Genomic DNA, 288,358 nt, shown 5'->3' with positions numbered 1-288,358 from the left:
GATAAAATATAACTTTTTGCAAACTAATCATTATTACAACAATATAATTAATTAAAAATATATTAAGTTCATGAGAATATATATATATATATATATATAATATCCAAGACATAAATCATTTGAAACAATTATAAAATACTTAAATACCCCTATGTTTCGCATCCACGTCCAATAGAGTGTGTTCCACAATGCATCCCAACCGTGTATTGGGAACATTTCCCCATGATAGGTATGGGAGATGTTCCCAATGCATGGTGAAATGTGCATGTGGGGTGTACTCTGTAGGGTGCCAATCTGAGCTAGGGTTGAGCTCCCTTGCACAATATCCTTGACTGTTTAAGATGCAGCTAGATTGTGGAGATGCAATAGGTTATGCACTAACTGCTCCAACTGGGTACATGGATTTGAGTCTGTGGGAGTGGTTTTGCTTAATGTAATTGGTGATCTGAACCTCGGTGAAATTTCAACTTTTTCATTATATTTAACGACGATGTCAACTGTTAGAAAACTTGGGAGTACTTTAAGGGAATTTTGAAATAGTATCATGAGTTTTAGTCAAATGTCAGAAACATAAGGGTAGTTTTAAGCATTTTACCCTATTTTAATTACTAAATCAATTATTTTCTGTTGTATTCTTTTTTACTTTTGTATATTAATGAAAAAAAGTCAATATAATCTGAAATTCTTAAATAGTTTTGTAAATAATATTTTAATTTATATAAATAATAAAAATGTTGTTATTTATTATAAATTAAAATACTAATTCTTATTATATAAATATATAATCCTAATTTAAAAATGCATCAGATCCATTAGAATATCTAAGACACATATAATATGCAAATTAATAAATTTCAAATGCTAAAATAATTATTTTATTTTTCATGTTTTGTTTATATAAATTAGCAAAAATTAAAAGTCATTTTTAATACATACATATCACTCAATCTCTTACTTGCATTTATGGTTGGTATGGAGCAAAATGCTTGGTTCCATTACCTCCATGATAATGTATAATCATTCTTATTTTTTTATTTATTTCTCTCATAATTTGAAAGAAGAGTTGTCTATTCATATATATTAAAATATTAAAGTTAAAAATCTTAAAACTCCTTATAATTTGTACATTGTTAACCCAATTATTAGGAATGGCAATGAGGGGAACATTGGGGCTAGAAATCCCAACCCTATCTCCATCCTATTGGGAACGGGGATCCTGAAACTTGCCCTGCCCTGCCCTAGTCATTTCTACTTGTAACCTTGTTTTTTGATTTTCAGTTGTTCTTAAAAACGACTTTGGATTTCCTGCCCACGAGAACTCTGCCCACTTCTACCCACGATTCATTATCCCCCACGAATTGGGAACATCTCCCCCTATATAATAATGTGCAGAGGATGAGATGTTCTCCATGTGTGGCTACGATAAACATGGATAGAGTTCATGTGGGCAGGAGATCCAGACTCTTTTAAAACCTACCTACAACTACATGTCGTTTTTTTTTTTGAGATATAACAAAGGAAAATTCATTCATCAACAAAATTAGTACAAGCCAGGGTCCTTTAACAAGACATTATAGAGGAAATCTGAACAAGAGGACCACGTAAAGAGCTGCTAGACAAAGAACACCCACGCTAAGCTAACACGTGTACTGTCTCATTAGAATGACGAGTGCAATTGACTTGAATCTGGGTAAAGTTTTGTCATTGTGTCTTGTAGTCTGTTTTAAGGGTGTGATTCTCCAAGGGGGTTCAATTGAACCATCCAACAAGAACTGAACGACAGAGAGCGCATCACCCTCCAAATGAAAGGAAGAAAGACCTAGATTAGAAGCTAAGTGAGCATTGTTTTGATATTCAGTTGAGAATTAAGCATTCTTCCCAAAATAAAGAGTCTTCAACATTGTTTCTAAGTGTAATAACCATATCACTTGATGACTGGTGGTGAGCATCATCCACATTTACTTTAAAAATTTCTTGTGGAGGCTTTTGCCATCCGGAAACCCTAGTGATGAGGGGTGATTTGGTCCAACTTAATAAGTAAGGGACACATGGATGCATCATGCCAGTCGGACGATGGATCAGCGTATGGTGCCATGATAGCAAATCGCATGACCTCTGGAGCTTGGTCACTTTGGAACCAGAGCACCTCGGAACCAGAGTACCTCAGTACCAGAGAACCTCAGAACCAGAGTACTTCGGAACCAGACCACTTCAGAACTGGGGCACCTCGGTACCCACACGCACCGAGGTGCCACATAACTGAACCTAGAAGTTCATGAGTTATCTCCGAAATTCTCGGAATCACACCGCATAACTGTAGGCCTTATCCTCATCCCGCTCGAATCGGAAGGAAACAATGAGCCTTATTAATTGGTATGTTACTCACCTTTCAAAGCGGAACGGATCCCTACGTCACGAACCAAAGATTCCAGGAGCATTTCGTGAGACCCACGACATCCCAGCTATATAAGGGCATCAACCTCCAAGACTCAGGTACGCGCGATTATTTGCTCACTAGCATTCTAGCACTCAAGCTTTCAACTCGCAATCATAATACAATATTGACTTAAGCATCGGAGCGACCTTGCTGGGTTAGCCACCCCGGGTTCTCTGATCCTCTATCTTGCAATTTGGTCCAGCTCGCCACGCGACTAAGGTCTTGGTCATCTTCCAACTAGGAGCTTCCAGATCGCGCACAATCACCTAACATTGGCATTATGGGAAGCCTGGGCATGTTGAATTATATTATGTAATGTAATATAATATATATTAAAATTTATGTTATATATAATACCATTTCACCAATAAATTATATCAATTAAATCTATATCCAATGCTATTAACGATATAAAAAAAGCAGAGTGGTTCTTTTACCCTGGTGGCGAGTAAGAAATTCAATATCCAAGTCAAATGGATGAATCCGTGATGTCATAATTAAATAAAAACTTTTAAAATAAAAATAAGAAAAATTGGGCAATTCTAAAATAATTATTCTTATTGATGTTGGAATGAATATAAATTTAAAGCCAATCAAAAAATTAAAGTTAATTTCATTTTGGTAGGCCAACAATTCAACCTTTTGAGTCAAATGTGTTAACCCTTATATCATAATTAAAATAAAAATGAAAATAAAATAAAAAACAAAAAAAATATGTAATAATTTGGAATTTTTGTAAAAAGTATTTAGGCACTTATATAATATTTATATCAAATGTATAAAAGAAAAATATGTGTGATAAGTAATAGTTGTTTTTATCAATGTTTTAAATAAAATAAAAAATTTAAAACCGACCCACAAATGAAATTATTTTCCTGGTGGGGTGTCAACAGTTCAACTTTTTGGGTCATATGTGTCAACCTTTGATCTCCTAATTAAATAATAAAAGTTAAAAAAGATAATAATACAAAAAAGAATAAAAATATAAAACACTATAGAGAATCTTTAGATATATCACTAAGTTTTATATTAATCATATTAAATATTAAACATGATAAACAAGAATTATTTTTAACTTTTTATTAATTATGAAAATAAAATACAAAATTTAAAACTAACCCAAAAGTGAAGTCATTTTTTCTGTTTGATGGTAGATCAATGATTCAATCTTTTAGGTCAAATATGTCAAACTATGAAGTCATAATTAAATAATAAAAATCAAAAGAGATAAAATCTTAAAAATATATAAATTATGTAGAAAAATATTGGAATAATTTCTAATATTTAATTTTTGTTAACCTTATTAAAGAAAAATAAGTTTGACAAAGAATAATTGTTGTTATTGATAATAGAAATAAAATAGAAATGTAAAACTAACCAAAAAATGGAGTTGTTGTTTGGTGGCGAGTTAACAATTCACCCTTTTAGGTCAAATATGTTAACACACAAAAATGTAAAAATACAGAAAAAAATGTAGAAAACATCTGGGCACATCCTTAATATTGTATATTCATTATATTAAAAAGGTAAGTGTGACAAATATAAATAACCATGTGTAACAAATTTACAAATATATTATTTACTATCATCATCATTATCATAAAAAAGTACCATGTGCAAAGCACATATATACCTACTAGTATATATAAGTATATATATAGTTAATATATATGAACACATATTTTATCAATAAATAATGTATAATTATATTCTACATAAATATATGTATTATTTTATATTTAGTTTATATTTTTAATTCAGTTTTCTATTTTATATTTATAAAAAAATTATAATTGAGGCAAAAAAAGATTTTTTGGTGAAAATAATGGAGCAAGGTGCATTTGGCCCCTTAGGACACATAGATCTCAAAAAGTTACCTACAATAAAAGATAGATCACCCCGATCAAGCATCAAAGCACAAAGTTATGGCCTTCGAAAGTTTACATATAAATTTAGTATGCAACTTGTGACCCGATCACCAAGGTGAATGGGCCAATGGTCCAACCACCTAGGTTGGATAATTTTTAACCAAATCAATGGTTTTTGACCAATTCTTGGGTTTCAATACAGCTGAACCTAGAATTATGGCCAAGTGGTGGTTCAAACAGTTCAACCAGCCACCAAGGTTGGTTGAAAGCACTACTTTAACCTCTTTGAATAATTTATTTGGAACACTTCAAAGCAGTTAAAATGCTGAACCAACTTGGTTGAATCTTGAGCTCAGCCCTCTCAAATTGGCATTGAGTTGGTGATAGTAGTGGAAGGTTGCTTGCTCATTGCTATGGTATAAATAAAACTCCTAGGTGGTGAAGCCAACTCTTTTGGTTAGAGCTATTGCACTCTCTCTCAGCTTTTGGCTTGTAGCCTACTATCCTTTACTCCCTTTAATTTGAATCTTTCAACGAACATAGATGCCCGTCTCAAAGATTTAGAAATCACCATTGGAAACAAAAATAAAATTAAAAAATTGAAGTAAAAATGTTGGATAAAAAATTCTTAAAAATTTAACCTTGGAGTTAGGTCTTTTCTAATACACTTGTAATTGTTTTCGTAACCAATGTTGTCAAATATGAGACTCAACAAGTTGTGTTTTCAACCTAAACCTCCAATATATATATATATATACGTAGAAATTATTATAAAATTATATATTTATGAAAGGTATTATTTTATGCATATATAATTGTAGACATATTATTAATAAAATATTAAACACCTGAGGAATTGATGCCAATACAAGGGTTAAATCAGTGGACTCTTACAAAAAAAATTGAGGGAGAGAGAGAAAGAGATAAAAAGACATGTGGACGTTGTAATTAGGAAGAGGAGGTCATTTTGCAACATTTCCTCCGGCTTATGAGGAAGAAGAAATCAGAGGCAAAGAAAAGAAGTTCAGTTTCACAATTTCGCATTAATTTTCTCCTTTCTTATGTTCTCTAATGTTCATTTTTATTTGCATGGATGATTATTCATTATCATTTCTATTTAGATTTCCATGGTTTCTATCCTTTTCTATTGGGAGGTAATGCTGATATGCTTTTTTTTTTCTTTTTACTTGATCAATTCTTCTATTAGCTGTTGGAAATGCTGATATGTTCATTTATCTATTTACTTCTCTTGGCTAACTTAATGAGATACTGAGTATCTTTCTTCTTTGATGAACTATTGTTTTATTTAGACTATTGATGGTGCTAATGGATTCTTTCTCTTGTTTCACTAGAAATTCTTTACTGTTTTGTTGATTGCAAGTTTTTTCTTCCTTCATCCCTTATACCCATTCTCTCGAGTGCCAAACTATTCATTTCTCTACTGGAATGGAAGAATGAAAAGTACCCATACTCCTGAGTTTGTAGAACATAGGAAATGGAGGAGTTTTTTGATGGACTAGGTTGCAGGTTGAGAGTATTAGGAATGGTAGCTGATTCCATTATGATTGGGATTGTAAATTCTGCAATGGAAGAAGCATTTGAGAAAGTATGCTCTAAAGAAGGGGATATAGAACGCTTGAATGAAAAATCAAGGTTCTGTATCTTGGCAATAATGCAACTGGAATGGTGTTTGAAGTTTGTACAGGAAGAGACTGATAGCTATGTGGTTGAGAGCAGCTATGAACGAGAAAAACTTGTTTCTGACTTAACAGAAACAAGAGATCGCATTCAACGACGACTAGAGGAAACTGAGATTGCTATTTTGAAGAAGGACAGAGAATTAACCGAGAGATTAGAAAATGAATTAAAACTTAGACAAGCTTTGGAATTGAAAGATATGGAGTTACATTCTTTGCGTTCTAGTCTTAAGCTTGAAAGAACAATGAGTGAGGAAGTTCAAGAATTTATCCTTAGCAATCGTGTCAATGGGGATGAGAGTGGTAGAGATGGTGGCTTTTGTGAATTGAAGAATTCTGTAGATCAACAGTTCTGGAATATTAAGCAAAAACTTGAGGATGAAAGAATAAATTTAACTGCTGGAATGAGGATGATAAGCCACATCCCCTCCAACAATGTGGATTGCAAACCTGATTCAGAATTGTTGGGGGAGGAAAGAAACTGGGTTTGTCATAAAAAAGAAACTGAGCTTTATGACAACAACAAAAGTTGTGAATTTGATGCTCCAAGTTGTTCATTAAGGCCAGAACTAAATGCCGGATTTGAGAAGATGGGTTCAGATATAGATATTCTAAAGGAAACATTGGATATTGCTTTTGGAATGATGGGCAATGCCATTTCCTTATCTGAGGTGAGACCAATGGAACAACAATGGAGGTGGTCCATTGAGAAAGACATAATTGCAGTTGTGTTTAGGAGTTTCCTAAATGATATTGAAGAGAATGCTAATTTAAATAGAATAGAGGAAAATAAATTAGCTCCTCTAGGATTTTGGGGTGAGAGTCACTCAGAAATTGTGAATGAGATAACAATCTTGCGTAATGAACTTGAGCAATTGGTTACTAATAACATGGTTCAGTTGAAGCCTGTCACAGTTGTTGCCCCTCCATCCCAAATAGATAAAGGGCATAAGGTTATTCCTGAAAACATAAACCTAATTTCTGAAGGTGATCATGTTCCCCCTGCATTACCAAAAAGTGGTAAATCTAATCGTTCTTCCAAGAAGAAGGTTATTCCTGAGAATACAAATTCCTTGAAAGAGAATTCTATTGCTGAAGGTGATAATGTTCCTTATGCAGTACCAAAGAGTGGAAAATCTAATCGTTCTTCCCAGAAGAAGGTTATTCCTGAAAATGCAAATTGTTTGGAAGAGAATCTTATTTCTGAAGGTGAACATAGTCCAAATGCATTACCAAAAAGTGGTAACCATTCTTCCCAGAATATTGAAAAACTAGAACATTTAGAAGAGCAACCTAAAGAGGGTTCAACAGGGCAACAAAGTCTTGTTGCTGAGATGACAAAAATTCATGAGTCCATTATAAGGCAAAAAAGTGAAGAATTGAATTGGCTAAAGGCAGAAATTCTTAGAGAAAAGCGTTCATCCTCAGTAAAGGAGAAGGACTATGATAACCCGAAGAAAAGAATCATAGATGTTATTCGTAGGTTGGACAATATTATTAAAGGGAATGAGAACCTCAGTGAATGTTGTGATGATCGTAGATGTATTCACTGGGACAAACTTTCTTTAGGTAACAGTTCAATGAGATTTGAATTAGAAAACAAACGACTACAACAAGAAGGAGAAGAGTTAAATTTGCAATTCATGATAATGGAAGAGATTTCCTTTCTTCTTTTTAGAGGTTTGGTGAATGAACTGCTCTATGAATCATATAATTATGACAGTGAGATCCTAATAAGGGAAGAAATATGTGAAATTGTTTTCAAGGAAAAGGTTGAGGAATGGAATGATTACATAGAAAGTTATAATATTGAAAGCCACATAGCTGAGGATATATATCAAATTGCTTTTAGAGAGGTGGTGAAAAATTTTGATGGTAATCATTGCTTAAATATAATAGAATATCAAGATATCAGGAATGAAGAAAACATTCTCAAAGACTCTTCATCTAGCCAGGAGTTACTAAATTTACAGGCCCTAATAAGGGATGATGTCTATGCTATCTTCTTACAAGAAACAGTTAAAGAATGGACCAAGACAACTGGAAATTATGATATGGAGGGCCACATCATCAGGGGACAGAAACATAGCTGCAATCATGGTTTTAATATAACAGAATGTTATGAAGACCACTTACCATATGTTAACAAGTTGTTTCAAAATTTAGAGAACCTGATAAGTGAGGATGCTTGCACAGTTTTCATACGAAATATCGTTAAGGAATGGAACAAGGAGATGGAAAGCTTTTACATTGAAAGGAACATTAGGGAAGAGATATATTGGATTCTATTTATTGAGATAGTCAAAGATACCACAGATGTTGCTAATTCCAATCTAATCGAATGTCAACCGTCAATCAGTGAGGCAATGAAAGATGTTAATATTTGCTTAAAAGAATGTCAGAATGCTGAAGATCAAGACAATTTTCAGGAATATTTTCCATTTACTGACAAATTGTCACAAAATCTGGAGGTTAGTAAAAGGGGAGATTAATAAATAAACTGGTTTTCTACAAGTTATTTTTGAACCTGTTAACTAGATAGAACCTTTTCCCAACTATTTGGTAGTTGCTGCATGCATCATGTTTTGAAATTCCACCATTAGATTCTCATTCATCAGATAATTTTCAATATTTAAAGCTACATGTTTTGTGGCCTCCCTCTAGGTCTCTTAAAACCTTTTAACTTGCATCATATGACCTTTCTTAAAGTTTTGCTACTCACCCATCCTAGCATCCTCATTTGTGGCAATCTTTTAATTGAGAAAAAACGGTTTTTATGTAGAGAAAATTCCTTTTCTTTATTCATTTTTTTGTATTAATAAAACAAACTTTGCATCTTGATCTTCTATTTCAGGAGCATGAAGAGTTGGGTGAACAAAATATCCAACATGAAGAAATCTTGATCAAGAGAGAAAGTGGTTTGGGTTCACCTATTCACAAAATAGACGTGTCTTCGAAAAAACCCATAATGAGCAAGGTGGGAAATAAAAAGTTGGGATCTAATTTAGGCATAGAATTTGGAGAGCTAGAGGAGGTTAAAGATCATAATTCTGCCACTGGAGGAGTCAAACAAGACAAAAATCATTTCCCTAGGCTACTGAAGAAGAAGAATGAAGAGTTGCAGTTGAAAGGGTTAGGTTCTATGTTTACACCTCTCATATTATTCCCTAAATTAATTTGGGACTTTGAGAAAAAAGTAAATGAAAGCATGAGGCTGAATGTTTTGAGGTATTTCTTTTCTTATATTCTCTCCTAAAAACATACTTATCTCACTAATGTAATAAAGTTGGGATTGAAATTGTATTTCTAGTTATCTCATATGTTAACAACATATTGATTTTTCTTAGTATGAGGTCATATATATCTCCTCCATTATCCATAAAAAGTTCTCTAATTCTATGGATCTTGCCACCAAGTTGACCTTCTTTGTCAAGCTAGAAAAGATGACCTAATCCCATAATTCTCAATTTACAAATACCATTAAATTTTTATCCCATGCTACATTTATTCTTTGTTTACCCTTTGTTTGGACAATGAATTAACTAGACTACTTGTTGAGTCCTTTATAAATTTCTAGAATGACCCCATAGTTGTTTGTAAAGGTAGTAGAATTGTTGGGATTCCTCATTCTATACCTTTTAGAGTTCAATGTCACTAAAGGTTGGTGGACACCATTCCTTTAGGATGTTGTGTCATGTTGTTAAATGATCCATATAATGCTACCTTCTAAATATATCATCCTTGAAAGAAGGTTGAAATTCCTATAGTATTTTTATAAAATGTCCACCTTGGTCGAGATGTTTTCCATGGTGGCCTCTTATATATTTTCTTGCATTCCTCTCTTACCATACAGAACAAAGTATAGTTTCTCTTATACTCTTATAAGCCAATGGTTATGGCAATGACGGTTGGCTTTGAAAGCTTGACGAATGATGGATAGAATTGGTAGGGGAAGATGGTAAATGACCAGACTCTAGGAAGGGGTTGCACTACATACCCTTTGGAGTAGGATTAGGTAGTTGCAGTTTCCTACTGAACATTGGTGATTTAAGAGAAAAAAAACTAAGAAACTGACTGTGGTCCATACAGAGAAAGAGAGACTGGGAGAGGAAAGGGTTTAAGAGAGAATGTTAGTTGAGGGAGGACTTAGGGAGGAGATATTGGTGGAATAAGGTAGATGTCTTTAATTCCAACAAATATTTGTTATTTGTATTTTCTAATTATTGAGTGAAGAGGTTTTTGGAACATTCCATGCCATATCATCCAAGGTGGATAGTTGTGAGCTACTATAATTTTCTCTTTTTTTTTTTAAACCCAAAGTTAATTTACTCTTAGTGGACGGGTGGCCATTGTTAAATTTTATTAATTATGAAAAAAAGGAGTAAAGACCTAGGGGGGACATAGAAGCCTTACCCCCTTCTAAAAAATCCAATTACATCAAGATCCACCTCAACTATAAAATAATTACAATTATGAAAAAAAAGAAAAGAAAATTGTTGTATCTCAAAAATGACCTAGCAAATTCATAAAAAAGGGATACCTGAATCATCATCTCTAAGAAGGCACCGAACCTCTAGTGGTAGTTCCGAATTACTACTATAATTTTCTCTAAACTGCTACTTAGTAAACCAAGATGGTCATATATAAGACCAAGTTGGCATGGTTTTAACTCAAGATGAATTAAACCGGGTTTAAGGTGGTTTGCAAGCCTATGTTCTTACTTCTTACACTTCTACATGGCTTTTGTCTTTTTTCAATAGGTTGCTACACCAAAGAATGAAAAAAAAAAAAACAATCAACATACTGGAAGAAAAAGGGAAAGAGATGAATAAATAGATAGATAGATAGATATTCAGGAGATTATAGAAATCAAGTGGTTCACCTCTTTTGAAGAGTCTAATAAGACTTAATATTCAAGTTATATGTACCTCCCAAGAAAAGTCCAATTCTTGGATGGGTAACTGTAGGGGATCTAAAGAGTAGTATGTGAGAATAAACTAGAAGAATCAATGGTCCAAATACAAATATCTATTTATTGAGAATTGGGGAAATTACCTCTAAAGTAGTAACAAGGGACGCTATCTCCCCAAAAAAGATGTTTCTAGAACTTAACTTTATCATCAAATGTATTCGGGAAAGCAATATTTTAAGATATGGAGGTGGGACACAAGGCATTATACCATCATAAGCCATGATACGTGAATTAGAATGCAAGAGGCATAAGCTTCTTGAGCATGCATTTTTTAATTATTAAATAATTAAATATACAATAATATAGATAAGAATATAGTAAATATCCACAAAAGTAAGGAAATTTATGAGAAATTAGAAATTTTCATATGATAGTACCATCACATTTAGATATATCATTGAATTATCAATATCCATAATTATACAAGTATCATCAACCATCAATATATTACTGGTGTATATCAAAATTTCAAAATTAATAATTGGTATAATTAAATTGTTTAACATTAACGAAAACAAGATTTTCATCTCATATTAAAATGAATATAGTGTGCTCAATAAAATCAAAGTTGAGGTACCTCCATTTTTATTTATAACATTTTGTTATAGTATTACAAGAAAAAATTTGGAGGGTTTTCTTCTTCTGTATTAATTTAGTATATAATGTGAAGCATGATAAAAAGGTAAGAGCTTAAGGTGTATATCTCTATATAAAGTGCAATAGAGGCTGAGGTGTTTCTATGCTACAGCCGCTTCCATGCGCTTTCTTAGCACCTTGCCTTGAAACGCACCTCTAGTGCCTTTTAAAACACTTGGAGGAAGCAAGTCTGAAATGGATGTCCTAGGAGAAGTATTTTTTTTTTATTTTATTTTTTGAATTTTCTTCACCCTACAAGCAAGAATGACTCAGTCACCATGTTCTAAATTCATTTAATGAAATTTTTAACAGGTATATAAGAGTCATTTGATCTTTCTCACTCCAATAAATTTTGGCCACTCATATCAAGCTCAATTGATCAGTTTGATTACTCTTATCATTTTTTCGTACTTTTACATGGATTATTATCCCTATTTGCAACTTCTCAAACATTTAACTATTCCATTAACAGTGTAGTAATACAAATTGTAAAGGATTCAATGTTAATAGGAATTTAACTATTCCATTAACTTTCCAACTACTTGCTAATCTCAACTAATATATGCATAGGTTCATGATTAATAGGAATTTAAATATTTAATGCTTTTAAATTAGAATTTGTCATAATTTGAAATTTGAAATGGACAACATCTCATTAGAACTTTTTTGTTGCAAATTTGATCAATTTCCTAAATTTTATTTCCAATAGAAAAACCACTTATAGAGAATGGATTATCCTGATTGTTAAGCTACCCTTTTCAGATTGAATGAAGCAAAAGTCCAATTAGATGTTCTTTTTGAACATGCATCTTCACTGCAGAAAAAAGAATCACTTTATAGAAAAGCTTTCTATAGTAGATGCCTTAATCTTCAAAAGGCTGAAGCTGAGGTAATGTGACATTCACATTTTGCTTATTTTGTTCCATCATAGGTACTCATTGCATTGTATGAGAAATTTTTTGTCTTAGTGTAGTTTTTACTACATTTCATATTCTTTAACATTGTTAAAGTTCTTTTCTAAATTTTGAGTTCAATCATATGTTTGTTGAAATACAGGTAGATTTGTTAGGCGATGAAGTCGATTCACTTCTAGCCCTTCTTGAGAAAATATATATAATACTTGATCGCTATTCACCAGCTTTGCAACATTATTTTGGGGTGAGTTAAATTCCATTTTTTTAGAGCTTTATCTTCCTAAATGGTGCAATGTGAAAATTTTGTTACACACCTTATATATATATATATTAAATTTGGTTCTTTAACTCATAGAAATATACTCTTAAATCTTATTATCAAAGCCCATTTTGTATGTGAAAATATTGTTTCCTTCATTCCAGCATATCATAGACAAGAGGTAGTAAGCCTTGGATTTTTAATCTATATTTGCAATTGAAGGATAATTTTTAATAGAAAAATTATGTTTTTACCAACAACTTAGTAGGGTAAAAAGTAATTTGTGCAAGTAAAAACTGGAAGGTAGCTTGTTGAATAATGCATAGTTGCTTATGCTTTTATTGCCTAAATTAAATGCATCTTTTTATTTATATGATGAAACTTAAGACTAGAAGTCATTTGATGCATAAGATTATAAAATGGGAAAATTCCCTATTAGTACCCTGTACTTTGGCTCGAGTGATAATTTGGTCCTCGAACTTTAAAATGCAACAATCCAGTACCTGAACTTTCAAAACATGACAATCCATTACCTACCATTAACCAGTCTGTTAATCAGCCGTTAAGTAACATTTGAAAAGTCAAAAATGCCTTTCGAATTCCATCTAATTCTCTTTATCAACCATCCAAATGTTGAAAAAAAAACTGAGCAATCCCAAATCTTAACCTCTTCTATTCAAAAAATGTGGTGACCTTTTAGAAGAATCTAGAATTTGGGACTGTTCATTTTATTGTCAATGTTTGGATGGTTGATAAAGAGAATTAGATGGCATTCTTAGGGCACTTTTGACTTTTCAAATGTCACTTAACGGCTTATTAACGGATTGGTTAATGGCAGGTACTGGATTGTCACATTTTGAAAGTTTGGGTACTGGATTGTCACATTTTAAAGTTCAAGGACCAAATTGTCACTCGAGCCAAAGTACGGGGTACTGATGAGGAATTTTCCCTTATAAAATCTCTTCATGGACAAAAGGTAACATCTAAGTGTATGCTAATAGAAATAATTTTGCATGCAATCACTATAGCTATATGCCTACATCTAGCAAATAATGAACCAACTTGTGGCCTAAAATTGAAAATAAATGTAAATATAAAATTTGAAATTGATTTTATAAGCTATTTATCCATATCTTCTTTGTTTTCTTTTAAAATTTTCCATTCCTTTTATAACAACCTAGGTAACTAAACATGCATTTGTGCCCTCAAATTGTGTTGAAACTCCTTTTCATGGAAACCTATAAACTTATTTATTTATAACAGCCTTTGTGGGATTGAATGCTTGATGCTCTTACATCCAAAAATCAAACAATACAATGAACACAAACTCAAACATAACCAACAAATGTAAATTAATGCTAAAAGATAAAGGCAAATTGAGGTTACTAATCTATTGAATAGGTGAATTTGTTACAAAAAAAAAAAAAAAACTTTAAATAGAAAAACGGAGATCACAAAAACTAGATGAGCAGAGGAGGAGTATCATGTTTGTGTTTATTATAACAAAAACAAAAATTAGATGAAAAAGTAAGATGAATTTTCATGAGATCAATCTTATGAGACGCATTAAGAAACTTTGAAAAGAATGATTCAAACAAAAGAATAAAATAAAATAGGAAATAAATGTACTTGCAAACTAGTTTAACTTCATTTCCAAAAGATTAGTTGTGGTAAAGTTAATAGGGAGGTTTAGGGAGAGTAAAGGCCTCTTCACATGGTATTCAAGGGAAAACTACATGTGATGGGGTCCATATAAGATGGTAGATTTTGTCACTGAAAAGGTTTTCTAATCCCATTAGGTATGACGATACAATTAAGATTCTTGAACAATAGTTGTTCAAGGAAAACACATAGCCATTTTGATTCAAAATGGATGCATGTCAAGGAAATAAGAGCTAAGTTAAAAAGCATGTGAGCTAGAAATAGTATGAAAATATTTGTAAACTCATAATCTAATAGAAGATATTGCGTTTGATAATGGTGAATAGCAAAATAGTGTTATCGGAATCAATACCAAATAGTTGGATGTTACTATATTGAGTTGAAGTGAGTATTAGAATAGAATCATGTATTATTGATGTTTTCATTTTCAATAACTATGTTTAGATGGATGATTTTTACCCAATAACAATGAAATTGTGGTTTTTCATTGTTTGTTTAGAATCAAGTTGCTCAAGCTATATTTGTGGTTTTTTGTTGTTTGTTCAGGAAGACCCCAAAAAAGTTTTTCTGTAACATTTTATCAAATCCTAAGTAGCATAATTCATTGTAGGGAGTCCATCCTCCTATAATCACTATATATTGGCAGTACAGTGCATGGTTTGCACAAGATGCATAGAAGCATCCAAAGGGTCAAACAGAGCTCTAGTGGCACTGTAGTCTTGTTTCCAATTCAACTATTCCATATATGAGCTCTTTGCTCATGCTAGTCTAGCCCAAGAAGTGCTTATATTATTTTCATTGCTTATCTAGGACGACCAAACCCATAGTATGTTATTTTTTTGGCATTGTTCAATTTGCTTTGTTGGATTGAGAGCCTACTCGTTTGTTCTTAATTCTTATTTCTTAAGAGGAATTTTTTAACTTTAAGAAAAAAATGGTTGTTCGTTTCTTCTTATCTCTTAAAGTGCAATCATATAACTTTTTATTTTCCAATGATATCCCAAAAAAGACAAACAAAAACTCTCATATATGGGAAATGGATATTTGATAATTTTTAGAATTCAGAATTTAGAAATCAAAACAACATTCTCTGTATTCAGAGTTTAGAAGAAAGAAAAGTTCACCAATACCAATATACTTCTTAATGCAATTATTGCACTTTCAAATGTCAAATTTCAGAGCAAACGAATAGGCCCCAAGACTTAGCTAACCAATGGGTTGAAGTTTAGTTATTATTTATTATGGTTTTAAATAGAATTTAAAGAGTAATCAATTTCCCTATATAGTTAACATGAGAGAATATGAATGTATAGGCATAGTTGGCAAGAATCAAAGGATTAAAGGAGGTGAACTATGTTTTTTGTGCCTCTTGAGTAGGGGTAAGAAAATGGATAGTTTCTACCCAGAATCGAATGGAACCAACCTTGAACTGATCCTACCCGATCTGTTATAAGGTAGGGTCTAGTTCTAAATTCTTGAAATCGAACCCTACCCAGGCTGGTTCCAGGGTCTAGGGGTTTACCCTACCCAAATTGATCCAATGAACTAACCTTGGCGAACCTGCCTTGGAACCAAACTTCCTTGAAATAAACCCTAGAATGCTTTAGGGGACGTGAATATTTGAACCCAAGCACTCATAATTACAAGGCCATGGTCTCACTATACCACCAAATTACTTTAAGTGATTTAATCATTTGTTTTCATGTTAATATTTGAATCTGTATAATAGGTAATGTAAAGGTAATATTTACAAAATTTAAATTTAAATTATAAGTTTTGAACCATATATTAACTTACTCAAATTAATCAATAAAGATAATATGAGTTTTAAACTATATATATCATATTTATTGAAAATCAAGTTTTTAACAAACGTGTTTTTTTTCAAGGAGGGAGAGTAAACAAAGAACATGTTCCACAAGTAGACCTGGAACCAACCCCGAAACCACCAAGGCAAGAACCGACTTTTACAAGGTAGGTTCCAATTCCAAAAACTAGCAACTAACCTCTATAGGGTAGGTTCCAGGTTCTACCATGGAATTGAACTGATTCGACACATGGTCACCCTTACTCCTGAATCAACAGAAAATTTTCTAAAGCATTGGCTTCATTGTAAGTTTAAGAAAAAAATCCTTAAAATGGGCTTTAAGGCCATATAGATTAGAGGAGTAAATCCAAATGCCTAATGTGGTGGATATGTGACACCAACTTCAATTGTAAACCCTTGCCTACTACTTTACAATTACTATTAGATCCAAGTCTAGGAAGATGAATCTTCACTAATTGCAATTTTTGCACTATCTCTTTATAATTTTATTTGTTGTTTGCAATCATATATTGATTCTAGTATGTGGTGTTTGCCTTGACACAGGTCATGGATATTTTGAAATTGATCAAAGAGGAATTGAGTGGAAAACCAACTAAGATGCCTCATTAGATGTAATTATTCATGGTTATAAAGATACTTTAAATGCTTACCTCGAGATGATCTCACGTTGACACTAAGAATGTATTTTTAGCATTCAACTATTACTTTTTATTTTCTCATCTTAGGTATAATCTAAGGTTGTTCAAAGTATATTTTTTATTCTGATAGGTTCATCTATTGTTGTTGTTAACTAAATGCTTTCATGTAATTTTTTTATTGAGGAAATATCTCTATGATAAAATGCATATAAGTGATTCCTAGGGAAACATTGCCTAGGTGCTCAAAGGTTGTTCATTCATTTTGCATTATTCAGGTAACATGTTTCCCAAGTAAGTGATTCCTAAGAAAATATTGCTTGGGTGCTCAAAAATATAGTGTTCGATCGGGCAAAATGTTACCCAAGTAAAAATCAAGAATCCGTATAATTTGAGTTTTCAATAGGTAGCTACTTGCCTACCCTCCAGGGGATATTGGTTATCCAAGTAACCAATACTCTCTAGAAAAAAATGTTTTCCTTGGGCCCCATTGTAGTGGTAGCTGAAAACATGATTATTGCAATTTTATGAAACCCACCCACTTGTCCCTTATTTTTACCAAAAGAGCGCGGAGTTGTGATTATTGCAATTTAGAACCAATCAATCGGCTCATAAAAGTAGTAACCAATACATGGGGTTGGACTGGTATAAGCCTTTCCAGTATCATATTTTCAACAGCATCCAGTTTCCTTGTACTAAATTTTCATGTAAAATTGAGAAGTTAATTAACTTAAAAGCACAACATAAGTATCCTATAAAATTGTGAAATTTGAATGCTACTTACTTAAAAAAAAAATTAAGAAGGATAGGATGTTTCTCCATAAAATTTTAGTTCCAAAAGTTATAGATTTAGTTTCAAAGTTTCAAATTTTTAGTACCTTGATGAATGAACAATAACTTTATTCCACATTCAGCTGCTAAAGTTCCAAATTCGCTATTTGAGAAAACAACAAAGAATCACAGCTTAAGGACATATGAGCTATCATAGTGGAACTTGGAACTCATCATAGTATTGGCTACAAGTATGATACTGGTTAATGTATTAATTGAAAATGACATTGTAAACATTTGATCTTTCTTATTTATTTTGTTGGAAGAATTAGAAAATATCTTAGACAGATCCAATAAACATGGTTCAAAGTATCGGAACGTATTGTGAGTATTGTAAAATACATATCATTTAAAAATTAATTAGTCATGTGTAGATAGAGGTTTGTAAATTATCAAACTAAAAAAAAACAAATATCAAATATTGTACTATTTTCACGTTCGACACTCAATACTCTTTTTTTTTTTTGAGTATCAAGAGTATTGATACTTTGAACCTTGACTATAAGAAGTTTGTCTAAGGGAAAACCGATGGAAGCTTGTGGTGGGAGTACTAAATCTACTGTATATCATTTGCCTTTCAGTTGTGAAGAATGATGGGACAATAAAAGACCCACATTGGCATTGTTTGCTTTGGGAGGACCTCTTTGAATGAAACGAATGTTGATACTTGATAGTGAGTGGATCTACCACTGAATTTCTAGACTTATAGCTAAGGGATGTGACACCCAATTCTATGATACCTGGATATATTACTTGCACAAGGGTGTCATATCATATCCAATTCTTCACCTTAATTGTAAGTTTTGTATCCTAACACTATGTCTAGCTATATCCTTGCTAGACACATATCCAATCCCCTCGTCTTGACTTTGGAGGTTTTCAATGACATTTTGAACATGACCCAAGGGAGAGGATAGGAAATTTATATATATTTATAGTTGAATGTACAAGATACATTAGAAATTTGAGTTATATTATTATGAGTTTATACAAGGAAGGAGAATTATAAGCTTATAATTTGGGTGATACTTATCCTCATGGTCCATAGCCCCCCCCCCCCACCCCCCCCCACACACACACAAGGTCAATAGGTTAATGTTGACATTGGACTTCGACAAAGTAAATTGTGAGGAAGATATGCCCTTGGAGAACAAATCAGCCACTTGAGCATAAGAGAAGATGTATCAAACATCCAATTGATGATGATGAACCATGTCATGAATAAAATTACCTCAATGTGCTTTGTACGGGCCTTGAGCATTGCATTGGTAGTGAGGTAGGTAATGCTTACATATCTCATACAAGGGGAGGAGAAGTGAGAGGAACATGCAACTCTTTGAGAATTAAGATGACCCAAATTATTTATTTGGTAACTTTGGCAAGAACATGCAGCTCAAATTTAGCGCTTGATTAAGCCATAGTAGGCCGCTTTTAGGCACTCCATGAGACAAGGTTGTCTCCAATAAAAAGACAAAATCCTCTAGTAGACTATTGGTCATTTGAGCAACCTGCCCAATCAACATTAGATAATGCCACAAAAGAAGATAATTAAATACAAGCTCCATGTTGACAGTGTTCTTTAAGTACTGAAGTATTATTTTCATAGCTAGCCAATGCACAGTAGTTGGATTTGAAGAAATTGACAAGCCTTATTAATGGCAAAAGACCAACCAATAGTTGCAGCAGTGTTAACAGAGAGAAGAATGTCGTTTATGTACACAAAAGCTATCATTGTGAAGGTGCCTTGTTGAAAAGTAAATGTTGAGCCATCACATGTAGAAGTTTTAAACTCAAGGTATAACAAGGAATAGAGGCTAAAAACTAGGCCCATGGGGCTTATTTAAGACCATATATGGCTTTGTGTATGCAAGAAACATGGTGAGGATGTGTTAAACATTGGGTCAACTTAAAGTTTGTGATGGATCAAAGGCCAAGTCCTATTATGAATTAGTGCATGGAACTCCTTGAACATTGTGTCATGCCATTCAGGCATCTTATTAGCTTTAGAGAAACGACTCAGTTAAGGTAAGATGACACTATTTTCATGAAGAAGTGGCTCAGGTAGAGGGTGTTTTGTAGCGTGATTATGAGAATTGGAATGAACAACAAAATCAACTAATGGTGGTGGGATTGGTGTAGTATGGTCCAAGAGGTCCTATATGGAGTGAGTGTCGTGGAGAGGTGGTGAGGAAGTAAGTATCATTATCATAAGATAGTGGTAAACGAGCTAGTGATGGGGTGGGCTGGCTGAGTAATCATTGGAAAAGTGAGCATGAGTGGATGTGTTATCTTGCGAAAGATCATTAGTAGAAATAAATCCCTGCACCAAAGCATTAGTACTAATAAAATTTGAACCATGTAAAGAAGTAAAAGATGGAAAAGGCTTGTTAGGAATTGAAATTTAAGTACCTAAATAAGGTTTGGGCATAGTATGATGATATGGGGCTAAATGAAATTAAGATTCATTGGAGATGACGTATTGTGAAATGAATAAATGGTTAGAAGGGGGATAAAAACATTAGTGGCTTCAATTATGATGACTATATCCAAAAGACTAGGCTTAGACCTGTAGTCAAATTTGTGTTTGTTATAGGGGCAAAGTAAGGGATAACACCGAAAACCCAAAAATAGAGTAATTAGGAGATGAGTTCAATAGCTTTTCAAAGGGAGAGATGTGAGCAATAATTGGGGAAGGTAAGTGATTAATAAGCAAGATTGCAGTTTGAACCACATCATCCCAGAAGAAGTAGTGTCTAAGTAGATTTTAGTTGCACATGTTGAATAGTAGTGAAAGAACATTAAATTATCAAAAAATATCTTTAGAATGGTGGAAATACAATAGAAAAAAAGAAGAAAAATATTGAGATCGGATAATGCTAAGGAGTACATAGAGAACCATATATGTACTTTGGCAGAAAAGAGGAATCATTCATCAAAGCTCATGTGCCCATACTTGTTAAATGATTTAAGTTGTAGAGGGAAGAAATATGCACGAAGAAGAGGTTGCAAAGAAGTCAGTGTTTTTACATGATATTAGAGTGATGCAATTCAAATTGCTATTTATTTATAAATTGGCTGCCATCTAAAGTTATTTAGCTTCAATCCCTACATTAGTCACTTTGTTATAATGAGTGTATTTTTCATCTCCCTCTATATAGGTATTTGGTTTTGTGTGCATTTTTCATGATCTTAACCTAGGTTAGGTGAAGTCTAACCGTAAAGATATGTTTAATTTACCTTTTCTTTCAAGCAAAACACAACCTAAATTATTCGGTCGTATTTTCCTTGCATACTCCATCTAGAGGGTTAACATGTATTTTGATTTTAGTATTTGGAAACACTATGTTTCTAAATATATTGCTTATTTTAAGTTTGTTCCTTGTTTCGTTCTATTACTTCTTTTAGGAGGACAATTTTGTAAAGAAAAGAGTCACTTTTGTCTTCTATTCCTCTTTAGGAGGAAAAATCTATTAATGGCATCACATTAATTTTGGAGGATGTGTTAACCCTTATTAAATAGTGTATTCCCTTAACTCCAATCAGATTGATGTATATAAACATTTACCAATAAATAAATAAAGTACATTATTGTTTCATATTCTTATTAGCATATTTTCATGAATTACTTCTTCAACTAGATACTTATGAGATTTGTGTAAGTTTAGAATGTTCTCAACCATTGGATAAATTTGGAGAGTCTATCTTATTCTTTAAAATGAACACTTATAAGACTCGTGTTACTTTAGAATGTTCTCAACCATTGGATAAACTTAGGAGTTTATTTTAACAATGCTAATATTGGTGTGCTACCAAACTGGTGGAGCAACTTGTCTCAGCTGTTAGGATTAGACCTCAAGCACAACTAGTGGGTGTTTGGAAGAAATATTGAATCCATATCAATTTCTAGTTATGCCCTGGACCTTAGAGATAGATGAGAAAAAATTAAAAGTTGTACTTAAGCCCAAACTTGATTGTGATATTGCACTAGGTTTTGAATTGAGCTATCTTTGATGTACTAACCAGTGAAATTCATCAAGAGTCAAATACTTGGGCATGTTGGGGTAGTTTGGAAAATCACCTAAGTAGGTGATCAAAGTGATAGGATCGGTGCTTTTGTTAGATAAAGTGAATATTAGAATTTACACTCTCTCTAATAGAAGCATAAACTACCGATAGTGGATTTCAGTTGTATTTGAAATATGATTTGCAAAGTATATTTATATGTTATATTACTATTTTATGAAAATGTTTTGCAAAAAGGTTTTAATCTCGGGATCCATTTGAACAGAGGGTGTGACATTACATTTCATACCCAAGGAAGAGGTCATTCCCTGTGGATAGTGTTTTGATGATTATGGGTTGCGAGGTTAGTGTAAGAGATGATTACAAGGCTGACTACTTGATGGACTTTATCTTGCATAAGTCCATTACCCTTGGATTTTCATAGATTGGATGAATCCAATGATCATTTATGTGTAAATGTTGAGCTCAAATCAAGCCCAAACTGATTGGGTTAGGAGTTCACTGCCCCTAAGTAGTGAATCTGGCCTAACCTCTACTAGAGGTGGAGCAGAACCCTTATGGACTTGTGTGAGACCTTTGTTGGTCCCATGCCATATAATATTCAGGCCTAAAGTGTCATGCAACATAGAGCTGCAAATAAGTCGGATTAGATCCAATTCGAATCTGATACCGATCTGTTAAGAGGCGGATTTTGATATCCCTCTTGATCCTAACAAATCGGATCGGATAAAAAAAGTCGATTTGTTAACTTAACAATTCAAGTTCGGATATTGGTTGATATGATCCGTTGTAACCTGATCCGATCCGTTAATTATGAAATATTATATATTATATATTATATATTATTTACATATTATATATTATTTATATAATCATATATTATATATTTTAATATATTATTATATTATATAAATAATATAATATATTATTTATATTACATAATATAAATATAATTATAATCGAATTGGATTCAAATTGGATATCTGATAATACATTCGAATTCGAATCATGCTTTTGAAAATCCGATGGATCCTTATCGAATTCGGATCAGTCGGATTTTCTTAACGGATCGGATCAGATATGCCCTTACAGAATCTGATCCGAACCATTTGTAGCCCTAATGCAACACCTTGGAACATGAACTATTAGAGAAAATGGGTCTAAGGCCCATTACTAATATGATTAGTTAAGTGATCACATGACAATTTAAGTTGCGATGTGATTTGGATTGAAAATGGGCATGGATCTAGGTATAAAGCACCTACTCTCTTAAGAAGATAATGCTTATCAATTAATGATAAGTCCTAATCCAAATTGGATTTGGATAAGTTCCTAATTAGAGTAGGAGAGTGTTTTATATAAGAGACTGAGAGGGGAAGGGAAAATACACCAATTCTCTCCACTCTCTTGCTCTCTCATACTCTCCCTTTGCCTCCCAAAAACCCTAATTCGACCTAGAGGGCTGATTTTCATTAGTCCTCTAGTGTGCTTCTGCAAGAAAAACATACCCACTTCGTTCCAAGCAAGTTGGAGACTAGTTTTTTCTGAAACGGTGTTGTTGGATTAGTTTCACATACACACTATACCATTTTTAGTGGAAGGTCGATTTTGGGACTTATATATGGATGCAAAATAACACTTTGGGAGATGCACACTATGGTCTCCCTATCAGGTATTATATATGATCAGTTTTAATTTGGGTTTCAAATTTGAATTGGTTTGGTGTAAGATCGATCATGAAATTTAAGATTTCGATGTCACTGAGAAATCGGTTCCTAAATTGGGCTACAAAAATTTTAAAATTTGGCTAGCTACCAAACTTGGTTCGGTCATGTCAAACCTAACTTCTAACCGTTTTAACACCCTTGGCTGTATAGCCCCATGGAGCAAAAAAAAAGGCTATGATCTTAAATATGAATGCTCTTACAAAAGAAATATGGAAATTGGGGCCTTTACCTATTAGAAATATTCTTAGATTTCTTTTAGTGGCATTGTATTATATAATATATGATAGAATATTTACATATAAATAAATTATTTGTTGTCTAGGTCTACATAGAAATTTCTAGGCCAAGTTAGATCGGATTAGAAATGATAGTTCTATAATGATTGTGCGTGACAATTTTTTATTATGATGATAATAAATAATATGTTTCTAAATTATTTTTACAATTTTTTATTTTATACTTTTATGTGTTTTTAATCATCATCATCATCACTATTATTATTATTATTATTATTATTATTATTATTAGTAGTAGTAGTAGTAGTAGTAGTAGTAGTAGTAGTAGTATTAGTATTTAATTATGATATCAAGGGTTAACACATTTGATCCAAAATGATGAATTATTCATATGGCATAAAAAAGGAAAGCAATTCCATTTTTGGGTTTGTTTTAATTTTTTATATTATTTCTATCATCAATACAATTATTCTTTATCACACTTATTTTGTTTGATATGGTTAATTAATATATGATTAATACCCTAAATATAAGACTTAATGAGAGGGAATTGAATGAAGAGAAATGCAGTAGTTCAAATTACATTGTGTACCCTCACAATTAGAGAAGAACCAAATTCAAAATAAGTATTCTGGTTAATAATAGGATTAAATGAATGTAAATAAGATTTAATACCTTAAATATAAGACTTAGGTGGCGTTTGATTCCACTTTTTAGATGTTTGAATCTGAAAAGTTTGCTTTTTAGACACGTTGCTTTGTTTGGTATTACCTCTTATTACAAATTTGAAATTGAATTTTAGATCTTAATTTCTAAGAGGTGGAGAAGCTGCTTAATGTGCTTAGACCTAATTCAGAGGTGCATAAGAGACATAAATACCCTCAAAGAAATTTTAATATTATATATTTGTCCATCATGTAAATCAAATCGAACCCTCACTATGAACTAACAAAGCTCCACCGCCACCACCGCCGCTGCACTCTCTCTATCTCATCTTTCCTGTAATCCCGCCACGATGATGGTTCTTCTCTCTCTTTCTTGCTCTCTCTCTGCCCTATCTTCTGCCACTTCTGCTACAACTTGCAATGGCGGTTCTCTCTCTCTCTCTCTCTCTCTCTCTCTCGATCTCTCTCCGCCCTATCTTCCAGCCACCACTGCTGCTGCAAGTTGCAGCGGCGATGGTTCTTCTCTCTCACTCTCGCTCTATCTCCACCTTGTCTTCCGCCACCACCGCTGCAAGAGAGTGAGAGAGAGAGAGAGAGAGAGAGAGAGAGAAGAAGAAGAAGAAGAAGAAGAAGAACCACCGCCGTGGCGGTTCGCTCTCTCTTGATCTCTCTCTCTGCCCTGTCTTCCTGCCACCACCGCTACAAGTTGCAACGATGGCTCTCTCCCCCTGTCTTCTCTCTCTCACTCTCTCTCTCCTCCCTCCCTCTCTCTCCTTCTCTCTCTTCCCCTATTTTCCACCGCAATTTTTTATTAATTATTAATTATTTTATTATTTTTTATTAAACATTAATTATTTATTATTAAATTTACTTGTGTTATTTATTATTTATTAATTATTTTATCAACTAGTAATTTTTAATTATTTCATTAATTTTAAAATTTATTTTAATTTTTATTTGTGTAAATTATTAATTATTTTAATATTTTATAGTCATTAATTATATTTTTAATTAATTGTTTCATTTATTAATTAATAATTAATAATTTTTTATTTTTTATTTGTATTGTTTCAATATTATTTTGAGGTTGAAAATTATTTTTTGTGAGATGATGTAAATTGAACTCAACATTTTCAAATAGTATGTTTTAGGGGTAAAATAGTAAAATCAATAAACTTCAGATGGTAAAGGGTCCATCCAATACAAACAAACTTATGGATTCAGATCCTCTAAAAAGTAGAAAAGCAACTATGCCTATTTTCAGATTTCAGACACTTTTAATATCTTTTTTAACTATTTAGATCTGAATTTTCAGATTTATCAAATGCCACCTTAATAAAAGGGATTTGACTAAAAAGAAAAGTGGTTGTTAAAATTACATTTTTGTCTTTACTATTATAGGGATCAAATTCACAAATTAGGGTATTTTAATCAAACAAAAGTTTCACACTCATTCAAGCTTTTAATAACATGATCAAAATGTTTCATTCGTGTGTTCCATTAAAGCAAATATTCATGTAGTTGGAGTTAAAAGCTTTTATTTAAACACTATTTCCAAGCTTTTATGATGCATGGATTAGATTGTCAGAAAGGCATCAATTCTTTGTTGTACCTCCCATCTTCGATATTGGCCCTAATAATAGGGTACAACAATAACAAGTCTTTCTAACAATAATTCTATCCAAGTGATGGTGGCTCTTTTGGTAAGGCCTCTAGCTAGTTGTAGCAGAGACCTAAGATCAAATTTATGGGCATGGGATCCCTATTGTGCAAAACCCAGAAATATAAATTCAAATGACACCCAAAATAAATGAAAAACAGAGATAAAAGAAAAGTAAACAAAGAGAACATACAAATTTATGTGATTTGGCTTATAACCTATCTTTGCGGGCAAAAGAAGAGCAGAAATCCAAGTCACTCGACTTGTCACACAAGCCAAAGACAGTATACAAGAGAAAACCCCAAATACATAATTCTTTGTAATCTGGTCAGACCCATAAGCTGAATATAGGGTCTCAAATCAATTTGAATTGGGTCAAGAAGCGAGTCGCAAAAAGGAATTCATGGCATAAATATAACAATCCCCTTCGATTGTGTAGCCCCACACAAAGATTGGGATGAAGATAGCATCAAGTGCAGTTAGGGATGTCAATCTGCATTGACCCCTACCTATCGGGTTAAGGTTAGGTTTAGGTGAACTCATGGTAAATCCAACCTATTGGAATTGCGGCAATATTAAAATATCTGTACATGTAGGCCTTACTGAGTATATATGGGTTGAATTAGGTTGGGTTTAATAGTCCTCAGGTGGATTGGGTCGGATTTAGTCAGTCATTTTAGTTTGGGTTTGGGTTGAGTGAAACCAGTGTCAAACCCAACTTGTTAGTCTATACTGGCCTGGGTTAAACAAAACTCATCAAGAACCTGAACTGCGAATCCCTTTTTAACTAATAATTGAGATCTGATGTGCTGCTAAATTATAGATTAAAGGCTAGAAGAGGGTTGGGTTGGGTTTGGCCTTAGGGGTGCAAGTCAAGGTGGGTTGGGTTGGGTTTGTGGTCAACTCTTGCCCAACTCTAAAATTTGGACTTAAGATGTAAGCCTGGATTAAGCCTGAGTTTAAGTTCGGTCTTCTCAATCCTAGCTCACAATAAAATGTGATGCACTTAAGTTGGGCTAAGGACCAGGTGAGACTTGGTTTTCAATGAACCCAAACTAAAAGTTGACATATATCTATGCAGGATGTATTGTGGGAATGAGATCTAGATTCTAAAATTTTTCTTGACTAAAATATCCCTATCAATAAATTTTATCCTTATTTATTATATTTAATTGAACTACTACTTATATTAATTTCATTCTACTCCCTTTTATTAAGTTTTATATTTTAAAGTATTAACTCTCACCTCTTTCATTAAATTTATATTTAATGTATATTAAATAAATGAGCTTTGTTAATTTTTTCTTGGCTGAAAAACTCTACATTTGAATTTAGTCCTTCTCTAACTATGAGGGCATAAAATGTAATTTAATCTATTAATTTTCATTTCATTCAATTCCTTCCCATTAAAGTGTTAACTCCCATTCTCCCTCCTTAAGTCCTTTATTTGAAGAATTTTTGTTTCTCATCAATAAATTTTGCTAATTAAATCTATACCCAATAATTTTAACAATATAACCAATATTTGGACTATCTAGTCAAATGAGTCAACCAATAGCCTCCTAGTTAAATAATAAAGGTTTATAAATAAATAAAGATATAAAATGTACAGAAAATCTAGGCACATATATAAAATTATATATTTATTATGTTAAACAAAAACAAGTATGATAAAGAATAAGTATTCTTTTATTAATAATGGAAATGGAATATAAAAATTAAAATTGACCTAAAAATGAAACCATTTTCCTATTCAAGTAGTGGGTCAATGGTTCAACCTTTTATGTCAAATCATTCAACGGTTCAACCCATATTGTCATAATTAAATAACTAAAAATATAGAGACAAAATTTTTAAAAATAGAGTTAAAAATTAAAAATACAAAAAATGTTAAAATCATTTGGATACATTTCTATCATTTTTTATTTCATCATTTTAAACAAAAATAAGCGTGATAAATTGGAGTTATTTTTATTAATGATGGTAAAAAATAAAAATTGAAATTAACTCAAAAAAGGCTATTTTCCATCTAATTGGTGGCCAATAGTCTATACAGGTGCAAATTAGGCAGCCTCAATCTAAGCTTGGACAAATCCAGCTTGCAATTTTGGATATATTGACTTGACTTTTCGGTCCTTGGGCTAGCCAGTCTTTCGTCTCATATAAACTTGTGGACTGTGTTGGTTTGGGTTCTTTCATCTTGGGTTGGGCCTGCACAAGTTGCACTCCTACTTGGCCTGGAGAGTGGGGACTAGAGTCTAGACCCCTAGATTGGTGGAGTTCAGATCTGTTGAGGGGTCCTGATTCTCCCAGCAGCTGCCACATGGCAAGTTATGATAGTTCTACAGGTCCTTAATTATCAGATGAAACATGTTATGGTACATATGACTATCATCTTCTGGACAAGACGGATCCTTAGCTACATAAATGCTCATTGGGCAGATCGATTAACACAATGAGAGGAATGATCCACCACTTCAAAATTGCCATGCAACATATTTGGTTATTATAGCTCGATGGTGCAAACCAATGTTTTTAATATGCCGTTGATTCGGATGGTTGAATCGTTCTAACCATTATCTGGTCTGTTGATTTTCCGGGTCTAATTTTTATAAAACCCAGCATTGTCTCAAAAACCATTGAAATGTCAATAAAACAGTTGACCCAGATGGTTGAATCATTGAATTGGTGACTCAGTCATTGGATCGTGGATTGCATATCAAGTGTATATGTAAAGTTTAGAAGGCCCTAACTTTGTATTTTCATGTTTGATTGAGGTGTTCTTTTTTTCTAATTTTGGGTAAGTTTTTGAGATCTATGCATCCTAAGGAGTTAAAGGCGTCTTTCCCAGCTATTTTCATGAAAAAACCCTATTTTAGCCTTAAATCGCAATTCTTAATATTTTTATACATGAAAGAATTAAAACTGAACTAAAAAACATAATTTAAATATAAAATAGCACATATATAATATAAAAAATATAATTATACATTACTTATTGATGAAATATATATTTATATATACTTAAAATATATAAATATTGAAGTAGCATGGTCTGACCCGTTCAACCATACGATCAAACTGGTGACCCGTGACCCAGAGACAAAAACATTTCGACCTCCAGGTAGGTTTTCAAAAACTCTGGTCCAAACCCCATGCCCCATTTATTAAGAGTACTAGAGGACCGAGTTACAGGCTGATTTGGGCATAATTGTAAGAGATGAAAAGAGGGACTCAAGGTAGCTCTAGCATGTCTGTTGATGATATATCATTTTGGAAAGCGAAGCAAAAAGGGTCATATAAGTACTTAAATCGAACATGAACCTCCCTTGGAGAGTACTCAATATCATTAAGCAGAATTTTGTTTCTTATGAGTTACATAACACATCTAGTACATGTAATAGAGCAGCCCGGTTTGTTTTTAGGTAAAATAGGCTGATGACCGGGTCTGTAACGGGGTCACTGATATCATAGAAAGAACAAAACCAAACAGAGAAAAATTTCAAGTATTACTCCTCATTTTCTACATAACCAAATTCATTAAATGTAAAGAACAAAATAAGGCATAGATATATAGCATAGAAATTTCAAATAGATGAGAAGTTGAGAACTGAAAAGGGTGAACGTACAAAACCAAACATGCCATGGACTATGCATTCATATATAACTCTTAATGATCCACCACAAGACCTGCATGCTCTGGAACTGGAGGTTTAGAAGCAACCATTAAGCATTGGTGATCCTCTAAAGTCTTACACTGTCCTTGAAGCTCATCGCCCAATTTCTAAATACTATACTGGTTCTCTATCATTCTGAATTGGGGTTCTGACAGATAAGGGCAACTTGTTGCTCTAAATATCAATAAAAGATAATAATTTTATAAAATAATAAAAATAATTTTTTTTTTTGAAAAATTGGACAATAACACTGTTCATCATCTTCCTCTGCTCTGCGTCTGTATTCATCCTCCCTTATCTGCTAGAACCCTACAACTGAACAAGGTTTGGCAGACTCTGTTTTCCCAAAAAGGTAAGAGAGAAGCGAATATGCCGGTTTCAGCTCTCCGTTTTCCCTACCTCCGCCTCCTCTTACTCGTATGCGTCACCACTACCGTCACTACCCTCATCAGCGGAACCGACCACACCGTCGGAGCCAACCGCGGCTGGAACCCTGGAATCAACTATACACTCTGGGCCAACAACCACACCTTCTAGGTCGGTGACAATATTTGTAAGTGCCTCCCCCCATCCTCGCAATCCCTGATAAAATCCTTAAAACCCCACCTTCAATCTCACATTCTGGTTCTCTTCTTTTATATCACAACAGCTTTTAAGTACCAGAAGAATCAGTACAATGTATTCGAAGTGAATGAGACGGATTACGACAACTGCACCACTTACGGAGCTGTCGGGAACTGGAGCAGCGGCGAGGACTTTATCCCGCTTGACAAGGCGAAACGTTATTACTTCATGTGCCCCAACGGTTGCTATAACGGCATGAAGGTCTCCCTCCTCGTTCACCCTATCCCTTCATGCCGACAGCTGCCGTTTCTTCTAACCATTCATCATCCCATGACAGCTCCAGCCAAGATGTCTTCCGGCTGGGATTGTCGATTCTGGGGGCTCTGTTGGTTTCGTTTGCCTCCATCTGGGTCTGAATCTAACTGGGTCCAGCTGGTTTAACTTCATCGGAATTTTCAGAAGCACAAGCCACCAGGAGGGGACGGCTATGCGCAGAGGTGGTCGGGAATTCATCTGATCGATCGCTGTTGCAGTCACTGAAATCTGAAGATGAATCACCAGAGCTGCAGAGGGAATTCTGGCCTCCATCACCAGAGCCCAGCTACTTCATTAAATGTTCGGCCAGATACAGACAATTCGAGAATTGGGATTCCTTCTATCACCTAGCAGTTGAAAAGGGAGATAATTGAGTGGGAGAGAGCAAAGAACGAAGGGCAGAGGAAGACGATGAACAGTATCATTGCCCTTTGTTGATTTTTTCAAAAAAATTACTTTATTTTAATTATTTTATAAAAATATTATCTTTTATTGATATACAAGACAAAAAGTTGCGCTTATCTTCAAAAAAACCCTTCTGAATTCAACAAAAATTATATTGTCAAATCAGTCTATAACTGTTGGTGCTTGATCTTATTTAATTAGATTGCTCAAGAGTGACCTAACCATAAAGATGACAAAACTTGAGGATAATAAACTTACCATAAAGAAGTGTGACCTAACCATTTTGCATGCTTATAAAGGTCAAAAAATAATTGAATATCATAATTAAGGATAGACTCTGTGAATTTAAATATGGTTCCATAAGACTTTGATAAGAGGAAAAAAGTTGTCATATATTACTAACCACTAATGCATAAAAGTAAAAGTAAAAGAAAATTCTCATTCTATACAACCTAAAAGTAAAAGTAAAAGGTTGTTTCATTTTACTGTGCATTTGCATTTTTTTTATATCAACTAAATGAAATGACAATCATAACAATGACCATATTGAATAAAACAAAAAAGCAATCATAATTTGTTTTTCTCTTTTTCCTTGATACTAAATATAATTATTTATAATGGTGTCACTGCTAATTTTTTATAATGATGCCACTAAACTTTTATCTTTTTCATATTTATTAAAAATTATCTTTATCTCTCATTTTATTTACAATCGGTCCATATTGGGCCATGCAATGCGAGCTATGCCGAGTCAGACTATGTTTCCCTCCCCTGGGATACTTTAGGGGGTCAACTCAGCACATCCCTCGGCCCGAGCCCGCACAAGCCAATATTGTGTTGCAGGTCAGGCTAGTTCGTAGGCCAAGCCGGGCCACAAACTGTGCTAATCTATGTTATTAAAAAAATAATAAAAAAATTAACATAAATTAAAAATAGATAAAATTTTAAAAAGATCTTAAATTTTATTTTATATGAATTTTTATGTTTACAATTGTTCATATATGCAATAATAAAATAAATAATATAATAAAATTATACATTATATAATTATTATATATAATATACGGCCTGAGCTCATGTGGGCCCATGCTATGCTACGGACCAAGTCTTAGGCCAGGCCACAAATCGGTTTAAGCCATGTTTTTCTTTTAATTTTGAAAAAAAAATAATGAATTTTTTAACATAAATTGAAATAAATAGACAAAAAATTAAAAAAATTATATAAATTTTGATATATACAATTGAAAATAAAAATTGTATATATTTACATATATTATATAATTATTATCGGACCATGGATTAGGCTAAATCATGTTTTTATAAATTAAAGAAAATATAAAATATTAAAAAAGATCTTACAATTGTTTATATATGCAATAATAAAATGAAATAATATAATAAAATTGAAAGTAAAATTATATATATTAAAATATTATATAATTATTATATATAATATACAGCCCGAACCTATGTGGGTCTATGTTGTGCCACGACTTAGGCTGGTCTATGGGCTAAGTCTTAAGCTAGGCTAGGCCACGAACCGGGTTAAGCCATGTTTTTTAAAAAAATTGAAAAAAAATAATGAAAATTTTAACATAAAATAAATAGCCCGAGCCTGCATAGGCCCGTGTCGTGCCATGGCTTGGGCTGGTCTGCGAGTCTTAGGCTAGGCCAGACCATGTACTAGGCTAAGCTATGTTTTTAAAAATTTTGAAAAAAAATAATGAAAGTTTTAACATAAATAAAAAAAAGATAAAAAGTAAAAAAATATCTTAAAATTTTATATTGTCTCGAACCCACAATGGCCCATGCCTTTCCTGGGCCAAGTCTTAGGCCATGAACCAGGCCGGTAGCTCGATAGTTCAGTTGTCCCATTAACAACGCTAAATTAATTAATTAAATAAATTGAGATAGCCTTTACCAATATTGTGTTAATTATACAAAACTTTATTTATTTATTTATTTATGTTACTAAATCATTTAATTAGTTAATAATTTAGTAATCTAACAAATTATTATTGCTAGCAAAGTAAGACATAGAATCGTGTATATATTTACATATTTTTACCTCCTCACTTGATTGTCTATTTATCTCATTTATTTTACTAAATCCATTTATTTATTGAATTAAGTTAATTATTATTTAACTATTTACAATTATTCCACTATATAAAACAAAAAATACAATGACAAAAGTCATCTCTCCCTCTGTCACTCTATTGCTTGATGTTCGTGATTATTTATTTATTGTTTTATTTTATTAAATTAAATATTATTATTATCCAAAAATTTTTACTTATTTTATATAAATATTTTTCCAATAAACTTTTAATTAAATAATTTACCTTTTACATTTTTTTCCTATATAATAATTTACCTTTGACAAGCCACTTACCATCATGATTTGCCCCTACAACATAGGGGCCCATCTGCTAGTAAAAAAGAAAAATGAGAACGAAACTAGAAGGACAAGTCTACATGTATATACCTCTTCCCTAGGCCCCTAGCAATGATTTTTGATGTGCATTAATTCAAGAAAATAAATATTTAAAAGAAAAATATTGATTAATTAATTAATTTAAGAAGAGAATTTTCCATTGAGAAAATTTCCTTTTTTTGAAATTTTTATTTTTTTATTCCATGCCATTTTTAAAACAACCAATGAGATGCACTTTCCCAAAACCTAAATAATCTTCTCCTAAAATTTCTACCTAAAATTTCTCCAAAAAGTCCTATTTATCTCCAAAATTATGTCTAATTTAGTAGAGAGTTTATCTCTTAAAATATATCTAATCCTATTTATCCTCTCCCCTACTTTTTATCTATATCTATCTAAAGAAATTTTGGATTAAAAAATTAATAACTATTTAAATATTCTAACAAAATTAAATAATAACTTTAAAATATTTATTAAAAACACAAAAAATAATTCTATATTTTACAAAATATACCATGAAATTATGTACTAAAAATTTAAATTATGTTTTTTCAGATTAAGATTATCTATTTAAATGTATTTAAAATATTTAATAATATGTAATAGCTTTAAATAAATAAAAATCAAATAACAAAAAAATTAAATATTTTATAGATTATTTAAATATTTATCATAACTAGAATTTAAATAGTTAAAATAACGAAATTATGTAATAGATTTAAAAATTTTCTTCAAAATAGAAAAATAATTATAACATAATATTCAAATTAATAATAATTTAATATATTAAAAAATTAATAATGAAATTATGTAATAATAGAATAAATTATGATTTTATGGATAAATTAGTTCAATATATAATTATTATTTTAAATTTTAAATATTTTACATATTATTTAAGTATTTCAATAACTAAAATTTTAAATAATAAAATATTTAATATAACTAGATTTTAAATAGCTAAAATAATGAAATTATGTAATAAATTAAAAAAAAAAACTGAAAGGAAGAAAAATAATTATAGCATAATATTGAAATAAATAATAATTTAATATTTTTACATAATATTGTAAATAACTAATATCACTTATATCAGGTAATAATTTGACAAAATAACTTTCAAAAAATTAATATTTTTATATAATAATATATACTAAAATTAATATTTATTGTATTTCAGTAATTATTTATTATTTTTGTGATAAATATATTTTTGAAAATTATAAATATATAAGTTATCTTTTATTCCTATTTATCCTCTCCCCCACTTTTTATCTATATGTAAAGAAAGTTTGGACTAAAAAAATTAAGAATTACTTAGATATTCTAACAAAATTATATAATAACTTTAAAATATTTATTAAAAACACAAAAAATAATAATTTTATATTTTTACAAAATATATCACGAAATTATGTACTAACAATTTAAATTCTGTTTTTCCAGATCATCAATTTAAATGTTATTCAAATAATAAAAAATAACAGTAAAATATCAAATCTTATTTTAATATTTTAAGAAATAAATATCTTAGATAGAAAAATATTATAAGTATATAATAATTATATAACAAAATATGTAGTAATATGTAATAGCTTTAAATAAGTAAAATTGAAATAACAATAAATTTTAAATATTATACATATTGTTTAAATATTTAAATAACTAAAAATATAACATAACTAGATTTCAAATAGTTAAAATAACGAAAATTTGTAATAATTTTAAAAATTTTCTTACAAGTAGAAATGATTAAAACATAATATGGAAATTAATAATAATTTAACATCTTAAAAAAATTAATAATGAAATAATGTATTAATATCTTGAATTATAATTTTATGGATTATTAAATTCAGTAAATAAAACAATTAAATACTTTACATATTATTTAAATATTTAAATAACTATATATTTAACATAACTAGATTTTAAATAGTTAAATAGAAAAATTAAGTAATAATTTAAAAAATTTCTTAAATGTAGAACAATAACTATAACATAATATTGAAATTAATAATAATTTAATGTTATACAAAATCAATAGTGAAATTATGTAATAATAGTATAAATTATAATTTTATGGATTATTAAATTTAATAAATCAATAATATTTTAAAATTTAAATATTTTATATATTATTTAAGTATGTAAATAACTAAATATTTAAATAAAAAAATAGTTAACATAAATAGATTTTTAATTAGTTAAAATAAAGAAGTTATGTAATAAAATTAAAAAAATCAGAATTAATAATGAAATTAATAATAATTTCATATTTTACAAAATTAATAATGAAATAACTTTAGTAATAATTTAACATTTGTACATAATATTGTAAATAACTGATTTCACTTATATCAATTAATCATTCAAGAAAATAACTTTCATAAAAATTAATATTTATTAATAATAATTTTAAACTCTTAATATATATTTATTATATATTATATATATATTAATATTTATTGTAGTTCTATAATTATTTATTGTTCTTGTGATAAATGTATTTTCAATATTTATGTATAAATTTAATTTTGTGTTGTAGAAAACTTTCAATAGTTATTGGAGATTATACTACTATTATTGAAATTTTTATATTTTGTTTATTGTACTTATTGTATTTATTGTATTTTTGTTATAACTTATTGATTATAATTTATTAGAGATTAAACTATTATTTTGAGATTGTACTATTTATTGACTAATTTAATTTATTTTTAGTACTTATTGTATTTTTGTAATTATCATATTTTTCATTATCAATATATTTTCAATTATTGTGTATTTTCACTATAATTTTTGATAATTATTTGATATTAAACTATTGTTATTTATTGGACATAAGACTATTAATTTGGTTAAAATTATGAGTGTTAATGAGTTGGTTCACTTCGGTTATAGGTTGTTTGGCGAACCAAATTGACCTAGTTAGGATGGGGAGTTGGTCACCTAAAACTGACTAACCATTTGTGAAAACCGACCCACTCAAGTTTTATCAGTTTGGGTCGATTTTTTGGTTTGGTCAATCGGTTCAAAATATTTAAACTTACAAATTAAATTTAAATTTTAAAATTATACTGCAATTGTTAAAAAATAAATTTAAAAAATCAAATTTATGATATAAAACATTTTAGGCTAAGAAATATGGGAAATTTCCCACTTTTCCATATTAAAAATTATATATAAAATGTAATATATATATATATATATATATCAATTGTAAGGTCATCTGATTTTGGTCAATTTACAAATGGCCAAAGCGAAACTGATCCAACTTGTTCGAGTTGGAAAAATTTGAACCAAAATCAACCTAAAATACTAGAAAACCGACCAACTTTGGTCGAGTTGATCGGGTTGGTCATCATCAGTTTGATGAATAAACCTAACTAAAATTAATTATTGTTATTTTTGTATTATAAAAAAAATATTAAAAATAGTATATAAAATATGAATAATTATTAATTATTTAAAAAGTTGAAAATATAAAACAATTGTATACTCTTATGTGTTTCTATTAGGGCCATTTACTAGAACACACTTTATAGTTTTACATATTTACTTAACCTACCTTATAGTTTTCATTTTACTAAAATATTCCATATATTTTACGACTTATTTACTCAATTAACCTTTCATTAAGGAGTATTTATTTTTCTATTAGGCCCATGATTTTTTATTCCAAAAACACCCTTAACACTTTTTTGTACAGAAAACAAAATTGATCAAATATAGCCAATAGAGTGGTTGCCCATGTCTTATTAGGGTCGACATTGTCATTTTCCACTATCATCTAATAGAAAATTTATTAAATTCATTGCAAGTTATAAGTGGTGTTTTAGTAAAATACAAACTATAGGGTAGATTTTAGTAAATCCATGAATCTATAGGGTTGTTTTAGTAAATGACCATTTCTATTATTTAGCTTTTGCTTAACAAATCCTATGCATTACACGGGTCCCTACTAGTTAACTAATTAATTTAAGAAACTAAAGGGTAGAGAGCAAAGATTAAAATTATAACAAACTTATAGACTATGCCAAATAGCACAACAATGATAACAAAAAAGCATTGAAAAACAACAATGATAACTATATATATATATATAAATAGACACACACACGTACACACACTAAAGTAGAATGATGCCACGTCATGGCTTGAGTTTTTTCCATTACCCTAGAGAATAACTTTCAGCCCCTCTCATTTTAGCCTTGCTCCCTCATGAAGCCACCTCATCACTCCCTTCTCCCTCTCTCGTAATGACACCTCATCATGCCTGGCCCACCCCTCTTTCCTCTATGTGTATCCCTTTGGATATCCCTTCCTAAAACTATTCCTAAAATCTCTCTCTACCAAAATCCAATCTAATCTTGCTAAGCGGCACCCCTATCCCCCACTTTCTCCTAAATTATCTATAATTCCTTTTTATCTCTTAAATTATCTCTAATTCCTATTTATCCTCTCCCCCACTTTCCATCTATATCTATCAAAAGAAAGTTGGAATTAAAAAATTTAAGAATTATTAAAATATTATAATGAAAATATGTAATAACTTAGAAATATTTATTAAAAACTAAAAAAGTATCATATATTTAATAATATACATACTATTAATAATTTTATACTTTTATTAAATTCATAACGAAATTATGTACTAACAACAATTTTACAAATTATTCAAATAATAAAAATGTAAAATTACAAATATTATTTAAAATTTTCAATAAATAAATATTATAAATAAAAATATATTAAAAAACTAAATATTATATAACAAAAAATTTAATATTACGTAATAACTAAAATAAATAAAATTTAAATAATGAAAATTTTAAATATAAGACACTTTATTTAAATAATTAAATAACTAAATATTTAACATAACTAAAATTTAAATAGTTAAAATAAAAAAATTAAGTAATAAACTTAAAAATTTTATTTAAAGTAGAAAATTATTATAATAGGTTTCATATTATTTCAATTAATAATTTTATATTTTACAAAATTAATAACAAAAAAATTATGTAATAATACTATAACATATAATTTTATGGTTTCTGAAATTCAATAAGTAATATTGAAGTAACTAAATAATGATATTATTTAAATAGATAAATAATATTGTAAATAACTAATTTTAAATATTTTAAATATTATTTAAATACAAATAAAATAGATTAAATAAAGAAGTTATGTAATAACCTCAAAAGTTTTATCAAAAACACAAAACTAATTATAATAGATTTTTTAATATTTGATAATAAGAATATAAAATATAAATAATTTAAAAATGTTTAAATATTATTGAAATAATGAAAAATAGATTAAATAATTTAGAGGTATTTAAGCTTTCAAATAACAAAAATAGGTAAAAACTTTCAAAAATGTTTTTTATAGACATTAAGAAATATAATAATAATTGAAATTATTAATGTAATAATAATAAAAACATTATTTCATTTATATCAATTAATAATTCTAGAAAATAACTTTCAGAAAATTGATATTTATTAATAATAATTTTAAAATCTTAATCTATATTTATTATTTATGTATATATACTAAAAAATATATTTGTTGTATTTTTGTGATAAATATAATTTTAATAATTATGTATAAATCTATTTTTATTTTGTTATTTAATAGAAAACTTTTAATAATTATTGGAGATTAAGTTATTGTTATTTCTTAGATATTAAACTATTAATTTAGCTAAAATTTGGAGTGTTCACGGGTTGGTTTGGTTTAATTGTAGGTTGTTTGGCCAACCAAATTGACCTAGTTGGGTTGGGGAGTTGGTCACTCGGAACCAACCAACCATTAATGAAAACCATCCAACTTAAAAAATTAAATTTAAAAATTATAGTAGTATTATTAAAAAATAAATTAAAAAAATATAAATTTACAATATAAAATATTTTAAAATAAGGAATATGGGAATTTTCTCATTTTTGTCGATTTACAAATGGCCAAACCAAAATTGGCCCGACCTGGTTAGGTTGGGAAATTGCTAAGTCAAAACCCACCAGCAATTGGTAAACAACCTAATTGAAATTAATTATTGTTATTTTTGTGTCATAAAAATATTAAAAGTAATACATAAAATATAACTAATTAACCCAGGCCAGCTCAGTTGAGCTCATTCTATTCTTTCTTCCATCAATCCAATTCAACAATATAAATGAATGGAAACCCAGGTGATTGTTTCATTGGATTCAATTGCCTAAAAAATACACAAACAATTGGAATCGCCATCTGGCAACATTCCCCATGAACATTACAACATTCGAAGAGCAGAAGAAAGGACTCGCTTGAACCTAATTCCCATATTCTAGCTAGTATTTACCAAATCCTAGAGATGTAAAGAGAAGAGGGAGGAATCTGTAGATGGGTTCTATCTTCTATCCAGAGAGATGGATCACATGGTGGGAAAGGGCTCGATCCTGCAGGGTCGACACAGAGCCGAAAAGGCCTTCTTAAGAATGCCCTTGAGGATTTTTCCTCTTTTTGGAACTAAACGAGGTGCTTTGGCTGCTGCCGCCTTTCTAACCCCACGGCCGCCGGTGGTGATGGTTCTAAATATTTTCCGTTCATCTGTAGGGATTTGGACGGGTTGCGCCATTTGAATCGAGACCCACCCCCCCCTCAAATAAAATTGCTTTCTTTCCTTTTGAAAGCTATTAGATGCAACACTCGAAAGGATGCTTCCTTGCCTCCTTTCCTTCAAAACAGATTCCTCTTATATAGGTTTTTGAGAATGTAATTGAGTTGATGCTCTCTGAACTTTCCTGCTAAGGACACGTAGAAAACCCCCAGCCCACTGCCCACCTCTAAAGTCAGAATTTACCCTTTCTTTCGTCAAAGTAAAGCAGATGAGAGTGGGGGCATCCGAAAGAAAAGACAAGGGAAGTGACGAAGGGTCCATATCATGTGGGAGTTTGGGACCCCACATCCAAACCCAAGTTGGTTACTTTCGGACCCCCACCCCAAGGGTTCATTATATATATCCAACATTTCAGTGATTTGGATGGATGGTGCCATTTGAATGGAGTGGAGACCCACCACCCACCACCCACCACCCGGCTCACAGAGTTTGCCCACTTTCTCTCAGGAATCTAAATTAGACCCACACACCTGAATAGAGGTTTCGTTACCCGACTCCTTCCATAATACCCCTTGAATTGGAAACATCTCCCTTACATAATATTATGTAGGAGGATGAGATGTTTTACATGTGTGATTGCGATGCTATGTATGTAGACGTAGGCAAGAGATCTGAACTCTCATTGCCCTCAAAAACACCAAGTCTTTTGGTAGGTCCGAAGGAGCTGAGGGTGGTGGATGTGTAAGGGAAGGACTCCATAATTGACTTGGCCCCGCCCTCATTGTGGATGCCCTTTTGGCTCCCGTCTCCCCCATAATCTTCAATTTCCAACCAATATATAGGAGGTACGTCGGTATCAAATCCCAGTAGTTTCTATTTTGTACATAGACCAAGACAATCCAATAACAGGAACCATGTAGAAACAGTAGAAGTGAGTGGATTGAAGAGGGACAGTACCAACACCCAAGGCCCCAGTTTCGTTGCCGTGCAGGAGACTCTAGGACACTAGATCAGCCTCTCAGAATAATGAATGCCAATTGCCAAGCATACAAAGATGTGTTTGATATGGATGTAGCTTTTCGGAGAAATGGTGACACTTGAGCATTATAGAAATGTTTAACAAAAAAAGTGTCAAAAAAATTATTTGATTGAACTGTTGTATATCAGATGAATGGCACTTTCGAAAATCATGAGAGTCATTTATCAAAAAATTGTCACATCTGATGTTTCTCAATTTCAAGACCGTTTCTTAACGACGTTTGTCAGTGTCATTAAACAACGGTCTTGAAAACGACAATTTTTTGATAAATGACTCTCAGGTCAAGTTCCATACATGGTCACTTTTCATTCTTTCTCCTGAATTTCTATAGAAGGAGAGACCGTGGGACCGTGAGACACATAAAGCGGTGGGTGGTGGGTGGACCTGGATGTCGTCGGCTCACAAAGGGAGGCAAGAGGGTTTTCGGGCGCCATTGCTTTGGAGCGCATTCTTCACGGAAGGAGCCAAACCAAAGTGAGTTAACTCATCCAGCAATGATCTAATTGTGATGAATGAAAATTTTGTGCTGAATTGAAAATTTTGCTGCATTTCCACTCTTGGATTATGATGCTTCCGATGTTCTGAGAATATCTCTGCCAAATCTAGCAGTCCTATCCTATGTATCCCAGATCCCGAGCCAATCCTGTGCAGTACAAATTCTAGGAAGGTAAGTAGGTAGTTATAGTGACCCCACCAAAATACATCATCAGGATTATATATATGATTACCCTAATTGGGCATCGGATCTGCTGCTAACACTGGCACTCCAACCTACGTGACCATTAATGCAATCAGGACCCGTAATCCATCTGATGGCCATCTAGATTAGGATGATCAGGATTAAATGGATTTCATTAAAAGCTAAAATTTTTTTTTTGAACTTTTTAATATATTAATTTTGTCATTTATTAACAATAAATGTACCTTTTGTTTTTTAACCAAAGTAGCAAATAATAACGTGTTGCTTCAATCTTCATCTTTTTTTTTCTCTCTCTCTCTCTCTCTCAGATCAGATAAGAGAAAGGGGAAGATAGTGCGTATGAAAGTGATAAAGGACCCCGGCCACCCCACCCATGAATGATGATGAATCCATGAACCACGTTTGATTGGGACATTGACCTTTCACAACTTTTCAAATAAGCAAATTGAGAAAAAGGTGGTCGATATCACATTCTAATTTCCAAGCAGTTTCTAGTTCTACCACTCAGACAAAACTCTGGGTAAGTGGGGCCGGGCCCAGCAAAATCGAGTAATGCCAATTGCCAAGCTTAAGGATTCCTTGTTTACGCATGCATCCGTCACAATGCAACATGAATTCTAACCACTTTGTTCTGCTGGACTGGAGAGATTTGAGTAGAAAATTAAACGATTCAAGAACTTGTACACCCCACATGATAGCTTTTCCTTTTATCTTTCCAGAACTGTGTTCTCTTCTTTGAATGCATCAATCCTTTTCCTTTTCTTTGCTTGTGGCCTTGTGGGTGGTGCGTCTATTTCGCTCTCCCAATTATCTATCCTCTTTTAGTTTTGTCATGACTTGCACGGGCCATTAGCTTTAGGGCCGGAAATCATGTTCTATTAATTCTGAAATCGAATTTGTTCCCATTGATGGGTGATGGGGGCCGGGTCATCAGAATTCATCGATTTATAATTAGAATATTAAATATGGATGTATCCCTTTCAATCCAACTAAGTATTTGGTATATATTTTGGGAATAATGACATTAACTTAAGGGCTTCAATTTTCACGTGGGGCAAGCAAGTACATTCAACTTTCAAAAATCAAGCCCAGCGTCAGATGCAAGGTTATCACATGTTGAAGATGATGATAGTTGAAAGTTGAGAACCTTTAATATTAAAATCTTTCAATTTATTTATATTATAGCATATCCTATTGCAATCCCCATTCAATTTCAATATGATATAAAAAGAAGGATAAAATCCAATTTGAATTTGAATACAAACAAATCAAATTTAATCTAACTAGATCCGGTTCCATTCAATCTATTTGCAGACCTAATTGGGTTATGGATCATCAGGTTGAACCATTCGAGAGAGAGAGAGAGAAAAGAGGAAAGAGGAAAGAGGAGAGATGAGGGGTCTTCTTGACACAGAGATCACATAGGTCTTCTCCTATTCTCCTTTTTCACACGTGCATTTTTTTAATGATATCATGCATTAAAAAATACAAAGCTGGCCTAAATCCTAACCTGAGCCCGATGTAATACAAGTTCTTCAAAGTCTTGCAGTCCTACCGCCTGAACAACCTATAAATAATGTTTTCTAAAAACAGAGCCAAAACAAACAACTCTGAAGCTTCTTTTAGTGGCTTCTCCAAAGAAGAATCCTTTTAGATGGGCTCAATTTGCATTTTTTTTTCCTGTTATTGATATAATCAACCCAAGGTCTGAAGAATGGCCTTTTCACTTATGACTAGCCGGCAGTTGAGATGGCCGGTGTCCCTCTCAAAATGGAGTGCAAGATCAAACCACCTCCTCCTCCTCTTCCTTCTCCTTTTTCTTCTTCTTCTTCTTAATAATAATAATAATAATAATAATAATAATAATAATAATAATAATAATAATAATAAATGCACTAATGGATTTTGGAGGGTGGGTGTCGAGTAAAGTAAGAAGCATTCGAACCCAAAATTTAGAAGTTCAAAGGTTATACATATGAATATGAATTAGTGCCAGGTGTCAATTAATAAGAAACATAAAAATCCCAAGATCTGAAAAATCAATGCAAATAGATGTTTGAATTTTTTTGTCACATTTCTTGTAGTTGTTTTCTTTTATATATATATATATATATATATATATATATATATATATATATATATATATATATATATATAATCATGGTTTTTAAAATCAAACCGGTGACTAAATCGGTCAAGGGTCCAGTTACCGGTTCGAACGGTCCTATCGTTCAATCCGAATGACCAGCCCGTTCTGACAAAAATTTAAAAAAGGGTCAAAACCGTTCAAACAGTTTGAACGGTTAACCAGCTGGTTTAGTGGTTTGCTGATCAAAATCAATGGTTCGGGAAAAAACAGAACTGCCCAATGCTCGACTATCCAGTCTTAAAAACCATGATATATATATATTTAATTATAAAAAATACAAATATACCATATTTTTTTTATCTCCCTTTTGTGAGTGTATGGTAGAGGAGGGGATCAAATGGGGATACTGGGAAATAATTAATGAATGGTGCATGGCCCACAACACAAAATTTTCTTTCATATCTGCCTTAGTTCTCTAAAAGAAGGAACCTTTAACAAAAGTGAATCATTGGTTCAAAGCCCAAACCAATACCACGCTGAGACCTTCAAATTCTGTTCACGCTTCAAGCGAAGCTTCCGTCACCATTGCTGCATTCCACCTAGCCATGCACCCATTTCTGGTCCCTTAAATTTGATTGACAGTCTTGCAAGTACTGACTAGCTTAGGTCTTAATCGTTGGGGCGAAGCGAATGGGCCAGAAGGAATTATCCAGAGACTTGAGAGTTCAGACAACCGTGTAGTCATTCCATGTGGCTTATCTTCCTAGATCTCTTGTATCAATCCGTAGTAAGTTTGACTGATTGGGGAGATGACTTGCTTAGTAGGACTCATGTGAAAAACACTACAAATCCAAAGGACCCCTTGTCATGGATCTAATCACCGTGTCAATTCACAAGTCAGAAAATGGACGATTGATTGCTGGATGTTGTACTCTTTCTATAACAACTTGTGACCAGAGTTAACTACTCTGCTCGTCACTTCAGATTAGGGCCTGAATCCCACCCACCAACAGAACTGTCTGGTCTGCAATTTATTGTACAATTTTAAACCCACTTTGTTTTTCCTTTTCTTGATAAGCGACCCAATTGGTTTTACCGAGGCTTCGATTGAACAGCTCGTCGGGAGACTGTGCTTGAAATTTCTTCCATGGACAACATAGAGACGTTGGAAAGAGAAACAGTGTAAACAATCCAACACGGAGGAGGGTCCTCTGGAAACTGTAATGGGTTTTGAAGGAGGAAGGGGAGGAGAAGAGACGGGAGTGCATTATGTCCAAGTCAAAGATTTTGCAGACATCTCACATTCAAGGGAGAAACCCAATCTCTATTTCAAAGATTGTAATTGATGATGCTCTATCTGGTGTTTCTTGGTGGAGGATAGTTCGGACGTCGGGATAGTGAGATGTAAAGTAGGAAGTAAGATCTATCTGGTGTTTCAAAGATTGTAAAGATGGGAGAGCATGTGCATTGCTAGTTTGCCCAAAACGTTTGTAAGAACACCCAAGTCAAGTGGCCTCCCTATAACTTGTCACTTGTTGCAAGTGGGAGCGATGATTTCAGTTCATCGTCAAATGGGTGCAAACGTGGTTATTATGTGACCAACAATCATTTGGAAATATTTGAAGATGAGAGTGAAGAATTAAAATAATGAAAGTGACAAGGGAAATTAAGGAGTAAGAGTTGAAATAATTAGATGTAAGATTCCCATATATATATATATATAAGGCTTTTGAGGTAAAGGTGTTAATGGACCAGTTTTGGATTGGACGGACCAACAAAGTATAATGGATAAACAGAGAGTTGAAAACACCATATTAAGAATTCCGAGAACTCAACCTCGTTTTGGGACCAAACGGGGTTCTGCTGCTATGCCCGTTCTTCAACAGTTGCGGTGGTGGAGGCGCCCGTGGTTCTGTACGCCCGCTACCGTGGGCCCGTGGCTCATGGCAATGATCTGGCTGGAATTGGGCTTTTGCAGCTATGAAAAAGTGCGTATTGTCAGCTAAAGCGATGGAAAAATGAAACCGTTCCCTCACAAGTAGACGCTCTGCCTCCAACAGCAGATTGCTCTGTTTGATTAGAATGGATGATCCATTCTGATAAAAATTTAAAAAATAATTAAAATAATTAAAATAAAAATAACCAAAATGATTGAACAGGTCTATAATTCGACCACCTGATATTCATTGATTCAACGGTTTTTAGCAAAGGATCAAATTTGGGATAAAATGAAATTGATTGCCTGAACAATTTTTAGGCCGAATGTTCTGACTATCTGAGCCAATAACGGCTTAAAAACCATTCTCTCTTTCTTTTTCTTTTTTCTTTTTAAATAGAAATTTCTCTCTCTCCTTTTTAATGGGCCCAGATGGCTCAGTAATATGAGGCAAAATGTGGACCAATTGAGCCGGTGGCATCTAAATTATTTAAAGCCTTGGCAGAACTTTGACTCTTGTTCATGGGAGAAAGGGCCCTAACATGATCGGATAAGAGTAATAAATCTATGTATTCTGGTACTGCAAATCCTGTAAATGATAGGACCCAAAAAGGCAAAAACTGTGAATGGGACAATGTTATGGCTAATATCGATCTCAAAACACCATAATACATTGATTGATTACAGGAAAACAGTGATCAGACTCAGGCCATCGCCACCAGGAGATGTGAAGTCTTTATTTTCCCTTGTTTTCAAAATAATCACATCAGCCAAAAAAAAAAAGTTTTCCAATTAGTTGGTTTCCCCTACACCAAGAAAAACAACAATTCACATTGGAAAACGCCCCTTAAAGAAATCAACAAAATTATGTCGCTAGCAGCCGATGGTTCGGGCCCCAACTCCCACACTTTCTATAAAAAAAAACAAAATGAAGCCCAAAAGTGCAAAGAACTTACCAAATAAATAATAAAAAAACAAGAAAATCTTTCAAATAGAAGATGTGTCAGGAGGAAGGAATTCATGTTCCTCACCTTTGGCTCTGAATGAAAAAAGCAAACCCAACAGGCAATAGGGTCGTTATCATTCAACCAGATCAGAGGACTCAACCTCAGAATGCTGATTTGATGTCTCTCCCCGCATTTTTACTTTTCTACTTACAAGGAAAAAAGTTGATTTCATATTCTAAAAAAAAGTGTAACTGGGAATAGGTTATAAGTATACAAATTAAGGGGTTTTTTGCAATATGGATTAAAAATTAGTGGGTGTGTATTGGTCCACGCCACATCTTGTGACAGAAATCAATTCACATATCATAATTTACAGCTGTTTTGATGTGAATAAATTATATAGGATATACTCACAGTGGTGTTCTGTAGTATAGTGTAGATTAATCCATACCAAACCGTGGGGTGATTTTTTAGACCGAACCATCTTGTTCGGTTTTTAAATTTAATCGAATCAAAACCGAACTGATGCAACCGATGGACCGGTTAACTGTGGTTCAGTTTTTTGATTTTTTTGTGCACTGAAAAATACAAAAAAAAAGGAAAAAAAATACTTTCTCTCTTATAGAAGAGACTGAGTGAGAGCCGATGGACAATGGTCTAAGATAGAGTGAACAGAACTGAGACTGAGAGAGATGAGTGACCAAATCTGAGACTGAAAGAGAGAGAGAGAACAAAGAGTAGGTCTGACTCGTTAAGGAAGAAGAAGAGTCTGAGAGAAAGAACAGAAAGTGAGACAGTTGCTAAGATGAACAACAACTTTATTCAACTACAAAGTGCCTACTTTCTACTCCTTATTGCCTAACTGGACCAGCCCCCGTCCACACCGAGCCTAACGGAACCAAATCCCGTGATGTCGAACACCGCCTTAGAAAGGGAATATGATCCCAACCGGCAAAGGCCCCAGCTTTGTATTGCTGCTGTGCAGGTTCCGAGAGAGACGTGTAGAAATTATAAGGATTCAAACAAACAGTCCAAACAAGATAACTTTTTCTTGTTATCTTTCCTAGAATTAGAAATGCTCCTCCTATCAAAAAGCTAGCGCCAGTCATTTTCTGTCTTTGAGTCGATAATGTTGGCTCATACATGCTGCCTTGCATGTCTCACGCCCTGAAACCCAAATAGGGTAGTGATTGACTGATTGGGCACCACACCCAATTGTTGTTGATTTCGAATTGAATTTCTATGATGGGACCCATTAAGTGTTTATTTCAGAGGAGGTAGTCATGGCCAATGAACAACACCGTTGGATCTGCATTTGAGGAGGACGAGGCTGAGACATGAGGCAGGCTAATTCAAACGCTGTAGGATGTAGCTTTTATTCATAATTCATTGCTAATTCTTACTTTGTTCTTTTGCCCTAATTTACTTGTTCTTTCAAGGTTTTGTGTAGGTGTGTCATGAAAAATCGAAAAACTAAACGACCGAATTGATTTCCGTTTAGAATTTTTAAAAAATCCAAGAATTGATTTGGTTTTCGGTTAATTTACAAAAAATTAGCAGTTAATTGAACCGACCGGTATATATATTTATATGTATATTATATATATATATATATATATATATATATATATATATATATATATATATATTCTTAATATATATCGTTACATATTTTCTATATATTATATATAATTATATATTCATTATATATATAAATATATATTTATATTATATTTATAATAATCTATTTATAAATATATTATATTTTTAAAATATTTATAATATATTATATATCATTTATTATTTATAATATAACATTATACATATATTTATATAATATATATATTAAATATAAAAAAAACGAAAAATCAAAGAACCAAATCGATTAATAATTGAAACTGCAGACCAATTAACCAGTGGTTTTGGGAAAACGGAAATACCGGTACCATTGATTCGGTTTGCAAAATACGCCTATTATTTGGTTAACCGAATCATGAACATCCCTAGTTTTATGACCATGATTTTGAAAACCAGACCGAATGATCAAAGCGGTTGATTCAAGAATGGATGAAGCAGCCGGTTCCATTTCACCCTATAACCATTCTTAAACAAAAAAAAAAAAAAAAATCATTGTTTTGGTCAGAGCGAGATCCACTAAGCCGGGCATTCAAATCGTCAACTTGGATAACGATTTTTTATCATTTTTATTTTAATTATTTTATTTTTTAATCAGAATGGTGTCTGTTCAAACTAAAGGGTCAGACCGTTTGACTGAGGAATGAAATGATAACCAAAACGATTCCATGTCGAATCCGGTTTTTAAGACATTGGGGTAAAATAGTCCAATTAACATTGAAGGAACTGCACAGTGCACACAGACCAGTTGGGAATCTTTGCTGTTCCAATTCATTTTGCCTTATCGGTTCTAATTGCCTTGATGGATTCTCTAACTTCTAACTAGGCGTTGATGTAAGAGTCGAGATCAGAGATAGAGAGCTGCACCGTGTTAGTTAAATAGCGCCAAACTTGATGTGCTCCACGGTCCCTACTCCTCGTATTTGTGTTTGTGGAGCCCATAATTAAATACAAAACAGACCAAAGTAAATCATAACTTAACCAAGTCCAAACAAAAGCCCGACCTTTCAGACTCTCTGGGAACAGCTGAGATGAAAGTTCCATCACCATTTGAAAATTGAAAATTCCACCCAGCCCAATTCAAAGATTCATATTAAACACCCCTTTGAAAACGAATAGGAAAGAGACCCATTGTTGGGTCCATTGATTGGATGGATGAAAGAAGAGCTCAATCGAATTTGGGTCTTAATCAAGTACTTGAAGGTAATTTTGGGGGGAATGGGGGTGAGGTAGGAACTGGGCTCAGCCAGTTGGGCGGTTCGGACAAGCAAGTCCAGAGACCGAAGACCGCGTTGGAATCTTTTCATGTGGTTTGAAGGTTTTGGGTCCAAAAGGTAGGGAAAGAAAGGTAAAGACTCCCTACCTTTCCCTTCCTTAATTCATGAATCATACTATGCGGGATGTAGAATTTATGCCATGAGAGAAATCTCAGCCTCTAAGCCTCTTATAAGTTCATAGGGCTTGGTGTTATAAAGTATCGCATGTATCAATACAAAGGGGTTGTATGGTTGAGGTGGGGTTTCCTCCAAACACGTTCCAACGTCATCTGTCCCCACATATCTCACCAAAAAATAGGGACCCACCATTCATGAAATGTGCAGTTACCGATCATGTTGGAATGACAAAGGAGAGATCCTACCTCTATGTGGTTGCTATTCATTCTCATGGTATAAAGTTTACAATGTTTTACGCATAGTCAAATCTATATAAGGAACATTTCTCCATAAATGTAAAATACAAATATGGGAGATGTCTTCATTTTTTAATATATTCTATTTCAATTTTTCTAATTATAATTTTTAATCCTTATATAAATAATAATCTATTTTCAAATAATAAATATGTTTTTTATTTTTAACATATAAATAATAATCTATAGTCTCTCCATGTATCTGCAGGAATAAGGCTGCCCAGACCTCACGTTGACAGGAGCGTGGATGTCCCAATTCCCCAGCTTTAGCAACAAATCATCCCTACACGGCTGGGCTACACCAGAAACTTGCAAGTTGCAACAATAATAAATAATTTGAGGGCCGGATTGGTCAGAGGGTGTAGCGTCTCATGAGGTTGTAGAAAAACGAGTTCTTAAACCAACCATGCATGATGCATCCATGGTCACTTGTTTCTTTTTCTCTTCCCTAGAAATAGAATTGCCATCCATCGGTTGTTTATCTCTATAACACCCGCATTATATTCATAAACAATTAAGCCAATCAGTTGATGATCTTGCAGCTTAATATTATTATATATTTCATAATATATAATAATATATTTTATAATAATATTGTGGACTTGAAGCCCTGAAATTTCCGGGCTGGGCCAGTGTCAAAATGATTGTGGATTTCAAACTTCAACCATCTGGTCTGGTCTGGCCTGACACCCACGGGCCACGACACTGCCTCTTAAGTCTTAACACTCGTAGGGCTATAAAATATAAATGGTATTGCCCTAACGGTGGAAATGGAATCTGTGAAGTAAACCACCCATGAGAAGATCACCACCTGTGCAAAGAACAGGTGGCGATCGATCATTGGGTCTACAGCAGATCCGGATTCGATTAAAAACAATTCTCTCGACACAAAAATGAGCGGGAAAGATAGATATTTATAGTTACAAAACTATTGTCTTGACAGTTGGCTACAGCTGATTATACAACCGACTCAATAAATCTTTAACTAATCTTGAAATTGATCTAATATATTCGCTGCTGGCTGCAGCTGCTTTCAGCAAGTAAGCCAAAAAGTTGCTCTGTTTATAATGTGGTTTGGAACCTTCTTGGGATACCATAATTTAGGGCGTTAGGCGATGGTGATATTCCATTTTCACTTCTCAATTTCGTCGACCCAATTAGCTGTTGATAGTTGAAAGCTTCAAATGAATAAATGAAAAGAAGTTGACAAGTCCCGATATGTTGTTTGACAATGAGACAGATGGACAATTGGGGAATGGATGGATAATGTGGAAATTTGAAAACTATGGTAAATTGGTTGATGGATAATGCGGGAAAGATACGGTATCAATAGAGTTTTGATCAATCAAAATTTACCCATGAATTTTGATAAATAATACATGATTGGCTACTACGTTTATGAAACCAGTTCATTGGTAAAAAAAAAAAAAAATAGATTTCCCATTATCACAGTCCAATCCTTTTATTACACATTAGACTCACTCAGGCCGTTGTCACCATCTCGTGCTCTTGGGCCCAAAGCATCCTGCCTGAAATTTTGCATTGGATGAAAGAAAAATAAAGGATTTTTCATTTAGATTGTCTGAAAAAATTTTCAGCTAAATTATTATGTCCGTAACTTACTCTTTTAAATTAATAATTTTAAGTTATTTCTTTATAATTTATTTTAAAAGATAAAAATTGATGGTGCACGATTTGATTACTCCTACCTGGAGGACGATCCGGACTCCAAGGGGACGGCGAGTTGGATCGATCTGCAAAATAATCTATCAGAGAACCCAGAATGACTGACCCGACGAGGTCGCTCCGATGCTTAAGTTAGTATGCTGTAAATGCATGCTGGGTGTTTGAGAGCTTGAGTGCTAGAGAGTAAAGTAATCATGCATACCTTTGCCTTGAGGTTCTCGTCTTTATATACTGGATTAGTCGTGGGTTTCACGAAAGAGCTCAGGGATCTCCGAGGTGTGGAGATAGGGTTCGTTCCGCTTCCGAAGGAACAGTACGTAGATAAGGCTTATCGTTTCACTTCCAACTCTAGAGGAGCCAGGATTAGTCCTCATCGTGATCTCAGAAAAGTCGGGATCTATTAGCTCATCGTGATCTCGAGTAACTTGGGATCTGTTGGAGAGACCTCTGGAGTCGGTTACGTGGCGATTCGGGTTGTTAGCCCTGAGCTGATGCTTCGATTCTTTAGTTTCAAACTAGATTGGATGCCGAGGTGCCTCGACGCCGAGGTGGCTGAATACCCGAACTGCAAATGTTGCGAACTAGGCTTGCCAGGCTGAACTATCATCCCTTGATTAGATCGTGCCCACATGTCCCCTTCTCGCTAGGTCGGGCCAAATCACCCTTCATCAATTGCCCCCAACTCCCCGAGCCAGGGGTCTCAACCCAGTGCGGGGAGTTCATGATGTGTCCAAGTGGATTTGGCATGAGGTCCAGGCGACTTGACAAGCGAATCGTTGGTCGGACCTGTTCGACCGCCCAACTCAACCCAGGAATAACCCAGGTCGCATCTAAGTTACGCGCAGACATCACGCCATTTTATAAACTTTGCGAATGTCAAAACACGCGCTAAATCGATTTTAACCTCGGGGGTCGTGCAACTAGTTTTCCTAGGAGCCGTTGGATCGTGTTGATCTCGACCGTTGATCCCTGGATATACTGGCTATAAATAGGGGCCAAGGGGCTCATTTTCATCACTACAAGTCCACAAATCCGCAATCTTTGAGGTCGTGTTCAAGTCTTTCCGAGGTCACTTTCCTTTCATCGGTCTTCCTTTTGGTGAGTCTTCCTTTGCTTTTTCTTTTTGATTCCGTGTCTTTTTAGTATGTCTAGCTTTTGCTTTGATAGTCTCTTAGATGGGAGCAGTGAATCCGTTGGAGCCGAGGTGGATAGTCTCTCAGACCATGGATCCCCATCCTACCGAGGAGGTTACTTTGGGCTAGGATGTGGTCCACGGTCCTCCCCAGGTGAACTCACCTTGGCGGGAGCGAGAGGCCTCAGGTAACCTGGCTTCCACCTCATATCGAGGTCGGATGCCAGATAACTTCGGCTCGTCGACAATGATGGCGAACAGGCTCCTAACCCTAGTAGCTCGGTACAGACTTCCCAGTGACTTCGTGTATAGCATTCCCTTAGGTAACTTCCCTTGGGATCACGGTCATGACGAGATCGTGATCTTCGAGCTCGCAGCTGGTCTTTGCCTTCCACTTCACCCTCTCATAGTCGAGATCGTAAAGTTTTTCAACATCACCATAGATCAATTACACTTGAACTCTGTCCACAACATCGTAGGGACCAATTCACTTTTCCATGATTATAATCTTCCCCTTGACTTCGACGTTTTTTCTTCTATTCTTTCCATAAAGAAGAATTCGTCTTGTGTTCTGCCCGAGCACAGGCGAACTTACTATCTGTCACCTAGCTCTGTTTTCAAACTTTTGCACGAGCTCCCTAACAAGGTCTTGGCCTAGAAGAGGCGCTATTTCGTGGTCCGCAACACCGAGGGGTGGCCTTTCCTGACTCATTGGAGGGTAGCCATCCAGGACCCCGGTGTTAGGTTGGACCTGAAGACAAGGGAGACGCTCCGATCTTGGGCGAAGCTTGACCTGAAGTTCGAAAAATTCGTGACCGAGGTGAAGATCGTGCAGGCTGATCTGAGTCCTCCTAGTAGGTCGCTATTTGTTGTACTTTCCTTATCAATTTTACTTTGGTACTGTATCTAACAGCTCATTTTTTGTTGCAGCCCCCGCCAACGAACTCTTCAGGAGCATGAAGAAGGGGAAGAAGAAGTGAGCCACCAAGAAGGTTCACGTTGAGCGCCCACCAACTGTCGTTCTTGAGTCTGAGTCGCTATCAACAGACGATCAGCCTCCAATGATAGATCTAGTCAAAGAGAGATCTAGTCAAAGAGGCTACGTCTTCGGAGCCCGTCCTTGCAGCGACGACGCAGTCTGGAGTACTTTGACTCCAAAATTCAGCCTTCTCAAGAGCAAGGGTGCGGTATTTGCTGAGGAGGTCGCTAGTTGGGCTGAATTGCCAGTTGCTCAGCTCGGAGCCCGAGTGGCTACTCACTGCATGGTGATAAGTTTTTAGACTTGTCTCTTCAAACTGTCTTGTAATTGGATTTTTGTATACTGACGCTTGTTTTCTTCTCTTGGCAAGTGAGTTCCACCATCCACGCCTTGGCTTATCAGTCTGAGGTGAACTTGAAGCGGGCCCTCGAAGCCGAGGAGTCTTCCTGGAAAGCCCACACCAAACTGAACTTAGCTTGCAACAAAAATAACCAGTTGAAGAATGATGCGCGGGCTAAGAAGGAGGTGCTTTGTTAATGTCGGAGAAGAAAGAGCTCAAGGAGCGTGAGGCGGCATTGAAGAGGGAGGTGGAGAACCTTGAGGCCCATGTGAAGGAACGAACCGAGCTACTTCTTCAGGCGATGGAGGAGGCCAAGGCTAAGGCTGTCAAGGAGTACAAGTCCTCAGTGGAGTTTCGGAAGGAGATGGTCAAGGTAGGGATGACGAGCTACTGCAAAGGATTCAAATTTAGTCGGTGGTTGACCCGACGTGAATTTCCCCAACTTGACCTTAGTGTCATAACCACTTCGAGGATCATAGAGGAGATAGCCATTGAAGCAACCCAAGATCTGGACTCCGAAGCAGAAAGAGACGGCGACTTGCTTGATGAAGATGAGGAGACTGGTGCTGGCGAAAGCCGCAAGGAGACCCCCTTCTGTAATACACCGAGCTCAGTCCATTGTAAATTTATTTTTTTGTACACAGAATTCCATATCAATGAAATACAAATGTTTTTGCAATCTTTGTGCGCAAATTTTTTTTCTAAGTGTAGATAACTCCTGAACTGACGAACTAAACCAAACAGGAGTGGATTTTTTCTAAGTGTAGGTTACCCCAAATTGTCGAGCTAACGAGCTGGATTCCAAGTAGGGATAACTTTGTATCGTTGTACGCCGAGGTGGGCGGACAGTGTAGAGTATATACCCAACCTATCTGCACACGGGCTACACTCTTAGGTATTGGTTATCCCTTTGCGTCGAGCCAACGGACCTGACTTCAAATGGTATTAACTTGTTGTTATACGCCGAGGTGGGCTAAATGTCGTAGGGTTTGTATCCAAACTGTCTATGCCTCAAGCGTGAGAATTGGTCTGCCTATGCTGAAGAGGCGACTTGGACTTGTCTGCCTATGCCGAAGAGGTGACTAGGACTTGTCTGCCTATGTCATAGAGGCGAGTAGGACTTGTCGTAGTGCCGAGGTCTTATGTCAGCTCGGCACCATGGCCCCTAGGCTTCTAGGAGTGACTTGTAGTCCTCTCTCCAGTTTGGTGATCCTTTTTGACCAGTTCGGTGGTCACAAGTAGTACCTTCTCAGGTTATCGGTATTCCATGCTCGAGGTACCTACTTCCCTTCCAAAGTCTCGAGCTCATACGTGCCTTCCCCGAACACCCATCTTACTCGGTACGGACCTTCCCAATTCGGTCTAAGCTTACCAATGCTGGGCTCAGGTACCATAATCTTCCGAAGAACTAGGTCACCGATGCGGAAGTGTCATTTTCTGACTCATATGTTATAGTACTGAGATACTTTGTTGGTAAGCTGCAGTCCGGATGTAAGCTAGGTCTTGTACCTCTTCTAACAGGTCTAGGTTGGTATGGATCTCATCATATTCGTCTCCTTGTCATAAGCCTCCACCGTAGTGTGGGCACCTCGATTTCCGTCGGGATCACTGCTCCTATGCCGTAATTGAGGTTGAAAGAGGTTTCACTTGTGATGGTCTTAATGATAGTTTAGTAGGCTCAAAGGACACTAGGCAGTTCGCCCACCCACAAACCCTTGGCTCAAGCTAAGCGAGCTTTCAATTCACGAAGTATTGCTCTGTTAGTGACTTTTGCTTGCCCGTTCGCCTGGGGGTGTGCCACCGAGATGAAATTTTGTTGGATTCCTATTTTGGCACACCAGTTTTGAAGCTTGATATCCTCGAACAGCTTTCCTTTGTCGGAGATAAGTACCCGAGGTAGCCCGAAGCGACATACTATGTTTTTTCCAGAAGAAATTCTATATGTTGCGGGTTGTGATCGTTACCAAAGGTTTGACTTTCACCCACTTTGTAAAGTAGTCTACTATTACGACCAGGAACTTCCTCTATCTTGTCGCTTGCGGGAAAGGGCCAAGGATGTCGATTCCCCAATGTCTGAAGGGCCATGGGCTAGTAAGGTATTTCATATCAGCAGCAGGTTGATGGTGAATGTTGGCATGCCTTTGGCACCTGCCGCACTTCTTGACGAGCTCGAGTGCATCTGCCTTCATCGTGGGCCAGTAATAGCCTTGCCGCAACACTTTCTATGCGAGAGCTCTATCCCCCAAGTGTCCGCACAAGCCTTCATGGGTGTCGCGGAGTACATTCTCAGCTTCTGAGGGTCGCAAGTAGCACAGGTAGGGGAGCATGAAAGATCTTCTGTACAGCTGTTCGTCTATAAGGACGTACTTAGCTAACTAGCGCTCTACCCTTCGGGCAGCATTGCGTTCTACAGGTAGGGTCTCGTGAAGCAGATAACTTACCAGTGGGTTGATCCAGCTCAGTTCCTCGTGATACGGGAGCGACCTCTTCTGCCCCCCTGAGAATGCTAGGCTGAGGTAAATCCTCAATGTACACGGTCCGCATGGTGTTGCTGCTCATACTGGCTAGTCGAGAGAAGGCATCGGCATCAATGTTCTCAGACCTTGGGATTTGTCTGATGACGTAGGAGATGAAGTTGTGCATGATCTCTCTGACTTTGGCCAAATAAACTGCCATAGTGGAGTCATGGGCTTCGTACTCACTAGTAACTTGGTTGACCACTAGTTGCGAGTCGCTGCATATGACGAGTTGCTTTGCCTTCATTTCCCTTGCTAGGGTTAACCTAGCGACCAATGCTTCATATTCTGCTTCTTTGTTTGATGCCGCAAATCTGAACCGGAGTGCGTATTCTAGCTTCACCTCGCTTGGGCCGTACACCGCTTCCCTGCTGGTTGGACGAGCCGTCGACGTGGAGAATTCAGGGCTTCTCATTCTAGGTCGGTCCTGCTTTGACCGGGACTGGTGCCGCACTGGTTGAAGCTCTCGTCGTGTATTCGAGCTCGGCCGACTCGGGGGTCACGGTACTGATTGTGCATTCTGCTACAAAATCGGTCAAGGCTTGGGCTTTGATTGCCATCCGAGGTTCATACCGGATATCGTATTCGCTTAGTTCAATAGTGTGGTTTAAGAAGAATCTGCCTCGGAGGTTTAAGAAGAATCTGCCTTAGAGGTTTGTTGGTGAGGACGACGATAGTGTGGGCCTGGAAGTACGGGCGAAGCTTGCGAGCTGCTATGATTAGCGCGTATGCTAATTTCTCGATCTCCAGGTACCTAGTTTCTGCATCCTACAAAACTTTACTAACATAGTAGATGAGTCGTTGGACCTAATCTACTTCTTTGGTTAATACCGAGCTGACCACCTCGTTGCTCGCAGAGAGATACAACTTTAATACGTCCCCTTCCTCGGGTCGAGTTAAAACTGGGGCGGTACCTAAGTATCTTTTCAGCTCGTCAAAGGCGAGCTGACATTTTGTAGTCCATTCGAAGTCTTTATTCTTTTTTATGGCTTTGAAAAAGGGTAGGCAGCTATCTGCCGACTTGGAATGGAGCGGCTTAGGGCGGCTATCCAACCAGTCAGCCTCTGAACCTCTTTTATTTTGCGGGGTGGTCTCATAGCCTAAGAATTTTCCTGTGGTGACTTCGAAGACGCACTTGTTTGGATTTAACTTCATGTTATATTTTCACAAAACTTGAAAAGCACTTTTTAAATCATTCGACAAGAAATTTGAAAACTGGGTCTTCACGACCATGTCATCAATATAACACTTTATTTTATTGTCGATTAACGGCTCAAAAATTTTATTTACAAGGCGTTGAAAGGTTGCCCTGGCATTTTTTAGTCTGAAGGGCATGACCTTGTAACAGTATAACCCCTGCTTGGTTATGAAGATGGTATTCTCTTCGTCAGCATGGTCCATCCTAATCTGGTTGTAACCGGAATAGGTGTCCATGAAGCTCAGCAACTCATGCCCTAAGGTCGCGCCCACTAGGCGGTCGATCTGGGGCAGTGGGAAGTAATCTTTTGGGCAGACTCTATTTAGGTCGGTGTAATCGACGCACGTACGCCACTTGCCATTGGCCTTTTTCACCAGAACTGGGTTGGCCACCCAGCTCGGGAAATGGACTTCCCTGATGAAGTCTACCGCTGGGAGCTTCCCGACCTCTTCATTGACTACCCTCCAACGTTTCGGGGCGAGGTTGCACTTCTTCTGCCGTACTGGCCTGACTAAAGGGTCGGTGTTCAATTTGTGAGTTATAACTTTTGAATCAATTCTAGGCATCTCAGCCACGGACCAAGCAAAAATGTCTAAATTTTCAAGTAAGAAACTTACTAAATGGGAGCGGAGTGGTTCGTTGATCGAGGCACCAATATGGAGAGTCTTAGTTGATTCGTCAACAAAGACTATTATGTGGACCGTATCCTCTGTCAGGGTAGATCGCTCATCGGTGTACTCTGCTGGTCGCTTGAGCTCAACATCTTCTGTTAGCTTTGCCTTCCCTTTAAGAGTAGCTACGTAGCATTTGTGCGATTCGAGCTAGTCACCTCGCATGACTCCCACCTCATAATCAGTCAGGAACTTTATCGCCAGATGGTAAGTGGATACTACCACACGTAGAACATGCGTGATGGGCCAACCTACTATGGCGTTGTAGGGGGAGGGAGTCGCGACTACCAGGAAGGTGTGCTCAAACTGCATGATGTTTGGCCACATGCCAGCTTCTACAGGTACTATGACTCACCCAAGAGGTCTGACCTCCTCACCGCTGAACCCCACTAAAGGGGTGTATGCCAGTTTTAGGCCGCTCTACTGTAGCTGTAATTTGTCGAACATCTCTTTGAAGAGAATTTCGATCGAACTGCCCGAGTCTACCAGTATCCGCTTTACTTCGAAGTCATTGATTCGTAGCTTTACTACCTGGGCATCGTCGTGAGGATACTAGATTCTGCGTGCATCGTCTTCAGTAAAGTATATCGTTCCTTCAAGCTGAGGTCATTTTGGCGGGTTTTCTTCTTCATTTTCTAGCTTACACATCGAGGTCCTCCCGGCTGCCAAGGTACACCCCGCGATAATGGAACCGCTGGTAATCATGTTAATTGCCCCTCGGATCGGTCTCTCTTCTGGCAACTATCGTGGCGGTTGCTCATTTTTCCTGTTGGCTTTTGGGGCATTCCTCTTATCTCCCTGTCAGTCTACCTGCTGATCTGTCTGTCTTCTATCTTCAGGCAAGATGAATTTTTCAGGTATTCTCATCAGATGAGTTCCTTGATCTCATTGCGAAGGTTTCTACAGTTCTCTATACTATGCCCGTGATCTTGATGAAAGTGACAATAAACGTTTAGGTTTCTTGTTGTTGGGTCTCCTCTTAACCTAGGAGGCCATTTGACAAAGGAGGAATCCTTAATGGCCATTAGGATCTCTCATCTTTTAGCATTCAGGGGTGTGTAGTTCGTTTCTCCACAGGAGGAGTCCTAGAGCGCCGACCTGATTTACGAGATCGTGAAGGGGACCGACTTCTGGAGTTGTTTCTTCCCCTAGTTGGGGACTTGCTTTTCTTCCTCTTCTGTCTGCCACTACTCGTTCCTTCACTTTCTCTCTTCCTCTTCTTCGAGGGTGGGTTATTGACCTTCTGATTGATCTCCTCCTCGGTGCCAATGAACTGATCTGCGAGCTTTAGGAAATTGGTAATGTCCTTCGGTTTGTTTGCTACAAATGCCATTTGAACTCCCTGTGGATAATTCCCTTCTTGGCTACAGTGAGCCTTACTGCCGGGTCGAGATCTAGTATCTGCAGGTAGGTGTCGTTGAAGCGTTTGATGTGGCTCCTAATCGATTCTCCTTCCCTCTGAACCACATTGAGAAGGCTTTCCTGGGACTTCGGACACTTTTTGCTAGTGATGAAATGTGCAGTGAACAAGTCAGTGAACTGTGACCAGCTTTTGATCAATCCTAACGTGAGGTTCCGATACTAGGTTCGAACTACCCCTTTAAAGGTAGTAGAGAAGGGTACACACATGCAAGACTCATCAGCCCTAGCTAGGTGCATCTGGGACTGGAAAGAGTCCACATGGTCGTTAGGATCCCGACCTTCTTTCATTGGATGAAAAATCGAATAAAAGGCCGGAAATGTATTCGTATGAAAATTTCCATATCTTCCAAATGACTCCCTTGGTCCGATCCGACATATCTAACATCTCGACGTTCAGCTGTATGGTGTATTGAGAGTGCAGATCGAAAGTAAATAGTAATCCTTGCCTCTTGGTAAATAGTACATAAGAGCTACGTACCTGGGCCTATGAGAGAGACGGAGCAGCCAATAAAAACGATTATATCGAAGGACCCGTTGTATTTGTTTAATGAGGGAATCTTGAAGTCTTTTGGCATTGGGGCTGCCAAGAGCTTGGGAGACAAGGGAGACGACCTGCAAAGTAGTGGAGGAGCGGCCTTTGTAGCCAACGAGCTCGCTTCTTCCTTCCCTTTGGTTTGCCCTTCTCGTTGGCTTGGCTTTGCTAGCAGGCTGTTATGAGCCGAGGTACAGTGTGTCTTGCAACGTCTCCACTGTTGTTTATTCACTGGCTCGACGTTGGTGCTATTGAATTCAATTTGATCTAGTATTACGGCCCTATCGCGAGGCAGATCCTGGTTTCTCAAGGGGTTCCGGGGCTGACTATCACGGGGGACATAGAGGTCCTGTCTCGAGTTCGCACCCTGAACTCCGAACTGGTTATCTACTCGTGAGCCATCATTCTCTTGTTGCGAGTGCCAAGACGGATTCAGTTGACTATCCCCGGACCTATTCTTGAGATTTCCTTGTGAGGCCGATGGTGTGTGTTGACCGTCTCTCCTCCCTCAGGGTGAAACTTGACTCCTGAGAGTAATCAGTGCTTGTGAGGTCTCTTCGCCCGATGGGGGGGATCGGTTGATGTTCTGGTTAACTCCAAAGCAATTTGGGTTCTGACCATGATGGGGCCCTGGTGCCGAGAAGAAACTGGCTATTGGTTTGGCTGCAATGGAGGGAATTGGTGTTGATATTGCTAGTAGAGGTAATAATGTTAGTATTGCTAAAACTGCTGGACTTGTTGCATCTGAATTTGAATGGCCCGGATGCACTGAACGAGGTCGTGAAACTAGGAACTCTCCACGGGAGGAACCATAGAGGGCTCAGAGAAAGTTGCACCTACCATCGGGGGAAGCGGGGCGCTCACCTGTGCGGTGTTTAGTAGTGCAGTTAATGATGGGACTCCAGATGTTGTGAGTAGAATGGTGGATTGTCCAATGCACATTGTAGGAGCTTGGGGAAAGTTTGGCTATTGGGGTTGCCCCACGGTGGTGTTCATCTCGATGCTTTTCCCGATGTGGCTGGAGGATGCCATTGAAGTTGAAGTTGCAAAGAGGTAAGAATGAGCTTTCAATCATTTCCCACAGATGGCGCCAATTGATGGTGCGTGATCTAACTACTCCTAGCTGGAGGACGATCTGGACTTCAGGGGACGGTGAGCTGGACCGATCTACAAAACAATCTATCAGAGAACCCGGGGTGGCTGATCCGGCGAGGTCGCTCCAATGCTTAAGTTAGTATGTTGTAAATGCGAGCTAGGTGCTTGAGAGCTTGAGTGCTAGAGAGTAGAGTAATCATGCGTACCTTTGCCTTGAGGTTCCCGTCTTTATATATTGGAGTAGTCGTGGGTCTCACGAAAGAGCTCTAGGATCTCCTGGGTGTGGAGATAGGGTTCGTTCCGCTTCCGAAGGAGCAGTACGTAGATAAGGCTTATCGTTTCACTTCCGACTCTGGCGGAGCCGAGGTGAGTCCTCATTGTGATCTCGAGAGATTCGGGATCTGTTAGCTGATCATGATCTCGAGTAACTTGGGATCCATTGGAGAGACCTCCGGAGTCGGTTACGTGGTGATTCGGGTTGTTAGCCCCGAGCTGATGATTTGATTCTTTAGTTTCGAACTACATTGGATGCCGAGGTGGCTGAATACCCGAACTACAAATGTTGTGAACTAGGCTTGCCAGGCTGAGCTGTCATCCCTTGATTAGATCGTGCCCACGTGTCCCCTTCTCGCTAGGCCGGGCCAAATCACCCTTCATCAAGAATCACTATGCAAGGTTTTAAAACCATTGTTGACCTGGCCAGTCAGACCATTTGGCCTAGAAACCAGCCAGGATAGCGGTCTAGAAACCCTTGGTTAAAGTGATTTCGGTTCCAAGTCAATTTTTAAAACATTGTCAGTATCTAAAAATACCACTTCGTTTTTCTTAATTTTTCTTAAACTTAGGTGGCATTTGATTGCACTTTTCAGATGTCTAAATCTGAAAAAGTTGCTTTTTAGACGCCACCAAGTGTTTGGTATACTGTCTTATTATAGATATGAAATTGGATTTCAGATCTTAATTTCTAAGACATAGAGTGGCTGCTTAATGGATCAGACGTAATTCAGAGGTATATGAAAGACATAAATTCCCTAAAAAAAAGTTAATATTAAATGGTTTTTGTCCTTCATGTAACTCGAATCAAACCTCGCGAGTTTGCAACCTAAGGAAGCTCCACCACCACCACTACCGTTGCACCTCACTGCGAGTTTGCAACCTAACTCGAATCGAACCTCACTACGAATTTGCAACCTAATGAACCTCCACCTAACGAAAGCTCCACCTACGAATCTCTCTCTTTTGCTCTCGCTCTCGCTCTCTCTCTCCCCTGCCTTCCCGTCACCGTCATTGCAAGTTGTAGTGGCGGCTTTTCCTTCTCTCTTGCTCTCTTTCTTGCAGTGGTGGTTCCTTCTCTCTCTCCCCTGCCTTCCTGTCACCGCCGCTGCAACTTGCAGTGGCGGTTCCTTCTCTCTCTCTCTCGCTCTCGCTCTCTCTCTCTCTCCCCTACCTTCCCGTCACCGTTGTTGCAACTTGCAGCGGTAGTGATTCCTTCTCTCTCGCTCTCTCTCTCTTTCCCTCTTGTCATCACCGCCGCTGCAAGTTGCAGTGGTGGTGGTTCTCTCTCTCCCATGTCTTCTTTCCACTGCCGCTACAAGTTGCAGCGGTGGTGGTTCTCTCTCTCCCATGTCTTCCTGCCACCGCCACTACAAGTTGCAGTGGTGGTGGTTCTCTCTCTCCCATGTCTTCCCGCCACTTGCAGCTACAGCGGTTCATTGTTTCTCTCTCACTCTCGCTCTCTCTTTCTCTCTCTCTCTCTCTCGCTCTTGCTCTTTCTCTTTCTCTTTCTCTCTCTTGCTCTCACTCTCACTCTCTCTCTCTTCTCTCTCTCTCCCTCTTCTCTCTCTTCTCTCTCTCTCTCTCTCTCTCTCTCTCTCCTATCTTCTTGCCACCGCCACTGCCATTGCAACTTGCAACGGTGGTTCGGTGAATAGTAATAATAATATTATTATCAATTATTAATTATAAATTATTTTTACTAACAATTAATTATTAATTATTAATATTTAATAATTACTTTTTATTAAAAATTACTAATTATTAATTATTTTTATTAACTAGTAGTTTTTAGTTATTTCATTAATTTTTAAAAATTATTTTAATTTTTATTTGTATAAATTATTAATTATTAATTATTTTCATATTTTATAGTCATTAATTTTTTTTTTAATTTTAATAATTTCATTTAATAATTAGTAATTAGTAATTTTTAATTATTAATTTTTTATTTTTTTTTGTATTGTTACAATATTATTTTTAGGTTGAAAATTATTTTTTATGAGATAATGCAAATTGAATTCAACATTTCCAAATAGTATATTATAGGGATAAAATAGTAAAATCAGTGAATTTCAGATAGTAAAGGGTTGATTGAATACAAATAAACTTGTGAGTTAAGAGCCTCTAAAAGTAGAAAAGCATCTATGCATCTTTTCATATTTTAGACACTTTTAATATCTTTTTAACTTTTCAGACTTCAGATTTATCAAACGCCACCTTACCCTTATTTTTTATACCTCCAAATATTTGCCACTAGAAAATAAAAAAAAAATAGAACTGTTTGCAAGACTACAATAATGCCCCTTTTATTCAATTTCATTCTTCAAACCAAAATTCCATTCATTCACTCAAATTAAACTGTTGGTAGATTGTGAGATGAGCAATGAAATAAGAAAGACAAATAAATCAAAAGTATGAGATATGATAGCCGAAGATCATTGTTCAATCAAAACCCTCCCATGAATTATGACGAAAACCACCTAATTGCATGGTTGCTACTTTTATGATATTAGTTGACTGGTCATAAATTCCTTTTGGTATCAAAGTCAAATGGAATTAAAAAATAATAGAATAGACTGGTTGGTTAAGGTTAGTTTGGTCATTAAAAAATAAAAATAAAATGGCAAAGACCACTTGTTTTATGATCATTAGAGGTACGAATAGGTCCGGGCAGGCTTAAGAAAATGTTAAAAAAAGTTGAGGGGAGATTCAGATAATAACCAAATAAATAAATAAATAAAGAAACCAAAACCAGAAATTTATTCTAAAAAATGTCTGAAAATAATAACTAAACGCTTTTACAAATTCAATAAAGCAATCCCTTTATTATGATAAGTTTAAAGCAATCCATTTATTATTGGAAAGGAAATTTTCTCACCAGCTAGAACCTGGGCCTGGGGGAGTCACTCATCTGTTAGTTTGGGGCCAGAAGGAAACCATTTTCTCTCTCTCTCTCGTTCTCGTCCTCGTCTTCCATTCCCGATTCACTTTTGTGTACTTTCTTTCCTTTATGAGAGCCGGCAAAAGAGTCAATTAGCTTTCATCTGTTTTGTGTACTTTATTTGTTTTGGGAGAGGCAAGACAAAACAAATCCAAACGGCCCCCTGATCTGTTTTGTGTACTTTCTTTCCTTTATGAGAGTCGGCAGAAGAGTCACTTTTTCATTTTTTTTTTTTTTTTCATATCGATCACTATTCCAAACCTTTTCAATCACTCAAAGGGCTGCAACTTTAAATTCTCTTTCATTTTATTGTTCATAATATTTTTTTTTTTTTGATAGGAACTAGCCTTGATAGTACCAGTATAGGTATTTTGGGTATTCTCATTCCCTTTTTAGAAGATTATATTAGAGGGGTCTACCTGCAACTGTATGAGAAAATTCAAGGAGATGATTGTAATAATTAAACTTCAAGGGAGATTTCAGCAACTGTCAGAAACTTTAGGGAGTGGTTTCAGTAATTTACCCTTAATAAATACAAGGTCAAATTAAATAAAACCAAGGTTTAAAATATCAATATGCCCGATACGTCAGTAGTAGCATATGGGGTAGTATCGATAGATTTTTTTTAGTTTTTTTTTTCGAATCTGATAAGACTTACATTATAGCTAAAACCAAAAAAAAAAAGAAAAGGAAATGAGATAGGTTTTGCTGTGTGGCAAGCTGTGAAACCAATAATAAGACCTAGGATTCTGATCATTTGAACGCAATGGCTGTTCAGCGCCTCATGGAACCAATGATAATGTTCTACACCAGTAATAAAATAAATGAGACCCATACTTTTCACAGTAGGGCCTATGAAATTGTTATTGACATAAAACATTATCATTGATTCCACTGCCATTTCATTCAGTTAATCCTAATTCCCAATAATAATGCTCCACGCGGGTTATAAAATATGAGACACATAAACATTTAACTTCTCATTGTAAACCCCATTATTTTATCACTGCTGGTGTGGAGCATTATCATTATTGGTTTTTCCAAGGGTAAGCCAATACTTAAACGACCAAATAGTTTGTCTAGTTTAATGTACAAATCAAAATAATATTGATAAGGACAGAACCTACCAACAAAACACGTTCACCATGCTCACATGAGACTGGGTGAGACTGGTGGGGTATCAGTCTCATGGTGGTGTCCGATCAAGTTGATAGGGTATTGGAACTTATTTTTTTTGTTGGTAGAAGATTTCATTCAAGTGATTCAGCATATCCTGATTTGGCCCTATGAAGGGAAGGGTGGTGGGATTTCCTCCCAACAAAACTGTCCCAACACTTTTCCCTCATTGAGACCACCTGATTACGTTCCAACGTGTTGGGACTCTCTCTCTCTCTCTCTCTCGCGACTCGCTCGTTCGCTGCTGCATTTTCTCTTTGAGGTCTGCAGTGCGAGCCCGGCAGTGCTGTATTGTTGTGTCTGCCAAATAGCCCATAGACGGTGAAAAGATCAAAAGATTCTTGTTTTCGGAGAGATTGATTTGGGTTTTCGCTGGTTGGAGTAACTTTTCCAAGAAAAACTAAGCAATTCCAGAGAAGCATTGTGGATTATGCAGAAGATGAACGGAGGGAGAAGAGACGGAGACGACGCCTGGGCTCTAGCTCGGATCTGCCAGACACATCTCTGAGGCGGGGTCTGACTCACGCGCGGGAAGAGACATTTGTGAATTGGATAACCAGAAACAGAGACACCAGAAAAGACCTAGCAGATCTGGGCGAGGTTTTTTTGATTGAACAGAATGTTAACTCTCTGTGAAGTGTGAACCAACCTGGAAGAGGACTGTGCTTGAAAGTGTTTCCATGGATTATACAGAAACCTTGGAAAGGAAAACTGAGCATAAACTTTCTTCAAAAGCCCTAATAGTATCTGGATTCAGGGTTTTGATTTACCTATCTGAGTTGTTAAAATTGCCATCTTTATCTAGTTAATCAACTCTCTGCAAAAGCACTGAATGGTTTCATCGATTCCTAAAAGAACTTACACCGTCGGTTCTATTCTCATCAGTCAGCTAACTCTGGACCACTTACACTCAAACATCTAGCATCAACCCCCACCTAACCTCGAAGCCATCCATTGCATTCGTTTCTCCCGCAAGAACAGCCTTCACCCGGATCTTCTGTTCTATGCAGACTTGCAGAGGCGATGGGAATCGATTTCCAACAACAAAACTGGTTTCAGGCGGACGCACCTGGTCGATGACCATTGACAACAAAGCCTCCAACAAAATTTGAATTCAATTTTCTCAACTCGGGTAAGTTTTGAAAAGCATGTTAGAATTCAAAGACCGATTAATTCTTGTAATCCAGCATCACGACAGCTCACTGGATTATAAGGTGTTCTGCTCTTTATTACAGAAAATGAGAAAATAGTACAACAATGAACCGAAAAATTACAAGCTTCCCTTACATTAAGCCTAATTGAACCGCTTCCCCTACTAATTCTCAAATAAGAAAGAAAACCCTTAACATAAGTAAATCTTCATTATTGCTGCCTGTTATTTGAAGGGACTTTCGTTGTTCTCAGTAAACGGTAACCTACGGCTGCAGGCCATCACTGATGTTACTGGAGAACATGTTTTGTTCCAAGAAACTGATCAGATGGCATGAACATTTGAAGACCGACGGCCACGTCTTCCATGGGATGAGCGACAAAGAGGTGAAAACATCATCTTAAGAATTCCGAGGAGAATCTTACCTCTTTTTGGAACCAAACGAGGTGTTGCTTCTGCTGCTGCTGTTGCCCTGTGGCAACCAACGGTTGTGTTGATGTTGGTGGCTCTCATGGTTCTGGCTGCCCGCCGCCGTGGCTCACTGGTAACAATTTGGACTTGGCCTTGTGTCGTCATGGGGAAGCCCGTATAGATTCGTCAGATAAAGCAGGCAATCGGAAAACCGTTCTCTCACAATTGAACGCTTAGCTGCTGCTTGCTCTGTGCCTCTGTTTTATAAAGGAGAAAAGGGAAAAGAATTTGGGCCTCGTGGGAAGCTTCACTTCCCACCACTTCCCACCATACAGAACATTCCAATCTAGTGCTGACGTTGGATCTGGAGATGATTGCTTTTGTGATGAAGAATCAGACCTTTCGCCATCATCCATCAAAATTGTACTAACAAAGTGTCGGAAGTCCAATGGATTCCTCGTCACGTCAGTTGCATCAGACGTCTCTATCTCTGTCTCTCTCACTCGGTGAAAGGAATGTTATGGTTACCAAAGAGTCTAATAATCATTCCGTCTTCTATTCTTTTATGAATTACCTAAAAAGGTGATGGATCTGGTACTGAAAAGAAAAATGGAAAACTGTACCCATTTTCATCTCTAATTTTCGTATACTTTTCCGGATGAGTTTGAAGAGTATTGAACAGTCAACACTGATCAGAATTATAGAATTATAGGGAGAAGTAGCAATCAGCCCAAATCAGAATTTACTAGGCATAAGTACAGGGGGAATGCATTCACAGGCAGGATGTGGTTTATAGGGGGGGGAGGGCTAGTTGTAGGGGGGTTGGAATTCAGAATTCTGCATCGTGTGTTTTACTTCTACATCAACCACTCGGTAACATCTGAATTTAGGAAGGTGAGATGTTCCTCATCTATTAGGTGGGTAGAAAATTTGGACTCATTTCACACTTGTTGCCTTATAACTAGAAAGTCTAAATCCACTATTACAATTAATGTTCATCCATTTTAAATCTATTTTTCCTCAATGGCATAATGAACCTGGATCTCCTGCCATGTTTATTAGTCATACATAGAGAACATCTCATCCTCTGTATAGTATTATAAAAGGAGAAATATTTTGCTTTTAGTTGTGATTGATTGTTGATGAGGACCACAAAAGTGTTTCGACATATCCTGGTTAAAGCCAGAAAAAGAATTGGGAGTCACTGTCCTTGTCATTTTTCCCTTTGAAAAATGAAACTAGATTTCCTTGCTTGGCTCCATTTGTTTTTTTTGTTTTTTTTTGTACATACTCATCGGGTGAATATGGGTGGGTGGGTTGTGACCCCCACTAACAAACAATTAATATGGGCCATTAATAATTCAATCTGTACTCAACCCGAACCCAACCCAATCCAATCCCATTCATTTGCCACCCCTATCCTAAAGCAGGGTCACCAAAAACCAAAGCTCCCTCTGCTTTCTTCTTAAATTACAGAGACCATCTGAGTTAGTCAACCCGCAACAAACCCAACCCAATCCACCCATCCTAAACCAGGGTCACCATTCACGAAATCCCAGAAGTTATACTTTTTGTCTTTGTTATTATGATTTACTATGATTTACAACACTCTTAACTGATACAGAAGTTATATTTTTTGCCTTTGTTTTATTAAAATAAAAACTGAAGCTTTTATTAGAACATGCAAGGAAAAGCAGAGAAATATCAATCAATACTCAACAAGACAACCAGAAAACAAACTAAATAACTATCACTTCAAGCTGGCAACTGAAACAAAGGTTGGCTTCTTCATCCAAGTAGGACTAAAAGGGGACCAGTTAAACCATTTGCACCTTGAGCAGCAAGATCATGCGCGATGGAATTCTGCTCCCTCGGAATAAAAACTAAGATATATTCATATCTTTACTCCAAAATATCCAAGGAGGACTACTCCAAGGAGGACTAACAGAGGGGGTTTTTGCGTTTAGGGGTCTATATCGTGTATTGAGAATATTCTGATTTGGCCTCAAGGGAGGTGGGATCTACCACCAGGGATCTGTTCCTCACAAATGCGCGTCTCGTATGCACATCCACCGTGTATTGAAAATATCTCCCATGAATAATAATTGGTAAATACGTGAAATGTTCCCGATGTATGACAAGTCCAGATTACGTGCCAACAATCCCTTCTTGGCACGGTGCCAGTTAGGGTGTTGGGACGTATTTTGTTGGCAGGAAATCCCAATTCCACGGGACCACCCGGTCAAGTTCGGGGCGTGTTCCCACAATATTTTTTTTGTTGTAACATCGACATTTTCTACGTGTGGAATTCCGACTCTCTCTCTCTCTCTCTGCCGCTGCGTTTGTCTGCAGTGCGAGCCCGGCAGTGCAGTATGCCAAAGCTGTATCGGCCAAATAGTTGATAAACGATGAAATTAACAAAATATCCTTGTTTACTGAGAGTTTAATTTGAGTTTTCGCTGTTTGGAGTAACTTTTCCAAGAAACCAAGGAATTCCAGAGAAGCATTGTGGATTATGCAGAAGATGCATGAACGGAGGGAGAAGAGACGGAGACGACGCCTGGTCTTTAGCTCGGATCTCCGAAACAAATGTCTGACACGAGCTCTGACTCACGCAGGGGAAGAGATATTTGTGAATTGGATAACCGGAAACAGAGACACCGGAAAGGACCTAGTAGATCTGGGCGAGGTTTTTCAATTGAACAGAATGTTTACTCTGTGTAGTGTGAACCAACCTGGAAGTGGGATGTGCTCGAATGTGCTTCCATGGATTATACAGAAACCTTGTAAAGAAAGTTGACATAAACAACTCGACCCGGCTCTTCTATTCTATGCAGAGGCGATATGATGGGAGACAATTTCTAACAATAAAACTGAATTCAGATGCATAGAACCTGGTGGGTGAGCATCGACAACAAAATTCGAATTCAATGTTCTCAAAACCATATTAGAATTCAAAAACCGATTAAATATTGCAATCCAGTAACATCATGATATCCAACAGTTCACTGGGCTCTAAGGTGTTCAACTCTACTTTTTGTTTTCCGGCTTTTTATTACAGAAAAAAAAAAAAAAAACACAACAATCAACTGAAAATTAAAATACAACCCTTCTCCAACATTAAAGCCTAATTGAACCCTTTCCCCTACAAATTCTCAAAAGAAGAAAGAAAACCCTTAACAATGGGAGATCTTCGTTGTTTCCGCCTTTCCGGTTGTTCTCGGTAAGGAGTAATCTACGATTGCTGGCCTTTACTGATGTTGCCGGAGAAAATGCTTCGTTCCAAGAAGCCTATCATGTAGGATGAACATTTAAGACCGACGGCCACTTCTTCCATGGGTTGAACAGAGAGGTAAAAACATCATCTTAAGAATTCCGAGGAGAATTCGTCCTCTTTTTGGAACCAAACGAGGTGCTGCTGTATCTGCTACGGCCGCCTTGCTGCCACCAATGGTGGTGGTGGCGCTAATGGTTCTGGCTGCTCGCCACCGTGGCTCGTTGGTAACGATATGGGCTCGGACTTGTGTCGCCATGGTGAAGCCAGTATCGTCGGACAAAGTTGGAAGAAATCTTCGTTCCTCCAGAAGGTTTATAAAAGAGAAAAGGGAAAAAGTTTTCTCAAAAGGAAGTTTCTCTCTGTTTTCGTACATAAACTGATGCTGGTTCGAAAATGATGAGATGTGTCGCACAATCCTGCAAGAGAAGCACGATGGTAATCACAGACCGTTGGATGTGGAGATGATTGCTTTGATTAAGATCAATCAGACTTCTTAGTGCTTGCTTTTAATTCCGCTTCCTTGCTCCTATAAGCGAGCTCTGCACTGCAGTGCTGAGTGCTGACCTGTTGGCTGTTGCTAGAGCCTGAGATCTGGTCGGCCAAGGAAACCAAACATTAGCTGGTTCGGGTTCAGTCTAACCCAGGTTTATTGCCATCATCTGAAACACAGAAAATTAACTGGACCTTATGCATTAGTCCTAGATTGAACCAACATTGAGTCAGAACTCAGAACCGGACCGGACCTTCGCATCCTTCTACAATCAAACTGTTCTATTACCGGAAGGTAATCAGCATGGTTTTGAAAATCAGACCGGGTTAGATGGTCAGACCGGTTGACCTGGGAACCAGTCAGGCAATCCGTTCTGTTTCATCCTAAAGTTGTTCTTAAACCAAAAACCATTGATTTGGTCAATAACCTGGTGGCCTGGGTGATTGAACCATTGAATCATTAACTCAAATAATGGTTTTTACCATTTTTATTTTAATTTTTTAATTTTTAGTCAAAATAGATCATCTATTCGAACCAGATGGTTAAAACATTTAATCAAAAAACTGATAGCCAAAACAGTTTTATGTCTGATCCGATTTTTAAAACCTTACTAATTAGTTCTGATACATTGCAAGCCTTAATTGAATTTAAAGATAAGAATGTTCAAACAACTAATTGCAAACATTAACCTTATATTATATTAGTAAAAAATTCTGATTTAATTATGAGTTGCATAGATATTAAAATGTGGCCCGACTGTCGCGATTAAGTCTGTAAGTGGTACAGTCAAGTCTATATGCTTTATTCCTTTCTTTCTCTCTCGGTCTCTCTCCATCACACACAAACACAAACAATTTAATTAAAATTGTCAAATTGATCAGGTAAAAGGAATGTTATTTAGTGATGTGGGCTAGCCAGGCCCAGCCCATTACTTGTTGGGAGGCACAGCCCACTAACGCCTGACAGCGCCAGTCTCAGCAGGGAAAGCTCTACTGCCTTCGTATAGAGCCAATCGCAGAGCAGTTAGGTGTACTCGTAAGGATCTGTCGTTTGACTTTGTACGGCGTTCATCTAGTGGGTTCATCTCCACCTGCCTCCAGCTCACTCAAGTATAAATATGATGTAACTCTCCCATGACAAGGGAACCAGATCCCAGAATTCTGATACAACTCTCCTATTTACTTCCAGCACCTACCTCACTTCCTTAGCATTTACTCCTTGAGAACCAGTGCATCCCACGACTACCATAGAGGCCTCGTCTGTACCTCCTCCTACCTTACACCTCATACTAACTTGAGCATTGGAGCTTCCGCCTCAGGTCCGCACCTGAGGCCTTTGACACCTCTTGTTTTGTAGTACCTCGGATCTCCGGGAGCTTCGTTATTGAGACGATGACTTGCAGTCCTCGGCTTCTACCGTACTCAAAAGGGATCACCTCACCTCAGCCTACAGTCCTTGGCCTCGGCTTACCCCCCTTTAGAGTCCTCAAAACCTTTGGCCAACCTTTGGAACTTGGGAGTGAATTTACCTCGTTGCTCTCGGCTAATCCAAGCCACAAAAATTGGCGCTATTTGTAGGAAACATTGCTAAGACTATACCTTAAAAAATAATAATATATATAATTTCTAAGCCCTCCTAAGTTCGAAAGTCATGGTGTAAAGAACCAGGAATAACCAGAACCCGATCACCAACGAGCAATTTCAAGTTGTCCTTAATCGTTTGGACCACCTCACTCAGTGCATGGAAGAAGTCTGCCCCCGAGTAGGAGGTCCCTCTGAGGCGACCACCCCACTTGGGTGTTAGAGGATCAGGGCCGACGCGAGCATGTCGAGCCCCCAACCCTTGGCCAGGGCAACAACCTGCTGGCCAAGCAATCGGAGTTGGGCAATAACCGACCCCCTAGCTCACCTTGGAGGAATGCCTGACCTACTAGCCAAAGGGAAAAAGTGGCCGCTCGATCCGAAGACAATCACCAGCCTTCGGAGTAGCAGAGTTCGCTCCCGGGGCGAGAGCCGACGTGGCACAACTCCACCACTTGTCTCGGATCTCTGGGACATTTTGAAGGAAGCGGGGCCCATGCCCCTGCCAATTCGGGGCTTGCCAAGTTGCGAGCCGAGCTCTGGGCCATCAAAGACGAACTCTACCAAGTCAAGGAGAGCCGAGCCGATGCATCAACTAGTCACAGCAACTCCACCGGCCGCATGGACACATTCACCCTGGAAATCATTTTGGAGCCTCTCCCCCCACACTTCAATGCTCCTACTTTGGAGATGCACAACAACTCCTCGGACCCTAAGAACCACCTAGAAAGTTTCCTAGCACTCATGATACTTTACGGGTACTCCGAAGCCTTGACATGCCAAACTTTCGAATGCTTCATCAGTAGCAGATGGTGCCAAAAGAGCGTCATCTCGCTCATGTCCATTAAACAGAAGCTAGGCAAGAGCTTGCGGTCTTACATTGACCGCTTTAAAAAGAAGAGCTCAAGGTCAGGGACCTCGATCCATGGTCTCAATGCATGCAGCCATCAACGGACTTCGAGTTGACTCTGCCCTCAAGTGCTCGGTTGCTAAGACCCTGCCGAAGACGAAACTAGAATTCCTCAAAAAGGCACAAAAGTACATTGCGGCCAAGGAGGCTTTAGCCGGGGACCACCAAGAGAAGGAAACAGAACGCAATGAAGGACCCTCCAGAAAGAAAAGAAAGAATGAAGATTGCCATGGTGATGAGAGCTAAGATAACAGGAAGCCATCGGCCCCGGCCACGGCTTACAACCAGTAACGCTACTCAACTCCTCCCGGACCCAGATCCTGATGCAAATAGGTGAGGAGAAGTTCGTGAAGTGGCCAAAAAAGATGAAGAGGAACCCAAAGAGGGGGAACCCCAAAAAGTACTACAAGTTTCACCGCGGCGTCAGCCACGACACCGAGGACTACTATGAGTTGAAAAACGAAATAGAGTCTCTCATCCGCTGCAGACACTTAAAAGTAGTTTGTTGGAGGAGAAGTCGACGCTTCGTCCTCCCAGCAGTAATAGCAACACCACCAGTAGGTCGCCAGAGTCATCGACGTCATTATCGAGGGCTCAGCCTCGGGTGGTGCCTCGGCTTTGGCCTGTAAGGCCTATGCTAGGCAGTTGAACGTCCGAGGGCCAGCCCCCAAGAGGCCAAAGCAACAAGAGGACCTCTCCTTTACGGGCAAGGACATTAATGGGATTATAGTCACCCATGATGACACGTTGGTGATTTCGGCCATAGTAGCTAACTTCCTAGTCAAGAGGATTCTCGTTGATTGTGGCTCCTCGGCAGATATCCTCTTCTACGAAGCCTTTGAAAAGATGATGATAGCACCAGAGTGTCTTCATCCTACCGACGTCCCACTTGTCAGTTTCTCCAGCAATGTTGTTAGGCCGGAAGGAAAGATCTCCTACCAATCATGGTAGGAACCGAGCCTCGGCAAGTGATGAGGATGATGGAGTTTTTGTCATGAGAATCAGCTCCCCCTACAATGCCAATATGGGGAGATCGACCCTTCACGTGCTGCGAGCCGCCATGTCCTCCTACCACCTCGCCCTCAAATTCCCAACTGAGAATGGTGTCAGAGTCGATCGGGGGGATCAACATATCACCCGTCAATGTTATGTTGTGGCACTAAAGGGCAAAAACAAAGAAGAATTGCCACTTGAGGGCCTCGACCTCAGGAAGGAGCCGGCGAGCCGAGACCAACCGGTCTAGGACCTCGTTTCAGTTCCCCTGGACGAGGACAAGCCCGAGAAGACAGTCCATGTCGGGTCCAACCTTCCCCTAGAGAGCCTATCCGAACTGGTAAGTTTCCTCAAAACTAACGCTGACGTCTCCGCTTGGTATGCCGTTGACATGCCCTGAATTGACCCCTCGGTTATTACTCATAGGCTGAGCATGGACCCAAGCTCTAGGCCAGTTCGACAGAAGAAGGGGAACTTTGCACTGAAGCGATAGAAGGCCATAGGAGAGGAAGTTGACAAGCTACTCGACGCTGGATTCATCCGAGAGGAATGCTATCCTAACTGGCGATCGAATGTGGTTTTGGTTAAGAAAACTAACAGGAAATGGCGAATCTGTATTGACTTTACAGACCTTAATCGAGTCTGCCTAAGGACAGTTTTCCTTTGCCAAGAATAGACCACCTTGTCGATGCCACTATTGGATATGAATTTCTTAGCTTTATGGATGCCTTCTCCGGATACAATCAGATAAAGATGTACCCCGAAGACAAAGAGAAGACCTCGTTCATCACCGAACATGGTACATACTGCTACAAGGTGATGCCCTTCGGGCTTAAAAATGCAGGAGATATGTACCAGCGTCTTATTAATAAAGTGTTCAAGGATCAGATGGGGAGGAACGTTGAAGCATATGTAGATGATATTGTGGTGAAGAGCCTGAAAGCCGAGGCCCACACCTCGGACCTAGCTGAGACCTTCGACACTGCGGAAATTTAATATGAAGTTAAACCCCAACAAGTGTGCCTGTGGCATCACTCTGAGCAAGTTTCTAGGCTTCATCATCACTCAATGAGGCATTGAGGCCAACCCTGGGAAGATACATGCCATATTAGACATGGCACCTCCTCGGTCGGTGAAGGAAACCTAGAAGCTCACTGGCCATGTGGAGGTGCTCAACCGCTTCATGTCAAAGTCAGCTAACCGATGCCTTCGCTTCTTTTGAGCCATCAAGAAACTGAAAGACTTTCAGTGGACGGAGGAATGTCAGCAAATTTTCGATGAGCTCAAGGAGTACCTTGCCTCACCTCCTCTCTTGGCCTGCCCGGTCCCAGGAGGGACCCTATACTTGTACCTGTCAATCAGGGATGAAACAGTCAGCTTACTCCTGATCAAAGAAGACGGAGCACAAAAACCAATATACTACATCAGCAAGGTACTATGCAACACAAAAACTAGATACCATGAGGTGGAGAAACAAGCATTTGTTCTCATGGTTTCAGCCCAAAATCTTAGGCTATACTTCCAAGCTTAGACCATACTTCTAAGCTCATGCCATCACAGTGTTGACAAACCAGCCCCTCAGATCTGTCCTCACCAAGCCCGAAACCTCGAGACATCACATCAAATGGGCTATCAAGCTTTCCGAATTCGACATACGGTACCAACCGAGGCCCGCCATCAAACCACAAGCCCTCACAGATTTCATGATGGATTGCCCCTTCAACTGAAATCTCCCCTGAGCCCCGGAAGAAGAACCAGGAGAAGGGCATCCAGTTGGAGATGCTCCCCTTGCTTGAAAGCTTTTTGTAGATGGGTCATCCAATGCCAAAGGAAGCAGCGTTGGCCTTATCCTTCTCACCCTGGACAACTCAACCATCGAATACGCGCTAAAGTTCGACTTCCCAACATCCAACAATGAAGCCAAGTACAAGGCCCTCCTCACCAAATTGTAACTAGCAAAGGACCTCGGCTCCTAACATATCAAAGCCTTCAGCAACTCTCAGTTGGTGGTCAACCAGGTGAACGGAAAGTACGAAGCCAGAGAGCAAAGTATGTGCACTTACCTCGCCAAAGTCCAAAAGCTAACCCGCCATTTCCAGCGCTTTACCCTACATCATGTTCCACGAGCTGAAAATGCGAGGGCCGATGCCCTATCCAAGCTGGCAAGCACCTCAGGCACGGTCCTTGGCCCCACCGTTCGCATGAAGAAGCTACCTCGACTGACCATTGAAGATGCTCAAGTACTACCAATGGAGGCAAAGCCATCATGGATGGACCCCATCATCAACTTCCTCCTTACGAAATAGTTGTCCGACGACAGGAACGAGGCTAGGTGACTCCGACATCAGGCAGCCCACTATACCTTGCTTGAAGGAAAGCTATATAGAAGATCCTTCACCCTGCCTTACCTTCCGCCCCGAAGAGGGAGAGTATGTGCTCAAAGAAATTCACAAAGGCATCTACAGAAACCAACTCGGCGGCAGGGCCCTCGCCCAGAAGACGTTGAGGCTGGGATATTTCTAGCTAACACTTCACAAAGACGCGGCCAAACTTGTGCGAAGATGTGATCAATGCCACACCAACATATGTCATCAACCTGTGACAACCCTTTCAGCTCTCAGCAGCCCCTGGACCTTCACTAAATGGGGAATGGACCTCCTCGGCCCTTTCCCACAAGCAACGGGGGGCAAGAAGTACCTCATCCTCATTGTGGACTACTTCACAAAGTGGGTCGAAGCCGAGCCCTTAGCCATTATCACAGCTCGGGCAATCCAGGGCTTCTTCTAGAAAAACATTATCTATCACTTCGGCCTCCCTCACATTCTAGCCACCGATAATGGGAAGCAATTCGATGATGCCAAATTTTGGGAATGGTGTGCCTCCCTCAACATCAAACAGCAGTACACCTCGGTGGGCTACCCCTAGACAAATGGCCTAACCTAGGTCACCAACAGAACCATCCTTGACGGACTGAAGACGAGGCTAGACCGAGCTAAAGGCATATGGGTCGATGAAATGAACAGTGTACTCTAGGCATACTGAACCACACCTTGGACGACCATGGGAGAAACTCCCTTCGGTCTGACCTACGGTACAGAAGCGGTAATCCCAACAAAGATCGGTTGGCGGATGCTTTGAGTCTAAGCCTACAACGAAGCAGAGAACAACGAAGCCCTTAAAGCTAACCACGATTTGCTGGAAGAAGCCTGGGAGCAAGAGCAGATCAAGGTAGCTGCCTACCAGCAATGCGTAGCCTGCTATTACAACTCAAAAGTAAAGGGAAGACACTTCTGAGAAGGGGACCTCGTCCTTAGAAAGGTCATGGTCCCCGAAACCGGAGTAGGAAAACTGGGCCTCAACTGGGAAGGCCGCTACAGAGTCAAGCGAGTCCTCGGCTTCGGAACATTTCACTTGGAACACTTGGATGGAAGACCCGTCCCTCGGAGAACTTTCGAATGTACTTTAAAGGAATGTAGTTGCCTATGGCTAAGTGATGAATGAATGAAGCAAAAAATTCTCTTCACCTAAGATGTTGAATGAATGTGTGTCCTAAGTCCTAAAAAAACTAGGGGCTTCGTGACCTGCCGACGCACGAAACCCTCCTACGAGGGATGAGCCTTGATACGGACCGATGCGGAAGACTATGGTGACCCTAGGACGAGCACCTCGCCAAAAGCATATACACCAGGGCAAACGAGGCCTTTTACGCCTCACCACCTCCTCGATGGACGGTGGCCCCCTCGAAATACCAGGGCAAGCGAGGCCCCTACAGGCCTCATCACCACTGCAGAGTATGGTGACCCCCTCAGCTACCTATACGTAGTGTAATAAAAATAGCGACCTTGACTACCTCAACGGTTCAATTAGGCTCAAGCCCCCATCTTCGTCAGTGAGACGCCTTGGCCTCCCCTGAGGAAACACTTGGTGAGAAACAAGCCAGGTGAACTGCAACCATCTCAGAAATCTATAAACCGTATCCAATCGGTGGATATGGCATCGATCCACGGTCAAGATTCATCGACTAAGATTTCTGGAGATGGGCTGAACAGTATAAAGGAAGTATTTTTCATCCTGAAGATCGAGGAAGTGGCTACCCTTAATTTTTTATATAAAATAAAATGTATTCATATATACATAATATATATATTATTTTATGGTATAAACATATTATCTTTTTTATCACTAAAACGACATTACTATTATGATTTATGAAAATATATTTACATCCATCCACAAGTCCAAAAACTCAGGTAGATCTCCTCCAACTCAAAATATATCAGTTTCACAATACATGGGCAGAACCACAACTTTGTCCATTAAAGGTAGACAGGACCACGAAACACTTCCAAAATCAACTAAAGTTAGAACATTAACCAATGCAGAGCGGTCTAAAAGGATAATCACAGTTCACAGACAGAAAACCCTTTTCTTTCGCAAATAAAAGAGCCTTCCAGATAGCCCACAGCTCCATTTCAACTAGACCTTGCATTACATATTCCCCCCTGTAGCAAACAAAACCCAAAGTACCCTTACTAGCATCAATAGTACCTCCATCACACAAGAAATAACATCGGAAGGAAAACATATTTAAAGATGTCACCATATCAAAACAAGACCCCTGATTCCTATCAATTGATGATATTCAAAAGCGCTTAGAAAAGTTTTGAAAACCACTCCAATCGTTACTAATAAACGATCCAAAGAGAGGAGTTGAGATCGACAAATTACATTATTCTTACAGATCCAAGTGTGAGTGTAATAACAAGCAATCACCTTAAGTCTTTCTGAATCTTCCTCGAAAAAGTTCAAAGTTTCAAGGATAATATTTACAAGATCAGTATGAGTGAGTAAAGAAATCCAATTTAAAATTCCACAGAGATGAAAACCACATAGCTTTTGCCACCAAGCATTCAAAAAACAAATGGAACACGCTTTCATCCGACTAACCACAAAAAACACACAAATTGAAACAATTAAATCCATGTTCCACAATAAGATAGAAACTGGAACAAAATTCCTAATAATTCGCCAGAAAAATAATTTATGTCTAGGAGCAACTTTCAGCCTCCACGATTTCTTAATCAAGCTTTCTCTAACAGAGGAAAGCCGAAATCGAAATTCCCTTTTCTTCCAAATTGAAATATAAGCATTTTTAACAGAAAGGGAACCATTTTTTGCTAGCCTCCAACTAAAGTCATTTGACTGTGTATTCCTGAAAATATGCACATTCAAAAGTCAACACCCAATTCTCTCCCAAAATATTTATCACAAGATCCAAGTTTCAATTACCTTTAGAGTCTATTAAATCATTGAACAAAATATTACTCACTTGTCTATTGACTGGGCCCATAGGAACAGTGGACTGATTATCAATTATAGTCCAAGGTACATTCCAAATATTAAAAGAAAAATTCATAGTCACTTTAAAAGTTACCAATGAGGATGAACATATTTACTTCTCAATAGCCTCACCCACAATCTATGATCCTAATTGAGAAAAATCCAGGCTAATTTTAATTCAAAATCTTCATTCATTTCACCCACTTTCCTAATTCCCAAACCAAACCATTAAAATACAGTCTAACAATTTCTCAAACCAAAGCAAATCGTTTTATTACGGTTTGCTACTTTAGTGTGGTTTATCATACAGTAACTGAGCCCTTGGGCTTAAGCCAATTAGAAATTAGAATCATGTATGCATGCACAAATAGAAATTTGTATGCAATGTGCAAAAAACCAAACCAAATCGGATTTTTTTAGTAAAGCTATATATATATGGGTGTCAAAAGTGGTAACCAATGAATTGATATTTGACCTGAGTCCGGCTTTGGAATTTTGTAGGCCTGATACGGGCCCAAATTGAGCTGGATGTACTCACAAAAATGTAGGTTAAGCCAAGAATGATAGACCCAGGATCTGCTCCTCACAAATACACCTCACAGGTATATTCACCGTGCATTGGAAATATCTCTCATGAATAATAACTAATAAATATGAGAGATATTCTCAATGCATGATAGGATGTATGTGTGAGGCGCCAAGTGTGAGGAGAAGATCTAGTCTCAAAATGATAACCCCTACCTCAAGACGGGGGATGGAGACTAAACCTATTCATGAGTCAGCCTAACTTTGGATCTATATTAACATAACACATTTAGGTTGGAGCCTGATCCCCACCTTGGGCCTAGATATTGACAGAAGGCTTATAGCAAATGTGGTTTGCCAGAAATGACCTTTACTCTGGGAGTAAGGAACAACGTGTGGGAATGTTGACAATGAAATGAATAAACCAAGAATGACACACCTTGGCCTCGGTAGAGTCGAATATACTGATTTGGGGATGGGGATGAAGATCTATGATTTCTGTAAAGGAGTTGCTTGCTTTGTGCTTCTGAAACTATCCTTGCAGAGAGTTTCGGATGCCACTGAGAATTAATTGCAGTTTTTGTTGAGAGGAAAGGTTGCACTGGTGTCCTAAAATTCTTGTGTTCTGATTTTTTAATGATTTGGGTTTCCGTCATTAATGGCATGGAATCATATTAATTATGATGGACGAAACTGGAAGAAACAAAAACTATGAACGCCTGGGCAATACTGCTCGGTTCTCAGCAAAAAAAAAAAAAAAACCCCACTCAAATGCGAGAAGTATATTACAGAAATTCGGGAATTTACAGGAAAAAAAATAAGACGACCTGGGCGAGGCTTTTTGATTTTAAAAGGAAAATATTATTTTCCGTTGCCGGGAATCGAACCCGGGTCTCCTGGGTGAAAGCCAGACATCCTAACCGCTGGACGACAACGGAGACCTGGCGAGGCTTTCTGATTGAATGATCTATTAACTTACTATGAACCGACCTCGAAGAGTGCAATAATTGGAAATAGAAAGCTATAGATTACCCAACAAAGGAAGAGGGTCCTCTACCTCTACTGGTATCTGGGTTAGGCGGACTGAGATCGACTTGACATCATTAACCATTCTGAATCACTGGTTAGGCTCGAATTGTCCTGGTCCGGTCGCCGCCGCCGGCTCTCGGTTTATCAGCGCAGGTTAGATTAACGGTTCGGGTCATCTCTCGAGCGTGATCGGAAATCATCTTCTTCACCCGAAATACCAAATACAGATACGTTTTTTCAGAAATTTCAACGGTGAATAAAGGGTGTATGACTGCTTTCTTGACGTGGTCTGGTCGCCAGAGACCGGATTTAATCGCCGGAAAAATAAAAAAACAGCAATATTATTTTCATTTCTAAAGAAGTTCAAAAGCTTCGCAGATACTGCTCTGAGACCACTATGGGATGTGAAATAGGCTATACAACAATCATAATATGGAAACACGAAACAGGGAACTTTTTTATAGTCTCTGCAAATTCCCTATTGTTATGTTGTCAGTGTTTTGATGGGTTTTGAAGGAGGAGGAGGAAGAGATACAGGAGCGCATTTTGGTTACCTTCATATGGATTTCACGGTTATCCAGACTCTGTCGCACAACCAATGTACAAATCCGTTCAGTCTGGGTTATAAGGTGTTCCAATTGTTCTCTCCGGTACTCGAAAGATTTTTTGGTCATTACAGAAAATAGTACAACAGTCAACTAAAACAATACAAATGGATTCATTCCAAGACCCCTAATACAAATGAATTCTACATCTTTTTGGAACCAAACGACATCCCGCAGCTACACCCGCCCTTCTGCCACCAATGGTGGTGGTAGATGTCAGCCACCGCAGCTCATTGTTAATGATCTGGAATCCCGCCATGAACAAGCTCGTATTCGTCGTCTAAAGCAATCAGAAAACCATTCCCTCATAATAAACTTTTGATAGGTTGCTCTGTTTTATAAACCAGAAACGTTGAAGGAAGAAGAATATGCACCTTCCATTCTTCGTGGACTGAATCGTCTGATGAAAGAGATACATACCATGAATTTGAAAATCTGAAAATGAGGTGTGACCGTGTGATGGGAATGGTAGCCTTCGCTTTTGCACTTTTTTCTTTAACCTTCTTAGGCCTATTCAATTAAAGAACTCGGTTCAAATTTACACCTCAACCGACCATATCCATTCCGATTCCGACTCCGATTCCAGAACCCTATTCAGCCAAACTTTTCTCTAAGCCTCCAAGTTTTTTTTTCTTTTTTTTCAAATCAAACAATCATAAGCTTTTCTGGTAGCCAGATCTTTGGTTTATATGGGAGAAGAGAATGAAGGTGGGAGGAAGGCAATGCAAAATTGCAAAATTGCAAATTCTGTATCGCTTTTGGTGGAAGTAGGAAAATGCAAATTTTACCCCAGCTAGGTTAGCAAACTGACATGGTAAATATATGATTGCACTGCATGCCGTATGGATTTGCACTCCGAACAGAGCCTAGGTTGTGTTTGATTGCAATGCAAATAAATTTGCACTGATGCAAAACCATAACAGTACAAATTATTTGAGTGTAAATTCTCACCTCTTTTTGCTTTAAATTTTAACTTATTTTATTTGATTATAATACAAATAAAATAAAACCCAAAACAAAATTAAACCAGAATTTACATGTTTTACATTTGCACTTTCATACATTTACTGCAACCAAACACAGAAACATTAATCCTAAATCCTAAAGAGAGGGAAAATAGGAAAGTTTTAGGACTAATGTGAAGTTTCATCAGTAAGTGAAGTTCGTTTAAAGAAGCTGAAACGACCTTGGGTAGGGGCCTAGAAGGAATCCATGTTCCTCTCTCCTTCAAGCTTTACTTTTCATGCTTTTGTTATAAGACAGTGTTATGTTTGTGCTTTGAATTCTTTGTGGTGACCCGTTTTATGAATTCATTCCGAATTAATTTGAAAAAAACACAAAAGTAAAATTTCATAGTAGGATGTGGTGGATGCATAGGGTTTGGGTCACTTGTGGTATAGACCCGACCCATATTCATTTTATAGGTCCGAATAAAATACAAAAAATCATGTATTTCAGGGGTTTTCTCTCTTGTATACAAACGTCTGTATTTTGTGAGAGAGGAGTCGGACATTGGATGTATTTGAGGCTTAGGATTTTTCTGTAAGAGCACAATTCTGTATTTCTTCTTCATTACCTACTACATGGTGGATTTCTATTCCTCCTTCACTCGTAGACATAGGATATAAGCTGGACCAAGTAAATCTATATATTCCCTGTATTTATTTTCTCTTTATCTCTACTTTATTTTAGCTTGAATGCAATTTAGAATCTGTTTTCTTGGGATTTTTCTACAAGAGACGGAAGACTTAACTTCGACAAGATAAAAAGCAAACCCAAAGATGTCCTTTGTCATTAAACCCAAAAGTCTAAAAGAAACCCAACCGAATGATTATTTCAGTTGAGAAGAGTGAAAACACAAACAAATATATTTACCCTCTATATTTGCATTTATACTTACACTCTTTCCAAAGAGAATCCAAAACACAACAAGCAATAAACAAGCCCACTAAAATAATATTTTTTTATACTTTTTATCCAAAACACAACAAGCAATAAACAAGCCCACTAAAATAATATTTTTTTATACTTTTTAACATTTCCCATTTTGGCTCATACCTATAAAGTCTAAATCCAATGTTAGAATGTTTCCTTGTCAAATCTGCTTTCTTTTATTAGTTGATAATTTCAATGGCGTTTGGGCAACAGGCTGAAATGAAATCTATCTGGTTGGGGACATTTAAGGGTAAATCAACACCTAAATGATGGAGTACTTTGTGTGACCTAAAGTCAAGCGGAAAGGAAAGTCATAATCAGAGTTGATCCTAGTCATAAAGTTGATTGTGTTGAACCTTCTTTCATGTGCTGTCTAATTTATTTAATATTGCTTAGACCTTTCTTTGGGCATATTCTTTAGACTTTCCTTGAGCATTTTTATTCTAGGCAATGTGGGTCCCATCTTTCAAGCTAATCCTTTGACCCCATTAAATTCCACAGTGGGACCCATTAATGGGGCACCACTTGTTGTAGGCTCCCATGACTGTTCTACAGTTCTTGAAGCTCCAAACCTTAATTTGTTTTCCCTACCTTGCTTGACTAATTTGTCTTTGGTTCTTCGGCTGCAACACATTTGTAGTTGAATCAATGTGTTACCAGGAATTTGATATTTTGTTTGTCTCTCTAGTTGAATCAATGTGTTGTAGTAGGTCTGAATGGTTCACACCATTAAAAAAATATGAGACACCATGGAGGACGTAGTAGATCTGGGCGAGGTTTTTTGTTTTTTTGTTTTTTTTTTTTTTTTCTATCAGCATGATATTTCAGTCTCTGCGAACCAACCTAGAAGGGGATTGTGCTTGAAAGCACTTCCATGGATAAAACAGAAACGTTGGAAAGGAAAACAGACTTCAAACAACCCAAGTCTCTGGAAATTCTCTAGTGGTGTCTAAGATCAGTGGTTTGATGGGTTTTGGAGGAGGAAAATGAGAAAATGCACGAGTTTTTACCGATCTTCCAGACTCTGTCACACATCCAATGAACAGACCTATCACAGGTATTATGGATCAGTGTTGTTCATTAGTTCATTAGGTTAGATGCAGTCCTTCCTCTTTCTTCACTTTGATCTTCGCCTCCCTGAAACCATCACTTAAAATCTGTTCTGTCTGATGAGCAAGTAGAACCGACTATAGCAGTGATCACATGAAACTTCTCCTGATAGCACGATCCCCTGTCGTAGCAACGAAGTCAGGCCTATATTCGAGCGAAATTGGCGACGGTGCGGCAACGATCTCAGCACTCCATATTCTGTGTCGACTATAATAGCTCCCATCTCAGGTTTCAACTTCAACCTATTTTGTGTCGACTCTCTCGTTGAATGCAATGTAGTACCATCTTTAATTAGTATACCAACTACAGTAACTCCCATCTCACCGAATTTACACCTTTGACAATCAAGCATGGTTTGTATAAATTTTCAAAATCTATCGATCCTAATTTCCATCAACAACTAAACTAGTTTACATTTTCCATCGGTGTAAAACTGAATTTACACCTAAAACAAATGCAGCCTAAAAAAGAAGGAATAGTATCCGGCTGAAAAACTACAACCTTCCCTGACATTAAAATCTAACCCATCCCCTTCCCTTACAAAATCTCAGAGAAGAAAGAAAACTCGTAATATGTAATAAGTAGATCTTCATTGCTTTTTGGCTCGTTGATGACTGGTGGCTATCGTTGGTGTTGCCAACGAATGAATCTTATTTCTAGCAAATGATCAGAAAATACAGGTGGGGTGAACTTCTGAAGACGGACGGCCACGTCTTCCTTAGGATAAATAGAGAGTTAAAAATACCATCTTTAAGAATTCCGAGGGAAACTCTACCTCTTTTTGAAGCCAAACGAGTGGCTGCTACTGATTTGTTGATAATATATTAATATTGCCATCAATTTCACAGGTGAGAAAACACGTCATCACAAAGATTAGCCAACAGTTTTTTTCTTCAGCTAAGTCCCCACCGGTAAAGATAATGACCCTCGGCAAAGACCAAGAAAACCGCCGACGCAGGTCACAATGATTTTGGCGCTTAAATCAATCACTGCCAACAGTCAAAAACCACCGTTATAACATATGAGAAAAAGCCTATTGCAACGGTTTTTTTATTTATAAAATTATTTTACATGCTTTCCTACTACACATCAAACATTCAAAAATTCTACATGTAATTAAATAAATGTGAAACAATAAATGAAAAAAAAAATTATCTACATTTATACAGTTAAGTAAGAAATTACATTATCTAATAAATAAAAAACACAAACAATTTTAAATATTTATTCAGGAACATGTATGAATAAGATATTAAAAAAATCTTTTTTTCCATTGTCCAAATCTTCAATGTCATACTAGCTTAACCTGCACACAAATTCAAATTACTAACTATAACATAAAAACTAATTGACAATTATACTCAAAGTTTTTATATCTTACATAAAAGGGTCATTTATTAAAACACCCTTTATAGTTTTACAAATTTGATAAAATCTATCTCAGTTTACATTTTACTAACTCCCCCTATAGTTTGCAACCGGCTTACTTAATCAACCTTCTATCAAGAATATTTTATATTGCTGTCTCAAATTGTCAACTTGACCACCTATACTGTGAAATATTCAAGGGCATGGGCATGTGCTATTTTATTCCAAAAATATCCCTAGCACATCATAATATCATATCAAGCTTTTAAAATGAACCATTCTTTAATTTTCAGTTCCACCACACAATGTTTGGTTTTAGTAGAATGAATAAGAGAGAACAGTCCATACCAGGTTATTAGTTAATTTGCAATGGCATATCTTCCTTCTTCAAATAGAGAATAAAATTGAATGAAAAGAATTGTTGCCCATGTTTTGCTAGGGGCAAGAGTGACATTTCCATTTATATTTTCTGTAGATTAAATTGGCCCAAACAGATCCTAAGGTCAAAATTGTCATTTTTCCACTTCAACCTAATGGAAGGTTGATTAAATGAATTGATTGCAAACTATAGGGGTGTTTTAGTAAAACACAAACTATAGGGTAGATTTTAATAAATCCATCAAACTACATAGAATGTTTTAGTAAAGGACCCGGCATAAAACTATTATAACATGAAGTTCCATGTCTTACATATGGAGTTAGCCAAACAACATGTTTCCCAATAGTTGTTACACTACAACAAAATCGTCTCATCCGCCGCTATACATTAAAAAAACCGCTGCTATAGGTATTTAGCGGCAAATTAGTGACGGACACCTTTCTGCCGCTGTATGCAACGTCGCTATAGATTCTAGCAGCGTACATATCCACTGTTAAAAGTCTATTTAATTGTCATCAATTCAAATATCCACCGCTATAAATGTATCATTTTCATCATATAGCAGCGCGTTAAAAACAAACATTTAAGTAGCAGATATATGCATCGCTACAAAAAATGATATCCGCCGCTAAAAACAAACATTTAAGCGGCGGATATATGCATCGCTACAAAAAAGGATATCCGCCGCTAAAGGCACATGTTAGGGAGACAAATGTTTTAGCGGCAGATATATGCACCGCTAAAAAAGTTGATATTCGCCGCTAAAAGCTCATGTTCGATTTTATCCAACCTGATTAACGGAGATGCATTTACAATTTATCCAACCTAATTAACCGAGATACATTTACAACTTATCCAACCTGATTAACACCTATAACATCACCCCAAAATTTCAAATAAAATTTAATAGAACTAAACTATTAATTAAAAACAAATGTACATCTTAATGTGAGTTCCATACATTAATGATATGGGAAAGGTACAAAATTCTTGTTACGTATAATAATAAATCAAAAAAAAATTGTATCTTCTTCAACAAAGCCTTCCATCATTCTTGTATTGGTTCCACCTATAAACAAGGAAAACAAATATAAAAATTAGAGTGTGCATGATATACATCAAGGTTTATAAGTTTAAAGCTTCCCATCCATAGGGCACACCCCCTAGTGATCAATTTCATTCTCATATGATCTCACTATGTCCCTTAAAATAAAAAGTAAAATGATATAATCCCCACTTTATTTATATGAGAGAATTAAGGTAGGAGGATGGTGAGAATCAATTTTTAAGATGCAAACTTTACAAAATAAATGCAAATCAGACAATAAATGTGAATTTGCATCAGGTAGGATTGTATATTATAATTAAAAAAAGGTATGTAAATCTAAATCAATTCCATCAAACAAATAAACAACAATGGAAGGCATTTAAAGAAATTGCAGATGGTACTTATTATTTCACCTATAGGATACTTCATATAAATTATATTTAGTATATCTATCAAAATTGACAACCTCTCGGTAAAGGTTCTTTAATCCAAGAATGCAGGGAAGATCAGGGAGCAGAACCAACTTCACATTGCTTACACACACATTTGGAGAGAAGGAAACCAATCAACAGACTGGCTAGTGAATATGATTCAAAGTGTTAGTTTAGATCTAGTTGATAACGTTCCTTGGGCCTTGGCTTACATCTGTTTTATGGACAGGTGGGACAGGCCCATGTTTTTTGATGAAATGGTAATTTAAATCTGTGCAAAAACTGGAAATTGATTAAGAACTTATGTGCCTCCAATGTTTGCTTTTTGGCCAAAGCCCATTCTTCACTTCTCTTCCTCTTCTTGAGGACAGACTCGGGAACAATAGCCCCTCCTTTGGTTTCCTCTTTACCCATCTCTCTTCGACGCAGTTTCCACCATGCAATGAAGGTACCCAAGGGTCCTTAAATATAAAGATCTCCTTTCCGTCTCTCACCTCCCAACAAAACTCCTTCTTGACCTCTTTCTTTACCTTTAAAATAATTTCCACCATATCGAAGGTTTTGCTTGGAAACAGAAAAAAAAAAAAAAAAAAAAAAAAAAAGAAACTCTTGTATTTCTCTCGTTACACCAGTGTCACAACTTCTGCTTCAATTTCCAGACTTAAGATACCACCCTGTAAGCTGCAGATCTAGAAATATTATCACTTCATTTTTCATGAGTAATTTGTTCCTTCACCTCTTTTTCCCCTGAATATGTCACAAGGAAAACTGTAAACCAATCTAAAATGCCTTTCATGCCTGCATTTAATAATTTGATGGAAGTAGAATTTAAAGTGCTAAAATTAATAGGAATGCCTTCAAAATTATTAATTTCTCCATTTGAACCTAGTAGTATATATAGCCAAGAATATTTATGTTAAAATCAAATCAAATGCAAAATAATTGTCACTGGTTTCAGGAAATGTGACTTAGAAAATATATTTGAATGTAATGTCTAGGATTTCTGAAGAATTTTAACTATTTTAAATTTGTTTGCCACAAGACCTATGACCTAACTTACCCAGATATGGCAAGTACATGGCTGGACAAGGTGTCGCATATGGAACTACCACTAAAATTTGAAGTACCCAACACAATCAGGCATCTTTGTACAGGTATCTAGGCATCATGGCCTGTGGCAGGCCCAAACTAAGAAGTTTTGTAACTGACAGATATTATGTTGGCTTCAGAAAATCTAGATTTAATTAGTTTGGTAGTAATATCTATTAGTATAACAGATTTTCAACTCCTTTTTGTGTAATCAACGATTTGAGTTTTCATCTAATAATACTTGATTTCATTCACACTATCTAGTAATAATCCTTCTCTAGCTTCTTCATGTGTAAATGATGTGTTTTTGTCCTTCACCTTAACCAAAAAATTAATTATGAACACATCTTATTACATTGAATTCGTTCTTAAGCCCCAAATCATCCAAGAGAACACGTAATTAATTAAAAAACAACCTAATACCATTTTTATTAGTTGACGCAGGCTAGGAAATGCAAATTATAGTTGCCTTATTAAAGAACCAAGCTCAGATATATTAACTAATTAGTTTCTTTGCTTCTCAAAGGAAAATTTACAGTTTCTCCTTCAATAATATAGTTTTTATGAGTTAATAATCAAATACGCATCTACAATAACATGCTTGCTTACTGGAGATGAGTAGGTTCACTCTAAAAGTTTCCACATGTTGAGCCAAATCACAGTGGATGGGTAGGATCTTGATTTTCAACGACCCCAATCGAAATGGTACAAAGGCTTGCTATGTAATCTCATATCAAGCGACTTAAGTGGCTTTTTAATGTGAAACAGTTGAATTTTATACAGTATACTTGCATTTGACAAACTTTCAGCCCAGATTTATATAACACTTGTCATCCCATATGTTCCACTATGAAAATGCAGAATCCAGTTTTCTCTAACAGAGTATATCCTCCATGTCCAATAAGGCTATGGGGATGACAAGTAGGAGACAGGTGTTTCAAGTCTTAGTGTCCTGAACAATGATCTGACTTACTTCGAGGCTAGGACAGGTGGAAATGACAGTATTGAATATGCAAAGAGAAAAATCAGGTCTTTTTCCATTTCCAACTGATAGTGAAGATTTTCTTACGAAGTTACTATTACGAGAATTTATTTATCTAAGTTCTGGTGGATAATACAGGATTTATGTCCCAAATTTACTATCATTTCCATGGTCATGTCTTCAGCTTTGTTCTAAAGGTCCAGTTTTCTTTGAGATTTTTGCTTTTACATTCTCCCCATTTACATAAATAAGTGCTATGAAACTTTTTGTAATTCCTTTGTGATTTATCAATTTGATCACCTTAATAAGGTATTCACCACCATGTATTCATCCACCTTTAATAATTATTGTTGAATATTTTCTGGCACTTTTATTATTATTTTTTATCTCACTCCTATTGTTTATTCTAAGAACTCAGAAATTAATCACTGCAGAATTTTATGCAGGTAACCATAACACCTAGGAAATCAGGAAGAGAAGCCTCAGAAAATAGCACAAAATCACTAGTATAACTGGTGAAAAATTATAGAATCATGTTAAAAAATTTTTGTTTCTATTGCTTAATGTCTGTTTAGCAGACTTCAGAAGTCTGTATGGCATCACATAGAGTGAACAGTCGTGGAGATAGTATTTCCCTTCTGTAGGAGAGTAACATCTATTAAACACAATTTACTTCTAAAAAATGGCATTCACCACAACGACTGTCATGCAGTTGAGGTATCCCTACTTTTTCTTTCTCTGCCTTCTAAACCCTGGTGGAACCTCACATTATTTGAAAAAGATTTGTCAAAAAGCTATATGCAATTCTGCATGCTTCCAAAGACTTGTAGATGATATTATAGAATAATCTGAACATTAGGCTTGCAGAAGGGGAACGAAGAACATCAAGCGTTAGACTTCATTGGTCCAATCAATGAAGAATTGCTTAAATTGTTGAGAAGCAACTGATCAATTAGTGAGTTAGTGACAACATTTAAGTATATATCCCTTTATGGGTCAACTCCCTTCCAATTCCATTATATCTACATGGTTAATTATTGTCTGCCACTTCATCTTTCATCAAGAGCAACCTGATTTTCCCACTCTCCTGATTAGCAAAAAAAAAAAAAGAAAAGCTGGATCGCTTAAAAGAGGAGATCACTAACTAGACATGACTACTACCAGATAAAAGGATATATTACAAGCTCATTAAAAATGACAATGGGACGGGTTTGGAGAGGGTTTTGTAAATTCTAGATCTTCCCCATCTCCCGATCTGTACCTCTCCAAAATCCACAATAGTTGGATTTTCAGAATCTAACCCCCCCCCTCCCATACAAAAATGTAAAACCCTCCCTGACCCTAGTCACCCTACCCTTTCACATTTGATGGTGTGGGTGGGAGGCCGGGTCCAAAATCCCCATCTAATTTCTTGTCATTTCTTATTATATATAAACAGCAAGCCAGCAAAATAGTATGAACAAATCAAAATTTTCAATTATTTGATAGAAACATACAAAAAATATATCAATTATTATTTACATAAGATTCAAAACATTATTAAATTTAACACAGTATATAAGTTCATATACCTTACAACAATAATATATGAGTTGTAGGGGGTCAGATTTAGCCTAATACTGTACCCTATATATATATCTGTTAGGACAAATAGGTGTGGGTACCTGGTCAGCAAGGTGAAAATTGCCGTCTCTAAAGCTCATGTTTTGAATGAAGTCCTTCTACCCTAGGGCTGAAACCAGCTGATAAGTAACTGGCTCATTAGCTGGCTTACCCCATGGGCTAAATTTAGGGCTCCTGGACCAATTCCAGCCAAAGCTCTAAAGGAGCCTGATGCAAGCTATGATGTTATTGGTTGCAACTGGGATTGTGTAGGCTATATACTATAATAATATATACACATTTTATATAATAACTAATATACCCTAAATGTAGATCAGATTGCCAATCTTTGAGTTATTGTTAACTTTGTTTTCATTTAATGGCCATGGACCATGGCTTCTCTCAACTGTGAATTTATAGCCAACAATATTAAAACTGTAACTAAGTGTGTCCTAATCACTTAGGGTTCATTTGGTTTGCAGTCGGAATTGAAATTGGAATCAAAATCGAAATCCTCCAGAATCAGAATTGGAATCGGAATGGTCCATTCCTATAGTCGGTTTGATTCAGACAGGAATGAAAATGGAAATTGAAATCGACAGGAATGGGATTTCATTCCCAAGGGAGGGTTAAGGAATGGTCATTCCTTAAATAGGGGATGTCATTCCAGTAGGAATGGGAATGGGATTCCGATTCCATCCAACCAAACAGTTGGAATTGGAATCCCCTATTCCCACAAACCAAACGGGGCCTTAGAGATGCCTAGGATTTTAAGAACCAAAGTCCATTAGATCATGACAAGCTCAGCAAAGATCTTTTCTCATCCATGATCCATGATTAAGTAATAGCTCCACTGCTTCCATCACTCTCTAAACATTAACAGAGTTGCCTCGTGTCTATGCTAAAGTTCTAGCGCGCATTTCTTCTATCAAACTACCTGATTCCAATCCATACTAAAACACATCTAAATTCATCAATCAACCAATTAACAAAGTATATTAATTTCATAACTCCATACCCATTTATCCACATAAAAGCAGCATTAAATGTGCCAGTTTGGAGGTGGTTTACTGATTGTGGTTGAAGCAGCAAGGAATTTTAATTCCTCCTGTTCATCACCACTCAGTCAGATTAATAGATGTCCAGTCAATTGCAAATCACACCATTAGTCCACTGGTGAATCACACTCCGAAAATTCCAGTATCAATTTAATTAGCAGATTTTTCTATTGAAATGCACTAGCCAGCTTTATAGTACTTAATTGACTAACCATGCAAGTTGAAGATAAGCTATATACGGATAATATTTGATAAAATACAAAATTCATTCCTTCCTATTCAGATTAAAAAAGATGAATGGTACAAATTACTAAGATCAAGAAACTTAAATTCTCAGTACTTGTTATTAACCCCCTTTTTTATTTCGTACACTTCTGAATTTGTAAGGTGGTCTTGGAGGCACCAAACCCAATTGTTTCTTAATTCTTCCTTGTTTTGAATTTGTAAGGTCTTATTTCTGAATTTGTAAGGTCTTGGGTTGTTTTGGATTTTACAATATGTGCACTTCAATATGACCAGTTGAAGAGATTTTATTCTTCACGGTTCGTCCTACTCTCCAAATATATGTAGAAAGCAGCACAAGAAACCAAGTATTGAAAATGAGAACAACCCAAATCTGTGACATCTTAACTGTACACATATCACACAATGTAAGTAGTAAAGCCAGCTGAACTATTTTTTGTTTTTTTTTTTTGTTATTTATTTTCCCACATGCTTATTAATAGCCTTCAAATATCCAAACAATACCAACAGAAAACCACAAGTCTTTATGTAGTTCCCTTTGATGTCTCATTTTGTTAATGAGACAAAATTCAAATATTTTATCAAGAGAAAAACACTAAAATATTTATATATCTAGAGAGAAGAATAGAAGAAAAAATCTTTGCATAGCATAACAAAAAGCTTCAAGATTATATACATTATTATATTAGATGCCTCCTCTACAACCTCTGTCAAATTCACACACAAACAAAAAAAAAAAAAAAAGAAGAAGAAATGCACAAGATTAAAATAATGATAGAGATAATGCAGTACAGTATCCAATGAAAATTAAGCTTTTGGTGTTTACAATGAACCTTCCCAAGAAGATGTGATGATTAAAAAAATTAAATTATAAAAATAATAATATTTTTTTAAGAATGATCATGTTCAGTTCATGTACTTACCCATATCAATGGGAAAACTTTGCTAAAACTGACTCAACATAATGCATTCAGGCCGTTGGATTAGTGGAACATGTATTCAAGATTTTCTTATCAAAATTCAAACACACATTGATGGAATGATCTTTGATATCCATACAGTAGTCATTCCTAGCTAGTCCTACCTTTTCTGGGGGGAGTCATAGGTTTTTTTGTTCACTTTCAGATTGTCATCTCTCTTTCTCTAGCAAAATATAGGCATTGGAAGAAAGAAACTCTTAAAGCTTCATCCTTCCACGTAATTCAATCTTTTCAATTGATTGCTCTTTCTTGTTTTTGTTTTCTGATAAAATATGCCTGCACTTGAACAACATTAATTTCCATGAAGAAAACAAAAGACATGAATTTTCATCATTTACGAGTTTCCCTTTTCTTTGGGAAATTATTCAAATGAAAATTAGCATTACCATTCATTGGAAGTAATAGCATATTGATAGATTTATTTCACTAAACTGAAATTTTTATGATAGAAAACTAAACTGGAATTGAAATTCTAAAAATCAAATAGGAACCCCAACATAGTAGAAGATTTATTCACAAGAAAATAATAGCTATGCAAAGAAATAATGCTTTGCTTTGCTTACCCTATTCAGACAATGAACCTAGATGCCCTGCTCAAACTGTGATGAAAACCTAGACGCCCTGTTCGCTCTTTGGTTGAACGTCAAAAACTTAGATGCCCTGTTCAAACTATGAAAACCTAGATGCCCTGTTCGAACAATAAAGAGAAGATAGTATGGAAGAAGAAGAAGAAGAAGAAGAAGAAGAGGAGGAGAATGAGGAGCACTCGACTATGAAAGAAAGACAGAAGATGAAAGGGGGAGGGGAAAAGACAAAGAAATCGGTGACTTACCTCACCAGATTTTGGTTCAGTCCAATCGATTCTTTTCAGACGCCGAAGGAGGGGAAGCAAGAGATTAAGGAGAGATGGTTGGAAGTGGGAGTTTCACTGGTGCAGACTGAGGGATGACGAGGGAAGTGGGGCTGTGGGAGTTTCGTTTGCGCGGGAGAGAATACTCTCTCTTTTTGGGTTTTCAATGTGTGAGTGAATGTTTTCCAGTGGCAGTTATGCATTCGCCACTATACTTAATTGTTTCTATAGCAGCAATTTTTATTAATCGCCACTTAGAAAAAGATGTATAGCGACGAATTTCTTAGTGCCGCTAAGAAATCCCCCGCTATATGCTGAATTTGTTGTAGTGTTCTAATTATTCTAACATGGCTACATGGAGGAATGAGTGGTTATTCTAGAAAAATTGGAACAGTGGTCATACTCATAACCAAGGTTCAAAATTTTGATACGTATTGGACCGTATCGGGGCCTTTCTGATATGCCCCTACAGGGGGTGTATCGGGTCAGACCATGGTTCAGAGGGTACCCGGAACTTAAACCAACCCCTATGAACCGGTTTAAAAATAAATAAATAAAACACAAAAAAGGCACCAATACAGGCCAATATGCCCTACCTCATATCGATACAGGCCGATACCCCTCTAAATATTGGCCTGTATCGATATTTAGAATTTTGGTCATAACCTCGTATCATCATTGACAAAATGTGTAACCCCTACAATTTTTGAAGGATCTGTGCTAACGACTATTCCTTTGGCCACAACAATTCTGTGGTAAACCAACTTTAGAAGATTCCTGTACATGAGACATTTATTTATCAATATAATGAAAAAATAGCATCCTATTAGTTATTAAAGTTGTATATAAAATACATATAGCAGAATATGTTGTAATTTGATGTTGAAAGGGACAGAACTAAAAAAAGAAAGCAAATAAACAATGGCTTCATAATTGTAATGAACCCATGTGGTCTTAATTTAGACACAAGACCTTTTTTTTTTTGATAATTCACACAAGGAAGACTATTAACAACATTACATCAATAATTAAGATGTAAGAAATATGATACCTATAAACTTTGCAACATAGATATCAAATCCTCCACTTGATTTCACATGGATGACATCTCCTCCCTTAAATTAGACACTTCTATCCCAACCTTCTTTGCTCATGCTCTAATTGATCTTACGTGCTCCTTGGCCTTTCTTTTACTCTTGTTTGCTTCTTTCAACGATGTCACATATTTATCACAGCTTTTAATACTAGTTGGAATTGGATACAATCCAAATTCATACACTTGACCACAGTGTTCTTCTCCCATTACACGAGCACAAACGTCTTCTAGGCAAGAGCCATTTGCCCCACTCAAACTCCTTGACTTGCACCATAGAATTTTGCATTTGATTCTATACAAAGGAAAACCAATGTATTTATAAAAAACTGTTTTTTTTATGAATTATTTATACAAACTGTTTTAAAATGAATAATATTAAATCAAAAATTCCACCAATAAACGAACTATACATACTATCAAAAGGGTTTTCATTATATGTGTTATAAAGAATATTTCTACACAGGACACATCATGCCCTCTTTCTTTCCTCTATCATTATAAAAATAATTAGTGTTTGTTAACATACAAACTTGTAAATATACTTGATGCAACACTTAGAAAAGTCAAAAATACACTTTATTACCAATTCTTCGTGTATCATTGCAAAGCTTTTTTAGCCCACTAAATGACTGAATTTTTGCTTCGAACAGTAAGGTTTATTAGTCTCATGTGCATACACCCACAAAAGAAAGTATTAAATTATCATACCATCAGCTAAAAATTCCAATACTAAAACATTTAAGATACTTACTCTCCCTTGCTCAAATGTCCAATATTACACAATGTTTTTTTTATCATTAATATTGCACAATGTTTTTCCATTGGATTGGATCAACTCGATCATCTTTGAATTGTACTTCATCACATTATCAGGATCTGGATCAAAATATTTTCGCGTACACTTCTAATCCCTCCACTTCAACAAGGATTTGTATACAAAATCCTTGGAGTTATCTTTCATATCCAATTTTGTCTACAACCACATGAGAAAACTATCATTTATGAATATAACACACATATTAAGAACAAAAAAAATACATTTGTACCTAACTTTCAACAACTCCTTTTTTGTTTCATTTAGTATATCTTTCCAAGATCTAATTTATAGATAGCTCATTATAATTTCGTGCAATAGAACCCAAGAATTTTGTTAACCCCATTGAGTTTTCATTGGCAAGCTAATCTTCATTAAAACAAAGATCAATCTATTTATCTGCTAGTTGTAGCACCCCAAGTCCTTGTGCTTTGTAATGACCCTCTCTTCAGTTTGTTGGGATTTGGGCAGTAATGTTATTTTCGAGTTGCCACTAGGTTGAGTAGCCTCAAGTAGTTCTTGGCTTGAGGTTGATTGACTTATCCTTTGGTTTGCACTTCTTCATAGTGAAAACCCCATATCACTAAATCAAACAATTATTAGCAAATGTGCAACATAAAAGTTACTCAAAAGCCACCCCATGATACTAATTGTTTCAATATAATAAAAAATCCAAAACATGAAACTAATTAGTGTAATATAACTCTAAATGTTGACAAGAATTTAAAGTGTTGCTATAACTAGGTGAAGTTGACATGAATTTAAAGTGGTGCAAGGAAAATCAACATTAATATAAAGGGAAGATTTCATGTAAAATCTATCACTATCCAGCTTATGTTTTATGTATGTATATCTATCTCTTGTATATTTTCTCTCTTTTTCTTAGAAGAAAATTTCATTTTATTATAAAAAAAGCTACAATTTCATATATTAGGCTCATTGGTTTCTTCTAAATACAGGAGCAAATCCAAAGTGCAATTTCTAGAAATTAGTATTCTAACCTGATGTGCATCCAGCTATGTACACAAGCAGGTATATGTTAAAATATATATGTGCATCCTACCCTCTCTTCTCATCTGTTTTTTGTTTCGCACTTGTAGACTGTTAGTTTAATTTATTCTTTAATTTTAATCTGAAACTTACTGGACTAATTAATAACTTGTCCAATGTTTTGAACCTTCCCCTTCCCCTGGTATCAAAAGGTGCTCCTTTCAAATAGCACTCAGTCCCAGAAGAATCTCAAAGGTTGCTAGATTCAAGCATAAGTGCCTAACGTAATACATTAATTTTCACCTGGAATTATGGAAATTTGGTCTAACGTAATGATTTTTATTTTCAATTATTAAATGCACAACCTAAAAGAAAACTGAAAAGTAATTTCCTTTTGCAAGAGGATCTTTATTGCCATGGAATCTAGTACTTTAGATTGATTTTTCTTTGGTTCTGAAAAAGAAGATAAATAGTGTTTTGTTATCTAGATTTGATGACTGATTTTACAATGAATGTGATCTATAGCTTGAGCTATAGCTTGAAGCTATAGCTTGAGGTAAGTTCAAAGAAAACCGCATCCCTACCAGCTCAAAACTAATGGTATATGCTTTGACATCCTGTCATTCAACCCAACTGCATCCCGGTTGCTTTATCATCCTATTCTTCCTCATCAACTCCCGTATATTTGCAGCTTCTTCCCAATGGCCGGTTGCTGCAATAATATTTGATAACAGAACATAAACAGCAGGATTTTCTGTTTCAATTTCTAGAAGAAATCCTGCTGCAATCCTTCCTAACCTTGCATTACCATGAATTTGACAAGAGCTAAGTATCACCCACCAGATCTTGGGATCTGCTTGAAAAGGCATGGTATTTATTAGTCTTTCAACTTCATCAAGGTGCCCAGCTCGGCCAAGAAGGTCAATAATGCAAGAATAGTGATCTACCCCAGGACTTATGCCATGATGATCCATCATGGAAGCAAAAATTAGACGCCCATCATCAACCAAACCAGCATGACTACAGGCAGACAGAACTGCAGTGAAGGTTGTCTGATCCGGTTTTTCACCCGATTCCAACATTTTCTTAAAGCATGCAATAGCTTTTTTGCCTTCTCCATGATGTGCATAGGCAGAAATCATGGCATTCCAAGATACGATGTCTCTTTCCATCATCCCACTGAACACTTTAGCTGACCAATCTAAATCCCCACATTCTGCATAGAATGAAATTAGTGCATTGCCCAAAGGTGTTTCCAAACCAAACCCAGATCTGATAATGTAGGCATGGACCTCTTTCCCATGTCTCAAAATTGATCTATCAGCACAAATACTTAAAACAATACTGAGAGAGTACAAATCTGGCTTGAGTTCAGATATCTGCAACTTATGGAATAGATCTAATCCCAGGTTAGGCAACCCATTATACAGGCAACCAGACATAACTGTATTCCAGGAGATCAAATTTCTTGAGAGCATTGCATCAAAGATCCGAAAAGCCTGCTTCATCTGGGCATTCTTAGAATATACTGAAATCAAGGCATTGCATACTTGGTTGTTTTGGATGAGTCGATTTTTAACCATTGTGGCTTGCATCATCTCAATGAATTCTAGACAATCAGAGTTTGCCAATAGGCTTCCTACAGTAAATTCATCTGGCTGAATCCCTGCCCTCTGCATTTGCATGTAGACCCTGATGGCCGATGTTTGCAAATTCCCTTGAGCATAACCAGTAATCATCGAATTCCATGAGATTGGATCCTTACACTCCAAGGTCTCGAAAACAATGGAAGCTGCACCAAGGTCCCCACAACTAGAATACATGGTTATCATGGCATTGTTCACATAGGTACAAGTTTGAAAGCCCATCTTAATGGCTAAAGCATGTAGTTGATGGCCAAGTTTCACCATTCCTGTAGATGAGCATGAGGAGATAACACTCGTAAAAGTTCGCTCATTGGGCACAAGGTGATTTTCTTGCATCTCCTTGAATATCATCAAAGCTTCCACATCTCTTCCTCTGCTTGCCAACCCTGCTATCATGGCATTACAAGTAATCTGGTTACGCTTTATTGATTCAGTCTCTTCAAATAAAATAATTGCATACTCAACCGTCCCACAGTTGAAATACATTGTAAGCTGAGCATTAAACACGGACAACCTTAACAGAAATCCTGTTCTAATTACCAATGAATGCACTTGCCTCCCGAAATCAAGCAGCTCTGAGGAATCGCATGCACTGAGGATGCTAGCAAAAGTGTAGTTATCATGTCTAATGCCCAGAAAATGCATTTGACGGAACATGACAAAGGCAACCTCTTGATGCCCATTCTCCACACAACCTGTTATCATGGCATTCCAAACGGAAACATTTCCCTGAGCTTGAGGCATTTCATTGAACAACTGGCAAGCATGGTTGACTTGGTCCAACTTGGTATATGCCGACAGGAGAGTGGTCCATGTATAGGCATCGGGGGCTGTGACATCATTAAAAACTCGGCTTACAGAGTTTAGATCATTCAATTTCGCATAGAGAGAAAGGAGGGTGTTGCCAATGTGGGTGTAGTCTCTGAAACCAGCACGGATGACATAGGCATGAAGCTGGTCTCCGGCTACAATATCTTGGAGGTTGGCACAAGCGAAGAGGGCACTGGTAAGGGTATATTTGTCAGGTCTATGGTGGCTAGCGGAATGAATTTGGTTGAAGAGTTGTAGGGCTTCTGAGTTTTGGTGTGAGCGGGTAAGTTGTGCAATTCGGGAGTTCAGCTTTACAAGGGTTTCAGTTTGGTTCACAGCTGGTCGCATTGCGATTACTATTTCTCATTGCAATTGCAATGTGCAATGGCAGATACCTCATTAGTCAAACCTGTGTATCTACATTTTGGATTGTAGTGTCAAATTTGTATTTTATTTAACTAGAAAATTTAAGTGTAATTAAACAAAGGAAGGAAAAAACTATAAATGGCTATCATTAATCAAACAATAACACAATTTAGCTAAAAAAATGACATTTTAGAAATAGAAATTATATATTTCACTAAGAGAACGCCAAGAGTAAATGATACCTATTTCTTCAGTAACAATCATAAATAACATAAACAATCCCACCTTCTCCAAGGAGTCCACCTAAAATGGAGTGTTATAACCTAACGGGGTAGAGAACAAACTAACTAGTAACTTTCTAAACCAAAGACCTGAAACCCTTGCCCTGTTCCTTTTTATCAACTAAACAACGTGTCCTTCCACTAAGCACAAATCAACAATCCCAAAATCTTTTGTTATTTTATTTTACTTTTATTTTCTAAATGCATTGCGTATGTACCAATTTTAGTCATCAAAGAAACCCAATTACTGAAGAAACAAGTACGCACCTGGATCCAGGCAAAACCAAATTGTTGAAGAAACGAAATGCAGGACATTCTTTAGGGAAATGGAATGCCCAGAATAGAGTAATTATCCAAGTCCCAAGTCTTTTATACTAGTGTAGGACAAAGAGGCCAACAAGTGACTTACGGTGATCAAGACAAAGTTTCCAATCAACTACCCCATGGTGAACGCGCAGCATCCATTCAAAGGCAATAAAATCATTAATGAGTAATCAAGTAAAACATGTAAATATAAATGAAATGAAGCGAATGAAGAGATGGTGAACTTGAACCGACCTGCTGCTGTTTATGCTTCAGGGAACTTGAAGATAAGAGTGAAAGAAAGGGCCACATCCACTAAATGTGCTGCTGTTTATGCTTCAGGGAACTTGAAGATAAGAGTGAAAGAAAGGGCCACATCCACTAAATGTGCTGCTGTTTATGCTGCTGTTTAGGGCTTCAATAACAGCTGGAGTAGCAGCTGTCACAGTGTTCATTCAGAAAAAGCTCTTCATCAGTCGTATGGCAGTGGTCTGATAAGGCAACAGTATAGCTATGCCGATGGTCTACCGTGAGTGGAAGGTGAGGGAAAAGGATGAAATCGTTGGAAGTGATGATCTAGAGAGAGAATCGAAGATTGAAAAAGGGTTAAGGTGAGGGTTTCTTGTTGCAGTAAAGAGTTTCAAAGAAGAGATTTTGCTGAGGGCTGGCTTCCTTGCTGCGATTGAGAATTTCAGAAACGAAATTTCGCTAAGGGAGGGTTTCGTCGATTGCTGAAACCGACCCGGAAGCCGAATCGCGGGTCACTGGTTCGACCGTTCGGGTCGAACGAGCCAGACTATATATATTTGTGTGTGTGGGTGTGTATGGATATGTATAACAAATGGTGTGTGTATAGGTATGTATAAATATGTTTTTTATCTATAGAAAATGTATAACTATTTTTAAGATGCAATATATGTAAATATTATTTTATTTTTAATTTTTATTTGTAAAAAAAATCTAAAAATTGCAATTTGAGGTCTAACAAAGGGGTTTTTGGTGAAAATAATAAGCCAAGACACCTTTGATCCTTGGAATGCATAGATCTCAAAAAGTTATCCAAAATCAAAAGAAAAAGATCAACCCAATCCAACATCAAAATGCAAAGTTATCCCTCCAGAAGTTTGTAAATACATTAAATGTGCAACCTGTAACTCGGTGACTAGGTCGAATAGGTCAAACGATTGAACCACCTGGGTAAAACAATTTTTTATTAGGTCAGCAGTTTTTTTACCTATTAAGTTTCAGAAAAATCTGACCTAGAATCAATAAAAAATGCCTAGACTGCTATCGTATTTTAAACAACCCAAAATAGAGCAGTGGGTTACATCAAAAATAAGATTTACTTAACTATTTTTACACAATTCTAAATGTATTATTTATGAAGATTATAATCATTTTTATCGATAGATGTAAAAAACCTGTGTTTGGCAAGTCTTTTTGCACAGGCTTCAAGCTATTTAAAAGCCCAAAAGCCTAAATTCTAGGCTTTTTCCGTTTGGCAATGAAAAGATCTATTGGGAAAAAGCTTTAGCCCATAAAAGGCGCAAGCAACCCAAATTTGGGCTTTTTTAGGAAGCTTCAAATGAAGCTTTTACAATTTTTTAGTGCCCCATCTTCTTTGAATGTGTGGCACAATGCACATGTTTGGGAGAGAAAATGGGTTATCTTTCCACAAAAAACTATTTGTGTAAGTGGGACCTACCAATAGTATGTGGGGCCCACCTTAAAAATGTATCTAGGCCCATTACATGTCACACATGGACCCACGTGCATGTCTAACAATGGCATGTGGGGCCCACCTTATAAAATGTATGTGGGCCCCACATGCATATTCACACATGGACCCCATATACATGTCCACCAATGGTGTGTAGGGCCTACTTTGAAAAAATGTATGTGGGCCCACATGCATGTCCACCAATGGCATGTGGGACCCACCTTATAAAATGCATGTGGGCCCCACATACATGTCCACCAATGGTATGTGAGGCCCACCTTGAAAAATGTATGTGGGCCCCACATACATGTTCACACATGGACCTTACATGCATTCCATCAATAGTATGTGAGGCCCACATAAATGTCCACACGTGGACCCCACATGCATGTCCATCAATGGTATGTTGGGCTTACCTTATAAAATGTACATGGGCCTATAGTTGTCAAGGCGATGCCTAGGCGACGCCTAGGTAACAAGGCACCCTTGGAGGCTCACCTTGCCCAGGCACCTAGCAGTTTTGTATTGTGTTTTATAAAATACTTTTAAATTGTTACTTTTTTTAGGTTATAATTATAAAATAGATATTATTAAACAAAAATATTCATTATTTTCATATTTGTTAGGGTTTAATCAGCACAAACATTGCCAACTATTGTATTGAACCCTCAAAGACTTTAGAATTTGAACCAATAAGTAAAGGAAAAACTTAAAGTTTTGTCTAATCAATACATTTCTTCCTCCACATCTTTTTCTTTTCTTCTTTTCCTATAATAAAAATAGGGGTTCAGTCCCCATATTTTTTTATTTTTCTTTTCTTTCTTCTTTTTCTTTTCATAAATATGTTGATTTTATAGACATAAACATAAAGTTTATAATTTCTTATAAAAATTATGGATAGTTATTAAGGAAAGATGGTTATGGAACAACTACCTAGGATATGTATTTTTCACTTAAAAAAATATGTTGCCTAGACAACTAGGCGACAAGGCGCCCCCCTGTCGCCTAGCCTCGCCTTGGCACCTTGAAAACTATGCATGGGCCCCATGTACATCTCCACACATGGACCCCACATACATGTCCACCAATGGGGCCCACCTTAAAAATGTATGTGGGCTCCACATACATGTCCACCAATGGTATGTTGGGCCCACTTTGTAAAATGTACATGGGCCCCACATATATGTCCATCAATGGTGTAAATCCCACCTTGAAAAATGTATGTGGGTCCCACATTCATCTCCACACATGAACCCTACATGCATGTCCATCAATGGTATGTCGGGCCCACCTTAGAAAATGTATGTGGCTCCTATGTGTTAAATGAAAGGTTTACTAACCCATACACAAGACATTCATATATATGAAAGGTTTCTTGAGATCTATGAAAAATATTTCAACACAAATAATCTTTGGTCTTGCAAGATCTATTTGTAAAAGTTCACCCTTGTCTTTTAACTATCAAATCTTATAATAGATCTTTTGGAAAAGACTTGCCAAATAGGCATAATTAACAGCAACAATATGATGATGATGACTAGGAATACGAAATTGGGAGTTAAAAGAAGGGATGCGAATTTGTTTTGGAGGTAGATAAATGATGCGAGTGAAAGAAGATTACAAGTTTTGGCTTGATTTCTATCAAATCTTATAATAGATCTTCTGCAAAAGACTTGCCAAACAAGCATAATTAACAACAACAAGATGATGATGATGACTAGGAATACGAAATTGGGAGTTAAAAGAAGGGATAAGAATTTGTTTTGGAGGCAGATAAAGGATGTGAGTGAAAGAAGATTACAAGTTTTGGCTTGATTTCTATGGGTATGAATGATAGGTCGAATATCCAAATGAGCATTGTAAATAGAAGTTACATGTATTTGCTATAGTTGTAGAATGTGTTTGGTAGTCTAGGAATTATCTCTGAATGGCTTTGGTGGTCGAATATCCAAATGGCTTGATTTCTCCTAAACTACCTCCCCCACTTTCTCCAAAATTATCTCTAATTCATATTTATATTCTAAATTATCTTTAAGTCCTATTTATCTCCAAAATTATTTCTAATTTAGTAGGGAGTTTTCTCTCCTAAATTATCTCTAATTCCTATTTATCTTCTCCCCTACTTTTTATCTATATCTATCTAAAGAAAGTTTGGATTAAAAAAATTAAGAATTATTTAAATATTCTAACAAAATTATATAATAAATTTAAAATATTTATTAAAAACACAAAAAATAAGTTTATGTTTTTTACAAAATATATCATGAAATTATGTACTAACAATTTAAAATATGTTTTTTCGGATTATCAATTTAAATTTTTTTCAAGTATTTAATAATATGTAATAGCTTTAAATAAATAAATTTCAAAAAACAAAAAAAATTAAATATTTTCTAGATTATTTAAATATTTTTCATAACTAAAATTTAAATAGTTAAAATAACGAAATTATGTAAATTTTAAAAAAATTTTCAAAGTAGAAAATAATTATAACATAATATTAAAATTAATAATAATTTAATATATTACAAAATTAATAATGAAATAATGTAATAGTAGTATAAATTATGATTTAATAGATAATTAAATTCAAAGTTCACCTTAACCTGCATGGATAACTTAATGAATACAGAATATTTTGGCTTCCTTGATTTGCAGTATTTTATAGTACTATAGTCTTTATCTTGTGTGGTAAGCATTTAGTTCGGCTTATTAAACTTGAGGAATGCAGATGAAAATTACTACATTCTATGCGTTTTTTATTTTGGTAACCATGAGCACATTTCACACCAATCTTACAACACGTTGTAGCTAGTCATGTATTAGAAACATCTTCCCCTGAGACAAAATCAAGTATGAGAGGTATTCTCAATACACGACTAAAAGCATTGTAAGGAGGAAAGCCGGATTCTTGAGTGATCAATAAACGGAAGAAGAAAGAAATAATGGGTGTCAATGATACTCTCAACCAGACTCATCTACCTACATTTTTATTTTTGTTTTTGCATGACAAGAGCATGTTTTTGGGACCAAGAAAATCCATACTGATGAGGGCGGATTTGGCCCTCCAGTGGCATTATGACATCTTGTCATGGTCCGATACAGGCTTAGCCTTTCCTACGCTTGACTGGCTTACGTTAAGGGACACCATTGTCATTTTTGCCTGTAAGATTATTGGGAGAATTGATGTCATCTTTAGGCAGACCTCTAAAAGCTTAACGTACTCTTTGAGGAGGGGTGGTCGACCTCCTTGGATGCCTAACCTTGGCACTCCTAGACCAACTTCCCTTACAGGGTGACCCTGGTTGATGGCTAGCATGGTTACCAGGGTTCCTCATGGGTGTACACATGCGCATAAGGACAGTGCATGGGCCAGCACTGCGCTGCCGATGCTCAAGGGAGGCTTGGCATGCGGGCTATGCTCAAGCATGACCCTTCACCTTGCCAGCCCCTTGCCCAAGCTGATCGAGCTATCCCGTTGCCCATAGGGTGCACACATGCTCATGGGGACAGTGCATGGACCAGCACTGCGCTGTCGATGCTCAAGGGAGGCTTGACATGTGGGCCTTCCTCAAGCATGACCCTACACCTCGCTAGCCCCTTGCCCAAGCTGATCGAGCTATCCCGTTGCCCATAGCGCACGGTGTGCTCCGACCCAAGCGGTTGTCCAATCATCTTGGCACACAGGTGCCCATCATCATCGGAATATAGGAGACCCATTCACATCGGTGTCAAGCCACCTCTTCAGCGCATAGTCACCTTGCCTTATGGCCGTCCCCTTTAGCACGTAAGTGGCGCCTCCCATGGACCGGACAGAGCCAACAAAGTGCCCCGACCATGCGACTTGACGTCACAACCCAACGCTACTGACCATTGGGGAGTCATCCCTTCGGGCAACTCCTAGCCTCCTAGCATGCAAAGGCTTGTCCTGGCCTGCCTTGGCCTGGACGCCGCACGGGTTTATTCCGCTGTAGAACTACCCCCCATGACAACCTGACACCTCATGACAATTAAGCGCAGCCTCTTGACAACCAGGCAGCTCACCACCAGGGAACTCCGCTTCAGCCCCCGAGTCACAGGCCACTTGGGGGCAGATATCACTAACGAGATACTTAGCTAAAAAGCGGTACATCACAAAATTATTGATACGTGACCAGAAGTGGTTACATCACGTCCTATTGTTGATTCAAAATGCATTAACCAATAATTTTGAGTAATTCTTATCGATCTTCGTATTTTGGAGGATTTATTGTCTCCTTTGCTGCCTTTCTTTTGGAAAGATTTTTCTTTTTATTAAACTTCAATGGGACACAACCAGGGTAGTCCATTCCCATTTGGCAATGGGATTCTTAAGTCTCTGCTACAATGGGAAGAAATCCTATCAACTAAGCCGGCCACCATTATTTGTTTTGGTTATTTTATGCTTAAAACATGAACAATTCCAGATCTACAATCCACAAGGAACAATGTATGCAGATAGAGATGGCAATTTGACTTGTACTTGTGGGGATTACTCTGCCCCCATCGGGATAAGTTTCGGAGAAATCTGAAATTCTAAAGATCAGGGACAGGGTGGAGATGGTATTTGTCCACCCTACCCCAATTATATTATATGATATATATAAAAATATTAATATATTATATATAATATAATATAGTCTTTGATAATTTAAAAAAAAAATTTGCAAATATGCAGAAAGGAATGACGAGAATGAAGTAGTTTAAGTTCGAGGATCCCCATTTTCAGGAGTCGGGGATGGGGCATGCAAAGTGTGGCCCAACCCCGTCCATTGCCATTCCTACCAATAGAGAGTGACGAGGTTGGTTTGGCTGTTTTTTCCGAAGCCATGTTTGTTTGCTTAATACTTTCTAGGGCAATTTCATTAGCACTAGTACTGCAAATGAGTTGTCAAAATTTTGTTTTTACCTTGGAATGGATTTTCATATGAATCAAAGTAAAACATGACGCAAAAAAATGAATCAAAATTTATAATTTTTCGAAAATCTAATACTTGAATAACTTTCACCGCATCCGTGTAAATTTTGATAAATATCATGGTTTTCAAAAAACGAACCGGTGACTGAACCAGTCAGGGGTTTGGTTACCGGTTTTAAGGGAAAAAACGGTTTTAGAGGAAAACGAAATAGATCAGGTGACCGATTCAAGGTTTTTCCGGTCCGACCGTCCGGTTTTGAAAACAGTGAAAAAACAGGTCCGGTTTTTTTTTCATTTGCACTCCAAATAAAAATGCAAACAGCCAAACATCTTAATCCAGACTAATACGGATTGCGGAAACGTTGCCCACCTACCAAAATGAAGCTTCGGAAAAATCGATCGGGTCCCTAGTACCCTACCACGTATCGTTCAAAGATTGATTTGAGGCACGACGAAGTTGCGAAATTTCCACTGGCGTTCGCGGCTGATTGTCCCTCCGGCTCCGGTGTCATGGCTTTCCGAGAGCATGGATTTTTTTCATTTGTTATTATTACTATATGAGAGAGAAGGGGGTTGGGGACCCTAGTTTCATTGAGGTGGCCGTCGTTCTATTCTATTATTGCCTGAGGAGAATCAGAAAGTCAGACTAATCTTCGGTCGCCATGGAAGATTTGGAGAGAAGACAGAGGGAAGAAAGAGGAAGAAGAGAGTGGAAAAAAAAAGAACATAAACAGAATCTGTTTCTCTTTATTAGAAGACATACAAAGAAATATACAATCAGAAATCTAACGGTAAATAAGAAAAAAAGAAAAACAGTGAAGGAGAAAGCTAAGTTCTAATAGAATGAATTGAAGTAATTGCTTTTATTCCAAGAAAGCTCATCAAAGCTCGAGGGAGGGGAAAACAGTTGAATAGCGATGAGGACGTATTCCACTGTAGAAGATGAAGTGTGAGAACGACTTCTTAAAAATGCAGATAAACACTTTACCTCTTTTAGGAACCAGACGAGGTGGTGGCGGTTCAGCTGCTATTGCACCACTTCTGCGGCCGTCATCCCCACCGGTGGCGGTGGTGGGGGTAATAATTGTGCTTTTGAGGGCTTTCCATTGTAGCCCATTTACAGTAATTTTGTTAAGTGCCAACATGGGTATGTGGCTGAGTAATGTCAATCAAACGTTATCACAAAAGTCAGCTAATCGCCTTAGGAGCTCAAGGGTGGCGAAAATGAGAAGAACAGCTTATCTATCGTTAAACAAGAACTGCTCTCTTCACTCTGGAGAAACAGATATCAGGCCACGATTCTCATGGGTTTTGGGAAGCTTTATATACTTTATAAAACTGTAAGCTTGCTCCCACCTTCACCTCACGCCATTTACAAAACGACAAATTAAAGAAGCTTGATGGAAAACGTCCAAACCTAAATGAAAGAGAAATGCTTCTTGAAGTAACTTATTGCTAGAATTTGTGGTATCGCCCTAATCGATCAGATTCGCCGAGTTAATTCTTTGACTCTTAGGATCGGGTGGTTCCCATGAGATAAGGTATACCTATATCACTCACTGTGACCTTTTTTTGGTCTTTGAGCTCGAGAGAGAGATAGAGAATGCCGCCGGCATATATAATTACAGTAGGATAGAGATAGAGAATGCCGCCGGCATTCAAAGGGTAATCTTCATCTATCTCCCTCTCTCTCCCTCTTTGGATCGGTCTGGTTTGAGTCTAGGTAGACTTTTGGTCCTACCCCTATCTATACCACTTTAAAAAGTACGAATAGCCTCAATAATATTTATAGAAATTTTTGGAGACAAAATTTACCCCTCCATATTTAAATTTATTGATAAAAAAGATGGCAATTAGGGTAATTGGTTATTGATATTAAATGACTTGAAAAGAGGTAATTTTAAGATATTTAATGCATTCAATTCTCTCTCATTAAATCCAACATTTAAGGTATTACATTCACCTTCATTGAATAATATATTTAGGGTATTTTTGTTTCTTCTCATCTTTAAATTCTATTAATTAAATTCATATATAATAAATTAATAATTTCAATAATACAAAAACTTATACTTTTAAAATATACATTGAAAAAAGTGTTTTCGTCTAGGTGGTTGTAAGAAATTAAATCATTTTGGGTCAAATTGAACAATTCGTGTTGTCACAATTAAATAATAAAATTTAAAAAAAGATAAAATGCAAAGAATATAGAAATTAAAAAATGGGAACATTTTTAACATCATATATCTAACATATTAAACAAGAATAAGTATGATAAATAAGAAATGATTTTATTAATGATGAAGATGGAATGTAAAATTTAAAACTAATTGGAAATAAAACTATTTTCCTACTATCGCTCATTAAATCTCATATATAAGGTATATTCTCTCATTAAATCTTATATTTAAGATGTATTTTTCTCATCAGTAAACTCTACTAATTAAATCTATAACATTAACTTTAATAATATAAAAATAAATATTTTGAAAAAGAAATTTGAAAACAAAACCATTTTTCCGTCCCCGTGGTGGGTAAGTAATAATACCATATGGGGTTAAATGAGTTAATAAATAATGTCATAATTAAATAATAAAATAATTTAAAATAAATTAAATATATAATACAAATAAAAATAAAAAGAATTGGACATATCTCTAATAATGTGCATTCATTATACTAAACAAAAATAAGTATGAAATGTAAGAAGTATTCTTATTAATGTTGAAATTGGATTTCCAAATTTAAAATAAACTAGAAATGAAGTGATTCCATATTCAAATAATAAAATTTTTAAAAATAAAAATACAAAGAGTCCCAAAAATAAAAAAAAAATAGAGAAACATTTGGGTACATATCTAATGTTATATATTTATAAAAGTAAAATATTGGGTACATATCTAATATTATACATTCATTATATTGAACAAAAATAAATATTATACATAAGAAATAATTTTGTCAATGATTGAAATGTAATACAAAATTTAATGTCAACATAGAAATCAAACTATTTTTCTTTTTGGGTGGTAGATTAGTGCTTTATGTCAAATGGATCAATGGATGATATGATAACTAAATAGTAAATCTTTAAAAAAATAAAAAAGTACAAGTAATCAAAAGAATATATAAAAATTATATATTAAATATGTCAAACAAAAATTAAGTATATAAGTAGAAATTATTTATATAATGTAGATAAAATATGTAACTTAAAACTAATCTAAAAGCAAAACTATTTTCTTATTTATATGGTGGGTCAATGGTCCAACTTTTCAAAGAAACTCATGATGTCATAATTGAATAATAAATATTTAAAAAAGATAGAACATGAAAACTAAAGAAGTGTAGAATTTTGTCGAAAACATTTGGATACATATCTAATGTTCTATATTCATCATATTAAATAAACATAGTTTTTAAAATATATATTTTTTATTTATGATAGAAATGGAATACAAAAGTTAATAATAATAATAATAATAATAATAATAATAATAATAATAATAATAGGAAGAAGAAGAAGAAGAAGAAGTGTTATTATAATTTAAAATTTCCATGTGTGTTATTATAATTTAAAATTTCCACGTGCAATGCATGTGCATATTTACAACAAGCATTTAAGTTTAGTTTTAATCATATTGTTACTTTTGTTAATTTTCAATTTCTATGTTAAATATGATGTATCCAAAATTCAAGCAATTAATATGATGAAAAAAAAGTCTCACGTGCAATGCACATGCTTAATTACTAGTATAGGTAAATGTGCATAAAGAAGCCTAATAGACTCTATAGGCCAGGCCTGTAATTGGGACTATTGGGTCTGATATGATAAAATCTATAATTGTTAAATTGATACAATTAGACATGATAATATAGTAATATTAAAGTATATCATGAGAAAAATAGATAATTTATTTTTATGGTGAAAGAGACATCTACGTATTAGATTAGGAGTTTTTTTGTAACATATCAATACATATATATGTACTTATATATACAATACATCAATAATTAATTAGTTTAGGTATTAATCGGTTCACCAAAACCATTCCTGATCTAGTTATAATGGAAACACATAATGCAGACCGGACCCTATATAATTGTGTTAATTCCTTCTGGGTCTTGTAGGCTATCCGAATGTCCAATCCATTGACATTTTCATGTTTAAATGAACGAAAGGGCTTCTTGGGCCAGGGGCACAACCTTGGTCTTTTTTAAGGGATGGGATGGGTTGTTAACCTCACTCACAAGTCACAAGTTGCTGTCATTTTTGGATTAGGCTGAGCTTAACCGAAGTCCACTTTGTCATAAATCTAGAGACGTGAGTGATTAGAGGCTTGGATTTGATTCACTTCAAGTCGTTGCCTCTGAAAGCAAAGTTCCTTTATCTTTCAATTGGATCATGGGCTGGCCTCAATAAATTCCTAATTATTGTAGACATGGCTCCAGTATGGAAAGCTGATGATTTGGTAAGATCCCAGGTTTTTGTAAAGCGGGCACAACTTTAGTCATTGTTCAGGGATGTCAATGAGTCAGGTTCAGTGTAGGTTTGACTCAACCTGATCCAACTTACACATACACCAAACAAGATTAGGTTTATATTTGATATCATTGTTGTTTCTAAGGCTATGTTTGGTTTGAAGGAAAAAGTAGGGAAAGGAAGAGAAAGGTAAGAAAACTTTTACAAATCTTGTATGGGTTTCCTTACCTTTCCCTTCCTTTCCTTACCTTTTCCTTCAAACCAAACATAGCTTAAATGTTTTGGGTTGATCAATATAATTTGGTATACAATGCTTTTTAGAGTCTATTTATAGTTGAAATAGGCATACCTTAAAAATGCATGTCTAAAACTGATCATTACTTATAGTTGAAATATCAAATTATGTTTCTTACTCTAGGGAGGTTAAGTCTAATCATTCTAGCTCAATTTATTCTCATACATGCGTGTTGTGACCACACAAATCTGACTCTACTCCCACAAAGAGTACTCTCAAGTCAGTCCAAATCAGGTAGGCAAAACATTGTAAGCATGTTCAATGAGCACTTAGAATTTTTTTTGACATCTGCCCCTTAAAACACCCCCAGCCTACCATTGAAAAAGATTAAAAACAACTTTTGACAGTTGTTAGAATATTTGTCAAGTGCTCATTGAACGTGCTAATTATATTGTGCCTATTACATCCAGTCTGCTCTCCAAGTTAAGTGAAGGTGGCAGAGGGCCAAGGCTGAAGGTTTAATAAACAGGGACAAGGTGGCAGAGGGTCATTTATCAATTGAACTAGCTAAGAATACAAAGCAATAATCATTCAGTTCATCAACATTCATCCCTAGAATAATCCATTATGCTGGTGGTTGTGGTGCAAGCTAAGATTAGACATAGTTTCTTTCATTTCATCAAGTGACAATTTTCTTTCTAGTTGGTGCAAGAAAAGCTTTTTTAGTTTCAATTGTAGCTTGACAAGAGTTATATAAGCCTAGTTGCTATAACAAGTAAATTTATTATGTATCAATTAATTTGTTTATATGATTTTAGTCCTAGTTGTAGAATGTTATTCCATTGTATATCAGTTCCTTCTGAGACTTTGGGGAGTATTTCATTGGCTTTGAGGGTATCTATTTTCTTCCTTTTAAAAGGTAACTTTATTGCTACTATTCTATCTTCGACATAGTTCATCCATAAAAGGTAACTTTGTGGCTCTTCAATTGCCCAACTTTTTAGGTTATATATCAAGGTTTTTAAAATCGAACTGGACAATGAACTTTTCAGGGGTCTGATTCTCGGGTTGAATGGTTAGACCGTTTGAACCAAATCGATGGCACGTTCCGACAAAAGAAATAGAAAAATAAAAAACGACCAAAAACTACTTGATGGTTTGAATGGTTTGAACGCTTGGGTCAGTAATTTGCTAACCGAATCAATGATTTTTAGGCAAAAAAATGGTTTTGGGGTAAAACCAATTTTTTTTTGTCTGATTTTGAAAACGTATATATATATATATATATATATTAAAGGAAGGCTTTCAAGCTACAGCCCCCACCATTTAGACACGTAGCTTTTTCAAATTTAAACACATGGCATTTTCTAAGAAGTTGTTGTTAAAGCCAACAACCCACTACCACCATTTAGACAAGTGGCCTTCTCATTTTCTAGAAAGTTAGACACGTGGCAATTTATGAGAAATTCCTACTAAATCCCACAATCCACTACCAGGCTACAACTCCCCACCATTGAGACACATGGCCTGACACGTGACATTTTCTGAGAAGTTGTTAAAGCTCATAGTCCGTTACCACCATTTTCAATCCATTCCTAAAAAAATGCAAAAGTGATTATCCACAACCATTTTCAATCGATATTCTAATAATTGTTAAAAAACTATTTTTTGAAATAAATATTTCTTGAAATTTTAATAATTATTTAAAATTTTATAAATATAAATGTAACATTATTGATTCCATAATGTAAATTTAAAATTACTAATTCCCCGTACTTAAGAACGGGATCATTCACTAGTATGCATGTATTTGTTTGGTTGGGTTGGGCTTAGGTTGTCAAAGGTACCTAAGTTTAGGTTAGGTTCAAGTTTTCAGAAGTAAACCCAGCCTAAAGCCCCAAAACTAAGGCCCTACCTATGCAAAAGCTCCAACTGGATTGGGTCGGGATTTGGTTAAACCCACCCAAATTGCACCCTTAATTTTGGGTAATGTTTCATGGTTTATGTGGTGTAAAATGCTAGAGGCACCCTGGTCCACTAAATATCTTTTTTCCAAAACATCTTTTTGGGCATCAACTCTCAATTTTTAAATTTGTTAATTTATAAAAAAATAAAACTAAAATTTAAATATAAAAAACATGATGCCACAAGTCAACCTGATCAACTTGAATGACTAAACTGTAGACCCACAACTTGGAGGAAAAAACTACGTCATCCTTTCAGTTTGTTTTTAAAACAATATTGGGTCCTATTTTTAATCATATAAAGTGAGAATCATTTCACTACAAACAATAAGCTCTTTAGCGACCTAATCAAGCTAAAAAATAACCTTTAGCGAATTTAAACAAACATTTCTGAATGTATAGCAAATGTCACATCAAATTTGTACACTATCACACCTTGCATGCCTCATGAACTTTTCGTGATGTTTATTAGTAAAATGTCACCAATGAAAGTAAAAAGCCATCTTCTAAGCAATTTTGGGATGGTTAAAAGCAATAACAATGCTATATAAACATCATTAAAGATTACGGTTAAAATAACAATAATAATGTTGTAAATGTCATCATAAGTATTTTTGGGATATGGTGCTTACTAAACATTGTAAAAGACACCACTAAAATCATATTCATTGTCAAGAAAGGCAACATTTGGCAACATTTATTTATCGTTACTAATTAGAACCTTTAGTGATGGTTAATGAATGTTGCTAAAAGGTTCCATTTGTTGATAAAAATTAGGAATCCTTTTTGTGACATTTATAGAAACATTGCCAATAAGTACATGTACGTTTGGCTACATTTACTCAATGTCAAAAAAAGTCTTACAAGATTCAAACAACCATTTGGCCTATATCTTTGATGGTCCAATAGGGATTTTACATTCACTAGTTTTCAATACAATTATATACATCCATTTTAATCCGCACAAACCATTCAAGTCTTAAAATTGAAATTCATTACTTAATTTTTTTGAAAGCGCCCAAGGGTAAACCCATTCAACATAAACTTTCAGTTACATCTGAGTTAAAAAAAAAAAAAAACATCACCCATAAAATTTGGTATAGATGACCAAGCTTTGGGGGATGAACAAGACAAGGCATATTTTGCTAATTTCTGAGTTGCCTTATTACAAGATATGGAAATCCATTATCTAGTTAAGATAAACTTTATTTACAATTAATCATTTGGTATATATTACAACAATAAAAATAATTTACAACAATACAAAAGAAATCATCAAGGGATGTGGGCCTGTGGGCCTTCCCCTTTTCATTTCCCCTTCCCTTCCCTTCCCATCTCCTTCTCCCTCCCTCTTGTAGGCACTTCAAATGTTGCTATTTCAAGCCATTGTCTCTCCTACAAAAGGGGAAACAATGAAAATGCAATGTTATATTCTTTCTAAAAGATGCAAATATATAAAAATAAAGTTAGAGTTAAGTTAATCCATAGTTGAGACCAGTGTTGATACATCTTTGGGAGTAGGATTTGCATAACCTATAGGCTGAATTGGAGTGGGAGGGACCCAAGCTCTACACATAAAAGGCAAAGTAATGGAAAAATATTCAATATATTTGATATAGACATACTAGAAAGTTAGAGAAAGAAGAGAGAATATTAAGGTGATTTAGGATTTTAATTGGTGGAGGCATGGGCTAAATTGTCTCTAGTAGGTCTAAGTACGTTGGGTTGGTTTTTATCGAGTTCTTTTAGGTGGTAGAGGTTTAATTTTGAGTTGGGTTGGTTTTAGTTGATCTAAGATTATTGAACTTACAAAACTTAGCTTTGGCACTTTTAGGCTTTGGTGAATGGGTTTGACTAAACTAGTTGGAATGGGTTCTAGGGATCTCTTTCATCACTCTTCTCAAAATTCCAATGAATCAAGCTATATATGGAATTCCCTCCAAGATCCTCCATTAAAAAGGGGTGATTATTTTATCCCAACTAAGAAATTCTAGACTTGGAACTAGCTTTGGTTTTCAGGGCCGGGTTGGCATGGGCTTGCATTAGGCCCACAAATTTCTCGGTAGGGCCTTGGTCAAATACTTTATGCCTAATCCAACCAACATACATATTTATATATGTTATTTTGTGTTATATTTTATATATAAATATATAACATAACACCTATAACACATATTATATATAATATTCTATATTATATAATGTACAAAATGAAATTTATACACATGTTGTATTATATATAATATAAAATATACATATTTAATATTTTAACTTAAAAGTCATAGGTCGATATGGCCCTAGGCTTATTTTTAGGCCCAAAACCCAAGCCAAACCAGGCCTAGGGTTGGGGGTATAGACCTTATCATAACTTCTAAGCCTGGTTTGGCCCAAAGATGGAGAGATAGTTGATTACTTCCCTAGAGATATGGAGACATTGATAGAATTAGGAAACTAGGGGTGCGACTTGGGCTAGGTTAGCTTGAACAACATTAACCCAACCCGAAAAACTAGGGTTAGGGTTGAAAAGTATGAGCATGACTTAACTTTGGGTTGGCTTAGGGTTGAGGTCTTGACCAACCTAATTTAACTTCATATTTACATGTATAAGTATTATATAAATATGTATTTATGCATGTAAGTACTTATATATATATATATATATATATATATATATATATATATATATATATATATATATATATGCATGTACTAGTCATTAGTGGTGTAGCCGGTTCCTCTATAGTCATTCAATAATTTATATCAAAAATATTTTCATACATCAAATGATTTGACTAAAGTAACAAAAATAATTTAAAGTCTTGAGAATAAAAATATAAGGAAAAAGGATTAATACATTAATCACATTACTTCAACAAAAAACTATAAATGTCATTTTACAATTATCCTCGACAATTATATATCTTAAAACAAATAATCTAGATATAAGTACAAAAGAAACCAATAAAAACATAATTCAATCATATAGAATGATTAAGTGAACTACACAATTGTAAGTAAGAAAGTTAGAGAACTTATACTTTACCTTTCTCAATTTTATACTTGTGATGCTTGTAGTTAAATTAGGGTGGTAAGTGAGCAGTTCTTAATTATAACTTTATAAAGAGTTGCATAAAATGCAAAAAGAAAGTTACATTAGAAAATTATATGCATAAAACATATGAGAGGGCTGCAATTGGAATGGTAACTTTCTTTTGAAGCATTTTCTTATGTTTTTTTTTTTTTATTTTATTTTTTTATCTAAGTTTTAAAACCAAGGATTTAAATATCTATACGATAAGTCCGATATGTGGCATACTGTATTGGTATCGGTCAGGGGGGATATGGGAATCAACTAGGCCCATATCCCTTGAGTCGTGTGTATTGGAGCAATACACACCTATATCTACTTGTATCATGTTGTATTGGTTGAGACACATTGGTACACGACAATGCTGACCAATGTAGACACGTGATTCACATTTCACTTGCATGTCTATATTTAAAAAATGCAACTGGCGTGATTTAAATCCAAATCGACCAGTGCTTAAGCTTTAAATGAAACTATTAACTTAATATTCTTTTTCTTATGATAATAAATGTAATAAAATAAATTTTACCAATTCTAGTGTTCACGTGTAACCCTAAAAAATAACATATATTTATGTTCAACAATTCCAATTAAAGATATAAAATAATATTAAAAATTAATATTTTGTAATCTAATGGAATAAATAATTTGTCAAATCCACATTTATTTAAAAAAGTTGTTTTTAATCTCAAAAAGTATAAATAAAAAATATTAATAATGGAATAATGATTTTAGTACTTAAAATTTATAAATTTGAACATGATATGCATCGTAAGTTTTTTTATAAATTATTAATTAATAGTTTAATTTTCATTAAAGAAAAACATTTTATTATTTATTAAAATAAAATTATTATTTATAAAATACACAAGAATATAATATAAATTGAATTTGTCAAATCCACTAATATAATTTTATATCAAAAAATGATTTTTGTTTCATAAAATTTATCAAAATAAAATATTAATAATGAAATAATTATTTTAGTAATTAAAAATTATGAGTTTGCATATGAAATGTATCTTAAAATTTTTAATATATTTGATATATTTTAGGTTAAGATTATATATTTTTTTAAGTTAGTAATTGATATTTTAATTACATTTTATAATAACATTTTTATTGTTTAGAAAAATACAAATATTGTTTACCAAACATTTGAGAATAAGTTTTAAGTTGACTTTTTTGTTAATGGTAAAAGTTAAAAATAGTAAAATAGAAAATAATTGGTATAATAATTCATATAAAATAGTGAAATATATTTTGTGCCTTGAATTTCAATATAAAATAACATAATAATAGCTTTGTGCATATATTAATTTGTAAAAATATATAGAATATGTTCTAAAACTCTTGATTGGATACATTATCAATAAAGTTGTATGATTTCTATGCATCCCGCTATATTAGTTGTAATATATTTTTCACATATACCATTAGAATATACATTTCCTATGCATTAATACATTAATTTTGGTTATTTTGACTTTAAATATAATGTTATTAATATATTCATGGAATTTATATTCATTTCTTAGTACATCCAAGCATCTCTATATTTTTTATCTACATCCATTCATGTCCAAAGCGTATATATATCCATGTCCGTATCCATATCTAAATGGCCTAATAGGATACCCAATACTGAATACTTTAATCCTTCGTTAAAACACAAGAGATTTTTTTGATACCCAATACTTTAATCCCTTGTTTATTGTCTCTTGATACCCGATACTTTAATCCCTTGTTTATTGTCTATATCCATATTCATATCTAAGTTGTTTAATACGATACCCAATACTGAATACTTTTTAATATTTAAGTTACTAAATTGACCCGAACCCCTTAAATTTTCTTTCAAATTCATTGAAGAGGAGTGTAGGTCAATATGGAAAAATGACCCAAAATAACACCTATATTTAGTATTTCTTTTTCAACTTTAGTGGGGTCAATTTATGAATTTATAGTCAATTTAAGAGTAATGAAATTAATAAAAGATAATTAAAATAGATGCAAATTTATTAACAATAACCAACGAAAATAAGAATAAATATAAAAATTATTGATACACTTTAGTACAAAATATAGAAATAAAAATTAAACAAAATCGATATTATTAATAAATTAACAAAAGTTAAAAAAATAATAAAAATTAATAATCATTAATAGAATAGTAAAAATTAATAATAATAATAATAATAATAATAATAATAATAATAATAATTTGTTAGTTTAAAACTAATTTCTTTTAATTTAAAACTCCAATAAAAATAAAAAAAATAAGAAATAGAACATAAGAAATTGGTCACTGCCACTAAAGTAGTACAACTTAGATTGTGAAAGAATGTCATAGGAGCCATTTTTGCTTCAATTTTGCCTGAGCCCAGGTCCTGACTAGTATAATCTTTTTTCAAAAATAAATAAATAAAAATAGAGAATCTTTTATGTGAAGGTGTTGATTTAGACGGTCGCATGCTGGAAAGTTATAAATAGTAGCAAGAGAGAACGGAAGAAATCTGCAAAAATGGAAAACGGACCATCACCTTCCTCCTGTATTTTCTTCTTGATCTGTCTGTGCACTTTTCCGATCTTTGTGTCTGCCAATGACCCACGTCCTCAGGCTCAGCTCCGTTTCCGCAGAAATGGAGAGTTTAAGATCCTGCAGGTTGCAGACATGCATTACGCCAATGGAAATAAAACACGTTGTCAGGACGTGTTGCCGGAGCAGATGACGTCGTGCTCTGACCTCAACACCACGGCCTTCCTTGAGCGCCTGATCCGTCTCGAGAGTCCCGATCTCATCGTCTTCAATGGCAGTATTCTCTTCCTCTTCTCATTTTCTTTTTTCCCTCTAGCTAGTTTGCAAAACTCAGGCCAACAGATGAACTAGCCTTGTAAAATCGATTCGTTCTCAAATTAATTTGACATCTTTCCATTGGGTTTGGGTTGTGGAGCAGGAGATAACATCTTGGATTACGCGGGGAATGCAAAAGCATCCATGGATGCAGCGTTTGGCCCAGCTGTGTCGTCGAGGATCCCATGGGCTGCCGTCCTAGGCACCCACGACCGTCCATCGACACTGTCAAGTGAAGAAGTGATGAAACACATCGTTACCATGAATGGCAGCTTGTCTCAGCTCAATCCTCCAGGATACATCATCGATGGATTTGGGAACTACAACCTGGAGGTAGGTGGGGTTGAGGGTTCCAGTCTCCAAAACAAGTCAGTTCTCAATCTATACTTTCTTGACAGCGGAGGCACTAGTGACGTTCTCTCCATTCCTGGCTTTGGTTGGATCAAGCTCTCACAGCAGCTTTGGTTCAAAAGAATTTCCAACGAGCTCGAGGTATTAATGTATTTTAATTTGAGTCAGAAATTAATTTAATTTTATTCAATTCCTTGTGATTTTGTTGAATGTAACGTTTTCTTTTACCCTATTTCATTCCCATGCAGAAAGTATTCATGGAGGAACCAGAGCCACAGAAAGGGTCGGCACCAGGACTTATGTACTTCCACATCCCATTGCCTGAATATGCGATGGTAAACTCATCAAACATAGTGGGCGTCAAGCAAGAGAATGTTAACTCAGCTTCTGTGAACTCGGGCTTCTTCACAACCATGGAAGAAAGAGGAGATGTGAAGGCAGTGTTCACAGGCCATGACCACATCAATGATTTCTGTGGAAACGTAATGGGTATTCATCTGTGTTATGGTGGAGGATTTGGGTACCATGGATATGGGAAGGAAGGGTGGGCGAGGAGGGCAAGGGTGGTGTTGGCCACCCTGGAGCAGACAGACGAGGGGGAGGGGGGTTGGGGAGCGGTGAGTTATATCAAAACGTGGAAGCGCCTTGACGACACTGACCTGTCTCTCATTGATTCCCAGGTCCTGTGGAGCAAGGATCCCGGATCTACTACCAACAACACGCTACACAGAAGATACTACGGCCACATAACCACAACAATATCGGCAACATCTCCCTTATGTTGTCTTTCATGGAACATGTTTCCAATGTGCGGCTGTATTTTCTTGTGGGTAGCTTTTGTTGGTATGGATAGCATATGTGGATTCTAGAGCTTGAGTTTCACTTGAAAGAGCTGAGGAATACAAAGGGTGTCAACGGATCGTGTTTAGCTAGCATGGGTTTTGCCTCAATCCTAATCCCACTCTCCAATGTCTCCACCCAAAAACCTCATCCAATTTCCAAACTCGACCTGACCCCATAGGGTTTAACGCAATACTGATCCAACATTATCTTTGGTTTTTCAATTGTATTTTTTATATCACATTTTGAAAACATACAAGTCGTTAATTTAAGTTGAAATTTGTTTTACAGGTTTTAATTAAGGTGTGCTATTTTTTCATTAGAAAAAGAAGAAAAACCATAATCAACATGAAAAGAAATTCTAAGCTTTAAGATGGATCAAGCCAGGGTGAGTCGGCCAATTAAACCTAAACCCAATTCAAGTCAGAGAATCAAAACCCTAACCCAACCTTATTGGGTTGGGGTCAAGTTGGATATACCATTTAACCTTACCCATTGACATCCTGATTGTCTTTTTGTTGAAGCTGAAGCAGCGGTATTTGTTGAGAGTCTGAGACTGGCAATTGATTTGAATCTGAGGAGAGTAACTATAGAAGCAGACTTGCTAATTCTGGTGCAATCCCTTTTAAATTAAGAACCCGGCTTCTTCTCATTGGCGTATTCAATCTCTAATCACCAACTGCAGAGAACTCCTGTTTTTTGAATTTGATTCTATTTCAATTCTGCATGTGAACGAGGGTGCTGATTTCTCATTCTTTGAGTTGTGGTATGCCACGGTCTGAAGATTCCCTTCCTTGCATTGCTTCAGCCATCTTGGAGGAGTGTATTTGATTTTTATCCCTATTCTCTTTTGATTGAATGAAATTAGTCTAAAGGTTCTTTCCAAAAGAAAATAAAAAAGCTTGAGATTCATATTCAAAACTAAGGAGTATTGAAAGTTGAGTTCCACTACACTACATAAGTCTACATAATAGGGAAATAACACCAAATTGAGTTCTATTACACTATATAAGTCCACATAATAGAGAAATAACATTAAGGCACCTAAATCATCATCATCATCAATTTTTTCTTCTAATTAAGCTATATGCCGCTATATAGGGTCAACTACATGAATCTTATTTTTCCATTCTACTTTGTTTAATGTCATATTTATTGTTAAGTTATGAGTGCTTAAATCATTTCTTATTATTTCAGTACATGCACTTTTTGGTATGTATAGCCTCTAGCAATTCTAGCCTCTTTGACAACAAATTGTTTATTCTTATAAATGCTTCCATGCACATGAACAAACCATCTTATTCTATTTTTTTATCGTCATTAATTGCAACTATTCCTAAGTTTTATGGAATAATTTCATCTCTGACCTTATCCTTTCTACTTCTTCCACTCATCCATTCCAGCATGTGCATTTTTTCCACTCACTTTTTTTTTTTTTTGACCAGAACACCTAATATGACATCAAAATACCTAATCTTGATTCCAAATCACTCAATTATCACACTAGCAAATGAAGACTACATATAAAACTGAATATAAACTCATCTATAACTGAATGTATAGACACTAAGGCTGTGTTTGGTTTGAAGGAAAAAGTAGGGAAAGGAAGAGAAAGGCAAGGAAACCTATAGAAGGTTTGTAAAGATTTCCCTACATCTCCCTTCCTTTCCCTACCTTTTCCTTCAAACAAACATAGCCTAAGGTGATGCTTGCTTTATGGTAACTTTGAAAAAGTAAAACTTGATAGATTTCTTTTACTTAGCCTATTTTTGTTAGGTTTACTTATCAAAGGTATTCATAGATTGGAAACCAAAAATTTCATCTTTACTAAGTCGCTCACCCTATCTCCCATAGGAGGCTGATTGATAAAAGAGCCTAAGGCCCCGTTCGCATTTCTGTAAGTTATTTACCTAGGTAAATGCACTTAGCCAAGTAATTGTTTCCTAGGTAAATAATTTTTCCCTGGTTCCCACATAAATCTGAAAATAGAATATGGGATTTTTGGTCAATGGGAATCAAAATCCTATTGACCAACTTTCCCCCTCTCAAAATCCAGAAAAAGAATGCCTCTTAAAAGAAATTCTTGATATTTTAGGCTTCAATTACATCCAAGTCTTTTCAATAATTATTATGATTTATGTGCTAAGTATGATTCAATAACACGTAGGAGGTAGATATATACCAAAAACAAAAATTAACAGTACAAAAAAAGAGAATAGTGATCCCACGCCACAAGGGTTGAAATTATGGGTATAAGGGATGGGCTACACAATAGTCCAGAGAATGACCGTTCAACCCACCTCAGAATTCTTAGCCCCACTGTACAGGTGGGATGAATCCTGATCGTGGATTGATGCCAAATCCACGGGCAAGATGCGGTTTATAGGGGAGACTATTAGTAGACTGTGGGGGTTGTAATTTCAGAATTCTGCAGTGAGATGCAATGTAATTCTCTATAAAAAAATCGCTTTCCCTCATCAAATTTCAAAGGATAATTTTGTAATTTTATTTTCACTATCAATTACACGGAATAATGAAATAGGAACAAAAGAAACTGTCTAAAACTCACAATGAGTTTTCAGCATTTCTCTTAAATTTACCACAACTTTTCAAAATGTCTAAATGTTACCATGTCACTAACTTGATGTTAAACAGACTAATGGGTGTTAATAGATTATCATTTTAACCTTCACAGAAAAATATAAAATATATACAAAATAAATTAACGGGTGTTAATATATTACCATTTTAATATTTAGACATGGAAAAAGGAAAAAGTTCAAAAACATATTTTCAAATATAAAATGCATAAAAACAAAGAAATTACAAAAAAATATAAAAAACTATAGAGATTGCAAAAAATAAAATAAAATATAATTTTCAAATTATAGAAACTATAGAAATTGAATATAGGAAAATTTATAGATTGTAGAAAATAGAAAAATGTAAAAAAATAGAAATTATAAAAAACATTGGAAATTATAACAAAACACTAAAAAAAGAAAAAAAAAACAAGAAAATTGAAAACTGAAAAGATCATTTTTCCTTTAACTCACCATTCAAGGGTAATTTGGTCATAAAAATTATTATTTATGCTAACATGACACCCTCTGTTAAGAAGCATTAACGGTGCACTAACGGAATGTGAGTTTTGGAAGATAAAAACTTTCTGACATGGTGAGTTTTAGACATTATGAAAAGTTGTGGAAAGTTTAAGAAATGTTGAAAACTCGTGATGAATTTTAGACAAATTCCCTACTAAAATCCATGTGGGAGTTGTTGAAAACAAAGTTATAGGAATAATTATCACCATCCTTTTAATGCAGAGCGGTATCCTTTTAATTTACCCCAAAAATCAGCTTTTTGTTGTTTCCAATATTATCTAACGATGACTTTAAGCTAAGTGATTTTAGCAAGCATCCAATTACTTGGGTATCCAACATACCCTGTTCTAATTAATTAGTAGGGTTCCATTTAGGTCCAAAAACAATTGGGCCAAATACTATATATCCAAGTTAGGCCGAGGCCCAATAATATAAGACTTAGTAAAAATCAGGCCCAATGTTTGCCTATATTTAATGTGCAGGTGGTAAATGTATGAAAAATCTTCACTCTCTCTCTCTCTCTCACATATCTATCTAAATCTGTTCTTTTTTTTTTTCACATTGATAGATGCCTTGGTGAATGGGATTACACCATTAGTGAAGATCTTGTGGAGAAGATTTCAGCCCTGTTATATCTAAAATGTCCCATCCAGATGAGGAAAGTGGATGTAGTTATTGATGGGATTACACCAACAGGATTCATATTTTTACATCTCAAACATGTTTCATATTTGTATATTGTTATTGATGGGGTTATATTTTTTGAGATAGCAATCATCTATAGCTATATTGCTATTAATTAAAAATGTGAATGAGGTTTAGATTCTGAAATTTTTTAACTAAAATATTCTTACTCTTTGAACTTGGTCTCCCTATATTTATGAGGGCAAAAAACATAATTTGAATTACTACTTTTATTAAATTCATTATATTCCTCATCATTAAGTCCTATATTTAAATTATTAAGTCCATTTTCTTTTACTAAATCTTATATTTAAGGCACGTTAAATAAATGGGCTTTGTGGACTTTTCTTGATTTAAACACCCCTATTTATGAATTTAATCCCTTTTTAACTATGTAGGCAAAAAAATGTAATTTAAATTACTATTGCATTCCACTTCATTAAATTTCCTCTCATTAAGGTATTAACTCTAATTCTCTCTCATTTGATACTTTATTTGAAGTATTTTTGTTTCTCACCAACAAATTCTACAAAGTAAGTCTATATCTAATATTTTTAGTAATATAAAAACTATGTTCAAAACTAACATGAAAAATAATTAAATAAACCATCCTTTTGTTTGAGTGGCAAGTAGATAGTCAACCATCAGCATCAAATGGATCAACCAATGCTCTCATGGTTATAATCAATATATATATACATATGAAATGGTTATTTGTGGACACCTTCATCATGAAGTAAATGGAATCCACATGAGTGGACCAACTTATGAGCATGAGAAGTCCAAGCTGCAAATACATGTGCTTGCCCTTCCAGGTTTCTACCCCCTTTCACAAAATCCAATTTGTTGCTTCCCCTTTCTCTTGCCCCCTCTCTCTCCTCCTATCTTTTGGGTTCTCTCTCTCTATTCTCCTGTGTCTATGGTGAACATCTCTTGGTCATCTGCCCCCTTTACTCTCTCTCCTCCTGTCTCTGTAGTTCTCCCTCTCTTCTCCTATCTCTATAATTCCCCCTTCTCTCTCTCTCTCTCTCCCCTATGTCTGTGGTGAGCACCTCTTCTTCTCAATCCCTATTGCACTATCTTTCTCTCTCTTTCTTTAAGGGTGTCCATACAAAACCAAAAAACAAAAAATCAAACCGAATGGGAAAAGGTAGCTAATTGAATTGGTTGGTTTGGTATTTTTGAAAAACTGAAGGACCAGTTCGGTTTTTGGTTAACCTAGAAAAGAAACAACGGTAAACCAAATTGACTGGTATATATATTTATATGTATATTTTATATATATTTTTAATATGTCACATATTTTCTATATATTATATATAAATATATATGCATTATATACAAATATGTATACACATTATATATATAAATATGTATATACATTATATTTATAAATATATTATATATTTTTATAATATTTGTAATATAATATTTTACACATATTTATATAATATATATTATAAATATAAAAAACTGAAAAACTAATGAAGAATCGAACAAGTCAAAAACCAAGACCGATCAACTAGTTAACCGGTGGTTCGATTTGGAAAAATTGAAAATTGATAGGACCAGTTCAGTTTGAAAGAATTGCTTATGATTCGGTTAACCAAACCGTGGACACCCTTATCTCTCTTCTCCTACTCACAACACCTCTTCTTCTCTGGACCATATCTCCTTCCCCCTTCTCTCTCTCTCTCTCTCTCCTGTCTTTGTGGTTCTCTTTCTCATCTCTTGTCTCTATGATTCTCTATCTCTCTTTTCCTACTCGCAACACCTCTTCTTTTCAGTTCCTATTGCCCTACCTCCTTCTTATTTTCAGTCACGGGAAGGGAAACACCCTACTGCCCTTAGAAACCATATGTTCCCTCTTCTTCTCAGTTCCACATGAGTTTTATTTTTTCCTAGATCCTTTTGTTCCCTCTATTCCCTCTTATTTCTCCAAACCCTACTCCCTTCCCTCTTCTTTTCAGTCATGGGAGGTGAAAAGCCCTATCCCAAAAACCCTATTATAATCATGTGAAGGAGTTTTAACACTACCCCGTTAGAAACCCTATTCAAGTCATAGGAAGGAGTTTTCTTCCTTTGCATGATGATGGAGGTTTTTGTAAAGTTTATGTGTTGTGACATTCGCCATTGCACTATGATGGAGCCAAAGTGAGCATTGTTTTCTCCTTTGTTGGATTACCAATGACCTTCAAGAGACATGTGAAGTTTTACCTGGTAAGTAATCAATGACAATTGTTTCCTTAGTCGGATTACCAGTGACCTTTGAGGGACGTGTGACATGGTTTTTAAAACAAATTGGTGACCGAGTTGTTCAGGGGTCCAGTTACTGGTTCGAACGATTGGCCTGTTTTGACAAAAAATAAAAAAAAAATTAAAAATAAAAAAATTAAAAAACGGTCAAAACCATTTGAATGGTTAATTGGCCGATTCAACAATTTGCTGACCAAAATCAATGATTTTAGGAAAAAAACAATTTTAGAGGAAAACGAAGGTGACCGGTTTCTGGTTTTTCCGATCCGATCCGGTTTTGAAAACAGTGGTTTTATCTCGATAAATAATCAATGACAATCTTTATTAAGTTTTAATTAATTAATTGTAATTAACTATTTTTGCATAATGCACACGTATTGTGCCGGCTGCCTCGTAGATCTGATGGCTGATAACCTTATCATCATTGGCGATGAGAAATCTGATAACTCCGACACGTGTGGTGTATCATTATGCACAATTGCACATTAACATCTAGCTCTTGAGTTTCCAATGGTAACCAAGGATCAGCAAATGCCAGAACTGGACCACCATTACGTACCAACCAACGACAACCCTTACGGAGAGTAGACCGACACTTCAACATACTTGCCCACTGAGCTGTACATCTTTCCGTAGGAGAAACAGTCCAAAATTATTTAGCTGTCAATACTTGCACCCACAATTGATTACTTTCTGTGAGAAACCACCAACACAACTTTGCCACCAATGCAGCATTTAAATGGTTGAAATTCTTTAACCCCATACCACCAAAAAACTTCGATTCAGTAATCGACCTCCAATTCTTTAGGCTGCGTTTGGAAACGATGTAAATGAAAGTGTAAATCTCGGTTTAAGGTAAATATGTACTCTAGTTCATTTTTGCTTGTATTTGGCAATATTACATTTTTGTATTGACAAATGACAGATTAATGCATATTTATATTGATAATAAGATGTAAAAGTACATCAATAAAAAAATATATTTGTATTCAAGTGGGCTTTCTATAAAAAGAAAAAAAAAACATATGTTTTATTAGAATTCGTATTTACATCCATTACAGCTAAAAGTCTGTTTGGTAAGAAGGTAAATTTGTCAATGCAAAACTAACCCAGCATTGCAATTTATATGAACTGTTTTACACTCTACATAAGTTGATCACAATAAGAAGTAGATAGCAACTTAATAGCCATAGCATACATATCTGAATCCATTATGACACTATTAAGGGGAGATCTGATTTGATTGGATCTCATAGACGTAGATTTGTATTCGAATTCAATGAGATCGTCGAATCTTAAGATCTGATTTTTTTAAAATAAATAATATAATATATTTACAAAATACAATAAAAATAATATATTTATAAATAAATAACATATATATCGAATCAGGTCTTCTTGGATTGAATAAAGGAGATTTGAATCCGATCCAATTTATGATCAGGTCCTATTATTTGATCCAATTCAAAGATCCAAACTAGGAGATCCAAATTTGATAGAATAGGATATTGGATCTCGGATTAGAGCAATCCATTTACACCCCTAGGTGTACGATACTTCTAGTTAATTAGGGTTAGGGTTGAGGCAAATCCATTGACATCCCTGCCTAATTAATTAATTTATAATTATTAATAAATATAAAATTATAAAGAAATTTTAAAACTAATTGATACAAATGTAAAAGTTAATTAGCAACAACAATAAATTTGCTAGAATTTTCACAACAAAAAAGAATTTTGGTGACATTCCTACCTAATTGATTAATTAATAATTAGTAATACAATATAAAATAATTGAATAATTTTAAAACTAATTTATAGGAATGTAAAAGTTAATTTGATACAATAATAAATTGCTAATTTTATCACAATAAAAAAACTTGGTGATGTTTGGAAACACAATCAAAATGTGGCAAAAAGCTTTTTCTATGACGTAAATGTCACTGAAAAACGCTTCGCGCCATTCTACGCCAAAGGCCAGTGGTGGTGGGATGCTCCATTTTCATGACATTTACAGAAACGTAGCACTTCATGAACGTTAAGGGAGATGTTCTCCAATCTCAATATCTGGCCACAGTGGTTTGTTGGGATTGTGTTGGGACCTATAATTTGGTTAAACATCCTTACCCATTTTGAGTTTGGATCCGTCCCCACACAGGTCCTAAAAAGTTACACCTTTTCTGTGATGAAAAGGTTCTTTCTTTTTGGTTCCTGAGTCCATCTTTCTACTTTTCATTAGAAGTTTTTAATACACAGTTGAGATGTGGTGGGGGCGCGCATGCAAATTAATACTTTAGAAGGGCTCTGTTTTCAAGAAAAGAAAATAAACATAGTCTCGCAGCAATACCTTAAAGCTTAAATTTCCTAATACTTAATTTGAAGTAGACGTGACAAAAATCCCAAAAATCCCATGCAAGAGCTTTGGAGGAAGACATGTAGGCTGTACCACTGTACTTTTCTTTGTTGAACACTTGAACCGTATGGTAGTTGTTACATCCATGAATCAAACAAGAGATTGAAAAGTGATTAATTCCCACCGAATATGCACATGAGACCGTCAGTTCCTTGAACTAATTGAACTAATGTTATATGGTTATATACAGGAGAGAGAGAGAGAGAGAGAGAGAGAGAGAGAGAGAGAGAGAGAGAGAGAGATGGGACTCGAAGTTGTAATTATGGAGACCCAGAAAACAAAGAGAGATCAATGGGCGGGTTAAAGAGATCCATTAAAGGCGGTCTAAAACCAAAGAGAAGAGAGGATCAGAGGAACAATAGAATACAGGGACATGTCCATGCATTTTAAAACCATCCATATGGACCCATTAAAAACAACCTAAATCCTAATAATTACAGAAAATTACAAGAGGGCGAGAGCGAAATGGATGATTACAAGAAAGCAAAGGCCTCGATCGAAATGGGTTCCGATTGAAACTAAAAGAACTCTCGGTAATCGAGACGGGTGTGTTTCTCCACAGAGAAACAGAGAACTGATAATGCTTTTCTGAGGATACCCTTGAGAACTTCTCCTCTTCAGGGAATCAAACAAGGTGCTTCCCTTCAGGAAGCCACAGCAGCAGCCGGTAGATATGGTGGCAGTGGTAGTGTTGGTTCTGATCCTCCATTGTTTCAACTTCGAAGTACTGGTTCTAGACAAGTTTTCTCCTTTCTTCCAAAACCCACAAAACCCAATCTCTGATTTATCTGAATTCTGAAACTAGTTCTTCATTGAACAGAAACACGCTTTCTTCCAAACGCTCTACTCCATCAGCTCCCAATTTTCTTTTTGCGTGTCCCTTTTAGATTCGTATTATATCCTCTTGGTCTTGATCAATAACCCACCAACTTCAGAAATATTTTGGTATAATTCAAAGCAGAACAATAACACTAAATGTTTTTCAATATGATCCTAATTTAATGATAGGTAGATCACATGAGGAAGGACTTTTCACCATAGAATTGGAATCTAGACACCCATACCCCACCCCTGCATTGGCATGATTGCCATATGGTACCAATCCACCGGCAAGAAAATATACTTCATTTGAGTGAAAGATAGTTTGGGTAAACTTTCTGATGTTCTCCATCTCATTGGCAAGAGAGATGAGATCAAATGACAGAACATTGGATATGGAAGGTGGGCACTATTCCACAGAGAGATGGAGAGTCGATGACTGAGACTCGTGGTGGTGCTCTTTAATTTGTTTCAGAGTGAGGGGAACGTTAATTGGTTACCTATAGTCAAGGTGAGAAGGTGAGAACCACACGAAGCTTCCGTCTTTGTTTTATTATGGAAACTACCGAGAAGATCGAGAGATCACCGAAAGGATGATTCTCTTTTCTACTCTACTTTTCTTTAAAAAGAAGAGCATTCAACAAAGGTTGGCTCACATCATCCAAGAGCTCCAAGGGAGAATGCGATCGAATTCCATGATTTCTCAGACGAGCTGGGAATGCTAAACAGATCTTCAGCCAGATTAGTAACTTGAGTTCCTTCTCTCCCTGTAAGAATGAGAGAACAGCCATATATTTTAGAGGAGTTGGCAGCAACAATGAGCATTATCAGGCGACTTTTCATCTTTCTGGTTAATTATTTATGCAGTTTTGTTTTGTTTTTTTTTTTTCCCTTTATTTCTCTTGTTTTGCTTCTTGTGAGCTTTGCACACAGCAGTCCTCTAGCTAGTCTCATCCCTCAACCTCAGGGCCATAGCTTTTCCTCCAAAAGAGTCAAAATTAATTAAACAAAATTAAAATAGAAATATTTCTTATAAGTTATCTTATTGCACATAGACATTTTAGAGGCTATCAGCAGAGAGAGGAGGGCTCCTGTAGACTCAACTAGTCCATGCGCATGTCTATCATCTCCCATGCATGCATGTATGGAGGATCAAGTGTCACCATGTTTAACAAGGCATAATACAAATTACTAATGCTAGTTTTTAGAACTATAGGCATTTATTTATTTTATTTAGAATTAATGAAGCCTTTATATCCCCCAATAAGAAAATTTAGTAGAGAAAATAGAAATATACAGAACCAGACTCTAACTTAGAAAACCATTATTGATTTATCCATCAAAAGAAAAAGAAAAACATATATATAAATTAAGAAGAAGATGATCCAGGCACATAACATTCTTGATAATGTAACCTAGCAGATATGAAACAGAAGTCGACCTATGTTTGTTGCTGCTTCAACTTTGGCTGGTTGTATGGTATGTGGTACAATAAACTCCTAAAAACCGAAAAAAGCTGATAACCGATCAAACCAGCACCATAGCAATTGCCATAAGATAAAAATTATTCAACCTTCTTTTCTTTTTCCCAACATGGGGGTGAATGTAAGTTTATGCATGTGATTGATTCCATTTATGTTTATTTAATAAATATTTATATTTTATTTATTAATAAAATCGAGAGATACAATAATTATAGTCGTTTATGGCGTCACTAAGTGCCACTCAACCTAACAATGAATAAATGCCTGGCAGTTTAACTTACAAAAATAACTTACACTGACATGCATATAAATCAAAGTTTATTTTTTATATTTTCAATATATGCCAAAAAGCAAGACAGAAAATGCTTAAATGATACTTATATACACCACTCATAAACGTTTACTCAATAAATGTGAACGAAACCAAACACCTTCGTCCTGGCCGATTGCACTTTAGTGTGAATGATGCGTGATGAGCTAACATCATGAACGGATTTCTCTTCTGTTTGATCTGTAGCCTCTGGTCCGGTCTTTGACATTTGGGCAAATCCCGAAAAGCTTTCAATTCGTTGATTCAAAATGGAGATGAGGCCGGTTATCGGTACCAACGCATGCGCGGTACGAAGCTTCTACATTCCTATTCAAGTGACCCATTTCCATTCCTATTCGGATAACAAAAAGTAAAGAATTGATGACAAAAAAATATCGAAATCTTAATATTAATAAAATAATAAAATATTATGAAAGTAATAATAAGATAATTATAATGATAAAATAAAATTATATTAATTAATCATTAAAATAAAAATAAAGTATTTATCAAATAATAGTACTATAATAAATTAATAATAAAAAGTAAGAATATTATTTAATTAATAATAAATAAGTACAAATAAAATAGTAATATATTATAATTAAATTAATAATCAAATAATAAATTATTAATAACATATAATAATAAAAATATTACTAAGTAATAATAATATATTAATAAATATTCATAAATTAATGATAAATACTGACACATTAATTATTCAATAATAATCATTGCATTTTAAAATAATATAAATTAATAAACTGATAAGAAAATGATAACAAAATATTGGATAAATTACAAAGACCCCCCTATAGGGTCTGTGACAAAGACCAAAGACCCCCCCTTAACTTTGTTTTGCGATAAAGACCCCCTGCACAATGACCGTAAGGCAGAATCCTCTTTCCGTTAGCTTTCATGATACACAAACAGTAGTGGAGATAAGGGGAGAGAGGAAAATCGAGGATTACCATCACTGCTGTTCTCTATCTCTGCAATATTTTTCCCTCACTTTGGTCACCGCGTCTCTGTATTTTTCCTCAGCATCAGATCCGGTTTTTTCCTTGACATGTTTGCAGGAGTGAATCACTTCGTCCCGCGTAGAATTGTAGTCTCCAGCAAAACTTAACCTTCCCTGAATTGCTGGCTTGATCATGTCATTCCGTTTCAATCAACAACATGAATTTGGGAGTTTTAAACAATTCACTCTAAAATTAATCCTTAATTTGTTATTAACTTGAAAAAAAAAAGAAAAGAAAAGCAATATCGTTTCGTCATTGTTGTTGAGACAGAGCAGCTGTGCGTTGCCTAAAAATTATATATACAAAGAAAATAGCCCAATAATACAATTGATCCAACGGAACTACATTACCTCAGGATCCGGAGAAGCAAAGTGGACTGGAGTAACGACGTGGAAGACCAGGCCGCATCCGGAGACAGTGGCATCGAAGCTCCCTTCATTAGTTAGATCTGCTCAAAAGAGTTTTGATTCTCCCAAACTTTGGAGCTCCAGGAGGTGCGAGACCTTCTTTAGGTCAAATAGAAAATCGGAAAGCTCCCTGCCTTTCCCTTTCCATAAGCCATTATCGAAGCGGTGTTTCATGCCCTGTTCGCACTTGTCACACGCTCTGGTTCTAATACCTTACTCCAAGAAGTGTAGGGGAAAAACTTGAAAGAATAAATCTCAACGAAGAACAATATTAGTGTTACTTTGTTAGTTGGCTTGTTGAGAGAATCGTAGTTCATCACATGTCGCACCTTCTCCAATTCAGAGGAAGAGAAAATATGTGTCTCATAAAAAACGATGGAAGTCGTTTTCATGGAGGCAGCGATGAAGTTTTAGGAGAGAGAAGATGAGAAGGAGAAGAAACACGATAATGGATTTTCCTGCTAGACGCGGAAATGTCGTAAGCTTTGATTCGGTGCTTTAAAAGGGATTCCGCTAGGAACTCGGTTGCAGCGTTCTTAAGATTCAGGCAACAGCTTGGAAGTGAAAGAAGAAGAGAAAAACAGTAAGATATCTTCTTCATATCTTCGTTTTCATCTGTTTTTGGTTCTCTTGGATTGACCTTACAGATATACAGAGGAGACACACATACTCTCTCTCCTGAAACTTCATCGCTGCCTCCATGAAAACGACTTCCATCGTATTTGACGAGACACACACATACTCCCTCTCGTCTCTCTCTCATTTTGCCCATTCTTCCATCAGTCCAGCGGACAATAGAACAGGACTTTGTAAAATCGGCTGCATTTGGGTTTTGGAGCATTCCCTGTAGAGGAAGAAGAGAGATCGGAGGAGAGAGAGGGAGAGAGAAATGTGGATCTGCTGTTCGTGTACGGTGAGTTGGGGGAAGATTAACAGTGTTTTTCTCCCAATTGCAGTGTGGGGATTGCAATGAAAAGGGGTTTTTGTCTCACGGTCATAGTACAGCGGCTCATATTATAGGGATCTTTATAATTTATCCTAAAATATTAATAAAATATAGTAGTAAAAATGTTATTAAAATAATAATAATAAATAATATATTAATGAAATATTCATATTAATGATCAATTTTAAGATATTAATTATTAAAGAATAATAATAAAATACTAATAAAATAATAATTATATATTCATAAAATATTAATAAAGTAATAATAAAATAATAAATAAATTAATACAAAATAAAAAAATTTTAATTGATTCCAATTCTAACTTCCAATGAACCAAATTGCAACAATCCGAATCCGACACCAATTCCTGATTGAACCAAATAGGCAATCATTTTGATTCCAATTCTAGTCTTATCTATGAACTAAACAAACCCTAAATCTTGAAAGGAAAGCTACGACTGTTATCGTCTTATCTCTTCCTCTGACTCAAAGCAAATAATATCATTCGATGAAGAACTCTCAGCTGTCACCCCACCCATAATCTTCAATAGTTATTGGCTAGTTTTCCAAATGACCTGATCATTTGCTAACGTGCAATTTATGACAGAAAACAAAAAAGAAAAGTAAATGCTCTTTGGCTTTATTTGTAAATTCTCTACAAAAATAATGATATATACCTACTGATATTTTTATCGATGGAGGTCTTATCGGTATAAATCTATTGTTAATTTCTTTTGCTACAAACAAGGTTCAAAGTATCGATACAATACGTTCGATATGGGGCGTATCGTATCGTATCTTTTGAAAATGATATGGTCTAAAACGCCTGTTTCCAAGTGTTTCAACCCCAATTTTTTAATAATAAAAAAGATCTTATAAGCTTCCCAAAAACTAAACTTTGAAAAAAACTAAAAAAAAAAAAGTATGCATCAGCCGTTTCTAAGTACTGATACGATACAATTGATACTTGTATTGTATCGATACTTTGAACCTTGGCTACAAGTATTAGTGGTTATATACCGACGGATTATCGATCCATCGCTATATCCATTTTATACAAACCCTTACTTAGATGTTATATCAATGGTTTCTTTCTGTAGATCTATTCTAAAATTAATTATCCATTTTGCCTAATTCAGATTAGCTAAACTTGATGCCTGTTCAGCAAACCGTGAAACCATCGACAGTTGTGGATCTAACCTTTGATCAATGGGGGCAGGGTATCCAATGGGTAGGATGGATGGCCAATAGGGATGAGGAAAATTGTCATCTCTAGGTTTGAGGAGACAAAGTAGATAGATGAGATTGAGTTGTGGATGGATGTGAAATGAAAAAGAAAAAAATAAAATAAAATGAGAGAAAAAATGTGAAAGTTAAAACCATGAATTCCATACCTCATAACTTGGTCAATATGGAATATAGAGAGATATAGATGTCATTCTTGCATATATTTTTATCTTTATTTCTTACCTATTCAGCTCTAAAAAAATGGCCCCAGATATTTAAGAAGCCAAATTTTATTTTAACCCCCTATTATTTTATTTGAGTGGGGGAAATTATAAAAAAATTAAATTTCTTCATAATTCTCATAATTATATAAAACATTTTTTTAAATTTCAATGGGGGCAATTGCCCACACTGACTTCTACATAGATTTTCCCCATTGATAATGTTCCACACCAATAAAAAATTTATAGGCCCCATTGTGAAAAATGTGAGTCCCATGTATCTTATCATCCCATTGAATAGCCATGGCATTCAGCTAATCCTTCAAACTCTCTCTCTCTCTCTCTAACCTTAAGGCTGTCTCTTTCCATCCATGTCTCGGACTCTCTTCCTCTCCCTTGTCTCTCTAGTTTTCTCTATCCACCTCTCTCCTAGAAAGACCCTGCTCGCTTCCCCCTTCTCCTAACACCACTATTATTTATCTATGTAATAGAGGCTTTGCTCTCTATCTCTTTGTTCTGTCCCACCATTCCTTTGTTCCAAAAACCAATCCTCCATCTACCTCTCCCTTCTCCCTTCTCCCTAGAAATACCACACCCTAAAGCACAAGAACCTAAAAGCATAGGAGACAATCATCATCAATCGCAACATTCCTGTCAAACCCAAAAACCAAACCAACAATATAATTTCAATTTTGCTTATTTTAGTTTGGTGGCTTTTAGTTATTTTGGTTTTGGCTTTGTTTTTCAAGTTAGAAAATTCAGTTAACAAAAAGAACCAAATTAATTGAACTTTGTTATCTATATAATATATAAATTAACATATAATATATATAATATGTATAATATATATATATATATATATATGGATGAAATTTGGTTTTAACCAAAATAACTGAAAACCGAACCAGAAATTTTGGTTTCTATTATTTTGGTTTTGGTTTTGATTTTTAATTTAAAATTCTGATTTATTGAATACAGTTTATAACCAAATAAACCGTTTGTTCACCCCTACCACTATCATGCACAAAATAATTAAGTACAAATAAATAACTAGATAAAAATAAGCTTTAAATGAGGAAATTAGGGAACGAGAAACAAACTGGGGTCTCAGCCAACGATAAGTGTTTTCTTCCATTTTGATGTTGGGGAATTTGTTTTTTTATTCTATAGTTAGATTTTGGGCAACGGTAAATGTACAATAACCAAATGAACCAAAGTATTAGATGGGATTTTAAGATGAGCTCATTCAAATAGCATCTCTAGATCACATATTTTCTTGGATTTAAAGGTTTTGATCTAGCTTAGTTGATTTTTCCCTTTCCTGGTCTTTTTTTTTTATTAATTTCTATCATCCTATGTATATTACGTGTACCTCCATAGCTCAATCAAACTCTAAAATTAGAAGAATGTAACGACTCCAGATTTTCTGCCCATGTCTATTCACAATACATTATCCCGTGAATTGGGAACATCTTCCTCTGCATAATACTATACAGGAGGATGAAATATTCTTCATGTGTGACTGCGATGTTACGTGGGTAAATGTGGGCAGGAGATAATGTAATCCTATCTAATGCAATTGGAAATTGGGCATGAGTCGAATTGCCACATGAAAGACGGGCAAGGTGACACACTGACACTTGGTCTAGCCGAAAACCACCACTTATCAAAAGTTCAGATGGGCCAAGGAACGGTGACAGGGCACGCTCCCATACACCCTAAGTCTAACATTGGTGCATGCCGGAACACATGACAAATGCCAAAAAAAAAAAACTTGCCATGACATTGAGGTAAAAACCAACATTTCCAAGCTTTTACATAATGGCAGCCCACAAACCGTTTGGTTGGAGGCATATTTTCTCCAATGAAGACATGAAAAAGGCAAGAAGTTTCATTTCTATATTCCTAAAATAAGTTTTAATCTTGCTTTTCGTGTTTTTTTTTTGACAGTCTTTTGAAGAATAAGTCTTTCTCCAATCAAATGGGAAAAGGCAAAACCATGGAGTGCCTAAATAACCAACAAACTGCGCAGAAAAATGCACCAAAATGGAGCTTTCATTTAACAACAAAATTTTCTATTACTCGTCCACCTCATCTCGAACAATATCACCATCCTAGTTGAAACTTTAGTTTGGTATTTCACATTTTATCATGTTTTTCATTACAATAACGAAACTCCATCAATTTTGCAGGCATTCTACTTTTGAATGGATGAGTTTTACAATTTATTTTAACATTTTTATGCTATGATAATAGTTCTTATATAAAAACCACATTCAACATAATATACACTCAAGGGTCCCTTGAGGTAAATTCAGTTTTAGCATTATTATATTACTACCATATTTAAACTAGTGCAGATTTCTGAATTCCACTACAGAGCTATAAACATTCAAAATATCAATAGCCCCACTCTATGTACATCAATGCCTGCCTGTGAATTGGCATCAATTCTGAGTTGGCACCCAGTCCAACTATACTTTGGGTCTAAAAAATTCTGACCCTGGGCTGAACCGTCATTCTCTCTTAAATTTTCATTATGTAATCAATACCGTTAAATTTATATTTATTAATATTTTAAATAATTATTAAAATTTTAAAAAATATTTATTTCAAAAAATAGTTTTTTAATAATTATTAGAATATAGATAGTTTTCTTTTGTTATGATAAGTAGAGGGTTGATGATTAAATGAGATTTTATATAAAAAAATGATTAAATGAGATTGATAAAATGTAGACAGAAGTGGTTTGTATTTTTTGCATTTTTTAGGAATGGATTGAAAATGTTGGTAGTGGGTTGTGGACTTTAGCATCAACTTCTTAGAAAATGCCATGTGTCTAGCTTTTCAAAAAAAAAAAAATGAGAATGTCATGTGTTTGAATGGTGGGGAATTATAGCTTGGTAATGGGTTGTAGGCTTTAGTAGGAATTTCTCAAAAATTGTCACGTGTTTAACTTTCTAAAAAATGAGAAGGCCACTTCTCTGAATGGTGGTAGTGGGATGTGGGCTTTAACAACAACTTTTCAGAAAAATGCCATGTGTCTAAATTTGAAAAAACCACGTATCTGAATGATAGGGGGATGTAGCCTGAAAGTAGGGGTGTCAATTGGATTAGATTTGGTCCAATCCGATCTAGTCCGATGTGAGTCCATTATAAATGGATCAGGCCCAATCCAATCCAATAAATGTTTTGGACCAATTTGGACCAATCCAATTCAATGTTTGGATCATCCAATCTGTTCAAATTCATTTTGATTTAGATTGGTTTCAACCCAAACCCGGTCCACTGACATATATATTCTTATCTTATATCAATAGACCAGATATTGGCTTAATCCAACCCAATCCAATATATATTTGTTACGGACGGACCAAGTCCAATCCAATCTAATAAATATTTTGGACCGGATTGATTCAATCCATTATACTTTGTTGGTCCGTCCAATCCAAAACTGATCCATTAACACCTTTACCTCAAAAATATATATCTATATGGGGAATCTTACATCTAATTATTTCAACTCTTACTCCTTAATTTCCCTTGTCACTTTCATTATTTTAATTCTTCACTCTCATCTTCAAATATTTCCAAATGATTGTTGGTCACATAATAACCACGTTTGCACCCATTTGACGATGAACTGAAATCATCGCTCCCACTTAAAACAAGTGACAAGTTATAGGGAGGCCACTTGACTTGGATGTTCTTACAAACGTTTTGGGCAAACTAGCAATGCACATGCTCTCCCATCTAAGTGTGCGAATTTCTTAGAATTTAAATGGTCCTGAATCGTGGGCTTGGGCCTGGGCCTGGGCCTGGTGATGTATAAATTCTTCATATCAGCTCCCCGATTTGCACCCCTACTCCCATTTATACCTAGTGTCGATTGAAGTTTGGGCTTGACTGCTCTCAAGGTTGAATTATATCTGAATCTTGCCAAAGTTCATATTTAGTTCTAAAACAATGCCTAAACCCAGCAGTAGCCCGCTGAACTTTGGGCTGAGTGTGGTCTGAGTCTGACCTACCCTAGTTGTATCCTTTCTATCAGCAACAAAACGGGGCACTAAGGTCTAGATTAGCTTAGTAGGTAGTAGGTAAACGTGAATTTGATTTTAACTTCCAAAATGCATATGGGTCAAGGTATCCTAAGTTTCCTGTTATATTCTTCTCTTAAGATCAATAAATGATTTTAATGGTTTTCATCTTAACAAATTAAGAAGTTTAATTCATTTTCTAAGAGGTAAAACCTTGACCAGCCTGGTTTCTGGGGCCAAGACCAACCTGAATGAAATAAGGATTATGCTCCAGTTGCAGCGTCCGTATGGACCGTATCTGCCATCAATAAAGACGCTTTCTACCTCTACCCACATTTCACTAAACTCACTACAGCCACACATCGGGAACATCTCCCTGAATTATTAATAGCTTCGATTCCGTAGTACGTAGTTTAAAGGAGACGTAACAAAATCCCATGTAAGAGTTGTCAAAGAAGATATTTAGTTTCTACTGTATTTGTTTCCTGGGGAAGCAAAACAGGACTCCAACGTCCCTGAATAAAATGCGTTAAATTATATGCTTCTATTTTCAGGGTTGTACTTTTGATCGATTTCGTGGCAAAACTGCAATATCCCAAAAGTAGTTGAAAGAAATCTTCGGCGATTAACTAATTTTTCGAAAATATATGTTGCACCACACTGTAGACTTCTGAATTTCACTGCAATTTTATACAATTAAAAATGACTCCTTGGATGTTTTTCTGATGAATACTGAATCTTTTGGGAGTTTGTGGCCTTTTGAACCGTTTGTTTTATACAATTAAAAATGACTCCTTAGATTTTTTTCTGATGAATACTGAATCTTTTGGGAGTTTGTGGCCTTTTGAACCGTTTGGATAGTTGATCATGCACCCATGAATCAATCAACAATTGAAAGGTTAATATGGACTTAGAAGTGAACTCCCACTGAATATGTTATTGGAGAATCCACCTGCAACTCTGCAAATTCCTATGAAATAAGACGTATATCAAAACCATGCAAATACAGGAGGGAAAATACAGAACTATCCAGTATCCACTCGAGCTACATAGAGAGAGAGAGAGAGAGAGAGAGAGAGAGAGAGAGAGAGAGAGAGTTGGGACTTGAGATTTATAGAGATCCAGACCAGAACACGAACTCCAAATTAAAACAAGAAAGAACAAAGGGATATGGGATACAGAGAGATCCATTAAAAGCAGTCTGAATTCTGAAACCGAAGAGAAAGAGAGGAATTACAGAGATGTGTCCATTGCATTTTAATTAAAACCACGAAGACCCATTAAAAACAATCTAAAACCTACTCATTACTGAAAATTAGGAAAAAGGTTCCCAGATGGGTAGGGATGTGGGAAAAGTCTGGAGAGGCAATATGGAAGATCAAATACAAGCGAAAAAGTTCCCAGATGGGTTCCGATTGAAACTCGATAGATTTTTTTTTTTTTTATCAAAGGAGAGGAGAAGGAGAAACTCTCGGCAATCGAGATGGGTATTTCTCCATAGAGAAACAGAGAACTGATAACGCTTTTCTGAGGATACCCTTGAGAATTTCTCCTCTTTTGGGAACCAAACGAGGTGCTTCTGACTCTGCGCCACCCCTCAGGATGCCACAGCAGCAACCGGTAGAGACGGTAGCAGCTGTACTGTTGGTTCTGATCTTCTGTTGGGTCAAGTTCGTAGCACTGGTTCCGTTTGGTGCCATGATTTGCCAACTGCCTGGTAACAAAAAACAAACATGTATCAGTGAACGTTTGAACCTTCGGAAAATGAGGAGGGACGAAAGTCGAAACTGAAGAAATAGGAAACCGAAAACTACTAAGATTCCTCTTCTCTCCAAAAGAAACCACAAAACCCAATTTCTGATCTCTGCTGTGAATTCTGAAACTAGATCTTCATCCAACAGAGACGCGCTTTCATTCAACCCCTCCCATACATGCTCTTGATCATCGATAACCCGCCAACTTCTGAAATATCCTGATATAAATTCAAAATAAATAATAATACTAATAATTTTTGTTAATATAGTCCTTATTTAATGATAGGTAGATCATATGAGGGAGTAGTATTTATTTCCACCATTGTATTGGAATCTAGACATCCATACCCCACCCTTTATTGGCATGATTGTCACGAATACCTATCAAATGGCAAAAAGGAACCCTTCGATTGAGTGAACACCCTACAGCTCACTTTGTCTCTAGTCTTGGGCAAAATTTCTGATGTTGCTCCATGAAATTGACAAGAAGATGAGATCAAATCACAAAACATTGGATTAAAGGGTGGGCACCACTCCACAGAAATGGTGGGGAGGGATGGGATGGGATGGAATGGAACTTTTGGAACAGCAACTAAGTTACATATATGCTAGTCAAGGTGAGAAGTTGAGAACCACGAAGTTTCCATTTTTGTTTTATCAAGGAAGCTGCCAGGAAGAAAGATCACCGAAAGGGGGAATATGAATTCAGGAAGGAATGCTGCCCAAATCCATGATTTCTCAGACGAGGGAATCTTAACCGGCCAAATCCTCAGCCAAATCAGTAACCAGAATGACTTTCTTTCCCTGTAAGAATGACAGAACCACCATATCTTTCTAGAGGAGTTGGTAGCAACAATGGATCTAAGCATTGCCAGGTGACTATTCATCTATCATATTAATTATGTACCCTTCTTTCCCTTAGTTCTATTATTTTGCTTCTTTCTTGCCAGCTTTGCAGCAGTCCTGGTACAACTCTTTTTTCAGGTCCTCTGGTCTCAACAGATCTCAACTCTCTACCTCAAGGTCCAAGCTTTTCCCCTAAAAGCATAAAAAAACTAAAATAGAAATACTAAGTTTACTTCATTGCACACATTGCAGAAGCTATCATAGAGGAGGGCTCTTGTAGTCTACGGAGGATCACCACTTTACAAGAATTAGCAAAAACAAATTCTTAGTTTCTAGAACTATAAGCATTTTATTCATTCATTTATTTATTTATAATGGAGCTATAAAATGTTTGAAGGATATCCGGAATGACAAAAGAAGTGAACTATAGAAATCTATATATCCCCCAATAGAGAATATATAAAGAAGTGAATTATAGATATTTTTATCTCTTATCTAAGCAACATACAATGGACATAAAAAAAGACATATATATCCCTTACTCTCACTCTAAAAACTGCCCACTCATATGCCCCAATCAACCCCTACAATTGATATCTATATCTATATTATATTAAAATTACAATTGACATCTATATCTATACTTGTAATTAAAACTTTTTTCACTAAAATATCCCAATTTTTTCTTTAACACAAAATTATAATTTGAATTGCTATTTTGCATCCCATTCAAATCTCTTTGCTTGGTAGCACTAAATAAACTTTTGAACGCTGAAAATATTGTTTTTTCAGGTCGTTCGGATGCATCATTGAACTGTTCCTTTGGATGCCGAAAACTCTCATAACCGTTCAGTGATTAAGATACCTCCGAGCGCATTCGGAGGTAGTGGACGAAACTTCACTTCCAACTGTGCCCATGTGTAAAAATCAAAATCTCAAAGTCGCCTAGAGTAGACGGTGGTGACTGGTCTCCCCACTATTCTCGAGTTTTGCGTTTTTCTGTTTGTCCCATGTTTTCCAATGACCAGTGACCATCATTTTTTGATTGATGAGGGTTGATTTAGCCTGCTATTTTTAAAGCACCACGTGGCATGTCTTACTATTAGATTACACTTCAGTGCCACACGGGGCAGGTGGATGGAGTTGAGACGACTTAAGCCGATTTACTCAACTCAAGATTGAGTTCGGATCTCCTGCCGATGATAATTCTATCCACATTTATCACAATCACATATTGAAAGCATCTCATCCCCTGTATAGTATTACGGGGGATAGGCGTGGGCAGAAGATCCGGAGTCCCTAATCCCAAGATTAGCACCCCGGGTACTTAGATTATTCCTTTCTTACAGTTCGGTGGACCGATCTCTTCAGTCCATCCGTCGTGCTGTTATCCAATAGGGAGATCAGCAAATTCCTGCTACAACACTGGTCTCCCCACTTTTCTCTTATCCCCTGTGACCACTGTCTTCTGTATTTTTCGGTTTATTCTTTACTTTCCGGTGACTGGTGACCACCGTCTCATTTTCTAATTTCCTTATTATAGATCTTTTCTCCCCTGTATCAAGTGACCACTGTGTTCTGTGTTTTTCGGTGACCAGTGACCACCTTCTCATTTTCCGGTCTCTCCACTATTCTCTTCTCCCCTGTAGCTAGTGACCACTTTGTTATACATTTTTTGGTTTCCCTCTAGTTTTTTCTTGCGCACGGCGTTCTATTCTGCATTTTCAGAATGAAGAAGAAACTTCTTTTTGAGTTTTTTGAAAGAAGGAAGAGGGAAAAAAAAGAATAAATAGGAGAGAGATGGGGGATGACTAAAGAGGAGAAGGATAATAGAAAATGAGAAAGAGGGGAGAGGTGGGGGAGAAGAGCGGCTGCCACTACTCTCATGCCACCGCCCTAAATAAGAGATGAGATGGGTGTGCTCAAGTAAAACAATTTGGTAAAAACTTTCCTTATATGTACCCCATGTAAAAATGAATCAAAATTTATTTCTCCATGTACCCTATTTTTATCTTCTTCTTGCCACCAAGCACTTTTTTTTTTTACTTCATTTTATTTTTTTAATATTTATATTTTAAACTTATACTTTACCTTTTTTCTCTCCAGAATTCCAATTTTTTCTATAAATAAATTAATATGTTTTTATAATATTTAATAAAATATTATAACATTTGTTCAATTAATATTATTTTTATAATACTAATATTATTATTAATTTTTAATCTTATTTATTATATTTTAATTTATTAATGTTGTTGTTTCTTAATATTTATTTTTTATTATTTTATGATATCATAATTTTTAATCATTTTCTTTATTGTTATTTAAATGACAATCTGAGGGATAAGTTTGTAAAATGCACATTTTTCAAATGACAAATTATTCAGATAGTCAACAACTCCACTATATTTGGATGCCTACAAAAGCAAAAAAGCAAATTTTCTGCTTAATGTTTTTAGAGCTTTTTCAAAGGTTTTTCTGCTTTTCAGACTTCACACTTCAGATTTACTGAACACCACTCCCATTCTTTCTTATTAAATCCTATATCTAAGGTATTTTTCTCACCAATAAATTCTACTAATTAGATTTATATCTAATATTTTAACAATATAAAACCCATGTTTCTAGATAAGACTATTTTAGAAATTCAACCAAAAGTTTAAATGGGTCAACACATGATGTCATGGTAAAATAATAAAATTTTTAAAATAGAAATAAGTACAAAAATATAAAATAAGTAAGATATTCCTAGGCCACAACTCATTCTTTTCCCTTTTGGCTGTAAAGTTACATTTGTTTATAGTGCAACTTGCACTAATACAAATACGAAAGAGTGCAAATTTCGGTTCTTTCTTGTTATAGGATTTACTTCTCTTAAGCCTCGGCTTCATTTTCAAAGCACGGGAACAAAATAAAGTAACATCCACTAAAAAAATGAGCTGGAATTTTCTTTCAATTCATCTACACTCATATTTTTACACGGTACATTGCAAACAAATCAAGCCTTAACTTGTATTTGTTTGCAATACAAATTTGAATGAAAATAAATTTTGGTCTTCATTCCATTTGCACCCATCTGTTTATGATTATTATTTGCACCCTTACCTGATGCAAAATTTGCACATTTGACTCATTTGCATTTATTAACAAAGCAAATTTTACATCTAAAAAACGATGCAAGATTTACACCACATCATCCCACCTTAATTCTCTCATATGAAGTGGTAAGTGGAGAACAAATGAGTTTACTTCCAACCTTGCTTTCCCAAGTAAATAAACCTTCTCGCCGTCTGATTTTTCTTTCATTTATTTAAATTGGGGACCCCATCATCTTACTTCCTACTTTACATCTTACAAACAAATAAAATAAAGTCATGAACCTGAAACAAAAGCAAGGCAGACACATAACCGAGGCCTCGGCCTAGGCTTAAGTTTCAAGCCCTCAACCCAAGCTGACCCAGGCCCAGGCCCAATATATAGCCCTTTTTTACTAGTGTATATAGGGATGACAATTTCTCTCATAAAATCAGGGCTTGCCCCACCCCGCCTCGAACGGGGCAGGGATAGGGAAAATAATTTTTTTCTGAATTGGATACGGGGTGGGGACAGGTTTTATATATAATTCCCTGAACCCGCCTTGAATCCGAAGATAAATTAGTAAAATATCTCTAGGTTTAATATTGATATTTAAAATATCTCTAAGTTTTTCTTAAATTTTTAAAATCCTAGGATCCCATAATTTTATTTTTGAATTATCCCTAAAGTATTATAATTCAATTCTAAAATACCCCAAAACTCCTATATCCTATGTATAAATTATCCAAAAAATAGATAATTTTTAAGTAATTGCCTTGGAGCGGAGAAAATTCGGGGATTCTCCATCCCCAATGGGGAATGGATGCCCCGCCCCACCACTGGGATGGGATGGGTACGGGGCAAGGTATCGTGACTTCGGAGCAGGGACAAGGAGGGGGCGCCCATTAAATAAAATAAAAATTATTGGGTAAATTACAAAGACCCCATGTACTATGGGGTCTGTGACAAAGACCCCCTGTACTTTGTTTTGTAAAAAAAGACCCCCCTGTACTATGACTAAACCTATTCATGGGTAGGGTCGGGCTTTTGCTCTTTATTAACATAAAATTTTCAGGCCTGAGCCCAGCCCGACCAATGGGCCTAAAACTTGGGCCCGAGCCCGGCCCTCATAAAAAGCCCAAAGCCCAACCTGGGAGTCTGAGCGCTGGTGCCCTCTGAGGATTGAGAGAATGGTGCCTGCTGAGTTCGCCGATTCCTGGGAGTCTGAGAGTGAGAATAGAAACTGAGAAAGTGAGAAGATAGAAGATGACAACAATGCCAGCCAGAGAGAGAGAGAGAAAGAGAACTCATCGCTCGAGAGAGAGAGAGAGAGAGAGAGAGAGAGAGATGATCTAGATCTGGTGGCACCAGTCGTCGATTCCTGAGTTCGTAGAATGAAAATGATACGCCTAGATTCTAGTGGCGCTAGCTGGAGAGAGAACTGAGAAGATAGAAGACCTAGTTATAAGAAGAGAGAGAACTGAGAATTAGAAGAAAGAAGATGAAAATGGTGCTGGCTGGAGAGAGAGAGAGAGAGAGAGAGAGAGAGAGAGAGAGAGATCACCGCCGAAGACAGAGATGACTACTTCTAGTGGTGTTGGCCGCCGGTGACTGAGTTCGCAGGTGCAGTTGGGTTCCCCGGTTTTGAGAGTTGAGAGGGAGAAATGAGAGCCGCTTCTGAGAGTGAGAGTGAGAAAGGAGAATGGAAAGAATTTTAAGTATTTAGGGTTAGGGTTAGGCAGTTTAGGAATAGTCGGGCCAGGCCTTTTTAACAAATCCCAAGCCCAACCTGTAAGATAGTTGAGCTCGGTCTTTTAGGCCCAAGGTCAAGCCCACGGACTAAAACACATGCTCAAGCCCGTTTGGGTTTCAGGCCGGGCCAGTCCGGCCCGTCGGGCTACCCGGCCCATGAACAGGTCTAACAATGACCATGAGACAAAGACCCCCTTCTGTTAACTTTCCGTTGAATTCCGCTGTTATAATATTTTTTAATCTCCATATTACCCTTCTAATAACTATTTGTACGATTAGGAGAAAAATATTGTTCATCTTCTTCCCCAAATTCGCGATGCACCAAAAAACATTCTCACATTTCTCTCTTTACCTCTCCCCCAATCTCTCTTCTTCCCCTTCCCCTCTCTCCTCCCCTTTCTTCCTCCCGCGACAACACCTTCCAACCCTATTTTGTCAAAAGTCATCTTCACCACCGTTCCATCGGGTAACATGTCATCCTCGCTGCCTCTTGGTGAATGGTGTCCCGGGAACTAGTGGGTATAGCCTCATGCTCTCACAAAAAGACACACGAGTTTAAACCATATTCTTCACCTAAGGGTGACTTAGATGAAGCCTGCAATCTGGAACACCTAGACTTTGATGAGTCAACTAGAGATGAAGCCTGCAATCTGGAGTAGGGTGCAAAAGAGCTTCTTGAACGTGTACTAACTTTCCTCCCTCTCAAACCTTCTTGAGTCTCTGTTCTACTTGTAAGCGCTTCAATTTCTTTGCTCTTCTCTGTCTTTTTATCTCCGTTCACTCTTTTTCTCAGCTCGGAGTTGGAGACAAAACCCAAGCTCATCAACACTTCTCTTTTCTTCTATTTTCTAACCCTAAAATTTACCACAAGTTCATTCACTTTGATTTTAAGCCGCCTATGTGGCGCACCCTCAAACTACCCTCGTCTTGCGCACCATCCCGCCTTCTCTCCACCTCCAACAACCTCCTCTACTCCTCCCCATGATTCATCTACCTTCTTTGTTCAAAATCCCCTATCTAGATACTCAGGAATCATCGAGTTTCCAACCCACCCTTTCTCATTCAAATCGGTCTCTCTCGTCCCCTCGTCGTCAAACAGATACAAGATGGTTGTGCTCTCTTCTAGGTCCTTTTCGAATTCTGTTTTCGTTTATGACTTGACCTCCAATTCATGGAGCCGATTCAAGGGCTTTTTCCATATTCTTAGCAAGAATTCTCACTAGGAAGGGATATTCCATAATGGGCACCTATATTTTATGATTTTGAAGCCATTCTCCATAGTGGGTTTTGATTTGGAGATGGGGAAGTGGGCAAAGTCATTCTCCACCGTGGGTGACTCCTTTTTAGAAAAAGGGTAAGGAGTAATTGACATGGGAATTGAGGATTTGGATGATGTCCTATGATTGGTGTTGTCAGAGCTGACATGGGAATTGAGAATTTGGATGATGTCCTTTGATCAATACAAAGATGGAAAGTAGGGGTGTTCCAAACATGCCCACAGGGCGGCCACCACTGCTAGACCAATCCATTGGTCCACCAACATCTCCTTTGTAGCAATCACTGTTGCTGCAAAGCTGGTCCAGTCGAGTGGAATCTGGGTTAGGAAGCCATAATTTCTATAGCATCCACCAACCGACCCCAATCTCGGCGGAGTCGAATATGGGTTTGGAAGACCTGGGACTCTTCATCACTTGGTTGTTTCTAAATCAGATGCCACTATGGTATGGCCAAGATTGAAATCTGATGAGCGAAGTCCCTCTGTTGCTACCCAACAGAAATTGGATGCCGTCGCAGTTTGCTGTTGGAAAGACGAAATGTCAATCTTTGTTAACGGAAATTGCCGAAGATTAGACGCTCTACATTTTTCATCAAAGAAAGTCAGATTTTTCTTCCGCTGCTATTGTTCGTGTATTAATTTGGGGAAGAAGATGAACAATATTTTTTCCTAATTGTACAAATAATTATTAGAAGGGTAATATGGAGATTAAAAAATATTGCAATGGTAGCAGCGGTCATAGTACAAGAGGGTCTTTATAATTTATATTTCAATGGAAAGTTAACAGAAGGGGGTCTTTGTTGACGGTCATAGTACAAGAGGGTCTTTATAATTTATAATATGTAAATTAATAAATATTAAAAATAATATATAGGTGACTCCCACTTAAAATTTCCTTTTTAAGATAAAAATAATAATAAATAGGTCCTACTTGAGATTTTCTATTTTAAGAGGAAAATAATAGGTGGGTCTCTCTCCCCCCTCTTCTTCTTCTTCTTCCTAAACCCATGTTCATTGTCATTTCTGGGCAAGCAGAGGACGTTTGCAGTGGTTCCTCTGCTCGCACTATAGAAGATGATATCTATTCTTGGAGATGAAGAGAAAATGGCACCTTATTATCAAACTGGTTGTATTGAGGGGTGTCAATTGGACTGGATTTGGTCCAATCCGATCCAGTCCAATGTGAGTCCATTATAAATGGACCAAGTCCAATCCAATCCAATGAATGTTTTGGACCAATTTGGACCGATCCAATTAAACATCTGGACCATCCAATCTATTCAAATTCATTTTGATTTAGATTGGTTTCAACCCAAATCCAGTCCATTGACACATATATTCTTATTTTATATCAATAGACCATATATTAGCTTTCCAACCTGATGTGGCACGATCCGGGCACTCCTCCTAGTTGGCTGCTGACTGGCTCCTTGTTAGCAATGGACAACACCTGAGAAGATGGAAAGAAGGATTCCTAGGGATTTACCCGGTGGGAATACTCCGAAGCTTAAGTCAGAACGTTGGGGAAGGTGAAAAAAGAGAGTGCGGAAGCTAAGAGTGTAGGTCACGCTTTATCACTGTGCTTGAGAGATGAGCTCGCGAGCAAGTAAAGACTCAGGTTGAGGATACGAGAGTGTAGAAGTATTCAAAAGTCTGAGAGAGCCCTTCTCCTTTGCCTTAGATGCTTTTATAGGGGAGCTACTATCAAATCGGGTGTAACCGCCACTAGGTCCTTGCCGCAATCGTTACCTGCCAGGGATACGCAGGTGATCGTTGTAATATACTTCTCTGCCTGCTGAGAGACGTGGGTGCAGACTGTCGAAAGGATAGGGACTGCACCGTTAGTCAAGAGACGTGGTGCAGACTGATCGGTACAGTTTGTCAGGTAGAAGCTTCCTGAGAAACGTCTGTGTTGCTCACTACAAGCTACTTTGTAGCGAGCTTGAGAATAATTCGGGGTCACCCTTACTAAGGTTGGTCTTTTGGGATGACTTATCTGCTTAGATGCTGGAGCGAGCTGATTTCCCTAGCTCCTGAGCTGAAGTAGCCTCGGAATATCCTCTTTGGGGTAGCTCAGGGAACCCGAAGCTTGTATTGTAGTGAGCTCCCCTTCAGCAAACTGCTCTATAGGCTCGTTACTTAGTCGTTGCCAGGCTATGATATTGAGCCATTGCCCGTATTGAGTGAGGTCCACATGTCATCATTTCATAGGTTGGGTCAAATCATCCTCCATCACAACCTAATTCAATATAAATATTACGAGAGAACCAAGTCCAATCCAATGTAATAAATATTTTAGATCCAATCCAAAATGTCTTGTTGGCCCGTCTAATGCATCCAAATTGATTTTATACTGCACACGGTACAATCCAGAACCGGTCCATTAACACCCTTAGTTATATTGATGATGCTGACCTTGTGGGAGAAGTTGCTCAAAATCTGCACAACTGTTTCAAAACAATGTACGAAAAGGTCATAGAAGTTGAAATCGAAAAGTTTGAAGCAAATTACCAAGGGTCTGATTTAGAGAAGAATGATCTGAAGAATCTTTTTCAGAAGTACAAGGGCAATAAGAACATGCTTTTCTGTTCGGTGCTCTGTTCAGATCCTAAACTGGATTCACACAAGTTCAAGGATATTCTTGACGAGGATATGGCTGCAGGACAGCTTAAAGCAGCCAAAGCCTACCATAAGTGGGCAAAGCAAGTAGATGAAACAGAGCCACCTGCCGATCCTCTAAAACGAAGGAAAAAAAAAATCAAACAAAGAGTCTGAATCAGAGCTGCTCGCAGTTATTTCTCAACAACGAAGCCAGAGGAAAGAGCAATTTGATTCCATGTTCTCATCATTGATGGCAAAATATAATGGCGGTGCATCACATCCAGAGCCCACCAAAGAAGAATTTGAAGCTGCGAGGAAGAAGATTGAATGTCGTAGGCAATCCAAGAAGGCAAAGCACAAATGAATGGCTTGTGTGAGCATCTTTCTTATAGAAAATGTTTGCTACTTGAAAAGGAATGTGTAAAATCGTGATTCGTGGCTATTGTAGGAAGGACTCTCTCTCTGATGTCTTTATTCTATTTATTTGGCCTTCTGAAAGCACGACATCGGATCATATTCAGTGAGTACAATCCTGTGTCTAGTCTCTGATTTGCTTGCAATGCAATCCCATGTCTACTAAATCCAATTTAATAGGTGTACAAAAATCCAAAGAAGCAAAGGGTGAGCAGAGGAACCACCGCTTTAAATGTCTTCTACTTGCCAAGAAACGACAGTGAACATGTGATTGGAAGAAGAAGAAGAGTGTGTGTGAAATCCATCTATTATTTTTTTTTAAAGAGGAAATTTCAAGTGGGATTTATTTATTATTTTTTCTCTTAAAAGAAAAAATTTTAAGTGAGACTCACCTATATATTAATTGCAATATTTATTAATTTATTCGTTAAATAATTTTTATTTTATTTACTGAGACTCACTTGTAATTTTTCATTTTTTTGAATTGAATAGGGTCACATCAGTATTTTTTATTATTTATTCGTTATTTAACAGATTGTGAAAGACATTACTAATACTGTGTTTTTGGGCTAACAATGGCTCTACAACTTGGTTTGAAGTTTAAAATGACCCTCTAAATTCTTAAGGCTATGTTTGGTTTGAAGGAAAAAATAGGGAAAGGAAAAGAATGGAAGGGAAACCTTTACGATAGTGTTAAAATCAAAATTGGACTTTTCCAATGTTTAGGGTTGTTAGAACCAAAAATCTTAATTTATGATTTTTTGTTCATAAGTCTACACAATGGGAATAATCCATCCCCAATCTATGACCTGCATAAATTTATCCAAATATGTGTATGTGTAAATAAATTTATGTTTATGTACTTAGAAAAATATAAAAATAAAATGTATGTTTCCCGGGTCAGCTATAATTTTGGAAAGTTCACAATAGGATTTTGATTGGTCAAAACTCTTCCATGTCTATGCCGAACAAAGGTTTTCCCTATGTTTACAGGTGAGCAATATGTGAAGTGTCATGGGTCATACAATCCAATGCCAACATGGACCCAACGTTGGATACATGGTTTTGTACACAAGACCTAAAAATTGTATTTACATTTGCACCATCCTCTAAATTTTTGTTTGTTCACTATGCAAATCTGAACTAGATACAAATTTCGTACCTGTTCAATTTTCCATTCATTTGTTTATAATTATGACATTTGAAATCTTACATGGCATAAAATTTGTTCTTTTGTTTCATTTGCACTTATAGATAGTTTAAATTTTGCGAGTTCAGCTTCGGCTAAGGCCACAGCCTTTACAGCTTTTTATTAGGAATATCTCTGTGTTGATGTACTTTATTTTATGAGGAGATATTCCTGATGCAAGATTACAAGAGGCTGTTGGGACAGTGTGAGCATGGGCATGCCCTGATGGAAGTCAATCCCAAATTTTGCATCCTAAAAACTAATGTAAAATTTTCACCACCTTCCTCCTACCTCAATTCTAGCAATGATCATGGGACAAGTTGGGCCAGGACTAGACTGGGTTTTAACAGTACTAATAGGTATTTAGAGCTGCCCGGGTTTGGCTTAGCCCACACCCTGGCACTAATAATATATGTTTAGGCCTGGGCCTGGGTCATGCATTGATTTTTGACTGTATTAGTTAATAAAAGTATGGTTTTTAAATATTATAGTTTTAATTTAATTCTATAATTAAATTTACTGAAATTTGCAGGGTAGGCAGGGCAAAAAAATGATCTTCCTTATACAATTCTCTTTCATATAAAGCGGTGATTACCTCATATTTGCTTCCCATTGGCCAACTTTATGGTGTTCTTGTTTTTGATAAGTTCTAAGCTCTTCAGTAACCAAAGTAAGTGATACCCATCTCCGAGGTGGATAAGTAACTTTTTCAACTGACAGAAAATTTATAAAACATAATGGGACAAGTTTGTCCATTTTAACATGGGTTTTTTATGATTAAAAATTAAAAACATTATATAATTTACTTGAAAATCAAAAGAACATAGGTAAATAAACTTATTTAGGTAAGTGTTCCGTAAGAAACATTTACCTAGGTAAATGCACTTACCTGGATAAGTGATATTTTGAAAAATGAACAAGGCCTTAAGGTAAAGGTCAAATCTTAAACCCAAGTAAATGAGAACTCTATTTTTTTATTTTTGAATTAATAAACAAGAATTCACACGTGACCTATTTTCGTTTCCTGATTTCCATGCATTTACACTGAACCAAATAAAATTTGTACTACAAACAAATTGAGCCTAAGAAAAATAAAATTAGTGCAAATGTCAATACAAAATGGATAAGATACAAACTCTCATACATTTACACCACTAGAAATGAAAATTGAATCTGCAACGCAAACAAGCAATGCCTCAAAAGGGTAAAGTCACAAAGTATAAATGGCAAAAAAATAGTGAAAGTTCTCATTAGCTTCATCTGGCTAGTTATAAAGGAGACTTGGGATCAGATTCTGCCTTCACCAGGGACTGTGGAGTTTCTGGGTGTATAGGATTGGCAAATTACATGAATTAATTTTGTGTCTTTATTTATTTATATATATATAGATAGATAGATAGATAGATAGATAGATAGATAGATAGATAGAGAGAGAGATGATTGTATATGACAAGGATTACGGAATAAAAGGTAAAAATAAAAGGAGATAAATACATGAAAGGATAAGATACAAAGAAGTGTGGCAATCTCTCTATACTCTAACAGCCCCCCTACAAGGTGAAGGTGGGTTTCCCATTCAGCTTGGACCAAAGAAGGTCAAACCATGGTCTAGGTAGAGGTTTGGTGATGATGTCTGCAGCTGATCAACAAAGATGATGAATTGAACTTGAAGTTGCTTGCGATGCACTTGTTCCCACAGAAAATGGAAGTCAATTTCAATATGTTTAGCATGTGCATAAAAAACCGGGTTGGAGGTGAGATACATGACACCAATGTTGTTACACCATAAAATTGGAGAAGACAAATTGATTATCAATTCAAAGAATACGGATTGCAGCCATATAAGTTCCGATGTGGAAACAACAATACCCCGATATTCTAACTGGTGTTGGACCTGGAAATTGTGGACTGTTTTCTAGAGGTCCAAGAGATTAAGTTTAGGCCCAAGAAGATGCAAAAGCTACTATGAGACTACCAATCATCTAGGCAACCTACCCAATTTGAATCTGAGAAAGCAGGCAATTGAGAAAAAGAGGATTGTTGGAATGTGAGACCAAGATCTAGAGTCCCCTTTAGATAACAAAGCACTCGCTTTAAGGCAGGAAGGTGGTCACTCGTAGGCTGATGGAGAAATTGGCATTTGTTTACAGCAAACAAGATCTTAGAGCATGATATAGTAATGTATTGCAATGCACCAACTAGTTGACGATACTCACTAGGATCAGCAAGGGGAGAGCCATTGTTCTTGGAAAGAGAAGTACTCACAACCATGGGTGTAGCAGCTGGCTTAACACCATCCATGTTAGTGCGATGAAGGAGGTCAATTATGTACCACCATTGGGACAAGTGAATGGAAGAACCAGAATGAAGAACCTCGAGTCCAAGAAAATAATGTAGGGAACTGAGATCTTTGATGGAGAAAGCTAAGCCAAGCGTAGAAATGATAGCATTGATACATCAAAATCGGAGCCAACTATGATAATATTATCAACATACACAAGATTCAAAGTGGTTTCAATGGCGGTGTGGCGAGTGAAGAGAGATGTATCAGCCACTAATAGAAGAAAAAATCAAGCTGTTGGAGAAAAACACTGAGATTTTGATACCAGGCCCGTGGGGCCTATTTAAGGTCATAAAGATCTTTGTGAAGCCGGAAGACATGAGACAGATGATGAGTATCAACAAAGCTAGGTGGTTGAGACATATAAACCACCTCTTGAAGATTACCATATGGAAATGCAGTGATTACAGGAAGTTGTCACAATGGCCATCCCTTGGGGAGGGTAAGATTAGAGGTGTAAAGTGGGTTGTGCTGGGCCGTATGGTACGGCCTATGGGTGGCCTGCACAAAGTGTGGGTCATGCCATGTTAGCCCGCGGGCCATCACAGGTCATGCCGCCCTCTCCGGTGAAAATTCTGGGAGTCAGCCTAGCACGGCTCACGGCCCAAGCCCGTGCAGGCTCATGCCGTGCCGCGGGCTTGGACTGAGCCAGGCTATAGGCCATGTCATGGGCTTGGAACATGCCGGGTTAGGCCACAGGGCGGGCCTTGGGTCGGGCCCGAACCAATCTAGACTGAATGGATATGGATATGGTTATGGATTACGAATTTACGATTAACCCAAAAAAAATAAATAAATAAAAGTATAAAACAATTCAAATAGGAATTTTATTTCATTTAAATGTGAATAAATAATGATACAAATTACAAAGCATACAAATATTGAAATATACAATGGTTGGATACTCCATACTTCATACTTGGATGAATGAAATATGAAAATAGAACAAATTAATAAAATATAAAAAATATAATATAGTTACAAATTGAAAATACAAAATTACATTAATAGAAAATAATTTAAATAAAATTAAAACAAAATTTACAATAATTTGACAAAAATAAAAAAAAAAACGGTGGGTTATTTATTAAAATTTACAATTTAAAAAAAATTTACATATACATTATGATGAAAGCATTCACACTTTTATCATTTGTTTCAGGTGAAATATCTGGTGTATGTATTAGTATCATGCCCTCCTTTGTCTTGTAATTGTAAAGTTGTAATCTATATTCTACATCATGACTACAGCTAGCCAACCCGGTACGGTGGTACCTACAAGTTCAACACTAAAACAACTAAACAAGACTCTAATGGAACTATAACCTATAGACACTAGAAGGGTTAGTAGATCATGGATCACGTGCCATGGCGGAATTAGAAACGAGAAATGTTCTTCAACTTCTCCCAATATTTTTAAAATTCATTTTCCATTATTTCAACAATTCATTTAAATTGTAGGTTATTTCTTCTTCCTTCTCATGTGTGAGAAAATGTCTGGTCAAATGGTTAGTACCACCCTTACTACAATAGCTAAAGTCTTTTCTACATTTTTGGTAAACTGTTATTTTCCCCTTCCCCTCAACATCCTTTATTTTAAATATTTTCCAAATCAGGCTATTAAACTTGGGGTTTTATGAAGAATTGGCCATTTTTTTAATTCTAAAAAAATAAAATTAATTTAATTGGAGTTACTCTGGATTGCCGGTTCAGAATCCCAACTTGATTTCAACAGTTAAAGCCTTTCAACGTGACAATGTCCAAGGCTCCAAACCTCCCAAATTGCTAACTTGGAGAATTAGACAACTGGCCAATCAAACTACGAGACTATTAGAATTCACTCAAATTGCAGAGAATGTATGAGAGACTAAGAGACTGAGAAAATGAAGACTGAAAAGGTTAAGAGAATAAGAGAATTGTTGAATGTTGATTGTTGAATTGGTGTGATGAGAAGAATGGTGGAGGATAGGGGCCATAGGGCTATTTATAGGAATTGAAAATAATTCAATTGCCCAAAATACCCTAAAGACTGATTGTTTTTTTGTTGTTAGGAGGGGTATTTTGGTTATTGTAGAGTTATTTATAAAAAGCTCCCATAAACTAGTTGTTATATAGTTGTGGGGGGCATTTGTGTTATTTTTTCCCCTCCATAAGCAAAATACATAAATGCCCCCGTATATAGTTGTTTATAGATGTTAGGGGGACATTTATGTAAAAAACCCCAAAAAAGTTGAAACTAGTCATTGGAGGGACTTGGGGCTTGAGGGGGGGCTGGGCCGTGTCAACACGCGGGCCGCGGGTGGCACAGCACGAAAAAGTCATGCCAGTCCATGGACTACGAACCCCCGTCCTGGCACGGCATGACTCGTGGGCTGTCGTGCCGGGCCGGGCCACAGGCAACCCGGCCCGATTTACACCTCTAGGCAAGATGAATAACATGTATGATTACAAGTTTTACTACAGGGCTCAAAGTTTCAACATAATAAATGCCTTCTCGTTGTGTGAAGCCCTTGGCCACAAGATGGGCCTTAAAGCGGTCCACACTACCATTGGGGTTATGTTTAAGACAGAATACTCACTTGCATAGTGTCCATGTAGAGTTGCGTTGCAATGTTTGCACTTCTTCGATCATGGCAAGATACCACTAAGGGTGAGAGAGGACTTAGTGAACTGTTTTAGGTTCAGTGTTGTCAAGAGAGAGGGTATTTGGTTGAGAGAAAGAGTTTAGGTATTTTGGTTCCGGTAAGGGAGCGAGTGAGCATTATATGCGTGCATTGAAGAGAAACCACGGCACATGGTTCAATAGGTTGAGATGGTAAGGGTTCATGGGATGGTTGAGAAGGTGGTGATATGTCATAATTAACATCTTCAATTGGAGAGGGAGTAGGTGGTGGTGGTGGTATGGGATCTGATAAGTATAAGCACTTCGTTAAGAGAATTAAGACGTGGAGGTGGGGATGTAGATGGGGAAGAATGGGAGAGGAGACTAGTGGTTCGGGTGATTGAGTTCAGGTGATGAGGAAAGGGTAGTGGAGGAAAGAATAAGAGGAGGAGGGTCGATGCTTCGGAAATCAAGCTTCTGTACATTGTATAGCCTTATGTATGGAAAGCATTCACAGCGAAAATGCAAAGAGATAAATAATTATACTTTCATCCAAATAGAATTTCCACACAGGTGACCTGTAATAGAGAGATACTATAGGAAGGCATCTAATAAGAAAACCGCAATGTAGGAAGCCTCAAACCATTTAGACTTGGGAACAGAGGCCGTTGCCAATAAGGAAAGGCCAAATTCAATAATATGTCTATGCTTAATTTCTCTCGATTGTACCATTCTAGTGTAGCGTCTGTGGGCATATAGTTTTGTGGATGAGAGAAAAATGATTTGAGGGGCTTGTATTTAGAACACCCATCAGTTTGAATCATTTTGATCTTACGGTTAAATAAATTTTCCACTTGAATTTTGAAATGAATGAAAATAGATTCCACATCATTCTTACGCACAGGCACAGCGGAAAAATCCAAGTATATTTACTAAATGCATCAACAAAACTAACATAATAATTGTAACACCAAGCACATGTAGAACATCATGAAGAAGTAAAGATTGACCATGACTATAAATAGAACAAGTACCAATATGAGAAATCCATTGCAATCACAATGTAGTTTCATATTATTAATGCCATTGGTGGCATATGATGTGTCACCCCCAAATCAATATACCAGCAGTTGTCTGTCACTAGTGATGAGGTTTCAACATTACATGCTTTCTTAGGTTGTATCTGATAGACGTATCAAACCTGTTGTGGCAGGTCAAGGCAGAGTGCTGATTGGGAAACTCATGCAAGGTTCAAAATATCGTTATATACCAGCCTATATTGGCCGATATGTATCTTATTGGGGCCTTTCCAATACACCCCTACACAGGTCAGGCCATGATTCAAAGGGTAACTGGGACTTAAACCGATTCTTCTGAACTAGTTTTGAAAAAAGTAAATAAAATATAAAAGAAGCACTGATAGAAGCCCATACATCGACCTGTATTGATATTTAGAATCTTGAACTTACATATCTAACAAGGACTGCCTTTGTACCTACAATTTGGATGTGATGTTCTTTCTTTCTCTCAAGATTCGGAGAAGTTATGATTTCCATATTTAGAGTATGATCAATTTCCAAATGGTTCAAAATATGGCAAGTTTCCTTTTGCTTTGGTTGGAAGATTTGTAGAGACATGACTAATGATGCAAACCTTCTTGATCGTTGCAATTTGATATCATACTGTAATAGAAGACTACAAATCATCAATGGCCTTGTGAGAAAAACAGTGGTAAAGTTATCATAATCATGTGGGAGTCCTATGGTTTGTTAAACCATACCAGACTCCATCAATGGCTCACCAGTAGCAGATAGAGCATCTGCTATATTCTTTATTTTGAGTAGGTAGTCCTCCATTAGAGGGAGCCTTTTCTATGATGGTGGGGACATTTATGTTGACACCATTGGCACCACTCCCCTGAAGACTTATACTGCACCAGAGGCAATACAAACTTCAACAATCAGTCTATGATGAATAGCTCTATCAATAAATGCGCATCATTCATGAAGACATCAATACACATCAATACACATCGAGATGGGAAGCGATAGCTCCAGGCAACCGGAGTCTAGTCCGAACGATCTACAAATGTTGTCGAACGTGAATCTTCGAAACACGTCCTGTAAATCTAGCACGCGTCCTTCGCCGGCAGCCGACGATAAGAGTGGGACAAGCCGACGCTTGATCTCAGTGGTGACTATCTCGAAGGCGGATGATCTTATCGAGACGCTACCCATCTCCAGACTCGCCAGTTTCCGCTGAAACTTCCATGTATCTCCGTCGACGTTGAAGATGCCACGACCCCAGAGGAAGACAATGAACAGTTCCCGTATATGAACTTGCTTTAGCTCTGCAAGGGCGAAGGAGAATGTATCTCCGTCGACGATGAACTGTAACTCTGCAAGGGCGGGAATGTATCTCCGTCGACGTTGAAGATGCCATGACCCATTTTATTTCATATACGTGAATCTCTCTTGCTTAGTAAGAAAAGCAAGAGAGAGAAGAGAGAGAAGGAGAGGGCGAAAAAGAAGAAGAGGAAGACGATGAACTGTGTCTTGCCCTTTCTTGATAATTTTCAGAAAAAATTACTTTACTTTTGTTATTTTATAAATATATTATCTCTTATTGATATTCAGGGTAAAAAATTGCCCTGATGGCTCTTTCCTAAATAGCTTGATCAATAAACATGCAATGTTAGGACATTTGTAAAATAGGGAAGCCAAGGTCGTAGGAGACTGTTTCATTTTGTTGGGGAAGATGGGGTCACTGTAACTTAGGAGGAGAAGCTCTGAGACGCATCTGAAGACACTGTCTTTAGAACGTTATTTGCCCCCACTTATTTTTACTGAGTTTGCTGTTGGGTTACAGGCAAATTCGTTCCCAGGATACAACAGAGTCTTGGGCGAGAATCTACAACCAGCAAAGTTGAAGAGTCTCCAAAGAAACCTTCTGTGAGACTGTAGCACACCGGACTGAGAGAGAGTGAGATATTGAATTTAGAAATTGTATATTTGGAGTCTGATTCATGCTCCTTAAATAACTTGTGAAGAGGTATGAGGAAAAGGTAGGTGCTGGTTTAGAGAAGGCACCTTGAACAGTCACAATTTCAACCATTGTGACTGTTTAAAAAATTGTTAACAGTTGGTGAAGGCACCTTGAACAGTCACAATTTCAACCATTGTGACTGTTTAAAAAATTGTTAACAGTTGGTGACTATTAACTTTGATTTGTGCCTCTTGATCACACCCGATTGAATCGTGACCGTTGATCTCATCAATGGTGATCAACGGTCATCAACGTACCAAAACTAAAGCCGCCCATCGCGAGCCACGCGGGTGTGAGCAAAGTGCACCTCTAAAGCGCCTCATTGCACCACACACACGCGCGCACACGCGTTGCGCAGTATCGAATCCCCATACTCTCCTCTACTAATTCTAAGGAGTATAAATCATCTCCTATTGAAATATTGAAAACAAAACTTATAATTTTCCAATGTGGGATAAGTTCAAAACTGGGTTTTCGTAAGAGAAAAACTGATTTTTTCAAACAAGTGTACAGGTGCAATTTCTCATGTAATTGATCAATCAAAACCATTGGATTTAATCTCTTATGAGATTAAAATCCAACACATTTCATAGCAAATAGGATGTTGAAGGGTAATCAAGTGTGAAAATTGACAAGACTCTGCTATGTAGGAACTTCAAGAGGTCTTTTGCCTACACCCAGTCCCTTGCCCTTTACTTTCTCATTTTGTTCGAAGTACAGTACAGACTATAGAATAATATGTCTAAAATTAATAAAATATGTCTTAAACGCTACCCTAATGTTTCTTCTAGAGATAAATTTTCCTAAAAAGAAGAGATTCTTATCAAATCAGCACTCTAACTCAAATTGTTGATTCCAAGCACAAGTATAGCATATTAAAGCATTTGCACGATGGAACTAATACCAATATGGAGAAAGAATAAGAAGATAAAAGAAAGTACATCTTTGTTCATCCCATAGGGTGCCCGAGTAATTAGTGAATCTCTTCTTTGAGAGGGATTACTCCCGCCTTTCTCTTCCTCGATAATTCATAAGGAGGGTTTCCAACAATAACTCTATCTTGTGATCCATCTTCAAGCCGGGTCTTTTGCTCGATCGCCTGGATCTGACTGGTGTATTTGGGTGTTTTGCTCAATCGCCTCTGAGGCATCTCATCACAACTGGCTGTGAACAAAAGGAATACCAATCTCCCGTAAGTGGGTGTTGTCGGCCTCGGGGTCTATCTTCCATTTGTTACAATAGGAGTTGTCATTTCATTCTCATCGCAAGGTGTTTATAGTGCATTGGGCTCTTGCGATATCATTTTATGTTCATTGAAAGTCTCAGGTGACGCTAATTGCTTATCGCAGGTCTGGGGAGGTGTTTTTTGTTCATCGCAGGTCTCGAATGGCGCTTCATGCACATCGCAAGTGTAGGATGGCCTCCTATATTCATCGCAAGTGCATTGGCCTTACATTTCTTTGATAAAGTGTCATTGTTCTATTACAAAGGTGTCCCAGTTAGGATTTCTCCATTTTTCTTTTAACACCCCACCATAGTCATGAACTGCATATACTTACAATTCCCACTTTTAACTTAGTTAGAAGAGATCTATGGAATGCCTAGACGACCGAACTGGTACTATTAGAGTGTTAGGTGGGTGAGTTTAAATAGTTCCATTTGAGTCTGGATCTCCTGTCCACACAAACTCTGCCCAAGTCTAACCACATAACATTGCAACCACACATGGAGAAGATCTCATCCTCCAACATAGTATTATGCGGGGGAGATTTACCCAATTCACCACATAAGATGCCAAAGCATGAACATTGTAATTTAATCTGATTTTTTCTAGAAAGCTTCAAATTTATAATTTTATGGTACAGAACTCTCTATTTTAAGCCTCTTCCAAACTTGAAAGCTGTTTTACTGCTACATTCTTTTGTTCTCACAAGACATTCAACCTTCGATTAGTGACAACTATAAGATAAGAAAAAAAAAGACAACTAAAAAAAATCAAACTCCTTACAGAGGTAAATGTAGGGTTGCAATTTGGGTGAGTCCAGTTCACAATTTTACATGGGCTGGGCTTGAATTTTTAGTCATTGAGCTGGACCTGGGGTCAAAAGTTTGGGCTTTCTTAATTTGCAAACTAAGTTGCACCTTCGTCATTCCAAGGGTAAACAATTAAAGATCATGTGAATCCAAATTGATCTTCTATAGAAGTTTCTGCAATCAGATTGCTCAATTTTCTTTCCGCCAAATGGTTCAATCCTTATGTTCTAATGGAATTAATCTTTGCTGCTGCAATTGATTTCCCAGGTTCTGCTTTCTCTGCTAAGTCTGCACTGGAGAAAAGCAGGTATGGAAGAATGAAGCTGGAACCTTTTTTTTTTAAGAAAGAAAAAATTGAATAGAGGGTATCGTCGTAGTCTTGCAGACACCGTAATTAGTTTTTTAAGAGAAAGTGTGTGTGACAGAGGGGGGGGGGGGGGAGGTATCTAAGAGTCAGGGTTAACTTCAAAACAAGTCAGAAAAGTGGAAGGTGTTTCACATAACTATCCTATATATAACAAAAACAGGACCTTGTGTGGACACTCACGCGCATGCCTGGATTTAATCAGATAAGCGAGAAAATTCAACCACTGAATTGTCCGAGATCTACCTGTGTTTCTTTGGACTATTCATCTCGAAGTACAGACTTCGTTCATTTTGTTCTTCCACTTTACAAGGATTCGAAGGCATGGCAACAGGCGCAGACGTGGTGGTGTCTCCTCTGGTTCAAGTATTGCTTCACAAGTTGGACTCCAGCGTTCTGAGTGATTTTGGAAAGCAATGGAGCACCAGGGAGGAGTTGGATGACCTGTCTGCAATTCTCCAATTGATTAACAGAATGGTTAGTTCCATTGAGGATATGCAAATAAGAGATCCATGCTTGCCAATTTTCCTTGGTGATTTGAGACAATTTGTTTTCAAAGCCACAGTCACAGTGGTCAATTTCATCTATGAAGCTCATCGGCAAAGTGTTAGTGGAAAGGTAGGCCAACTTATCCATTTCTCTTTCAATGAAGACCAAATATTACGTAAACAAGAGATTCCAAGTGTCATAACTGGTTTGAAAACTGAGTTGATTGAAATCAAAGAAAAGATTGAATCCAAGTATTAAGAGTAGCTCCATAATTGATGATTCTGAAATTTTTGGTAGGAGGGAAATGGCAAATGATGTAATAAAGCTACTATTATCTGATAAATATGATATGAAAAAAAGTCCCTGTTTTTTCCATAGTTGGTATTGGGGGAATAGGTAAGACAACACTCGCTCAACTCATTTACAATGATGAAAAAGTAGTTGAACATTTTGAGGTGAGAGCCTGGGTCTGTGTTTCTGAAGAATCTAATATTATAAAAATAACTAGATCAATTCTTGAGTCAATGACCAAGGGAAAATGGGATATTGAAAACCTACAACCACTCCAATGTGAACTACAAACCAATTTAAGTGGGAAGAGATTTTTACTTGTGCTTGATGATATATGGTTTGAAGACCGCAAAACTTGGGATGCAGTAAGAGTTCCATTAAATGTTGCAGCCAAGAAAGGAAGTAGAATTGTAGTGACCACTCGGACTAGAAAAGTTTCCTCCATTGAGAATTCCATAGAAACTATTGATTTAGAAGGATTACCATATGAAGATGGGTGGCAATTGTTCAAATGCAAAGCTTTTATTGATGATGAGATATGTGATACACATCCAAACTTGAAAAGGATTGGAGAAAAATTTGTTAAAAAATGCAAAGGAGTTGCTTTAGCAGTAAAATCACTTGGAGATCTTCTATACAATGAGCTGGATGTGAACAAGTGGACTTCTATCTTAGAAAGTGAAATGTGGGAGGTAGAAGGAGATGATGAAATACTACCGGCTCTACGTCTGAGTTATTATCGCCTTCCAGCACACTTGAAATTATGTTTTGCATACTGCTCTTTGTTTCTTAAGGACTATATATTTGATAAGAAAGCTCTTGTCCGACTTTGGATGGCAGAAGGTTTTGTTGCATGTAAACAAGTTGAGATTATGGAAGACCTTAGTGGCAAATACTTTGATGAATTGTACTACAGGTCTTTCCTCCAAAAGTATTCAGGTTATTATGGAAACACATTTGTGATGCATGATCTAATGCATGATTTGGCAGAGTCGATTTCGAAAGGCTTGTATCTTAGGGTGGAGGAAGGAAAATCAGAAAGAAATGGCAGCATCATCCCTGAGAAGGCTCATTACATATCAATGATTGATGCCCAACCAGAATCATCAATGGTGAAGGAACTATATAAATATAAGGACTTGTCTACATTAATATTTTTCAAATCATCAAGATGTGGCTGGCATATCCCTAGTGATTTATTTGAACAATACCGATGCCTACGTGCATTGAAGTTGAGTGGCAATAATGGATTGGATAGCTTGCCAGATTCAATTGGCAATTTGAAACATCTATGCTTTCTTAACCTCAACTACACTGGCATTGAAGTGTTGCCTGACTCATTGTGCAGCCTCTACAATTTGCAAACTTTGAAGCTTGAGCATTGCTATAAGCTTGATGAGATTCCTGAAAACATAGGAAACATAATCAACCTCCAATTCATAGAGATGAATAAGGACATGTGGAAGAAATTAAGTCTAATAAGAGGCGGCATTGGGAGATTACGTTTTCTGAAGAAACTGCCTCTGTTTCATGTTAGAAAGATTAATGGAATTAACAGTAGTAGTACAATTGAAGAGTTAAAGGATTTGTTTTATATCCAAGGATCCATTTTTATTTTAAGGCTAGAGAGTGTAGAAGACTTTGAAGAGGCCAAAAAGGCTAACCTCATCAATAAGCATGGAATCAACGAGTTAGTGTTGCATTGGAGCAACTGGAACTATAACAATAAGAATAATAATAATGATAATGAAGCAAGTGTTGAGAGCGTACTTGAGGGCCTATGATCTTCTACGAGGTTGAAGCATCTCTTTATACATGGTTATGGTGGGTTAAGTTATCCAACCTGGATGATGATGAAGCAGTTCATCATGTCTTATGATATGCTGACACTTGTGGAACTCAAATTCTGCAACAAGGGCAAGTTCCTGCCTCCTTTGGGGAATCTACCCTCACTGAAACAATTGCATATATTCAGTATGAAGAAAATGGAATATATGGGTAAGGAGTTTAATGGGCACAGCAATAACAACAACAATAACAAGCAGTTGAGATTTCAAATGTTAGAGATATTACATCTCAGTTGTATGGATAGTCTGAAAGAATGGTGGGGAACAGAGGAAGGTGAATTTCCTAGCCTTAAGCAACTTTGCATCCAATCTTGTCCCAAATTGGTGAAACTTCCACCCTTGCTTCCTACTGTAAAAAAGGTGGAAATCATGTATTGTGCAATGTTGAATTGTCTTCCAAGGCTTCCATCTGCTTATGATCTAGAATTAGTACAATGTGATGAGAAGATATTGAATTGGTTGTATCAATGCCCCTCACTGTCCAACTTGGAAATTGCTAATTTTGAAAATACAGCATCCCTGCCCCCAGCAATGTTGCAAGGTCTCGCCTCTCTTCAAAGATTGGTAATATCTCGATGGAAGAATAATTTTGTTTGTGGGTCTATTTTTATACATAGGTTTTATATTGTTAAAAGTATTGAATTTAGATTTAACTGGCATAATTTATTTATGAGAAGAAATATAGAGAATGGGAGTTAATACCTTAAACATAAGAATTACTGAGAGGGAATTGAATGAGGTGAAAAGTAGTATTACAAATGCCCTCAGAATTTGAGAGTGGCCAAATTTAAAGATAGAGGTATTTTAGTCAAGAAAGCATCTATTCTTCAACAGATACTCTTGAATTGTACAAGGCATTCTAACCCGTGCATCTATAGGTGGTCTTCTGAACCAAAATTCATTCATTTTCATATTGTACAAGGCAGTTTTCATTCAGTTGAATAGATTCTCTTTAATTGGTTTAAAAAATTAATGAATCAAGGCATTTTAAGGAGTATTAATTGTAAAAAACCTATAAAAATATAAATGTATTTTCATCTTTAGTTTTTACTTATTTTTACTAGTATACATATATTGCATGTGCCCTTACACTAGTATATAAATAATGTGTGGAGAGTGAAAAGTAAACAAGGGGCCAATCCAAGATGATAAGAAGTGGCGAGAAAAGACAAATTATAAACATGAAAGTTCATTAAACAGCATCCTTATGCAATCACTGGATGGTAGATTAGAGTAAAGCAAGATCAATTAGGTTGAAGAAGACTCCAAGGTAGTGCTTATAAAAGCATACAAGGTAAAATTGAACCCCTTGGAAAATCATAAATTTTATTAATTAATGACTATCATAACATGGTGAGGGAGATGAATTTTTGAGCCAGATACTCTTATATGGGGAGGCTAATGAAGTTGCTAATTGGTCAACAAAGATACAAGGCAATAGTATTATTTATCTCAAATAATATAATTTACTACCAAAGTATATTGCCTTAAGGATGTGCAGGGATGTGCTTCTCCTCAAGCCTAGATTTGTGTAGCATGTCTTATACTAGTAAGCATACACATGCCTTGCACATGGCAATTCTACATGATGATAGTGATAATAATAACAAAGTATCCAAAAATTTTCATAAACTTTATGTATTTTTTATTTTTTTTTTGTTTTTATATTCTTTTTGTTTTTTATTATTAGTTGAATGTAGACTGCAAAATCCAAATCTAATTATATAAACACCTCATCCAAATATGTGATAATTGGATTGAGTTGTGAAGTTTCAAGTATCATTAATAGGTTTATTTGCTTGGTTAGATTCTTCTTTTATGTAATGATTTATTTTTTTGGTGTATCTTTTTTTTGTTCATTTATCAAAAAAGATGTAAGATTTAAATAGAGGGAATTGAATGAAGTGAAAGGTAATAATTCAATTTACAATTTAAGCCTCACAACTAAATAGGGACTGAATTCAAAATTGAGTATTTTAGTCAAAAGAAAGTTCCACAATCTTATTCATATTTGTAATAGTAATGAATATAAAAGTATAGATGTGTTCAATTTTTTTATATTTTTTTGTATTTTTGTGTGTAAAAATAATTATGATATATTACACTTACTTTTTGTTTAATATGAATTATATGATATTATACATGTGCCTAAATATTTTTTTGTAAAATTTATGTATTTTTATATTTTATTGATTTTTATTATTTATTTATAACATTAAATATTAACACATTTGACCAAGAAGTTGAACTATTGATCTTTGCCAAATAGTAAACTAATTTCTTTTTTGGTCTATTGTAAATTATGTATTTCATTTTCATTATCAATAAACATAATTCTTGTTTGTTACACTTATTTTTTTTTAATTTGATTGATAAAAATATCATAAATGTGTTTAATTTTTCTATATTTATTTTTATTTTAAAAAATTTATTACCTAAGTATGACTTCATAGATTGATCAATTTGATTCACATGGTTGAATTGCTTAGCCACCACTTGGATAAATAATGATTTTTTTTATTCAGTTCTAAAATATACAGATTTATATTGTTAAAATTGGCATAGATCTAATTAGCAACATTTGTTAGTGAAAAAATAACATAAATATAGAACTTAATAAGAGAAAGTGGGAGTTAATACCTTAAGTATAAGAGTTAATGAGAGAAAATTAAATGAGGTGAAAAATAATAATTGAAGTTACATTTTCAACCCTTACAATTAGAGATGGACTAAATACACAAATACAGGCATCTTAGTAGAAATAAAAGCTAGGAGTAAAGTTGTAATAAAATGACTTTTATACCCTTTCTCAAACAAAGAAATAGAGGGTAATTTTAGTCCAAAAATTTCACTTTGCATTTGCATTTTTATATATAGTATAAATGGATTATTACCTCAAAAAAAGCCAATCATTTTATGGGTTATTTACTTAGACATTCCTTATAGCTTCAAGTATTTATTAAAACCTATCCTATAGTTTGTGTGTTATAAAACACCTCCTACAGTTTGTAATTGCTTTGAGAATGGTTTGTGATCTCTTAAAACGAGAAATGCATGGGCCTGGGGTTTTTTATTCTGAAAATACCCTTGATAGTTCTCATATAAACGAGAAATGCATGGGCCTAGGAGAAATATCAACATATTTTTTTCATATAAAATTGTTATTTTTCTACTAACCATGTAAGAAAATCAGTGATAAGCAAAGAGTTTGCAAATTATAAGGGGTCATTTAGTAATACTTAAAACCGTAGGATAGGTTTAGGTAAATTTATATATGGCCTTTCATTGGTAATAAAGTTGGTGGAAGTTTTAGACATTGTAAATAAAGTTAGGGGAGGCATACATATATAATTTTCCTAAAATCATTTCACATAGTACAAAAATAATGGCAAAGAGAAAAAGCACGAAGACACCAAATATTGTATCCTCTCTCAGTCTCTCTTTCTCACTCCTCTTTTCTTATCTTCTCTGTGTGTATATTTAAGGTTTTAAAAATCAACCAAAAAATAGAACTGCCTTTTGGTGCAAGCTCGTGTTTGGAGTCTATATTGGCCGATACAGTCTGATACAAATCCCCTTCTCTCTCATTAATTTAAGTGCAATTTCTTTCTCATTAACTTTTTTTTTAGTTAATCAGCAATAACTTTTCCCCTTACCCCTTTTTTTCCCAAAGTGCTGGTTGTGGGATTTGATTCCGCGTCAATGCAAAGACAATCCAGCTAATACACCAACGAGCCAGCCTTCAATTGATCTCTCTCATTAATTAGTTACTTACTCCTGTAATTAATGCATAATTTTAAATTTGAATTTCAATTTTAACACCTAATTGAAATTCTCAAGCCCTCAAAAAAGCTTTTCTTCAATATTGGGAGGTTGAATCTCTACGATACTCACTTATAGGGTGAGATCTCAGTAAGAGGTTCACTTGACTCCCCGAGATCACCATCGTCATTCGCCTTCACCTTATATCTCACGCACCCTCATACCCTTAATTCCTTAAATGCATATCCACTTTCTCACAAGGAGAAGCAGAAGAAGAAAAAAAGTGCGGTGGAGCGGTTGTGTCCTCTCTCCAATTTCTCTCTCTATTTAGCTTTTAAAAAAATTGAAAGCATGAATTGTGTCTGGGTTAAATGGTTTAGTCTAGGGCAATAGTTTGTTGACAGATTCAATGCTTTTTTTAGGAAAATTCAGGCCAGGTAATGAAAGAAACTGAATAAGTAAGGTGATGAGGGTGGATTTGGCCCTCCAGTGAAATTGTGACACCTGACACCTCATGCAGCCTCTTGACGACTGGGCAGCTCGGGCAGCTCCGGCAGCTCGGCATAGGCAGCTCGGTATAGCTAGGGCAACTCGGCATAGGCAGCTGGCCACTCCACAGGCATCCTGGCGTCTTACGAAGAGCTCACCACTTAGGGGCAGCTCGACACTTATAGGTAGCTCGGCATAGGCAGCTCGCCATAGGCAGCTAGCCACTCCGCAGGCAGCCTGGTGTCTTACGAAGAGCTCGCCACTTAGGGGCAGCTCGACACTTACAGGTAGCTCGCCATAGGCAGCTAGCCACTCCGCAGGCAGCCTGGCGTCTTACAAAGAGCTTGCCACTTAGGGGTAGCTCGGCACATATAGGCAGCTCGGCGTATCGCAGGAAGATCTCTTGCCTGACAACTGTACCTGACAGATCTGGAGACCTGCGCTCACGTCTCTCGCTAGGCGGCGGCGTGCCTGTCAGTCCTGAGAACTGTCCCTTGACTGGTAGAGCCGTACTCTACAGCCGCCTACACCCTCCACCTCAGCTCTGACAGTGACGGTCACGACAGAGAGACAGAGGCGGTTACGCCTGACTTGACAGAGGCTGTTACGCCTGATTTGACAAGACACCACTATATAAGGACTCCGACCCCCAAAGACAAGGGGGAGAGAATGAGAAAATGGAGGTAATCCTTGCTCTCTAGCTCTCTCATTTCTCTCCAAGCTCCCTACAATCAGAATGCTAACATAGGCATCGAAGAGTCCCCACCGGAAAAATACCCCCGGGTCTTCTGATTCAGTTCTCGCAAGTCCCTCAGCTCCTGCCACCGGCAAAGGATAGGAGATCACCTCATGCAAAGGGAAGCCAAGTAGCTCTCCACTAGGGAGCTCATCACCAGGTAGCTCTCCACCAGGGAGTTCGACACGAAGTAGCTCTCCACTAGGGAGCTCGTCATGAAGTAGCTCTCCACCTGGGAGCTCGTCACCAGGTAGCTCTCCACCAGGGAGCTCGTTACTAGGTAGCTCTCCACCAGGGAGCTCGTCACCAGGTGGCTCTCCACTAGGGAGCTCATCACCAGGTAGCTCTCCGCCAGGGAGCTCATCACCAAGTAGCTCTCCATCAAGGAGCTCATCACCAGGTAGCTCTTCACCAGGGAGCTCGTCACCAGGTAGCTCGTCACCAAGTAGCTCTCCACCAGGGAGCTCATCACCAAGTAGCTCTCCACCAAAAACTCGTCACCAGTTAACTCTCCACTAGGGAGCTCGTCACCAAGTAGCTCACCACTAGGGAGCTCGTCACTAGGTAGCTCTCCACTAGGGAGCTCATCACCAGGTAGCACACCACCAGGGAGTTCACCACCAAGTAGCTCATCACCAGGCAGTTCACCACCAGGGAGCTCCATCATCCTCTAAGTCGCAGGCCACATGGGAGCAGGTCAAATGATGAGGTACTTAGCCAAAAAGTTGGTACATCACAAAAAAAAAAAAAAAATTGGTACGTGACCTGAAACAGTTACATCAATTGGCGCCGTCTGTGGGAACACGCTAGAGAAAGCTAAGTTCTCATTCTACAAAAGCTAAGTTATCATCCTACAAAAGCTAAGTTTTCATCTTACAAAAGCTAAGTCCTCTTCTCCCAGAAAGCTAAGTCCTCACTTTTTAGAAATTAAAGCTCTCGCTCTATAGTTTACATTTTTTATAAACTCAAAGACTATGCAGGGAGTTAACAGACTAAGTAACTTTACTTTCAATTCGGATAAAGCCTCATCAGTCCTCTCCGCAAGGTCCCCCTACAAAGATGAGCTCTTCGTGGCTTCCGCGGGAGTTGGCGGACAATGGACCACATAGGCGCCATTATCTGTCGAGCCTTCCAAGGTTCCCGTGTGAGCTGGCGACCTAAAGTTAGTTGTGCTGCCCCCGAAGGTCGAGCTCCTAGTAGCTTCTTGTAGGAGTGGGTGACTGACATTACAAAGCTGATGCAGCGCAATCATAGCTCTAAGGCACCCACCTGGTCGGTTCGGCACCTCACTAGTAGTTCGGCACCTGGTCAGCTCGGCACCTCGCAAGTAGCTCAGCACCTAGTCAGCTCGGCACCTCGTAGGCAGCTCAGCACCTGGTCAGTTTGGCACCTCACAGGCAAAGCCTACGGCCCACATTACTACTTAAGACCCAGTTGCCTCTTCCGCACGGGCAAAGTTAAAGAATAGTGGACTACGAGTCGCTCCCAAAGCCTATGGGCCACATTACTGCTTAAGACCCAGTCGCCTTTTTGGTATGGACAAAGTCAAGAAGAGTGGACTACGAGTCGCTCCCAAAGCCTACAGGCGACACTATTGCTAAATACCCAGTCGCTTCCTCAGCATGAGCAAAATCAGCAAAAGTGAACTATAAGTTGCCCCCAGAGCCTAAGGGCTACACTACTGAACTGGCGGAGACCTCCTCACCTTACAGGCAGCTCGCCATTGGTAGGCAGCTCAACACATACAGGCAGCTCCCAAAGCCTAAGGAATTGGATTAGCACTTACTAGCTCGTCGACTTACGGGCCAAAAGAAGAAATCTACTCCCTTCGCTGAGTTACTCTCAGCTCGGGAGTGGGGGGCAAATGATGAGGGTGGATTTGGCCCTCCAGTGAAATTGTGACACCTGGCACCTCATGCAGCCTCTTAACGATTGGGCAGCTCGGGCAGCTTGGCATAGGCAGCTCAATATAGCTAGGGCAGCTCAGCATAGGTAGCTGGCCACTCCGCAGGCAGCCTGACGTCTTACGAAGAGCTCGCCACTTAGGGTCAGCTCATCACTTACAGGTAGCTCGGCATAGGCAGCTGGCCACTCCGTAGGCAGCCTGGCATCGTACGAAGAGCTCGCCACTTAGAGGCAGCTCGGCACTTACAGGCAGCTCGGCGTATCGTAGGAAGATCTCATGCCTGACAGATCCGGAGACCTACGCCCACATCTCTCGCTAGGCGGCGCTGTGCCTGCCAGTCCTGAGACTTGTCCCTTGACTGGCAGAGCCGTACTCTACAGCAGCCGCCTACACCTGCCACCTCAGCTCTGACAGTGATGGCCGCAGCAGAGAGACAGAGGTGGTTACACTTGACTTGACAGAGGCTGTTACGCCTAATTTGACAGGACACCACTATATAAGGACTCCGACCCCCAAAGACAAGGGGGAGAGAATGAAAAAATGGAGGTAATCCTTGCTCTCTAGCTCTCTCATTTCTCTCCAAGCTCCCTACAATTAGAATGCTAACTTAGGCATCGGAGAATCCCCACCGGGAAAATACCCCCGGGTCCTCTGATTCAGTTCTCGCAGGTCCCTCAGCTCCTGCCACCAGCAAAGGAGAGGAGATCACCTCATGCAAAGAGAAGCCAAGTAGTTCTCCACTAGGGAGCTCATCACTAGGGAGCTCATCACCAGGTAGCTCTCCACCAGGGAACTCGTCACTAGGTAGTTCTCCACTAGGGAGCTCGTTACCAGGTAGCTCTCCACCAGGGAGCTCATCACCAGGGAGCTCGTCACCAAGTAACTCTCCACCAGGGAGCTCATTACCAGGTAGCTCTCCACCAGGGAGCTCATCACCAGGGAGTTCGTTACCAAGTAACTCTCCACCAGGAGCTCGTCACCAGGGAGCTCGTCACCAAGTAGCTCACCACCAGGGAGCTCGTCACTAGGTAGCTCACTACCAGAGAGTTTGCCACCAAGTAGCTCATCACCAGGTAGTTCGCCACTAGGGAGCTCCATCATCCTCTGAATCATAAGCCACATGAGAACAGGTCAAATGACAAGATACTTAGCCAAAAAGTTGGTACATCACAAAAAAAAAAAAAAAATTGGTATGTGACCAAAAACGATTAGATCATAAGGGTTTTAAAATTATGATCTTTATGTGTGTAGATGGGAATGATCCAGCACAATAGATATTTAGGAGGCTGTAGAGGCAAATTATAACACTCCACACCATGAATTCAGCAACCATTCAACCTCTCACTATGAACCCATATATTTTATCATAAGGCATTACCATTAATTCCACAGCCCCGTACGCGACCATCACTTTCAACATCTTTATTTCGGGGGATGAAAAGTGTTTCACCGTTTTAATTTTGAAATGCCGGTTGGTTTTTGAAAGGGATTGAAGCCAAACTGAAACTGGGAAAGAGAACAAAGGCAGCTTCACGAGTTATCCACCACAAAAATTACGGTCAACTCATCTCGGTTCCATAAATTTACTACCAAGTGGTCCAAAGGTTGGGCGTGGGCCTCATTATGCCTATCATCTTTCTCATTTTAAGTCTGCAATTTATGGCATCCACCACAAAGACCTTTTAACAGTTGGGAACATCTCCCGATGATGATATATCATTTTTGATACATCATTAGGAGATGTTCCCAATATACGGTGAGAATGTACTGTGAGACGCTGTGGGGAATGGGGCGCAGATGTGAATTCTTCTTTTTGTGTTTAAAATTATATTTCTAATCATTTCCATCGTTAATAACTTAACTATGCTTCTCATTTACAACATGTCCACTTTTCATAAAATTTTGTGTAAATTTTATATTTATATTTACTATTATTTGATTTAAGACATTATGATTGGTCAATTACTGTATAATTGAATCGCTAAGCTGTCAATAGAACAGAAAAAATGGCTCATTTAACCAAAAAAAAAAAAAAACAGAAAAGTGGCTCCATTTCTGAGAGTTTAAAAAGCATTGGTCTACTCAAACCACCTTTGTCTTTACCCAAATAACCATCTTTGTGAATTAAAAGAAGGAATGCTATTAAAGCTCTATGCCAATTAGGTAATACCAAATTCTTTCTTGAATGTATTTTATTTCAAAACCATAGAAGTGAATGTGACAATACATATTTATTATCACTTCGTATTGATAAATCCAACATGATAGTGACAATACATGTTTATTACCAATTTGTATCGATCAATCCAAAAAGTTTCAGGAAGAAACAACAATGTAATAAATACAACCTTTAAAACTGTAGCAATATGGAGGAGAGCTTTAAATGGCCAATGGCACAAGTTTCAATTGATGATAAAACTAAGGCCCCTTTTCGTTTGCATAATAGGGGTCTAGAATGGAATGGGAATTGGCTATTCCAATTTCAACTGTTTGGTTGGGCAGAATTAGAATCTCATTCTTATTTCTACTGGAATGTCATTCCCCCATTTGAGGGAATGACTATTTCTTGCCCCTCTTAGGAATGAAATCCCATTCCTATTGATTCCACTTCCCATTTTCATTTTCGTCTGAATCAAACAGACTATGGGAATAAACCATTCCAATTCCAATTCCAATTCTCGTTGCAAACAAAACAAACCATAAAAACTTAGAATCAGTTATATCAATAATTTTTTTCTTTAATTTATTAATTGGATTAGTGGATGACTACCATCATTATGAAGCACATGGTCCATCCAGGTATAACCAAAGGGCATATTTGGCATCGTGGTGTTATGACTCATTGTGTTTATGTATTGAAAATTGGGAAAAACATTGTGGGCACAAATTTTTTTCTTTTTTATTTTTGAAAAGCCTGTAGGCTGAATCATCTCATTGCGTCTTTCAATAGTATAGGTAGTAGAAAATCAAGTGGGGTAGACCAAGTCTTTGGCCTAGACAAAGAACAAGCCATTTTTGCAATCGAATGAGCCAAACAATTACCTATACGATAGACAAATGAGATGGAAAAAACGAAGAACATCCGCAAAAGACTCCTGCACTCGACTATCAAGTGGTGAATGTGCTAGGGAACTACTAAGGAGGGGTTCAACAAGAGAGAGACTATCTTTTGTGCATCTCCTTTCAAAATGATGGAAGAGATCTGTAATTCAATAGCCATTTTGATGCCCTCAAGGAAAGCTAGAGCTTCAATCTGTTCTAAGGTACTATGTTCAATGTTCATGGATCTAGCCATGTAAAACTTTCCTCCTGAGTCTTTGACAATAATTCCAATACCAGAGTGGGACATTGGGAGAGAAGGGGTCTCTTCTTGGTCCATGCACTATAAATTCCAGATTTCTTCATAGTGCGTTGTAGCTTCTTGTAATACTAAAGTGAGGTTAAACTTTTTACCCTTAAAAACCATTTTATTGCAAGTTTAATTTATAGGCATACCATAATACCGAAGACCCCAAAAGAAAATTCTCAACCCCTAGAAGTGGGTGATTGTTGTTTGCAGTCCACCAAGATGTTAACCAATCATTGACTTCATGCTGGGAATTAACATCAATCAACTAGACTTGGAGGGCAAACCAAACTGGTCTCATGGCAGGGCAATGAAAGAATCTATGTGGCATTATTTCATCAGCTTCAATACACACACAAAAAATCGAGTTTACCCCCTAACAGTACTTTGCAAGTGTTGCGTCAAGAGGTAAAGTGTTCTTAATACAATGCCACAAAAAAACATGTACCTGTGGTGGGAGTTTCTTGTACTTCCAAAAAACTTTCCAACTTACCTCAGGGAAGGCTTTGGTTTGGGAAGAAATGTCTGGATCCTCTAAGGATAGAATTTTATAAGTCGAAGCAGTTGTAAAAGTCCCAGAAGGTGTGTGAGTCCAAACCGGTCCATCCAAGTTGAGCTCATGACCTTGTGATAATGGAGTTTGAAGAAATGAATGTATAACTTCATTTTTAAACAAGTTTTCAACAATGTCAAAACACCACGTGCTAGTAAGAGGATTGATAAGCTCAAGAACCTTTAAACTTTTAGCCTAAACATTGTTCACCATGTGATCACAATTCAATGGGGGAAAAGTCCAAGGGTCCAAAAGGACATGGGTGTCCCACCCTGAGTTGATTAAAATCCTAACCCCTTTCAACAATAGAGGTCGGCATCTAAGAAGTGTCCGAAATGATTGATTTGTTTGGACTGTTCTTTGCACCCCAGAAAGATTCTTGTGATAGATATTTTGATTGTAGGTCTTTACTCCATAGACTTTCTGTTTCCTTAAGGAAACGCCATCCAAGTTTCATCAGCAAACATTTACTTGCAATCTCTAGTCTTCTAAAGTCCAACCCCCAATGCATTTAGCTTGTGTAAATTCACTCCATGCTATCAAATAGACATGATTCTTATTCTGATCAAAGTCCCACTAGACGTTACAAATCATTTTGGTGATTTTCTCCGAAGTAGCATGCGGTACCTCATGGATTGCCATGAAAAAATTGGAAACTGCAAGAGTGTTGATTTGATCATGATTTCTCTCTCCGTGTGTGAGAGGCAATGAAGCTTCCACCCTGCTAATTTTGCACTTATTTTGTCAATAAGAAAATGTCAGGACTTTACCTTCTTATGCTTCATGAGGAGTGGGCTTCCGAGATATTTCTCGTTGTGTTGCATGTGTGCCATACCAATCTGATGTGCCAACATCTCTCTTTGACAGTGGTGAACATTTTTACTAAAGTGGATTGAGGACTTCTCAAAATTGACCTCCTCTCCAAACCAGCTATAGTATTTCTCAAGCATCTCTTTTTTTGTTTAGCTCTGAGAGCATACTATGCCCAATGATGAGAAGGTCATTAGCAAATAGCAATTAGTGATTGATCTTGAAATTGCTTCTTCCGAAATTAATTCCATGAAGATCTCCCACCTGAAATTATTTATCAAGCATTCTCGACAAGACATCAGTACACAAAATAAAAAAGTACGAGGAGAGGGGACAGCCTTGATGTAGGCCCCTCTATGGAGTAAACCTTTCACTCTTTTCACCATTTTGGGCACAAATTACAACAACCATTGATTATTATGTTTTATTATACAAGTGCCATCATTAGGCACCAGCAAAATGGAAATACAACAATGAAATGTCAAAATGATGTTTCCTCTAAAATTGTATTTGGCTTGAAAGAAAAGGTAGGGAAAGGTATAACCGATCAGTCCAAAAGATAGTTTAGACCAAACACAGCCTCAAAATGAGTTTCAAATAACCCAAGATAAGAAAGTATAGTGCTTAGAAAATTGGACCGGACGAATCAGTTGAAATATGGTTTGATCATATCCTACAGATTGAAATTGATAGAAAACCACTCTAATAGTCTAAATGCCTAGTTTAACCAGAGAACCGATGAACTGATCCTGATTTCATGAAACCACTTGGGTATTTAAATAATTGAAATTTCAAATTGCTTATTGTGACCTCCTATTCATATGTATTACTACTATTACTTTATGTATGAAAAAGTGAATTAAGATGCTTAAACCTTTGGTTGTTTTATTTAAAAACCAAGAAACCTGCCATTTATCCTCCACATTTAAATATAATATAATTTATAAAATATTATATATAGTATTTATATAATCACATATGATCACAATATGCGTGTGTGTATATATGACCAATAAATCTCTCTCCCTTTTCTATTTCTTTGCCTTGTCCACCTTTAAACATTGAGAAAAAATACATAATCGCTTATGAGGTGATGATGTATCATTGAAATTGAGGAAGCACAACACCTCCGTTCCTCGTTTAACCATTTCCATTAATAAATTTATTCAATATTGGGCATATGGTGCCACATTAGTATCTTGCAAAGTTTTTAAAATCGAATCGGACAACGAATCGGTTAGGGGTCCGGTTCTAGGGTCAAATGAGTCAACTGTTCAAACCAAACGAACGGCCCGTTCTAGCAAAATATTTAATAAATTTATTAATGGAAATGGTTAAACGAGGAATGGAGGTGTTGTGCTTCCTCCATTTCAATGATACATCATCTCCTCATAAGCGATTATGATTGCATCTTTTTTGCTAGATTAGTTAGGTATAAATATTTTGTATTGTTTCTCAATATTTAAAGGTGGACAAGGGAACCATACAACGAACCAATTAGGGGTCCCATTCCCAGGTCGAATGGGTTGACTGCTCAAACCGAATGAACAACCTGTTCTAACAAAAAAAAAAAAAAAAACTAAAAAATAAAAAATGGTCAAAACCATTGGATAGTTCGAACGGTTTTAATGGTTCAACCACCTGGGTCAGCGGTTTGCTGACCAAATCAATGATTTTTTGTGAAATAACAGTTATGGGGTAAAATAGAATTGGTCAACTGACCGGTTCCCAGCTTTTCCAGTCTGACCGTCCGGTCCAGCCTGGTTTTGAAAACCATGGTCTATTGTGCTATGAATTTAAAGGCCATCGTAATAGCATGGATCACATGCCCATTATTTGCCTGCCCTTTTACATGCTTTTTTCTCTTTGTTTTTTTTTTTTTTTTTTTTTTTTCAGAAAAGTACATATAGGCTTAATGCAGATTTATGATTCCCACTACAAAGCTATAAACATTTAAAAGGTCCAAAAACCACATTCTATGCACCCATACCCACCCATGAATTGACATCAATTCCGAGCTGGCACCTACCCCAAATGTATTTTGAGCCTACAAATTCTGATCCTGGGGTTATGGGTCATTCTCCCTTTTCTTGTCAGGGTAAACTGTTGAAACCTCCCCTGAAGTTTTGGACCATTACTAAAACCTCCCGTGAAGTTTGGTAATTGCAGTTATCTTCCTTGAACTTTCTGACACAGTTGCAAGTAGACCCCTTCTATTAGAATATTCTAAAAAGAGGCATAAAAATGTCCAAAATACCTATATAATTACTATTGAGGTTGATTATACAGAAAAAAAAATAATACAAACTTTATTAAAACAAAAAATAATAAAAACTTAAATTTGCAACTTTACCTTTGAGTGATTGATATGAAGGAAACATTTGAAAAATAAATCAATTTCAGAAAATAAATTGAAGGATATGGGGTAGTGATTTATATGTAGAGAAAACTTAAAAAATAAACATTTTGATCAAAGGAACTGCATGAATATTTTAGATATTCCTGTGCCTCTTTTTAAAGGATTCTAACATAAGGGTCTACTTACAACTCTTTAGGGGTGGTGATTACAATTACCACACTTCATGAGAAATTTCAGTAATAACCTGAAACTTTAGAGGAGGTTTCAGTAATTTACCATTTTTTTGGTACAAACTACTTCCTCTTTTTGAGGAAAGCCAAAAGCTTACCAAAACAGAATTTTATAATACTAATTATTGCAATGAAGATGCAACCATCAATGTGTTTGTATATGGGAGCTAGCAGGAAGCTTGCATCAATGGTTGGAGGTTGGAGCTAAAAGGGAATTCCCAAACGCTAAGGAATCAGTATGGGCCCCAAGGTATCAGTATGCGAATATAAATATGGGCCTACAAATTTTGGCTACGTAAATTCAGACCCGATTGAAAATCGGGTCCAACTTATAACCCGAATACCGATTAAAAGTTAATGATATAATGATTTACATTTTAAAATTTATAAAGGTTGTGTTTGGTAAGAATGCAAATGTTAACCATTAACATGGAAAAGTATTCTGGAAAATATATTTGAAAAAAGGAGTCTTTTGGAAAATTATTAAAGGAACAAACATTAACATGTGGGTAGATCTTTGTATTCCTGGGATTGAGGGGTTCAAATTAATGGGTTTTCTGACAATCAACCTTATGGTATTTTATAAATCAATGTACTATGTCAACATTTTCAGTCTAGAATACTAACAAAATGGAGGTATTTGAACAATTTTTAGGTCATGTTTGGGAGTGCTTATTGGATAACTGCTTAAAAACAAGTGCTAATTCAAATAAGTACTTATTTTTCTCTAATAAGCACTTAAATAAGCATTTGTGACTATTTTTTCCTTCGTTTTTTTTTTAATTTTCAAAATATACTCTTTGAAAGAACTTTTTAAATTACTTTTATAAAAACATTTTTATGAAAGTACTTTTATAAAAAATATTTTTATGAAAGTACTTTTATGAAAGCACTTTTATGAAAGAACTTTTAGGAAAACACTTTTGTGAAAGTACTTTTACAAGACTTTTGTAAATTGCTTTCATAAAATTACTTCCATAAAAGTACTTTCATAAAGTGTTTGTATAAAAGTACTTTCATAAAAGTAATTTTTTAAAAATACTTTTATAAAAGTACTTTTATAAAATTCAACTAGCGATAATTTTGAAAGAAAAGAATTGAATAAGTACTAACTACTTCCTCCTTTGAGTGAGGGAAGCCAAAAGCTTACCAAAACAGATTTCTATGATCTTAATTGCAATGAGGATGCAACCATCAACTTGTTTGTATTTGGGAGCTGGCAGGAAGCTTGCATCCCCATGGTTGGAGCATTTTAGGAATTCCCAAACGCTAAGGAATCAGTATGGGTCCCAAGGTATCAGTATGCGAATATAAATCTGGGCCTACAAATTTTGACTTCGAAAATTCAGACCAACCTGATTAAAAGTTAATGATATAATGATTCACGTTTTGAAATTTATAAAAGGTTATCTGGTTGATTTTGGTAAGAATGCAAATGTTGAACCAATAACATGGAAAAGTATTCTGGAAAATATATTTGGTAAAAAGAATCCTTAGGAAAATTAATGAAGGAACAAACATTAACATGTGGGTTGATCGTTGTATTCCTGGGATTGAGGGGTTCAAATTAATGGGTTTTCTGACAATCAACCCTATGGTATTTTACAAAATCAATGAATTATGTCAACATTTTCAGTCTAGAATACTAGGCCATGTTTGGGAATGTTTAAGTTAAAAATAAGTGCTTATTTGAATAAGTACTTATTTTATATTGGGCGTTTGATAGTTTTTTTTTTTCTCTAATAAGTACTTAAATAAGCATTTGTGACTATTTTGTTCTTCATTTTCTTTCAAATTTTCAAAATATTCCCTTTGAAAGCACTTTTATTAAATTACTTTTATAAAAACACTTTTGTAAAAGTCCTTTTATAAAAGCACTGTTGTGAAAGTACTTTTATAAAAACACTTTTATGAAAGCACTTTTAGAAAATCACTTTTGTGTACTTTTATGAAAGTACTAGTACTTTTACAAAAGTGCTTTCATAAAAGTACTTTCATAAAAGTGCTTTTGTAAAGTATTTTCATAAAATGTTTTTATGAAAGTGCTTCATAAAAATACTTTTGTAAAAGTGCTTTCATAAAAGTACTTTTATAAAATTCAACTAGGGATAATTTTGGAAGAAAAAAATTGAATAAGTGCTTATTGTATAAGAACTTAAAAAATCTAGAAATTTGGGCTAAAAAATAAGCCCTTATTTTTAAAATTAGCACTTATTTCAAGCTTATTTCCTAAATACCAATAAGTGCTTAATGACCCAAATAAGCACTCATTTTTAAGCACTCCCAAACATGGCCTTAGAACTATGGTGGAGGTTTTTGTTAGTATCAAAATACAAGGGAGGTTTATATGATTACCAAAAAAAAAAAAAAAACCAGGGGGTTTTATATTTTCCCCCAAAATAGCTAGAGATAGATGCTAATAGGGATGTCAACAAGTTGGATTTGGCATGGGTTTTCCTCAACCCTAACCCAACCCTACAATGCCTCAACCTGAACTTGACTCGAACTGACCCGTAGCATTTCAATTGTATTATAAAAAATTTAAAACAAAATTAAAAAACATAAATAAATGTAATATAATACATATATTATATGTAATATATGTAGAGCATAATTATAAAATATATGTAAAACATAACTATAATATATGTAAAATATAATTATATTATTTATTGATAAAATATGTATTTTTACACACACACACACACACATAGTGTTGATGTAGAGCAGCTTAACTCGTTTGACTTTGATAGTTGAATTGGTGACCTGTGACTTGAAGGAAAAAGCAAGTCGGCCTCCGAGTTGGTTTTTAAAACATTGTTTATTATGTTAAATATATGATGTTAAAAACATTCCCATTTTTCTAGTTTCTATATTTTTTTATTTTATTATTTAATTGTGGCAACATTGTTTGGTTCATTTGACCCAAATGGTTTAATTTCTTACCATTACTTAGGTGAAAACACTATTTTTTCTAGGTAGATTTTAAAAGTATAAGTTTTTATGTTATTGAAATTGTTAATTTATTATGTATGTATTTAATTATAGAATTTAATGATGAGAATAAACAAAGAAGCCTTAAATATATGATTCAATGAAGGTGAATGCAAATTAATACCTTAAGGGGGCGCTCTTTTCCTGGATTTTGAGAGGGGGAAAATTGGTCAATGGGATTTTGATTCCCATTGACCAAAAATCACATGTTCCATTTCATACTTATGTGGTGACCAGGGAAAGTTTATTTTCCTGGTACACATTTCCTAGGTGGATAAATAACTTTCCCACCTTGGTGGAAAGTTGCCAACACTTCAAAGGGATAAAAATGCCTGTTGTAATAATGGATTTTTATGGATAAAATGGTCATTGCCTTATTTTCATGGGAAATAAGGCTGAGTTTGGAAGGAGTACAAATGCAAATATGTAGAGTGCAAAACCTTATATTTTGTATGTATTTATGCTGTACATATTTACATTTGTACCCTTTTCAAATTGAGCCTAAAAGAACATGGGTAAGTGCACTTATTGAGTAAATCTTTCTTGGGAAACAATTATCTGCGTAAGTGCATTTACCCAGGTAAGTAACTTACCGAAATGCGAATGGGGCCTAAATGTTGGATTTAATGAGAGATAATTATCTCTTTTCAACTCATTTAATATCCACAACTAATTATCCTATTTGCCCTAATTTTTTATCAATAAATTTAAATATAGAGGGATAAATTTTGTCATCACAAAATTTTAGAAATATTCTTGAAGCTATTCGTACTTTTTAAATTAGTATAGATATAAATTTATTTATGCATCATAGATTTTATTTATATTTGTGTATTAAAAATGATAGTAATTTTTTTTGACATATTTGCATTCAAAATAAAAGCAAACTTTACAAATGGAAGCAAACTTTTGCATTCAATGTTGGTCGGTGTAACAAAATAATATAATCGACACTTAAATGTTGGTCAATGTTGTTAAAAATGAGTGTGTATATTTGATAAGAATACAAAATTCATCCATGCAAAACCAACCCCGAGTTTTTATTTTCATAAATCATACATATTTGCATTTGCAGCGAATATATTTTATATTTTCACTCTTATCAGTTACCAAAGCAAAAATGTCAAAAACCACCCAAGTTTATGATAACGTAATTTGATCCGGTTCTACACCGACCCGATCCAGACGTCCTAATAGGATTCGGCCCCACGTTCTTGATCCTCTCCGGTCCCCATTCGCCTGCATTAAAACCACCCATTGACTCAGCTATGTAGACGGAAGACGTCCCGCTCCCTAGTCTCTCCATACGGCGTTGGTTGAGGCCCTTGAGGGAGTGGAGAACACAGAAAAAGAACAGCTGAATCTATGGAAGGTGAACTGGCTATGCCGGAGCATTCAGCAGTTCATCTATCAGAAATTGTTGCTGGAGCTACCTCCAATAGCCATCCTCATAATCTTCAAAGACTTGTCGGTTCACGTCCTCCCACTGAGAGGGTAAACATACAGAGACGAAAATGGAAAACTGATTTCTCATACTCTGTCTATTTGTCTCTGTTTTATTTGTTCGTGTGGAATTCTGTTTAATGGGTTCTAATTGGGTTCCTTTATTATTATCATTATTATTATTATTATTATTATTATTATTATTATTATTATGTTTCATTTTGAGTTTATTGGCCCTTGATAAAGTGGAATTGGTTGCGATAAGGCTTTGTCGGGTTGAGTTTCTTTTTTTTGTTTCTTCTCTAGTTATGATTTTTTTTGACATTTTTTTTTGCCTTGTCTGGTTTTTCCGTTTCTCTGATCGGTGATTTTGTCCAATGGATTCTTGTTCCTGCTATGCCATTGTGCCTGCTTTCTGCACATAACCTCTTCTCTTTTATTATTTTCAGTGATGAAATTGAATCGGACCCTTTTTCTTTGAAACTTGTCTTTTCATTTTAATCTCTTGATTATCCTATTCATCAATGTGTTTCTTGTCTGTGGAGGTTCGGGTTTTCCTCTTTTTAGATGTTTGTTATGGAGTTTCCAATTTTTAAAAAGCTCAATTTTGAATTCTCTATTTGTATTTGGATCAGGGGAGCAGTAGGTGGAGCAATCTGTACCTTGCTTACAAGACGCTTGGAGTCGTTTTTGGGGGACTTGTTACTTCTCCTCTTTATGTGTACCCTTCAATGAATTTGAAATCTCCTACTGAAAATGACTACTTGGGAATTTACAGCATCATGTTTTGGACTCTCACTCTCATTGGCGTGGTCAAGTATGCTTATATAGCTCTTAAAGCTGATGATCATGGTGAAGGTATGGCTATTAGTTTGGTTCCATTGTTTATGCTCAAATTGAGATTTTGAGTGAGGACTGTATGATATGACTTATCTAGGCTTTGATTGGTTCTGTCCGTCATTGAATCCAGCTAATGTTTGGGACTGAGGCTGGATGAACTATTATCTTTAGAGTGCTATATCTTCTAAAACCTCTCTGTTGAAGCAAATTGGTAGTGAGAGACTGGAAAAATGTGCCATATGAAGTAAATATTGTATTTGCAAAGTGGGTATATACTTGATGAAGCTGTTGAAAGTTGGATTCCATTGTCATATCATGAAACCTTGTGCAGTTGGTAGTAGAACATTAGGAAAATTCATCAATGTATGGTTGGGTTTTCATTAGGAAAAACTTCAGATGTATTCAATTATCCATTATGCCCTTGAAAACTGGTTAAACCATTAAAATAGTTTTTGTTTTCATTACACACTGAAGAATAAAAGCCCTCCTAAAACTTCATGCCTATTACCATCCATTTAACATGAGTTGAATGGACTATTGCTTGACTTATTGTCCTTATGATATAATCCAATTCTCCCTTTTCTTTCTTTTTTTGAACTTTCAAAAAGAAGTTGCAATTTCCGTTGCTTTTTTTTATTTTTTTTTTATTTTCCTTTCATTCAATTCCATACTCTACTGATCTTGGCCTTCCACAGGTGACATATCTTCTTGAGATTTCCAATCCCTAGTAATTTCATTTTCTTGAAGGGAATAAAAGGAGAAAAGAAACTGGTAGAATGACTTTAGAGAAAGAAAACTAAATTCTGAATTTTGAATAGGAGAGGGGTATAGAAGAGTTTGGGTGGCCTTGGAAGAATTTGAACTTATGTTCCTTTATATTATTGGAGAATGCTGAACGCCACAAATTTGTTATCAAGTCCATGAGCTGAAAAAGAATGAAGTTATTGAATTCTCTTGGGTTCTATAATATGAGGCATAGTTTTCAAGGCGCCAAGGTGAGGCTAGGCGACAGGGGGGCACCTTGTCGCCTATCGCCTAGGTGGGCACCTAGGCAATGTATTTTTTTAAGTAAAAACATGTATCCTGGGGTAGTTCCCTAGGTTCCATAATCATATTTCCTTAACAAATATCCATAATTTTCATAAGAAAACTATAAAACTTCATGTTAAAGTATAGAAAATCAACATATTCCAACATATTCATGAGAAGAAAAGAACAGAGAAAAGAAATTTCTATTACAGGAAAGGAAGAAAAGAAAAGGTGGAAGAAGAAGAAGAAGAAATTAGTATATAAACACACAAAATTAGTAAAGAAAAAGAAGAAAATGTGTTGATTGGACAACATTTTAAGTTCTTCCTTATTGGTTAGGTTTTGAAATCTTTGAGGGTTCAATACGGCATTTAGCAATGCTTGTGTTGATTAAACCCTAACAAATAAGAAATAATAAAAAGAAATTAGTATATAAACACACAAAATGAATATTTTAGTTTAAAATGTATGTTTTGTAATTAAAACCTCAAAAAATTAAGAATATAAAAGTTTTTTATAACACACTATAGAAAACTGCTTGGCGATTAGGCGAGGTGAGCCTCCAAGGGCGTCTTGTCGCCTAGGTGCCCGCCAAGGCGGCCTTGACAACTATGATATGAGGTTAATCAATATGAACTGGTTGAAGTTTTGATTGAGGCTTTGGCATTCTACTTTTTATGGTAAGGAGGATATAAGTCCAATTGGAAAAATTGATAAAATCTAGGTTAGTAAACCTTGGACCAGACACTGAATCCTACTGTTAAGAGTGCAAGTCAGGTGCCCAACTTGGAAGAATTTACACAGCATTGGGCTCAGGCCCTTACGCAAGGTGCATTCAAATTTTAACAAATGCTCAACTTGAGCCCACCCATGTTGTAGCCCTACTCACCTTCATCAGTCCTTTCTATCAAGCTTTGAAAATTGACCTTTTTAAACGAAGTGTAAGCCAATCAGGTAACGTTGGTCTATAGATTCTGAAAGTTGAATGCAGATGTCGAAGAAGATATGTCAGTGGAAGTGTAGTAGAGAATTGGGCAGGGGGTGAGAATGGTTTTGAAAAGTCCTTCTCAAGGGGACCAAATCCCCTATTTATAGGGAAATCTAGCCATGCAAACATGCATGGTCTCTCGATATTCTAGAACATTCTGAAGTTAGTTATGGTTGCAGCTCCTAGGTCGCCTTAGGATGAAGACATATGTCAGGAGGGGGCCAGGTACTAACCTGCGTGGTTTTCCCTGTCTCCTTCACGATCTTACCATGTGTAAAATGCTATTTTGTCCAGACATGAGGGTTGTGAATCAGGGTTTTAGCGAATCTTCCTGTTAGATTTGCTATTTCATGTACTCGACAGATGCTGTGAATCTAAGAAGCCAAATTCTCAGGAAGACAATGCTTTTATGCGATGCCGTGGCAATAGGCATATCTATCTCCTTTCGCAAAGAACAAAAAAGAAAAAACAAGAAAGAAAAGATATTGAAGGTGAGTGTACAAAAACAAATTTGTTGTCCTAAAACCTGTGATACCAAGATACCTTTATGCATGCCTAGGATACTAGTGTCGGATGTGATACTAGATACTGCATGGATACTTCTAGGTGTACTCTATTTTAGAATATGTAACATGGTATCTTTTAACAAATTATACTATAAAAAAACTGCACATGTTAGAATTTAATTATGTTTGGCAAGACATAAGCCCTGAGAAATGACATTTAATATCAATTTTCAAAAACTAGGTATATACACATGATATAAACGTACTAAATGGGATACCTGTACCCATATCCATGTCAGTATCTAGACATCATAGCTTAAAGCAGAATCCAGTAGCTCATTTTAACACCCAAAACAGACCTAAAAGGGGCTAGCTGTGAACTGGTTACAGTTCAACTTGTTTATCTAGAGTAAATCCCAATTTTAAGAACAGATGAGATATTGACTGAGATAATTATAATACAAAATCTCCATTACTTTCTTGCAGAAAAGGAGATGTGAAAATCTCTATTGTATTTGTTATCTGACTCTTTAATGCTGTTAACCCATGTATTCTTATTTTGGATACTCAAATCTGAATAGACTGGTAAAAACAATATTTTCAACATTACTGCACCAGGCATACTGTAATCATTCCTGATGACATGCTGTTGAATAAACTGTGTCCTAATGTGGATTCCCAATAGCTAATATAAACATGGAACTATTAAAGGCTAGATGTAAAAGTGACTTCCTTGTAAAGGCTTTCAGACAATGGGAAATTGTTATCCCTTGACTAACCTGCTCGATCACTACTTAGACACCTTCTCTTATGGTAGGATTGTAGTAGTTATTCTTGCCAATGGTCCAGGGGATTACAATATGCAAAGTTGTCTACATTTCCCAGGAAATTTCCTTGTGTAAGTTCTGGTGGAAGCAAGAAGTGGGCTTCATGTGATTGCCATGAGACCCTAAGTTATTGACAAATTGCAAAACTAACTACCCAGAAATATCTGTATTAATAGCATATGCCATAGTTAGATGAAAGTTAAAGTGTATATTTTATAATCAACTCCATTTTGCATTTTTACATGAAGTGTTTTTCTGTGCTGGACTATTAACTAGAGGCAAAATAATAAATTGCAGGTGGTACTTTTGCCTTATATTCATTACTTTGTAGGCATGTAAACATTGGGATTCTTTCTTCCAAACGCAATGATTCGAACCCGGGCATTTCACATTCCTTCCAGTATGAAGGTCCTCAAAAGCCAAGCAGGTTGGCAAGATTTTTTGAAGGGAGTGTGGTTGCAAGAAGGGTATTGCTTTTCATTGCAATGCTGGGAATGTGTATGCTAATTGGTGATGGTATCCTTACTCCTGCAATTTCAGGTATGTTAATAAGCTAGATATTACCTTTTCATAAAATCAAGTCTGTGCTGCCATAAGTGCATTTCTAATTTCTATTCTTTCAAATGCTTGAATTTATTTCAGTGTTATCAGCAATGGATGGACTAAGAGCACCTTTTCCTTCTGTCAGTAAATGTAAGTACCGAAGTAGATCTCATACTTAACTCTCACATGTCAAAGCCATTTCAATGGAAAAAGAACAGGTAAAGTTTATCAGGTGAGGATCTCTGTTAATAGGGCAACCCTGGGACTGAGTGAATAACAGCCTGAATGAACCCAAGTCTGGTTGAGTTAAATGAGGTTAAACCTTGATGCTTGAATTGTGTTATTGGCTACTTTTTCTCTTGTGCTAAAGTTGTACAAGGGTTTCATGAGGCAGACTCATGATTTTTTTTTTTTGATCAGCAATACAGATGATTTCATTAAAAATAGAAAAATTTCAGACTCAAGATTTCTCACACTTGAGGAATATCTAGACTACTAAGAGAGATGTTTTACTTGTTAATATTCTAAAATAAGAACTAAAAAATGTACTTAGATAATAGGTGCTCTTTTTTTCTTTTCTAAATCTGCAAGGTAAAGTATTTCATTAATATCAAAATTCAAAAGGCCAAAATACAATAGGGCCCCTGTACAATGAGAAACTGTACAGTGGAATAGACAGTAAAACTCAGTAATGCCAGCCTCCAAACAACCAAAAAAAACACTATAACTTCTTACAAAAAGGAAATCAGACTCAAAAAAAAGAACAAGTGTGTCTGTTTTTAAAAAGTGGGTGGTTTGTCAGCCATGAAAACACCATCCCCATAATCCTGTTGAGCACCTCTGCTTATGATTTTTGCCTCCCTTCAAAAATTCTATTATTTCTTTTGCTCCACACTACCCAGAAGACAGTGGAGGGGAGGATTCTCCAAGCTACTTTTCCAGCCTTGTTGAAGCCTCCTAAGAACCAAGCCTCTAAGAAACCCTTGACATCAGCTGGGAAACACAATTTAACTCCAAAAAGCTCCACCAGTCTTACCCAAACCCAGTAAGTGAAGTCACAGTGCAGTAACAGATGGCTGGTATTCTCCACACTTCCATTACATAATGTGCAGTCCAGATCCACCATCTCTAAGCCTCTTCTAGTTAAGTTCTCCTTGGTTGGAATCTTATCCAGCACTGCAGACCAAACAAAAAAAGCTAACTTTGATGGTACAGACCTGATCTAGATCCTGTTACTCAGAAAGTTACTTTGATGCTTAAATATCAGGTTATCAACAAAGTTACTTTGATACACAAAGACACGTGCAAAATATAATATGTATTCACCTTCCAGTTGGGTTGCATTGTCTGAAGTTTTAACCTAGGGACAACTCAGTATACTTCTGCTGGTAGTTCTTAAATATAAACTCAACCAATGTCTAGGGAAGCTAGTCCAGCATAAATAATCAAGTTTACCTTGACTGCTTGAGTCTTGCTGAAGTTGCATTAAAACATTAAAAGCAATATCTATTTGATGGGCAAGAGCAATGTTAATTGACACCTTTTCAATGGTTCATGACATCAAAGTTTTCATGGTTGGTTACCTAAAAAAATAGAAAGAAAGTTCTCGTGGTCGATTGGTTGGGTTGATTCTGGCATCTGAACTTAAACCATCTTTTGGTACCAAGGCTGACAGCTTTAATGACCATTTTCTATCAGGCAGGCAATCGATTTTTTTTAGTTATCTCATGGTTTTACTTTTGCTAGTTTCCTTTTAATTGGGTCTAATAATCTGGAATTAAACCATTTTTGGGACCATGCCTAACAGCTCTAATATCCATCCACTGCCAAAAAACTAATCAGTTCATTAGTTATCTCATGGTTTTGTTTTTGTTTCCTTTCAATTAGGACAATCAGATTTATGTTTGTCATCAACAATATATGCAAAGACGACTATTAGCTATGTATATCATTCAAGAAACAGAACTAGATGCAACATGATTTAACATAATTGTGAAAGAATTAACAAATTTAGGTGCATTAAAAGGATAGGATCACATAAACCTAATTTAAAGAGAGAAAAGAAGTGAGAAAGAATGCAATTTTAGATAACAAAAATTTTACTGTTGTTATGTTAACAAACCTAGGCACAAGATGAATGATTGGCAAGTTAAGAAACAGGAAGAAAAAAAAAAATACAAAAAAAAAGAGCAGCACAATAGTAGGCACAGAGATTTATGTGGTTCGGCTTATAGCTATGTTTGTGGGCATCGAAAGAGTAGAAATCCACTATCAAACAATGGAGATTACAGTTACACTGTTCACATCTTTTCATCAAAACCCTAGCTCTTGATACACTCGAAGTTCCCTTAACACACTGATGCAGTGGGGCTAGAACAAACTATCAGAAAACCGAAATGAGAGAGGAAGAGAGAGTAGAAAGGGTAAAGAGAAAAGAGAAAGAAATCCCAAGGAATCACTCCAAGCGGTCCTAAAATCACTCTAGGGTTTGTAGGAATCATATTTATAGAGTGACTTGTGTGGCCCGGAACACTGTTCACCATAATTACAAAAAGTGCCATTCATTGTCTTGTTCATCAAGAAACATAATAACTTTCTATCTACTAATGCAAATAAACTGAAAATTGAAAGACAAACACTACTAAGCTAGAGGAACAAGATGCTATAGCCCAAGGCCACATTGGGCTGGTTAAAATGACGAAAATACCCCTGACCAGATCAGTCCAAGTCCCAAGAGTCTTCTCCATGCCAAATCAGAACCTGTTTGTTGACCTTCTTCTTATGAGAATAGGTCTTATAATGCATAGACCGATCCCCATCTCTCTCTGGCTTGAAAGAACTCGACCTTGGCGAGTTAAAGGCATGATATTGCTCATAAAGTTCTGGATTAAGATGATACAAATCTTCAGCTGTAATCCGTGAACATTCTGAAAGAGGTAGGTTCTTCCACTTTACAAGAAACATTTGATAACCCCCACTTGCTATAAAAATCAACTTCTCATCAAGGATGTCTTCAGGCACATTAGTAGGTGGAACCAAGGGTAGCTTACAGCAAGAGAGCTCTTAAGAAATCTTCATTCATTCATTAGCTTCAAAAGGAAGAGAATGCATCTATTTATAGAGTGACTTGTGTGGCCCGGAACACAGTTCACCATAATTACAAAAAGGGCCACTCTTTCTCTTGTGCATCAAGAAACACAATAACTTTCTATCTACTAATGCAAATAAACTGAAAATTGAAAGAAAGCACTACTAAGCTAGAAGAACAAGATGCTATAGCCCAAGCCCACACTGGGCTGGTCAAAATGACGAAAATACCCCTGCCCAGATCAGTGCAAGTCCCAAGAGTCTTCTCCATGCCAAATCAGAACATGTTTGTTGGCCTTCTTCTTATGAGAATAGGTCTTATAATGCATGGACTGATCCCCATCACCCACACTCCTATTCTCTTTTCTTGGCACCAAAGATACAAGATAACTTTTTATGCAAGGTACAAGGCTATTTATATAAGAAACCCCTAAACCGGATCGGGCCTACAATATTAGTAAAGAATGAATTTGCAAGTCCAAGAAGATCTTGCTACGAATCTAGAGTTCTGTGAGACTAGGACTTGTGAGTCCATCCTGTGAGATGCTGCTACTGAGTTCGGACAACCTACAAGACCAAATACTTGTGAGATTGGATGTCTTCGAGATCGGATGCTTGCGATTCCCTACGAGTCCATACCGTGGGACTTTGCCCCCACAACCCAACCCTTTGCTTTTACCACAAACCACTGAAATTTTATATTTGAGTTGTTCTCAACTTTGTTGGGTTGGGTCATGAAGCAGATTTGTAATTGAAACTCAAGGTACTGACACAATAGTTACTTTGACCAATGTTTCCAATTTGTTGTTGACTCCGATGATTGAACCGTTCAACTGTCCCTGGACCATGTTTTTGGGTCTGGTTTTAGTAAAACCCAGCTTGTGACCAAAAACCATTCAACATGGGCAATTGAACTGTTGACCCATTCGACCCAATCACTGGGTCATGGGTTACACACTAAAACTTCTGGAGGCCATAACTTTGGAATCCAGATCTTCTGACCACAAGATCTTTATATCGATTTGGGGCTTTTCAAGAACTATGCATCCCAAAGCTTGGCTTTTGGACAAACTGTTGGCATGGTCAAAAACCATCTGACCTGGGTGGTTGAATTGTTAATCTGTTCAACCCAGTTTGTGCTTGTGCTCAGTTGTCCGATTGGGGTGATATTTATATTTGATTTGGGGTAACTTTTCGAGATCTATGTGTTGCAATGCTCTAAACCCCGTTAATTGTGCCAGAACCTCCTTTTTTGGCCTCAAATCCCAATTTTTAGCATTTTTTATAAATAAAAAATAAAAACTGAAATAAAAATATAAATTAGATAGAAAATAATACTTATATTATATATAATTGTAAATTATTTATTGATAAAATACTTCTTTATATATATACATATGCATGTATATATTATATACATATATGCTGATGTGTCATGGTCTGACCTGTTCAACTCAGATGGTTGAACCAGTGACCTGTGACCTGGAGACAAACGGGGTTCAGCCTCCAGGTTGGTTTTTAAAACACTTATTTTGACCTAGTTAGTCTAACAAGTAGGCTTGCATACAGGCCCTTATTTCAGAAATAGTGTTGTGTGGATGAGGAAAGTCATTCTTCTGACAAAGCAAATGCCTATATTTTGAAATTCTTGTATTTCTATTAATGCAGCTCTTGTTGAAGGTCTCTCTGCAATAGTTTTGATTGTTCTGTTCCTGCTGCAAAAGTATGGCACTTCACGAGTGAGTTTCCTCTTCTCTCCTATCATGGGTACATGGACTTTAACCACACCAATGGTGGGCATATATGGCATCATACAACACTACCCATCTATATTCAAGGCTTTATCACCTCACTACATCATCCATTTCTTCCTGAGAAATGGAAAGGAAGGCTGGCTGCTGCTTGGTGGCACTGTTCTTTGTATTACTGGTAAGTTTCATGTGAAAGTTTAAAGAGAGAATAGAGAACTTGCACAAAATTTTATGGTCTCTCATTATTTAACTTTGAATATTCATATCAAGTACCCAAAACTTACTATAACTCAAAATAACTTTAAATTCTGCCTCTTTAAATGGAAAAGCAATCTCTTGGTAATGATACAAAGGGGCATTTTTCCATGGATACTTCCTGTTCCCAGGATTGGGGAAGAGTTCCTACATAAACAGAAAAGATCTTACTGCATTTACCTATTACAAATAAAATTACTTGATTACTGTTCCAGAGTTTTTGTCTAGAATGTTATTTGTTGCATATTCCTGTAGTTGTATAATAGTAAGCTTCTTATTTGTCCTTAAGAGTTATGCTTATCACATGATGAGTATGCAGAGAAGCCATCAGACAATCTGCAAGGCTGGGCAACTCTTGGATAGGTCAGAATTCCAAAAGCATTCCAGTTAGATAATCCTATGAACTGGCCTTTTAGGGACTGTCCAACTGGGGGTAAACATCCATTAGTCATATTCAATGATCATTTGCTTTTTTTTTGGAGGGAGGGGGTATGGGGGTTGTTTGCATTGTCTAGACGTATAGGCATCCTCAGCATGTGGACCAACAAAAACCTTAGAGGAAACATAAAGCTTTCCATCAAGGCAATTCAAATTAAAATCCAATGAATAAAATGGATGGCCAACAGTATGGCTGAGGCTGATGCTTTAGCCAAACAAGGGGTAGAAAGGAACCAATTGTCTTGGGCCCAATTGTAATAAACATATAAGGGGCAAAATTGTATGCATCTTTTTCTGTTTATAATTAATAAAATTCAGTGTTAATTATAAATGTCAGAATTGTTAGTAGTTAACAGGGGCAGTATTGACTTTTTTCATGTTATTGTTTCTCTCTTACATCTGCTGTATTTTTCCTAAGGGTATTGTAGTCATTTTCAGCCTTAGTAGAATGTTAATACAACCTGGGTTGACAATAAGGAGAAAAGAACAGATTTCTCTTATATCTACTGTATACTCAGACCTATGGTGTGGACTATTCAAAAACGTTCTCTCCTGTGGCTAAAATGGGTTTTGTACGAGTGCTCATTTCTTTAGCTGCCCACTTTGGTTGGCCCCTATTTCAGCTTGATGTCAAAAATGTGTTTCTCCATGGTGATCTTCAAGAGGAGGTATATATGGAGTAATCTCCTGAGTATGTTGCTCAGGGGGGAGTCAGGAAAAGTGTGTCAATTGAAGAAGGCTATCTATGGGCTAAAGCAATCACCGTGGGTGTGGTTCAATCGTTTTAGTAGTGCGGTGCAAGATTTTGGCTTGAAATAATGCAGTGTTGATCACTCTATGTTTAGTAGAGACTCGTCAACTGGGAAGATCATTCTAGCAGTGTATGTTGATGATATTGTTCTCACTGGCAATGATACATATGGAATAGATGAGTTGGAACAATTCCTACAACAATGCTTTCAAACTAAAGATCTAGGAATTGAGGTAGCTCGATCGAAGTGGGGAATCTATCTGTCCCAAAGGAAGTATGTTTTAGATATGTTGGATGAAACTGGGTTGTTAGGATCCAAGCCAGTTGAAACTCCCATGGATCCCAATGTGAAGATGACTAATAGTCAGGGGGAGCCATTAGAAGACCCTACAAGGTATCGGAGACTAGTAGGCAAGTTGATCTATCTTACCTTCACTAGGCTTGACATATCTTTTAGTGTTGGAGTCCTCAATCAATTCATGCAGAATCCAACAAATGCTCATTGGGATGGTGTTATGAGGGTGCTCCTGGTCAAGGGCAGGGTCTCAGATGCAGATTGGGCAGGGTCTCCGATGGACAGGAAGTCTACTATAGGTTGTTGTACTTTCTTGTGTGGAAATCTCATTACTTGGAAGAGCAAGAAGCAGAACGTAGTTGCTAGGAGTAGCGCTGAAGCTGAATACAGGGAAATGGCCCATGCTATTGTTTTGTGACAACCAAGCTGCAACACATATTGCCTCTAATCTAGTGTTCCATGAAAGGACTAAGCACATTGAAGTTGATTGCCATTTCATGAGATAGAAAGTGACAAGTGGAGAGGTTGTTACTCCCTATGTTAAATCTGAAGACCAAGTAACTGATATTTTTACTAAAAGCGTGGGTCGCTTAAGGATGGACTATATTTGTAACAAGCTGGAACTTTATGATATATATGCTCCGGCTTGAGGGGGAGTGTCAGAATTGTTAGAAGTAGTTAACAAGGGCAGTATTGACTTTTTTCATGTTATTCTTTCTCTCTTATATCTGCTGTATTTTTCCTAAGGGTATTGTAGTCATTTCAGCCTTAGTAGAATGTTAGTACAACCTGGGTTGGCAATAAGGAGAAAAGAACAGATTTCTCCTTTCTAGTATTCCCTCTTTTCTTTTCCTTTTTCTTCTCTTTCTCTTCCTATCTTCTTCTCTTTCTTTCTTCTATTCTTTTCTTCACATTTTCTTACTTTATTAAAGTTGGAACAATAAAAAACATAAAATATTCCATAGTTTAACCATATAAAGTTCTGCATAAACAATGCACAGCACCATGACCACTGATGTAATCTGTCAAATTCAGGTTCTGAAGCAATGTTTGCAGATCTTGGTCATTTCAATCAGAGGTCAATTCAGGTAACATTATTAGATTTCTCTATTGGTAATTTTTTTTTAATTATTGGATTTGTCATCAGTTTTGCTCATCACTGAGTCCTTACTGGTAATTATGTTACTATTGTTCTCTTACACTGCAATTGTTTTACAGATAGCCTTTTTGTTCACCATATATCCATCGCTGGTCTTGACATATGCAGGACAGACAGCATATCTGATTAAGCACCCTAATGATCATGATGATGGGTTTTACAAGTTTGTACCTACCATAGTCTACTGGCCCATGTTCATTATAGCCACACTTGCAGCAATTGTCGCAAGTCAATCACTAATATCTGCTACATTTTCTGTTATCAAGCAATCTGTGGTATTGGATTATTTCCCTCGGGTCAAGGTAGTGCACACTTCTCCCAACAAAGAAGGGGAGGTTTACTCACCAGAAGTCAACTACATCCTCATGGTTCTCTGTGTTGCTGTCATACTTATTTTTGGAGATGGAAAAGACATAGGAAATGCTTTTGGTATGCCAAAACCCCTAGTATTCTTCCATCCCTATGGATTCAACTCGATAAGGTTGGGTTGTGTTGGGGTCAACTCATGCTTAATACTAAAGGTGCAAACCTCAGGACCGGACCCAGCCCAATCTGAGGTTAAGCCTGACATTATCAACTTGGGCCCAACCTGAGCTTAACCCAACAACATTTGGGCTGGAATCAGGCTTGGGTTGGGTCAGGCCATTCTTAGTTGGGCTTGGGCAGGTTGGTCGGGTTTGAAAGAATTTATTAATATGTTTTTGTACAGTCATCTTTTATTGGGCTTTATGGCCCAATTTTGGAGTAGAATTGATTAAGAATATGTACAAGTTAGGGTAAATTACAAAGACCCTCCTTGTACTGTGGGGTTAGTGAGAAATACCACCTTGAAATTTCATTTTTGCTAAAGACCTCCTGAACTTTCACTTTGCGACGAATACCCCCCTCGCTGTTAAAGTCAGATGATGAAATGTGTTAAATTACCAAAATGCCTACCTGAACTTTCCTTATTTTCTTTTCCTTGCCCTTTTCTCTTAAACCCTATTTGACCAAAAATACCTCCATTTTCTTCAAATGAAATCAGATGAAATAACAAGAATTATTTCATTGGCATAGAAAAGAATTTTTATTTGTATTCTTGATTCATTTCACTAACATGAATGTCTCTCTTCATCTTAAAATATAAAAATTATCCATTCCTTCTCCAATAAATCAAGAAAAACCAAACAGAACCATAAATTTATATGTATCAAAAAGAAACCTCTACCATTTCATTTGAATACGAGTCCAGCTAGAAATATGCAAGGATTTAAAAAATTTTAAACAGCTGAATGAGATTCTTTTTCGAAGTTAACTGATGGAACTCTAACGGGGGGATTTGTCCGAAAGTGAAAGTTCAGGGGGTCTCTGTCGCAAATGAAAGTTCAGGGGGGTATTTGTCACTGATCCCATAGTACAAGGGGTCTTTGTAATTTACTGCATTTATAAATGCACATATGCATATTTTGTACGTATATACATGCATATAATAATTAGAAAAAAGGATTTTTTTTTATAAATAAAATGCATTTATGTATGCATTTGTTTGGGTGGCTCGAGTTGGTCAGGCTGGGCTTAGGCTACCCAAAGCCTCAACCCAAGTCCAACTGAAGTTTTCTGGCCCAGGCCCAGGCCCAGCACACAGCCAAATACTCAGGTCCAACCCGTGCTAAGATTTGGGTTGGGCCCACCCAAGTTGCAGTCCTAGCCATCCCCATGTAGTTGCTCCTTTTCTACATGATTTGGAGGTGAGAGTGGAAGAGAGGAGACAATTCAATGGTCTCCAATGGTCCAACAAAAGATCATAAAGACAATCTCTGTATCATGCCTATCTCCTACTAAGAGATTGTATTTTCTTCTGGATGGTCAGAATTGGTGATCACCATGGATCGTGGTGATTACCTCTTTGCTCTCCTATGACACTGGCAGCTTTTTTCTCGATGGTGAGAATCAGAAAGTTCATGATGAGAAGATCTTGAAGAAGTTTAATATCATGGATTTTGTTGATTTCCCACACTTCCTAGTTTTCACTTGTCAGATCTTCTAAGTGGGTGGGGTTCATGGTTCTTGTATTCTAGGCATGCCTTGCAATTGCATGATCAACCTTTTCTTTTGACATCGATGAAACAAAATATCTAATATTATTTTTTAATAAATATCCAATATTATTTTTCCATTAAGTGCATTAATTTGTACACAATATCTCATCTTTTCATTATATGATATTTCTATCAAATAAATGTATATGTATCTTTATTTTTCTTTCTGCAAGCAATAATTTGGTGGAAATTAACTCCAGAATCAACCTAAGTTTCAGAGATAAACTAAAAATTAGGCCTAAAATATTGAGAATGAAATACCTATGTCAGTGTTCTCCCACAATGAAATCAAAGTTTTTACAAAATCATATCAAAACTTGAAAACTTGGCTCAGAGAATATTCAACATTAGGATTGTATCATTTTGCCAAATGGTTAAACTTTTGTTTTAACAATTATCTTTAAATTTCTGGAAAAGTTTTGGCTTTCCTGTCACCTGCTAATTGGTAAGAACTGAATAACTGACTTCATATGCAGGTGTTGTGGTTAGTCTGGTTATGCTCATCACTACCATTTTACTGACATTAGTCATGGTCATGATATGGAGAAAACCATTATTGCTGGTTGGACTTTATTTTGTTGTGTTTTTTACCATGGAAGGTGCTTATGTAAGTGCTGTATTCACTAAGATCCCAGAGGGTGGATGGATACCTTTTGCAATTTCCTTCATCCTTGCATTAATCATGTTCGGCTGGTTCTATGGGAGGCAGAGAAAGATAGAGTATGAGATGACCCATAAGATAGACTTGGAAACTCTAAGTATGCTATTGTCAGACCGTGGAATCCAAAGGGTTCCAGGCATGTGCTTCTTTTACAGCAACATCCAGGATGGATTGACTCCGATCCTTGGGCATTATATCAAGAACATGAGATCCATGCACAAAATCACTGTTTTCACAACACTCAGGTACCTATTGGTTCCTAAAGTGGCTCCAAATGAAAGGATTGTCATCAAGAAATTGGGCCTCAAGGGGGTGTATGGTTGTCTGGTTCAGTATGGCTATGCCGACTCTCTCAATCTTGAAGGAGATGATTTAGTTAGTCAAGTTACTGATAGCTTGCAGGCTCTTATAGAGAACCATTCTGGCCTTTTACCATCAGTTCCTTTGTCAATTGAAGAAGAATTACTGGAGTTGGAAACAGCCAAATTGACAGGCATTGTTCATATTCGAGGGAAGGCGAGGTTTTACATAGGCAAGAACTCCACCTTGTTTGATAAGGCAATGCTTGCATTTTATGAAGTTCTACACAACAATTGCAGGTCTGCACTTCCAGCTTTGGGGATACCACTCCCACAGCGAATTGAAGTTGGCATGCTTTACGAGGCTTGAAGGATATTGTATCTCCATTGAGTATTTACATTATAGTTGTATCAAAAAATAACATACAGAAAACTTGGAGAGCTGAATATAGGTGGTGTCTGAGATCAAGAATAGAATCAACGAGAAATATTTGCTCTTACTCAATATGCGGGATGATTATTTTGTAAACGAACCACTGGAATGGGATTTTGAAGATGCAAATAATTATAGTTTACCTTTTTGGTGCCTTAGATGGTTGTTTGGATTGACTGTGTGGTTGAATAGAAAGAGGAAACGGGGGAAATACAAATAATTCTAGGGCCAATCTTTCTTTTTCCTCGTTACAATAGTGAATTTGTCTGCTATAGAGAATCTGATCTTAGATTACACTTATTCAACAGTTGAAAGTGTTGATATATGAATTCTCATATGTTATTTGTTTTGGTAAACATAAGGAATATAGTAAGCTACCAAATAGAAGATGTACATATTCTTCCTAGGTTTGGTCTCTATTGGCAAAAGCTATATCAGCTAATTTTGGGGGAGATAACCAACCCAGATCCTGTTTGATTCTCATGCTGTAAACCTTAAGGGCCCTTTGGTACTAACAACTGAAGTGGCTGAATTGAATGACTTACTGCTTTGTCTTTTAGTGTAAAATAGTTATAATTAAATAATAAAAGGCCCAAAACTATGATAATCAATCCAGTTCTTTCAGCTTTAGATATTAAGGAGCTCACACAACCTCCTTATTAACGTATAATCACTAAAAGGCAAAAAATAAGTGATTCAGTTCAGTCACTTCAGCTATTATCAAACGGCCCCATATGTTGTAGTGCAAAACGAGCAATATTAAGTTACTAACCAAGAGATTAAGGTCTTTTATCATTAGCTTTCTATTATATATCCTGAGTGAGGATACCCTTAAATTACTTGATTTGTATGGTTGTAGAGCTGTATTCTTGTTCATTTTATCCTTCTTTTCTGTACTCATTTGATAAATTTGTTTTGTTCTTTATTTTTTGGAGTAACTGGCATTTGATTTCACCTGATTTTTTGAATTAATTGGCATTTGATTTCTATCTTTGCAATAAGAATGAAATATTCTCTAGTCCTTTTCCTACTAGAAGTTGTCAAGCTGTTTGGATGTTTATTGATGAGTGTATAATAAAAATCATTCAAGCTGTCTTATTTAGTATAAATATGCCAAGTCTTTTTTGTCTTGGGTAATTCTTACCACATCATTTCTCATTTACCTTAACTTCTTTGCTGTTCCCTTTTCTATCAGATTATTCAGTGTTTTCTATTCTTTTAAAAGCATGACTCTTGTCGTCTTGATAGAGCACAATGGCGGGACAGGATTTCTGTAGCGAATCCTAAATAGTAGGGAATTGGGATCATGGCCAAGTTGAGTTATGCCTATATTCCTAGAGTTTTAGTTATAATCTTGATCTAGGTTTGAAAGAAAAGGTAGGGAAAGGAAGGGAAAAGTATTCCCTACCTTTCTTCCAACCAAACACAGCCTAAAATCTCTGGAGTTTGTTATTGTTACTCTGATTCTAGAGGGTATTTAGCCCATTGAAAATTAGCATTTTGATTTTTTGCTTGTTGGGGTGCCGCTTCTTAGGACAGACTAAAGAGTGATGTTGAGGAGAAGCTCAATGCGGTTTTCCTTACTGCTTGCGGTTCACCATTTGTTTTCACTTCTGTAGTGCCATCAATTCACAAGACAGCAGTGGGATGACAAAAAGTGCATAATATGTAGAAAACACCCTAAGCTAAGGTTATGTTTGGTTTGAAAGAAAATATGACAGAAACAGAAAGTTGAGGGAAAGTTCTTATTTTCTATCAAAGCAAAACATAACACGTAAGAGTTTCTTTGAATTTATCTAACATTTCATATTTATTGTCCACTAACTTCACTTTCTATTGCTGTTTCTAAAGAGTGTTAGTACCAAGCATTCTCTTTTGACTTCGTTTTACCAAACATATTCTTGGAGTGAGCAAAAGATCCTTCTTTTCTTAAAGCAATCTCTCTCACTCTGCATCAATAAATGAGACACTTGAAGCATAAATGATCCTTCTCCTTATCATGTTCCCCAGTTCTAGCTCAAGGGAGTCCAACATCCTTGAAGGAAATCTCATCACCTTCCAAGTATAAAAAGCACACTTGGATTCTATTTATAAATTCTTTCACCCACAACATACAAAAAACAGCGCCGTTTTATTGTCTGTTGATTTTGTTGAAGAATGAGAAGTTGCAGTATTTTACACGATTATAATCCATTCTACTAATATAATAGAAACTCTGCATTGAAATAGCTAAATAGTTGTCTTGCTTCCATGGTGTTGGGTTCATGGTTATATGGTTCTTAAGAAAGGGTGGTATGATTCCGAAACCATATCAATATTTATTTTATGAAAATAACAATTTTTTGGAATCACATTACGTAAAAGATGTTCTACTCAGGATTCATTTTTTGAACTATGATACGTGAACATTTGTATGATGTGTACATGTACTTTCACTATTTTCATCATCAATTAGAAACATTATGCATTGACTAGAGCCATATGAGTTCACTTTGGCTGTTTTGGGAGCCTCTGCACCTGACACCTTAGCTAATTCAGGTACTCATTTGTTTTTCAACTAAAAAAATCTTGAGTGTAAATACCTTTTTGCCCACTCATTATGAGATGTCATTTGCAGCAGTCTCCCAAAACAGCCTAGGGTGTTTTCTATACAGCCAAAGTTTTTCCATATGGATAAACCTGCTAAAATGTGTAGGCTTTCAGAATTGAGATTGCCAATGGGCCCTATGTGCATCCTTGCTCTCAGTAACCCCACTATCTGTACTCTGCCCTTATTAGGGCTAAAGTCGCATGTGCATACACACACACCCCATCTTAGGACTAAGATGGTGGAGTTGAACACGTATATATTTTAAAAGTAAAAATACCAAAATTGAGATGGTACTTTTATTTTTAAAGTAGGATACTGTGCTTGCTTAAAAGTTGTTGGAAAATGTTAAAACAATATTCTGCAAGAGGCCTAAACAGGGTTGATCACACACTGAGGCCTATACAATCTACTCAGAGAGTTGGTTCTCTTTTTACCATCTCTGTGTAGGCTGTTAAGCTTGCATGATATAATGTAAGTCATGACTAGGCCCAAAGTGAATGCAGAAGTTTAGAACTTTTATGGTATTCTCGGACTACAATAGATGTCCATCATCTAGAATGGGTTCTAATTCATCTTTAAAAATTTTTACTTCAGACCCCGAAGTTCCAACCAACTCATGCTTCTAGATGAAGGCAGGATAAAGAGTGTTCACAAGCTTCTCACCTATATCCACAACTGAAGAATATGACACTTGAATTCCCTGCTAGGATTCTTCTCTGTTTGTTGAAATGTATTCAGGCTACCTAATTTTTGACATTTTTCGTTTGTATGAGCCATGAACTAATTGCTCTCAGACTCAAATCCACACTCTCACACTTGCCACTTCCAGATTTTACCATTGTACCAAGCAATGATTTTGTTTTTCTAAATCTAAAATGTTCTAGTTATTCTTTTTGACCTTTCTGTTTTACCAAAAGGCTGTGGTTTCCTCCCCTACTAGAAGGGAACAAATGCAACCTATAGAGTGAAATAGAAGAAACTGAATTTTTTCTCTTATATGGTTATATCAGTTTCATAACCTTAAACAGGAGTATGGCTTTTTGATATCAGCTGAAGTAGCTGATCTGAAGGACTTCATTGCTGTTTTTCATTGAATATATTATCAAGGAGGTTGTGAGGTCCTCAAATATATTTTATCCACAAAAAGACAACAATATGTCATTCATTTAGCCTTTCAGTTATTTTCACAGCCCTAGGCTCACAAAAGTCCATCACGCTGCCAAAAATTTGAGTGGCTGTCACTCAGCTCAACTCAATGGCATCTAGGAAAAAAAGCAGAATAGAAAGAACTTTTATTGACTGAACCGACCGTGGTGTCTTTTTTTCAGTTACGTTGGGAAAAAGGGAAAATACGTGGTGGTGTTTGATAAAAAAGATTTGAATTTGGTTCTAAACCCTGAATATTTACTTTTCCACTTTAATTGGTCCCACCTGATTGCAATTTAATTGGTCCCAGTGATACATAAACATCTATGAAGCATTGGATATATATATGATATGATATGTAAGTCCTATTTTAAACATCTCAGCCTTGACCCTGCTAAGTCAACAGGGTTGTTTCTGTCTTGTCTTATGGTAATTAGGGTGAGAAATTAAGTGCACATGGCCAAAATTTTGCTCCTATTCCATTACCCTCATTTAATTTATTGTAAAGAAAGAAAGAAAGATGAAGGTACACTAACATACCTTTCCATGGGTTGGCCAAGGTGGTGGAGTTGCAGGCTGTTGTCCTTTACATCTACATTCATGTCATACTTTCTGATTATGTTTTCTCATACATAAACCTTTCTAAATAAGAGGGAATCTCCATAGACATTCTTTAGAAGTGATCAGTGATGCATTTTACTTTTGTGAAAGTTTCCCAATCTTTAATCCATCTTTCTCCTTTAATTAGCATAAGTAGTCTTATTTACAATACGCTAACCTCTTGAAATGGTCTAATGCCTTTGTTGAAATCTTGAATAGTTACATACAAGACACTATATTTAATTTGTTAATGTGGTTTTAATTAGTGTAAAAAAAAACTACTCCTTTTAATATGTAATTCTTCAATCATTAATTTGCTAGTTTTCTTTGCATCTCTTTATAGACAGAGTCTAAATATGAAATTAATTTTAGATCCCCACAACTACTTTATTGTCTGTTTATCCTCTAAACCCCAATTACCATATTTGATGCTTTCATGTTCGTACGTACCATTCTATTTATTTTTTGACAAGATTTACTCTAAACTTGGAGATAATTAACTTCAAACCATTTCAGCAAGGACACTTCAAATTAGTAGTATTATAATCTTGGGGTTCTAAACAAAATGATGTGTGATGAGATCTACAATTCGAAAGTGTGATACCATCACCACTTCCCTTCTCACTTCAAATTAAATCTCTTGATCAGTCCTCTTTCAACAAAAGATATGAGATAATTGAGTATGGTTGCTAGAGAGGCCAGAGGGGCATCCTTTTACTCATTTTTGTCATCTTGTGCTAAGTGTAATATCTAAAAAGCACTTCAATCTATTCAGTACGACCATCTTTCCTAAGACTAATTTGCACAACATCCAATGGGGCCTGTCCTTTTCTTTCTTTCACTTTTTTCTTTCTACCGTGTTTCCTTGCCCATGTCTTTCGACGAGTTCCCATCCTCCTCCTATTTGCTTGAATAATTCATTCTCATCATCTCCTATTCGATTTAGCTCCTATGCCTTTTCCAAAAGAGTTGCTTTTCAGTCAGTGATTTAGTGGGTTATTGGAATGAAGAAAATCAGGATAAAATAGTTCAAATGATTTGGTAATCTATCTAATCAGCCACCCTCACGGCTGCATAATGTCATTATAACTTCCCGAATTTTTTGGATTTTAAATTACATTTCTCTCTATATCATTTGAACACTTAGGGTCCATTTGATTAGTAATTGAAATTAGAATTGAAATTCTTTGGAATCCCAATTAGAATGGCCTATTTTTATAGTCTGTTTTATTCGGACAGAAATAAGAATAAGAATTGGAATCAGCAGGAATGAGATTTCATTCCCAACAGAGGGGCAGGGAATGGCCATTCCCTCAAATGAGAGAATGCCATTCCAGAAAAAAAAATGAAAATGAGATTCTAATTCCACCCAACCAAACAGTTGAAATCGGAATAGCCCATTCCGATTCCAATTCTAGACCCCAATTCCCACGAATCAAATAGGGCCTTAGTCTTTTTATGCAATATAAGAAAGCATAAGATAGCCACGTAAGTTCATCATATGGGAAGGTTCCATGAGAGAGCTCCATGTGTTGAGTTAGATAGGTGAATTTTTATGCCTATAATCTATAACATGAATTCAACCTAGCTCATTATACAAAATTTGAAATTCTATCTTTCGAAATTGTAAAAAAAAAAAAAAAATTGTTCCTTCCCTACAAGTTACTTCCACTTTTTCACGGTGGAAAAATTTTGAATGTTTAATGAGGCGGCTTTAACATCCATAGTGAAAAAGCATAAATGTGTACTTTTAGGACGGAGCAAAATAAAGCTTTCGTAATAGAAGTGAAATCTGCATTAAAATATCCTATTTTAAGATCCAGAAATAATGGCCTTTATTTCTCTATATTTTTATTTTTTAATCTCTTGTTAATGAAGCTCAAATTCTATTTAGGGGCCGTTTGGTTTGCAAAAAGAGAGGTCTGGAATCAGAATTAGAATGGTTCATTCTGATTCTAACTATTTGGTTAGGAGAATCAAAATATAATTCCCATTCTTGTTGGAATGGCATTCCCCCATTTGAGGGAATGGCCATTCCAGTCCCTCCCCCTCCCCTTGGAATAAAAATTCATTCCAACCGATTCCAGTTACGATTTTGATTCCATCTACAAACCAAACGGACTCTTAATTTGGATTGATGTAAGAAATCATCCCTGTGCACATAAGGAAAGTACAAGGTGAAGATGCTATAATAATGTCATAACTCATAAAGATGGGTTGTATGAAGATAAGACTATTGGAGAAGATGGAATTGGTGACATTGATCTTATTCATTTAATGCAATAGGATTGACAATGCACATGCAACAGAGTTAAACAGTGTGCTATCCTTTGTTTTACCTACATGCATGTTTGTCATGGAACCAAAAAGACTAGGTTTCAAAGTTATGTTGTACCAATATTATTATTGCACCATATAGTACAAGTGAGTGGGTCAAATGTATTGTGAGCTCCTTGAATGGTGGTTAAAACCATGAAACTTGCTGTAGCAAGAAAGCAGTACTAATTTCTATGAGTGAACAATAGTTCTTTGAATTTGAAAGCTCCAGTGAATTAAATGGGGACCATGAAAATGGAAAAGTCACTGAAATATTGCCAATTAACAAATTCTCTGGAGAGAGTGAAAAAGAAAAAAAAAAGGACCTACCTTGCTATATATACTAGTCGGGCCCCTGTGTTGTTAAAATTGTGGCAGGAACTTTATGATAAATTGATAATTCACAATTGGGACAAGTGGTACCAAGTCCAATTCAAACTATTTTTGGGTTAGCTGTTGTTAGATAAATTTGTATTAATTTTTATTATTTATCTTAACTTTTATTATTTTCATTACATTTTATTAATTTTATTACTTTTAAATGTGATGGATAGGCTTTGTTAAGTGACACTTAGGGTTCATTTGGTTTGTAGGAATAGGGGTCTGGAATTGGAATCGGAATGGGCTATTGTAATTCCAACTGTTTGGTTGGGCAGAATCGGAATCCCATTCCCATTCCTGCTGGAATGGCATTCCCCCATTTGAGGGAGTGGCCATTCCTTGCCTCTCCCTTGGAAATGAAATCCCATTCCTGCCGGTTTTAATTCCCATTCTCATTCTTGTCTGAACCAAACAGACTATGGGAATGGTCCATTCTGACCAATTCCGACTACGAACCAAACGGATCCTTGGATATGAGTCTTAGGACATTTCTAATTGAGCCAAGACGAACCCTATCCATTTTAGCATCATTCTTGGGTTACGCATTGTTTAATAAATTTAAAAGAAAACAAACAGTGTAGAAGGGATTAGGGAAAAGGAGATTACTTTTTTTATTAAGGTAAAATGAAAGAAATTATTTATATTGATTTTAATTAAATTACGTTTCTATTAATTTGTATCAATTTTAACTAATAATTTTTGCTAAGTTTGTTAACAATTTTTTATTGTTTTTAATTATGTTAATTTTTATTAATTATTTAAATTTTAATATTTTACTAAGTTTATAAAGTTAATTTTAGAGTATGTTAATAAAACTAAGCTATTTAATTTATTTTAATTAATAAGTTAATCATGTAAAGTAACTTGCTGATTTCAAATTTCCCTTACTTATATTTTTCTATTACCTTCTAATTTTTAATATTTTTCAATAAATATCACATTTAATATATTAAAAAATTTATGTTGCTTTTAGTGAAATTTATTAGTTAATTAAAAAAGTTAAGTGTCTAATTTTTTTCTTATCTTTTATTTTGTCAGAAAATTTCCCTTATTTTCACAAGTTTTTTTTGTTATCTTCACTTATTTTTCTAATTTGTTTGATATTTTTTAATTAAAACAATTATTTTTAGGGAAAATTTCTCTTATTTGCTCTTTTGATTTTCATGATTGCATAACCTGGTTGAACCAAATCAAACCATATCGGTCCAGCTTAGTATAAGCTAGTAATTGAAGCTAGCAAGTCAGACAAAAATGTACAAATACAAATATGTACTTTATCTTTTAGGTATTCAAATAACCCAACCCATGAACTTCGTCTTTTCGGCTTTGGTCGGAAGGAGTACAAATATAAATATGTACATAGCAATTTTTAGGCCCCTAGTTCATTTCTTCTTTTGCTTTCTTCTTATGTTGGGAAATTGGCATAGCTGGAGAAACAACCTAATCCATTTGATCTACCACTCAATTATTCCAAAACTTAATTTGTCGTAATGGAGCTATAAGACAAATTCACATAAAATATTTTTACAAAATTAGAAGTTAAATTTTCACATAATTTATAGAAAATTATTAGTGAACTTTTACTATTATTTTGAAAATATAACAAAAAATATTTTATTTAAAATTTAATTAATAGTGAAATTAATATTTTAACAAAAACATGTTAATTAAAAGTGTTTCAAATATTTATTTTCAAGACATATTTTCACAAAAGTTACATAGTTGATTTAGTAGACCAACTGGATCAATCAGTTTTGTTCAAATTGGCAACTACAAATTTATATTTTCTTGACCCCTCTTCTTGCTATAGTGTTCACCAAATTTCAACATCAATACACATTGTGATATGTGGATTCAAATACATTCCATGGAGAGAGATAAATTGTATAATGAGAATATTAAAATATTATTTATAATTATAATAAGATTTTTAATTAATTATTAAAATTTTTTACATTACTTTTATTATTTATCTTATTGTATTATCTATTTTTTCTTTTATTAATATTTTAGATACTTTTTACTCATTTTTTATTTCAATTTTCGAGCTTTAATTTAAACTATGTTCTAAAAGAATGAACTTAAACATTAATATTTTAATACATTGATGAAAAATCAAATGTGTGCATTTGGAAAGTGGAGAGAGATAAAGATAAAAATAGATAGAAAGAGATGGGGTGAGGGAAAGAGACGTTAGAATTAGATAGTTTATTGAGCACATGATATAGATTAGGAGATGTTTGAGGAAGTTTTAGGTGGGGGAAATAGTTTATGAGAATTTTTTGCAGTGGAGATGAATTGTTAAATCTTACAGACCTATGGGTAATCAAATCGGGTCAAATCAGATATAGATATCCGACATCCTTAGTAGATTCAAATTCCAATTGATCTTTGTGAAATCCATCAAATTATAGGATCAAGATCGGATGTAGGATTAATATTATTGGGATATACCCTTATCCAAATCCAATCTAATTTGTTTGCATCCATAGAAAGTTGAGCAAGTTAAGCCTAATTTAAGTTCAATCCTGGCCCAAGCCTGAGAATTGGGTCTGAGGCTTGAACCCAAGACTAATATATATCCACGACTAATCTATCCAATCCAAGCCTAACCACATTGGAATTTAATGCACTTGAATTGGACTTAGGTTGGGGACTGGGCTCATGTTGTAAAATCAGTCATCACTATAATTTGGCATAAAAGTATGTGTTTTTGCATGCATATATGCAAATATGCCTGTTTATGAATATAGTTGAGCTGGGCTTAAGCTACCTAAAGGCTAGGTTCAAGTCTAACCCAAAAAATAAAAATGGCCAAAATTTTGGGCCCACCCAACCCAAGGACCGAAAAAACAAGCCTAACTTGTCTTAAGAGGGCATGTGACAATAAGTGAATGGTATTGAGATAAGCAGGAATACTAGATGTAACCAATTAGGGGTGTGTTATTGGATAATAGATGAGGTAGTGAGGTTGCCTTTGATAGAAAAGAGGTAATAGGAGAAAGTTTTATAGGATAGGAGGGTTAATGTTATAGGAAAGTAGGCTTTTAATAGTGTATGTGGAGCTGAAATGTTCAATTATGATTATTAATATATGTTTTATGGTACTAGTAAATGTGCACTTTGCACATGGAAATTTCAAATGATAACAACAACAACAATAGTTGTATGTATATTGGTGATTTATTGCCTTTCAACCTAAAAGCTTGTATCAAATTAAATCTTCCTACTCTATAGTTTATATCAATATTTTCAATTTTTGTGCTAATTGAACCATTTCTTGCCTAAAGATCAAGTAGACTAATTGAATTGTTACATGACTTGGATTTTAGGTTCATTTTCAACCAAATTGCTTGTCTTTAAAAAACCACTAACTTGACCCACAACATGGTGACCTAGCTAACCAAACCATTGAATCATTTGATTTGTTTAGTAGGGTGATGGAATAGACATTAATTTTTTCTTTTCATAATTTTTGTATTCCATTTCCATCATTTAGCAAACATGAAAGTGGTTTCATTAGTAAAATAGTTTTAAATTTTGTATTCCGTTTTTATCATAATAAAACTATTTCTTATTTATCATACGTAAAAACTGGTTATGTTTCCAAGTTGATTTTCAACGTGAAAGTTTTTATGCTATTAAAATTGTTATTCATGAATTTAATTAGTGAAATTTAATAATGAGAAACAAAAATACATTAAACATATGATTTAATGAAAGAGAATTGAAGTAAACCTTAAATATGAGACATAATGGAAGTTAACCTCAAATGGGGGAATGTCATTCTATCAGCAGGAATGGGAATGGGATTCCGATTCCACCCAACCAAACAGTTGTAATTGGAATAGCCCATTCCGATTCTGATTCCAGACCCTTATTCCTGTGAACCAAACGGGGCCTGATATCATGACCCATGAACATCATCAAGGAAATGGTTGATATTCAAGATTGAGATTGGCCAAGATAGAGTGGATGAAGTCCTCCTTTGGGATTGGCTCGCCTATCTTTATTAAAACTCAGAAGCTAAAACTAATTAAAAATTTGAACTATTGGATCCTTACATGGATGTCATCGGAGGAGAAGGTCCAAACAAGTATATATCTCCTAACTTCAGGAGATATCCAATTTGGTCTTAGATGTACCAGGAAAAGCAATTGATATAATTTACTTGGGGATGGACTCCATCAATGAATTTCATGATTGATGATCATGTGGAACAATGAGAAGAGCAACGGGAAGAAATGTTTTTAATTTACATGGAGAGAAGGTAATTGCCGCTTGCTATAATGTTTTTGCTATATGATTACCACGTCAAGTTTAAGGTTCAATGATTTCATTCATTCAACTTATATAAGTACAGAGCTGCATATATGGTAATCTTGGTGTGATTTATTACAATTAAGAGTACTGGTGTTGAATCGAACTACAATTCAAATAGATGTAAAAGGCTTTGTTGATTGCAGGAAATTCGATCTCTTATAAACAAGTGATTGCTGAGAGTGAGAATTGTTATTTGAGTTGTTCTTAATCTTCACTACTTTTAATTTGTTTGCAGTGCAATTAATTTCATTAATTTTCACTAATGTAAGTGCAGATTAGAAGGTAGAATTTGCACTTAAATCAATTAATGCACTCCCATGCTTTTATACCAATGCAAATGGAACTTGCATCGCAGGTCTTGAGACAAACCAAGTGAAACATGATTTATCCAGTTGAGGTGAGAGAAAAACCAATAGAAATTTTCCTAGGATTATCTATGTAAATAATTACAATACAACCATTGGAATCTTGTTTTTCCATGTGCCGTTATAATTTTCTTTGCTGCTAGATCTCTCTCTCTCTTTTTGTTCGGTTTACAAATTATCTCCCGAATTTCGGTTTTCTTCCTTTCTGTATTCATCATTTTGTGGCTGGATTTAAATAGTTTGGTAGGATTATCATATTTGTTTGTTTAATTTTTCAAAAGTTCTATCACGGCTTTAGATTCAAATCTTATTTGCTATGAAGGTTTCTTCTACCTAGCAGACCTCAAGTGAGCTACAGTAGTTTTCTAATAGTTATAGGCTTATATCTAGCTGGTTTCATAGTAAGAAGCTTGTTTTTCTTTTATATATATTTTCTATTCTTTTCCTCTGTTAAGAGAAAACTGTTTCCTTAAAGATATTCCCTTTTCTAATTATTTTATTACTGCTTGTTTCACAGAGGCTTCAGCTGCATGCTAGAGATACTGCCATGCATAAACAGTCAAACATCCCATCATATCTTTTCCTTACTCATTCTAACTAGCAGGCCTATTCCTGCAGCCAAACACACCCTCAAATTGGCAATATTGCTATATAGTGTTAACCACGTCAAGTCAAGCCTTTCAGGTGGGTAGGGGACCATGTAGTCCTAGCTCCACACAAGTCTCAATCTCTGCCCTCTAATGGGGTCCTCCACCCAACAAAGATATCTCAGAAAGAGAGAGAAAAGTCCACGCCACATTTCTACAAAAAGCCCATAGTGTTTGCTAGCTGCTTCTCATAATCTCATCTCACCTGCCCAACCAAGAAAATACTACAAAAGAGACAAATTTGGGGAGGAATTTGAATTTCTTCCGCCATTAACTGTCTTCTTCCACATCTTTTCCTTTTGTATTAAACAGTTTACATCAAACCAGTCCCACTCACAAAGAGTAGCACCCTCGTTCAATAAAGTGAGTGCTAGACATTAGACAGTATCAAAATTGCACGAATCCCTAGGAAAACAAATCCCCACCCCTTCCCTTTCTTTCTCCAACCTTCTTGCCCCACTTCTTCTTCCAAAATCTGTTCCAGATTCAGTTGGGGACTTGGGATGGATGGAACTGGGTCGGGTCAGGTCTCGGTCCCTGCAAATTACCAGGTTAAAACCGTTTTGGGTAGAAATGTTCAGCCCGACCCGAAGTAGGATCCCCCATGCAACACTATCTCCATCACGATGAAGAATCAAAATCTGTCGACGTGGATACGTATTCTATAGTTTGATTAGTAGACCTGTCACAAAAGTGTTTCTTCTTTTTTACAATATATAAATAGAACAAAGTTGAAGGCCATCGACGAGATCTAGAGGTTCTACATACACTACTCCTTTCACCAGTCCTCCATGGTTAGGGATCATCATGGCCTCGGAGTTTTCAATACAGGCATGTCCTTGACTTGGGTATTTCTTCATATTAACTTTTGTCTCTTTGTTTTATTCATTATCTTTCTCTCCAATAAAAGGAAACGCTGTTCTCTGATTACTGAAAATGGCTGTTTGTTCATACTTGTGTTCCAGTTATTGAATCTCCTTTCTCATCAGACTTGTCGACTGGGTACCTTGAAGACGCCATAATTCAGTGGAGTAATCGCAGTAAACGGCGAAGAATGTTGTCATATTCTCATGACCGGACAATGAATGAACACTCAGAGGTTTCTTTATTTCTTCTTCTTTTCCTTCTATTGCGAGAGAGAGAGAGAGAGAGAGAGAGAGAGAGAGAGAACTCGAACTCATGCATTCAGTGCATTTTGCCACAGAAATACTGGGACATGGATGTTTATGGGGACCCGTTGGCGAATTTTTGCTACTTGAGAGGGAATTATGATTTAATTCCAGGTAAATAATTCTTCTTCTTCAATTACAGTGTTCATTACTTCATCATATCGGTTCTACAATTAATGGACCATCTTCAGTCAAGTAGATTTTTACCCAAAAAAAATAAAAAAAGAAAGTCAAGTAGATTACCCCAATTAATTTCTCATTCGTTTAGTTGTTTCTTTATTTTATTTTTATTTTTTTTATGTGGAAAGCTATCAATGGAGCTCTATATAAATACGTGAGATAATGCAAGCAAAACTTACATAGTTTTAATATAAGAATTACATCAATGCCAGTATGTTTGGTTTTCTTTATGATTTTTTTATTACATTTTTTTGCATTCTAGGGTAGACTAGTGCCCCCATTCATTTTATAACCATGGTATCAGTTTAAACTCTTTTAATTATTGTGCTTATCCTGTCGAATTACTCTCCAGAGACTTTGTATACGGTATACCTCCGGTGCTAAATCTTGTGTTTTTGCACTGTACATATTTGTTTTTGCACTCTTGGAGGAGTGCAAATACAAATAAACTGAATGCAAAACCTTGTATACATATTTATAAACCTTGTATTTGCACAGTATATATTTGTTTTTGTATTGTTTCCAAACTGAGCCAATGTTTGTGGTGATCGCAGAAGAGAACTGCTTGAAACATTGGTGTTGGGAAAGCAGCACCATCAACCATGGTCTGGCAGGCGCAATGGAGAAGAAGAAAGGAGTGCCCGAGTACCATGAAAGTCGCTCTGCCTCGTCTTCCTTTCACATGGACTCTCTGGCCACGGACCCGGATGAAAAGGACCCCTCATCTTCAAGTATAATTGCTTTCATTTCAAAAGTGATTCTAATAGTTATTTGTGACCTCTGTTGATCACTTTATCTTCTTTTAATTTCTGCTTTTAGTGAGACGATTACTTTCTTAATTGGGTCTGATGGGGCTCTCGTGTTTAATGCCATGAAGCAGAATGTGGGATGTTGAAGAAGAAGAAGAGGGTGACGTACCCTTTTGATGTAGTAAAGCCGGGAGGGGAGGAAGGAGACGTGACCCTGGAAGACATAAATGAGAGAATGCTCATGCGTCCCACAAGGCCCATAAGGCATCCAGTGGGGGAGTTGGCCTATCGCCCTTGTGCGTCTGCAAATGGATTTGGTCTTTCAGGGAAAGCAGTGGTGGCCCTCACTAGAATCCGCACACAAGGAAGAGGCACTGTCACTATTATTAGGACTAGAGGTTAATTGATTGTAGCTTGCTTCTTCTTTTTTTGTTTTCTTTTAAGAACAGATCGATTCAATATTTGTATATGTGTGTCTGTACGATATAAATCTATAAAGATTTCAAGTGGGCTTTTTCTTTTTGCTTTGGATGGTTATATGCATTATTGGCCACAATTATGAATGTGAGAGGTAAGGTACATTTACATCTGACGCTTGTAGCTGATAAGTTAAGGCCATGTTTGGCTTGTTGATACAAATTAATTATAAGAGGTAGTACAGAAAGTTGAGAGAAAGTAATTCTTAATAAATTATATGAATTTCCTTCTGCTTCCCTCTTATTTTCTATCAAACCAATAATAGCCCAAAGGAGGGAGACCTTGTTTCTCTCTCTCTCTGTTACTTTTTTGGTGGGTCATTTGAATTAAATGATTTAATTCATAGATTGGGGTGGGGAATTTTGGGATAGGTGGCAGAATTGGAATTTTCAATTCCATAATTAGTTTTGGGTCCATTTAGAGGTGGAGTTGAACCAAATTCAGCAATTAAAAATATGGTTTTTATCTGGGGAATTTGAAATTGATGGAGGAAGAATCATTTCAATTCAGGGAAATTGAATGGGAGTGGGAGTTCAAATCCAACTCCACTCCTGCTATCCAAATACAACTTTAGGTTGAATTTGATTATTTAGAAAATAAGAGCAAGAAAAAACTATTTGGTAGGAAACTCCTTAAGATATGTCCTAAAATTCCATGATAATTTTCTCATTGTTACTCTTATTTTCTAAGGAGCCAATTAGCCAAACACAACATGAAGGAATGCTATTTTAATCTCAGTTACTTTCTTTTCTGGTTGATCAAGCTTTGAGAGTCAAGTGGTTGATCAAGCTTCAGTCTCTAAGTTGGACCCCATGTCTTGGTGGCAGTTGGTGATGACTTTGACAATACTAGAGCTAGAGTTCATTGAAAATCCAAAGATCAGTTTCAAACTAACCTAACCTCTCTAAAAATTGTCCCAATTCATATAATTACCGTGAAGTCAACCAGGTAATGGGCCGGCTAATATGTTTAATCTGAGAAAGCTTCTTACCAAAACAATAAAATAAAAATAAAAATCTGAGGAAAACTTATGGTTAGATTTATCTCTGGTTCAAATCACCCGATAGCTCACCCCTTCTATTGTTTTCTGGACATAACTCATCAGATTCAGATTAATTCATGAGGAAATGGCTCAATAAGTGTTGTCAGAGCTGGTCCAACCATTAGATCATGATCCAGTAAGCTTTCGGGTTCCCGGTCTTCTGACAGTTTTCATGAGTTCAACAATTAATTATCTAAATGGAAACTAGTGAGTAGTGACCCAGTGAACTTCCATATTTTTGTCTGGTCTTACAAACTGATTAAAAGGTAAATTAAATTAATTACCTGTAACTAAGGACATTAAAAGTAAACACCATCAATCAATGATGGTCCCCGCCATCCGGAAGTTCATGTACTGAAATTTTGCATGTTCATCTATTGTCTTAGTACTATCCTAGTACTAGCGAATAGGGATGATCATGGCCGGGCCCAGGTCGGTTTTGACAGTGTATCAACGGCATCTAGGGCCATCCGGGCCGGGCCCGGGCCATGCCGGGCATCCAGTCTTGCTCCTATAAAATTATGGTCTTTAAAAGTTAAAATATTAATCATATATACATGGTATTGAAAACTGAACCAGATCGGACGGTTAGACTGGTTGACCCAGGAACCAGTCAGGCAACCAGATCTGTTTCACCCTGAAGCTATTCCTGGGCCCAAAATCGTTGAATTGGTCAGTGACCCGTTGACCCAGGTGGTTGAATCGTCGATCTGAACAAAATTTTTTTGCCATTTTTATTTTAATTATTACTTTTTTTATTTTTTAAACCAGAGTGGACCATCATTCAAACTGGACAATTAGACTGTTTGACCCGGGAACCGATGGCCAGAACTGTTTTATGTCCGATCTTGTTTTTAAAACCTTGCATATATACATAACTTCCGAGCACCATTGACTGTGCTACCAAGAACTCTGAAATTCAGAGGTTACCCCACTTCTATAGACGCCTATAATAAACTTTTTGGAAAAAAAGACTAACTCAGTGTTTCTACATTTTCTTATTGTTGTATATGGACTCTAGAATTTAGATATGCTAGTGAAGCAAAAACTTGAGGGAAGTTGTTAAAGAAAATTTGTGAAATTCCTTAAAAATGTTCACTTTTAACTTTCTGTTTCTTATTTTCTTCCAATCCAAACCTCCCCCCCCCCCCCCTCCCTCCTTAAAAACTTTCCACTCAACTTGTTGGGCCATAGGTTGTGCTGCGGGCCACGTCAGCTCGGGCCGAATCAGCCCGTTGGCCTCAAACCCCAGGCCCAGCCATCCTGGTGGTATGGGTCGTGCCATAGAACCGCAAGCCATACTAAGAATGACCCATATTGTGTCAAGCTGTGCCGGCCCATTGGCCTCAAATCCCAAGCTTAACCCAACCCAGGGGTATGGGCCGGGCTGGGCCTGACACGAGACTCTAGCACCACTGAACATGTGTATTGTATCCATAAAGCAGAATGGGTGTCCCAGTGTCATAAAAGTAGCACGCATGCGAAAAACTTTCATTTCACGTCACCAACCTGGGTTACAAATCATTGTATATAATAGATGACGACACATGAAGACCAAGTAACGAAGTAACGATACGAGGGAGAGAGCACGCATGCTTTGTAAAACACTGAGCAGCACGGTTACCCTCTCTCATGATCCAACAATAATGCGTTCGGACAGGGTTCTCAGTAGTGCTATTTTTTCCCATGCCTCAGTCCAATCTCTACCAACTTACTCCAGTGACAATGCACCAATTGTCCTGCATTTTTTTTTTCAAATTCGAATCTTGGTGGTTTGATGATCCCGATATTCACTCTTTCATACAATGTCAGGTCCAATATGTCAGGTAACCTCTCTACTAAATGTTCGCAACTTGGAGCTTCCTTACACTGTTATTGTGGCAACCTATCCTGTCTTAAAGCTCAAATTTCTGCACTTGAAAACCAATTACCCAATTTACAAGGCCAATCAGTTTCTAGTGCTAAGTCTTCTCCAAGCTCCGCAGATCCGCACCTAATTTGACATTCTCTTGGACCATGAAGAGGGTTATTGGCTATATTGTTGGAAAATTGGGTCACTGTAACTTTGGAAAAGAAGCTCTGAAACGCGTTTGAAGACACTGTCTTTAGAACATTATTTGCCCCTATTCAGTTTCACTGAGTTTGTTGTTGGGTTATAAAAAATCTATTCCCATGATACAACAGAGCCTTGGGCGAGAATTTGCAACTAGCAAAGTTGAAGAATCTTTGGAGAAACCTTATGTGAGACTGTAGCAGACCAGACTAAGAGAGAGAGAGAGAGAGAGAGAGAGAGGATTTCGAAAATGTGTGTTTTTGAAGTCTGATTCATGCTCCTTAAATAGTTTATGAAGATGTGTGAAGAAAATGTAGGTGCTGGTTCAGAGAAGGCACCTTGAACAGTCACAATTGTGACTGTTTAAAAAATAGTTAACAGTTAACGACTGTTAACTTTGAATTGTGCCTCTTGATCACACCCGGCTGAATCGTGATCGTTGATCTCATCAACGGTGATCAACGGTTAGCATTGCACCAAAATCAAAGCCGCCATTCGTGAAGCGCCTCATTGCACCGCACACACACATGCACACACGTGCGTGCGTGTTGCGTAGTATCAAACCCCCATACTCTCTTCTACTATTTCTAAGGAGTGTAAATCAGCCCCTATTAAAATACTAAAAACAAATATTATAATTTTCCAATGTGGGACAAGTTCAAAACTGGGTTTTGTAAGAGAAAAGCTAATTTTTCAATCAAGTGTGCAGGTGCAATTTCTCATGTAATTGAACAATTAAACCCATTGGATTTAATCTCTTATGAGATTAAAATCCAACACAGAGATCCTGCCTGTCCAGGCAGAGGGAAGGGGACCATAATACTCGATTTTTCATGTTGTGGCTTCTAACAAGAAGATGTATACAAAACTTTATTCACTAGCTAAAGAACTCTACAGGTGATTGAACTACAAATCCTCAAGAAATAGCAACTATCTTCTACACATATTGTTTTCATCTTCTTATCCCTCCCTTACTTCTTTTAGGCCCTGTTTGCTTTTCGGTAAGTTACTTATCCAAGTAAATGCAGTTACCTGGGTAAGTTTTTCCTAGAAAACACTTACCCGGGTAAGTGTATTTACCCATGTTCTTTATTTCTTATGTAAATAAGGCAATGATCATTTTAGTCATAAAAATCCATTATTTAAATGGGCATTTTTGTCTCATTCAAGTTTTGGCAACTTTCCCCCTAGGTGGAAAAGCTATTTACCCACCTAGGAGATGGGTAAAAATGATAGACTATGTGCAGTGTCAACAATGATGAAATTAAAGATTCTCTTTTTAGTATGGGTGCGTACATAGCCCCCGGTCCCAATGGAGTCCAAGCGTTTGTTTACCAATAGTGTTGGAATACAATCCATACTGCTTTGGTTCAAGATTTATAGGAATGTTAGTTAAATCCTTCCTTAATTATCAGAGTAAACAAAGCTCACATATGCAGCACAAGAATTGCTGCATACCATGAAAAAGCAAAGAGGTATAACTGGTTATTTTAGATCAAACTAGACCTCTCCAAGGCCTATGATAGTGAGAATGACCATTTGTTCTAAAAGTTTTGTCATCATTGGGATTTTCTCTGGCTTTCTATGACATTACTCATAACTCTATCGATTATTCCAAGGAGCATTCTAGTAAATGGATGTCCAGGGACTAAATTCTCACCAACCTAAGGGCTTTGTCAAGGAGGCCCTCTTTTTCCTTACCTCTACATTTTGTGTATAGAGGTTCTATCTCGAATGCTCTCCTCCCAACTCCACAATGGCAATCTTTGTTGCATTCAATTTGTTTAAGCAAATCTAGAGTCAAATCAAAGCACTTATTTTTTTTTTGTTGATGATATGCTTCTTGTTGCTAAGCATATGGTTTTTTACATTCAGTGGCTGACTATTTTTTATTTATAGCCATGATGGAAGGATCATATGTTGTAGTTCTTGCCTATGTCGATGACTTGGTCATCACAGGGGATGATGCAACCTGAATCAATTCTCTCAAAGCCTATTTGCCTGATTGCTTCCACTTGAAGGATCTAGACCTACTTTGATATTTTTGAGCCTTGATATTTTCAATTCATCCTCTGAGATCTTCATATGCTAGAAGAAGTATGTTTTAGATATCTTAACTGAAATGAGAATGCTTAAGTATAAATCAGTCCCACACCTAATGGAACAACGACATTTTGTTGATATGGATAGTCCATTGACCATAACACGACCTTATCTGAGCTCTCTCTCCATGTTACTAAGCTCTTTCTCTCTCTGATCTCTCTCTAGGGTTTATGCTATTTGAATTTGTATGAGTTAGCTGCTGCTATTAGTGTTTGGTTTCACCTGTTTGTGCATACTTACTTATTCTAATTTGAAAGGAGAGATATGTATTCATTTCCTTTTTTCTAAAGTTTAGAAAGGTTATCGGTATCTATTTTTATATATTAAGAAAATGAGTTTACTTTTGAGTAATAATAGTATGTGGTTTGAGTAGAAACCTATCCAATTTAATAATTCTTTTGATTACAAAGTGATGGTGCACGATTTGGAAGCTCCTAGCCCGAAGGTTACCTGGATGCTGGCCGCTTAGCGAGCTGGTTCAAACTGCAAGAAAGTGGATCAGAGAACTCGGGGTGGCTAATCCGGCAAGGTCACTCCGATGCTTAAGTTAGTACTGTATTCTAATAGTGAGCTGAAAGCTTGAATGCAAGTAGCTAGTGAGCTAGTAATCGCGCATATCTTGTGATATGGGGGCCAATGCCCTTATATAGTTGGGCTGTCGTGAGCCTCACGAAACCTCTCCGAGATCCTCGGACCAAGCAGTAGTAGCCCGTTCCGCTCTGGAAGGTGAATAACGTGCTGGTCGATAATCATCATCATGTCCACCCAAATCGGGCAGGATCAGGATAAGACCTACGGATGCGCGGCGTGATCCCGAAAGGCTCAGAGACAACTGGCGAGCTTCTAGAACCTACTACGTGTCACCTCGGCAAATACGGGCATCCGAGATACCCTCTCCTTGGGGCAATCTGAAGTGACTGGGACACCCAAGGTGATCGATCTGCCAAAGTAGTCAGAAGCGCTGAGTCATCACTAAATTGGCAAGTTTTGTCCACATGTCCTCTGTTCATCAGGTCGGGCCAAATCACCCCTCATCACAAAGTTCCAAGGTATGAAGGCAGTAGACACAAAAAAAGGCACCAATTTTCCAACACAACCAACAACCAATATGGTATAATAAAGGTACGGCCTTTTTTAATGGTCCTCCACATCAAAATATTGATAACATCACGTGATGATCACCTTCCAATTCATTCTATTGTTTTAGAATAATGACAAAGATGGGTGCTTTTTACATTTAAATATTACTTGTCTAGAATCCGTTGTGATAAGGTGTTTGTGGCATACAAAATCTTTCTCTTTTAATCGCATGATAATAACCAACACTCTTTTACATAGTGTTTGGAAGCGTGGGTGCTTTTTGGGACTGATATTCAAGAAAAAATGCTCATATTTCTAAGACCTGTTTTTCATAAAAAAATGCTTCTACTAAGTAGGTAATGAGAAACATTATGTTGTTTGGTGTTTCATACATCAGTGGAGTCCCGATTTTTTAGGCATGTCCAATTTTTTAATAATCGGCTGAACCAAACAATGAGATACATGGGAGTTTGTTGAAATGCCTATGTGGATCCAACGTGGCACCATTTTTTTGAAAAATGGCCACGGTTCCAAGCATCCCCTTAATAAGGAGGTCATGAGACATTAATTAGTGACCTGGGGAGCTTGTTGTCCAAATTTTGCATAACTAGAGAGGAAAACAATTTATAGACACCAGAAAATGCAAGAACAACCTAAAGATTTTAATACTTCCAAGAGAGGGATTTCAAATCACTAGTTCCTTACCTCTCACCATTCACAAGGATTTAAAATTCACTACATTCAAATGGAAAACTAAATCTCTTCATAATGTATCCACTTTTGGGTTCCTCCTTATAGTTAATACAATGGAAACAGAATTCTAATATTGGATCCATTTTTTCCTTTGGGGGGGGGGGAGGGATTATCTAATTCATGCTAGGGGGGTGTTTCAAGAAAAATGAATTTAATGTTTTTTGCTCTAGGATACGAAGTCTAACGCCCTGATTGATGGGGGGCTGACATGGATCGATGAAAAAGACACATTTTCTCACCAAACATGATTTAAGTACATCCAACAGTTGATTACTAAGCCATTTTCAAAAAGGAAACTTGGAGAAACAAGGAAGAGTAGCTTTAGTAAGATATGCCATGATAGGCATAAAAATAGGGCTAGCTGTTAATGGCCGGGATGAGCCCAACACACCTGAACCAATTTAACTCTCCATTACATTTATAAGGGAATGGATCCATATATATTTTAGCCTGTGTTTGGATTGATAGAAAACAAGAGAGAACCTGAAAGTTGTGGTAAAATTCTTGAATAATTCCATAAATTTTGTTAAGAACTATCCCTCAACTTTATAAATAAAATAAAATCAATTATGCATCCACTGCATTGTGTAGCAAAAGGGGTGAACCAATAATTGATATATCACAGCTGAATTTTTAATGTTGTTGAAGCCCTGATTGGTAAGTATACGTTGTCAAATGTTAAAGTACACTTTGTGAAGCGTGAACCAATAAAAATTAAGCAAACCATATGACGCCCTTAACCTAATTGGTTGATATTTGAACCTAGCATGCAACCAATATTACTGAATGCATCATAGTTGAACTCATAAGATATTTTGAAAACAAAATACAAGAGAATTAGTAGATTTATTGTTAGGTCTTCATGAGTCAAATCCAATAAGACAAATTAGAATACTACCTTCTAATATCTGAAAAGCAAAAAAAATACAAAAAAATAAAAACCTTGAAAATTTATGATTTTCTTCTTTTTCTAACATCTAATATCTGATCGGCTACAATAATGTTGTTTTGCATGCATGAATGTTGAGATCTGATAAATGACACTTTTACCATTTTACCCCTACAGATTAGAATATTTGTTTTAACCATTCAACAAACTAATTAAAAATAGTAAAACAATAGAAATTTTAATATCAATATAATTATTTATTAAATAATTAGATATTTACTAATTACTTCTTATTTAATAAATATTTATTAATAAAAATTCATAAAATAATTAATAATTTATTATTTAATAAATTAAATAGTTAAATTAATTATTGAATTACTTATCTTATACTTAACTAGTTATTTATTAAATCAATTAATAGTTTATCTCTAAAAAAAGCTCCTTTTAAAATGTAAGTGGTGGAATTTAGTGCAAATGTTGAAGAGCTCCTTGATAACTTTGGAATTCATTCTAGGTCAATTACTTATATGATCAAAGGGTGTTCATGGTTTGGTTAACTGAACAATGGGCTTTCTCTTTAGAAATGGAACCAACACCACCAGTTTGATTCTTCAGTTTCTGGTTATATATATGTACACATAACGCGTTCGTTTAATCACCAGCTTTTTCTAGGTTAACCAAAAATTGAAACGGTCCTTTGATTATTCAAATGCACCGAACCTAGTGGATTGGTTATATATATATATATATAGATAGATAGATAGATAATTATATATGTACACATAACGCATATATATTTATATATAATATATAGATAATATTATATGACATATATCAAACAGGTTCGGTTATCCACCAGCTTTTTCTAGGTTAACCAAAAACTTAAAGGGTCCTTTAGTTTCTCAAATGCACCGAACCTATCGGATTGCTTAACCACATTTTTTGGTTTAATTTTCTCGGTACAGTTTATTTTTTTGGTTTTCAAGCCATGAACACCACTAATGGGTCAAACCTAGTTCTGCGTGTTTTTTATCTAGTGGTGTGGGATAACTGACTCTACCCAACCTAAATCCACATTGATTGCCCTACAAGAAGCCATTGTAGAGGCCCGTTTGGGAGAGCTGAGATGAAGAAAATTCAACTAAGCTGATTCAGCTGCTTTGAATCGCTCTAAGTTATTTAAGTAGGATGAAATGGACAGCAATTCAAATGACTGATTAAATAGGTTCATTTTTAACCAAAGAAGGTCCATAGGCTGTCCATGTAGGGCCTACCTTGGAATACCGGAAGCCACTGCAGTTTACCCTTCCCAAACAGACAATAATTGGTACATAAACTGCATATAATGGGGTTTTGGGGTAAAATGGAACCAGTAACCGGTCACCTAATCGGCTCCCGGATTTTTTTGGTCTGACCATCTGGTCCAGTTTTGAAAACCATAGTGGTTAGTAATGATATTATTAATATTTAAACTTCCGAAGTGAGTGAAGTTGGTGGTGTTAAACTAATAGACTATTTCTTATTGCATGTAGTTGATTCCGGCATTGTCATGAATAGGCCTATTCATGGGCCGGGCCGGGTCGGGCTTTCAATTTGTATTAACAGAATTTTCTAACGCCTAAGCCCGAGCCCGGCCCGACCATCGGGCCTACAACTTGGGCCCGAGCCTGGCCCTCATAAAAAGCCCAAAGCCCGGGCCTGGGCCCGAGCCCGAAATTTAGCCCATACTGTTAGCGGCTGAATAGAGAGAGAGAGAGAGAGATTATAAAGAAAGTAATAAAATATATATATGTTAAATTATTAATATATATTTTAATAAATATTATATTATTTATATATTTTATATAATATATAAAATACATATTATATACTTTATAAAATATATAATGCTGAATCGGGCCAGATCGGGCTCGGGCCGAACTTTTTTGACAAATCCCGAGCCCAACTCGAAACACAGTCGGGCTTACTATGTTGGGCCCGAAATCAGGCCCACGGGCCTAATTACATGACCAAGCCCGACCGAGGTGCGGGCCAGGCCATCGGGCTACCCGGCCCATGAACAAGTCAAGTGATTAACTATCTTTTAGAGACATGTTACACCAACAGTGTGTTTCATATTACAAATACTGAGTTACACTCCTTCGTTTTTTTTTTAACTTTTTGTTTGTTTTGCAAATATTGGGTTACATTCAGGTTACTTCCATATTACAAATTAATGCAAGTGACGGTGGGATAATTTCAACCTTGGTCCGGTTGTATAATTCAATAGATTTTTTTTTAATTCATCATATTTAACTTCACAAAATTGTGTTTTTGCATATGTTTGGTTAAATAACTTATTGATGGTGGACACATAGGATGAGATAAAGAATGGGACGCATGCTTAAATATATAGTTTGAATGAAAATATAATCATAAGTTCAAAAATATGAATAATGGATTTCCATTTTGAACAATGCAAATCATTTGACATATATATCTCTAAATAAGCAAATAATGACCATTAGATATGAAGCTAGACAAGTGTTATTCATAAGATAAGCATCAATCTATGTTGTTGTAGTATGTGTCATACACTGTATCAAAAAACACTTTGAACCAAGCAAATTATAGATAATGAAAATGTTGTCAATATTTCTACATGGCAGCGACAGTGCCTAAAAAAAAAAAAGTGTTTAGTGGCCATTTCCAGTGTGGCATGGTGTTTTAATATCCTCCAGAAAACACCTCACTGAAATGAGTATGATACCAAACACTTAATCTATCAAGCATAGGTGCAAGTCAACTGTCCAAAATGTAGAATTTACACAGCATCGGACCTAAGCCCTTGAGCTGCGTGCTTTTACAATATTTTGATTAATTCTCAACCCAACCCTGCCCAAAATGTATAGAACATCTTTTCACAATGTATTAAAACCTTAGAATAACTTAAAAACATATTAACCCATGCAGAAGTAAATCTAAGTTTTTTTTGGGGGGGAAATCTGAATTTACAGCCCCAATAGCTCCTCCCCCTATAAACCGTATCCTGCCCATGAATTTAACATGGATCCATGGTCAATATTCATCCCCTAGGTGGGTCTAAGAGTGGATTGAAACAATAAAAATTCCTTTTTTTTATAAGTCTAAATGTAGTTGATTCGTAGCATTATTATTGTTGATAAACTAGTGGGCAGTTTTTGGACTTGGCTTCCAACTATTAATGATGTCACCTCATCGCTGACATCTCTGGTGCTTCAGCTTGGAGGTGGAGGCTTTACCTTAAGTATAGTGTAGTTTTCTTCCTACAAATCAAATATAAAAAAAAAAAAGAATGAATTATAGCTATTAATAAACGTCAACATCAAAATTAAATATCTATCCTAAGTGCATATATACCCAGTCTATAGCCTCTACCCACTGAAATACTACAAACCAGTTCGCAGGCATCCATTGAATACTACACACACTAAAAGGATAGAGTAAAAAGCTTGCTTGGTCAACTGAATGCAAATGAGATGCTAAGGTGAGTGCTAGGTAAAGCAGTCTGTCCTCTCTCGGATGGGTCAGACACTCAATATATATTTGGCTAGCTAAAACTGAGTCCAAGACAGGACACTGAAAGGTTCATCAGGTGCTCAACCACAGTACTGGGTCTCATAGCATGGCCAACTTGCAAGCTTACGCGGAGTAGATACATCAAATAAATAGAGCTAGACGACCATGTTCTTCAACAGGCAATATCGATATCAGATCTTCAGTACTTCAGTTAAGGCAGCAACATTTCAGACAATAATCAAGTATTTTCCATGGACACTAGCTTCTGCTTCGTTGATAAGGTTCCTAGAAGAGGGCAAGTTCTCAAGAACATTATATCTCAGATCTTCAGTGACTTGAAGCGGTATTTTAGATCATTAAATGTTCTTCATGGTGACACACAGCTTTGATTTTGTGTCTCCAAGAACTAGAAGAGGGCAAATTCTCAAAAACATTATGAGATCTCTCTTTATTCTTACAGGAAATTATCTCCAGAACGTAAATTTGTGGGATCGATCACTCGATCTTCTATTTTCTAGATCCGGTTTGCTTTTTCCAGGAATCCTCCCGGTTGCATGATCAGCGTTTTCCTTCTCTACCAACATGCTAGAGAATTCTCTCTCTGTCTCTGGGGTTTATGTACTTAATTTGAGTTTGTATGGGTTGATTCCTGATCCTAGTTTTTTGTTTCACCTGTTCTTGCTTACTCGTTTGGAAGGAGTTAGAGATGTGTCTTCATTTCATTTTGTTCAAAGTGTGGAAAGGTTATGCCATTTTTATATGCTAAAGGCAATAATGATCTTACTTTTTAGTATATAGGTAGCTTGAGTGGAACCCCACCCAAGAGTTGGAATAAAAAGATTCAATTTTATAATTATTTTGACTACAAAAATCTAAGGGTATTGAAGATCAAGAGAATGAAAGCCATCAATTTTCCAAAACAATTAAGGGGGTGTTTGATTCAGTATCGTTGTGTTGCTGGTGTGTTTAGGGATGATCAATACAAAATTGTGTGAGAGATTCTTCTATCTAAAACATTTTACAAGTGTTTAATTGATCAATACAAATTGTTATTTTTACTCGAGCTTCATTTAATATTTGTTGCAAACATGTATTTTTCTAATTGAAATGACACTCATATATGATGTGGCAAACTGGCGACACATATTTCTTACAAATTTGTAATGATCAATTAATCCAAATGGCAACAGAAATTCAACGCCACTCTACCAAACACCTTTTAAAAACTAATATGGTTTACAAGAAAAATGGTCAATGACGAATACCCCCTGAACTTTTATTTGCAACAAATACCCCTGACTGTTAAGTTAGATGACGGAACCACCTAATTGACCAAAAATACATTCACTTTTTCAAACGTAACCAGCTAAAATAACAAGAACCATTTCAATGGCATAGAAAATAGTTTTTTTCTTTTTTAATTCTTAATTCATTTCACTGACGATGTCTCTCTTCATCTTAAAATTTAAAAACTATCCACTCATTTCTCCAATAAATCGAAAAAAGCCGAACAAAACTATAAATGTGTATCTATCAGAAAGAAATCTCTACCATTTCATTTAAATATTGAATCCAGCCAGAAATCTGTAAGGATCTATTGGAGCAACCGAGAGGATTTCAATATTATTTATAAAACTAATTGAATCACAAATCATTCAAATAAATAAGAAAATGGTAGTTTGGAGATTTAAAGAAATATAAACAGCTGAATGAGAATCCTTTTTCAAAGTTTGCTAACAGAACTCTAACGGAGATGGATATTTGTCACGAAGTGAAAGTTCAGGAGGGTCATTACTTGTCACAAATAAAAGTTTAGGGGGATATTTGTTACTGTCCCCATAGAGGAGGGCCTTTTTAATTTACCTAAAAATGAAAATGACAACATATGTCTTAATCTTAATTATTCACATCATATCCCAAGGAAGGGGATGAGGAGGTAGAGGTTGAAAAGTGATGATCTAAGGCCCCTGCGGTGGGCTGATTTCTTTTGGTTTAGGCCAGGTGGTGGCGCTTTGGTCCTTTTCTTGGGTCTGGTTTCTTTGTTGGGCCTAGGCCTGTTTTATAGGTTTTTTGTTGTTAGGTCTTCAGAAGACCTAGTGTCTTGGTTCTGCTTAGGCCCAGGTGTTGAGCCTCTGGTGTGGGCCTGGGCCTTTTCTGCACTTGTATACGATTCATATGTTTTCTTTTGATAAAATTTTATCTTTACCATTTTATAACATTTCAATCCATTCTTTTGTCTCAGAATATTGACAAAAATGAGACTATATATATTGAGAAAAGGATAACGTATTAGAGAAGCAAAAAAGTTGCAAACCCGGCTCAAGAAGAAATTGAAGCAAAAGTTTATTACGTGCCTGAACTAGATACAAAAAAAGATATCTATGATCCAAAAAAGAACTAAAAGGAATATCCTTTAGCTGTCCCAAGACTTTTCCCCAAATCCAGCTAGCAAGTTTGGTTGATCGCCCAGCCAGATCCTTTTATCCGGGTTAGAGGGGTCTGGCATGATAAAACTAAGGCTCTGCATCAACTCCAATCAGTGTGCTATTTTCCAATCATTCAGATTCTGAATATGGAACACCAATCTCCTACAAATCTACCAAGGGAGTATACCTCAGCTACTAGACAATCCTTATTTTGGGCTAATTCAAACAGTGTTGGTAATCTTTCTTTCAAAGGACCCTCCCCACACCACTAGTCCTTCCAGATCCAGAACAACACCCTGAGCCATCACCAAGTTTAAACTTGGTTTCCGTTTTAAAATCAAAAGCTGATTTCTAAATGCATTTCCAAACTGAACACCTAAAAGATAAGCTGGATTCTCGTGGGTCCTAGTTTAAATTGGTCGAACCATACTTAGCCAAAATAACGATCTTCTCCATAGACTGTTGGACTGCTCATTCCACCTCCAAAACCATTTGTCTAGGCAAGGTATATTGAATTTTCTTAATTTTCTCACCCCTAGGCCTCTAATTTTTCTTGGTTTACAAACCTTATTACAGTTGAATAAGTGTATTTTGGATTCCTCCTTCCACCCCTTCCATAGAAAATCTCTCATTCTCCTCTCAATTTGTCTTTGCCGCATCATTAGGAATTAGGAAGGGTAAAAGAAAGTAAGTTGGCATAGAGGAGAGCACACTTTTGATTAGGGTTAGCTTCTCTTCTTTTGATAAGTACTTAGTCTTCCAGAGAGCTAGCTTCCTGTCTATTTATATTTAAATTCAGTTTTCAAGCATCATGATGTTTGTGATATGATTAAAGCAAACAAAATATATAAAAGAAAAATGCTCTTTTCATCAAATGATGATTATCCACACTTTAAGAGAAAAAAAAAAAGAAAAAAAAATCATATTTTGAAACCCTAAAGAAATATCTCTATGTGAAGTTTTTAAGCCATGGAAGTGGAAACAATTATTGTAGATTTTTTATTTCCTTGTATCTTCAAATGGCTACCCTTGGATTTGTGATTGAGGAAGAATCGACTCTACAATTCCAGATTCCCTTCGATTTGTGATTTAGTCACATTTAATAGTTTTGCTTAGTTCACTAGCTACAACTGATGATCGTCATATGTTTCCCACTCATTCTTCTTTTAATGCGTATTAATTATTTCCCTCTCATTATCCTTGTTTTTCTTAATACAGATAATAATCATCTCGAATTCAAAATGGGATTTTCAAATACTGTTGACACCCTTGATTGTTGGTTTATAGTTCTATCCATGCCATCTAGCGGCTTTTCAGCAATCATCCCTACTTCTGACTCAATTGCTGGTTCTATAATTCCACCAATGCCATCTAGTGGCTATTCAGCAATATTTACCTCTTTCTGAATTGATCAATTGCTGATTCTATGGTTCCACCAATGCCACAATAGTCAATCATATGTTATTAGCAGTTTATTTTCAAAATGGTTAATGTTCTGCCAACAAAAGAAAAAGGGTTGATTTAAACTTTCTAAAGATGGTCGGTTTCTCAATTATTTCATTGAATAATCCAGTCGATATGGATCCATGGTGCTCATCCCCTATCATCTAGGGACCGTTCCAGTAGCATTCTTCTAAATCTTATGTCATACTTGGTTTTGTCCAATTCATCTTATCTCATGCTTTTTTATAGCAATGAACTCTGCTGGTATACTAGAAGAATGTCTATATGAAAGTGTTGCGGAAAAAAACCCAAGAAAAAAGATTTGAATGGCACTCAAAATAAAAGTAAAATATAGATAAAGAGAAACAAGCACAGAGAATATACATAGATTTACGTGGTTCAGCTTATAGCCTACATCCATGGGTGAAGGAGGAACAGAAATCCACTATGAGGTTGATAATGAAAAAGAAATTATATTCTCACAGAAAACCCTAAGCCTCAAATACACCCAAGGTCTCACTCGTCTTTTACAAGATCAGATTCTGTACAAAAGAGAAAACCCCCAAAATACATAATTCTTCGTATTCGGTTCTGACCTATAAGATAAATATGGGTGGGTCTAAAAATTTGCCTTCAGGTTTTTCTCAAATTAATTCAGAACGGATTCATGAAGCAAAACATCACAAAGAATTCAAGGCACAAACATAATAGAAAGCTTTAAATCTTCAACATTGAGAATCTGCAAACACCTTGGCATTTCAAAGCGGAGGTTAAGGCCATGAAATCAATTCTCGTAGCCAAGTCTGGGATCTGTTTCCATAATCATCAGCCTCAATCCAAGTTCTTTTTTTGGGTAAATAGCTTCAATCCAGTGTCAGTTGGCCAAACGAGCACGAATCAAGCTTGGGGTGGGCTTGTTGGGAAGTACAGCATTGAATAATGTTTTGATCTTTGGTTGTAGAAGTTGCCATTGAATGGTCCTAAATCCTATTATCAATAAAGTAATTAAATTAGCTCACTCAATCCCTAGCAAGGCAAGTAAGAGGGGAGCCAAGTCCGATAATTCTGATCTTAATAACTTTGCAATCGTTAGAAGCAAGAATTCGACAAATTGATTGTTTCTGAGCCCGAGCCAATCTGGGAAATGTTTCTCGACTTGCTTTGTCTATAGCCCTATTTTGCATGGGTGACTGTTGTAAGGCCATAAACCCAGTCAAGCAACATCCAAAAAAACCATTAAATTGGGAGGACAAAATTCCACCCATGCTTGAAAAGGCAGCCCGACCATAATACATGATCATCTAACCGCAGCTTTTTTGACGTGTAAAATACATTGTCCAAAAGAACATTAATATAATTGCTTTGAATAGGGATTAGGGGCCACCTAGTCAGGTTCTTTTCAGACAAATTTGGCATATTTCTCTTTTTTTTTCTTGTTGTCAGAACATCTAGTAGGTCTAATCCATGCCTACCCCTTACAATAACAAACCAATCCCCCCGACCTAGCTTTACAACATCACATCTTATCCACATCACTCAGCCTCTTTTGGATGACAAATTCCACCTCTCCTCTCTTATGGGCTTTCTTTTTCACAAGCTTCCTCTGTTCACCGTAGGGAGTAAAGTGTTTTAGTAATATCTTCCACGTTCTGCAAAATAAGTTAATGGGTCTTATGGATGGTAAGGTCTTTTGCACCTTGTGCCGAAACAGGTTGGTCCCTTATGCGATCTAAGAGGATAGAAATTTGCTCAGTTGCCATGTCTAACCGCTCCCTTGACTTGGCTGATTCTGTAATAAGAGTTGACACCATAGACTGTAGTGCCTGAACACGTTCAGCATGATCATTCGGGGTAGTCTAGAGGAGTTTTGTGGGTGATGTGTTGATTCGACACCAACGGAGAGGTAGATACCGTTCTGGGATTTGAAAACAGTTCCCTGTTGAGAGGACCCGAAGCGCATGACGGCATAGGATCCCTGAGAGCTCAAACTGATGGCAGCGGCAGGTTATGATACCTTCTCGAGGGATCCAAATCACTTTCCGGCCTCCTTCCAACTTGGTGTGGTGTCTCACATGGAAAGATCCACCATCCATCTGAAATGAAGCATAATGTGCAGCCAAGACAAGTTCTTCCTGGAGTTTACAGAAGGCATAAGGTGTGAGTACTGTAGCTACATAGGATTCCATTGGGGCCCTTGTCTTGAGGCAAATATTTTGAAGATTCTATTGCATTATTTGCTGCTCTCCTGCTTGATCTTTGAAATCAACAGCAACCACTACCTTTATGTGCAAAGAAAATGTAAGTGAAAGGGAAACCTCATAGACATATATGAGACATTTATGAAAAGGAGATGATGCTCAAACATAAAATATGACTGGATTGCTTGGGCTGTTTCACCAAGTATCATATTCAAGTTGTGTCTCATGCTTATGCAATTTCCCCATAAATGTTTAACCTGCCTAAGCTGATTTTAACCTTGCACTCAACGAATAAGAGTTTTACATTCAACCGAATGATCCAAATATAGTCAAAGAATGATCCAAGGTTCAAAGACATTGCCTGGCATAGGAGATGAAGGCTTTACCAGTTCCACTTCTGCTTTCATTACATATAATCAAACAATTTTAGACAATTCCCCATCAGTTTATAATCTATGGGATTCAATTCAGATTTTGTTCTTCTAGGCCTGTTGTTTGCCATGACACTGTAGACCTCAAAATGGACAATCTAGAAAGGCATAGTGACATTGTCAGTTGATTTATATCCATAAAGCAAATGTATTTATTGATTACCGATAATAAAAGGGAAATTTTGCCTCGGTCTTTCATTAACCCTACATTTTATTTTTCTGTTTCCTTTTCTATCATCTTTTTCATGTTTCTCTCTTGAATCCATTGGACAAGTGGAGTGATGCCATACATCCTTTGTCCATATTCATGGTTTCAAATGTCATGAAATGTCGTTAATGTCGTCAGACACATGTCGACGTTGAGGCTCACCGACATGAAAATGGATGGTAATATAAAAATTGTATTATTTTGATCGACATGTCGACCAAATCGGTCCAAATAACAAAAAAAAAGACAGTTTTGATCGACACAAGCGTGCGCGCGCGTTGCACAGTATCAAACCACCATACTGTCTTCTACTATTTCTAAGGAGTGTAAATCAGCTCCTATTAAAATACTAAAAAGAAAGCTTATAATTTTCCAATGTGGGACAAGTTCAAAACTGGGTTTTGTAAGAGAAAAGCTAATTTTTCAATCAAGTGTGCAGGTGCAATTTCTCATGTAATTGACTAATCAAACCCATTGGATTTAATCTCTTATGAGATTAAAATCCAACACAGAGATCCTGCCTGTCCAGGAAGAGGGAAGGGGACCATAATACTCGGTTTTTTCATGTTGTGGCTTCTAACAAGAAGAGATATACAGAACTCTATTCACTAGCTAAAGAACTCTACAGGTGATTGAACTGCAAATCCTCAAGAAATAGCAACTATCTTTTACACATATTGTTTTCATCTTCTTATCCCTCCCTTACTTCTTTTAGGCCCTGTTCGCTTTTCGGTAAGTTACTTATCCAAGTAAATGCAGTTACCTGGGTAAGTTTTTCCTGGAAAACACTTACCCGGATAAGTGTATTTATGCATGTTCTTTTATTTCTTATGTAAATAAGAAAATGATCATTTTAGTCATAAAAATCCATTATTTAAATGGGCATTTTTGTCTCATTCAAGTGTTGGCAACTTTCCCCCTAGGTGGAAAAGTTATTTACCTACCTAGGAGATGGGTAAAAATGATAGACTATGTGTAGTGCCAACAGTTGATGAAATTAAAGATTCTCTTTATAGTATGGGTGCCTACATGGCCCCCAGTCCCGATGGAGTCCAATCGTTTGTATATCAATAGTGCTGGAACACAATCTACACTGCTCTGGTTCAAGATTTATAAGAACGCTGGCTGAATCCTTCCTCAATTACCAGAGTAAACAAAACTCATATATGCAGCACAAGAACTGTTGTATACCATGAAAAAGCAAAGAGGTAAAACTGGTTATTTTAGATCAAACTAGACCTCTCCAAGGCCTATAATAGTTAGAATGACCATTTGTGCTAAAAGTTTTATCATCATTGGGATTTTTTCTGGCTTTCTGTGACATTATTCACAACTCTGTCGATTACTCCAATGAACATTCTAGTAAATGGACGTCCAGGGACTGAATTCTCACCAACCTAAGGGCTTCGTCAAGGATGCCCTCTGTTTCTTTACCTCTACATTTTGTGTACAGAGGTTCTATCTCGAATGCTCTCCACCCAACTCCACAATGGCAATCTTTGTTGCATTCAATTCATTTAAGCAGATCTAGAGTCAAATCAAAGCACTTATTTTTTTATTGATGATATGATTCTTGTTGGTAAGCATATCGGTTTTTTACATTCAGTGGCTGACTATTTTTTATTTATATCCAAGATGGAAGGATCATATGTTGCAGTTCTTGCCTATGTCGATGACTTGGTCATCACAGGGGATGATGCAACCTGAATCAATTCTCTCAAGGCCTATTTGCATGATTGCTTCCACTTGAAAGATCTAGGCCTACTTCGATATTTTTTGGGCCTTGAAATTTCCAAATCTTCCTCTGGGATCTTCATATTCTAGAAGAAGTGTGCTTTAGATATCTTAACTGAAACGAAAATGCTTAAGTATAAATCAGTCCCACACCTAATGGAACAACGACATTTTGTTGATATGGATAGTCCATTACTTGATGATCCAACCCAATACAGGCGCCTAGTAGGCCGATTGGTTTATTTGACCATAACACGACCTTATCTGAGCTCTCTCTCCATGTTACTAAGCTCTTTCTCTCTCTGATCTCTCTCTAGGGTTTATGCTATTTGAATTTGTATGAGTTAGCTGCTGCTATTAGTGTTTGGTTTCACCTGTTTGTGCATACTTACTTATTCTGATTTGAAAGGAGAGATATGTATTCATTTCCTTTGTTCTAAAGTTTAGAAAGGTTACCGGTATCTATTTTTATATATTAAGAAAATGAGTTTACTTTTGAGTAATAATAGTATGTGGTTTGAGTAGAAACCTATCCAATTTAATAATTCTTTTGATTACAAAGTGATGGTGCACGATTTGGAAGCTCCTAGCCCGAAGGTTACCTGGATGCTGGCCGCTTAGCGAGCTGGTTCAAACTGCAAGAAAGTGGATCAGAGAACTCGGGGTGGCTAATCCGGCAAGGTCACTCCGATGCTTAAGTTAGTACTGTATTCTAATAGTGAGCTGAAAGCTTGAATGCAAGTAGCTAGTGAGCTAGTAATCGCGCATATCTTGTGATATGGGGGCCAATGCCCTTATATAGTTGGGCTGTCGTGAGCCTCACGAAACCTCTCCGAGATCCTCGGACCAAGCAGTAGTAGCCCGTTCCGCTCTGGAAGGTGAATAACGTGCTGGTCGATAATCATCATCATGTCCACCCAAATCGGGCAGGATCAGGATAAGACCTACGGATGCGCGGCGTGATCCCGAAAGGCTCAGAGACAACTGGCGAGCTTCTAGAACCTACTACGTGTCACCTCGACAAATACGGGCATCCGAGATACCCTCTCCTTGGGGCAATCTGAAGTGACTGGGACACCCAAGGTGATCGATCTGCCAAAGTAGTCAGAAGCGCTGAGTCATCACTAGATTGGCAAGTTTTGTCCACATGTCCTCTATTCATCAGGTCGGGCCAAATCACCCCTCATCACAAAGTTCCAAGGTATGAAGGCAGTAGACACAAAAAAAGGCACCAATTTTCCAACACAACCAACAACCAATATGGTATAATAAAGGTACGGCCTTTTTTAATGGTCCTCCACATCAAAATATTGATAACATCACGTGATGATCACCTTCCAATTCATTCTACTGTTTTAGAATAATGACAATGATGGGTGCTTTTTACATTTAAATATTACTTGTCTAGAATCCGTTGTGATAAGGTGTTTGTGGCATACAAAATCTTTCTCTTTTAATCGCATGATAATAACCAACACTCTTTTACATAGTGTTTGGAAGCGTGGGTGCTTTTTGGGACTGATATTCAAGAAAAAATGCTCATATTTCTAAGACATGTTTTTCATAAAAAAGCGCTTCTACTACGTAGGTAATAAGCAACATTATGTTGTTTGGTGTTTCATACATCAGTGTAGCAATTCTTGAATAATTCCATAAATTTTGTTAAGAACTATCCCTCAACTTTATAAATAAAATAAAATCAATTATGCATCCACTGCATTGTCTAGCAAAAGGGGTGAACCAATAATTGATATATCACAGCTGAATTTTTAATGTTGTTGAAGCCCTGATTGGTAAGTATACGTTGTCAAATGTTAAAGTACACTTTGTGAAGCGTGAACCAATAAAAATTAAGCAAACCATATGACGCCCTTAACCTAATTGGTTGATATTTGAACCTAGCATGCAACCAATATTACTGAATGCATCATAGTTGAACTCATAAGATATTTTGAAAACAAAATACAAGAGAATTAGTAGATTTATTGTTAGGTCTTCATGAGTCAAATCCAATAAGACAAATTAGAATACTACCTTCTAATATCTGAAAAGCAAAAAAAATACAAAAAAATAAAAACCTTGAAAATTTATGATTTTCTTCTTTTTCTAACATCTAATATCTGATCGGCTACAATAATGTTGTTTTGCATGCATGAATGTTGAGATCTGATAAATGACACTTTTACCATTTTACCCCTACAGATTAGAATATTTGTTTTAACCATTCAACAAACTAATTAAAAATAGTAAAACAATAGAAATTTTAATATCAATATAATTATTTATTAAATAATTAGATATTTACTAATTACTTCTTATTTAATAAATATTTATTAATAAAAATTCATAAAATAATTAATAATTTATTATTTAATAAATTAAATAGTTAAATTAATTATTGAATTACTTATCTTATACTTAACTAGTTATTTATTAAATCAATTAATAGTTTATCTCTAAAAAAAGCTCCTTTTAAAATGTAAGTGGTGGAATTTAGTGCAAATGTTGAAGAGCTCCTTGATAACTTTGGAATTCATTCTAGGTCAATTACTTATATGATCAAAGGGTGTTCATGGTTTGGTTAACTGAACAATGGGCTTTCTCTTTAGAAATGGAACCAACACCACCAGTTTGATTCTTCAGTTTCTGGTTATATATATGTACACATAACGCGTTCGTTTAATCACCAGCTTTTTCTAGGTTAACCAAAAATTGAAACGGTCCTTTGATTATTCAAATACACCGAACCTAGTGGATTGGTTATATATATATATATATAGATAGATAGATAGATAATTATATATGTACACATAACGCATATATATTTATATATAATATATAGATAATATTATATGACATATATCAAACAGGTTCGGTTATCCACCAGCTTTTTCTAGGTTAACCAAAAACTTAAAGGGTCCTTTAGTTTCTCAAATGCACCGAACCTATCGGATTGCTTAACCACATTTTTTGGTTTAATTTTCTCGGTACAGTTTATTTTTTTGGTTTTCAATTCATGAACACCACTAATGGGTCAAACCTAGTTCTGCGTGTTTTTTATCTAGTGGTGTGGGATAACTGACTCTACCCAACCTAAATCCACATTGATTGCCCTACAAGAAGCCATTGTAGAGGCCCGTTTGGGAGAGCTGAGATGAAGAAAATTCAACTAAGCTGATTCAGCTGCTTTGAATCGCTCTAAGTTATTTAAGTAGGATGAAATGGACAGCAATTCAAATGACTGATTAAATAGGTTCATTTTTAACCAAAGAAGGTCCATAGGCTGTCCATGTATGGCCTACCTTGGAATACCGGAAGCCACTGCAGTTTACCCTTCCCAAACAGACAATAATTGGTACATAAACTGCATATAATGGGGTTTAAAGAACCTTAAATGGACAACTGGAATGGAAGATTCTCACACAACCGGAAAATCTATGGGGTCAAGTCATGAAAAATAAATACATTAAAGATTAAAGATTGCTGGTAAATAGAAGCTAAAAAGTCAGTTTCTTTCTTGGGCCTGGAGAAGCATTCTCGAATTTCGCGATATTCTAAGAAAAAGAATTGAGTGGAAGTTGGGAAATGGGAGAATCATAAATTTTTGGACAGAAGGTGGTTTGGCGATGAAGCTTTAGTGAGTGGGGAAGGAGATTCCCAATAAACCATCAGAACTCAGCGAGTGAGTTTATTAAAACTTGGGATAAAGAAAATTCTGAGCTCAACATCTCCTATTCTCATGCTTTCAGTTAAGCAAACTTTGCGGGGGATCGTCTGGCTAGCCTGTCCGGGTCACTCTTTATCCTTTACCGGCCCAAGGCTTTCTGATCATCTTCTAGTTGCATTTGTTTGTTTGATGATTGGGGTCATTATTCAGAGTGTCATGCTTCGTTCTAAGGCTTAGTTGTTTTTTTCTTTTGTGCTTTTTATTTTCTTGTTCCCGTTCTACCGTTTCTTTGTTTTATCCTTCCCACTGGCGTGAGATGGGCCCAGGTTGGACAGATGGATTTGACTTCGGATTGGTCCAGGCTCAGGAATTAGGCCCAATTATTAGGGTTGGCTTGAGTTTGACCTTCTTTTAACCGAGCCCAGTCCGCACAATTTGTAGCCATATCCAGTCTGCACGAGACAGAGCGGAGAAAACTCTACTCATTAGAAAATGGTGTTTTATTCTATGGAGAACTTGTCCAACATTTTTAAACTGATAAAGACATTACTAATAGTCTCTCTAACTCTAACCAACAGAAAATAATTTATAGAATTATAGCTAAGAAAAGTTAACATCAGAATATCCATTTCAGGATGTCGGCACCTTTACTTGTCAATCACCATTCTACCCAGTCTCTAGCTATACCCACTGAAATACTGCAACCGGCTGTTTGCAGTCATCCTGATTCGAATCCATCTAAAAGTAAGAAATAGGATTGCTTGGTCAACTCAAATAAAGCAAATAAGCTGGATCCTGTGTGGCCGTGTGGCTGAGACCTGAGAGATGCATGATCAAATAAATCGAATCGACCATCATGTGGTTTCTAGGCACATTTGATCAACGTATCTGGGCCCTATTATATATTGTAAACAAGAATTTGTGACACCGGCCGACTATATATCTTAGTTATGGGCCTCTTTGAAGCTTGAACCCAACACCGAGAGACACGATCCTACCATTTCTCTGTCCTATTTGCACTGGGAGGACTGAGGAGGGGAAGTTGATGAAAGGGATATATAGAAGCAAATTTAAACTGAGTCCAATATGGGAGCCAGCTGAAAGGGTCATCCGGAACTCAACCACGGTACCGGGTCTCAGGCCCTCAGCATAGCCAGGTTACTGCAATCTTACGCGGAGTAGATACATCTAATAAATAGGGACGACCATGCTCTCGAACAAGCACTATCGTCTCAGATCTTCAGCAGTCTTTCAGATCGTCAAGTATTCTCCATGCCTACATCCGGCGCACCAAACCCACCCAACTCCGCTAATGGGGTTCCTCCTAGAAGAGGACAAGTTCTCAGAAACATTCTGAGAGGTAGTCTTTTTCTCGTGGCAACTGTTCTCGAAAACATTATGAGAAATCTCTTTCATAGAGTGTAGATTCTGAACAACATTATGAAGATCACTTTCGTTTTGTTTCTATAAGAAACCTCCCAGTTGCCTGATAATTAAGCTTTGTCCTTCTCCCTACTTGTTACTAAGTTCTCTCTCTCTCTTTCTAAGGTTTATACTATTTGAGTTTGTATGGGTTGACTCCTGATATTAGTATGGTTTCACCTCCTTGTACTAGTTATTCAGCTAGTTTGGAAGGAGAGATGTGTTTCCAATTCCTTTTGTTGTAGAGTGTGGAAAGGTTATTGGTATTTATTTTTGTGTTATAATTAAGAAAATGAATCCTACTTTTGAGTAATGATATTATATATGTGGCTTTGAGTGGAAACCCATCCAACAGATTAAAATAAATGGATTCAATTTTATAATTCTTTTGATTATAAAAGTAAAAGGTCATCAAGGCAGTAGAGACCGGAATTGACTTTGAACCAGACTGAACCGACCTCACTCAATCTGTTAAAGGGTGGGTAGGGTTTGGTTCCAAATTCTTGGAATACCGGAAGCCACTGCAGTTTACCCTTCCCAAACAGACAATAATTGGTACATAAACTGCATATAATGGGGTTTTGGGGTAAAATGGAACCAGTAACCGGTCACCTAATCGGCTCCCGGATTTTTTTGGTCTGACCATCTGGTCCAGTTTTGAAAACCATAGTGGTTAGTAATGATATTATTAATATTTAAACTTCCGAAGTGAGTGAAGTTGGTGGTGTTAAACTAATAGACTATTTCTTATTGCATGTAGTTGATTCCGGCATTGTCATGAATAGGCCTATTCATGGGCCGGGCCAGGTCGGGCTTTCAATCTGTATTAACAGAATTTTCTAAGGCCTAAGCCCGAGCCCGGCCCGACCATCGGGCCTACAACTTGGGCCCGAGCCTGGCCCTCATAAAAAGTCCAAAGCCCGGGCCTGGGCCCGAGCCCGAAATTTAGCCCATACTGTTAGCGGCTGAATAGAGAGAGAGAGAGAGAGAGAGAGAGAGAGAGAGAGAGATTATAAAGAAAGTAATAAAATATATATATGTTAAATTATTAATATATATTTTAATAAATATTATATTATTTATATATTTTATATAATATATAAAATACATATTATATACTTTATAAAATATATAATGCTGAATCGGGCCAGATCGGGCTCGGGCCGAACTTTTTTGACAAATCCCGAGCCCAACTCGAAACACAGTCGGGCTTACTATGTTAGGCCCGAAATCAGGCCCACGGGCCTAATTACATGACCAAGCCCGACCGAGGTGCGGGCCAGGCCATCGGGCTACCCGGCCCATGAACAAGTCTAGTGATGAACTATCTTTTAGAGACATGTTACACCAACAGTGTGTTTCATATTACAAATACTGAGTTACACTCCTTCGTTTTTTTTTAACTTTTTGTTTGTTTTGCAAATATTGGGTTACATTCAGGTTACTTCCATATTACAAATTAATGCAAGTGACGGTGGGATAATTTCAGCCTTGGTCCGGTTGTATAATTCAATAGATTTTTTTTTAATTCATCATATTTAACTTCACAAAATTGTGTTTTTGCATATGTTTGGTTAAATAACTTATTGATGGTGGACACATAGGATGAGATAAAGAATGGGACGCATGCTTAAATATATAGTTTGAATGAAAATATAATCATAAGTTCAAAAATATGAATAATGGATTTCCATTTTGAACAATGCAAATCATTTGACATATATATCTCTAAATAAGCAAATAATGACCATTAGATATGAAGCTAGACAAGTGTTATTCATAAGATAAGCATCAATCTATGTTGTTGTAGTATGTGTCATACACTGTATCAAAAAACACTTTGAACCAAGCAAATTGTAGATAATGAAAATGTTGTCAATATTTCTACATGGCAGCGACAGTGCCTAAAAAAAAAAAAGTGTTTAGTGGCCATTTCCAGTGTGGCATGGTGTTTTAATATCCTCCAGAAAACACCTCACTGAAATGAGTATGATACCAAACACTTAATCTATCAAGCATAGGTGCAAGTCAACTGTCCAAAATGTAGAATTTACACAGCATCGGACCTAAGCCCTTGGGCTGCGTGCTTTTACAATATTTTGATTAATTCTCAACCCAACCCTGCCCAAAATGTATAGAACATCTTTTCACAATGTATTAAAACCTTAGAATAACTTAAAAACATATTAACCCATGCAGAAGTAAATCTAAGTTTTTTTTGGGGGGGAAATCTGAATTTACAGCCCCAATAGCTCCTCCCCCTATAAACCGTATCCTGCCCATGAATTTAACATGGATCCATGGTCAATATTCATCCCCTAGGTGGGTCTAAGAGTGGATTGAAACAATAAAAATTCCTTTTTTTTATAAGTCTAAATGTAGTTGATTCGTAGCATTATTATTGTTGATAAACTAGTGGGCAGTTTTTGGACTTGGCTTCCAACTATTAATGATGTCACCTCATCGCTGACATCTCTGGTGCTTCAGCTTGGAGGTGGAGGCTTTACCTTCAGTATAGTGTAGTTTTCTTCCTACAAATCAAATATAAAAAAAAAAAAGAATGAATTATAGCTATTAATAAACGTCAACATCAAAATTAAATATCTATCCTAAGTGCATATATACCCAGTCTATAGCCTCTACCCACTGAAATACTACAAACCAGTTCGCAGGCATCCATTGAATACTACACACACTAAAAGGATAGAGTAAAAAGCTTGCTTGGTCAACTGAATGCAAATGAGATGCTAAGGTGAGTGCTAGGTAAAGCAGTCTGTCCTCTCTCGGATGGGTCAGACACTCAATATATATTTGGCTAGCTAAAACTGAGTCCAAGACAGGACACTGAAAGGTTCATCAGGTGCTCAACCACAGTACTGGGTCTCATAGCATGGCCAACTTGCAAGCTTACGCGGAGTAGATACATAAAATAAATAGAGCTAGACGACCATGTTCTTCAACAGGCAATATCGATATCAGATCTTCAGTACTTCAGTTAAGGCAGCAACATTTCAGACAATAATCAAGTACTTTCCATGGACACTAGCTTCTGCTTCGCTGATAAGGTTCCTAGAAGAGAGCAAGTTCTCAAGACCATTATATCTCAGATCTTCAGTGACTTGAAGCGGTATTTCAGATCATTTAATGTTCTTCATGGTGACACACAGCTTTGATTTTGACTCCAAGAACTAGAAGAGGGCAAATTCTCAAAAACATTATGAGATCTCTCTTTATTCTTACAGGAAATTATCTCCAGAACGTAAATTTGTGGGATCGATCACTCGATCTTCTATTTTCTAGATCCGGTTTGCTTTTTCCAGGAATCCTCCCGGTTGCCTGATCAGCTTTTTCCTTCTCTACCAACATGCTAGAGAATTTTCTGTCTCTGGGGTTTATGTACTTAATTTGAGATTGTATGGGTTGATTCCTGATCCTAGTGTTTTGCTTCACCTGTTATTGCTTACTCGTTTGGAAGGAGTTAGAGATGTGTCTTCATTTCATTTTGTTCAGTGTGTGGAAAGGTTATGCCATTTTTATATGCTAAAGACAATAATGATCTTACTTTTTAGTATATAGGTAGCTTGAGTGGAACCCCACCCAAGAGTTGGAATAAAAAGTTTCAATTTTATAATTATTTTGACTACAAAAATCTAAGGGTATTGAAGATCAAGAGAATGAAAGCCATCAATTTTCCAAAACAATTAAGGGGGTGTTTGATTCAGTATTGTTGTGTTGCTGGTGTGTTTAGGGATGATCAATACAAATTTGTGTGGGAGATTCTTCTATCTAAAACATTTTACAAGTGTTTAATTGATCAATACAAGTGTTTTAGTAATATCTTCCACGTTCTGAAAAATAAGTTAATGGGTCTTGTGGATGGTAAGGTCTTTTGCACCTTGTGCCGAAACAGGTTGCTCCCTTATGCTAGCTAAGAGGATAGAAATTTGCTCAGTTGCCATGTCTAACCGCTCCCTTGACTTGGCTGATTCTGTAATAAGAGTTGACACCATAGACTGCAGTGCCTGTACACGTTCAGCATGATCATTCGGGGTAGTCTGGAGGAGTTTTGAGGGTGATGTGTTGATTCGACGCCAACGGAGAGGTAGATACCGTTCTGGGATTTGAAAACAGTTTCCTGTTGATAGGACCCGAAGCGCATGACGGCATAGGATCCCCGAGAACTCAAACTGATGGCAGCTACAGGTTATGATACCTTCTCGAGGGATCCAAATCACTTTTCGGCCTCCTTCCAACTTGGTGTGATGTCTCACATGGAAAGATCCATCATCCATCTGAAATGAAGCATAATGTGCAGCCGAGACAAGTTCTTCCTGGATTTTACAGAAGGCATAAGGTGTGAGTACTGTAGCTGCATGGGATTCCATTGGGGCCCCTGTCTTGAGGCAAATATTTTGAAGATTCTGTTGCATTGTTTGCTGCTCTCCTGCTTGATCTTTGAAATCAACAGCAACCGCTACCTTTATGTGCAAAGAAAATGTAAGTGAAAGGGAAACCTCATAGACATATATGAAACATTTATGAAAAGGAGATGATGCTCAAACATAAAACATGACTGGATTGCTTGGGCTGTTTCACCAAGTATCATATTCAAGTTGTGTCCCATGCTTATGCAATTTCCCCAAAAATATTTAACCTGTCTAAGTTGATTTTAACCTTGCACTCAACGAATAAGAGTTTTACATTCAACCGAATGATCCAAATACAATCAAAGAATGATCCAAGGTTCAAAGACATTGCCTGGCATAGGAGATGAAGGCTTTACCAGTTCCCCTTCTGCTTTCATTACATATAATCAAACAATTTTAGACAATTCCCCATCAATTTATAATCTATGGGATTCAATTCAGATTTTGTTCTTCTAGGCATGTTGTTTGCCATGACACTGTAGACCTAAAAATGGACCATCTAGAAAGGCATAGTGACATTGTCAGTTGATTTATATCCATAAAGCAAATGTATATATTGATTACCGATAATAAAAGGGAAAACTTGCCTCCGTCTTCCATTAACCCTACATTTTATTTTTCTGTTTCCTTTTCTATTATCTTTTTCATGTCTCTCTCTTGAATCCATTGGACAAGTGGAGTGATGCCATACATCCTTTGTCCATATTCATGGTTTCAAATGTCGCGAAATGTCGCTAATGTCGCCCGACATATGTCAACATTGAGGCTCACCGACATGAAAATGGATGGTAATATAAAAATTGTATTATTTTGATCAACATGTCGACCAAATCGATCTAAATAACAAAAAAAAAAAGACAGTTTTTCCTATTATGTCAACAAGATGTCCACTAATGTACATTAATAATATAATATATTAGTAATATTATATTGTAATACAGTATATTAGTATAAATTATTCCATTAATAATTTGTATTTAATATTTCAAATAAAATATTTATAAAAAAGAATTAACAAAATATAAAAACAAGATAATAAATTAATTACTTTATAATATAAAACATAAAATATTTTTCAAGTAATAAAATATTAACTAGTTAGTATTTTTTTAAATATTTATAAAATCAGAAAATGTTTATTAAATTTTATAATAAATCATATTCTACATTTAATATAAAAAATCAGAATAAATTTATTATATACTAAATCATATTTTTTATAAGTTTAGTATTAAAATCATAATAAATTAATTAAGTTTTATAAGAAATCAGAATTTATCATAATCTTAATACTACAAAAAGGAGAATCAGTTTATTAAATATATAATGAAACATAATGCATTATAACTTTAATATTTAAAAAATCAAAATAAATCCATTTCTATTTAATAGTGTGAAATAAATATATTAGAATTTATAATAAATAAGAATTAAAAATAAGAAAAAAAAATATCAGATAACCTTGTAAAAACATCAAAATGCATAATAAACCAGTAAATCATCATTTACTAATTTGTTATTGATTTTAATTTCTTAGCTTTATATAATGGTTAGGAATAAGATAATAGTCTAGAAATATGTACTAATGCTTCTTTTATCATTTTACAAAATACAATTGCATATTTCCACATATTTCATAATATTTCCATTGTCTCTAATTTTTACAATAATTTCCCTCGACATTTCCGACATATGTCCTATATTTTGGTAAGCGACATTTCCATCAACATCGACATTTTAAACTTTGTCCATATTTTTCTATAGGGTTTTTAGAGCTTTAGTTCTCTCAATCATAGTTGTCAAGGAAACACCTAGGCGACAAGGTGCCCTTGGAGGCTTGCCTCACCTAATCGCCAAGCAGTTTTGATAAAGTTCATATCTGCACTAGTACTCATAAATAGTAGTAGAATATTAGAGATAAAAGAAAGAAGAAGAAGATAAGTGAGAGGAGAAGAAGAAATTGGTTCAAACAAGAGAAAAGTCCATCCTCTCTAGTTGGTCAAGTTATATTTATAGTTTTCTACAATAAAACAAAATGTTTGTTATGCCCCTTCTCAAGTATCGAACACATCACTTAACTTAAACACTACACCTCACACAAAACATAAATAAAAAGACCAAACTACCCCTATACATTTGACACTAACACTCTCCCTCAAGCTGTTGAGCTATATCATATAGTCCTAGATTGTTGAATATGTAGTGCACTCTTCCCCAACTCAATGGTGAACAAATCTGCCCATTGACTTCTTATGTTAATATATGCAATATCTATCACTCCACTAAGCACCTTCTCTCTCACAATTGATAGCCAACTTCTATATGTTTTGCTCTGTCATGAAAACTGGATTAGAAGAGATGTGCATTGTAGCTTGCTTGTCACAGTAAAACTTCATAGGAGTGTCAATCGAGTGCCCCATCTCCTGTAGAAGATTTCTCAACCACACTAGTTCACAAGTTATATGTGCCATGGCTCTATATTTGGCTTCTACACTGCTTCTTGCCACCATTGTCTGCTTCTTACTCTTCCATGTCACCAAATTATCCCCAAGAAAGGTACAATAATCTGTAGTGGACCTTTTGTCAAATATAGAACCAGCCCAATCAGCATTGGTATATCCCTCTATTTCAAGATTCCCTCCATTTTTTGTATAACAAGCCACAACCAAGAGTTCCCTTCAAATACCATACAATCCTTAGAACTGCATCCCTATGTGGAACCTAAGGATTTTGCATAAACTGACTCACCACACTAACTACGAATAAAATATTTGGCCAAGTAATGGTTAGGTAGTTTAACTTGCCCACCAACCTCTTGTACCTTCCAAGGTCCTCGAACTCCTCACCCACATCATTACTTAGTTTGGTATTTTGATTCCATAGGTGTTTCACCCGGCTTGGCACCTAAAAATCATGTCTCCTCTAATAAATCAAGAACATACATCCTCTGACACAGGTTAATACCTTGCTTAGACCTTGCTACTTCTATCCCCAAGAAATATTTTAATTTACCAAAGTCCTTTGTTTGGAAGTGCTCCTGCAAAAAGGTCTTCGGCCTATCAATTATCAACCTGTCACTACCGATAATAACAATGTCATCTACGTATACCACTAATAAAATCTTCCCAGCATGTGAATCATAGCTTAAAAGTGATCAACCTAACATTGTTTCATGCCAAACTTCTTTATCACTTCATTGAATCTACCAAACCACACACGAAGAGATTGTTTAAGTCAATAAATGGCCTTTTTTAGTCTATACACTTTACCACCATCCTCCCCTTGAGCAACAAACCCCGGTGGTTGCTCCATATAGACCTCCTCAAGGAGATCACCATGTAAAAAGACATTCTTGATATCAAGCTAAAACAATGGTCAACCGTACATAGCAGCTAGAGATATCACAACACGAATTGAATTAATTTTAACAATAGGAGAGAATGTCTCTATATAGTCAATACCATACATTTGGTAATATCCTTTGGCAACCAGTCAAACTTCCAACCGCTCTACACTACCATCAAATAAATACTTAACAATGTATGTCCATTTACAACCTACAACATGCTTACCAGGGGGAGCATGGTGAGATCCCACATATGATTATGAGCCAAAACTGAGAGTTTTTCCATTGCATGGCGCCACCCTGGAAGGGCAAGGGCTTCCTAGACATCTGTAGGAACAAAAATAGAAGATAACATAAAAACAAAATGGCGATGGGAAGAAGAAAGGTGAGATACAGAAACATATTTTGAAATAGGATGAAGTGTGCAACTACGTTTACCTTTCTGCAAGGTAATAGGAAGATCAAGGTCAAAAATAGTGGGTGGGGCTAGTGTGGGAACAACTGTCGGATTTGTCGACGGCAAAGAAGTTGGAGGAGGAGTTGGTACATGTAGTCGATGTCTATACACTTGTTGGATGGGTGGTCGTTCAATAGGAAGCTGCACTAGAGGCGAAGACTTAGCCACAACTAGAACAAATGGAATATGACATCAAGATACACAAAGGAACGTCAAGAATTGGGGTTATAGCACTTATACCCTTTCTGGGCCTGAGAATAGCCAAGATACACTTAGTGGATCATGCATCTAATTTGTCCATTCCAGGTCCAAGATTATGGACAAAACACACACACCCAAAAACCCAGGGAGTAAGAGGAAACAAAAGACAATGTAGGAAACAAAGTTGTGAAAGGAGAATGACCTTCAAGGATGGGAATGAGCATCCGATTAATGAGGAAACAAGATATAAGCACAGTATCACTCCAAAAATGTTTGGGTACATTCATATGGTGCAAAATGGAACAAACACTTTCCAAAACATGGCAGTTCTTTCTTTCAACTACCCCATTTTGCTATGAAGTCTGATGGATAATGCCATGTTGACCCAAATACTCCTAAAACAATGTATAAAAATATTCTTGCCATTATCAAAATAAAAAATCTTAATATGCACATTGAATTGGTTGTAGACATGTCATCCTTGAATAATCATCAACAAAAATAACAAAGTATTTGTAACCATTGTATGACACTATTTTATTTGGACCCCAAATATCTAAATGAACTAAACAAAAAGGACTCGACATACGACTCTCCAACCGACACGACTCGCAATCCAAAACAAAAAGATGACTAAACAACGGGACAAGTGAATTAAGTGCTTTAAGTGATGGATGACCAAGTCTATAATGCCACTAAAGAGAAGACAAAGATGTCTGAAGAGCTATTGGCAAACCACCACCACCATCAAGATAATACAATCCACCAACTTCATGTCCTCCACTAATCTTCATCCCCGTCTTAAGATCCTGAAAAACACAAGAAAATGGGTAAAATGTAATAGAACAATTAAGAGACTTCGTCATCTTACTAAAAGATATAAGATTAAAAGGAAATTTGGGAACATACAAAACTGAGGACAAGGATAAAGGGTCTATGTCAACATTACCAACACCACAAATAGATGATGTAGAACCATTAGCAAGGGTAATAGAGTGTGATGTGGAGCACTTAGAAAGGGAGGAAAACACACTTGGAGTCTCAATCATGATTGGAAGCTCCAAAGTCGATAATCCAATGGTAGGGTTTGGATGCCAGAGAAGCCATACTTGAATGTGCGAAGGTAGTTGTATTTTGTTGAGACGTGGCCTGGATAAACCACTCATACTCATCACGTGGGACACTCATCATCTCCTTCCCAAAGACATCCGTAGATTTAGAAAGCATCTAATCGGCTTGTTGAATATCCTGTCTTGAACTACCATCACTAGCCACTGTATGATTTGCCCAAGTTGAAGGTGGGCCATGCAAATCATAATAAAAGTTGATTGTGTGCCCTTCCATACCACAATGTGTACACCCCCTCATTTCATTACTATGTCCTCTACCATGAGCTCCCCCTGAATCTCGACCTCCAATACGTCCACCACCACTACGATCAGGCCGAACTCTCCAAGCTCCACTCTAACTCCACGACCCCCCCCCTCTTGTCACTGCAAAAGGCAGACCTGTCAAAGATATTAGAGTTCTCTATAGGTCCAACAGAAATCTTCTGAAGTCAGGCAAACACCTTCTAGAGAAGAACTAACCCACCTAGTATCTGTACTCACTGGTTCATATTCAGATTTAGCCCTACTAAAAATCTGATTACATCAAGTTGCTCTCTCTCTATTATTGTTGAATCTTAACACCAAGAGCGAGGGGATAGTACACATTCAACTCATTACAAAAATTTTTCATGCTAGCATAATATTCCTTGAGACTTTGATTACCCTGTTGCAAATTAAAGTACTCCTGATAAAGCTGATACACTCTAGTAGTATTGTCTTGTCCAAAGAACAGCTTCTTGGCATGGTGCCAAATCTCCTTGGTTGTACTTAAGAACATAAAATACACACTAATTTTGGGTTTCATACTATTCCATAACCAGGTCATAATCTACATCTTCTTGTTCCCAATCACTATATTCCTGAGAATCAGTAGAAAGTTTTTCTTCTCTTATATGCTTCACTTTCTTCTTATTCCTAAGAAAGACCTCTATAGATTTCGCCCAAGGCACATAATTCTCCCCATTCAATTTGATAGAAGTCATTTGAACATTCAGGTAATCGGGGAGAACCATAACACTAAACTTGTGTTCACTACTATCTCCCATATCTAAAATTCTTCCCTCTATCTCTCTCTCTCTCACACACACACACACACCCACCTGTATATCACATGCCTAATTCACTTTTCAACACACTGCACACTAGTGATAGATTATTGTTGAAGACACCTACCGTCACAATTTTCAGCAATAACAGTCATTGATATTCTTCACTCTCAGCACTACAAAACTACCCGAATGCACACCATAAACATAGCAACTTACCAACTATTCGATTAACACTGAAACACCCATACAGCCCACCTATTTGATCAACAAAAAACCAACCTGCACTCGATTGTCCACTACACCACCCAAAACAGCCCTCTTCGTACCATTGATTAGAGGGTTTCCTACAAACCATAGTTTTCAAGGCGCCAAGGCAAGACTAGTCGACACGGGGGCGCTTAGTCGCCTAGTCACCTAGGCGGGTGCCTAGACGTCACCTAGGCAATGGATTTTTTATGTAGAAAACATAGATCCTAGGGTAGTTCCCTGGGTACCATAACCATATTTCCTTAATAATTATTTAAATTTTCATAAGAAAAAGTATAGAGTTCATGTTGAAGTATAGAAATCAACATATTAATGAGAAGAAGAAAAAGAAGGAAAAGAACATCAAAAAATATGAGAGCTGAACCCTTATTTTTGTTATAGGAAAAGAAGAAAAAAAGTAGTAGTAGAAAATGTTTTGATTAGACAAAATTTTATGTTCTTCCTTACTTATTAGTTCAAGTTTTAAAGTCTTTGAGAGTTATACAGCATTTAGCAATGCTTTTTTTTATAATTGAAAGAATTTATTAATCAGCAATGGTAAATAGTACAATATCCCTAAGGAGAAGCACGAGATGCAACCTCTCCAAGCTAGTTAAGTACAGCTTTCCAATAAATTATAACAAGTTACAATGTAGCACAAAAAATATCCATCCTGGAAACCCCCATGTTTGGCCAAAGAATCAGCCATAGTATTAGCTGACATGCTTACCCAATTTACCTCAACTCTCATATTACTAGTCAACCACTTTACTTTTTTCATGAGATTTTTGTAGCCCCAAATGGTAGCATTCGGGTTTAGAAGCCACCTTGCTACCACCTAAGAGTCCCCTTCAACTAGGAGATGCTCCACCCCAAGCTGGTTAGCGATCTGAATTGCTTGTACTAGAGCTACTATTTCTGCCCTTGTAGGGTCCCCCACTCCCACTGGTCCTGAGAATAGGGCCTATACCTGAAGGCCCAAGGTTACCTTGCTAGCATTTAGCAATGTTTGTATTGATTAAACCCTAACAAATAAGAAAATAATAAAAAGAAATTAGTATATAAACACACAAAATGAATATTTTAGTTTAATAGTGCCCATTTTATAATTATATTGTCAAGAAATAAAGAATAAAAAAGTATTTTATAATACAAAGTACAAAACTGCTTGGCAATTAGGCGAGGCGAGCCTCAAAGGGCGCTTTGTCTCCTAGGCACCCCGCCTAAGCGTCGCCTTGACAACTATGCTACAAACCACCACAAACACCCACTAAACGACAGACTGGTGGCATGAAAACCTCCAAAAGGGAAGGGTGACCAATCCTTTTCAGCCCTTTTTCTTATCTCCAATAGATGATGACGAGGTCTAGAAAACCCTAGGCTGAATGACGATGGAAAAGAATTCTAGGCAGATCTGAATTTTATTAATCAAGAGAAAAAGTATATCCATAGATATGACAATTGACAAGATGTCACCACAAGAGCCAAAAAGAAGAAACACTACCCAATACATAGAATACAGCAATACATCTCAAAAGTAAAACAAGACAAAAATAAAAATATTAATTTCTTGACTCTAACTCTAAAAAAGTCAAAAAAAACCAATTCCAGTATCTTCTTTGGAGACTCCTCCAAATTCTGGCAAAAAAGTAATACAATCCATGATTCTTTTACCACAAAGGAATACTAATTTATCTCTCTTTTCTCTTTCCTCTTTTTCTTCAAAAATTCTTCTACTACTTTCTTTCCAGACCTCCCAACATATGGCAGAAGGAACATAGCTCCAAGCAATTTTCGCCTTGAGACTTCCTTACATTGTCAGCCAATGTGCAAAGCTCTCTTCCAGATTTCTAAGATCCAAAAAGTTATATTTGAAAAGACCAAAGAAATATCCCCAAATGTATTTCGTAAAGCAACACCTTAAACACAAGTGCAGAACATTCTCTTCAGCTGCTTTGCATAAGTAATACCTCCCTGCTAATTGCACTCCCCTACTTTGAATTAGTATTTTAAAAGGCATGGAAGGTGTACGCTTGGAGGTCCCCCATGTGAGGCACCCCCAAAACGTCCTGAGGCATTGATACCTCTGAGGCATATGCCTCACATCCTTTTTCATGAGGCATGCTAGAGGCATATGGCTCATTTGCCTCATGCACACCTAATACAAAAAGACAAAAAAGAAAAAAGAAAAAAGAAAAGAAAGGAAAGGAAAACTCCCCCTCCTTCCTCCTCGTCCCCCACTTTTAAGGAGGCTTATGCCTCCTTTTGTTCGGGAGGCTTACACCTCTTATGTTCTGAACTACTACCTCTAGGTAGTGGAATGTGCAGTTTGGGCTGATTGAGGGCTTCTAAGTAGGGATTGAGAGTCCTTGTATCTCTCATTTACAGTATGTTGATGATACCTTAATATCCTTGGATGCAACAGTGGACCAAGTATTTATTCTGAGAGCTATTCTGGCCAATTTTGAGATGTTGACAGGCTTAAAGGTGAACCTAGCAATGAGTACCATTATTGGAGTTGGGGAAGTCAGCAGAGAAGTTTTGGGGAGAGGTGCTTCAGCATTTGAATGTCAGGTTGGAGACCTCCCTTTCCAATATTTGGGTTTGCCAGTTGGGGCTAAGGCTTCTGCATTTTCTATTTGGAGGCTAATCATTGAAAAAGTGGAGAAAAAGCTTGACAAGTGGAAAGCTAAATATTTGTCATTGGGGGGAAGAATCACATTGGTGAGATCCTTTCTAGTTTGCCAACATACTACATCTCTCTTCTAAAAATTCTATCTTAAGTGGCTAAGAAAATTGAAAAAAGGCAACAGACTTCTTGAAGAAAGGATTGGGGGTCTAAGAAGTTTCATCTAGTCAGTTGAGACTTGGTGTGTAAGCCAAAGAAGAATGAGGGCTTGGGAATTAGAAGATTGAGAAGTTTCAATATGGCATTGATGGGTGTGTAGGCCATAGAGACTTCAATAAGGCATTGCTAGGTAACTGGCTGTGGAGGTTTGGTTTAGAGAAGGAGAGGGAATCTTTATGAAGGAGGGTGGTGGTTGGAAAGTATGGAGTGGTTAGATTTGGGAGGGAATATTTAGGTTGTCTGAACACCAGATTAGAATTGATCAATGCTTTAAAGTGTGTGAAGAAAGATAGTATGGTGTCTTAAATTCAGAAGACCCTTGCTGGACCAGGAAATAGAAGAATGCGTTCATCTGTTGAACTTGCTTCAGAAAGTTGAGGTATCCACTTCCTCCCGGGATGGCTTGTGGTGGAAAGAGTGCAAGAACGGGGTTTTTCTGTGAAATCTTTCTATCTAGCTATGTTAAAGGATCAGCAGGTATCAGATTATAAGGGTGGAATCTGGGGGAATCCCATTCCACCTAGAGTGGAAGCTTTTGCTTGGTTGGTTGCCATGGACAGCATCTTAACATCTGATCATTTGAAGAGCAGAGGTTTTCATATGGCAAACATTTGTGTCATGTGTAGTTCAGATGAAGAGACTGTCCTGCACTTATTTTCCACCTGCAAGACCGCAAGAATCATGTTGAGTTATTACACTTCTTTATTTGGGATAAGTGTGATTCAGCCAAGTTCAGCAGCAGAAATTTTCTCCAACTGGCCAAGATTTGGGGGAGGTAGGAAAGCAAAGATAGTATGGAGCTCCATCCCCTTTGCTGTATGCTGGATGCTATGGAACGAAAGGAATAGAAGGATCTTTGAAGACAAACTCAAGAACACAGAAGCTCTGGTGGCTCTGGTAGGGAAGTTAGTTGCAGATTGGGTTTGGGTGTTACCAGATTTTGATCAAGTAAACAGATCAGGTTTGGGGAAAATTTTCGAGAGTATGCTTGAGATTCAATGATGTAATCGTATCAGTCTTAGTTTTGGACTGTACCTAGTTCAGTTTTGCTTTGTTTTGTAAGCTAGGTGCCATCTTGTCACCTTTTGCATGTAACTATTTTTTTCTTTTAATAAAATTTCTATTTTACTCTTCAAAAAAAAAAGATTTGGGTGGGAATCAAGAGAAGGAGCTAGAATAAAATTCTGGTTGGGAAAATTTCATGGGGAAGGAGCTAGAATTTTAACTAAGAACTTAAAATTTCAACAGTTTCTTGGTTGGGGAAGGAGCTAGAATAAAATTCTGGGAGGATGATTGCTGTGGAGTGGGTAGATTCAGTGGTATATGTCCAAGACTGTATAGACTGGTTGACCATGATATTACCATTAGCCAATGCTATGAGATGTGGGGGGATAAGATGATCTAGAGTCCTAAGTTAAGGAGGCCTTTTTGGGATAGGGATGAACTGCGTGGAAGGAGTGTAAGAATGGGAGATGTATGGTGAAGCCCTTTAGCTCTTTTAAGGGAGCAGATGGTTGGAGACAGGTGTGAAGGTGTGTGGGTTAATCCAGTCCCACCTAGGATAGAAGCATCCACATGGTTGGTGGCTGTGGTTAGTGTCCTTACCTCAGATCATCTTAAATCCAGAGGCTTTTGTATGGCAAACATTTGCCTTATGTGCAGGGAGAGTGATGAAACAGTTTTCCATCTGTTTTTCTCTTGTAGGCTGGCTGGACTTTGCTAGAAATATTAATCAGCTTTGTTTGGCATACAATTGTTTTTCCCTGAGAGGCGACTCCTAGGCGATAAGGCACCCTTGGAGGCTTGCCTCGCCTTATCACCAAGAAGTGTTGTACATTGTGTTATAAAATACTTTTATATTCTTAATTTTTTGAGGTCATAATTATAAAACAGACATTACTAAACTAAAATATTCATTTTGTGTTTATATACTGATTTCTTTTTATTATTTTCCTATTTGTTAGGATTTAATCAACATAGACATTGCTAAATGCTGTATTGAACCATCAAAGACTTCAAAACCTGAACCAATAAGGAAGAACTTAAAATTTTGTCTAATCAACACTTCTTCCTCCATCTTTTTTTTTGGGCATGTACACATGAACACTTGGTATTCATTCCATATACCAATCCATACTACCATTGCACAATCAGAGGTTTGCTTCTACTTCTACCTGGGTATACATATACACTTGATACCAAATCCTTGCTTTTCAAAAGTTGTGAACCAATGTTTTGTCGTCGTCATTTACTTCCTATGAAGAAAAGCAAGGAATCAGTCAGCCACATCTTCTTCCTCCTCCCAATTTCTTTTTTACAAGATATAGTCCTAAATTTTGGCCAGTTTCTATGCCCAAAACCCAACAAGTTACACCTTGACCTAGCACACATCTGGATCCTCTTCTGGCTTAGCCACTTAGCTAACAAAAGCTTTTCATACAAAGAGTGATACATACATTAATTACATATGTATGTATATAGACATGGACATGTACTAGGCATTTGCACTGCTTTAGTTTCATATATACCCATCATCTATTTATCAAGAAAATTAAATATTCTAAATCTGGAAATGCAAAACAAATCACATTCAAGCATAAGTGATATTTAAACGAAAAGCAAGATAGGCAAACACTTGTTATTACTAGAACAGCCTTATATATGTGAAGGAAACAAACTGAAACTTGACATAACCATCACTGACTAAGGGCTGACTATATAAGAGATGAAGATAGTAGGCACATAGAGAAGTAGCACTAACATTTAATGGTCCAAACTATGAGGTTGGTGGGCCTTAAAGATATATGATCCAATAATTCCAACTATATTTTACTACATTGAATAATTAGAGAAAAAAATCTGTAAAACTATCAAAAAAAAATCTGTCAAACATAAGATGAAAAAGGAAAATATAGGCATTGGACTTTAATTTAAACTAGGAAAAAGAATGAAACTGACCCTACAAAAATTTAGCTTCTGAAATTTGGAGCAAAGAAGCTCCAAGATAGTATAACAGGCAAGCATATACACATATATAACTATACAATGCAACCTTGAGTTCATTCACTGCATCTTTTTTTTTTTTTTGATAAATTTCCTTCAATGCATCTTCAACCCATATATAACAAGGATATGGCTGGAGAAGATGTCAAACACAAAATTTGCATTAGGCATCAAAGTGTCCAATACATCATTGAGTATCTTAGGGGTGTTTCCATGTGCATGTATAACTCACATGAGAGAGAGAGAGAGAGAACATACGTACTTGTTCGACAAAGTGTGCTAGCCGAGTTTGTGCGCTCAAGAACCGTTGGATGAAAGCATTGATTGACTTGGATTGGCCAGTTGTAGTCATTCCCGCAAAAAAATTGCTTCTCAAATAGGGTAATGCCCAAAGGGTTCGTAAAGAAAACAAATTCGCAATGTGTCTATTTGTGTGAAGCCCAAAAGAGTTCATCATGTCTCTCCAGCCTAGTTCAAACTCCTCTATCGATTCAAGATTATACAGCCGATAAAACTCGGCCTTCCATTCATTGTAGCGTTCCCCAAGAACAGCATTAAACCAGGAAGGGAACTTTGCCACAATAAGCCAAATGCAAAGTGCATGTTTAGTATTCAGCATTTCAACAGCTATCGCCTCTTTGAGACACATATTCTGGTCAGTAAGGATTGTCTGCGGAGGCTTCTCATTCATAAACCTCAAGAATGCCTACCATATTAATAGATATATGATAGAAGAATACCGTAAGGTTAGAAAAGAAAATAATTAACTTTCTTTGATAAATGTATTTTTTGAAGGTCCATCACCATCAATGAACCAAAATATCTACCCTATTGTTATGCATATGGGTTACCAACTCATACATCTGAAACATCCAATCACTTTGCCCACCCGAGTAGGTGCCAGCTAAAAACAGACTGGCTGGTCACACCTAGTCTAGCCAGCTAAGGCATTAGCTTTCTTCCTATCACTAGAAAAATTTTACTCTTCCAAATGCAGTTAGAGGTTAAGATAGTCAAATTGATATTTCAGCTGCACACCACCAAAGGTATCAGAAAATTGAATGCTCAGATCATTGAGTTAGTACATCCCATGTTTAGTATGCATGTCACGTTTAATGGTGATAAACCTTCAGGCTAACATATATGGCTTTACTCCTTTACCTTCAATGCCCACGAGAAGGACCGCATATTCTCCTCTCGTAGGAGTACACAACCAAAGAAGCAAGGCATGCCATAATTATTCATGCCAACCCATATCCCAAGTGGCATATCAAAGGCAGTTAAACGATGAGTTGTATCAAACACAACAGCATCACCAAAGATCTCATATGATTGGACTGATGAAGCATAAGACCAAGCAATGTTCTCTAATCTGTTGTTTGCATCAATTGTGTACTCATATTTAAAGTTGGGATCTTTGTCCTGGATGTTCCTGCACATCCTTAGGAGATCAATACTGTCATCTTCTTGATCTACCTTTCTGAATGACTGAAGTAGATTTCTCACATCTTTCTCAGTGAATGGCAAGTATCCAGGCTCCACACGCTTCTCAAGCTCCATGAGCTTCATCATTTGTTGTACAGAGATGCCAGTTTTGGCAAACATGAAGATACGGTTCTTGTCACTCTCTGATATTGTCCGGTATGCTGGTAGGAAGCGAACTTGGTTTGGTTCCAAGAGCTCATGGTTGTGGTGATTTGCAAAGCCTGTAACACGCCATTCTGGAACCCCTAATTCCATAGTCTTGCTGATTCTTAAGTATGCTTGGCAACCACATCTTGATGACTTGCGGTTTCTCTGTGGTTTACTCTCATTTGATGCCTTGATTGGAGTGTTGCCAGCACGATGGCACACAAAGTACCTTCTTGTCAGTCCTTTACCAACTCCATCTTTTCCTTCTGTCCGATGCCGTCTGATCGAGAATCCGCATCTTTTTGCAAACTCACTGTAGAACTCATATGCAGCATCGTGAGTTAGAAATCTTTGCCCAATGTAAGGAATTGCATCATTTGAAGTTTCTAATGACAGTCGGGTGTTCTCTGGTGATTCTTCAGTGCTACTGGTATCATCCAAAGACAAAGATCTCTGGTCTGAAGGATCATTATAAGCCTCTATCATCTGCCTAGCTTCTTCAGACATCACTTCGTTTCCACGTAATAGCATTGGAAGTGAAAATTAAAACCCTGTATCGAATATTTTAAACAATCAATAGGATACCCAATTCAGGAGGTAACAAAGTAGTTCATTTGAATTTAATTTAATGCAATGCAACACAAAAACTTTAGCAATAAATTCAGCCTAATCAATAGTCAAAAAAGAACAAAGAACAGACATGTCCCCAATATATGGTCAGTAATTTCTTGCCCATATAGCACATTTTTTATGTCAAAACACATGGAGAATTCTGAAACTATTTCTCATTATCAGGTACAACAAAAGCATTACATAGCTGCATTTGGATGCGATGTAAATCAAGAACCGATGTAAAATTTACATCGGTTTGGTTTTGTAGGCATTTGGAAAGATGGTGTACTTATTATCGACGTAAAACTCAACTCCGGTTCAGTTTTGTATGTGTTTGGATGGAGTGGAGTTTTATGTCGATAATCTATGTCAAACTTCATCAGCTCTAAAGTTTTACATTGATAATCGATGTAAAACATTACACTCTTCCACCCATCGCTATTTTCAAAAAGCAATGATCACTTTCATGGTTCAGTGTAAAACGTCATTGGTGTATTTTAAAACCGATTACGTTTTACACTGATTCCAAATGCAGCCTTAGTGGGAAAGAGGGGGGGGGGGAATAGAGGTGTAAACCCAAGATGGAATATACAAAGGAACCTACGAAGGATGGGATCAGAAAGTCATTCAAAGGAAAAACCAGGAGTAGCTCCAATAAATGAGTGGGAAAAAGGACGGGGTAAGAGATCAAGAGAACATGTCGAGAAAATGAGTGGCAGAAATGTGTATGCTGAGATGGATAGGTGGAAAAATAGAAAGGGCAGCATCAGAAATAGTCATTCAAAGGAACCTAGTGTAGTTCCAACAGGTAGGGGTGGCAATCGACCAGTTTTGGATTGGATCCAATCCGATCCAAACCTTATCAAATCGGATTTCGAGAGTTCATTATAATTATTGGATTGGGCCAATCCAAAATAAATTGGTCCATATTCTTATTGGTCTGAATTGGACCTAAACCAAATTTCCAATAATCCAGGAGGCCTAACCCTTGTCCAATTTGAAACCAATCAAAACTGAAGCCAGCATAAAGTCACTTTTATGAAAGTAGTTTTACAAAAGCACTTTTACGAAAACACTTTTACAAAATCACTTTTATAAAAGTAATTTATGAAAAGTACTTTTACGAAAGCACTTTTACAAAAGCAGTTTTATAAGAACACTTTTACAAAAGCACTTCAATAAAAGCACTTTTACAAAAATACTTTTGTAAAAGCACTTTTACGGAAGTACTTTTATATAAGTAATTTTACAAAAGCACTTTTATGGAAGTACTTTTATAAAAACACTTCTATGGAAGTACTTTTATAAAAGCACTTTTACAAAAACACTTATGAAAGAACTTTTATGAAAGCACTTTTACAAAAGCACTTATACAAAAGTACTTTTATAAAAACACTTCTGCAGAAGTAATTTTACAAAAGTACTTTTATGAAAGCACTTTTATGAAAGTACTTTTATGAAAACATTTACAAAAGTGCTTTTTCAACGCCAAAAGGGTATATTTTTGTAATTTTCAGATTTTCTTCATTTTAGTATATTTTTGTAATTTTTTATATTTCATTCAGTTTGGATTGGATCCAATCCAGTCCATTTACATTTTAATGGATTGGATTGGATTTGGTTTGTATTGGATTTGGACTGGATTGGGTCCAGTCCATTTGTAAGTGGACTCACATTGGACTGGATCGGGTTGAACCAAATCCAGTCCAATCAACACCTCTACTAGTGGGTAATAAAATGAGAGAAAGTAGACTAAGATGGTTTGATTGCATGTATAGTATAGAAGACCATTAACAGCACCCATAAGATGAAGTGATCTGTTGCAAGTTGAAGGGGCTAGAATGGATAGGGGTAGACCAGAAAGGACATGGATCGAAGTAGTGAGAAATTAATTAAACATCCTTAATTTTAACAATAGATATGGCATTAAACAGAATGGAATGGCAAAACAGGATTCATGTTTTTCCATTTCACTAGATTCAGTCTAGGAGACAGCAAACTAATTAAATTCTGGACTGATCTATGGTGGGAAACCTAAACCTTTAGTCTGTCCTTCCCCAATCTCTTTCATCTTGCCTTAGATAAACAAAGCCTTGGTTTCTTCCACCCTCATTAGAGAAAGTCATGGCCTAACCTATAATTGCAATTTTCATACAGTTTTAACTGAACCTGAACTGGTCAAGATTTCCTACCTAACTTCCCCGATCTCCAATATTGTCTCTTCTCATCCTGACAAGATAATATGGCTACTTTTATTGAAAAAAAAAATCGTTGCAAACAAAAAGAGAGTACAATAGGAAAGTGATGAGAAATCACCCAAGAGAAGAAAGCAACCAACTCACACACAAATGCAAAAGGAACCAAGCAACAAACACTCAGATAAACAAAAGCAAAAGCACAAAAACCTCTCTAACTCAAAAACACATCAGTTTTCCCCTTCAAACACCTCATCCAACCCGTCTCCTTCCTCATTCTATGCCTCTCCTCCTTCCCCTACACAACGCTTCTTCATCCTTTCTTCTTTGTTGTTCCTCTCAAACACTTCAAATGTCTTCCTTGTGAACTCCTCTCCACCCCACAAGAACAGACCTAGATCTTACCAACCCTAACATTCCTATCAGCCGAACTCACAAAATCTACTTTTCCTCCCTCCTCCTCCTTACCACACCTATAGGAGACTCAACGACACCTTTTTCACAATGTACCTTCCTTTTCTTTTTCCTCTGACGGTCTGACCCAATACATAACTGAACAGCCTTCTCTGAAACTTCAGACACCTGTTTCACCAGACCTTCAAAAACATGAGATTCATGACCACTGCCTGTTTTACCCTCAGAAATCTTCTTACATCGTGTTCCTTTTCTCTTATAAATTCTTTTGTACTTGTTTGTAGGACCAACACCAATCAAACCATCTCAATCTTGAGAAAATTTTGGTGACATGAACCAGATAGGACTTTCTTGTACCTCGATTCTCTCCAAAACATTGGCAGCTCCTTCCTTGATTACCAGTTTCCTTCTCCTTCACAGATCAAACCCTGTCTTTCCAACAATCACTTCGGACCAAACAAAATCCTCACTATCCTCTGAGTTGCACATCATACTTGCATTTACTTCCTCCTGAAGACAGCAACACTCTTCTGACTTTCTACCATTATCCCCTTCACAGACATCCCTTCCTTTCTTATCCTTCTCGGCATTTCCTTCCACTTTAACAGCTTCCTCCTCCCCTTCTCCTGAACCATCCTCTTTTTCTTGATTCCTTCTCCTAGCATTTTCAGCCTCTCAATCAATCTCCTCCGCAGCCACCTCAGAACAACCAACACTTCACTTATGCTCACCTAGACCACCAAGGAACTCGAAGGAAACAGAACTTTGCCTTTGAGCAATACAAGGAGTCAGTCTTTGAGCATAGACTCTTCCTTCCGGACCTATTGTATTTTGCAACCAACCAAACCAATTCTTATTCCTACTTCTCTTGAGATGAAAAGAAACACATCCTTTTCTCAGCTTGGCTTTAAAACCCCTGTTATCTCTAACCTTCAACTTATTCAACCTGTCATCCCTAATTCCATGCTCCACCACCGATTTTGAATGGTGCTCCCCACATACATCTTTATACTCGAGAAATCAGAAGAGCCCCTTCTGTGGCTCTCCCACTCTCAGCACCTAACCCAACCCTTTCTTTCCTCAAACTCCTCGCCTTCCCTTCATTGGTCGTTGGGAACTAATAATCTCTCATGTTCCTCGAGGCTTCCAGTTTTAAAATTACCTCCCTATCCTTGTCACTAAGCCTTCTTTCTTCTTCCTCTTGCCTACCGCTCACCTTCCCAACTTTGTCAAACCTCTATTCAATAGCAAAATTTTCAGATTTTGAGCAACTCTCAGAGAAAAGGTTGGGTTCACTCCGACCATAATTCTTAATTTGTACTTTTCTCCAGCAAATAAAAGATCGATACACTTCAGGATCAACTGAATATCTTCTACTTCAATCAGGATTGCAAACTGCAACTGAAACCATCTCCTATTCCTGAAGTCATATCTTTTGAACCTTCCACAGGCATCCCCAACAAAGCGGAAAGCTTGAATGCATCAGGCATGTAATGGAATGCCAAAAACATTAATCGAAATGAAATTTTTCTTCAGCTCTCCTCTAGTCAAACTGACCAACGGTTCCATTTTCCTAACCTCAGATCAGGGTGTCTCAGCAATCTACCTCCATCAAGCGATAAGGTTTTGCCAGTGTCTTCCTTCCACTTGAACATAAACAGGAACAAGCCTGTATTAAGCTTTCTCATGTCAATGAAACCAAAGCTTCTCCATTCAATCTTTGCCCACCTGAACACAGAGTCTTCATCTGGAAAAGAGTTGATAAATCTACCCACCAAACATGTTTCCAGAAACTGAACTCTCTCCTTCATCTTTCCACTATCCTTTAGCTTGACCAGGATCACTTTGCACACCGGAGTTTCATAAGCCTCTCGAAAACAAGGAGAGATAAGCATTATCAAGATACACACCCAAAATGGGATGTTCACTACCAAATCATACTGTCAGAGGCTAATTGCTGAATCTACTCCATCCTCTTTCCCAGACAGAAAGATTTGTCTCTCCCCGGTCCCACCCACAATTGCCTCCTTTTTATGGGAAGCAGCTTGTGGAAAGATAAAAAACTTACACCCATATGTCTACATGATGATGAGACCTTCTCATAAACTGTCTTGTGGCCTGTGTAGCTTATGGCAACACTTCCTGGACCTGGTTAGAGATAACCGCTTTGATTGGGCCCCTCACATTTCTGTTTGTGATTTTATTCATCAGTGGAAAGGCAGAAAGCTTGGGATAAAAGGTAACATCTACTGGAAGGTCCGAAGGTGGAAGGCTGTAATACATGCTGCCATGTGGGTGGGGCATTTGGGATGAGTGCAACAAAATAATCTTGGGAGGATAAATCCGCTTCATTAGAAAACTCAACAAGATGCATACTAGATTTGGTTAACTCCTGGAACTGTTCTACATATCAGCTTCATCCTCTCTCCAATACCCCCTTAATACCTCTATTCTGCGGTTTGGTGGCAGTGTAGGAAAGATCAAGAAAACACTCCTGCAACTGGATTAGGAGCAGTCATTTTGAGTCCTAATGACAGACTGCAATGGATTTTTAGTGGCTCTGTTATTAAAGCAGATGGTGCTTCAAAGACTGAGTTTAAAGCTCTTCTCAAAGGTCTTCAATTACTTAAGGCTCTCTAAGCTGATTCCATTTTAGTAGGTGACTACAAGAATGTTATTGTCTGGGTCAACTCTAAGGGGAAGGAGCCTTGGAAGCTGGCTCATTTTCTCCATGAAATTCCAGACATTTTAGCATCTATTACTTGCAGAACCAGAAGGATTTTGAGAGACCATAACTGGACCGCTGACTCTTTAGCTAAATCAAGGATGGATAGTAACTTTTTATACAGTGCAAATAACCTACCTGATTCATGATAGGGATATTTCTTTTTGGTTGTTTAAGCACTTTTGTACATCATCTCATGTACACCCCCCAGACACACACGCTTTTAATTGAATGAAAGCTCTCCACTCCCAAAAAAAAAAAAAGAAAAATAAGGATTCATGTAGGACCTCATATAGTTGAGATTAGGGCCATACGGCTTAGATGATGTTGATGATGACAATGACCACAAGGAGGAAGAGAGGCTTAAGAAAAAGGCCAGATCGTGGGGAAAAGATAAAATGCAAAGAAATACAAACCCAGTCCCTATTGCCAGAAAAGGTGAACCATGAACCTCAATACAAATTCCATCTCCTAACACTCTCCATAGTGAACCTATATGCCGCATGTCTGGCAGAACAAGGGACTCTGCCCATAGTTGTTCAAGGCAATGCCTAGGCAACAAGGTGCCCTTGGAGGGTCGCCTTGCCCAAGGTCCCGTATATTTTTGTATAAGGCACTACATAGTATTTTATATTTTTAATTTTATGATATTATAACGTAGTAATTCCGCCAGAAAGTACAAACAAGAAAGTAGAGATTTGTCTTTAAGGTTGAGCATAAGCTTGCCGAACAGGTCATTCTAGACTCATAATCCAACCCACATTCTTCCAAAGTGCATGTCAGTGGTGTTTGTAATTTGGTAGCAAGTGTTACATATGAGCACAGAGTTATGTAAATTCAGTGAAAAACAGTGTTATAGAATATGAGGTCTTGAGCAACCTAAATTCAGAACACAACAATAAATGTCGAGTAAATTATCAAAAAAAAAAAACAATAAATGTCAAGTAGACCACAGTCAAAGTTCCTCCACATTCACCCAAGCTGTCCTCATTTATGATTGGCTCAATGTAGCATCCTTGTTCATGATATTAAGCTACTCAATAAGCCAAAACATTAGAGACAAGAGCTTAACTACGTTATTTATGGTCTCCAATATAGCCAAAGGTGAGGCTTAGTGAAGCTTGCTTTTGATGTTGTCATCACCACTGCAACTTAACATTGCCTTACTGCTCACTTGGTAAAGCTTAGTAAACCAAACCACTTTTGAGGACAATCAAGTAAATGTGGTTCCAATATTTAAACATATACTAATTATCACTTATCACACTTATTTTTATTTAATATGATGCATATATAATATTAGAGACATGCCCAATTTTTTCTGCAATTTTTCTATGTTGTAATTATTTTTTATATTTTATTATTTAATTTATAACATCACAGGTTGACCCATTTGACCCAGCCAGTTGAACTGCTGACCTGCCACCCAGAAAGGAAAGCAATTCTTTTTCCAGGTCAGTTTTATAAACATGTTTTTGTGGTAGTAAAATACCAAAAAAAAAATGACAGCCAAGAAATCAGCTAATCAAATCAAATGCCAAACAAGTAAGTTGCAAAGTGTAAAACTGCTCTCAGACTGAAAGGTTAAAGAAAATTATCCAAAAAATAAAATTTCTTGTTTGTTTCTAATTGGTAATTATCAAGATGTTTGGGAAGATAAATACTTTATTCATTCTCACATGAGATCCATCAAAGAAAAGTTCTAAATTTCCAATTACATAAAATACTAAGATGAATTCTTCAACAGAATTTAAATTGCTCAACTATTTCAATGTTTCACAAAGTTATTCTTGCTCACATCTTCTTTACTTATTAATATATAGTTGAAAAACAGCCCACTTGATGTATGGAACTGTTTGAGATTAGATGCAAACCAGAAAATGAACAAACAGGAGAAGAAGAGAAGAGAGAGCTGGCGGCAATGAGTGTTAGAGAGTAAGAAGTTCAAACATAACTTCTCTCTAACACTCTAAACATCTTATTAATAAGTTAATCTTTGACAAATTACAGAGAGGCCCTTGAGTGAGCAGGAAAATACAAAAAAACATAATATTACAGAGTATGGGCCCAGAATAAGGCCCACAACAGAGAGAAACATAACATAACATGAAATGACAGTCTATGGGCCATTCGGCCCATCTTCTCTACACTCCCCCTCAAGCTGAGCATAGATGTTAATCATGCCCAGCTTGCCAGTGTCATGTTGAAGCCTTGCCTTGGAAATGCCCTTGGTGAGAAAATCTGCCAGTTGTCCTTCAGAAGTAATGAATGGAAGACACACTTCACCGGAGGATACTCTTTCACGAATAAAGTGTCTATCAACCTCAATATGTTTGGTTCTATAGTTACAGCCAACAAGGAATCAGTTGTAGTTCCCAAATTATGTCCATATTCAGCAGTGCTCTTGTTCTCAATTTCTGAGAAGTCCATTATGTAACAACTTCAATTAGGGTTTCGGTAGGCCTTTAAAAGTGATCTGATTTCAAAGAACTCAGATTGAGTTGAAACAATAGCAAACACAACAACACACAAACTCAGTTCAGAACTGACAGCCGTGAGAACCAAGTTCGGTGGCAGCACTTTCAAAGAGGAGAAACTCTGATTCAGCCTTCAAGGAACAATTAGTAGGCCTCCAAACAATATGTATTCTTGGTTCCCAACAATAATTTCCCAAAGAGAACAAAGAAAACAGTCCACAGTACCTAAGAGGACTTTTTACAAACACTATGTATGCAACAGTCAACACTTCACTGTTAACAAGCAGAAATCACTTCAAGAACACTTTGTCTAAGTCCAAGAAGCAGCTGAACTAAAGTAGAGGCTTGTACCACTCAATTTAGATCAGTTTTTTGGCAGTTTGGAAGCCCAATAACAGCCGAACCACACTTCCAGAATAACCCAGAAATCAGTCCAGCAACAGTGCGCCGAATGGAGGTGTTTTGAATGCTTTAACAGTCCTCCCAAATAACAAAAAATAACCCAGCAAAGAACTGAGAAAAGACTTACAGCAAGAGAGTCTCTGGTTTGAACTATAAACCAGGCCGAACACTTGTTCTCTAAGATAACTTCGAAAGTCCTTTTCTCTGATTTCAAATCAGGCCAAACAACTTGCTCTCTGATTCTTCCTGGTCACCGAACCCTTCTCCAAGTGTATAGAAACTTGGGCACCCTCCAATGACCTCCAAGAACCAGGCGGATGACTGTAAACTTTCAGCCCTAGAACCTCCTCATGTAGTTGGCTGAACTAGAACCACATGAGGGACACGCCAAGCAATGGCCCGCTCTGATACTACGTTGAAAAACAGCCCACTTGATGTATGGAACTGTTTAAGATTAGATGCAAACCAGAAAATGAACAAACAGGAGAAGAAGAGAAGAGAGAGCTGGCGGCAATGAGTGTTAGAGAGTAAGAAGTTCGAACATAACTTCTCTCTAATACTCTAAACATCTTATTAATAAGTTAATCTTTGACAAATTATAGAGAGGCCCTTGAGTGAGCAGGAAAATACAAAAAAACAAAATATTACAGAGTATGGGCCCAGAATAAGGCCCACAACAGAGAGAAACATAACATAACATGAAATGACAGTCTATGGGCCATTCGGCCCATCTTCTCTACATATATCATTCTCAATAATGAAGAGAATTTAACAAAATAGATAAGAGGGAAACAAGAATACTAAAACACAGTACCATCCCAAGGATGGCAGAAAAACAAAGAAGCGACGAGAAACATGACTACTCCAGTGAGGTGGAATTAGAACAGTTCAGTCAAGGAAACCAGCAGTCATAGATCCAGGAGAATAAGATACTCGACATTGACCCAAAGTCCCAAACATAATTCTATAGCTAATTGCTTCTCTAGAATTTAGGTGGGAAGAGAGGTATCGTATGGCGGAAGAATTATACCATGAAATCAATGTTGTCAATGTTAGACAGTGTATGCCCTTAGCTCCAATCAGAATGATGTACATTATGACATTTATTGTAAATGAATAAAGTACATATTTGATTCATGTTATTATGGTGTGTTTCTGTGTAATGCCCTTAAACTGGACACATATGAGACTCGTGTTAGTTTAGAATCTTCACAGCCGTTGGATAGATCTGGGGAGATTTATCCTGCCAAGGCTGACACTGATGTGCCACCAAGTTGGTTGGGGTGGCTTGTCTCAGCTGCCAGGGTGAGACCTAAAGTGCATGCAGTGTGGGTTTTCTTGAAACCCTGAACCGGACCAGAATTCCAATATTGCCCTGACCCCTAGACTCGATTATGATACTACACTAGGTGTCGGATTGGGCTGTCTTTGATATGCCAATCAGTGAGGTCCTTAGAGGGGGTCAAAACCTGGGTATGTTGGGACAGTCTGAGAATTCATCTGAGTGGGTGATCATAGTGATAGGATCAGCCCCTTTGTCGGACAAAGGTAATGATCGGGGATGCACTATCTCTGATGGAAACCAAAGTTGTCGGCAACCGATTTCAATCGTTGAAATTTGTTTTTGCAATATATATTTATATAAAAATATACATATATATTACGGTTTCAAAATGTTTGCAAAGGTTTTAATTCCCGGGATCCATGTGAGTGGAGAGTGCAGCATTGTTCCTTGCAACCGAGGGAGAGGTCCTCTCTTGTCGAGCAATGTTTGATCATTATGGGCTGAGAGGTTAAGTGTAAAACCATTGAGGGTAATACCTGATGGGTTAATCTTGCATCTGCCCACAGTCCCTGGGTTTTTATAAGGTGGCTTAGCCCAAGGACCACTTAGCGTAAGTGTTGGGCCCATTAAGAGCCCATGGTGATGGGCTCAGGAGTTCACTGTTTCCTACAGTGAATTCAGCCAGGCCTTGTAATAGAGGCTAGGCTGAACCCATGTGGCTGATGTGTAGATCAATGTTTGGGTCCCACGCCATACAAGGAAACCCAACTGGGCAACAGTCTAGAAGGTTAGTGAGCATATGGACTTAATGGGCCTAAAGCCCAATTCAAACTGGTGTAATTTGATCAGTTAAAGAAGGGGCGATCTAGGATTTGGACCAGCAGATAGGATAGGGAGTTATCCCTATCCACTTAGAGAGTCCATATCCAAATATAAATTTGGATTTGGAAACTCCTAATAAGATTAGGAGGGCTGATCTAATCTACAGATAAGATAAGGGATTATCCTTATCTCTTAAAGAGAAGTTATGATCCAAATACAGATTTGGATTAGGAGACTCCTAATGAGATTAGGAGATCTCTTTGAGGCTATAAAAGGAGGAGGAGGGCGAACCTCCATTCATCTCATCACAACTGATCTCAGATCACAGAAAGAGAGAAGACAGCTACAGTAAGACTGTGCTATCTTCTGCTCTTGCACCCTCCTCCTGCTGCCGCCATTGCCAGTTCGATCTCCACTGTAGGAGCAATCAAGAAGTGTTCTTGATATCAGTTTTTGGAGAAAAACTGATTTGAAGTCATGCTCACATTCCCTCCATCGAATTCTTGCTGAAGGATTCGGTTCTTGTGAAGAACCTGCTGATTCTACTCCACCCTATGCTGTGTCATCTTCAGTGGGAGCAGTCTTTGGTGTTTTCCTTGGGTGTGAACACCTTCATTAGGAGATATTGTTTCTTCGTATTAGGTACCTCCCTCTCCTACCTTTTGGTTTCAGATCTGGTTCAGTTCTTGGTTCAAGATTGATCCTTGAAAATGCAGATATTCTAAAATAGGGAATGTGATTCCCAGATGGGAGAGAAAAATTTTTTTTGAAATTTCGCCCTACCTTCCTGCAGGGTTCGGCCATCCATACGATGGATCTCTCATCCCTTCAATCAAAGCTCAACTAGTGGCAATTCTATGCCAGTACACCACTTATTGGAAGCAGGAAGGGAGAAGATCTGGAGGGCGGTCTATGGTTCAAACATGAATAGCATTTTTACTAAATGGAAAAACATATGCTGGAGAAACAAAAGGGTAGTTTTCAAGGGGAAGGTCTTATGCGTGTAGAAGAAGGAAATAGTCTGAAGGACAGTTGGACTTTTGCACAGGTTGTAGCTGGCGCCAATATGGCATTCTTAAACAAGGAGAAGGTGGTTCAAGGAAGAACCAAACCTAAATTTGATAAAACCAAACCAAGTGGTGGGCTGAACGTGCATGACCCTTCATGTGAAGCTGCAGGTTTCTAAGAATGGGCCAAGTAATAAGCTAAAGCCCATGATGAGGAAACTTAATATTAGTAAAGGCCCAAACGGGTCAGCGGGCCTGACCCAGTTACTTAAAAAAGCGCGTGAGCCTTTAAAGACATGTGACTGGGGAGAGACATAAGGTAGACGATAGAAATCGTCTATCATCGTCTTCCTCAAGCTCTTCGTTCGTTGCGAAGGATTTTCCCCAGGCCGCTGCTTCGAATCTTCCTACTCAGTCAGCTGGCTCTCTACAGTGGCATCCAGTGAAAAAACCTCAACGTTCATCTCCTGATCGTCGTAGTTCGTGCTCTATCAAAAGAAGTAATCCAGATAAATTCGACTTGAATTTTTCGTCTGACAAGGAGGATTGCTCTGGTTCTGATTCCGAAACTGAGGATACTTTGAGCCTTGGCAGTACCGACCTCTCTCAAACAAAGGATCTCTATGAAGATGACAGTTTAAACACGGAAGTGTTGTTCCTGGAGGAAGATGTTTGTGGCTCTTTGACAGGATTTCAAGCAGCAGCTCCCTCCCCCCCGCAAGGTTGTACTTCACATAAGGGTTGTATGGGTTCAAAGGCTGTTACGGAAGTTGCATAGGGAACATCTACTCCAACAAACAAACCCTCCTCTGGACTGCAACATGCTCAGGTTATCTATTTAGAGGATCAGAACTCATTACTGTCATGCCACGCAGAATCACCGATTAGGGGGCAACCTTTAATGGTAGCTTCGGCTGCATTGGTTAATACAACCTTGATTGAACCTAGACAACTTCCAAAGATCAATCAGTTAGAGGAACCAGGCCTAGATTCGATGCCTCCGATAGCAACTTCTGCTCTTGTTCCTACTCTACCAGTTCCCTTTGATTCAGGTACGCCTATGGATTTGTTTTCTGATACTAACAAGGGTCCTATGCTTGAAACAGGTACTTTGGCTTCCCAACCAGAAGGAATGGCCAATGGAGGGGAGAGTGAGACTGCAACTAAGGGTTGTGGAGAAGAGGAGGGGGAGGTCTTATTGAAAAGGAAGCAGGAAGAAGAATTAGAGAGAATTTGAGAGCGGATTTGTGCTCTCTTGGAGGACTATAAAGAGAAAGAAGAGCAAATGGAGGTTACCCCTACAAAATTGGAATAGAAGAAGGAAAATAGAGAGTGTTTGAGAAGTGTTGGAGTAGAGAAAAGTAGGAAAAAAAAAAAAGAAAATATCAGAGGTGGAAAGACTAATATCAGATATTGAGGGTGATGTTGAATTCAATGGCCGAGGGTAAAGAAGAAAGGATCTCAAGTAAGGGTGGGTGAGGGTGTTTGAGAGGGTTTTCTACTCTTTTCTAATGAAAATCAAAAACTGGAATGTGAGGGGTTTAGGAAGTGCAAGGAAGAGAAGACTAATAAAGGAAATGCTTAGAAGAGAAAGGCCTGATGTTGTTATGCTACAAGAGACAAAATTAGAAGGGATGGATAGAAGATGGGTTAGAAGTGTGTGGAAATCAAGAGGGATTAGTTGGGTTTCAACTCTCTCTTAGGGAGCTTTAGGGGGTATAATTACCTTGTGGAAAGAAGATGTTGTAGAAGCAGTTGAGGAATTAGTGGGTAACTTCTCTGTGTCACTGAAATTCAAAATGGTGGAGCATGACTTTACTTGGCTGCTAACCAATGTGTATGGGCCCAATAATTACAAAGAGAGGAATGAATTGTGGGAGGAGTTGTATGGCATTAAAGGGTTATGGGAAGGTCCTTGGTGCTTAGGTGGGGATTTTAATGTTATCCGATTCACAATTGAGTCAAACAACCCTCATCAATCCATCACAACTAGTATGAGGAAATTCAATGATTTTATCAACTCTTATGAGCTGAAGGAGATTCCTCTTTTGCAAGCCAATTTTACCTGGTCCAACTTTCAGGAAAACCCAACATGTTCAAAGTTAGATAGATTCTTGTTCAATGAAGCCTGAGAGATTCAATGGAGGGGATTGATGGCTAAAGGGTTACCTAGAGTTACTTTGGATCACTGCCCTATTCAGTTAGGAGAGGAACCCTTAAACTCTAGGCCTAGACCCTTTAAATTTGAGAATATGTGGTTGTCTCACCCAAACTTTGTAAAAAATGTTGAGAATTGGTGGAGTGAAGAGCTAAGGGGGGTGAGGTGGAATAGAGTTAGATTTCATAAAAAACTGAGAAATTTGAAGACAAAATTGAAAGCCTGGAACAGGGACCATTTTGGGAGGATAGAGGATTTAAAATCTTCCTTGTTGACTCAGAATTGGACAAGAAGGAATCCCTAAGGACTATGAATGCACAAGAACAAGAGTTGAGGTGGAGCTTAAAGAAGGAATTAGAAGAGGTCCTGTAGCAGGAAGAGGTTTCATGGAGGCAAAAATCAAGGTTTAAATGGATCAAGGAAGGAGATGGGAACACAAAATTTTTTCATGCGATAGCCAATGGGAGGAGGAAAAACTTTGTTGCACAACTTGAGATTGATCTCCTCTCAAGAAGAGATAGCCAGATGCTTTGTAGATCATTTTAAGTCAATTCTTAGAAGACCTCTTGATTGTAGGGTGGAAGTGGATGGTCTAGACTGGCCAAGTCTTTCTAAGAGGGAGAGGGGATGGTTGGAAAGAAGCTTTGAGGAGGAAGAGATCAGACAAGCAATTTTCTTAATGGATAGATCTAAGGCTCCTGAGCCAAATGGATTTACGATGGCCTTTTATCAAGATTGTTGAGACATAGTTAAAAATGATTTATTTGAGGTCTTCAGGGAGTTTGAGGATAATTACGTTGTTAGCTCTGGAGTTAATGCTACTTTTGTAGCGCTTGTTCCCAAGAAGGTTGTCGCTAAGCATCCTAAGGACTTCAGACCAATTAGCTTGGTGACTAGTGCTTACAAAATTTTGGCTAAGGTCTTATCATTGAGGATCAAAGTGGTACTCCCCTCTCTAATTAGTCAAGCTCAAGGTGCCTTTGTACAAGGCAGACAAATAGTAGATCAGATTTTGATAACTAATGAATGTGTGGAGGAGATGAAGAGATCAGGTAAAAAAGGTTTTGTTTGCAAATTGGATCTTGAAAAAACCTACAATTTGGTGGACTGGAGCTTCTTCTTAGAGGTTCTAAGAAAGTGTGGGTTTGGGGAAAAATGGTGCAAGTGGATTAAGGGTTGTCACACTTTTTTCCATTATTCTATCCTTGTCAATGGAGTAGTTAAGGACTTCTTCCCAGCTTGTAGAGGCCTTAGACAAGGTGATCCACTCTCTTCCTTTTTATTCACTCTTGTTGCTGATGTGTTAAGTAGATTGATTTCAAAAGCAAATAGGGAGGAGGTAGTGAGTGGTTGGAGAATAGGAAGAAATAGTGTGCCTGTGACTCACCTTCAGTTTGCATATGATACTATAATCTTTTGTGAAGGAAGTGACTTGAGGAAGGTTGGGAACCTTAAGAACCTAATTAATTTTTTTTTTTTTTTGAAAAGGCCTCAAATCTAAAAATCAACTTTGAAAAAAGTTGTGTGGTGGGAATCAATATGGATGCTCAAGAAATAGAGGCTATTACAGGTTGCTTAGAGTGCTCCACCTCATCCTAGCCCTTAACTTATCTAGGTCTTCCCCTAGGAGCCAACCCAAAGGAAAGTCGGTTTTGGATCCCTGTTGTGGAAAAGTTTGGAAAGAAGTTGGCAAGCTGGAAAAAGAATTATATATCTATGGGGGGTAGAGTGACTTTGATTAAATCCACACTTGCTAATTTACCGGTTTACTTTCTATCTGTCTTTAAGATCCCTACTAGGGAAGCTAAGAGGATAGAGAAGATGATGAGGGACTTCTTGTGGGAGCCGGGGCAAGAGAAGAAGGATCATTTGATTAGATAAGAGTTAGTTAGTCAAAGTAGGGAGGAAGGAGAATTAGGATTAGGGAATATCACTTTTAAGAATGTAGCTCTTCTAGGTAAGTGGCTGTGGGGATGACCTTTAGAGAGGGAGAGGTTATGGCATGAAGTGATGGCAAGTATCCATGGCTGTTTTGGAAATGGTTGAGATGCAGGGGTATCCAGACAGGCAACTCTTGCAACACCTTGGAAGGCAATTCATAGCATCCTCCCATAGTTCCTACGCTGTGTAAGGTATGATGCTTGCTTTGGGACTCGGGTTCTTTTCTGGGAAGACACTTGGGTGGGAAATTTGCCCCTAAAGGATCTGCTCCCTTCTCTCTTCTCTATTTCCTTTTATAAAAAAGAACCTGTGTCTTCCTTTCTTTTGTCCCCATATACCCCCTTGTTGACAAATTGGGACCTTGACTTCCATAGAGGGTTGAGGGATGAGGATTCCCTATCAGTTTCTAAGCTCTTATTGCTACTTGATTCTGTTTGCCTGGACCAACTCATTTCTGATAGGAGGATTTAGACTTTGACTCCGAAAGGATCGGGCTTTCCCAGTTAAGAAAGTATGGTCCAAGCCTGTTCCCCCAAAAATAGTTGTGTTTTCTTGGGAAGTTTACCATGGTAAAATCAATATGATGAATAACCTACAGAAGAAAAGTCCTTTCTTGTGTTTATCCCCTAACTGGTGTATTTTGTGCAAAGCACAGAATGATGACAGTTTGATTTCTTGTCCTTTTACTGCAGCCATTTGGAATTGGGTATTTGATTTGTTTGAGTGCAGGTGAAACTTGCCAACTGAGGTAAATTTGTTGTTTTCCCCTTTTACCTTTGTGTGGACCACAAGAAGAGGGAGAATCATGTTTAAGTGTATAGAGCAGCTCTCCTTTGGACTATTTGGGAAGAGAGAAATTCCAGAATTTTTCAAGAGAAGGAAAGAAGCATTCTTGAGGTCAAAGAGTGTATTATTACAAGGACTATTTTATGGCTGAGATCCTTAAAACTCTCTGAAGATTATTCCTTTGAGGATTTAATGAGGAATTGGTATGCAGTTGCCCTCACTTCCTCTAGGAAGCCTAGAGTTAAAGTAACCTGGACTCCGCCGATGGAGGATTTTGTTAAGCTGAACTTCGACGGAAGTAGTCAGGGTAACCCAGGACCGTCTGGCATTGGTGGTGTACTGAGAGATGAGAACAGCAACATCATTGCTTTTTTTTCGGGACAGGTGGGAATAGAAGACTCTGTGAGGGCTGAACTCCTAGCTGCGGCACAGGGGGTACAGATTTCTTATCAACTTGGAGTGCAAAAGTTAATAATTGAAGGAGACTCTAAGGTGGTAGTAGGATGGTTGGCTGACCCAGGTACTATCACTTGGAACTTTAAGGATATCTTAAAAAAGGTCAAATGGCTATTAAGGGGCATGACAGTTAAGTTCAGCGGTTGGGTAGATCGGCTAATGCCTTGGCTGATTATCTTGCTAAAATAGGGGCTACCCACGTTTCACTGTATTGGGCTTCTCTGTAATTTTCTTTTTCCTTTGTTTTGTTCTTTAACTAAAGGGTTGATGGTTTCTTCCATCTCCCCTCCTTAAAGGGGAGGTAGCATCTCATGCCTCTCCCTAAATTGTAATTTGGCTTTGATTTAATAAATCTGACAATTCACTGATAAAAAAAAAGGCATATCAAATAGTCAAGGTTGCAATCTTTCTTTGCAAAACAAAGGCTTTAATTCCCCATCTTAGCTTGTCCATCTTAATTTCTTAGGTTTGCAAAAGAAACATTGTAAACTAAACATTCGTATCATTCTTTTTTTTTTTTTTGATAAATAATTCATATCATTCTTTTCTTGCATATTTATTGTCTAAATTAGCTTATTTATGAGATAGCATCAATGTCTTGAACTTAGAACATATTTTATTTCATCAACTAACCAACACCTAGGCATTGACTAGTAATTGCATCGACTAGATAGGCCAAAACAACTAGTCCTTGCCCCATCACATTGATGACACTGCATGCAAGCTCTCTTGGGAGTTGGGAAATCATTTTGTCTTATTTCTCCCTGTTAACCTTGATCCAATTCCCAAACTCCCCTTAACATGTTAGCCTTTGTTGTATGGACACTTCTAAAGAGGCCCCTATCCATGTTAAGAATTTCTATTTTATTAAGTTTCATGCTTGACAATTTGTCTTATTTCTCCCTGTTCACCTTGATCCAATTCCCAAACTCCCCTTAACATGTTAGCCTTTGTTGTATGGACACTTCTAAAGAGGCCCCTATCCATGTTAAGAATTTCTATTTTATTAAGTTTCATGCTTGACAAACCTCGTTCAGGTGACATAGATGTTGGCTAATCTTCATAAACCCCCCTTTAGAATTTCACTCACCCAAATAGCATTATATTAGTCAACTTTCATGTTCAGCCTAGACTCAAAGATGCTAAAGCCTAAATTGATGCTTTGAATGTAAAGTCAGCACGAAGAAAGGGGTTCAGCTCTGGTTAGATTTCCAATCAGCCCCAAAGGGACAAAGTTAATACCTTGTCACAAATTCTTTCAAGTAATAACTTGCCAATAACTGAAAAACCAGGACTTGCCAAAGAGCAACCATTTTTTTCTTTATTCGAAACAAGGTTCAAAATATCGATACAGTCCGATATGCTGGAAGGGGCACATTAGTCTGTATTGAAGCTCGCCTTTGCTTTTTTTTAGTTTTTTTCTTTGAAACTGGTTCAGGGGTTGGTTTAAGGTCCGTCTACACTCTGAAATAGGTCAGACCCTTAAACACTAAGTTTAGGGGCATAAGTCGCATAACAGAGGAGCCCTAATACGATACATATCGACTGATACGTGACGAAATTTTAACCTTGATTGGAAAATAAATATATGAAAGGAAAAGATAGAATAAGGAAGTATAGCCTCTTGCTGACAAGAAGCTGGAGAACCTTTATTAACAATGGTGGAAATTTCATTAATTAAAAAATAAAAACACGAATGATTCCCCAAAAAAACATAGGGAAAGGAGGGATTTCAGCCAACAAATTAGCAAAACCTTGAAATCCATCTAAACAAGATATTCACTCTGGAAGCTAAGGATCTATCCTCTTTAATGTGATCATATAAGCACCAGAGTCACCCAAACTATTTAGAAGTCCACCCACTAATAGTCCAGCACTTACCTCCACCACAACTTAATTATAGCCTGAGGAGTGTATTAGCAGGAGACATTGGAGTAATGTCAATTTCTTGGCTCTATAGTGAGGTGTTAGGTCCTGCCCATACTGTTAGAAGGACTTGTGCTTTTTACCATGCTGACATCCTGTATTAACTTACAGTCTGCATATTGGCGTACAATTGTTGCCAAGGTGTAAGGGTGAGGTTTAGAGAAGCCTAGATGATGAAAATTGACAAAAGCAACCCAGAACTCCCAAACTATTTTCCTAGTCAGAATAACGTCCACAATGTAACAGAGTTAGCAAACATCAATAATTTCACTAAATAACAATGCCTCTCACCTAATAAAGCAAACTAAATCATCGAATCTGTAAGGAAATAGAAATTCAAAACGCCAATTTCCCAAATCATTAATCATCACCAGGAAGCAGCACCGAGTATGTCTATTATTGATCATACATATAAAAAAATTGGAGAGAGGAATTTATTTTCTCTGCTTATCAAAAGGGTAAAGGATTGAAAACTAGAAAAAGTAGCTAAGTAAACCTCATACCTCTTAATTCTTGTAATGAAGGAAATTTCTATCCAAGCGTGCAAAAGTGCCAGCCAAAATTAAAACCTACAAAATTCACATTCCAGATCAGAAAGAAACATGCAATATCTGACTGGAGAATTCCAGGTTCAGAGCTTTTAATTACTTAAATATCACAAAAACAATGGAGGTCTGCGCTGTTTTTTTTTTTCAGAAGAGAAAGGTCATCGAGGGGGAGGAAGAAGACGAAGAAGAGAGGAGGAAAAAAGAAAGAATTAAGAAAAAAAGAAGAAGGAAAAAGCTACCGGGAACTGGAAGGCCCCAATCGATGCAGTCGATTCCTCCTCCATCATTCTCCTTCTCACAGGTAAACTCAAACCCTCGGTCGCATTCCCATCTCTCTCTCTCTCTCCGATCGCATAATCGCATTCTCCAACAGCAAAACTAGGGCATCAAATGGGTCGGATCTATATCGGGTCAGTGTAGATACATTCACGTCCGGATCTGTAGACGAACATGAAACTCGAAACAACTAATGGAAACGTGGGTCGGGTTGTTAAGATATTCATTTGCTAGGATGATCAGATAATGCATAATGGATTTAACAAGGCCAGTTTTCAGGTCATTCGCTCCTTTTCTGTTTTTCCTTTTTCCACCCGAAAAGCAGTAAAAAAGATAAAAAAACAAAATATTACTGTTTGCTAATGAAAAAGATTAACAAGTATTACGCTAGGTGTATACCAGCTCGTTGATAAAGATTCCTTCTAGGCCTAGTGGAGGCTTGGGATCAATCCCGCGTGCTCCTGGTTGGTTGGGGATAGGCTACCGCCTTCAAATACGCATACATATCAAACTTCTTCATGGGGAGGGAGGATGTAGACTAAAGAATAGGGGTTAGGGTAAAGTTCAAAGTATCAGAAATGAGTGTATCGGAAAAACAATTTAAAAAAATGTATAACGATATGATTTGAATATATATGTGTATCCGAGAAAAATTAAGATATATATTGATATGCTTGAAAATACTATAAATATTTTAGTAAATCATAGAAATACATCAACAACTCTAAATATAAGATCTCAACGAGGTGTATATACATTAAATTAATATATTTTAATGGTTTTATGAAAAAATATATTATAGCTAATTATAATTTCATTAAAAATCTTATGCTTAATTATAATTTATAAATTATAATTCTTTAAGCTTCAATGTTTTATGGGATGAGAAAAATGCAACTCTCCTATCCAACCATAAAACATGCACTAGCACAGCTTCTATGTGAAAATATAATCAATAATTATTTATTATTTATTTTTTAAATAATTATTATTTATTATTCACTTTTAGAAATTATTAAAAACAAATAAATAATATATAATATATTAAAAAATAGTTACTAAAGAATAAATTTCAATTGCTTTGTGGATATGACAGATCATCATAGAATTATAATATATTCAATCATTGTGATAAAATGATAAAATTATTAAAGAAGAAATTCCAATTGGTATGTGCATATGATAGATCATCCATAGAATTATAATATATTCAATTGTTGTGATCAATGGATAAAATATAATTAATTATTATTTTTTAATTCTAAAAGTATAAAAAAAAACAAAAAAATATTAAAGAAGAAATTCCAATTGCTCTATGGATATGATAGATAAGTCCTAAGATCTAAAAAATATTTAATCATTATAGGCAGAGAAAAAATTACATTTTCAAATTTTTTGTTAATTTATATTTTCCCCAAATATCTTCATGAAATTTTCATAAATCTACTAATAACACAAAAAAAATGTGATTTTGAATGTAAGAAATTTAGATTAACATAAATTTAAACATTCAAGAAAAAAAATCACAAGATGTTGTCAAAGACTGAAAAAACTTACCCATTTTTGCCATATTTTTTTCAAATTTTGAAAAATCTTTAAAAAAAAAATAACGATTCACACTTGTTTCTTGCAAATCTAGCACTCTAGAATGAAGTTTGGGATTTTAGAGTCACTTGGGGGTGAAAGAAAGCTTAATTCAGGGAAAAGAAGCATGTTTTCCCCCTTCAGTTTTTTTTAGTTTTTGGCCATATCTTTTTCATCGAAACGCCACTAATACGCCCCTGATATGAATCTAGTATGCATGAAAAAAGATGAAACATCTGATTTTCATGCATATCCTGTATCGGTTTTTCAAAGATACGATACAATACGCCCCGTATCAGACTATCATATCGAAATCTTAAACCTTGGATTAGGGGTGCAAATCAGGTTGCCTAAAGTAAGCACATTTTACACCGTGCATGGGCCTTTGTGTTAGGCACATTCGTATTTTTTTGCAAAGTCTAATCTAAGGCCACCCGTTTTGCACCCCCACTTTGGAAGAAAAAAAGAAAAATGTAGCACCCGGGTGTGTCAGACAACATGGTTGGTTTTGTTTTGAAAAAAAAAAAAAAACTACACATCATCTTATGTTTTGACCACATCTTAGGGGTGTTTGATAATTTTGTTGATGCGTAAGTTGTTTTTGTGCTCAAAAACAAAATGAACCATATTATCAAACACCTCCTTAATTTATATAAATTGAGAAATTAATAATATTAAAAATATAATTATTCTCTTTTTAATTAGAAGATGATTTTTGTCAATAGGTATATTTTAGAAAATTTGACATTATATTTAGCACAAATGTATATTATTAGTGAAGGAGAAAACTAGTAACTATCCTTAGAATCAAGATAATATCAAGAAGTAACAAATTGTTGTAGTTCCTAAAACAACTCAAAATCATCTAGTTTCAAAATAGATTGTTTCTTAGAATAAAAACACAAAACATGTTATTGAATCTGGTTGTGAGTAAGGTAAGGTTATGTACAGGGGTTTCCTTGGAGGACAAGGGAAAGTCAGGAGCAGGAGGTAGGCTAAAAGTTAGTGTGAATAAAATGATAGAATGATTATCTCGTTATGAGGTGGACTCTCATTTATAGGGAAAGATCATGAGGTCCTAAAAGAAAGGAGCCAAAAGTGTTTGATTCTCATCAGGGAAGGGAGTCTTGGATTTGGTGTCAGTTGTCAGGGAACATTGATAGGGTTTTGCCATGTGCCTTATGAGATAGCTCAAAGATGAGCTTTCCTTTTGTCTGAAGATTCTCATAATACACGTGTGTTACTTCCTTTCATGACCCTTTTAAACTGATGTGATACAGATGACATCACTACTTATCTCGCGTTTCCTCTTTAAGCCTACAAGGCATCCCGTCACACATGTTGTTAGCAACGCACGTGTTTCTTTTACTTGTTTTTGACATGTGATGAACTTGCACCCGTCACAATTTTGCAATGACCTTAAGCTCATTGCAAGTCCGTTCGGGTCCTGAATTCATCGCAACTCGTTTTAGGTCATAAGTTCATCACAATTGTGCAATGAGTTATGGACTCATCGCAAGCATTTATGTAGTGTTGGTTTAGCACATTCCATGCTCTGATGGCCTATGTAATGATCATGTACCTACATTGGTTTCAAAAACATGTTTCCATCTAATTATTCAACTTCATGTTCCATAAATCATATAATTTCAATATTAAAAAATTGTTTTATTTTATAAATCAATATTTGTTGGTTCTAAAAGCATGTACTATTTTTTGAAACAAAACCAAATTGTTTTTCTTTTTGAAAACAAAATCAAAGTTCAAAAACATGTTTTCGTTTTTTTTTTTTATGATATGGTGATTCAAGAAAAAAAAAACATTCTTGTTGTAGAATGCCCCCTTAGATGATAGGAAAATATGCAATGGACAAAATCCAAAAACGACTCCAATTGCAAAAAAATAAAATAAAATAAAGGAAAATTCCTGATGAATACTCTATATTTTAGTCCTTAACTTCAAAATGTGCCTATACAGTACTTGAACTTTCAAAAACTGTCTTATAAGTGCCTTCCGTTAACAATCTGTCGACTATCTATATCACATGATGACATTCCGTTGCCAATCTATCAACTATCTGTATCATATGATGATATTCAACAATTAAAAATTTTCAAAATATCAAAAATACCCTTTAAATGAAGACATTGTTCATTGTCTTATGACTTGAGACTGAACTAGTTGCTACAACCAGAACTTGCACCTCAAACAATAGGGGTTACATATGTCCATGTGGGGAGAGTGTTGTAGTAGGGGAGGTAGGATCCATCTTCCTTCAAAGTTCATACTTGCAACAAAAACATCCATACAGAAAAATCTTAAGTTTTTGAATCCTCTAAGACAGTGGGTATCCTCTCCTCTTCCACAAATGACAGGTTAAAAATCTTAGCCACAAAAGCCCGCATCTTATACATATAAAGCTAGTAAAAAAGCCAAGAGATGCAATTACAACTTCAATGCAATGGAAGGCATTTTTAAGGTCAAGGTATCCATTTGCTACTACTCTACACAAGGCAGTGTCATCCAGATCTAATTCTCCACAATGATCCTTTGGGCTGTTTTTAAACTGCTCTTCCTCAAGAACTTCCTTGACATGGTCCAATTACTATGAGATTGATAATACAACTACATCAAAAGACAACACTTGATTTTCATGCAATATAAGATTTACCCGTTTGTCATCATAGACTGGGCTCCTAGATATCTTTGATGCTAGTTTGGAAGAGAACTGCTTGTGATTTACCCATCTGTCATCACGACCGATGCCGAGTACATTGTCGCAAGTAAAGCTACCAAGGAAGCAGCATGGATTTCATCCATGAATTAAGAACTATTACATCCAATGCATCACCCATTCCACTATTGTACGACAACACTAGAGCCATCAGGCTAAAGAGCCAAGAGACCGGTCAAAGTCTAAGCACATCAAGAGGAAGTATCACATACTACAAGAGATTGTTAGTAGAGGGGGACTTAAGTGCAAGTGGGAACTGTTAAACAGTGAATTCCCTTAGCTCCAATCATATTGATGTATAAATACAATTATTGCAAATGAATAAAAATACATTATTGTTTCATATTGTCGTTGGTATGTTTCTATGAATTTACTCCTTAAACTAGACATTTATGAGACCTCGTATTAATTTAGAATGTTCTCAGCCGTTGGATAGACTTGTGGAGTTTATCCAGTCAAGGCTAACACTGATGTGTTGTCAAAGAAGTTGGGGCAATTGTCTTAACTACTAGGGTTGAATTCAAAGCACATGTAGTGTGTGTTTGGTTGAAATACTGAACCCGTACAACTTTCTAGTTATACCCTAAACCTTGGATACTGACGGAAAAAACTGAAAAGTTACACATAACCTTTAGACTTGATTATGGTACTGCACTGTGTCTTAGATCGGGCTATCTTTGATATGCCAATCAGCGAGATCCTTTAGGGGTCAAAACCTGGGTTTGTTGGGGTAGTCTAAGAATTCACTTGAGTGGGTGATCATATTGATAGGATCGACCCCTTTGTCGGAATTAATGACCGGAACTGCACTCTCTTTGATGGAAACCTAAACTTTCGGTAGTGGATTTCAACCGTATTTGAGGTTTGTTTTGCAAAATATTTTAATTCCCACGACCCATCCGAGTAGAGAGTGTGACACTACACCTTATAGTTAGGGGAGTGGTCCATTCCCGTCAGGTAGTGTTTGAGCATTGTGGGTTGAGAGGCTAAGTGTAAGAGACCATTAAGGGCTGATTACCTAATGGGCTATATCTTACTTAAGTTCATTATCCTTGGGCCCTCATAGGGTGGCTGGAATCAATGATCATTTAACTGTAAATTTTGGGCCCATTTTTTACCCCATAGTGATGAGATCAGGGGTTTACTGCATTTAACAATGAATTCATCTAGGCTTTTTCACAAAGGCTGGGCCGAACCCACATAGGCTTATGTGAGGTCATTGTTGGGGTCCTATGCCATACAAATCAAACTTAAATGGGCCAGCAACACTCTTGGGACATGAGCCACTTAGTAAATGGGCCTAAAACCCATGATTAATATGATTAATCAAAATGTCACATGATTGCTTGAACTATCATGTGACATGGGCGAATATGGGTCGGAGCACCCATTCTCTTAAGAGGATAAGACCTATCTATGATAGAGTCTAGATCCAAATAAAGATTTGGATCAAACCTCATAATTCGATTAGGAGGGGTGCTACTTAAGGATTAAGAGAAAGAGAGATCGAACTACTTCAGATAACTTTGCTTTCAATTCTCTCTTCTTCTCTTGCCGCCCAAAAAACCCAAATTCGACCCCCACCTTTTTGGGATTGATCTTGATCAGTTCTCTTTTTTATTTTTTTTGCAAGAAAAATACAGAGAAAAATCATGCTCACCTCCCTTGTTCGACCCATAGAGTTGGATTGCAGTTTTGTTGAAAACTGCATTGCTAAACTGACTTCACTCCATGTTGCGCCATCTTTAGTAGAAGCTGGTTTGAGATTTGATTTGGTCCAGTTTTAGTGCAAGATCAATCCTAAAAAAAATTCCATTTTTTCTATACTTGGGAATACGATTCCTAAAAGGTTAAAAGAAATTTTTGAAAATTTGTCTAGCCATCTAGCATGGTTCGTCTATCCATATGACTTCCTTCAATTGTCTATAGCAACAATTTTAAATGACTATTACTATATAGTAATATTTTTAGCAGTAGTGGCCCTTTAGCCCCTTTTAAAATTGCTACCATTACCAATTTTGTTGTAGTGTTAGTACCTAATTTTGTTCGATCCCTTCACCCTACCTCTTTATACCTTCCTTTTAGACCCCAAAACTTAGTAACATAACCAGATCAACTTTAGACTTTCCAAAGCCAAAATTCCCTATTTTAACACAATCCACAGGATAAATACAAACCTTAAAATCAACATCAACATCCAATTAGACATGATTCATAGATTTAGGAAATTATAAATTAGTCATACATTAATTTTATGACAAAACTCCAAAGATCCACTATTTATCAGTTTAACTTTCTTTCCAATGGCCCCAATCTACATGATATTCAAACTTCCAATCCACAAAATCAAATTCAACACATCCTTCACTTCAATATCACTAGGACACAATCAATAAATCCCACTACAAATTTATGACAACCAATCTTGAAAATACCAAGATTCCGTTTTGACGATCCTAAATGACTAAAGCTAGAAAACCAAGGCCAATAATTTCTTTCTCAAATCAGAAACATCCACTTGACTCCTCACCTTAATATGTGTCCACACATCAAATCTTAGCTAAAAATCTCTTGTTTAACCATTTAATCAACAAAGATTCCAATTTGACCTTTACGATTAAAACCATACAAAAAGGCATATCTTAAGACCAAAATCTTCAAAATAAACAACCCATTAGGTTTGGACTTAAATTACTCCATTAATAAAAGCCTTTATCTGAACCCAATCTTTTAATCCACACATTTGATAAAAGATCCATCACTTTTATCAGATTTGAGATGTTCAAAATTGTTTACCTACTAAACTTCACCAAAAAGTTCTCTCATTTAACCCTCTATCAAGCAATGATTACGTTTCAGCAAATATCATCAATGCAAACTTATTAGTCATAGATCTCTGCCATAATGACCCTATTTGACCAATTATACCTCACTATTGTGTTCAATAACTCAAAAAACCTAAATACAACAAATTTCATGACCAAAGTTGTCCATTTGATTATTGAAAAAGTGAGATTCTATTTCGGGCCTTTTTGTTAATTGATAAACCATAAGCCATACCCTTGATTTAAATCAAACCCTTCGATCCGTACCTCTGAGCAAAGATCCATCAGATTAAGAATGTCCAAAATTTCTTACCCACCAAATTTCGTCCCAAAATTTCCTTGTTAAACTATCCATCAAACTTAAATTATATTTCAGCAAATCTTATTGATTCAGAGCATACAAACCATAGATCTCCATCATCTGAGTTTTATTTGACTAATCAGGCTTCCCCTTTGTGTTTAAAAACCCCAAAATCCCACTCCATCATCTGAGTTTTATTTGACTAATCAGGCCTCCCCTTTGTGTTTAAAAACCCCAAAATCCCAATACATCAGTTTTTATGTCCCAATACACATTTGATTGTTAAACTAGAAAGATTTCATTTCACTGTGCCAGATTTAATCACTACATCAATTATCCCAACCTAAGATTTCAAGAGGATGGGGGTCACATCAAACCCATTATTGACCTGTCCAAACACTTGGATTAATGAAATTGAAACCAATAGACAAAAAAGCCCAAAACCCAAAGATACCCTCACTTAAAACAAAAAAAAAAGATGAAACAATATTTGTAAGTGGGTTAAATTTATATTTTTTGTCACTAATAGCCCCAAATGTGAGACTGCAATAGCACACATGTCCCAAGCTCTCTTTGCTCGCACAAAACCTGTGAAACTGAATCCAAAATTGAAAAGAATCCTTTCACCAAAGAGGGAATCTTGACTAAGCACTTTTTTCTGCCAAAATCTTTACCCATTTTTGTGAGCAATCTTTATTGAACTCTAAACTCTCTGATTGGACAAGATTTAGACCTATCCCCTTCCCTTTTCTATAAATATTGATCCAACTCGAGCTTAAAAAGGGGGAAGAGAGAAAAAAAAAAGAGATATCTTAGAAGCATTTACAACCTCTGTAAGGCTCCCATTCATGAAAAGTCCCCAAGCATTTTTGAACTTCAAACTAAAAATTCACCCCTTTGTCCTTAAACTGATGATTTTGCAACAAAAAATACTCCCCAATTTAAGAATCTTTCCAAGCTTCATTTTAATTAATTCAAACAGTTGGAAAACCTT

The 288,358-nt window shown here is 36.5% G+C and overlaps 6 protein-coding genes, 4 long non-coding RNA genes, 1 other non-coding gene and 2 pseudogenes across 29 annotated transcripts; 7 read left to right on the top strand and 6 right to left on the bottom strand.

Moving 5' to 3' along the window:
• The first annotated feature begins 5,517 nt into the window (after window positions 1-5,517).
• Window positions 5,518-17,158, top strand: LOC148855411 (WPP domain associated protein). 4 transcript variants are annotated; one of them, XR_016112628.1, is made up of 6 exons: window positions 5,518-8,473; window positions 8,857-9,230; window positions 12,373-12,499; window positions 12,667-12,768; window positions 16,335-16,419; window positions 16,817-16,992. XR_016112628.1 is itself a non-coding variant. In XM_088983168.1 (6 exons), the coding sequence occupies exons 1-6, from the start codon at window positions 5,801-5,803 to the stop codon at window positions 16,880-16,882; spliced, it is 3,480 nt and encodes a 1,159-aa protein (XP_088839294.1). In that variant the 5' UTR covers window positions 5,518-5,800; the 3' UTR covers window positions 16,883-17,158. The 4 variants fall into 4 exon arrangements, 3 of the variants coding, with proteins under 3 accessions (XP_088839294.1, XP_088839296.1, XP_088839295.1); XM_088983168.1 differs by lacking the exon at window positions 16,335-16,419 and adding an exon at window positions 13,622-13,759 and having other exon boundaries at window positions 16,817-17,158; XM_088983169.1 differs by lacking the exon at window positions 16,335-16,419 and adding an exon at window positions 13,622-13,759 and having other exon boundaries at window positions 5,720-8,473; window positions 8,857-9,134; window positions 16,817-17,158.
• Window positions 17,159-81,597: 64,439 nt separating this feature from the next.
• Window positions 81,598-81,669, bottom strand: TRNAE-UUC (transfer RNA glutamic acid (anticodon UUC)). Its single transcript has one exon. It is a non-coding gene; the product is annotated as a tRNA-Glu (tRNA).
• Window positions 81,670-88,036: 6,367 nt separating this feature from the next.
• LOC148855409 (uncharacterized) lies at window positions 88,037-95,627 on the bottom strand. Its single transcript, XR_016112220.1, has 3 exons — window positions 95,423-95,627; window positions 95,154-95,278; window positions 88,037-88,226 (listed from the first exon to the last, which is right to left on the bottom strand). It is a non-coding gene; the product is annotated as an uncharacterized LOC148855409 (long non-coding RNA).
• A 604-nt stretch (window positions 95,628-96,231) lies between these two features.
• On the bottom strand, window positions 96,232-102,439 carry LOC148855408 (Tetratricopeptide repeat (TPR)-like superfamily protein). Of its 2 annotated transcripts, none has more exons than XM_088982087.1 (4): window positions 102,002-102,439; window positions 101,711-101,879; window positions 98,925-101,213; window positions 96,232-96,828 (listed from the first exon to the last, which is right to left on the bottom strand). In XM_088982087.1, the coding sequence occupies exon 3, from the start codon at window positions 101,142-101,144 to the stop codon at window positions 98,961-98,963; it is 2,184 nt and encodes a 727-aa protein (XP_088838213.1). In that variant the 5' UTR covers window positions 101,145-101,213; window positions 101,711-101,879; window positions 102,002-102,439; the 3' UTR covers window positions 96,232-96,828; window positions 98,925-98,960. The 2 variants fall into 2 exon arrangements, with proteins under 2 accessions (XP_088838213.1, XP_088838214.1); XM_088982088.1 differs by lacking the exon at window positions 96,232-96,828 and adding an exon at window positions 97,211-97,509.
• An 18,255-nt stretch (window positions 102,440-120,694) lies between these two features.
• Window positions 120,695-123,145, top strand: LOC148855407 (putative inactive purple acid phosphatase 29). 8 transcript variants are annotated; one of them, XR_016113350.1, is made up of 5 exons: window positions 120,695-120,988; window positions 121,130-121,518; window positions 121,626-121,678; window positions 122,509-122,605; window positions 122,751-123,145. XR_016113350.1 is itself a non-coding variant. In XM_088986532.1 (5 exons), exons 1-4 carry the CDS (start codon window positions 120,697-120,699, stop codon window positions 122,587-122,589), a joined length of 849 nt encoding a protein of 282 aa, XP_088842658.1. In that variant the 5' UTR covers window positions 120,695-120,696; the 3' UTR covers window positions 122,590-122,605; window positions 122,742-123,145. The 8 variants fall into 8 exon arrangements, 6 of the variants coding, with proteins under 6 accessions (XP_088842658.1, XP_088842659.1, XP_088842660.1 ...); XR_016113349.1 differs by having other exon boundaries at window positions 122,742-123,145; XM_088986532.1 differs by having other exon boundaries at window positions 121,626-121,712; window positions 122,742-123,145.
• A 10,135-nt stretch (window positions 123,146-133,280) lies between these two features.
• Window positions 133,281-135,097, bottom strand: LOC148855406 (uncharacterized). The gene is made up of 3 exons (XR_016112511.1): window positions 134,662-135,097; window positions 134,261-134,432; window positions 133,281-134,163 (listed from the first exon to the last, which is right to left on the bottom strand). It is a non-coding gene; the product is annotated as an uncharacterized LOC148855406 (long non-coding RNA).
• Window positions 135,098-142,119: 7,022 nt separating this feature from the next.
• Window positions 142,120-143,155, bottom strand: LOC148855405 (uncharacterized). The gene is made up of 2 exons (XR_016113304.1): window positions 142,967-143,155; window positions 142,120-142,866 (listed from the first exon to the last, which is right to left on the bottom strand). It is a non-coding gene; the product is annotated as an uncharacterized LOC148855405 (long non-coding RNA).
• Window positions 143,156-148,990: 5,835 nt separating this feature from the next.
• Window positions 148,991-150,035, top strand: LOC148855404 (F-box/kelch-repeat protein At5g43190-like; annotated as a pseudogene).
• A 2,674-nt stretch (window positions 150,036-152,709) lies between these two features.
• On the top strand, window positions 152,710-153,042 carry LOC148855403 (uncharacterized). The gene is made up of 2 exons (XR_016112552.1): window positions 152,710-152,829; window positions 152,905-153,042. It is a non-coding gene; the product is annotated as an uncharacterized LOC148855403 (long non-coding RNA).
• An 11,648-nt stretch (window positions 153,043-164,690) lies between these two features.
• Window positions 164,691-174,423, top strand: LOC148855402 (putative disease resistance RPP13-like protein 1; annotated as a pseudogene).
• Window positions 174,424-185,506: 11,083 nt separating this feature from the next.
• LOC148855401 (putative potassium transporter 17) lies at window positions 185,507-201,798 on the top strand. 2 transcript variants are annotated; one of them, XM_088984133.1, is made up of 8 exons: window positions 185,507-185,751; window positions 186,336-186,558; window positions 190,188-190,430; window positions 190,533-190,583; window positions 195,189-195,449; window positions 198,046-198,098; window positions 198,229-198,598; window positions 200,724-201,798. In XM_088984133.1, the coding sequence occupies exons 1-8, from the start codon at window positions 185,623-185,625 to the stop codon at window positions 201,575-201,577; spliced, it is 2,184 nt and encodes a 727-aa protein (XP_088840259.1). In that variant the 5' UTR covers window positions 185,507-185,622; the 3' UTR covers window positions 201,578-201,798. The 2 variants fall into 2 exon arrangements, with proteins under 2 accessions (XP_088840259.1, XP_088840260.1); XM_088984134.1 differs by lacking the exon at window positions 185,507-185,751 and adding an exon at window positions 185,971-186,245.
• An 11,006-nt stretch (window positions 201,799-212,804) lies between these two features.
• Window positions 212,805-216,628, top strand: LOC148855400 (uncharacterized). Of its 4 annotated transcripts, none has more exons than XM_088986337.1 (5): window positions 212,805-214,839; window positions 214,974-215,107; window positions 215,213-215,291; window positions 215,912-216,088; window positions 216,235-216,628. In XM_088986337.1, exons 1-5 carry the CDS (start codon window positions 214,800-214,802, stop codon window positions 216,507-216,509), a joined length of 705 nt encoding a protein of 234 aa, XP_088842463.1. In that variant the 5' UTR covers window positions 212,805-214,799; the 3' UTR covers window positions 216,510-216,628. The 4 variants fall into 4 exon arrangements, with proteins under 4 accessions (XP_088842463.1, XP_088842464.1, XP_088842465.1 ...); XM_088986338.1 differs by having other exon boundaries at window positions 214,353-214,839; window positions 216,238-216,628; XM_088986339.1 differs by having other exon boundaries at window positions 214,738-214,856.
• A 28,632-nt stretch (window positions 216,629-245,260) lies between these two features.
• On the bottom strand, window positions 245,261-280,178 carry FRS11 (FAR1-related sequence 11). Of its 4 annotated transcripts, XR_016112837.1 has the most exons (7): window positions 279,884-280,152; window positions 279,600-279,665; window positions 259,420-260,441; window positions 258,521-258,964; window positions 249,784-250,812; window positions 249,572-249,672; window positions 245,261-246,050 (listed from the first exon to the last, which is right to left on the bottom strand). XR_016112837.1 is itself a non-coding variant. In XM_088984131.1 (6 exons), exons 3-6 carry the CDS (start codon window positions 260,419-260,421, stop codon window positions 246,047-246,049), a joined length of 1,551 nt encoding a protein of 516 aa, XP_088840257.1. In that variant the 5' UTR covers window positions 260,422-260,441; window positions 279,600-279,665; window positions 279,884-280,152; the 3' UTR covers window positions 245,261-246,046. The 4 variants fall into 4 exon arrangements, 3 of the variants coding, with proteins under 3 accessions (XP_088840257.1, XP_088840256.1, XP_088840258.1); XM_088984131.1 differs by lacking the exon at window positions 249,784-250,812; XM_088984130.1 differs by lacking the exons at window positions 249,572-249,672; window positions 249,784-250,812 and having other exon boundaries at window positions 279,884-280,178.
• Window positions 280,179-288,358: the final 8,180 nt, after the last annotated feature.

The sequence above is a fragment of the Nelumbo lutea genome, chromosome 4 (assembly GCF_056320005.1).
Source record: "Nelumbo lutea isolate HS-2025 chromosome 4, American lotus-T2T, whole genome shotgun sequence".
In the NCBI taxonomy this organism is placed as follows: Eukaryota; Viridiplantae; Streptophyta; class Magnoliopsida; order Proteales; family Nelumbonaceae; genus Nelumbo; species Nelumbo lutea.
The sequence above is the reverse complement of the archived record's forward strand: the minus strand, read 5'-3'. Positions and strand labels throughout refer to the sequence as shown.

Coding starts and splice junctions, on each gene's coding strand:
- LOC148855411 (XM_088983168.1), top strand. CDS start 5,801: ATGGAGGAGTTTTTTGATGGACTAGGTTGCAGGTTGAGAGTATTAGGA. Junction 12,500..12,666: donor TTCAAAAGGCTGAAGCTGAG/GTAATGTGACAT, acceptor GTTGAAATACAG/GTAGATTTGTTAGGCGATGA. Junction 12,769..13,621: donor CTTTGCAACATTATTTTGGG/GTGAGTTAAATT, acceptor GGTTAATGGCAG/GTACTGGATTGTCACATTTT.
- LOC148855408 (XM_088982087.1), bottom strand. CDS start 101,144: ATGCGACCAGCTGTGAACCAAACTGAAACCCTTGTAAAGCTGAACTCC.
- LOC148855407 (XM_088986529.1), top strand. CDS start 120,697: ATGGAAAACGGACCATCACCTTCCTCCTGTATTTTCTTCTTGATCTGT. Junction 120,989..121,129: donor TCTCATCGTCTTCAATGGCA/GTATTCTCTTCC, acceptor GTTGTGGAGCAG/GAGATAACATCTTGGATTAC. Junction 121,519..121,625: donor GAATTTCCAACGAGCTCGAG/GTATTAATGTAT, acceptor ATTCCCATGCAG/AAAGTATTCATGGAGGAACC.
- LOC148855401 (XM_088984133.1), top strand. CDS start 185,623: ATGGAAGGTGAACTGGCTATGCCGGAGCATTCAGCAGTTCATCTATCA. Junction 190,584..195,188: donor TTTTCCTTCTGTCAGTAAAT/GTAAGTACCGAA, acceptor CTATTAATGCAG/CTCTTGTTGAAGGTCTCTCT. Junction 195,450..198,045: donor CACTGTTCTTTGTATTACTG/GTAAGTTTCATG, acceptor TGTCAAATTCAG/GTTCTGAAGCAATGTTTGCA.
- LOC148855400 (XM_088986337.1), top strand. CDS start 214,800: ATGGTTAGGGATCATCATGGCCTCGGAGTTTTCAATACAG. Junction 214,840..214,973: donor CCTCGGAGTTTTCAATACAG/GCATGTCCTTGA, acceptor CTTGTGTTCCAG/TTATTGAATCTCCTTTCTCA. Junction 215,108..215,212: donor CAATGAATGAACACTCAGAG/GTTTCTTTATTT, acceptor ATTTTGCCACAG/AAATACTGGGACATGGATGT.
- FRS11 (XM_088984130.1), bottom strand. CDS start 260,421: ATGCTATTACGTGGAAACGAAGTGATGTCTGAAGAAGCTAGGCAGATG. Junction 258,965..259,419: donor CCTTCTCGTGGGCATTGAAG/GTAAAGGAGTAA, acceptor TTAATATGGTAG/GCATTCTTGAGGTTTATGAA. Junction 246,051..258,520: donor TAGCACACTTTGTCGAACAA/GTACGTATGTTC, acceptor TTGCACATAAAG/GTAGCGGTTGCTGTTGATTT.